The following is a 288,358-nucleotide window of genomic DNA, read 5'->3' on the forward strand; positions in this document are numbered from 1 at the left end:
TATGTATCCAATAATTATGTTTTCCCTTTGAGAAATACAGGTGTAACATAACTGCCTCTCTGACAGAGATGTTGTAAATGTTTTTTGTGTGTTTGAAATGGCAATAAATATATAAAATAAAAAAGTATTTGGGCATTAAATTCAGCTCTGATCTGATCGATACTTTAAAACACAATATACAAATAACCCTTCCTAAAATCAAGGAAGGGGCGTGGCCTCACTGCTAATGGAGTGAGACGCACACCATCTCAGCTCCGGGCTGTCGCCACTGTCTGAAGCAATTTTCAGCAAGGCAGCGGCGGCAAAAGCCTCCCGGCTGGGGAGGTACCCTTAGCGGAGCACCTGGGGCACTCATTGCCAAGCTAGAAACAAGGTGGTTGAGACAGACGACAGAAGATTGGGCTGAAGGAGGCGAGCGGCCTGGACCCTGATGGCGCTTCTGCCATCTTAGAGGTCCGGACCCTGCGCATCTGTAGTAGCCGCCTCAGGTGGCGCTTGTGAACAGTGAAGAAGCCCCACAGCCCTGTGAGGTCGGATCGGAGGTCTGCAGTGATCCCAAGCTACTGAGCAGTGGCTGCCCTGCTTGGGAGCCAACAGGGGCGTAGCTAGAGCTTGTGGCGCCCGGGGCTATCCCTCAGATTGCCGCCCTTTGGGGGGGGGGTGCAGGGGAAAAAGGACGGTGAGCACTTGAAAGAGGTCCGAGAGACACATAGTATCGCCGCTAATACTTCATCATACGCGCTGTTGGGCTCTCATATCACCATTGATCAGTGAAATCTCAGGCTGTGCAACTCCTTTAAACCCATCAGCCACTCGTGGCTTTAAGCAGAGCAGCTCCTAAAACCGACGTTGCAATGGATCACTAATGGGCACTACAATCAACTGCTTAAATTTAAAGGCAAAAGCATGGATCCATATCTCAATAATGCTTAAAGTGTGAACGAAAATATATATACCTTTCTCAATAATGGCCATAAAAAAACCCTATAGATAATCCATGTCAGCAATGCAGTTCCTGTTTACAGCACAGAACACTGTGTCAATGACGCAGATGTTTACAGGTCATCTTCATTACATCTTTCATTACATGAGAGTATTTTCTATTTTTCGATTTATGAGCTATATCGTTCCTAGACAACAAATTAACTTCTATTCAAATAAGAAGGCGTCCTGTACCTTTCTTCTGACTAATAGCATTGAGTCTACACACATTTGTTTTAAAATAAGATTGAAGTAGAACATAAATAAGTCCCACAGGACTATTGATGGAATATAATATAATTACCCTGCATCTCGTTCAATCAAGGCTTAGTTATGCTGCGCAATGCACTTTGGCTGCCAATGATGATTTAGTGTCAGTGTCGTGTTGATTCCGATACTACTGAGGCATAGCTGCCAAGGTTTCAGATTGCGAAATGTGACATTTTTAGAATTTCAGTGAAATTATGAGTGACATTTCAACAACTATGAGTGACATATCTCCGTCACCACTGACCAGAGTCACCCCACCGTCACCAGCGAGTTAAGTGCGACTTCAACTATGCTGCATGGCTGAGGGCTCCTGAAAAGTACTGTGCACTAGTAATGTACAATAAAGTTCTAATAAAATATGTATATGTCTACTGATGTGAACTCATCAGCTGAGCCTAAACCCTTTTGCCAGAGCTAAGGTGGGCCCCACTCTCCACGGCTTTTATTTATAACCCAGCACAATTTGAAGGGGGCCTAGCCTTATCGAAAGATTACTTGAATACACTGACACATAGAAAGGGTGGGGTGGGGTGGGGTGTGATCTCTGATAACCAAAGTTCAGTAAAATGTTGAGCAGTGGTCTAGGGAGTCAGGGTTTTGTTTCAGTGCAGTTTTTACTTGTACACTAGATGTGTCATTCTTTTGTACCAAAAACACACTATATTACCATAAGAATTTTCGGGGCCATTGCTCTCAAACTGTCAAAGTTGTGATAGTCCCCTGAAGAGTAAATCACAGGCCAACTCAAAATTAAGACTAATATGTTACTGCCAGCGCAATTAGCTTTTAGGAACTTGAAATTGTTTTAATGGAGCCATCCAGGCCCTTAAATGAAGTGGTCGTGTGATTTAAGACCTACACAGACAAACGGGCGCAGGTGCAGGGTATCGCCGTTCACTCAGGAGAAATACAGCTTCAATCAGTCCACAAAAGCACCTCCATTCCCACACAGCTGAGTTCTCTCTGGCGCCGTTAAACACACTGTGTCGTCCTCCTGCAGTAATTACGGTGGTGAAAGGGACACGCTCAGTGTGAACTAGTCCCGATGCTCTATGCAAAATAGATGCTGTAAACAGTATGTACCCGGCACTGGATTTGGGCAAGATAGCTTGAAAGGCAGCTGAGGTACACAAAAGTCACAGCTGCCCGCCAACACTAGCATCAGTGACTAGGGCAAAAATACACTTACCAGCAGGCTGCTGATCGCGCACTAACACTCATCTAAAAGTAAATTAGGTTAACAATAAAACGCTGAGTCTGGCCCTCTCTGTGACTACTTACAAACGTGTGCCAGCCGCCCGGCCGTGACGTCAGACTCGCTCTCTCACTCAGACTGAGTCAGCAGCAGGGACAGCTAAATTGCACAGAATTGTTCTTCATGCGCTCGCTGGGTCAGTGGATTGGGTCCCGAGGTCGCGGGGTCATTTATTACAATTACCGGCCGAGCAGCGCCAGCACTGCTAACATTTACCGGCCACCAGCCACATGCTTAACTGCAGCCAGCGACAGCGTGTCAGTAGGAGATGACGTAACGTCCTGTGGCGCGCAGCGCACTTATTGGCCACAGTGCTGCCTCGTGACCTGACGTCAGTCACAATAAATGCAGCACAGGGAAATCTGAGTGAGTTAGCAGCTACTAACTCGGCTCGGTCACTGTCAGCCCCCAAGCCTGCCAGGAGCAGCCTCATGACACAGCGCGCTGCCACTATTTTAGATTAATCGGCACCGCACTATCAGCGAGGATGCGTGACACTGCATTTTATACTTGACAGGGCTGCTGAGGTGCCGCCCGGCCACCCCCAAAATAGTGCCGCCTGGGGCGGACCGCCCCCCTCGCCCCCCCATAGCTACGCGGCTGGGCGCCAAGCAATGCAGCCTGAGTGGTAACCGTCACCTGGGTTGCCTGGCCCGAGCGGGACTGCACCAGGGGTGTCCGGAAGAGGTCGGAGTGAGGCCCCGTGGGCTGTAATTGCAGCGGGAGAGTAGGAACAGCCAGAAGGACACCAGAGGAGGCCTCAGAGTCCGGATACATTATACCAGGGGTCTCCAAACCGGTCCTGGAGGGCCGGATCCATTCCAGATTTTTTGGATATCCCCATTGAGATACATGTAGTACTTTTAAAAATCTGGCATGGATCCAGCCCTCCAGGACCGGTTTGGAGACCCCTGCATTATACTATTCAATGGTGATCGGAGGGGGAGAGGAACAAGCCGGCGGGCGGGAGTATGCTTTCGCAGAGATACCCGCCATTTTAGCTGTTGGGCCTCTGCAAGACTGCATCGGAGGCTCTCCGAGTCACCAAGGTGGGGACCCCCAAGAGGTGATTGCCATAAACAACCGTGGAAACGCCGGAGGGAGCCTTGATAGGTGAGACTGCTAGTCAGCCTGCCAGTGATCGAAGGAGGAGAAGTTGGCACCGGAGGGCAAGAGTGCGGCTACCATTTTGCTGCGTTGGAGGGTCATGGAGCTCGCCTGGGAAGTGCTGATCAGCTGCTAGCAGTGGGATCCAGATGCGCAGAGCCCATACAGGTACGGGAGCGGGGGATGCCATTGCCGCCACTGGGGGTCCCCCTCGCGACTTGGGCCATCTGAGATCCCATCCCCCTGCTGCCTTCTTGGAGTCTGGCACGTACCCCGGCGGCGGCAACCCTTGCTCTACTGCTCCCTGCTACCCGTACCGCCACACAGACCGGGTCAGTTCACTGCCAGCCACCTAAGCGCAGCTCCCCACTCAGACGCTACTCCCGGAGACTAACTGGGGACCCTTGCGCACTGGCTCTCCCTTTCTGCACCCCCCACCTGAGCCCTGGCCCTACAGTAGCAAGCCAGCACAGGGGGACAGCGACGCAGCGGAAGCCCCAGGGCGAACGACGGGACCATAAGCCACTCAGAGAGTTCAACACTACCTTTTCCCCCTGGAGAGAACCGGCGACCTGGTACAACATAGAGGGGAGCTGGGCTGCAGGTGTGGGCCTCAGCTTATATATCCTATTGAGACAGTGTGGAACTCAGCGCTGCATTCCCCTGCCACAGTCAGTTTCTGCGCACCTCCACCGCCAGAGTCATGGGCGTTGCAACTCCTATCACTTGCTAAGCTGGTCCCTGGGGCAGAGAGGCTGCAGCCCTGCATTGCCCTTCTCTTGATGCAGGAGTAGCCATCGCATTGCAGCCCACCGCTGGGGTCACCTCCTTATCAACTGGGGGAGCTCCCCGGCCCCGCGCTCATAGAGGGCTACACCACAGTTCGGATGGCCAGGCCCCTACTCTGCTTGTGGCCTACACGCCCTGGAGGCTGGTAGCTCCTGCTAGGCCCTAGAAACAGCACTCCACCTCACTGCGCCACTGGGAATAGAACTCTCCTGCTACAATCCATATATCATCCCCAGGGCCCGGTGGTTGAGAACTCAGGCACGGATGAGAGTCGACAGCGGTTGGTGGGGCGACACCTCCTCCGCGCTCTTCAGCAAAGCCACCAACACTCCCTGAACATGACCTGTTCTAAGTCCGGGAATGAGCCTTCAACAACCCCGAAAGTTTCTACGGTCATGGCCCTGTGGAACAAGCCAGGATCGACCTCTGCAACTGACGCGACGCTGGCGGCCGGAGGCCCCTCGGAGCCGGTTACACAATCTTTTATGACCCTCTTCAAGCAGGAACTTAAATCTGAAATAGGGTCTCTGCGTACCGAGGTCCAGGCATGTGTCAAAGAACTCCGGAAAGACGTAGGAGAGCTGGGTGGATGAGTAGATGACCTCGAGTAGACTCTTGATGCTGGTAAGGAAGACCAGGAACACCTATGGCAGCGGCTGGCCACCCTGGAATATTAGCACATCGAGCTGCAGATCAAGCAGGAGAACCTGGAAAATAGGGGGCGCCAAAACAACATACGCCTATGGGGGATTCCGATTGGGGCAGAAGGCACCGACATAATGACTTTTGTGGTTGAACTGCTTCACGACATTAGAGGTGATGACCACGCCACGCCACCTGCCCTGGATCGCGCACACCGAGTGTCTGGACCACCCGGAAGGCCTGGTCTCGTCCCTAATATCTTGACTCAGGTCCAGTTTTTTACCGAAAAGGAGGCCATCCTCAAGGCGGCTAGGGACAAACCTAAGATCCTACGCAGGGGCACCCCCATTCAGTTATTCCAAGATCTGGCCCCATGACACTTCGACACCGGAGGGACTTCCGACCCATCACAGATAAGCTCTGGGTGCTTAAAATCCGCTACCAATTGGGACACGCCATCATATTCCAGTGGGAGTCCAAACGTCGCGTGCTGAGACCAAACAGAGAGGCAGCCCAGCTACTTCAAATCCCTGACACTCCCCCGGCGAGTCCCACAGGCATGCCTCCAAAGGCCAGAGTCCCATTAAAGCCACAGTGGACCACAGTACGTCATGCCAGGCATACATCCTCCAGAGAGCGCAGCAGTTCAGCCCAAGAAAAACAGGACATAATCCAACACATAAGATCTCAGGAGGGAGGCCCGTTGCCCCCAGGCTTGCAAACATCTGCCAACAAATAGCTCAACCCTGTGCTTGTAGATCTTCTAGACGTGCATCTTTTACTTCATGGTGTACCCCCGATCATACCTTTGTAGCCACTCCATCATTCTTTTCATCGCCCCAGAGACTCCATTAATTGAGGCCTAGCCTATGTTAAAGAGGCAGTGACTGTAGGCTACACTTCAGAGGTACTGATTTGTTACACAACGCGATGACCGACCCCCAGTCCTATTTCAGGGAGAGTGACATCTCCGGGACAGCCTGTGCCTGCGCGCCTGGTTACTCCCTGAACTGGAATAGGCCTTGTTGGCCCTTAAGCTATTTGAACTGTTTTGTTCGTCCTTATCTCTTTCCCCTCCTTTCCTTCCCAACCCATCCACTTGGTGGGGGGCCACTTTGAAACTCTGAGGCACCCCCAGTGGTTACTGTGCCCCCCAGATCATCTGCGTGAGACAGCGCTTGCTACGATCTCTGCACCCTGCCTGAACAATATATCCCTTAATGTAAAGGGACTTAATTCCCCCAACAAGCGGCGCCAAATATGGAGGTACTTGCTCCTGCAGGACAGTGACATCGTTTTTTTGCAGGAGACCCACCTCCTCAGGGCTGATATAGCGTGCATGTCACACCCACGCTTTCCTCTTCAGTTTTGGTCCTCGGCGCCCACTAGGACAGCGGGTGTAGTTATCCTTTGCTGGGCGGGCATCCAACAGGGAGACTCTAAGGTGATTCGTGGCACTGAGGGTAGACTTTTTAAAGTGGTTATCAAGCTCGGGCAACGCACACTCACCCTTTGCAAAATCTATGCACCAAACCAGGGTCAGGACACTTTCTTGCGCGAGATCCTATGAACACGTAGCCCATGTGAACTCAGACCTAATAGTAGGGGGAGATCTCAACCTAGTGTGGGACGCAAGCCTAGATCGCAGCGGGGTCTCATTCCATGGGGTGGGTGCCATGTCAGCAGCAACAAAAAAATGCCTCACTGCTCTGGGTCTTATAGTCATTTGGCGTTATCACTGCCCCGAGACCCGTGACTACTCTTACTATTCTCAGGCGCATAGCTCCTACTCACGCATTGACTACCTCTTTGTATCACACACTCCATGGTTAAAGATACACGGTCAGCCACCATGTCTGATATCTCCATCTCTGACCACACACATGTAGAACTACTCATCCATGAACACTTTTCTCGCCCCAAGAGGCCTACTAGGTGGCGATTTCCCTTCACATTCTTAGAGACCCGGTGGGCAGGGCGGAGCTCCAGGCTGCTATCCTGTCCTACTTTGAAACTAACATCATCCCGGAGTCGCCATGTCCAGTTCTATGGGACGCGTTCAAAGCAACGATTCGCGGCACCCTTACATCTATTTACATTGCTCGGACGCGGGAGGCCCTCCTGTACGATAAAACTCACACACGAAATCAAAACGCTGTTGGCGGTGCATAAGAGGCACTTGGCTATACTCAGGGGACAGCTTAGGGAGCACAGAACTAACAAGGCTGGAAGCGCTCTTCTTGCGCTCCGACAGCGTTACTACGACGGAGGGGTTAGGGTGGGAACTGTCTTGGCACACCGTCTGAGGACACGCGCAGCCAAAGCACACATTGCTAAACTAAAGCTAGAGGATGGGTCATGGGCCACAATGGAACCCGCTAAACTTCAAGCGTTTCAACATTACTATGCATCCCTCAATGCACGAGACGAGCCTGCTCCGAGTCAAATATCAGCCGCCTTAGACGCTTGTGACTGGGATCCCCTGAATGAGTACCACTCCAAACTCTTGTAGGAACTCATCACATTAGAGGAATGAACTAGTGCGGTTAGGGAGCTCCCCCTCTCCAAAACGCCGGGCCCGGACCGACTACCAGTCTCGTTCTATTGTGCTTTCCTACCACAACTTTAATCGTACATGCTACGCATTTTCAACTCCTTCAAGGATATAAATGAGCCTTCCACGGATATGGCGATGGCAGAAATAACTCTCACCCCGAAGCCCGGGAAAGACCTCACGCTCTGCTCTTCCTTTCGCCGTATTGCCCTGCTAAATAGGGATCTCAAACTCTTCACCAAAATTCTTGCTAAATGCCTAAGCACACACTTACCCGGCCTCATAGAACCGGATCAGGTGGGCTTTATTCAACAACGCCAAGGCGCAGATAATGTACGCCGAGTTGCACACCTGGTTGGGAAGGCGAGGCACTGGAAGATACCCACCTGCTTACTCTCGCTGGATGCTGAAAAAGTGTTTGATCGGATGGACTGGGGGTTCCTCCGCGCCGTCTTGCAGAAAGTAGTACTGATCCCACGGATGATAGCGCACATTATGGCTCCTTACCTTTCGCCTCTTTCCAGGGTGCAAGTTATCGGACAACTTACACAACCTATCTCTATCCTTAGGGGTACCAGACAGGGATGCCCCTTGTCGCCCCTATTGTTTGCTCTCGTGATAGAGCCACTCGCTATCATGGTTCGTTAGTCGCCTGATATTCACGGCCTTACTCTCTGGAGCGTAAAACACAAGATAGCCCTTTTTGCAGATGAGTTTCTTCTTACTTTAACTGACCCAATCTGCTCGATGCCAGCAGTGCATTCCCTGCTCCAGTCCTACGAACAAGCCTCAGGGCATGGAATCAATCATTCTAAGTCATGGACTCTCAACCATGTGATTCTGCCTGACGAGATCGCGCCCCTGCAAGCCTGCGTCCCTTACCAGTGGGCGACCAGTTCTGTTAGATATCTTGGACTCAACCTGACATCCGATCTAGCTACCTGGTCCCAGGCTAATTGACAGGAATATAAAAACTCAGTTATAGCCGACCTACCGGCGTGGAGATCTTTGCCGCTCTCCTGGTTGGGGCGTCTTAATACATTTAAAATGTCCATTCTCCCAAAGATACTATACTTATTTCAGTATTGGCCAATGGAATGGAATGCTGTAAGACACTGGGTTTCTGTTTGGCGAAGGCATACACCCTGTCCAAGCAGAAACCACAATTCTATTCAGAGTAAGCTAGATACACTCTAAAAGATAACCTATGCTCAACCTCTGGTAGCTTGACACAGAGCAGTCAGGATTATCTAAAGAGGTAATGTGTAAAGTATTTGTGCAACACACACACAGTAACACAATGAATACACAACAAAAAGACTCCACACAGGTTTATAAAAAATGGCATATTATAAACAAAAGGAGACCAAACCGACAAAAATCCAATGTACAGAAGCTGAGATGCTGAATTTTAAAAGCATAAATGCAGTAAAAGCACTTAAAAGCAAGTAGCTCTAAATGGTTACTTTAGGTCGCACGGACCGGGGCAAAGTCAAAGTTTGGGCCAATCTTGTGAAAGCACAGGCCGGCCAAAGCACCCACGCATACCTCAATGAAGAAAGAACCTTTCCTGACCGCAAGCAACAAGATGAATGGATCTTCTCCAAGCAGTGAAGGTAATGAGTCAGTTCCGAAGAGGGTTGCTGGAGTTGAGAGACATTGAGCAGTGCACCAGATTCTGACACGCAGTGGAGGGGATGTATCGATCTCACCAAGCTGCAGCAGCAGCGATACACTGTTCTATGCATCAGTCTCTAGAGGCAAAGCACTGGTTCGAAGCGATGTGCTGAGTTTACTCCTGCAACTGGATTGATGCACTGGTTCTGTTACACACAGACAGGCGATGCATCAAAATCCATGTTGCAAGTATCTTGCCACATCCAGTGAGCCTGGCACAGGAGCAGGGGAAGAAACGCATTTCCCAGAGTCTCAAGTAAGAGGAGGCAACGCAGAAAGCAGTGGACAGCAGTACAACACAAGAGAAAAGCAGACCATATAAGTCTGTAGTGTAGTTCCTATTTTCCCAATAGGCTCTGCGCATTGGAATAACAAACAGCAGTGTAGACGTAGGACTGAGGTCTTCTAGGTCTCTACTGACTATGTTAGACTTAATTTAGGTTTGCGCAAGCTAGCTCAGAGGTCACTGGAAACTTTCTTGAATGAATAGGAAGGGATCAGCTTCCCTGGCTCAGACAAGAAGGGATTCAGCTTCCGACAACCATATAACATGACAACTTTGCTCCCTCAGAATAAGAGTAAATCTCCAGAGTCGTGTGAAAAAATAGCCAGCTATTTCACTCAGTCAGATGTGCGTTCTTAGTTTCACCAGAGTGCAGAGAATAGAGAGACGGGGGTTTTCAATAAAAGGTATTATTTATTGAGCAGTCTTCCTTCTCATGCAAGAGAAATGAATTGCCACAATTGCAATACTTAATATAAAGTAAAGTACGTACAGTAAAAGGAGTATTATGAAATAATACTGTAAAGGCATTGATATGGTTTCTTAGCCATAAGACACTTTAAAATGGATAAAATATATACATACATATATACATTGGCAAACGTGCTCAACTGGTGCTTCTAAAATACGCCTACCCCTACCTGACCTAAGCCTAATACGTAGGAAGGAGTAAGTAAGTAGCAGTTTAAGTTAAGTTGGTTTTGCCAAGAATCTGACTCAAGAATTCTCTCTAAGGGTTTAGTCAGCACTGTACCTTGGGAATAGAATGTAGGAGGTCTGGTATCTCTCTCTCAGGACTCGATATCCCAGTCACCCGCAAGGGTAGGCTGGAAACGCCGGAGCTGGATTTTCTCGGCAGGAGAAAACACAGCGTTTTTCTCAGCGCGTCAAAGAGGAGGGGCAGCGTCCGTGGGCTTTTCGCATCAGCTGGGCTCTCGGCAAGTAGATAGCTGCTCTGCTCCAAAACCACCACCGTGTGTTTGCTTAAGGCAACGTTGGTATATTTATACCTGAAAGGTGCCGAGTTTGACGTAAGGTTTGGACATAAGACGTCAATAAAGATGTCACTAAGAACTGGCCGTTCTTACAGTGCTCGCAGGAGTTCTAATACAAATCAAAACAAAGCAAGTGGGATTTCCCAGGTTGCTGGAGAATTGGTGTGTTAAAAGAACTCGTTGTTCTTTCTAGGAATCTAAAGAAGTAGCTTTTGCCGTGCCTTGGACTGCAAGGGCGATTTACTGTAATATGGATCTGATTCTTATGCCATTATATGGATATTATTGATTATAGCCGTACAAGGGCATAAAATAGTAATATTGATTCAGGTTCCTAGATAAAAACACAATAAGTCTGCAGTCCAAAGATGAGTCCTTTAAGCAGCAGAACAGTCCTTCTGACAGATTCAGTTCAAGATCCAGAAGTGTCAGATTTTGGGGCGTCAGAGACGCAGCACTAATATCCAAAGCGCCTTTGAGGTGGGGGGGACTTCATAGCAGCTCCCTGAAGCTCCCAGGTTCCCCTTATAGCCCAGTCCTAGCTGCCAGACTATTTAGGGGTAAATCAGCCATTTGTGTGGGGACAGGGCACTACCTATTCAAGTGAAGTGTAGCCCCTGCGATCCATCCTGGCAAGGCAAGGCAATCAGAATGCAGATGTATGTATATGGGTGCTCATAAACACATATCCTTCCTGTTTTGTGGCTGTCTAGAGGGAATGCACAAAGTGTAGCTGTCACTCATCCCAGAAGTGTACAGCAGACAGTCTGTCAGGAACACAGAGCAGTGAGTACAGAGAAATGCCCACATTCTAAAAGTGGCATTTCTAAAATAGTAATGTTGAATCCAACTTCACCAGTAAGTAGGATTTATCAATACCATTCGAAACATATGAAACATGAAAATGTTACTCCTCTCTGACCATGAATTCCAGCTTAAAAGTAAATTAAGGAATTCCCAATGCTAAACTATGAGAAGAGTCATCCTCACAGCACAGTAGTAAAAAACAAAATAGGCTGTTTGTCACTACCAGGACATGCAAAGCATACAACTATGTGTCCTACTTTACTTATATAGCACCCTGATCTTAGGGCTTCCCAGGGCCTACCTTAGGGGTGACTTATAAGTACAAAAATGAGAAGTTTAAAGCTTGACAAGTAGTTGTAATGCCAAATCGAAGTGGATGTAAACTGCGCACACAGGCACTGCAGTGGCAGGCCTGAGACAGGTTTGAAAGGATACGTCTGTGGGTGGCATCATTACTGCTGCAGTCCTACTAGTAGCATTTAATATATAGGTCCTGGGTATGTGGTATACCACCTTACATGGGATGTACAAGTAAGTTGAATAGGTCAATCAGTTATACACCAATTACACATAGGTTTACGGAAGAAGCACATGCACTTTAGTACTGATTAGCAGTGCTATAGTACTCAGAGGCCTAAGGCTATGTAGCGATCACCCAACATTGCACAAGAAGGAAAAAGTGCGTTTTTGTCATGATTCCCAAATGGAGAAACTACAGGTCCCAGAATGCAAAGCGGCGCCAGGAACCAGGGATGTGGGCGGACACTATATAGGCACTTCCCTATCACAGGACCGGTGCTTGTCAATCATGTTCCAGAGCCTGGTCTGTTTTCCTTCATTGTGAATGCCTGTTTCCAAGAGCCGTCAGAGTGAGTGGAGAGATCGGCGTTTTTCGTGTGTCACGTATCAGAGCAGAATCAGCGTGACCAAACATCTTGGAGAGACCCTCGCCGACCAAGAGCCAGCGAGGTCAGACTCCGTGGAGAAGAGACCTTCGCCGATCAAGAGCCAGCGAGGTCAGATTCAGAGGAGAAGAAACCCCCGCCGATTAAGAGCCAGCGCGGTCAGAGTTTCACACGAGCCTCGCTGGAGGTACAAGCCCGACGGATTCCTGTCCGCGTAACACTGCACCAGCCGTGATCGTCTCACAGCAAGTATTACGGGGAGAGCGGGATTGCTGTCATCATTTCTTTTCGTTGGTAACATTGTATCATTGTCATCCCCGTACTGCCGCCGCACCCTTTGAAAACCCTGCGTGCTGGGAGAATTCTGTTTACTCTGTGCCCTCCCGACGCAGGAAAAAAGGAAGTTGTTCTTTTGTTTAACTCTTTTGTCCACACGAAGTAGTGTGGTGGAAATAAGACGTGCTGTTTAAACGTCTATTTTGGAAATCCACTATCGGTTAGTACTTATTCGAGGTGAATGATATTGTTAAGAAGTGACGTAACTTCTTGTACTTTCGTAGCAGTTATACTTGGTGCAGATTGCCAGGAGATCTATACTGAGAGAAGAAGAATAGATCTCGGTAGGTTTACCTATCAAGGGGAAGGTGGGAAGGACAATCACCGTGTTGTTACTAAGAACTTGTTGTCTTCCTTTTGTATCCTCTCACAGTACTATCGACCCTTGTGTCTACTATGGTAGTGTGTATCTGAGACATCCGAAGCACCCTAGACGTTCCCTGCCCATTCACCTCGCGGCCTCTTTCCTGATTCCCTTAAACAGTGGTGGAGTACCCCGTGTTGAGGTATTACGGAGAGAGGCTTTGAGGACTATCTTCTTATCGTCCCTGCTGGTCTTTGGATTAAGGTTAGTGGCGCATGCGTGTTCTTGCGCTGCTTGTAATCACGACAGGCTAGCACAAAGATTCAGCTAAATGACAAGGAAAAAAAGCATACCGATTGGGGGAAGGCCACCCTAAGCCTGACAAGTCTAACAAATGCCATTTGGAAAATTGGTTACTTCACACAAAGTAACACCTGTTTTCTCCCAAACAAAATATTGGTTAATCCATAAAGTCTAGTGGACTCCTTCCTGCCTACATACCCTGAAAATTTACAAAGCCCTACATGTTGGACTTGTTAGGTAGAAACCGGGGACCTTGTCCATCTGATTTTTCACTGCAAAACTGTGAAATCTTTCCGGGACAATGTCTTCTCCTTTATCTCCAAGCTCTTTAATATATGCCCCAAGAGGGAATTCTCCCCTCTAGTCAGAGGTTTCCTTGACTCTAATATTAAATGACTGGCTGATCGCCTCCTACTTGATCTCTTGATGTCTGTAATTAAATTGGTTACCTCTAACTTTAATTTTTTTAATTTTCAATTTTTAATTTCTTGTATCGCGCTGGACTCAATCCCATGAGGGTATCTCCGCGCTTTGCCGTCCAAGAGTTGTTGTAATCTTTAAAGTACATTAGGGGGACTGAAATGCTTCCTGGAAGATGAGTGGCAACCCACTTACAAAGCTTCTGTTACAGTATGGTTAAACTGCATATCACACATCAGAGGAGCTGAAATTGTTGCTCTGCCGGGCTCATCCTGCAAATCACAACTTATCTCAACATGGAAATCCTTAGATAACATATTTGCTGTCACCAAACCCCTTTGAGTTGGAATTTCTTGCTTTTACCTTAGGATCAGACATGTCTGACTTTTTTTACCCATACCAACGTCACATATGGTTCCAACAAGATAATCTGATTTTGTGCCTTTCTTTTTCTCTGTCTTTTTTAATATCGATCTTATGTTTCATTTATACTAAACTTGTGGAAGATTCTAACATTATTTAATGTAATACTGCACTTTTCCTCCTCAAAAGATATTGTGCTCCATGTATGATTTTCCTTGTGTATTTCTTTCATGTACCAGCTGCGACAATTATAATTTATAGTTTTTTACTGTCTTTTTTTTGTATGAAAATCAATAAAGTCTATTTTGAAGAAAACATAAAAAATGTAATGCAAAAAAACACATCTACTGCAACTCCAGGCCACCCACCACAATTGCCACCACATTTAAAACTGAATAAAAGGTTCAAATACATGCAGGTGCATGCCTTCTATCAAACAACACCCTCACCCAAAAAATATTTTACCTTACTCGTTGTGATGCCACAGAAACAAAGTCCTTAGTATCCAATGGTATGTGTAGCAAGACCTGCAAACAAAGAAAGAGATCCTTTAACCTGAAATCCAAATTAAAAGTGACCAGAATATGGACAAAGCACTGTGATGAGCCTTCTGAACAGGAAGAGGAAGATGGAGTCTCTGTGAGACTTCCTTCAAGTTGAAAAAAAAAGTTAAATAAAAAAATGCTTTTTCTACTAAACACTAACTGTTCAAGTGGAATATTCACTCAAAAAGATAGTTTCAAGTTGATTTAACTACTTCACGAGCAGAAAATCTACTTGAGGCGCAGCCCCAACCACACTAGATCACCACCATTACAAAATGGCGCAGTAGATCTCCATGTCAACTGGAAATTGCGCTAGAGGCCTGCTAATCTTACTCGTTCTTGCAAACATGTATTAATAGAGCTTTGGGTTGTTCCTGTGAACATCAGCGAGGCTCAAGTGGTGGATTGACAGAATTTGACAGGAACTCCACAGTACAAGCATAACATGAAGTTACCAAATTCCGCCAATCCGGACAGCAGAATTATAATTCCACCCGGGCCTAGTCTAAATGTAGATGGGTGAAAAGAGTGGAGGTCTGTGAAAAATGGAAGAAAAGGATTTAGAAACTGAGAGGACTGAAGTCAGCATAAAATGGTCAGTGGCTAAAAAAGGGCAGTTTAATGGGCAGAGGAAGGGGTGAGGGATCTGCAGATAGATGGGCTAGATGGCCCGCAGAAGGCCTTTGGGTAATAATTGGATCTGGCTGCAGCTGTTTTAACACTGAAAGCCAAGGCCAGCAGCTTCAGCACTAAAATGAGTGGCCTGCGAAGCTTTAAGAGAAAGTTGAATGTTGATGGAACTATGTTTTCTGCAAAAGTGTTTGGAAGTTGAGCAAAGGGGCTCTAATTGAGAAGATTGCTAGAGTAGTCTGCAGACCTCTTAGCTGTCAGAGGAATCATACCACAGATCATGGTGTTTTATGGTTAAAAGGACAGTTGTAAGGGCTGTAAAGGCAGCATGGATTTTGCAGAAATGGTCTGGGGGCTGACAGGTGGAGGCTTGGGGCAAATAAAAAAAAAGCCAAAAGAGGTATTCTCAAGACAACACAGACAGCGTGAGCTAAAATAGTGATTCTGTGATCACGGAGGGCCGACAGACAGGTTCAGTGGTCTCTGAGGTCTAGCACTGGGGTGAACAGACACTTGAGAGTCAGCAAGGCTGGAGTAATAGGAAACAGTAAGGAGTGAATAATACTAGAAAAAGTGAATACTTGAGGACCGGCAGGGCAATGTGAAGGCTGACAGGGTGCAGGCAGAAGGTCTGAATGCCAAGATCAATAAAGGGTATCCAGGGATAGATGGGTGGCTAAGAGGGTCATCTAAGGATGGTCTGACAAGATAGTCAGCTGATTGGCTCAGAGTGTTGGAAGAGGTGGCATTGAAATATAACAATAGTGGAGGTGGCTTGAGCGCTGGTGGGGGCTTGAATAATGACAAAAACAAGGGCCAGCTGAAATGCCAGCTGCAATGTAACAGAGAAGGCTGTAGAAGCACTTATATCGACAGACGTATAATCAGCATTTGGAAAGAGTAAAATATGGGTTTTTAGGGAGTAAGGCCAGCAGAACTGAATTAAGTACTTGCAGAATGAGCAGGCCACTCTTAAAGGGTCTGTAGGGGTTGCACAATCAAATAGAGAGAGACTGACAGGTCAGATTAGTTGTCAAAACTGGCAAAGGGGAGGTTCTGGAGGATAGACAATGAGGACCAGCAAAGGGATTCCAAGCGGCTGAGGCACTGGCTTATAGGCTTCAAAGCAGCAATGAGTGGCAAAATACCATGTCGTGTGACTTATTAGCCTTGACCAGACCTTTTTTTCTATGTCAAAGTAGAATGCAGTCTACCGACCTTACTCACAAAGTTCTGATTTAGCATCACTCTTTGACCCCTGTGCTGACTTTCTATGTGTCTTTGAGTGCATGAATGTGCAGTGGATGTGTTGCACTTATGTAGTAGAGGCACTCCATATTCGGTGAGACCCTAAGTGCTGGGACCAGTGGGCTGCATTTTGGATGACCCCTAATTAAGGCTAGAACAAGATGGAGGGTGTATACAGTTGCCCAGACTGTGGTGATGTACTGACAACATTCCTGTGGCTGGAGTTTGCAGACCCAGACTCTGTAGTGAGGGCAGAAAGAGACAGGTCTACCCTTAGAACTTCAATGATTTCCCTCCTAGCCCGGGGCTGCTGATTTGATGTTCCTTAGCACTGTCATTTGAATGATAGTAGAGGTGAGGGATGAGTCAGTAGTTTCTATTATTAATATTGAGTATTCTTCTAAGCAGTCTTTCCCTTTTGGTCTTCCCCTGATTTTTGCTTCAAGAAGGCTGATACCAGTTGTAATGTAATGTAATGTAATACATATTTATTGAGCGCAACTGTCACCTAAAAGGGTATCCTGGCGCTGTGACCAAAACATTACCGACAGATGTTACGCACTAACCTACTCTTGGGAAGAGATAGCTTTTTAAACCCTTTTTAAAAGCCGCCAAATCCTGGCAGCTCCGCAGGGATAAGGAGTTCCAAAGTTTTGCAGCTGCAAAACTGAGCGACCGACCGCCCATCCTCACCCTTTTAATCCTGGGAACAACTACCAGGAAGGCTGAGGAAGACCTCAGCGGTCTTGCGGCTGAGTACCAGGAGAAGAGATCTTGTAACATCACTGGCCCCAGCCCATGTAAGGCCCTGAAAACAAGGCAAGAGGCCTTGAAATGAATCCGTTGCTGAACAGGCAGCCAATGAAGGTCCGAAAGCGCCAAAGTCGATGACGCTGAGCGTGGACCAGTTAGGTTCAGAGAACGCACACTCCATTGTACCCTTGTTTTGGATGCTCCTGCTTGGAGTCGGCACCACCTCTACCTGCAGCAAAAACCATCACCTAACACAAATGCGGTGTCTGAGCGACAGACAGAAAATGACATTTGAAACAGAACCACCCCAAACTGGTTCTGAAACTTTAGACAGTGGATCAACATTGCTTGTCTGGAAAATGTGCATACAAGTGGGGCTGCAAAATGATCGCTCTGTAGGTCACAATAATTAAGGTAATACAAATTCTCTGTAAATTTACTGACGTATCTCCCACGACATTTTTCATTTGCAATGAATAAAATTGCTCTCTCTCTTTTTTTGTCTGTGCCTTTCTCCCCATAGTGATACAAGTGTAAAGTCTTGTGCTTGTGCAGTATATTAATCTGCTGCTATTGGTTAGTTATTAGGTTCCTGTCACCTTTTAGCCTGACTTTAAGGGCGTGGATGCTCACTCAGAATGAGAACCATGTCAAACAGAAAAGAAAAAAATGGAGCCCTTGGAGAGGACATTCATCATTTCCAAGTTCACCAGGGACAATGTAAGGATAGCCCGAATAACTGACAGGGTAGGATTGGATAGTATTTTCCATGCCAAGTAGAGGATTGTCTTAATCTTTTCTATTTAGTTACATTTTTTTGATCATGTAAGTACAATGAAATAATGAAATGTCCACACTCCGTTACTCCCTAAAACTTAACTTCTCATGATGATTATTCTGACAACATTTCATGTTGCAATAAGCTTCCCAAATACATTCTTTGTCAGCACTGCAAGTACCATACCATTGGTGTAGAGACGGTAACATAATTTAATTGCTGGTCTATTGTAAGAATGCATCGTCTTATTTACTTGTAGAATATGTGGTACCAAGACATAACCATTACACACCAACGTGGCCATACTTGTTGAATAGCAAGTAAGTAATAATACTGTATGGTATCAGAGCTACAATATTTTTTACAAAAACATATAGAAAGTGTTTATTGAGAGTATAATCAATAACTACAAGTTTGGAACAACAACTGCATTAAAAGCTCTAAAAATGTGATGCCTTTAGGCTGTCGTTTATGAATCACATATTTGGAAATTAGATTAAGCAGGATATATCCTTGAACCACAGTCCCCAGTAATTCTTTTTAAAGGTATTGTTCTCAAATTATGATGCACCAAACATGCACTCATTTAGTCTACACAATATTTACATGCCAAACATTGCAACAAAGGCATCTGACAAGAGTGATTCACGTTTGGCTATGTACATTGATTACATTTTTTTAAGATGCATACTTTTTCTTCCTTCTGTCTTGATAATTGAATTGAATGAACATGTTCAATGAAACTAAGTTACTAATCTGCATAAGGGGTCATTTGCACCTGGCTCAATATTAAAATCTTCACCCTGGATCCTGTATGACTATGGTTTTCAGATCACACTAGTTCACTTGGGTCCAAGTTGTTTAGTTCAATTGTTTGCTCTCACAAATCACTGTTTTCAGACAGTTTAATCTGATGTTTTTAATTGCACTAAACTTGGGGCAGAAAAAGAGGTATTGATAGCATCGAGCCTTTTGGTAATCCTATATCCCATTTCTGGTGCATTCACATATCTTTTTCAGTTAAAGCAAGTACACAGTCTAGAAGAGTAAATAGCCTCTAGTCTTGCAAAGAATCTAAATCTCTTATCCTCAGACACCTCTTTAGATAAATTTAAAAGTATCAGGTACAGTGCTTAACTTGTAAAATAAACAAATATCAAGCCTGTGGAGTCTTGATTCCAACTCAAACACTCCCTGTATCTGTAGCTCTATCTTGCAGGTTCGTTTTCAATCCTTTTTTCCATTTGTCACTGATTTTCCATCATTCTCTTCCTCCTTCATTCTCCTTTGTGTATTTGTTCCTCTCTCCTGCTCTGTGCCAAGGTTTTATGAGAGAAAACAAGTGTGGTCTTGTTAGAAATGGGGTTTCTGGTTGGCTAGGGTACACACCTAAGCCAGGCAGAACTCACCACTCTAGTCAGGATAAGGGAGTTACATACCCAAGATAACACCAGCTTACCCCCTTGGTAGCTTGGCACACACCAGTGACACACTAGGCACACCCCAATTAGAGAGACTCCACACAATGGTGTGTATATATATATATATATATATATATATATATATATATATATATATATATATATATATATATATATATATATACACATATACACATATATATTACCTACTGGCGGTCGCCAGTAGGTATATACAGTTAGGATTTTTTTCCTATGGGATTTCTGAAAATTCTATGTCGAATAACTTTGGCGTTTGTGGGCAGAATTGGCTGACATTTTCAGGAAAATGGCACATTTTGTTTCTGAGCAGCCCCTGCAAATTTGAGGGGGTTTCGTCAAGGGGGGGCCGAGAAAAAAGGGGGGTCCAAAAACGCGTTTTTCCCATTCATTTTTCCATAGGGCGGTTGGACTCACTTTTAACTCGAACGGCTGAATGGATTTACACAAAACTTGGCAAAATTGTAGATATGGTTTGCCCGACGTGCCTTTGCTATGTCTCAATATATGTGCTCCAGTGGATTTTGAGAAATTAACGTTTTAAAAAACAGATATATCTGTGACAGCGCTCCGGTTAGCGCCCCGGTTCGCATACCTGATGCGTAACGGAACTTCGCGAAGCGAAGCTGATTGGCTCTCCGGTGTCTGTCAACATTCTAAACAGTCCGGAGTGGCCGCCATCTTGTTTCTCTGTAGGATCGAGAGACAAGATGTGGTGAAAAACGAAGGGGGAAATGAAGGAAAGGGGGCAAGGTAGACCCCTCCTGACTCCCTAGGATTGATGAGGGGAATATTAAAGTGCCCCGCGGGGCAAAAAATAAAAAAATAAAATGCGATTTTTCGCCGTAGAGGCGCGTCCTGGTACGCGAACCGGGCAGCTCACCGGGCAGCTCACCGGGCAGCGTAACGGGCAGCGTAACAGGAGTCTGAGGAGAAGCTGATTGGCTGTCAACATTGTAAACAGTCCGGAGCGGCCGCATCTTGTCTCTCGGTAGGTTCGAGAGACAAGATGTGGTGAAAAACGAAGGGGGAAATGAAAGAAAGGGGGCAAAGTAAACCCCTCCTGACCCCCTAGGATTGATGAGGGGGATATTAAAGTCACCCGCGGGGCAAAAAATAAAAAAATAAAATGCGATTTTTCGCGGTAGAGGCGCTTCCCGGTACGCGAACCGGGCAGCTAACCGGCAGCGTAACGGGAGTCTGCCATCTTGTGTTTTTGGAGCGTCCGGTTCGCGTACCGGGTAGCGTCCCGGTAAGCGTAACAAGGGGAAAACCAAGAGAAACAGTAAAAAAAAAATTAAGGGAATAGATTTCCAGCAAACTTGGCAAAATTGTAGGGATTTTTTGTTTGATGTGCCTTTGCAAGGCCTCAAGAAATGTGCACGTGTGGATTTTGTCTAATTAAGGTTAAAAAAAATATATATATATCTGTAAGCGTACTCCGGCGCGCTTACGTGCGGGTTTTGTTTGCGCTGCAGAGCCGATACGTCACGGTTATGCGACACGTCATGAGGGGTCTCACGTGGCTACATGATACGTCAAGTAATAAACAATATATTTTACAGCTATAGATATTAGCTTTTAAAAAACCAATGAAATTCACTGAAAAAACCATAGGTTATAGACCATATATAGTTAGGAATTTGCATTTACAAAACCTTGAAAATTCACTGAAAAAACAATAGGTTAGAGACCATATATAGTTAGTTGGACATTTTATTGACATAAAACCAATGAAATTCCATATATAGTTAGTTGCACTAACTATATATCGCGCACCCGCAATCCACTGCTGATGATGTCACATATTACATCATTCATGACATGGTCAGTGACATCACTGATGACATCACTGATGACATCTCAAATGACATCACTGATGACATCTCATTTGACATCAATGATCACACCACTGATGATATACTTCATGTGATAATACAATGCACCTTCTTACACTCTAATGTAACCTCTGTTACACCTAGTGTAAAATACAGAGTATCATTTATGAAACCATTGACACACCAATACCAGTTACTACATACGCCCTCACTGATTCCTACGTCTACACACACATTCACTCATTCAACCATACAATTACTCATGCATACAGTCACTCATTATTACAACAATATCATATGCACTCATACACCTATGCAAACACTCACACACTGCCACTCATCCATGGAGTTACTCACACACCTAGTCAGTCCTGTAAAGAATCAATCCCACTTCCATTTCCTCATCTATACAGTTAAACACAGAACACCTTACTTTTTCACACATATACTAACACATACTTACTCTCTTATACAATCACTGATACAAGTACACACTGATCTGCACAGAGTCACACACCTACCAGCCAGCCACACACACACTCAGTCTTCAATACAAATACTTGGCCAACCAATCAATAAACCAAATAGCGACTCATATAGCTACTGATCAACACATGCAGCAGCTTGCACAACAACAGACATATTGATGCACACTTTCAGACAGTTTAGTCACTAACCCATACATTCAGTAAGACACATTTATTCACTCACTCAGTCAGTCACGCACCTACTAAATCCTTCATCCAGACACTTATACATCCACTCATTCTTCAATATGTAAGACATCATTTAACTTTACAGAAACATACAGTCTCTGAATGATGTCATCAGTGATGTCATCAGTGATTTCATTTGAGATGTCATCAGTGATGTCATCAGTGATGTCACTGACCATGTCATGAATGATGGAATATGTGACATCATCAGCAGTGGATTGCGGGTGCGCGATATATAGTTAGTGCAACTAAATATATATGGAATTTCATTGGTTTTATGTCAATAAAATGTCCAGCTAACTATATATGGTCTCTAACCTATGGTTTTTTCAGTGAATATATATATATATGAAAATATATTAGGCTAGCGACCAGCCAAGATGGCCGCAGCTTAGCAGAGCTCTGTGACCCGACGAGCTTCCCCACAAAATCAGAGTAATTATCATGCCCAAATCTAGTGCCTTGGTAGCAAATTGAAGACCGGAGCACCTCCGCTACCAAAAGAGCCTGCTCGCATCGCGGAGAACCCTACCCCTGCGGAGATCCGTCGCAGTGAAAATCGCGGCCTACCATAACCGCCGGAGCCGGGGACTAAACTAGATCCGGGGCCTGGAGGAAAGTGCGGCTGCAGAGGCATCGAATATCGGTGAAGACAGCGGGGCCTACGACGGGCACCGGGTCCCCCCGGAGACAACAGCCTAGGGGGAGAGCGCACTTGAGCGCCGAAAAAGGTAGAGAGCAGGCCCGACGCAGAGAGGTGAGCGGAGCGGAAGGCCGGAGGCACCCCCGGAGTCAGGGATAGCGTTGAAGGCACGCGGAGGTCCTGGTGCGGTCCTGGTGAGACCAGCAACCCCCCAGAGTAGAACGGAGACGCACCGGCCCAAGAAATAAAGGGGACTAATTGCCAGTAGGACCCAACAACCATAATAGCGACTTGACGCCTGTTCTTTACCAGAGGGACTCGGCGGCGTGGGCCCCCGGTGGTCTCGGACAAGATACTCAGGCTAACATCTGGGGCACTGCGACTGGAGATGCACGAGGTACCAAGGGAGCCCCCACCAAAGTGGTAGAGGAGATAGGCCGGGGTCTGAAAAGGGGGTGCAAAAGATGACTGCCCAGCTCCAGTCCCAGGAAGGTGTTATTGTGGAGAGGGCGGGGCAAACACCAAGTGATATACTGCTGATCATAGACCCCAGATCGGCTACTATAAAGTGTCCTACGACAAGTAATAATGAGCGGCAGGGGGGCATGGGCTCAACAGGCTCCTAGACTGGAGAAATATGCCTACAATAAAGACGGCGGGAATCGGCGAAAGGGAACGCGCCACAGTCGTCCGCCCAAATGCCAGAAAGCCCTGGGGCCACCGGGGAAATCACCCTTAAAGATGTAATGGCGACATTGAAGACGATGCAATCCTCCATGGGCACAATATTCGCAGACATTTCCTTCATGCGAGCTGACCTCGCCAAAGTATCGGACCGTTTGGGAGAAGTGGAGAAAACAGCGACAGGACTCTCGGCAGACACGGCGGACCAGCAAATCAGAGTGCGCACGCTGGAGCAAGATAACACCATGCTGAAGACTAAGCTGGACGAACAAGAAGTTAGATCCTGACGCAATATTGTACGCCTGGCTGGCGTGCCGGAGACGGCCGGGGGTCCGGCCCTCGACGTCTTCGTTGAGGACATAATCCAGAGGGTCTATCTAATTACTTTTCGGTGTAACGGGCCCACCGTGTGCCGGGAGGTAAACCGCGCCCAGGGAATCCTCTGCGCCCCATCTTGGCGCGCATTTTTTACTTTTGTGACCGAGACGCCATTTTGCAAGCAGCGCGAGTGGCCCCACTGATCAAGATTGAGAACTCGGAAGACACCTTCTACCCTGACTACACGGCGGCGGTGGCGCAACAATGGAGGAGCTTCACGGAAGTAAAGAAAGAATTTCGAACCAGGGAAATAAAATACTCGATGATTTTTCCAGCACAGCTCAGAGTAGAATCCGAAGGGAAGACCTGGTTCTTCGAGTCCCCAGGTGAGGTGAGGGACTGGTTGGAGGGTTGGCGGCCTGCAAGAGGACCCAAAAATCGAGGCACAGCCCGCAGTGAGCCAGATGAAGGAAGACATTGCACGGTGGATGGACACTGAAGGACGGACAACATGGCAGTTTGCTGCACAAACTATGAACTAAAGTTGGACTATGAGTCTTAGCCACATAGTTAGGTACAAGGACCCCGACCAGTGGTTAGGCTTTAATGAGGGTGGCCGGGGAGAAATGTTGAACTTGGAGTCTGCCGCAGAATAAGGCAGCCGCAACCAAACAGGTAACGAAGACTGCAAGAGGTAGGAATTATCGGACCTAATAGACAATAGTGGGAATAATTCCTGATGGCGGACTTCTTAGGGTCAACGAGGTTTCACCCTCAAGAGTTATGCAGGTTACGGGGGAATGTAAGAGCTCTGCTTAGTTGGGGAGGTGGACGGTTTTAGATCCGCCGGGCAGGGAGGCAGGGTGGGGGGCTAGGGTTTTAAGCAACACAAAGTTTGTGCGGTTTTGTTTACAGGTTAAAGTTACACAGTCTCTCCTCAGATCGATGTTCATGTGGACATGGGCACCGGGTGCACAAACAGGAAAAGGGTTTGTGGATACAACCAGGCGGCAGTACAGACGGATTGCCCATACACCACAGGTGACGACCAAATACACCGTAAAGTACAATCCACCTCACGAACACTATGCTTCGGAACGAAGTAGCGGGACATGATTCCCAGGCTCCACGTATGATCACCCCCCCCCCCATGACAGTTATATCATGGAATGTTAAAGGGTTGGGTCACAAAATTAAAAGGGGTTTAGTCCCGCAATATCTCAAGCGGAAAGCCCCCACAGTGGTATTGCTTCAGGAAACGCATTTGACAGGGCTGGCATGTAAGGCGCTAAACCGATGGGGGTTCAAAATGGCTGCACATGCGGAATTCTCCTCGAGATCCAGGGGGGTAGGCATCCTGATTCACAAAAGCTCTCCACTAGTGGTCACGAAAACATGGACAGATGACAATGGGAGGTTCGCCGCACTCACTTGTCAATGGGAGGGGCGCATCTACAACATGATCTCAGTGTATATCCCCCCGACACTTCACCAGGCAGCTATACATGACCTTGGTAAACTCTTACTAGACCTACCCGAAGGCGAACTGATCATAGGGGGGATCTTAACGCAGTATGTGACACAACCATCGACCGGAGCCCGCTCAGAGAGGACAATAGATCCAGCCAGACCCTTAGGGACTTGCTTGGGGCCATGGGACTAACCGACATGTGGAGACTTAAACACCCCACGGAACAACAATTCACTTACTACTCGGGGGCGCATAATAGCCTCTTCCGCATAGACTGCATATTAACATTAGTGATAGCCCCTGAGAAAATCACAGCGATTGAACACTTAGCTAGGGGGATTTTGGACCACTCCCCGATACAGCTCACCTACACTACTCAACTCCAAAAAAGGCAGCAAATCTACCCCCTATATCCCGGCTTTCTCCAGAACCGTAAAATTGCAAAGGCCCTAGTAACAACCACAGACCTCTACTTTGCCGAAAATACAGAGACAGTAGATTCCCCCTGCACGCATTGGGAGGCATACAAGTCGTTTATCCGGGGGCAAGCCATCTCGACTATCACCCAGCACAAGCGGGAGCAAAGGCGAATCATTGAATCCCTAGAAGTGGCAGCGCTGCAGGCGGAGAGGGCTCACGCTATAGACCCCAACTAAACCACAACACAGACCCTAACACTAGCAGTGCAGGAGTTTAGGGCCTACGCCGAGGATATGGCCAAGGTAAGGTACTCAGACACAATGCACAAAGTATACGAACTAGGTGACAAAACGAGGAAAATGCTTGCTTGGCTCGAGAAGAAGGAGAGGGCGAATAGGTGGGTAGCCCAACTGATACTAGAGGACAGCACACTTATAACAGATCCCCAGCTGATTGTAGAAGAGCTAGCAACTTACTATGAGAAAGTTTACACACCACGGGTAGAAGCTACAGAAGAGGAGTGCATGCAGTTCTTGCACAATATACCGCTAACTACACTATCGACAGAAGACATGGAAACACTTGAAGCCGACTTATCGGCAGAGGAGGTAGGGAAGGCATTGGCTGCACTACATACGGGCAAGGCAATGGGGCCCAATGGTTTGCCGGTAGAATTGTATAAAAACGTAGCAAACAAGATAACCTCCCATCTGATAACCATGTACAATCACTGCCTAGTACAGGGAACACTACCCAGGGATCAAAGACTGGCTACTATTGTGACAATACATAATCCGGGTAAGCCCCCAGAGCAGCCCTCCTCTTACCAACCGATATCCCTTATAAACGCAGAAGCAAAGATATTGGCAAAAACACTGGGGTAACGTCTACATCCCCGTCTTACAACACTGGTCCACCCGGACCAATCAAGCTTCATGCCCAGTCGCAACACTTCCCCTAATCTGCGGCACCTCAACGGGGTTCTGGGCCGCACTCCGTTGCTCCAAGACGATACGGCCATCCTTTCCTTGGACACGATGATGGCATTCAACCTCGTGGAATGGCCATTCCTATTCGCAGTACTACGGAAGATGGGTTTCGGCCCCAAAATCTGTGGGCGGATTCGACTACTGTATACAGCTCCCTTGGCGCATGTAGTCGCAAATAGTCACATATCAAGGGAATTTGCACTGGGTAGAGGGACGCGGCAGGGCTGCCCGCTCTTACTGCTCCTCTTTGCCTTAATATTAGAACCGCTGGCAACCTGGATACGCACAACACCACTACTTCGGGGGATAACATGGGAGACGGGCTGGGAAGACCTCATCTCCCTTTACGCCGACGATGTGTTGATATATTTGACATCCCCAACGGAGTCCCTGACGGCCCTCCTAGAGATCCTTACACTGTACGGGGAGAAGTCATAGCACCCTGCTACAACGCCTCAGAAACATCGGAATCCAAGGAAAAGCCGGAAGAACTCAGAGAGTCCGCCTCCCACCGTTCAAGTCAGAAGCCTCTGAAGTCATCTGTGGCGTGCCACAAGGATCCTCACTCAGCCCCACCCTCTTCAACGTATACATGAGCCCCCTCGCGACCATCGCACGAAAACACAACCTCAACATCATCTCCTACGCTGACGACACTCAACTGATCCTCTCACTCACCAATGACCCTAACACCGCCAAAACCAACCTACATCAAGGAATGAAAGAAGTAGCAGAGTGGATGAAGCTCGGCCGTCTGAAACTTAACTCAGACAAAACAGAAGTCCTTATCTTAGGTACCTCCCCCTCCGCATGGGACGACTCTTGGTGGCCAGCGGCCCTTGGAAAAGCACCCATCCCGACGGACCACGCCCGGAACCTGGGCGTCATCCTGGACTCCTCACTCTCAATGTCCAGACAAGTCAACGCCGTTTCTTCATCTTGCTTTAACATTCTTCGCATGCTCAAAAAAACATTCCGCTGGATCCCCACCGAAACTAGAAAAACGGTCACCCACGCACTGGTCACAAGCCGCCTGGACTACGGAAACACCCTTTACGCCGGCACCACCGCAAAACTGCAAAAAAACTCCAACGCATCCAGAACGCATCAGCCAGACTCATACTGGACATCCCGCGTAAAGATCACATTTCTAAACACCTAAAAGACCTCCATTGGCTCCCTGTCAATAAGAGGATAACATTCCGCCTCCTCACCCACGCACACAAAGCACTTTACGAACTTGGACCCGAATGCCTCAACACACGAGTCTCCTTCTACACCCCCTCACGCCAGTTACACTCGTCCAACCAAGCCCTCGCTGCTGTTCCACGCATCAACAAAGCCACCATGGGAGGAAGATCCTTCTCCTACCTGGCGGCTAAAACCTGGAATTCTCTCCCCACTCACCTCCGCCTCACTCAAAACCACCTAGCATTCAGAAAGCAACTTAAAACCTGGATATTCAACAAGTAATTCCCCTCCCTCCTCAAGCGCTTTGAGACCCTCCGGGTATGTAGCGCGCTATACAAATTATTTGACTTGACTTGACTGACTTGAAGTCTGGCTACACTATAAATTGGTCAAAATCACTGCTCTACTTGCTGCGCGGCCCGGTGCCGACGCTTCCCCCAGATTGTCCCGAGGATTTAAATATTTGTGACCAGAGGATTTAAATATTTAGGAATGTATGTCACCCACTAAGATAAGATCTTTATGGAAGAAAACCTGATGAAACCCCTACAGATAACTGAAATCCAACGTTTCCCACTGGCGGTCCCTCCCGCTGATGCTGTTAGGAAGGGCAGCACTTTTTAAAATGTTAGCACTCCCTAGGTTCCTCTACGCACTCCAAAATACCCCTTTCCCGGTCCCACTCTCGTATTTTAAGGCCATTAATGCAGAAGTAGAAACTCTACTATGGGACAGGGAATCTGCCCACATAGCACAATCCAAATTGATACGAAGTTGGTACGACGGCGGCATAGCTCTGCCAAGCGTCAAATTGTATTATTGGGCTGCGCAGCTAGCGATTATCAATCAATGGCTTCATGCACCACACGACGACCCAGCTTATCGACTGGACAGGGATGTATTGCCGGTAGATCGTCTGATGAGAGCCCTTTACATGAATAAGAGACATCACGCACTGACAGGCCCTACGGCCCACACGGTCAAAATCTGGCACACTGCCCAGAGAGCGTTGGGATGGGAGGGGGTGCTTACGTTGGCCACTCCACTCTGGGAGATACGTCGACTGGGCACCTTGGCAAACACGAAGGGGTTCAAACAATGGGACCTAATAGGTATCACAAGTATTGGCGACCTGTGGGTAAGAGAAGAAATCATACAATTTGCAGCACTCCAGGAAAAGTACGGACTGGCACATTCAGAATTATACCGATACATCCAAATCAGGCATGCACTCCAAAGCGCTATCCCCCCCGGGCACTACATTGGCTGACGCTTCACCCCTCGGAGATAGACTTCTCACTGACCACCTTGACAAAAAAGCCATATCACAAACGTACCGCAAATTAGTAAATAATCTCCCAGATCCTACGGTGATCCTACGTAGCAAATGGGAGGTGGAACTAGGGGACATAGAACACCCAGATTGGATGGACGCGTTGGCGTCAGCCAGGGAGGCGGCAATCCCATCTCGCCTCAAATTAGTACAGCTCAGAGTCCTACATCGTATATACTATCCCCGCACCACAATACACAAACTGGGACACGCACTCGATTCACTTTGCCTACGGAGTTGCAGACAAATTGGCAGGTACTTCCATATACTGTGGGGTTGTCCAAAGATACAATCATATTGGGAACAAGTTCTGGATCAGATTTCAGAAGCAAGTGGGGTGCAGGTTCAGGCAGGCCCGAGATGCTGCATTTTAAATATATTGCAAAAAACACAGTTGATGGACAGAATGTAGAACAATGTCATACATTCACCCCAGTACAAGGATCTGGGCCTAAATCCATCGGTTTTTTTGCACTCCACACCACCCTGGGTTACACACTGGCTATATGCAAATCAGCTCTGATCCTGTGCCTCATGGGAACAGTCCAGTCCGAACTACCAAGCCATGTCTTTCCCAGACCGGAATCAAGCATCCAAGGACCGGTTTCTGGCTATCAGCCTTAATCAGCCTGGATAGCTTGACTCCAGTGGTGTGGAGAGCCTGGGACTCACGTCTGAGTATACCCAGCACACTCAGGGTGAAAATTGCAAAAAACACAGTTGATGGACAGAGTGTAGAACAATGTCATACATTCACCCCAGTACAAGGATCTGGGCCTAAATCCATCGTTTTTTTTGCACTCCAAACCACCCTGGGTTAGACTCTGGCTATATGCTAATCAGCTCGGACCCTGTGCCTCATGGGAACAGTCCAGTCCGAACTACCAAGCCATGTCTTTCCCAGACCGGAATCAAGCATCCAAGGACCGGTTTCTGGCTATCAGCCTTCATCAGCCTGGATAGCTTGACTCCAGTGGTGTGGAGAGCCTGGGACTCACGTCTGAGTATACCCAGCACACTCGGGGTGAAAATTGCAAAAAACACAGTTGATGGACAGAATGTAGAGCAATGTCATACATTCACCCCAGTACAAGGATCTGGGCCTAAATCCATCGTTTTTTGAATATATGGCAACCAACAGACCTAAACTCGGGGCTGAAAGCATGGGCTACACTGGGGATGGCTATAGCCAAACGAAATATTGCACGAAATTGGGGATCTGGGGTGATACCAACACAGTCACAATGGGAGAACGACATGGACATAGCGATGGTAGCTGAAAAAGCAGTTTACACCCATCAGGGTTGCCCTAAAAAGTGGACGCGAATATCGGGGGAGTGGAATGAATCCCGGGGAAATGTTTGTGAACCACCATGTGAATCATTGACCCCTGACAGTAGCCCGTAAAAGGGGAGGCATTGTGTGCTGAGTTTGGAACCACTAAGCATAATGAGGGGGATGGGAGAGGTGAGGGAGGGTTATTTACTAAATGACCGAAATTTGCACAATATTACTGGACCTTGTGGAGTAGACGGTGCCCGGAAATTTGTAATCTATTGCTGTACACGGAGAAGACCATAGTTGATTGTTGTATGTATGAATTTGATTATGAAATGAAAATAAAAAAAGTTTTTAAAAAGAACATATTAGACCATAAATCCCTTTGTAGCATGTAAAGGACATTGGACCACATTACATAAATCACTGCACCGATAGGCGCTTGTCACAAAGGTGCATATAAACCACATAGGACTGCAATTACATGAAGAGAGTATTCCTTATTCTGTCAATATAAGCACATTATACATCAGGATATGACATATGAATCAGTTGGGGACGCGTTGCGGGTCGTGGACCGAGGACTGCTGCCACTAAACATTGTTGCCATGAAGAAGGACTCCTAGTCCCAGAAAGATGTGCTCAGGAGGAGGGGGCAACATCCTGCGCTTTCACCCACGAGGACTCCCGTGGCTCGGGACCAGACAGTTGCTGGGCCGTGGGCTGAGGACTGCTCACACTAAACATCCTTTCTCCTAGTCACAGAAAGCTGTGCCCAGGAGGAGGGGCGAACATCCTACTCTTTAGCCCGCAAGGACTCCCAAGGCTGAAGACGTGTTGCTGGGCTGTGGGGTGAGGACTGCTGCCACTAAACATCTTTGCTGTGTAGAGGGACTCATAGTTCCAGAAAGCTGTGCCCAGGAGGAGGGGCCATCGTCCTGCTCTTTAGCCAGCGAGGACATGTGGGGGACGCGTTGCAGGCTGTGGGCTGAGGACTGCTACCACTAAACATCCTTGCCGTGGAGAGGGACTCCTAGTCCCAGAAAGATGTGCTCAGGAGGAGGGGCCAACATCCTGCGCGTTAGCCCACGAGGACTCCCGTGGCGCGGGACCCGTTGTTGGGCCATGGGCTGAGGACTGCTCCCACTAAACATCCTTGCTCCTAGTCCCAGAAAGCTGTGCCCAGAAGGAGGGGCCAACATTCTGCTCTTTAGCCCGCCAGGACTCTTGCGGCGTTGGACCGTAAGCGACAGGAAGAGGCTGGCAGGGCCACAAACCTATTGGTTTAGCTGCTGTACTACAGTACCACCTGTTTGTGCAAGACGTTGTTTTGTCCTCTCCAATTCGATTTCAAACGGTTATTGCCCATGACTAAGTCTCCCAGACCGCATTTGAAATTGCAACCTGCTTCCTTAAAAACCTTAAACCGGTGCGACTCTTGAACATTATACAGCTGGGAGAAAACTTGAAATAGACTTGCACCCTACACATCATTGCTGGCGAGGTTGCAACGTTGACATTTTATGGTTTATGTACTGAGGGGAGTGTAAGTGCCTAACCCTTGGTTAATGTGAACACTATACTAAGTGTAGTGGCAAAGGGTCTGTTTGTTATGTTTCTTAGGAAATACTGCCAATTGTTTTGGTAACCTCGAACAGCCCTATGCCATATTACAATCCGTTCGAGCAGGGGGAGGCACTAGGTATAGTATTCCCACTTTAACCTAATTCAAAGATTCACCACCATGGGTAAGTGGAAAGCCACAGAGGGACTAGCAAAAGTGAAATCATCCAAAATAAGGAAAAGCGCAGCTGAGAACTGTACTATAGAAGAAATTGATGACCTGATTGAAGAGGTAGTGTCAATGCTAAGCAATAAATGCAAAACTGTTAGTAAACACAAAACAAAAATGACAGCATTTTACTGTAAATGTGCTTGAGGTTCCCAAATAGAAAGCACCTTAAACCCTGGACAAACAGAAGCAAATACTGAGACCTTGCCCCACGTACCAGGTACCCAACAGTCTTCAGCCATGCCTTCCACCCAATGCGATTCTGATGCCCTACAGCAAATTAAGTCCCTGAGCTAATTTGCACTGTCAGAGGCAAGGAGGCTCCAGTGTCCATTGAGTGCTCAAATAGGTTATACCCATTAATCTCTGCACCGGCGTCAGATGATGGTCTTGCACATTCCCCTACCCAGTACTCTAATCCAAATGTGTCCCCACAAGGCAAACAAAAAATAAAAACGACCTCAATTCCTAGCAAGGTAATTCAGATAGGAATGCTGTAATGGAAAAATCTTGTGGACATCATAGGAAGTCCCAAGATGCTCCCCAGGTAGTCGAAATTACCAAATAAAGGACACAATACCTTAATCTCACAATCTGTACAATCAAGTTCAAGGGGATGAGAACGGTTGGGAGAGGGGGGAGACTAGCAGTATTGAAAGAGCAAGGCCTGAGAGAGGGGATGCATGTATGAGAAGGGTGATGGCTGTAAAGGACATTGGACCACATTACATAAATCACTGCACCGCTAGGCGCTTGAGAGAGGGGATGCATGTATGAGAAGGGTGATGGCTGGACAAAAGTATATTGACAACAACAAACCACAGCATAATTACAACCAGAGAGGACATTACAACTTGACAGTAGAAAACACAGGAAAACGACATTGGGAGCAGTACCCATATATAGCGCAGTTGATGCCAAACCCAACCACTAGTTCTCTAGACTGCAGGCAGACCCCCACTAACTATAGGAACAAAGATAGCCCTAGATCAGTGGAGTCGAAAATGTTAATTACCAATGTCCCTAAACTTAAACTTTCTTCTGATAGTAAGGATGAAGAGTAATCAGAAAACCAGGTAACATACTGGATAAGACAAAAGCGTAAATGCTTATCAATAACACCTTCGGATATACTGAAAGTGGAATGTTTGTCGAGTAAGCATGTAGCCCCTATGACACTATACTGCTCATCATAAAAACAAAGAGCCTTGTTGATGGTCTAATTGCACTTGGCCTAAGAATATGCCCGCCCTCTAATACACTGGGGAGATTTAAGCTGAAAAGAAACAGTAGCAATGCAGGAGAGAATCTGATAGAACCCACAAATACCTGAAAATCGCCCCATCCAAGCCCATCCCAAAATAATCTGGAGGAAGTTGATTGACTGTCAATGCAGGACATTGTACCTGCCTGATGCGACAGGCCCTTGTGTATCCCTAGAGAAAATCTAACCTTAAACAATCCCCCACAAAACTAACAGGATAACCCTTCAGTTTACAGGGAGGGGATAATGGCAGATTCTGTACCAATCAGTTACCTTCCCAGGAATGAAGAAGCACAGCTACTGGAAAAGCGTTTAATATCATGGAGCATAGCAGGGCTGAAACAAAAATTATTAGGCCATGAATGGCAGGAGTATATGCACCAATATGGCTTTTGCCTGGTAAAAGAAACCTGGGCACCGGAACCACCACATAAGTTGGCTTTTAAATCATTTAGCGTCAGCGCCGTTCCCTCAATGTGAGGCAGACCATCAGGTGGCCTAGTCTTATGGGTAAAAATTACTTTAAAGGGTGATGTAACCCAGTTGGAATTACCATCAGTAGATATTCTGGGGGTGAAAGTAAAACACAAAATAAAGCAAATATATACTTGCTAAATGTCTATAATATATCAAAACCTACTACTATGGAATGCCCAGTGATCAGACAATTTTGTAAGCTCCATAGACCCCAGGGCAACAGTAATTATAGGTGGCGATTTTAATTGTAAATTTGAACCGGTTGTGGGCTTGGAAACAATTCTAGAGGAAGCGGATAAGGTAAGTGGTGTTCCACCCTTGGAGGCTGGCACCTCTGTTTCCTGCACAACCGCAGTGGCCCAACTGATCCAATTAGGTTCAGGGCAGGGGTTGAGGGCCTGCAATGGCAGGCTGCCCTCAGCTAGACTGAGTGCCTATACATTCAAAAGAGGTCCTACTAAGAGTAGAATTGATTGCATAATGGTCAGTGCCAACTCATGGGGTAAGTTAATCGATTTAAATATGGAGGTTAGAGATGACAGTGATCACTTCCCACTGTGCTTAACAATAGTGGGATCTCTCAGTGGCGGTGCATCCTTTGGGGGCGTTGCCGCACTAACCAGGACGACTGTCACTGTCACGCAATGCCATTCAATCTATTATCAATGGGCTGTCTGTGTAAAGAGAGAGCTGGACAAGACAACAAGCACCAGCACGACAGAATCATGATCGGACCTGTCTGACCTCATCGCGGAAGGGTGGGGCGGGCCTGCAGCAGTGAGTGACAGGCAGCGTGTGAAGTGCGCTGTGACTGCTGAGCCGAAGGATGGCATGGCAGCAGGCAGCAGTGTGCGCATTTTGGACAAGTCATTTTTATGACTTGCCCACGCATGCGCACACACGCTGCAGTACCTTCCCTTTTCCTCCCCCCTAGCAGTCAGACAGGCAGGGACCCGGCTCCCCCGGGTCTCATTATGGGCAGTTTTAGCCCTGCTATTAGCCAATCCTGGCGCAGTGGTGCTGTTAATGCTGCGCCAGGATTGGCTGAGTGAGTTACTGCGCACACTTCAGGATGGCTCTGGGCGTGGGTGGTGGCTGTGCTCAGTGCTGATGCACTGTAGGCCAATCATATGTGGCCATTGGCAAGGCTTGTAGTGGTGATTGACCGATGTGGGGGCACGTCACTGTGTGCCGCCAACAACACAACAATAGTACGAGTCAGAGTCACGAGAGCGCCTTAGACCTCGTGACTGGACTCAGAGTCAGACCTCGAGTCTTTACTCGTGCCTGCTGCAGTCAGGGTATCTTGTCTTCTATCGAGAGTGAGTCGTGATGTGACGGAGTGATGATGAGAGTGTGACAACAACCAACCACCAGTAATTACTCACTCACTCTACTCTTCCTAAAAAGTAAGTTTTTTTAACACAGTCAATGACTGTGTGAGTCAGTGCGTGTGCGGTGTGCATGCGCGGACAGGTGCGTGTGTGGTTGGCATGTCATGATTAGTACTGTATAAAGTTCTGAAAATCACATAATAAAACACATTTCACAGGTCACATGAGCCTTCAGTGCAAATGCAGAGGCTTGGGGTGTGGCCCAGGCTGAGTGAGCAGCAAATGACTGGCCCGTCACCGGGCAAGTGGCTTCTCACCCCATCCCTACCATAGTGTGAGCGGCGTGTGCTGAAAGGTAGATCGGTGGCCAATATGGGCAGTGCCTCGCACATGAATTGACCTGCGTCTGCTGTGGCGTCCATTTCAGTGATGCGACTGAGCAAAGGTGGCAGGACACACACACAGGGGACCCTGCAGAAAGACCATCCATTGTGCATTTTCCTCTTATGCTCGAAGAGAAAAGCCACCTCAACAATAACCTTTTGCTGTCAGCCGGCGATCAGTCTGTGTCAGACACCAGGCCTTTAAAGGTATTGCTGTGTGTAAACAGGTCTTGGGTTGCACATTTAGGCCACAACTCCCAGTAATGTTCTCTGGACAGGGAGGTTTGCAGTCAGGGAAGGTACCCTGGTGCACTGCAGTGCTCGTGTTTCACTTTCTTTGTGCCTGCTGTGTCAGTCTACTGCTCGTGGTCGTGGCTAATAATCTGTTGTTCGTAAATCGATGGCTTGGAAAACATCAAAACAACAAGTTAGGAGTCGGGGGGGGGCCCCCTCTGTGGCCCGGGCCAGCGCAGCCTCTAACCGGCCCTCGTATTATTGTACACATGTGATGATCACTGACTGACTGATAACTGAGTGATATAATGGTCTGGTCTCTGTGATTAACACATTCTCCGCGGCAGCTTTTCCCGCTGTGTGCGGACAATTTTAAAAAGCAGCTTTACCTGACGAGCTCATCTCTTCATCCGCACACGACCACCGTGGCTGATGACGAGCTGAGCTCGTCATCAGCAGCGAAGGGGTGATGGGGATTGTAGTGCTATAAGTAAGAACGGTGATTCTGGCAATTATTCAGAGCCTGACGCTCGTTGCAGATACAACAATGAAACAAGCCCATTTCTCCTAAGCTCCTTGTAATTAGTGGCCACAATCCATTACAAGTGCACACTGTCACTGAGGGTGTTTATGAGGCCAGGCAGGGTGAACGTATGAGATGTCTTCCCTTGGTTCATAAATGTCAAACCTTGCAGGCAAGTTACTTCCTACGTGGGAGGAGTGAACAATCAGCCGCCAAGCATGAAGCAGCAGGCTCATATATTCGAGAAACGATTGTTTTGTGCTTTGTTTTGTGGTTACCGGTGTCATTATTGGTAAGAATAGGTCACAGGTTAAGAAAAACACACACATCAGTTCATGCTGATTTCTAAGTTTAACAGTGCTACTAAATTTATTTTCAAAAAGTAGCTTAATGAATCTTTCCAGGATGTGATTGTGTTAATTACTCAAAGTTACCATAAAATACCTTCACATGTGCGATTAAACTTTGCTCTGCTCTAATTATGTTAACTGACAGTCCTGAAATAGAAGAATTGCAGCATCAATCGTTTGTAAGGTTGAAACACAGAATTTGTTTCTACTGCGTTTCTCTTGCTCAAACTCATACCCGTGGTCGAATGTCTTTTTTATCCCTGCTCATAACTGGTATAGGAGCAGACCCAACAGCCTCCCCCCTCCCTTTGTGGATTTCCCAGTGCTTAGCATTTCTACTTGTATTAAATTCAGTGAATGAACATTTAGAAAGTCAATGTTTTAAAGAGCGCATAAGAGAAGCTGAAAGATTGCTCGTGAAGTAATACTTTCAGTCTGCATCTGCATGCCTTATGAACACACCATTCATTTTGATGAGTCTTTGATGTTTACTTTTGTTAATGTTATAATATTTTGCTTCAGGATTTTGACTTGTGCGGCATTCAATTACATTCTTGCCTAAAGTATAGACAAAACAATATAGTTAGTGTGGTGACTGAAATGATGGCTCAGTGAGCTGATGATTGCACATCAGGAACACGGTTTTAACAGTCATAAAGTAATAGCTGTCCTGGTATATTTCTGTAATACTTACAGTTAAATGTTTTTTGTATTCTACCTTATGATACGACCGTGGATGACAGGGTTACAGGCTTACAATCTCTTGTGCCATAATGATTACCTAACTAAACTTACTTTATTAACCTTCTTGCTTTATCAAACTTGCTTGAAAATGCACCATTTGCCCACTCTTTTTTAAAAAAAAAACAATTTTCGGGGGTGGTGCAACTCGCCCTTATGACAATCGGGCACATTTGCTACACTCGCACGACACAGGGGACTCAGCCTAAACATTTACGCTGCACCTCTTTGAAATGTCACCAGCCGCCACTGGTCACAGTTTTGCTTAGATCTGGTATATATCTCTTCTGAAGTCTTTTGTAACCCTGAGACTTCTAACAGGAGGCCAGCATACACAAGCCCTTGGAGATTCTTCATAGGCAGAAAACCACAGCAGGGTCAAAACAGTCAGTCCTTTTCCTCCACCACAGACAGAAGCAGCAACTGCTGGCCAACCCAACCCCCTCACTCAGAAAAGATAGCACTCCTCACCCCATCCTTTTGCGCTTCTGCTTGGCAGGGTCCTCTTGTTCCTTGAAGTAATCTAAAGTCCTGGGGTTTTATATGTAATATTTATATCCCAAAATGGACTTGTGCTCTTTTTGGCAAAGGTCTGCCAACCAAGTCCAAACCAGTTCTGCCCTCACTGGTGCAGCATGGCCACAGGGGGGAGGGACAGCATTGTGCAAAAGAAGACATATCCTATTCAGGTGTAAGCAACACTCCTCCCACCATTCCAAATGCAGACCAGGTCTATTTAGCCCTGCGATGAGTCACCCATGCAAGGCAGGGCACACCTCAACCCCCTCCGTGATTGTTTAGAGTGAATGCACAGCTCAGCTCCTGTAACTCACACACCAGATGCTGAATCCACAAACAACTAAGGCACACAGAATGGTGAAGTAAGAAAATGATCACCTTATAAAAATAAAAGAGACTCAATTGATGGATGGAATGCTGAACAAATCAAAACATTCACCCCCGGTCAAGAGATCTGGGTTAAATCCATCATTGTTTTGAACACCATGCCACCCCAGTTTAGACCTGGCCATATGCAAATCAGTCTTGGCCCTGTGCCTCATGGGCACAGTCCAGCCCGAACTGCCAAGCCAGCTCCTCCCTGCACCGAAAACAAGCATCCTAGGATCGGTTTCTGGGTTTCACCTCTCTTCAGCCAGGATAGCTTGATTCCAGTGGCACAGTGAGCCCAGGACCCATGTCTGGGTCTAACTGGCGCACTTAGAGCGAGAAAACAAGAGACACACAATTGATGGATGGAATGCAGAACAAATCAAAACATTCACCTCCAGTCAAGATATCTGGGTTAAATCCATCATTCTTTTGCTCACCATGCCACCCCAAATCAGACCTGGCAATATGCAAATCAGTCTTGACCCTGTGCCTCATGGGCATTTGTCATTCCGAGTGGGATGGGTATGCCCAGACGTGGGTCCCGTGTTCTCCATGCCACTGGAGTCAAGCTATCCTGGCTGATGAGGGCTGAAATCCCAAAACCGGTCCTAGGATGCTTGTTTCCAGTCCAAGGAGGACCTAGTCTGGCAGTTCAGGCTGGACTGTTCCAAAATTGGGCGCAGGGTCAAGGCTGAATTGCATATAGCTGGGTCCAAACTGGAATGGCATGGTGAGCAAAAAAACAATGGATTCAGGCCCAGATCTCTGTACTGGGGTGAATGTATGACATTGTTTAGCATTCTGTCCAATTGTTATTTTTGCATTGGTCACTCCGAATGGGATGGGTATGCCCAGATGTGGGTTCTCTGCTCTCCATGCCACTGGAGTCAAACTATCCTGGCTGATGAGGGTGGAAGCCTGAAACCGGTCCTAAATTGCTTGTTTCCAGTCCAAGGAGGACCTGGTCTGGCAGTTCAGGCTGGACTGTTCCTATTTGGCGCAGGGTCAAGACTGATTTGCATTCGGCTGGGTCCAAACTGGAATGGCATGGTGAGCAAAAAAACTGTGGATTTAGGCCCATCTCTCCCTCAGCTATCCTGGATGATGAGGGCTGATAGCCCGAAACTGGTCCTAGGATTCTTGATCCAGTCCAAGGAGGACCTGGTCTGGCAGTTTGGGCTGGACTGTTCCTTTTGGGCGCAGGGTCAAGATTGATTTGCATAAAGATGGGTCCAAACTGGATTGGCATGGTGAGCAAAAAAACGATGGATTTAGGCTCAGATCTCTGTACTGGGGTGAATGTATGACATCGTTCTGCATTCTGTACATCAATTGTTCTTTTTGCATTTGTCACCTCGAGTGGTACGGGTATGCCCAGACATGGGTCCCGTGCTCTCCATGCCACTAGAGTCAAGCTAGCCTGGCTGATGAGGGCTGAAAGCCCGAAACCAGTTCAAGGATGCTTGTTTCCAGTCCAAGAAGGACCTGGTCTGGCAGTTCGGGCTGGACTGTTCCCATTGGGCGCAGGGTCAAGACTGCTTTGCATATGGCTGGGTCCAAACTGGAATGGCATGGTGAGCTAAAAAAACGATGGATTTAGGCCCAGATCTTTGTACTGGGTTGAATGTATGACATTGTTCTGCATTCTGTCAATTGTTCTTTTTGCACTTTATATAAGTGGCATTTTCAAACACAGGATTTAAAAACCACCCTTGCACCAGAAGGTGAGTTAATAAATTCTGAGTTCAGAGAGTCCAAACTTAATTTTCCTATCTTATCCCTATGGAAAGTTACACATGTAAATATGGTACAGTGCAACCCCAATGATAAGCCTATGGGCAGATAGCCTTTCAGCAGTGAAAAATGAAATACATAGCATTTCACTATCTGGACAAGTCACATACATTAGTACATGTCCTACCTTTCACATACACTGCACCCTGTCCGTGAGGGCCTTGGGCCTACCTTACATATAGAAAAAGGGAAGGTTTGGGCCTGGCAAGTGGGTGCACTTGCCAGAACATGGCAGTTCACAACTGCGCACGCAGACACTACAGTAGTAGGTCTGAGATGCATTTACAGGGCTACTCATGTGGGTGGCACACGCAGTGCTGCAAGCCCACTAGTAACATTTGAATAACAGGCCCTGGCACACACCTTGCACTTTACTAGGGACTTACCAGTTAATCAAATTTGCCAATCATGGATAACCAATCATTGTTATAATCTATGCAGAGATCATATGCACTTTAGCACTGATCAACAGTGGTAAAGTGCCAGGAATCCAAATGTCAACAAAATCAGGATCAGAAAAATAGAAGGCAAAAAAGGGACCGCTTTCTGCACATAAACAATCATCCCCATGATGTAGGCATCCTTGCACAACGGTGCCGGAGTTGGCACATGGCAGCCAATTGCGAGCCAGCAATGAAAGTGCTGCAGCATAGTGCAACCAAAGGGCTTGCAGTGCGGGGCTGCAGCACTTTCTTTTAAATGAGGCCCCGTATTGGGCCTCCCACTGAGTCTTGGCCCTTGTTACAATAGATTAGCATTCTGCACCATGTCTGTCAAATTAACTCGGAAACATTCAGACAATCCATTGGAACCTTTAGACAGTGCTGGTTAGATACAAATTACATTTTAGCCAGTTTTAGCACTAACTTGCATAAGGAGAGGAGTGTTAATTGTGTTCTCTCCATATTTGCGATTCCACCGACTTTCTTTATATTTGCAAGGCTACCATCCAAAAAGTACACCATCTCTACTTTTTAGTCAGTAGCCAGGTAAACAGTGAAGTATCTATGCTATTTATGGGGAACAGACCAATGTGTACATACTTTCTGCTAGCAGCAAGTTAAATACTGAAGTTTATTTGCTATATGCATGGGGCAGGCCAGATTGTACATCATATCTGCTATTTTGCCATCGACTGGGAAAAGTGGGGTTTGTTGGCAATTTGCATGGCCAATGAATAAATAGTGTATAATGTGTGCACTGGCTGGGTGAATAATGAAACGTATTTGCTCCACTGCCAGCCTAACAGTGCATAATGTGTGCTAGTTAGCCACAGGAAAGGTAAATAGTAATATAAATTATTGCTGTTTCCACGGCTACTGCCCAAACTGTGCGTAAACACTGCTATTTAGCGAGAACCCCTTTAATAATGATGTTTCCTTCCTATCTGTACGGCCGCCAAGCAAATAGTAAAAAATCTCTACTATTTATATAAACAGCAAAGAAAATTCTCTATTTTTCTTTCTACCCCGCTAAATAGCCACCACCTATTTAAATAGCGAACCGCATATTTAATGATTATCAAAGACATCAAAGCCTGTTAAGATACATTAGGGCACAAGTTACCTATTAAACAACTGCGACAATGGCTCTTTGTACCCATGTTGCCTTTGAGCAGAAAAAGCACTTGCCAAGGCACATATACAACAAAGGAATTCGGTGCCAATCTCACAGCAATATCAGCCCATCAAAGTCTGTGCCCATAGAGCATTCCAAATGGTAGTCTCTCTGTATAAATTCTACTCAACCGATAAATTTCAGCTGTCATACACAACTCGGTTTAATAAAGGTGGGCGCATCTTTGTGTGCGCCCAAAACGTGTCACCTCCAGATATATTTCAGAATTTAATGTACGTGAATTTCCTCCCTGAACCAAACACATTTCTGAAAATGGATCGGTCCCCTAGCTTCAGGGCCGGCTTTAGGGCAGTGCGACTGGTGCGGCCGCACAGGGCGCTGACCTGTGGAGGGGCCGCTGACCTCAGGAGGGGGCGCTGTGTTTTATAACCTATGATTGGAGAGATGAGGGGCACGTTTTCTCAGTGGTAGTGAGAGAATCCTAGGTGGTAATCTTTGGGTGTGGGGGCGCCTTGTCGCACAGGGCGCCAGCAGCGCTAAAGCCGGCCCTGCCTTGCTTAGTGGTCCCAGCCATGGCGTCAGAGAACTCGCGCTTCTCATCTCACACAGAAAACAATGCTATACTCCCGTGACCGACTTCATTTCACATATTCGCTGTTCCCTCTGTTACCTTCGGATGTATTTCTCTGAGCTGCTGGGGTCGGCGGGCAGTGTGCAAATGGCGTGGCGCAGCTCCGTACCTGGTAACGGATGCTCTATGAGACCACGCCAAGGTTCTGTGACGTCACAATGCCAAACGTGACGGCTCAGACTTGCCCTAGATCCGGTAAATGGGATTGCTGAAGTAGTCTGTGAAAATACCAAGGGGAGTCGTAGCAGGTGGTTAGCTCACCTGCTAAATATGCTGGTAAAGCCACAAGGCACAGGATTATAGTCTGTGTTAACCAGTAGCTCACTCGGTTGTTTGTAACACAGAGGGATGTGCTGGTGCACTGTCAGGCTGGGATGTGGTTTGTCCAGAGGTGCATTCATTAGAATAATTAGAAACAGAATAATAATAGTAACTTGATTTCTAATAAAGTACAATTTAAGCTTTAGCCTTTCACCTGAATATTTTAAGTGAAATTAATGCTCTTTTTCGGGTTTTCTTAACGATACTTATACTATTCAAGGCCACATATTGCACTGTCACAACTTACTCTTTGATTACTTTGATGACAAGTACTATTCTTCATTATGTGCTGAAAATTATACCCTCTAAAGTTGTAACGAAAAACATCTGCTGCAAAGGCCATTTAAGCTCTTGCGTTTTAGCAGATCTGCAGTAAGAAATAAACATGTTACAAATGCAAAATGGACAGTTGAAAAAAATGCAGTTTTCCCACAGATCCCTGAATGCAACAAAACGAGTCCCTCTCAGGGGTGTGCAGATCCTGTGAGAATAATGTTTTCTTGAGGAGGGGTGTGCAGCGGGGAAGGCATAATCCGACCCACTATCAACAATCTGAAGTACTCTGCCATCTCTCGGAGAACTTCCAATATCCCACACTGGCTCGAAGGAATAAACTGCCTTTTGGGGCCTGTCCAGGCATCCTGATCGAATTCCCTGATCCTGGTCCTGGTCTTACTGGCCACGCCGCTCCTCATCCTCTGCTTCGGACCCCCGTTCCAGGTACTCTTTATCCAGGTCACACTGGCAATCCTCTCCATAGTCCTGGTCCTTCAGACTCTCTTGGTCCTGGTCTATAGTCGGTGTCCCCACGCAGTAAATCTTTTCATATCTTCAATGGAGTTAGTAGGCAGCGCCCAGCAAAGATTATAGCGGGGTAAGTGTTGTAAATAGAAGCCTGTAGCCTGGTATCATTTAGGTTGCTTTATTAAAGGTTAGTCAAGACTTCAAGATGTTAAGATAAGATATAGGGAAGACCCACCAGGAGTGACCAACTTGCCACTCAGCCTGCCTGATTCCAACTGCAAGTTGTCACCAGGCTAAGCCCCAAACACTCCATGATGTCACCAAAGGTTCTAGTGGTGACATCATGTGAATGACAGTGAAATCCCACAGGCAGAAAAGAGACAGGTTAAATACAACACATCTCCTTTCTTTAGGGAAATCAAAAAGAGACAATTATGAAAGGTAAAATTAGCTACGATGCACTCCACCACATAAAAGTACAACATACCAAACAGTTACTAACATATCCCAAACGCAACTCGTCCCAAACACAACTAGTCCCAAGTCCCATCCCCTTTCCTTGGGAAAACACAAAATACAAACTGATTTTTGTGCCAAAATTGATGGAGTCCACTTTGCTCCGTAACGGGGTACAAACCTCCCCCGTGAACTGCACCTTGGAGTAGCCATTGCTCCGTCCCCAATTTCCTAATGGGGTACTCACCACCCTTAAAGTAAACACCTAACTAGGACACATAGTCCCAAAGACCAGGACACATATAGTCCCAAACACCTCACTTCATGAATCATTTGAGTATACAGATTCTATCTCTAAAACAATGCGAGTAACTTAAGGGCACACGCCACCCATTAATACCCAACTTTACGCCACCCCAAAGACACCAAATTACGTCACTCATCACACGCTTGCCACTCATCACACCAAAAACAGAAAAAAATGCGTCACTCGCCACTCACTCGTCACTCACCACCCCTAAAGTATACTACACGGGGGCAACCACCTGCCACATGAAACTCTTCGCCCTCACACTAATCACCACTAACTAATCCCTCACCACTCACTCAACCACGCAAACCACGAGACAAACATCAAAATGACCAGCATAACAATGTTAAAGAAAGTCTCGTGCTCCGGTGAGCGATCTCTCACCCGAGATGTCCTCAGGATTCGCTGTTTTCATCATGCCAGTAGCGGTATTATCCCAGTTGAAGGTGTGTTTAGTCCAAAAGTCAGACGAGAACGAACAAATCCCAAAGTTCGCGACGTCTCCCAAAAAACTTTCATGTAATAAAGTATTGGTGACATGGTGAAAGTAAACTGAAAATAAAGCAAGCTCAAACATTCCCATGACTCCTTCTCTGGTCACATTAAACTTATGCCATAAGCCAAACTTTCTGCAAAACGACTCAAAAGTGACCTTTTCAGAACCAGTTTTAAAAAGGTGTAACAAACACCAACGATCTCTAATTCAGCTTCAATAACTATTTTCCGACAGTTCTCTCTTCACCAACCTTACAATCGTGTGGCAAAAGTCTCGCAAGTCCCCCAAGGATCGTTTCCATGGTGAGGATACAGACGAAGGCTCGGTGTATTGCTCCTAAACAAAGCAATGACAGCATTAAAATGGTGGCACGCATACCGCGTAGCGCTGGGTGGCTCTGGGCACGTCGCTGCCTTAAACGTGCAAGTGCGGCATAATAAGACTCCATCATGTCATAATGAGCTATGCAGCAAAAGGTAAGCTTCACGCGTTTGTATGTGATTTTTAAAATGGCAATGACAGTTAAAGTATCCGTGGCGCATTTCCAGTCGCGCATCTCCCATCGCGCAGTTATATTAAATTTGTTTAAAAACATTCCCAAAGTACGTGCTGACACCTTTTTTCCGCATGACTCCGCTCTGCCTTCAAACACATGCGCTACGTGTTGTTCATTCTAATGTTTTCAGGCTCACGATGTGACAGCTGAAACTGACGCTCATCTTTGCTCATACACCCATGGTGTTTTTCCGCTCAGCCGCACGATGACAACAAGTGATTGTAGCTCAGAACAGCGCTCCCAAGCGCTACAAATCGTGTCACTGCCGCTCGATCACAATCAGAGATTACAGCCCTGAACAGCACACTTGGAGAATTAAGATAACAACTGCCTTCCAATGGCCATATGCACGTAATATTAATGTCTGCTTTTTCACACACTAGTGAACTTCGCCAACTCTGCCACAATATCAAGCTCATGCAGATCAACACCCTGGGTTTGCAGGCCGTCCTGATTACATAGGGCACTGGTGGGACTTACCAGGGTGGGTGTCTTGTCTTCTTTTAAATTTCATTCTTTCTCTAATTTTCTTAAATTTCTTCTAACACACAGGCTCTTGTACTTAATAAGTTCCTTAATACTTGCTTTTCCTTTGCACTGTAGGTTCTTTATTTCTTATCCCCATCGTCTGCACGCTGTAAATCCGCTCCAAATTGTTCCAAAGTTGCCAAAAATGTTGTAAATTGAAGCCTGGAGCCTGGAATCATTTAGGTTGCTTTATTAAAGGTTAGTCAAGTCTTCAAGATGTTAAGATAAGATATAGGGAAGACCCACCAGGAGTGACCAACTTGCCACTCAGCCTGCCTGGTACCAACTGCTGTTTGTCACCAGGCTAAGCCCCAAACACTCCATGATGTCACCAAAGGTTCTAATGGTGACATCATGTGAATGACAGTGAAATCCCACAGGCAGAAAAGAGACAGGTTAAATACAACAGTAAGTTTAAACAGAGAGTTTGAATTTGAATCAAATGACAGATTCAAAATTCGGAACACCCTGCCTTTTAGCATTGGGACTACGACGACAAGAGACATGAGATGCAGAAGCACGTCTTTCCCTCACATCAATGGAAGCAGGAAGTTATTGATATGTAGTCAACAGGCTCTGAAGAGTTGTTGCAAATGTACATGAGGTCTTTCTTCTCCAAGGCACTTCTTACAAATTTGTTTTCATGAATTTCACACAAGCACTCAGAGTAGGAGAACCACTTCCTCACATATCTCACTTGACAGTGCTCCCTGACTCCAGTCCAGAATTTATTACTGGAGCAGAGCCTTTCATCAAGCTCCACCTTTTATCTGATTCTACACCAATCAAACCAAAGATGAAGTGAAGGACAGACATAAAATGAGTTTCATGTGGGATTTCTTGCATCAATGGCTGCTCAGTAGGAATGCTGTATAGAAACAAATCGAAAAAACAGCTTTTGAGATCTGCTTAACGTACCTCTGAGGACAGGAAGTTGCAGGAGAGTAGGATCTGCTTACTATGGTTACCCCCACTTTTTTGCTGTGTTTCACTGACTTTTCGACTTTAATGTGGTTGGGGCCCTCCTAACCAGGACCCCAGCCTAGCTGTTCCCTCTCTAAACTGATTGTATGTACATTAGGTACACTCCAGATTGGTTACTGGGTTACCCTTGTGAGTCCCTAGTATATGGTACCTTAGGTACCAAGGGCATAGGTACCACAGAGGCCTACCAGGCACTGAAGCATGTATTATGCAACCCCTGGGAAGCCTTCCAAAATGGCACCACAGGTCTGCTCCTGCAGCCTGGGTAAGGTGGTGTAAGCACCCCTTACTAAGATATAGTATACCTATATCTACCTTTTAAAACAGCCACATATAAACCTATCAGTCACTCCTATGGCAGGCCTTGACAATCCTGAAGGCAGAGTGCTTGGTTTTGTGTGAGAGGGTGCCCTAGTCCTAGCATGAGCACTTAAGTGCATTATAGACTCACGGTAAATGCTAACTTTGGCATGGCTGCATCAAAACATGTCGTGTTTGGTGTCAAACACTTTGGAATCCGACCCCCCCCGCAAGTCCTGGCGGCAGGGGTAGCATTCCAGAAGACATGTACACCTTTACTTACAAGGTAATAGTTTAAAAGAGCCCCAGCATCACAAAATGGATGATGCTGCCACAGACACAAGTCTGACCTCCTGCTGCTGGACGAAACTCCGACAGGGAAGGCCTAGTTAATAGGTTTCCTGTCCAGGGAGGTGTAACCACCTCCCCAGACAGGCTTTAGTGTATTGGGGCAGGGTTGGTGCATTCAGTGAATGCTTTTCAGACAGTGCCTGGGGCACACAAGGTGTCCCAGTGCATTTCCCAGTTCAAACCGGTTGCTGGGGCACTCAGCCCCAGCTCTGGTGCAAAACTTGACAAAGGGGAAGGGATGTAACCACCCCCTCCCCAGGTCCTCCCATCGGTGGGACCTTAGAGTTAGTCCATCCTCTAAACTTAGTATAAGTATAGGAACCCAGTCCCTAGGACTTTAGATTATCCTGGACGAAACTCTGCAACATATATCTTGGAACTTCTACATTCTATTCTGACTAGAAGACGGAAGAATCTCCCTTGGGGTCAAGGAGTGACTCCCCTGTTCAAACAGGCACCAAAGAAACATCTTGCCGGTCTGCATTTTCGAGGCTCCAAGAAACATAAGAATTATCTTCGTGGGGACCCACCAGACGATGGACCAGAGATCTGCCGCCAAAGGTTGTTCGTTGGATGCGGGGGACATCGGCGAGGCTGGCGGAGCGGAGCTGGCGGGTGGGGGTGTAGAAGCGGAGTCTGCTGTTTAGGTAGGCTGGTCCGGCGTTGTTGAGTGCTTTGTGTGTGTGGGTGAGGAGCTTGAAGGTGATCCTCTTGTCGACAGGGAGCCAGTGTAGGTCTCTCAGGTGGGGGGTGATGTGGCTGTTGCGGGGGACGTTGACGATCAGTCGGGCGGAAGCGTTTTGGATGCGTTGTAGATTTCGTAGGTGTTTGGCTGGGATTCCTGCATAGAGTGCGTTGCCGTAGTCCAGTCTGCTGCTGACGAGGGCCTGTTTCACCGTTCTTCTTGTTTCAGTCAGGATCCTCTTATAGATCCTGCGGAGCAGGAGGAGGGTGTTGTAGCAGGAGGAGGAGATGGCATTGACCTGTTTAGACATGGAGAGGCAGGAGTCGAGGATGAATCCTAGGTTGCGTGCATGTTCGGTGGTTGTCGGTGCTGTTCAGTGTGGTCGGCCACCAGGAGTCGTCCCAGGCTGGGGGGGTGGGTCCGAGGATGAGTACCTCCGTCTTGTCAGAGTTCAGCTTCAGACGGCTGCTCCTCATCCAGTCGGTGACTCCCTTCATTCCCTCATGAAGGTTGGTTTTGGTAGTGTGCGGGTTCTTGGTGAGGAAGAGGATGAGCCGAGTGTCGTCGGCGTAGGATATGATGTTGAGGTCATGTTGGCGGGCCACTTGTGTGAGGGAGGCCATGTAGACGTTGAACAGCGTCGGGCTGAGGGATGAGCCCTTGGATTCTGGCTTCTAGGAGGCGTGTCTTTAGAGTGGGATGGTAGACCGTGTCGAAAGCGGCTGACAGGTCCAGGAGGATGAGGGCTGATTTTTCGCCGTTGTCCAGTTGGCGCCTGATGTCGTCTATGGCGGCGATGAGGGCTGTCTGGGTGCTGTGGTTTCGTCTGAACCCGGACTCGGACAGGTCCAGGATGTTGTTGTCTTCCAGGTGGGGGGCCAGTTGCATGTTGACTATTTTCTCGATGACCTTCGCCGGGAACGGGAGCAGGGAGATGGGCCGGAAGTTCTTGAGGTCCGTCTTGGGCTTCTTAAGAAGGGGGCGTTGATTTTGGCATGTTTCCAGCTTTCCAGGAATGTTGCTGTTTCGAAGGAGATGTTGATGACCTTTCGTAGTTGGGGTGCAATGGCAGCGTCTACTTAGTTGATACGTGGTGTGGGCACGGGTCTGACGGAGAGACTGAGTGGATGGAGTTCATGACCTTGCGTGTCTCGTCGTCGTCGACATTGTACCAGGTCAGGCGGTTGGCACTGGTGGTGTTCACAGGGGAGGTGGAGTCTGGCGTAGCCGGGTCCCCGAGGAGGATGTAGTCCGCGGGGGCAAGTGCTTGGGTGCTGTTGAGGTCGGCGATGGAGTCGCTGAATTGAGCTCTGGGTCCGGGGGGTCTGTAGATGAGTGTTCCTCTGAGGGTGGTGTTGGGGTCGGTGTGGTTCCGGAAGTGCAGGTTTTCGGCGGTGTTGAGGGTGTCGTCTGCATGGGTGGCGACCTTGATGGTGGACTTGTGAACGACGGCTATTCCTCCACCTCCGCCTGACCCAAGACCACCTCTCCTTCAGGAAGCAACTCAACACCTGGCTGTTCGAGCAGTAGAGGACCACCCCCCCAAGCGCCTTGAGACCCTTGAGAGCCTTGGGGTGAGTAGCGCGCTATACAAATGCTTTGATTGATTGATTGATTGAAGGCCACGTCTGGGGCGGAGGTGTCGAGCAGATCCCAGAGCTCGACGGCGTGTTTGCGTGCGGAGCGGGTGTTGAGGAGTATGCAGCGGAGGTTGTTGGGTCCAGTCCTTGGAAGTTTGATGGTTCTGTTGCAGGTGAAGCTGCAGGTGCGGCAGGAGAAAGGTCAGTGAGTCCGTTTCGGGGCAGCTTGGAAGCAGGTGTGGTTTTGGCCGGTGTTGAGTGCGTGGATGGTGCTGGCGTCGAAGCGGAGTCTGGTGTTGTGGCGTCCGCGGGGCCAGGGGTTCTGGCGCTGGGTGCGGTCCAACGGGCACACCAGCGGCGCGCCCGTTGCGCACAGCCACTGCACGGCCGCTGCGTGGCCTCTATCAGAGGGGGATAGGGAGGGAGGAGAAGCTGGTCACTAGTATATGGTATACCATGTACCCAGGGCATAGGTACCCCATAGGTCTCTCAGGGGCTGCAGCATGTATTATGCCACTCCCGAGAGAACATTCAAACTGACACCACAGGTCTACTACTGCAGCATGTGTAAGGCGGTGTATGCACCCCTTACTTAGATATAGGTTCCCTATATCTATTCTAATCACTGCACATATAAACCTATCAGTCACCCCTATGGCAGGCTTGACAATAGGTTTCCTGTCACAGGGAGGTGTGACCACTTCCCAGACAGGATTTAGTGTATTGGGGCTGGGTGGGTGCACTCTGAGAGTGTTTGAAAGTCTGCACTGGGGGTATATTTGGTGTCCCTGTGCATAGTCCAGCTAAAATCGGTTGCAGGATCTATTTTCTCCTGCTCTGATGCAAAACTGGACAAAGGACATGGGTGTAACCACCCCTCTGTCCTGTCCATCACCTAGGAGGGTCCCCAGAGTTTCTCCAACCCCTTCCTTGGGTATAAAGTGGGAAACCTGACTACAGGACTTTAGATTTTATCTGGACTAAACTCTACAAGCAGAAACCAAGTACTTTGACGATCTACACTATGCGGGATGACTGAAGAATCTCCCTTGGAGCAAAAGAGTTACTCCCCTGCAAGGCAGGCACCTTTAACACATCTGACCTGTTTGCATCTCCAGAGCTCTTGAGGACTCCAAAGATTTCTACAACACAGGAGGTGGTTTGCTGAGCGTCTCTGAAATTAATCTGACCTTTCAGCAACTCTGAGACCAGTAGCTCTTGTGGGGACCGTGCAACCTGAACCCCTGTGCACGATGTACTTTTGCAGCAGCAAACGCTTTTTGGCAATCCCTGAGGCTGTGCTTTGGGCAATGTGGAGTTGTGGGTTGGGCGGACCGGAATAACAGGCGGGGAGGCCGAATGTAGTGAGCTATGGTCAAAGGATTTATTGTAAGTAGAGTACAAAAGTCTTTCACAACATAGGTGTATGAAGGAATCCTGGTGGGAAGTGCAGGGCTGGGTTGGTTCGTATGAAGGTTAGGCGCCGTGGGGTGTAGTCCTCTGCTGGGCTGATGTCGTCTTGGTAAGTGCCGGACACTGGTACTCCTCGGAGGTATACAAGGGAGAGACAATACAGGGGTTAGTCCAGTTCAGCAAGGACTATCGAGTACTTCCACCTGCACCGGGGAGTGAAGGAATCGGAAAAGCGAGCGTGGGGAAGGGCCGGTTGGGTAGGAGGGGACAAGATGAGTAAGAAAAAGGAATGGGAAGAGGGTGTTGGTTGTGTCAGGGATCAGTGCGCCGGAGTAAATACAGTGCCAGTGATACTTCTCTATTTCTATAGCTAGTGCGGGGTGCTCGTGAGGGGTCTCTATACAATAATTACAGTTATTTACACAAGGGAACACGGAGAAAGGATAGAGGGTACTCACATGCCCCGCCGCAACTCTCGTCCGAGTTGCGACCGCTCTCCAGCCACCTCCTGAGGCCGCCACCAGTCCTCCGACCAAACGTCCTCTTCCTCGTTCTCCTCTCCGCTCTCCTTCTCCTCTCCGCTCTCCTTCTCCTCTCCGCTCTCCTTCAGTGGTTCCACGCCTACTGCTGTCTCCTGCCACGAGTCCGCTGGGGTGAACGCCTCTCCTTCTTTCCAGACGGCTTTTCTCTGTTCCGGGCTGGTTTCAGTGGAAGTGTTTCCGGGTCCGGAAGGGGTTGGTTCCGGGTCATCTACTGGCGCTTCACTTCCGGTGTCATGTATGACCGCTTCCGGTTCTTCGGTCTTGGTGGTTGTGGTCGGTTCCTGTGGGCGAAGAGAGAGAGAGGAAGTCCGTGGTGTAAGGGACGCTGTACGCCCCGTTGTTGAGGGGAGGGACCCCTGTCTGGAACGCCGCCCCGGCGAGGTAGGGACGACTGCTTCTCCACAGGCAACTTGTAGTCCTGACCACAATCAGTAATTGCATTGAAGATTTCCAGCCTACACTCCACAAGTTTTCCTTGGGCTGGAGTTTCGTGATTCAGCTCGAGGTCCCTTTGCGATCCCTGGTCCGTTGACCCGTGGATCCCTGTGAAGGTAACTTTGATTTCTAGTGGGCTTTCCTGGTTGCTCCAGATGTGCCCTGACTCCCCTTAGCTTGGAGAGTCTCCAGTATCTTGCTGGTCCACACCAGGTCTGCTTTCCTCTGCCGCATAGGGTGCATTTGCCAAGGCTTGTTTGTGTTCAATCCTGACACTGTCCCCTCAGCACTCAACGTACTTTGTGGGACAGCTCTCCTCCAGACTTTGGGTGTCGTCAACATCTCCTGGTCCCCGTTGCTGCTGAGTCAAGCCCCCTGTCATCTCACCTGAAGAACCCGACATTGGTGGGCATTGGTCTACCGAGCCCCTGGACACCCTGAAGTGACCCAAACTCTGTCCCCTCTCGGTACTCACAAGGGTGCTGTACTTAGAACCTTCTATGTTCCAAAGGGTTTACTTGAAGTCCTCTCCAAAGTGTCCTTTAACTCTAAAATTCCAAACCGCGACTTTCCCATAAAGTTGTGTGGAACTCACGTCTGTGTTCACACACTGCACCGTCCTCCGTGGGTCCCCTGTGTCACTACTTTGGGTGGTTACTTGGGGTCCCAGCAATTCTACGTGCTCTAGGCACTGTGTCTATTTAAGTTGTGGTTGTTATACTATTTTTTTATTATATGGTTCGGTCTCCCCCTGGAGCCCCCTGTGTATTGTGCTACTTACTGTCATTCTATTGATTAATAATTGTGTGCCTTGTGCTCTAATCTCTTTTAGGTTTAAAGTATGTTATTCAGCACAACATACTAGGACAAACACAAAAAACCAAAAGCGACACATTAGGGCGGACAAGGCCCCGTCTCCAGCGACGAATTAGCAGGTGTAGTTCGCATGGGCTAGTCCATCACAGTAATACATGGTGTGCGCTTTCGCAGCATGAAATGGCATGTTTATTGCAAACCCCCCAAAAACCCCAACATCCCAACTCCCCATTCGCGACCCCTCCCTCCCCCCCTTCACCCCCCGTCCAGTGCACAGCCCCTATCTAAAGTGTACATCAAAGTTACATCCTACAGGGAGAATGAGCCCCTCAACAATTCACTGGGCAGGCGCTACCGGGCTCGTAAGCCGCAAGAGGTGGAGGTACTTGGGACAGGTAAGCTCCCTAAATTCCGTGAGCAATAAGGAATGAAATGGTTGCCAAAGCTCATGAAATTGCTCTATATCACCCGCCACTGTGAGCGATAATTTCTCCATGCCCAATACATGCCATAGCCTATGGAGCCAACCTGTGATGGAGGGTGTCGTGGCAGTGTGTCAGTGTATCAGCATGTTTTGGACTGCCGATCCTAGTGCTATAGCTATCTGCCAGCCTCTACGGGATCTGAGGGGGTACATCAGTCCATTCGGGAGCCCCAGCAGGGTGTAAGCGGGAAAGCGTGGTAATTCAATGCCAAAATGAGAGTCAATTTCATCCAGCACTTCCTTCCAGTAAGGTTCCAGTAATGGGCAATCCCATAGAATGTGTGTGAGCGTACCCCGCTGTCCGCACCCTCGCCAACATGTATCCTCCTTGCTATGATCAAACGCATGAACCCGCTCTGGTGTGTAGTACCAATAGGTGGAGATCTTGGTCAATGTGTCAGTGAGACCCATGTGGTACGCCGAGTGCCTCGCTCTATAGGATATGTGCTCCCAGTCCTTAGGGCTCGATGTCCTCCCCAACTCCCGTTCCCAGCGTTCTCTCCCGGGTGATAAAGGTGCGTCGAGGGCGGTTGCAGTAGCTTATAAAGATCCGTGATCAATTTTGAGTCTGACGTCCGTGACACTAACCACTTTTCGTATGGAAGGAAAAGCCTGTCGGCCGTCTCTCTCACCTGCGGCTGAAGGGCCAAATGGCGAGCTTGCATATAGCGGTGCCTCTCAGTCTCCGGGAGTAGGAACTCCTAGCGAAACTGTGGGAAGGGGACAACCCCCTCAGGGCCATCCAAGTGACACAGGGCTCTACACCCCGCTTGTCTCCAGTGTGTGAACGCTCCCCTCTCCATTCCCGGGGTAAAGTCTGGATTGTCCACCAACGGGGTGAGCGGCGACGGGAATGTGGTGAGGCCATACTTAATGCTAGTGGCGTCCCACAACCGCAGGGGCACTCTTGTAATAAAGGAGGCATATAAGTTCTTAGGCCGGTGAGGTCGGCGCAGAAATGGGATTTCTTGCAAGGGTCTCCCTGCCACCGCCTGATCCTGGAAGAGCCAGTGTTTATCGGACTCCCACCTACTCCACTCCACAAGATAATGCAACTGCGCTGCTTGGAAGTACTTACGGAAGTCAGGTATTCCCAAACCTCCCGCCTCAGGGGCCAGTAGCGAGAGGGCTCTGCGCATTCTGGGCTTCTTCCCCTGCCAGACAAAGCGCGAGACGTCCGCCTGTAGTTGCGGGATCCACCCGACCGGCGGTTGGAGCGGTAGGGCCCGAAACAAGTAAAGCACCTGAGGTAGGACCGTCATTTTGATGTTGGCTATCCTGCCCAACCAGGAGAAGGTGCCACGGTTCCACCGGCTTAATTCCTCCCTAATCTTGGCACCCAGGGCCAGGTAGTTGGCCGACACCATAGCCGGCAGAGTGGGAGCAATCTGGATCCCCAGATAGGGTACCGCCTCTGCCGACCAAAGCATGGGGAACCGGTGTTGCAAATAAGTCCTAGTAGCCGGCTCAAGGGGGATATCTAAAGCCACCGACTTTCCCATGTTCATCTTGAACCCCGCGACTGCACCGAAGGAGTCCAACTCCTCAATGCAGGCCGGCAGGGCCATCCGAGGCTCGTCAATCGATAAGATGGCATCGTCGGCATAAAGGCTTATAGCGTGTGTGAAACCTCCCATCCTTACCCCTGTCACAGCCTGATTGTCGCGCACTCGCTGGGCGAACGGCTCCATGTAAAGAGCGAAGAGCAGGGGCGATAGCGGGCATCCCTGCCTCGTACCTCGTTAGATGTCAAAGGCCTCAGAGGTATACCCATTAACGCGAACTACTGCAGTCGGCCGCTTGTAGCAGTTAAAGATCATGGAGCGGAACTTATCTCCTATGCCTGCCTTCACCAGAACTCATTCCAGATAAGGCCAGTGCACTCGGTCAAACGCCTTCTCAGCGTCCACCGCCAGCATCATTCGTTCTCCCGGAATCCCGGAGGCCTTCTCCAGCAGGTGGACGATCCGTTTCGTATTGTCAACCGTCTGCCTCCCCGGGACAAAACCAGCTTGGTCAGGATCTACGAGACCGGGCAAATGAGGGGCCAATCGTGCGGCTAGGAATCCTGTGTACAACTTCAAATCAATATTCAGAAGAGATATCGGCCGGTAAGAACCACAATGCCTCGGGTCCTTCCCAGGCTTAGGGATGACTGTGACAGACGCCCGCAGAAGATTAGGTGGAATGGCTCCCGGTTCCGCAAATGAGTTGAAGAGGCGAGTAAGGACAGGGGCCAGTGTTGTGCAAAACGTTTTGTAATAGAGCGCTGTGTAGCCATCCGGACCTGGCGCTTTGCCATGTTTAAGCCTGGCAATGGCAGAGATCACCTCTTCTATCCTGATGTCTCGATCTAAGTGTTCTGCCTGCAGGGGATCCAGGGAGGGCAGGGTGACAGAATCCAAGTAGGCTGCCATGGCCGTTGCATCGGGTGGCTCACAAGTGTAAAGATCCGCGTAAAACCTGCGGAAGACGGCTGCAATGTGAGCATCCTCCGTCTCCACAGCCCCTGCAGGGTCATAGATCTCCTTCACTAGTTGGCTCTGGCGCGTTACCCGGAGCCTGTTAGCCAGCAATTTGCCACAACGGTCCCCCCCTGTGTAAAAGGTATGGCGCAGCCGGAGTGCAGCGTACTCCGCCCTGTCCAGGTCCAGGGCCGCCAGGACCTTTCTCGCTTCCTTGAACTGCCGCCTGGGGGCTCCCGTCCTGTGATGTATCTGCTCAAGCTCGTGGACCCTATCCGTGAGTTCATCCCTCTTGGCCTGTCGTTCCTTATTGTCGGCAGAGGAGATCGCCAGAAATTCTCCTCAGAGGACCGCTTTCAGGGCCGCCCACTGCGTGGCCCGGCTAGTGTCGGAGTTGTCATTGTGGGTCAGATATTCCCGGATCGCGTCTTCAATACGGACCACCACCTCCTTCCTGTGCAGCAAAGTGTCACGGAGGCGCCATGTCCTGGGAGGGAGAACCGCTGGAGGCAAACACAACGTGGCCTCGACCGGGGCATGATCCGATAGAGATAGCACCCCTATTTCCGACCCCGAGGCCAGCTCCCGCACCGGAGACGTGACCAAAAGGTGGTCCAGCCTAGCATACGTCTTATTTGCGTGGGAATAATACGAGTAGTCCCGGTCCGCGGGATGCAGGCGTCGCCAGAGATCAAGGAGGTCCACCTCTGCTAACTGAGCCTTACAGTCGGCGGAGAATTCCCCGACCTGCGGGGAGAGCTGCGCCGACCTGTCCATTGTGGAATCAAAGACCATGTTAAAATCTCCCCCGAGAATAATATGTCTATCCTGCGAGGCAGTAATGACCTCGACCGCTGACTGCAGGAAACAATCCTGCTGTTCATTAGGGCTATACAGGGACCCGATCGTAAAAGTAAGACCCCCAATCTTGAACCGGTATGCCAACAATCTGCCTTTCTGTTCTGCAAATTTGTGGAGGATTTCCCCCTTGAAGTGTCTGGCCACCAGTATCGCCACCCCGGCCGTCTTAGTGGTGCAAGAGGAGAAGAACTGTGACGGGAATTTATGAGAGCGCAGCCTATGTGTGTCGTGTGGCAGTAGATGCCTTTCCTGGAGTAGACATATGTCCGCTCGGGTATTCTCCAGGAGAGAAAGCACTGCCTGTCGCTTGACAGGATTGTTCAAACCCCGGACATTCAGGGTCACGACCTTACAAGTGTCAGGGGGCATACGAAAGGATGTAATGGAAGGCATGAGGACCCCGCTCTCGTAGGGCGGAATCTGCAGGGGTCCTGTACCCTACCAGAGGCAGCAGAGTAAAGAATAAAGTGTAGGTGTGTGTGCAGCTTCCCCGTCTGGGTAAACTAAGATGCATGCATAGTGCCAGGATGCCTAGTAACCGCACCGTGCACTGGACGACCCTCCCCCAACCTCCCCAACTCCCAGGTCCCACTCCCATCCCAATCCTACCAAACTCCCGTCCCACCAGCCCTTCCGCCCTCCGCCCCAACTCCCCAACTGTCTCCAGCCCCGGCCCGCAACTGGAGCTGCCCCAACTTCCCCAATCCCACCCCTATGGTTCCCCAAGTGACCCCAAGAATCCATTGTCCCAGTCCGGTCCTCGGCGGACAAGCCTGTGGAAAGTCATAAAAGTGGACGTCCGGCCACTACGCACCCACCCGCCTCCCCCCCTCCCCCGGACCCTCAAACCTGCATTACAGTTGGAGCGATGTCGATCTCCCCCCGGAGTTCTTTCAAGCTGTTAACGCAACTTCACTGGCTGCAGTGTCTCTGGCCACTCCTCGCACTGCACCGTCCATGTCTGCTCGGATAGTAGGCGAGTCCGGTCGTGCCGAGGAAGTCGAAGACCGTCGATCAGGGATTGGCTGCCAGCCGTCTCTAGTGATGCGTCGACGGCGCGGGGTGTGTGCTCCGTCGTCCGTCGCAGTGATTCCCAGCACTCCGCAAGTATCCTGAAGGGAACGTAGCTGATGCAAAGTCCCGTTCCAACGGAAAATGAGGCGGAAGGGGTGGCCCCATGAGTACTGAGTGCCATGCTCCCGTAGGAAGTCAGTTGCTATTTTTAAGGCCTTGCGTTTCTGCAATGTAGTCGCCGATAGATCCTGATAAAGAGCCACCCGATGACCCCTAAACTCCAGAGATGGCCGCTTCTGTGCTTCGCGGAGGATCCTTTCCTTCAGAGGATAGTCTGGTAGGAAGGCTAGGATATCGGGAGGAGGCGCTGACGACCGGCGTTGTAGGCCTACTCTATGTGCCCTGTCTATCCGGATGGGGAAGTCAGCCGATTCTTCCAATATCTCCCTGAACAGTTCCCTCAGGTATCCAGCCACGTCTTCCCCCTCCTCCCTGGAAGGAACTCCCCGGACCCGGATGTTGTTTCTCTGGGACTGGTTCTCAAGGTCCTTGGTATGGGCCTGAAGGTCAAGATGCTGGTCCCGCAGCCGTATCACCTCTTGTTGCAACTGTGTGATCTCCTCGTCCCTGGCGTGGCCAGCCTCCTCTACCGTGTTCACCCTCTCACCGAGGTCATCAACCTCCCTCCGCATCTCTCGAACTTCTCCAGCCACCTCCTGCTTTAGAGTCTGAAAATCCTCCCGCAGAGAGCTGAAAAGGGGCTCCAGGAAGGATCTGGTGACCGGGGGCTCCCCTCCGCTCGTCCCTTGGGAGCTGCTCGATTGGCCGGGAGATTGTTGCCCCCGATCCTGCCTCGCATTGCTCCTGCTCAACATGTCCGGCAGAGTACGCTCTCCCCTTTTGTTCCCTTTGTTGTTGGCCATTCTGCACGTGGGAGCGCACCCTTGGGTGGTCCGTGGCGCCGCTGGACAGTCGCTGTCACTCGCCTCACGTCTAAGGCACCAACAGACCGGTCAGCACCACTCTTCGGGACACCCAGCCACGTGTTCAGCGGTCTGCTCCCCACCAAGTTCCGGCCGTGTACGTCTCTCAGGCCCTCAAGGCTAGGGGACACCAATCCAAGGCGGGCACAAGAAGGGATCCCCGTCCGCCTCCCCTGCTGGTGTAGAAGTCGTAGGGCCCTCAGGCACACTGAGCACAAAAACTGTCAGCCTCAACGCGGGCCTCCTTCCGCAACGATGCTCTCCCCTCGATCCGGTGCGGTCCCCAGGAGGCCCCTCGGTGTCCCAAGCCGAGCGCGATCAGCACGCTCCTACCTCTGATGGTGAACGCGAAAAGGGGGGCAATCCATGCAACGCCACGCCGTCAGGTCACCGTGTTACTTCACTCCAGGTAGACGTGGGTGGGCAATCACCTGGCTGGCCGTCCGATGCTGCACCACTCCCAGGCCGCGCCAGAAACCAAGCGGTGAAGAGGTTTAACAGATCTTCCTCACCTCGTCCGTGGAGGTCCGCCCTGTCAGGAGTTACCAACAGAGCAACCCCGGAGCCTGAAGCGAAGGCCGCAGCCGCGGCGCTGCGTGGTTTCACTCAGCCAGCAGTGCCACAGACTCCTACTGCCCCCTCAAGGCCTCCTCACCGCCTCCGGAATCATCCGATGCACAAGGGGTACAGATTGGTTCCTTCTGCACTCCCCCAGCCAAGGCAACAGGCTGGTGGGTACCCCGGGACAGCACCAGGGCCCGGTGCACAGGCCGCAGTAGCGGCCTCACGTGGTATCTCTCACCGGGCCCCGCTCCTCAGCCGCACCGCTCCCAGGCACCTGCCATCCACTGTTGTTGCGTCTTCCGCAATGCCGGCCCAGCGTCGCCGTCCCCACCGAGCAGGCCACTCAGTCCTAAGGGGTGCCGGGGCAGCACCGAGGCCCGGCGCACAGGCCGCCGCTGCATCCTCTCTTAGCGTCTCTCACCAGGCCCGGCACCACAGCTCCTCCGCACCCAGATGCCGGCCAACCACAGTCGCCGGGGTCCACTGCAAAGCCGGACAGGCACACCCGAGACCCCCGGGTGAGTCACACAGTCTCAAGGCGCCACATGGAGAACGCCACCGTCGGGAGACAGGCCCGCCTCGATCACCACTCCACACACGGGGCCGCCGCTGCTCTCGGTCGCACCCCCGGGGCCTTTCCACAGCAGCTACAGAGTCCGCTGACGCCTTAGGCGATGTCGCTAGGGGCCCCCCACCTCCCGCTGCCGAGTTTCAGCAACGTGGGGGGAGATCAGCAGTATCTAGCGGTCCAAAGGCCCAGGCTCGGGGGAGCTCGAGGCGAGTGCGACTGTTCACTTTGCCATCTTGGCCACGCCCCCTCTAATCTCTTTTAGAGGTTAGTAGAGAGTGTTTAGCAATAAATACATATATTTTATATTTCTCTTGTGTGGTTCTCCTTTCATTTGATTATTCAGGAGGTTATAGACTGGTAAAACAAGCTGCTTTACATTCTTACAAGACTTAGCCTGAAGGCTGCTCTCCATAGCTACCACTAGGATAGCTTTCATAAAAGTTATCTTTGACCTAATCATCAATAAGGGTTGTTTGAACTGGTACAGGGTGCCCACTTTATTTAGTGGACAGCATATACCAGGCCAACCTCTCACAGGAAGCAGCTGGAAGCAGCCATAGGATGTGTCTCATGTGTCCGTAGGTCTTGCTCATTGGAAAAAAACTTTCTTCTGCTTCATACCTTGCAGAGGCAATGTGGTGAGACCCTTGGTCCTATCAAAGCCCAGTTGATCCTTCTCCAATAGATATGAGTAGAAGGAGGTGAAGAGTTGGGTTGTGGCTTGCACTGCACGGATATGCTCCCCACCTTCAGAGGTTGACAGTTCAGGTGACAGACATATGAGGCATATAGTGATCAGGTCTACATCACTATCCAAGTAGTCGATTGCTACTGCTGCCATGCTCTCACTGTGGGAGAACTTACTGAAATACGGTCTCTGCTCATCTTCTGAAAATCCTAATATGGGTGCCTGTCTGTCAATGTTACTTAAACCAATGAGTATTCCCGGCCTGGCAGTAAGGAGTAAGGAAGCCTCAGGTTAATCCCTTTTTATGAGCAGCTTATCCAAAAGGGCTATAGAGGGAAGTTTTGTATCAATAGACACATCTTGGCTTGATTGTTCATCAGACATGTCCACTTCATCAATCCCATCCAAAATGATATGGACTTTTTGGGGTTCTGCTAGCAAAGCCGGTTTCAGTGTTTGCTTTAACTCTTTGAAGTTATTGAATAATACACCAGTCAGACTGACTTCATCCTGAGAAGCAGTAAAAACGGAGCATCTCATTCAGAAGACCAAGCTGAACAGCTCATTGTAAATCTGTCCAGAAGCCCACTTGAGCATCAATTTCTGAGCAGTGAACATCTTCCAGATTCTAGCCATCCAACAGAATGTGTTATTGGTAGGTTGCCACAATGGTCCTCTTGAAATAAACCTTGATGTTAAGTGGCCTTCCTTGGTGTTCGAGTTAATTTAGGCTTTCCTGGTGTCTGCTTCGTTTATTCTTTAGATTGGATTCTAACTTTGCCTCATTCTCTTGCCACTGCTCGACTATGACAACGTCTGCATAGATCTCATCAAGGCCCTGTTGGCCGTGTCCAGCACAAGACACTTAGGCCTCCACTATAGAGTGATTCCTTTTTACAGCTGCCTTGTATGCTGCTTTACCTACAGAGAGTAAAATGTTTTAAAAATTTTTTTGGATTGCTTTACTTTTCCGAGTGAAACATAAGCATTCACATTTTAAATTCTTGATTGGGAATTCCAAGAAACACCAGTGGATATCTGCAATAACAGCATAGCATATAGATGAGAATAAAATAGTAGGAGATGTGAATAATGTCTCTTAACGCACAGGCTCGCTGTGATGACTTGGCTGACTATTTTTCGGAAAAAATACAATCCATATACTCTACCTTTCCCACAGGTTCTGCTCTCTCCCTATCAGTCCCCACTTCCACCCATACCCCTATTTCCGAGACACTTGCCTCTCCCTCCTCCCTCCTCCCATCTCTTCCCCCTGATCACACCAGATATCCTCAATTCCTTGGTCTCACAGGCAAAATCTGGCTCTCCCATCGACCCAGCCCCGCCGCGGACCTTGAAAATGGTGAGTGACAGCATTCTTCCTACTATACTCAACCTTGTTAACTCCTCCCTCATCTCCAGTACAGTCCAGCTCCTCTGGAAACGGGCCATGGTCAGGGCACTATTGAAAAAACCAAACCTGGACCAGGCGGACCCGAAAAACTATCGCCCAATTTCCCTGCTCCCCTGGGTGAGCAAACTGCTTGAAAAACATGTTAACTCCGTTTTAATGGAGTACATCGAATCAAGCCACTTACTCTATAACTCACAGACTGGCTTTCGCCCCAAACACAGGACCGAAACAGCGCTATTGGCAGTGACGGAGGAGGCACGGAAGATCCTGGACCCGGGAGGTTCAGCAGCCAAAATCCTCCTGGACATTAGTGCCGCCTTCTACACTGTCAACCATAGCACGTTACTTCTTCGGCTAGCGAACATTGGGGTGTCAGGGAAAGGCCAGATCCTGGCTAGAATCTTTCCTTTCCGACCGCTCCTTCCAAGTGTTCGAGGGTGGCATTACGTCACGGAGCAAACCTCTGATTTGCGGCGTCCCCCAGGGATCGTCTTTGAGCCCAACACTATTTAATGTGTACAGGGAGCCACTGGCTGAGGTGGTTCGTCCGTACGGAGTAAAAATCATTACGTATGCGGACGACACCCAGCTAGTGGTATCCCTCAGTCATTTGGAGTCCAACCCCAGCAATCTTACCACCTGTCTGTAGGAGGCTTCTATATGGATGACCATGTCTCATCGTAAGTTAAATAGTGATAAAACCGAGCTAATGCTCCTAGGAAATCCCTCACCCTCCGCAATTAAGTTACTCTGGCCTTCCTCACTTGGCTTGCCCCCTGCCTCGAAGGATAAAATCAAAAGCTTGGGCATTTGGCTTGACAAGGCTCTCAATCTTAATGACCAAGCTGCCAAGTTGTCAGCAACCTGCTTCGGCCTGATCAGGCTTCTACGTAAGATCCTCCCCGTACTGCCTTTGGAAGCCAGGAAGATAAAGATTCAGGGACTTATTCTATCTAGACTGGATTTTGGCAATGCCCTTTATTTGAGCGCCCCCCTGTCCACCCTCAACATGCTACAGACTGTCCAGAATTGTGCAGCCCGTACATTGCTCCAAATCAAACGTCGCACTTCAGCCAAGGCCGGCATTAGAGGCCTTCATTGGCTACCAGTTAGGCGGAGAATCAAATTTAAGTCCTTATGTATTACCCATCAAGCTTTTTGGAGGACAGGCCCCCCTATTAATCATTCCCTTGTCACCCCTTCTCTTCCCACAAGACAGCTCAGATCATCTACCTCCTTCCTAGCCATGGTTCCCAAGATCAAGAGGGCCAGATGTGGAGGCCGAACCTTCTCGTATAAGGCATCAAGGCTCTGGAACTCCCTCCCCCTCCGTCTTCAGGCAGAATCCAACTTGCTAACTTTCCGTAAGCACTTAAAGACCTTGCTCTTCTTACACCTGGACTAATCTATCAGTCCCCTCTCCTGCTCATGATTTCTGTTAGCGCTAGGACGCCTGAGGGTAACTATCGCACTCTACAAATCTTCTTTCTTTTCTATTCTATTCTAATAAGATTTTCACATTAGGCTAGGATTCCAGTCATATTTGTATTCTAACTGTGGGTGAGGGCAGGTCAGGACAGAGGGGAAAGCCACAATTGGGGTGCCCTCACCAATAACTACACAAAATATAAAAGTCCACTGAGATATGTTCGTTGGTGATGTGTGTGGTATGGTACATTGCCAAAGACTGGAGTCAGCTAAAACGAGAGACTCCTTAAACAGTACAGTGTGAGGGGTAGTGCCTCATACAAGAGGGTTTTATAATTTCACTGAGTGATATATTCCTCAGTGAAACATGGGACAGAGTGTCCCATCAAAGGATGGCTATAACAAGTCCACTGAAGAACGCATTCATTAGTGCCGGGTGGTGAGCAATGTCTGGATATGTGGATGCATTTGTAAGGAATCATACCCTGTAGGGGAAAGACGAATATTGGCTTGAGCAATGATTGACTCTCCAAAGGTGCTCAGCTCCAGCTTCACAAGCTGTTAAATGAGGGGGATTTTGCAGTTTATCCCTCTCTACTGTTTGAATATAAGACTGCTGGAAAGTCTCTGTCACTCACCAGTAGTGAGTCAAGACTGATTTGCAAATAGGTGGGTTGGAACTGAAGTGGCAAAGTAAGCTAAACAATGGTGATGGATTCAACCCAGATCTGTGACTGAGGGTGAATGTTTGAGAAGTCTAAGTGCTCCGACCATCATCTCCTTGTGTTTGCTTTTTTTTCCCCAAGTTGGCAGGGTATGCCCAGATGTGGGTCCCTTGCTCACTTTCAATCAATCAATCAATCAATCAGGGGATTGTAAGAGCACTACTCACCCGCGTGTGCGTCAAAGTGCTGGAATGGGGGGGTGAAGTTGAGCAGCTCTATTCAGCTGAAAAGCCAGGTTTTGAGTGTCTTTCTGAAGATGCTCAGGGAGGGGGCGTGTAGGAGAGCAGGGTCTGCTTCCTATGGTCACCTCCACTTTCTTGCTGTGATTTTCTGGTTTTTAGGTCGAGCGACCTATCTCAATGCACATGCGCATTGAGAGCGGGAGCTCGATATATAGGCACTTAACCAGAGCTTACCGAGATCAGGCGATTCCCAGGCGATTTCTTCCAGTGCATGTGAAAGCGCGTGCACAATGCCACCAGCCGCTTGCCTCGCATTACCACATCAAAGGCGGCCGCGTCTCAGGCCCCTGCTGCTTCACACCCTCATGCCGCTCTCCCCACTCCGCCCCCTCCCCTGCCCGCCGTGTCGCATTTCTCCTAGTACTTTCACTTTGACGGCCGCAGGCCGTCTCTCGTGTTTCTCCTCCCCCCTCCCAGTGTTTTTTTTTTTAAACTTGTTTATATGTTTTTCACATTTTGCATAGGTTGGATCGCATCAGTGAGACGTTATAGCGCTTTGTATACAGAGTGTAAAATATGCATGGCATTTGTAGCATTCCTTATACGTTCATATTTAAATGTACATCCCCTTAAGTCGGCTGCCAAAGCACGTTTTCGGATGGCTCGTGTTACACCGTGGTGGAGTGCGTGGTAGTGTTGTATATGCTGTGTGTGAAGCCCTTTGGTGTCGTGCCGAGCGACCAGAGAGCTGCTCTTGTCTATTGGCGCAGTGTTCAGTAGTGCGATAATCAGGGCAATACCACTGCATTTATCTGATGCCACATATTCCATCATTTGCTGCATCTCTTTATATATAGCACAGGACATGACACAAGTTGAAAGGATGAAATATATTTTATGAAAAGTTCACCCATCACTCTTTTTCAGAACCATAGCAAATCGACAAGCAGTTGTTTTGAGCGAAAGCGAATCTGTTACGATTGTTTTTACGAAGGGGTATTTATGCTGGTGGCTACTTGTGAAAGGCTGATAATATGGTCTTCTCACTTCTCACGTTTGGCCTACCTGCGAATACATCCTAGCGATTGTTAAAAACATGGGCGTTTGTAATTGCAGTCGCCTTTAGTCTGACCGGCCAGCATTGCTTTGGGATACCTACTTGTCTTCCGGCTCCTGAAAGAACTGTTTTTTTTAATCAAACTGACCAAAAGCAAATCGACGCGTTCTGCAGAGGTCCTGCAGCTTTAAATCTTCACCAAAGCGTGCCAGTTCTCCTGGCCTGACAAGTGATTACGACTGTGGCTATGATGGATCAGGGCGCCCAAGGTATACATTTACTTAATTCCCCCTGACGCTGCTAGTTTTCATATCTATTGTTATATTAGTCTGGCAAATCGGTACTTTTGCAAAAATGGAAAGTACTGCTGCAAAATGTAAAATCTGTGAGTAATTGCGATTGGTCTTTTAAAAAATTACGAGGAAACCAAAACATTTAATTAAAAAAAACGTTAATGCTCGGTCATCCCGCCTTTGGTATTCAGAACAGTCCTCCTTAGCATATCACCTGCATGTGAGGCAGGCTTGGCGCCATTGCAGCTTTACAGGGGGCGGCACCTCTTTGCCCCTGTGAGTGTGAAACTGGCTTCTCATAAAGACTGGTGGAGGCTACAATGTGTTGGTATGCAAGTGACAAACAAATTGTCAAAATACCGCATTTACACCCAAACAATTGGCTGGCTCTTATTTCAAAAGGCCCTTTTCTTAACACGGTATGAGGTAAAAAATGTCTCCGCTTGCTGTACTGACAACGGCGGTTAAACTGAGCATCGAATAATGAGGTGCCCTTTGCAGCCATTCTACTATTGAGCACCCATTTTGCCCTTGTTTGTCGTCATTTCGCCATAAACGGTCTTCTAATACTGTCCGTGTCATGCTTTAGTTCTTGACGTAAAACAATTTTTATTCAGATAAAATGCGCAGTTCGCTTGTCAGGGAGCCCAGAATGGCAGGCGCGCATCTGTTCCGCAGACACCACAGGAGCCGTGGGCTGTGCTCGCTTTAAGCAGTGTGCACGAGCGTGCGGCAGAACTTGCCTTCAGAGCCTTCTCGTTTGGCTTGTAAATATATTGCTTCAGCTTCTGTCCCTGCACTACATTTGGCGACCGCTGGGATTGGAAGCGCTTTTTGGAAGGAATTTAATTGTAATAAAACATTTTGCTTACTGCAGCTCTAATGTGGGCGATTTAAGTTTCAATATAACTCCTTTAGTTTGTGGAATTAATACTCATCACACTTTTCCCTATCACACGCAACGCTTAAACTACTTTACTGAGAGTACTATCTAATTCCTAAAAGTACTTATTGAGTAAAGTTACAGGCAACGAGTTACCATAACCATGTAATTGACCAAATGTTCCGCATCATCACATCTAAGCATTTTCCTTATAGAGTGGGATGGCGATTGCCATTGGTAAATAGAAGGCACTCAGTAAAGTTTGTGGCTATTCTCACTTATTTGCCATGATTTGGCTGATGTAAGTGTTCAAATTGGATTGTGAAAAAACAGGTGGAGATAAAAAACATTTCACGGCCTTATTCACGTTTGCTTCACAGTCTCTACGACAGACAATCCACGGAAGAAAGTGTGGGGCAATTGAACCAATCGCCATAATCTACACATTTCATAGGCTCCCACGAGTATCCCCGTTTCTCTCAGTAAATATGAAACAGGCTGCCTTTCAAACTGTACGTGCACAGGCCTATGTTTACCTTCTTTGTATTTTTTTATGAAAGCTTCGTGAAACACAAATGCACATTTTCAAGCTATACAAACACTGTTCAAACATTGTCAATGCCTCGAAGTTAAAGGCCCATGTTGATAAACTGAGTCAGATTCTGAAAGAAGAGATTATGACAGGACTTTGAATAACTATTGTCTTAAAGACAGCAGCCTTTCCATGCAGACTTCTAATCACAGGTGTTGAAGATAGAGCACGAGGTAAGAACACAGTACAGTATGGATTTTGCATAAGTAATATAAAGTACTACATACTACGTCAAAACTATTTCTAATCTAATAGAACCTGCGGTACAAAGGTGGAAATTCCGTGCATCTCCGATCAGCCATTGATGTAATCGTCACAGTTCAAATATGAACCAATTGACAATGGCAATGCAGCTGATCGCAATTGTATCCATACTGCATTGTATGTTCATCGGTAAAATGCACCACACCCGTTTATAAAATAAAAAGTTGACAGTGTTTTGTAGAACTGGTTTCAGTGCATCAGAAAGAAAAAACAATGACATCAAAAGCATCATTCACAAACATCAGTGCAACATTCATACACATAGAGCAATATGGGGACTCCCACAGATGATGATAAACACCCGCAGGCACGCATTCACACGGAAGCAGTCGCAAACACACAAACACTTCTACAACAGATGTCCCTTCAACCATTTTCTAACAAAGACTGACAGAGACACACAGACCTTCCCAGAATAAATGCATGTGAAAACGGACAGACACTCACCAGGATACACCACACAGATGCACACTGTAGGGGTGTAACAATGTCCTACCACTCACACCTCCAGGGTTACCAGGTCACGTGCATGTTACCCACCTGTGTGCCACTGCTGTTATGTCAATAATGCCCAGCTCTGCTGATACAAGGCTTCTAGACAATATACACAACCACCCCATCCACCACCACCACCGCATCCACCACCACCACCGCATCCACCATCACCACATCCACCACCACCGCATCCACCACCACATCCACCATCACATCCACCATCACCACACTCACTGTAGGAGGGGGGAGTCTCTAGTTGGCGCAGTGCAACACTAGCGACAAGCAGGGACTCTCCTCTTCCTCGTCAGGGCTGAGGGTTACCTTCCAGACAACCTCTGCTTACCCTCTAGGTAGTGTGGCTTAAGCAGTCGTAGGCTAATCTTTGGGGCATATAGGTTAAACACTTGCAATAGTACACCTTTACAACCAAGCCACCACACAACGAGACCAGACTGTATTCTGTAAAAATATATATCTTTATATAGATTTTAAGCAGGCTTCGGAATACAGTCAACGTACTTTACGATAACTGTTGCAAGTTACTCAGTTCAGGTTACCACAGTTCTTTCTAGCAGTTTAAGCGTTCTTTTAGGGCCCTCAGGCCGATGTCAACAAAAGTTCTAGTGGAGCCGGCGGCTTCCAGGGGATCTGTCCCACGTCGCGTTGCCTTCCCGGGGTCGCTGTTCGTTGCGGCTCTCAGCCGAGCAGTTCACGGGTCATCCGGGGCAGCGGTGTTCTGTGGTGGCAGGGTCCTCTTCTTGTCGTCCGCTCCGACCCTGGAGGCGGCGGCTGTGCGGTGGCGGCAAGTGGCAGTACGGTCCCCAAGTGCAGGACGTACCCAGCCAAGTGCCGGTGCAGCTGTGCGCTCACAGCTGGGCTGTCGGGCAGGTTACCGACCTTGCGGATTCTCACAGGGCAACTGTCCGTCTTTGCAGGTGAGTGGCTGCTCGTTGCGCAGTCAACTCGAGAGCTCGGACCGGACGGGTCCTCCTTTGCTTTGCTCTCGGGCTCCCGGTGCAGTTGCGGTCACGGTGTTCGGGCCAGCGGCGGCTGGTCCTCACTTTGCTTTCGCTGTTGCTTTGGGCCCCGGTCACGGTGGTCAGGTGGATGTCGTTGCCTTGGAGGAGATTCCTCCGTCGGTACTGCGGCGATGGTCAGCACCCGCAGTCGCTTTCTTTCAGGGGGTAGCGTCCACTGGTCCTGGGACGCTGGTCAGGGGGCAAGTTCAGTTGCAAGCCCTTGGAGATCTCTTTAGCAGAGTTTGGCACAAAGTAAAGCAAAACTCTTCTCGTAGTCTTTTCTTCTTCCTCTCCTTCGGCAGCAAGGCACCAGACACAGGCAAGAGTCAGCACCCTTCCTTGTCTCTCACGGTCCTTCTCGTAGGGCAGAGTCCTTCTGTGGCCCAAACAGGATCTAATTTTCAAGGAGCAGGGCTCCTTCTTTTATAGGCCAATTCTTTTGTTCTCGCAGGCCAGGGGGGCCTTTGCATAGCCACTCTCAGTCCTTGAGTACCCCGGTGGGTGTACTCCGGCTTCTGCTTTCAGTGTGAGGGGCAGGCGCATCAGACGCCCCACAGGAGGTGGAGCCAGCATTGTGCGGACAGGGGCGGCCAGAGTACCTTGTTGATGGGGGCTTCGCCCTCCCTGGGCCAGGTGCCGGCCGAGTCATCCGCCGCTCCCCAGGAGGGTGGAGCCAGCATTGTGGTGGCCGAGCACAGCTACAGTTCGAGTCAAGAGGCACTCCTACCTCCCACTAAGGTGTAATCTGCGCATTCACCACCTGTCATCCTCCCAGCCCTGTCACTCACACGTCCCAGACAGTCAGATACACATACCAGCAGAGGCGGGCTGAAATGGTTAAGCAAGCAAATGCTAACTTTCTAAAAGTAGCATTTGCAAACTCAGGATACTAAAATAAACTTGACTACAAGAAATATTTTATCATCCTGAGTTCAGGCATACTAAACACGACTCGCTACCATGCTCCTTGAGCCTGCTGGGATTATAGGGTGTAATAATTCCAGCAGCTCAGTCTGGCCTAATGGAGCAGGTAGCCTTCAATAGTGAAATACGGTTTTGGTTGTAAGTCACTACTAGGACATGCCACACACATCAGGGCTTGTCCTACCTTACACCTACAACGCACCCTGCCCGCAGGCCTACCATAGGGGTGACTAATATGTAGTCAAGGGAAGGTTCGGGGGCTGGCAAGTGGGTGCACTTGCCCAGCTAGCGTGGCAGTACGAGACCGCACGCGGGTTCTGCGGTCGCAGTTCCCAGACACATCTTTACGGCTGCTTCGGTGGGTGGCGCAACCAGCGCTGCAGGCCCACCAGCAGTATTGGCATCTACAAGCCCCGGCACTCTTTAGTGCGCACTACTAGGGACTGACAGTAAATCCAATGCACCAATCATGGATACCAATCGCATGTACAATTTACAGTAGGGAGCACTTGCACTGCGGCAAGGGACAGCCGTGGCGCAGTGCCCTGAGTATCGGAAAACCAGCAAAACATCGGAGGCACATCAGCAAAAAGTGGAAGGGAGACTCACGCCAAGGTGCCAGGTCTAACATGTGTCCCCTCCAGCTGAAATGTGGGGGGAACTACCCTTCCCCAGGGAGTTCCACATCACTAAGGCGGAAAAATCTGGACAGACCGTCAGCGTTGGCGTGATCGGTGCCAGGGCGGTGTTCCACCGTAAAGTCCATACTCTGTAGAGAAATGGACCACCTCAACAGTTTCGGGTTCTCACCCCTCATTTGCATCAACCATCTGAGGGGCCTGTGGTCCGTCTGAACTCGGAAGTGAGACCCAAACAAGTAGGTTCTTAGCTTCTTCAGCGCCCAGACCACAGCAAAGGCTTCACGCTCTATTGCACTCCACCTACTTTCCCGTGGAAGTAACCTCCTACTTATGAAGGCTACGGGTTGGTCAAAGCCCTCCTCAGTCATCTGTGAAAGAACCGCCCCTACACCATGCTCTGAAGCGTCTGTTTGCACTATGAACTCCTTGGAGAAATCAGGGGCCAGGAGCACGGGCGCCGTGCACATGGCAGTCTTCAGGGTGTCAAAAGCCTTCTGACAGGTGTCAGTCCAAATCACATTCCTGGGCTGCTTCTTCGAAGTCAGCTCTGTCAAGGGGGTCACGATCATGCCATAACCCTTGACAAACCTCCTGTAATACCCAGTGAGCCCCAGGAAGGCTCTCACTGCAGTCTGGGTCTTGGGGGGTTCCCAAGCCAGGATGGTCTCAATTTTGGGCTGCAAGGGTGCTACCTTGCCACTCCCAACTTGGTGTCCCAAGTACACCACTGAACCCTGCCCAATCTGGCACTTGCTTGCCTTGATTGTGAGGCCTGCTCTGCGCAGGGCCATCAACACTTCCCAGAGGTGTCGCAGGTGTTCTGGCCAGGTGCCACTGAACACCGCGATGTCATCCAGGTAGGCGGCACTGAACTCGTCCAGTCCAGCCAACACCTGGTTGACCAATCTCTGAAAGGTGGCAGGGGTATTCTTCATTCCAAATGGCATAACCCGGAACTGGAAATGCCCATCTGGTGTAGAGAATGCCGACCTCTCCTTTGCCCCATCGGTCAAGGCGATCTGCCAGTACCCAGACGTTAAATCAAACGTGCTGAGGAACCGGGCAGCCCCTAGCCGATCAATGAGCTCGTCAGCTCTGGGGATGGGGTGCGCGTCAGTCTTCGTGACTGAATTGAGTCCTCTGTAGTCCACACAGAACCGGAGTTCAGGTGTGGCTCCCGGCGCAGCAGCCTTCGGAACCAAGACCACGGGGCTGGACCAAGGACTGCTGGAAGACTCAACCACCCCGAGGGCAAGCATCTTGGAGACCTCCTCCTTGATGCAGGCCCGGACCCTGTCAGTCACCCTGTAAGCCTTATGCTTCACAGGTAAGCTGTCTCCAGTGTCCACATCATGGACGCACCAATCTGTGACACTCGGAACCAGGGAGAACAGATCTGGAAACTGCCCCAGCAACTGGCGGCAGTCCTCCTGTTGTTCGGCGGTCAGGGTGGGTGAGAGGTTAACTCCATCCACTGACCCATCTTTCTCACAGGCCACCAAGAGGTCAGGAAGAGGCTCCGACTCCTCCTCCGTTCCGTCATCAGTTGCCAACAACATGCCCACTTCGGACCTTCGCAAGTGGGGCTTGAGGCGGTTGACATGTAGGACCCGCAAAGGGTTCCTGGGCGTCTTCATGTCCACCAAGTATGTCACGGGGCTCTTGCGCTCCACCACCTCAAATGGGCCTGTCCACTTATCTTGAAGGGCACAGGGCTCCACTGGGGCCAGGACATACACCTCTTGTCCAGGCTGAAGCTCGACCAGAGTGGCATTCTGATCGTACCACCGCTTCATTTCCTCCTGGCTTGCTTCCAGATTTGCCTCGGCAAGTTGTCTGAAGCGTCTGGTCTGGTTTCTGAAGGCCAGCATGTAGCTATATACATTCTGGGGAGGTTTCCTGGGAGATTGCTCCCAGCCTTCCTTTACCAAACTCAGCGGTCCTCTCACGGGGTGACCGTACAGTAGTTCAAAGGGGCTGAACCCTAGGGACTTCTGTGGCACCTCGCGATATGCAAAGAGTAGGCATGGTAAGAGGACGTCCCACTTACGCCTCATCGGACCTTCTAGGCCCATGATCATGCCTTTCAGGGTTCGGTTGAATCTCTCAACCAACCCGTTACCTTGGGGATGGTAAGGCGTGGTGAACTTATACGTTACGCCACACTCTTGCCAAAGGGACTTCATATACTTGGATATGAAATTGGTCCCCCTGTCGCTCACCACCTCTAGAGGGAATCCCACTCGTGAGAAAATTCCCATCAGTGCACGTCCCACCACGGGGGCCGTCACTGTCCTCAGAGGGATGGCTTCAGGGTACCGGGTGGCATGATCCACCAAGACCAGGATAAACCTGTTGCCCATGGCTGTCTTGGGGTCCAGAGGCCCAGCGATGTCAATACCCACTCGCTGGAATGGCGTACCGACCACAGGGAAGGGTTGGAGGGGAGCCTTGTTCTTCCCTCCCGTCTTCCCACTTGCCTGGCAAGTCGGACAGGTTCTGCAATGAGCATCTGAGCTCTTATGCATTTGGGGCCAGTAAAAGTGGGTGACAAGCCTGTCATAGGTCTTGTCCATCCCCAAATGTCCTGCTAAAGGTACATCATGAGCCAGACCCAGTAGGAAGGCTCTGAACTTCTGGGGTACCACCAGCACACGGGCTGACCCAGGTTCAGCAGCCTTAGGCTCCGAATACAGGAGGTCGTTCTCCCAGTACACATAATGTGTTTTGGCCTGAACACCATTGGCCTGGTCTGCAGCCTGCTGCCGCATACCCACGAGAGAAGGGCATTCTTTCTGCTCCTTGCAGAATTCCTCCCTGGAGGGTCCTCCTACTTGCTGCCAATGGGTCAGCTCAGGCAGGTCCCCCAGTTCGGCGATCTGTTCCCCTGTAGGCTCCAGGGCATCCCCCTCAAGGTCTGCTTCCTCCTGGACCGTGGGAACTTCAGGGGCCGGTTTCCTGCGCCCCCTGCGCCTTCTCCCTAAGGCCGGTTCCTGGGCCTCTCCTTCAGGCCCCAGGAACTCTCGATCACCCCTACTGGCTGCCATCGACCGGGTGGTCACGCACGCCCAGTCAGGCAGACCCACCATCCGCAGGTGAGTCGTCTTCTCCACCTTTTCCCAAGGGGAGTGCTCCAAGTCGTTCCCTAGCAAACAGTCAACAGGCATGGTTTTTCTCACACAGACCTGCAGAGTACCAGAGACCCCCCCCCACTCGAAGGGAACTTGAGCCATCGGACACTGACTCTCAGAATTATCAGCGTTGATAACCCTACAGTAGGCATGGGGTACAACCTGCTCTTGAGACACCAGGTGCTGCCTCACTGCAGTCACACTGGCTCCTGTATCTCTAAGAGCCTCAGCTTCCTTACCATTGATGATCACCACCTGCCCATATTTCTTAGTGTTAGAGGGCAGGTAGTTCGTAGGGATCATCTCACTGTCTCCTAACGAGACCAGGGTCATGTGAACGGGATCTCCACCCCCCGGGACCATCATTTCTTCTCCCAGGTGAACGCTAGTCACTTGACGGGGCGGAGCACCAGTGGGTGCGGGTTTTCCAAACAGGTAACACTTGGGATCACTGGATATGTGCCCAGGCTCGCCACATTTGAAACAATTGAAGGGCCCCTTTGGAACAGGTTTACCTGTCGGGGCTCCATTCTGCTTCAGGGGTGGGGGAGGCTGAGAACCCTGCTGTGGGCTCCCCTGGGAACTACTTTGGGGGCCTTTTTGGAACCCTTTCTGTTTTCCCCCCTTGTCCCCCCCACTCTTCTGCTGGGGACCCTGCCCACTCTTGGCGGAGTCTCCCACGGGACCCTTGTGGACCCTGGTGCTGAGCCAGCGGTCCGCCTCCTCAGCAAGCTTCCTCGGGTTGGACAGCTTGCTATCGATCAGGTGTTGGCGTAACTCAGGAAAACAGTGATCAGACAAGTGCTCCCATGCAATCAAATCAAAGAGACTTTGAAAATCATTAACTTTGCTACCCTTCACCCAACCATCCAGTGCTCTGCAAAAGTAAGTCACACACTCCACATACGTATTCCCAGGCCGCTTAGTACATCCCCTAAACTTCTGTCTATACATTTCAGGGGTAAGCCCGTACCTGTTCATTAAAGCTTCTTTCATGTGGGAATAGGATCTCTGATTTTCAATGGGCAAATCTAGTAAGGTATCTCTCCCTTCGCTAAGGAACCTTCCCCACAACCCCGCTCCCCAATCCTTGTCAGGGACCCGGTGGGAGGACATGGCTACCTCGTATGCCCTAAACCACTGTCCTATGTCATCCCCCTTAAAGAACTCTTTAACTACGTCCTTCGGGATGTGCACTCTTGACTCTACCTGCACTGGCGATGTGCTGCTGTGAGAAGTTGGCCTGGTATATAATGCTCACTAATTCTTAGTGATCACTTTGTACCATGCCAAGCAACCCTTATGATGATGGTTGTAATTCAACCTTGTAGACCAGTTATCCTAGTGGTAACGTGGACAAAGCAGTCTTAGGCTAACTTCTGAAAGGCATGTGAAGCCAGCTGTTATACCATACACAACCCCCTTGAATACCAAATGAAAGGGACACCACACAGATATATATTGAAAATATATATTGATTTATTAACTATTAAAATCCCCTGGACTCTTTATGAGCACAGAAGCACAAGCGTTAAATCACAAGACAGTTTAAAATACACAAAAGTTGCACAATATGGATGAGCCCTAGGGGCCACCTAAACCATATACTAAGAAAGTGGTATAAGAGATACCAAGAGGAAAGTGAAGAGGCCTAGGGCCTTGGGAATCGCTGGAGCTATTCGAGACTGGCAATGACTAAGTCGGGAAAGGCCCACGGGACTTGGGTGCAGTGTTCAAAGTGCACGCACTTTTCAATACAAAGTCTATGGTGCGTAAAAAGCACAAAGTTAGAAAGTTAGGAACCTTCCGAGTGACCTACGGAGTTAAAACTTAAGACACAGGCCCTTGAGATGTGTACCAATGCAGGAGCACTGGCGGAGCTGCGTTACCTCACCCACAGGAAGCGGGTGCACAGGGTCGAAGTAGTGTCGGGTTTCGTCACGCTGGTCGATGGTGCTTGGAGCTGAAGATGCTGCAGGCGGCTCGATGTGAAGAGTTCCGGTGGATCCAAGGGTGGATCTGAAGATGTGAAGACCTGAAAGCAGAGGGGACAGTGTTCAAAGTCACTAGCCAGTGACTACCGTGGAACCAGATTGGAACCAGGCGATGTCGGGTGCAAACAGGCGTTGTTGGGTAGCTTCTTTCTGCAGCCACGTGGATACCCGGGGTCGAGGACGTCCAGGTGTCGGTCACGAGCTGTCCCACGTAGGCTTCTCGCTGTTGGCGGTGTCGGCGACCTGATCGGAGCAAACAGGCCTTGGCAAATGCAAGCCACGCAGAAGTTGAAAGATGCTGTTCACTCGGACCAGCAAGGTTAGAGCGGGGGCTCCTTTTCACAGGAGCTTGGGTAGGTCTGGAGCAACCAGACCTGCTGTGTAAATCTTCGGGTTCGTCGCCAAGATGGCCGCTGACCACGTGGCTAGTGGCCGGGATGGCGCGTCGAGTGGCACAATGCAAAAGGGCCCCACGCAGATCGTGGAGATGCTGGAGGGCTGATCTTCGGTGCAAGGGCTGCTCGGTGGTGGGGGTTCTCAGTCCCCAAAGCACAACGTCGAGGATGCCTCAGAAGCTGCGCAGTCAGCTTTTCGAGTGTCTTCCAAGAGGTCCGGTCCCACGTCACTCGGTGCCTCCACGGGTCCCTTCTTTGCAGGGACTGTGGATCGGGCTCTGAGAGGTCTGGGAGTCTGGTTCTTGTCAGGCTCTGGGCTCGGTCTCCGGCGGGAGGCGGCGGCAAAGCAGATGTCGAGTTGCTGGTTGGTACCTGTGTTCACAGGGTGGCCACTCCTAGGCCACAAGGGAGATTCTCTTCAGTCTTCTGTGCAGCAGAATGTCGAAGTCCAGTCTTCTTCTTGTTTAAAGTTGATTTCAGGATGATCTGCTGTGCAATGGCACTGCTCCCGCTCTTATTCCCAATCTGAGGGGTGGATCACCTACTAGGTCCCTCCTCTGGGAGGAACCAGGAAGGGGGGCGGTTACACCCCCTTTCCTTTGTCCAGCTCCTCGCCAGGACTGGGGCTGGAAAGCCCCAGAACCGGTTTGGACTGGCCTATGCACGGGGACACCTTGTGTGCCCCGGGCATGTCTGATTCTATTCAGCCCTGTCCTACCCAATACACAAAATCCTGTCTGGGGTGGTGCTCGCACCTCCCAAGGCAGGAAACCCTTTGTCCAGGCCACCATCTGCCGAGTTTCGGTCAGCAGCAGGAGGCCAGACTCGTGTCTGTGGTGGCAGCATCCATTTTGTGATGCTGAGGCTCTGTTTAACTTTAACCGGGGTTAAGGCTACACACATGTCGTGTCCCTCTAGAAGGGTGGAATGCTATCCCCGTCGCCAGAATTGGCGAGGGGATAGTATTCCAATTCGTATGACACCTTACTCGACATGTTCTGATAAAGCCAAACCAAAGATAGCAAATAACCGCGAGGATTATAATGCACTTAAGAGTATATGGTATGGCAATATCCCGGAACAGCTTAGGGAGTGGTTCCCGACAGCTGCAGACAGGCTCCGCTCATGCTAGAGCACCATCTCACATATTTCCAAGCACTCTGCCTCCAGGATTGATGAGGCCTTCCATAGGAGTGGCTGATAGGAACATATGTGTCCAGTTTAGGGTTAGGCACAGACATACTGTACCTAAGTAAGACGTGGTTACACCGACTTACCCCAGCTGAGTGATCAGCCAGTTGTGTCAAATATGGAGGCCAGGCCAGGGGTGGCACAATACATGCTGCAGCCCCTGGTAGGCCTTGGATACACCTATGCCCTGGGCACCTAGGGTGCACTAGTACAGGGGCTCATAAGGTGAACCAGTTCCAATTCGTAATGCACCTAAAGTGCATTGGCAGTAATTTAGAGAGAGAACAGCAGGCTGTGGGTCTGATTAGCAGGCCCACAGCCACATTAAGTCAGAAACCAGTGAAGCAAAAAGCAAAAATTTGGGGTGACCATAGGATAGCAGACCCTACTCTCCTACATAACCCCCCCCCCCAAACGCAGGGACATTAGACTAACCTTGACCAGTTGTGTCTTCATGTTCTAAGTGGAAGTACCTGGAGAGACCATCTGCGTTGCCATGGTCAGTCCCTGGGCGGTGCTCCACTGTAAAGTCCATCCCCTGTAGGGAAATGGACCACCTGAGTAGTTTGGGGTTTTCACCCTTCATCTGATTAAGCCATAGGAGGGGCTTATGGTCGGTCTGAATCTTGAAGTGAGTACCAAATAAGTATGGCCTCAACTTCTTCAGGGCCCACACCACAGCAAAGGCCTCCCTCTCTATAGCTGACCAACGTTTCTCTCTGGGGGTCAGCCTTCTGCTAATGAAAGCAATGGGCTGGTCCTGGCCATCTACATTAAGCTGTGAAAGCACTGCTCCCACTCCCAACTCAGAAGCATCTGTTTGGACAATGAACTCTCTTGAGTAGTCAGGACTCTTCAGGATAGGTGCAGAGCACATGGCCTTCTTCAGGTCATCAAATGCCTTTTGACAGATTTCTGTCCACTGAACCTTTTTGGGCATCTTCTTAGATGTCAGATCATTAAGAGGAGTCACAATGGACCCATAGTTCTTAACAAACTTCCTGTAGTACCCAGTCAGGCCCAAGAAAGCTCTGACCTGAGTCTGGGTAGTTGGAGGGGACCAGTCCTTGATGGTCTGGATCTTACTCTCCAGTGGTTGAACTTGGCCTCCACCTACAAGGTGGCCCAGGTATACAACCTTACTCTGCCCTATCTGGCACTTTGTTGCCTTGATAGTGAGGCCTGCCTTTTGCAGAGCCTCAAGCACTTCCTTCAGGTGGACCAGGTGATCCTCCAGGTGGAGCTAAAGACAGCAATATCGTCCAGATAAGCTGCACAAAAGTCATCCAACCCAGTGAGGACTTGATTCACCAACCTTTGGAAGGTGGCAGGTGCATTTTTCAAACCAAAGGGCATCACCACAAACTGATAATGCCCACTAGGGGTAGAAAATGCTGTTTTGGCTTTAGACTCCTCAGCTAACCTGATTTGCCAGTAGCCAGCTGTCAAGTCAAATGTGCTCAAATATTTGGCAGAAGCCAACTTGTCAATGAGCTCATCTGCCCTTGGAATAGGGTGTGCATCTGTCCTGGTGACAGCATTGAGTCCTCTGTAATCCACACAGAACCTCATCTCTCTCTTGCCATCTTTGGTGTGAGGTTTGGGGACCAGAACCACTGGGCTAGCCCAGGGGCTCTCTGAAGGCTCAATGACACCTAATTCCAGCATCTTTTGCACCTCAGTCTTTATACAGTCCCTGACGTGGTCAGGTTGCCTGTAAATTTTGCTCTTTACAGGAAGACTGTCACCAGTGTCCACCACATGTGTACACCAGTTAGTCTGACTGGGTGTCAATGAGAACATATGCCTGTATGCCTGTAGAACTTGTCTGCAGTCATGTTGCTGATGTTCAGTGAGGCTGCCACCTAAGGCCACACCATCAACTGAGCCATCCTCAGGGTTCTGAGTGAGCAGGTCTGGGAGAGGGTCACTCTCTTCCTCCTGTCCCTCATCTGTAGCCATGAGCAAGCCCATGTCTGCCCTGCTGACATATGCCTTCAATCTGTTCACATGGAGCACCCTGTGGGGGCTCCTGGGAGTTCCTAGGTCCACCAAGTAGGTAACCTCTCCCTTCTTCTCCAGAATTGTATGGGGTCCAGACCATTTGTCTTGGAGTGCTGCTGGGGCCACTGGCTCCAACACCCATACCTTCTGTCCAGGCTGAAATTCAACAAGGACAGCCTTTTGGTCATGCCAAGCTTTTTGTAATTCTTGGCTAGCCTCAAGGTTTTTGGATGCCGTTTCCATGTACTCTGCCATCCTGGAGCGGAGACCAAGTACATAATCCACTATGTCCTGTTTAGGCTTTTTGAGAGGTAACTCCCATCCTTCCTTCACTAGACACAGGGGTCCTCTTACAGGGTGCCCAAACAACAATTCAAAGGGGCTGAAGCCAACCCCCTTTTGTGGGACCTCTCTGTAAGCGAACAAAAGGCAGGGCAGAAGGATGTCCCATCTTCGCCTGAGCTTTTCAGGTAATCCTTTAATCATGCCCTTTAGGGTCTTGTTAAATCTCTCAACAAGCCCATTGCATTGTGGGTGATAGGGAGTGGTGAACTTGTAGTTGACACCACATTCCTTCCGCATAGCTGTCAAATATCCAGACATGAAGTTGGCACCTCTATCTGATATTACCTCCTTAGGAAACCCCACTCTGGAGAAAACTCCAAGTAAGGCCCTGGCCACAACAGGAGCTGTTGTGGTCCTAAGTGGAATTGCCTCTGGGTACCTGGTGGCATGATCCACTACCACCAGTATGAATCTGTGCCCAGATGCTGTAGGGGGATCCATTGGACCAACAATATCAATCCCCACTCTTTCAAAGGGAACCCCAACCACAGGTAGTGGTATCAGGGGGGCCTTTGTTGTTCCACCTGCTTTACCACTGGCTTGGCAGGTTTCACAAGAGCGACAAAACTCCTTGGTGTCTTCAGACATGTGAGGCCAGTGAAAGTGAGGGACAAGCCTGTCCCAAGTCTTGTTCTGGCCTAGGTGTCCTGCTAAAGGAATATCATGGGCCAAGGTGAGTAGGAAGCCCCTAAATTGCAGAGGTATAACCAACCTCCTGGTAGCACCAGGCTTGGGGTCTCTAGCCTCTGAATAAAGGAGTCCATCGTCCCAATATACTTTATGGGCACCTTGAGCATTCCCAGCAGCCTCAGCAGCAGCCTGCTGTCTGAGGGGTTCAAGAGAAGGACAGGTTAACTGAGCCTGCCCCAAGTCTGCCCTAGAAGGTCCCCCTGTCCCCAGAATCTCAACCTGATCAGGTTCAAGCTCTTCAGGGACAGTTCCTTCAGGGGTCTCAAGATCAGTTTCCTGTGAAGCCTGATCCTCACTTGTAGGCAGTTGGGAAGGCGCAGCCTTAACCCTCCTGTTCTTCTTCTTGGAAGGTACTTGGTCCATTGTTCCAGGATCCAAGACCTGAGGTTCAGAGAGGCACTTTTTGGCCTGTGACCTGGTCACAGCAAGGACATGTGATGATATCCCTAACATCTCTGCATGAGTCCTGTACTCAACTTCTGACCATAGAGAGTTCTCCAGGTCATTGCCCAACAAACATTCTACTGGGAGATCAGCACTAACCACAACTTTCTTTAGGCCAGTTACCCCTCCCCAGGAAAAGTTAACAAGTGCCACACTATGTGTAGTAGTGACATTGCTGGCATTGGTCACCAGGTAATCATCGCCTGGCATGTATTGTCCAGGGTCCACAAAGTTAGGTGTCACCATAGTGACACTGGCACATGTGTCCCTGTAAGCTTGAGCCACTTTATTGTTGACCAAAGGTGTCTGTCTGTATTTGCCCAGGTTACTGGGACTTATGTCAGGGGTCAAATCTATGTCCCCTTCACAAACCAGAACAGCCTGTGTAAGGGTTCTGACTAGGTCAGAATCTCCTTCAGTTCCCAAAGTGATACCCACTAATCCCTTGGCTTGAGGACCAGCACTGCTAACTGTACTAGTGGGTGCAGGTGCCTTAGGGGCTGCAGTGCTGGGGGCTCCACCCTTTTTACACTCACTTGTCCAGTGAGAGGTGTTCTTACAAGTTTTACACCAGGGTTTCTTCTGACCTTCTTTCTTCTTCTTCTTGGAAGTTTGGGACCCACCCTCTGTCTCAGTTTGGGGCCCTGTTGAAGACTTCTGGTCTTTAGCTTTCTGCTCCCCACCCTTCTGGTCTGTTTTCTTCTGGTCACCACCCTGGTTCTGGTTCTGGTTCTTTTGCTTAAATCTGGTTCTTACCCATTTATCCGCCCTCTTTCCCAATTCTTGGGGAGAGGTCAAATCTGAGTCAACCAAATGTTGATGCAACTGCTGGTTCTGACAATTATTTAAAATTTGTTCTCTCATCAGCAAATTATACAATCCTTCATAGTCTGTAACCTTGCTTCCCAGCAACCATCCCTCCAGAGCCTTAGTGGCACACTCAACAAATTCAGACCAGTCCTGAGTCTGTGTCTTCTGGGTATCTCTGAACATTAACCTGTACTGTTCAGTGGTTAAGCCTAACCCATCAATCAGAGCACTCTTCAGGACCAGGTAGTTTCTAGAATCCCCATCACTAACTGTGAGGAGTCTGTCTCGGCCTCTACCTTCAAAGGAGAGCCACAAGATTGCTGCCCACTGCTCCTGAGGGATCTGCTGTACTCTGCAGGCTCTCTCCATTGCAGTAATCCATTTATGGATATCATCCCCAGCTTTGTAGGGGGGCACAATCTTACTCAGGTTTCTATTATCAAAAGACCTGTCTTTATCCTTGTGGATATTGCTGCCACCAGTGGGTTCTATTACCCCACTCTCTCTAGGCTGTCTTGCTCTAGCAAGTTTCTCCTTGGCCAGGGCAACCTCTAACTCTTGCCTCTGGATCCTAAGCTCAGCCTCTCTCATCTTGGCCTCATGTTCCCTTCTCTGAGGGCTAGTCATCTCCTTCCTGGAGTGACCATGAGAGCCTCTAGAGACATGGGAAGTATTGGATTCACCCGAGTGATTCCTCCTCCTCCTATGCCCCTGTTTAAGTCCACCTGGGGGTCTGAATGGGTTGTTACCTGATTCATTCCCAAGTAAGCTTAAGTTAGCCTGGTTCAGTCTACTGACCAGCACCTGACTATCTCTGTCATCATCTGACTCACTGCTTTCCACCTCCTCCTCCTCTTCCTCTTCCTCTACATCTACCTGAGGAGCTCCAGTGGTGGAGGCTTCCTCATCTACCAGGATGATAGGGGCAGGGGTGTCTACAGTGTCATCCTCTGAAGGATGGCCTCCTTCAGCATCCCCTGTGGGGTTTGCCTTAGAGGGCTTTAGAGTCTCAGACTGGTCTAAGAGCTCTCTTAGGTGGTCTGTAGTAGGGGAAGGCCCTGTCTTCAGACCCCTTAAGACACAAAGCTGTCTTAATTCCTTAAAGGAAAAAATAGCAAATTTGGATGGTGCCCTTGGAGGGTCACTCTCAACAGGAGTAAGTCCACTGGACCCCTCTGCTCCAGACATTGCTCTAGTGTGGGTGGATGTGTTGCAATCTACCTACACTGGTGTTTACCTACTAAACCTATCTAGTAGTTGTAGCTAGGGTGTGCTACTCCCTTTGCTCTACAACAACTAAGTTCAGTAGAACTTAAGTATACTAGTCTTGTTTTATATGTACCTAGCAGGTACCTGTATGATCTTTCAAATGATAATCTCAAAGATTGTAATGGTAAAACAACAGCAAGCTCAGATCCCAATCCGCTGCTCACCAATGTGAGAAGTTGGCCTGGTATATAATGCTCACTAATTCTTAGTGATCACTTTGTACCATGCCAAGCAACCCTTATGATGATGGTTGTAATTCAACCTTGCAGACCAGTTATCCTAGTGGTAACGTGGACAAAGCAGTCTTAGGCTAAACTCTGAAAGGCATGTGAAGCCAGCTGTTATACCATACACAACCCCCTTGAATACCAAATGAAAGGGACACCACACAGATATATATTGAAAATATATATTGATTTATTAACTATTAAAATCCCCTGGACTCTTTATGAGCACAGAAGCACAAGCGTTAAATCACAAGACAGTTTAAAATACACAAAAGTTGCACAATATGGATGAGCCCTAGGGGCCACCTAAACCATATACTAAGAAAGTGGTATAAGAGATACCAAGAGGAAAGTGAAGAGGCCTAGGGCCTTGGGAATCGCTGGAGCTATTCGAGACTGGCAATGACTAAGTCGGGAAAGGCCCACGGGACTCGGGTGCAGTGTTCAAAATGCACGCACTTTTCAATACAAAGTCTATGGTGCGTAAAAAGCACAAAGTTAGAAAGTTAGGAACCTTCCGAGTGACCTACGGAGTTAAAACTTAAGACACAGGCCCTTGAGATGTGTACCAATGCAGGAGCACTGGCGGAGCTGCGTTACCTCACCCACAGGAAGCGGGTGCACAGGGTCGAAGTAGTGTCGGGTTTCGTCACGCTGGTCGATGGTGCTTGGAGCTGAAGATGCTGCAGGCGGCTCGATGTGAAGAGTTCCGGTGGATCCAAGGGTGGATCTGAAGATGTGAAGACCTGAAAGCAGAGGGGACAGTGTTCAAAGTCACTAGCCAGTGACTACCGTGGAACCAGATTGGAATCAGGCGATGTCGGGTGCAAACAGGCGTTGTCGGGTAGCTTCTTTCTGCAGCCACGTGGATACCCGGGGTCGAGGACATCCAGGAGTCGGTCACGAGCTGTCCCACGTAGGCTTCTCGCTGTTGGCGGTGTCGGCGACCTGATCGGAGCAAACAGGCCTTGGCAAATGCAAGCCACGCAGAAGTTGAAAGATGCTGTTCACTCGGACCAGCAAGGTCAGAGCGGGGGCTCCTTTTCACAGGAGCTTGGGTAGGTATGGAGCAACCAGACCTGCTGTGTAAATCTTCGGGTTCGTCGCCAAGATGGCCGCTGACCACGTGGCTAGTGGCCGGGATGGCGCGTCGAGTGGCACAATGCAAAAGGGCCCCACGCAGATCGTAGAGATGCTGGAGGGCTGATCTTCGGTGCAAGGGCTGCTCGGTAGTGGGGGTTCTTAGTCCCCAAAGCACAACGTCGAGGATGCCTCAGAAGCTGCGCAGTCAGCTTTTCGAGTGTCTTCCAAGAGGTCCGGTCCCACGTCACTCGGTGCCTCCACGGGTCCCTTCTTTGCAGGGACTGTGGATCGGGCTCTGAGAGGTCTGGGAGTCTGGTTCTTGTCGGGCTCTGGGCTCGGTCTCCGGCGGGAGGCGGCGGCAAAGCAGACGTCGAGTTGCTGGTTGGTACCTGTGTTCACAGGGTGGCCTCTCCTAGGCCACAAGGGAGATTCTCTTCAGTCTTCTGTGCAGCAGAATGTCGAAGTCCAGTCTTCTTCTTGTTTAAAGTTGATTTCAGGATGATCTGCTGTGCAATGGCACTGCTCCCGCTCTTATTCCCAATCTGAGGGGTGGATCACCTACTAGGTCCCTCCTCTGGGAGGAACCAGGAAGGGGGGCGGTTACACCCCCTTTCCTTTGTCCAGCTCCTCGCCAGGACTGGGGCTGGAAAGCCCCAGAACCGGTTTGGAGTGGCCTATGCACGGGGACACCTTGTGTGCCCCGGGCATGTCTGATTCTATTCAGCCCTGTCCTACCCAATACACAAAATCCTGTCTGGGGTGGTGCTCGCACCTCCCAAGGCAGGAAACCCTTTGTCCAGGCCACCATCTGCTGAGTTACGGTCAGCAGCAGGAGGCCAGACTCGTGTCTGTGGTGGCAGCATCCATTTTGTGATGCTGAGGCTCTGTTTAACTTTAACCGGGGTTAAGGCTACACACATGTTGTGTCCCTCTAGAAGGGTGGAATGCTATCCCCGTCGCCAGAATTGGCGAGGGGATAGTATTCCAATTCGTATGACACCTTACTCGACATGTTTTGATAAAGCCAAACCAAAGATAGCAAATAACCGCGAGGATTATAATGCACTTAAGAGTATATGGTATGGCAATATCCCGGAACAGCTTAGGGAGTGGTTCCCGACAGCTGCAGACAGGCTCCGCTCATGCTAGAGCACCATCTCACATATTTCCAAGCACTCTGCCTCCAGGATTGATGAGGCCTTCCATAGGAGTGGCTGATAGGAACATATGTGTCCAGTTTAGGGTTAGGCACAGACATACTGTACCTAAGTAAGAGGTGGTTACACCGACTTACCCCAGCTGAGTGATCAGCCAGTTGTGTCAAATATGGAGGCCAGGCCAGGGGTGGCACAATACATGCTGCAGCCCCTGGTAGGCCTTGGATACACCTATGCCCTGGGCACGTAGGGTGCACTAGTACAGGGGCTCATAGGGTGAACCAGTTCCAATTCGTAATGCACCTAAAGTGCATTGGCAGTAATTTAGAGAGAGAACAGCAGGCTGTGGGTCTGATTAGCAGGCCCACAGCCACATTAAGTCAGAAACCAGTGAAGCAAAAAGCAAAAATTTGGGGTGACCATAGGATAGCAGACCCTACTCTCCTACATCTGCCACCAGAGGGAGGACGATCCAAGTCTCTCTCCTTGAGACTTATCTCCCTCATTTTTACTTCATAATCCATTTGGTGCTTTCGCTCTTCCAGCGCCATTCTTTTCGTTTCAAGCTCCAGTTGGATTTTCAATTCTGCCAGCTTTCTTTCGTGATTCCTCGTTTCCTTCCTGTCCGCCAGCTCCTCTGGCGACAGGCCTTTACCAAAGCTGTGCACGCTGTCTTGCCTTTCAAGGTCAATCAGATCCCCAAGTGCATTCTGCTCCTCCGTTGCATTCTGCTCGGCGAGGGCGTCTTGATCCACCGGGGTCTTTCTGGACTCTACCCAGGCTTTCAGGGCCTTGGAGAGCTGGGTCTTGTTTTTGCAGCCAACAAGCGGAACCCTGAGTTTCTTGCAAAAGAACTTCAGTTCATCCTTGGAATATTTATCCAGTTTTGCGGGGTCCCACTCCACCTCCAACACCTCGGAGGTCGTGGACTCCGCTCCATCCAGGCTCTTCGTGCCTGGCATGGTTTTCGCACTCGGAATCTTCTTTCGGCAAAATTCAAAAAGCAAAGTCTGTGGCTAAGTAACCGGACCGTAATCCTTGTGTAGTGGTCAGAAGCTCAGGTATAGATATCGCAAGTGTAAATTCGAAAATCCCACCGCTGCCACCAATGTAGGAAGGGGGAGTCTCTAGTAGGCGCAGTGCAACACTAGCGACAAGCAGGGACTCTCCTCTTCCTCGTCAGGGCTGAGGGTTACCTTCCAGACAACCTCTGCTTACCCTCTAGGTAGTGTGGCTTAAGCAGTCATAGGCTAATCTTTGGGGCATATAGGTTAAACACTTGCAATAGTACACCTTTACAACCAACCCACCACACGAGACCAGACTGTATTCTGTAAAAATATATATCTTTATATAGATTTTAAGCAGGCTTGGGAATACAGTCAACGTACTTTACGATAACGGTTGCAAGTTACTCAGTTCAGGTTACCACAGTTCTTTCTAGCAGTTTAAGCGTTCTTTTAGGGCCCTCAGGCCGATGTCAACAAAAGTTCTAGTGGAGCCGGCGGCTTCCAGGGGATCTGTCCCACGTCGCGTTGCCTTCCCGGGGTCGCTGTTCGTTGCGGCTCTCAGCCGAGCAGTTCACGGGTCATCCGGGGCAGCGGTGTTCTGTGGCGGCAGGGTCCTCTTCTCGTCGTCCGCTCCGACCCTGGAGGCGGCGGCTGTGCGGTGGCGGCAAGTGGCAGTACGGTCCCCAAGTGCAGGACGTACCCAGCCAAGTGCCGGTGCAGCTGTGCGCTCACAGCTGGGCTGTCGGGCAGGTTACCGACCTTGCGGATTCTCACAGGGCAACTGTCCGTCTTTGCAGGTGAGTGGCTGCTCGTTGCGCAGTCAACTCGAGAGCTCGGACCGGACGGGTCCTCCTTTGCTTTGCTCTCGGGCTCCCGGTGCAGTTGCGGTCACGGTGTTCGGGCCAGCGGCGGCTGGTCCTCACTTTGCTTTCGCTGTTGCTTTGGGCCCCGGTCACGGTGGTCAGGTGGAGGAGATTCCTCCGTCGGTACTGCGGCGATGGTCAGCACCCGCAGTCGCTTTCTTTCAGGGGGTAGCGTCCACTGGTCCTGGGACGCTGGTCAGGGGGCAAGTTCAGTTGCAAGCCCTTGGAGATCTCTTTAGCAGAGTTTGGCACAAAGTAAAGCAAAAGTCTTCTCGTAGTCTTTTCTTCTTCCTCTCCTTCGGCAGCAAGGCACCAGACACAGGCAAGAGTCAGCACCCTTCCTTGTCTCTCACGGTCCTTCTCGTAGGGCAGAGTCCTTCTGTGGCCCAAACAGGATCTAATTTTCAAGGAGCAGGGCTCCTTCTTTTATAGGCCAATTCTTTTGTTCTCGCAGGCCAGGGGGGCCTTTGCATAGCCACTCTCAGTCCTTGAGTACCCCGGTGGGTGTACTCCGGCTTCTGCTTTCAGTGTGAGGGGCAGGCGCATCAGACGCCCCACAGGAGGTGGAGCCAGCATTGTGCGGACAGGGGCGGCCAGAGTACCTTGTTGATGGGGGCTTCGCCCTCCCTGGGCCAGGTGCCGGCCGAGTCATCCGCCGCTCCCCAGGAGGGTGGAGCCAGCATTGTGGTGGCCGAGCACAGCTACAGTTCGAGTCAAGAGGCACTCCTACCTCCCACTAAGGTGTAATCTGCGCATTCACCACCTGTCATCCTCCCAGCCCTGTCACTCACACGTCCCAGGCAGTCAGATACACATACCAGCAGAGGCGGGCTGAAATGGTTAAGCAAGCAAATGCTAACTTTCTAAAAGTAGCATTTACAAACCCAGGATACTAAAATAAACTTAACTACAAGAAATATTTTATCATCCTGAGTTCAGGCATACTAAACACGACTCGCTACCATGCTCCTTGAGCCTGCTGGGATTATAGGGTGTAATAATTCCAGCAGCTCAGTCTGGCCTAATGGAGCAGGTAGCCTTCAATAGTGAAATACGGTTTTGGTTGTAAGTCACTACTAGGACATGCCACACACATCAGGGCTTGTCCTACCTTACACCTACAACGCACCCTGCCCGCAGGCCTTCCATAGGGGTGACTAATATGTAGTCAAGGGAAGGTTCGGGGGCTGGCAAGTGGGTGCACTTGCCCAGCTAGCGTGGCAGTACGAGACCGCACGCGGGTTCTGCGGTCGCAGTTCCCAGACACATCTTTACGGCTGCTTCGGTGGGTGGCGCAACCAGCGCTGCAGGCCCACCAGCAGTATTGGCATCTACAAGCCCCGGCACTCTTTAGTGCGCACTACTAGGGACTGACAGTAAATCCAATGCACCAATCATGGATACCAATCGCATGTACAATTTACAGTAGGGAGCACTTGCACTGCGGCACGGGACAGCCGTGGCGCAGTGCCCTGAGTATCGGAAAACCAGCAAAACATCGGAGGCACATCAGCAAAAAGTGGAAGGGAGACTCACGCCAAGGTGCCAGGTCTAACACTCACCATCACCTCCACATCCACCATGACATCCACCACCACATCCACCACATCCACCACCACCGAATCCACCACCACCGCATCCACCACCACCACCACACCCACCACCACTACATCCACCACCACTACATCCACCACCACATCCACTACAACCACCACCCCATCCACCACTACCATCACCACCACAGCATCCACCACCGCATCCACCACATCCACCGCATCCACCGCCACATCCACCGCATCCACCACAACATCCACCATCCCCACCACATCCACCATCACATCCACCACCACCACCACATCCACCATCACCTCCACATCCACCATGACATCCACCGCCACATCCACCACCACATCCACCACCATCACATCCACCACCGCCACATCCACCACCACCACCACATCCACCACCACTTCCACCACCACTGCATCCACCACCACCACATCCACCACCACTTCCACCACCACCGCATCCACCACCATCACATCCACCACCACCACCACTACATCCACCACCACCCCATCCACCACCACCACCACCACCGCATCCACCACCACCACCGCATCCACCATGACATCCACCACCACATCCACCACCACCACATCCACCACCACCGCATCCACCACCACCACATCCACCACCACCACATCCACCACCACCACCACACCCACCACCACTACATCCACCACCACATCCACTACAACCACCACCCCATCCACCACTACCACCACCACAGCATCCACCACCGCATCCACCACATCCACCGCATCCACCACCACATCCACCGCATCCACCACAACATCCACCATCACCACCACATCCACCATCACATCCACCATCACATCCACCACCACCACCACATCCACCGTCACCTCCACATCCACCATGACATCCACCGCCACATCCACCACCACATCCACCACCATCACATCCACCACCGCCACATCCACCACCACATCCACCACCACTTCCACCACCACCGCATCCACCACCACCACATCCACCACCACCACATCCACCACCACTTCCACCACCACCGCATCCACCACCACCACATCCACCACCACCACATCCACCACCACCACCACTACATCCACCACCACCCCATCCACCACCACCACCACCGCAACCACCACCACCACCGCAACCACCACCACCGCATCCACCACCACCACCGCATCCACCACCACCACGGCATCCACCATCACCACATCCACCGCATCCACCACCACCGCATCCACCACAACATCCACCATCACCACCACATCCACCACCACATCCACCTTCACCTCCACATCCACCATGACATCCACCGCCACATCCACCACCACCACATCCAACACCACCACATCCACCACCACCACCGCATCCACCACCACCACCACTACATCCACCACCCCATCCACCACCACCACCACCCCATCCACCACCACCACCACCACATCCACCACCACATCACCACCACATCCACCACCTCCACCACCACCACCACCACCACATCCACCCCCACATCCACCACCATCACCACCACATCCACCATCACCACCACATTCACCACCACATCCACCTCCACCATATCCCCCAGATCCACCACCACCACATCTACATGTGTGTGGCTCTGTGTGTGTAGGTGCAAATGCAATGTTCTTGGATTTTCGTCACAATAAAATACACTGAACATAATCTTCACAAAAGTTATTTACAAACGTTTAAGCTATTGCCATTATAAATTACAATAACTTTTATTAAAGTATTAATTATTTACAAAATTAAAAGCCATTGTTATTTGTAATATCAATACATCTAAGTCACGTAAATACAACACACATTGCATTACAATTGCTATAGGTGTCACATTTGCAAAAGTTAAAACTATTGACATTGTAACTGACAAAGCTATTAATTTTGCTACTTTCAAAACCAACACATAAATAAAAAAAGTGTCATTTACAATACCAATAGCTCAAACTTTCCTAATGCGAGACCTATTGCATTTCCAATGCTTGTTTTACTTTAGTGTGACTGTGGTCCTGCTAATCGGGCCCACAGCCCAGCTGTTCTCTCTCTAAATTGATACCATGTACTTTAGGTACATACCAAATTGGTTACTGGATCACCCTTGGCAGCCCCTTTATAGTGTACCATAGGTACCCAGGGCATAGGTGCACCCAAGGCCTACCAGGGGCAGCAGCATGTATTATGCCACCCTTGGTTGGGCCTCCAAACTGACACCACAGGTCTGTTCCCTCAGCCTGGGTAAGGGGGTGTAATCACCCCTTACTGGGATATAGTATATCTATGCCCACCAATATATATATAGGCACATAGTAACCTATAAGTCACTCCTATGACAGGCATTAACAATCCTGGAAGCAGAGTGCTTGGTTTTATGTGGGAGGGTGCCCTACATGAGCTGAGCCCCTCTGCAGTTTTCAGAACCATCTCCTTATAGCTGTTCTATGATATAGCCATTCCATATACTCTTAAGTACATTATAATCCTCGCGGTTAATGCTAACTTTGGTTTGGCTTTATCAAAACATGTTGTGTAAGGGGTCAAACACTTTGGAATACTACCCCCCCCCCCACCAGTTCTGGTGGTGGGGGTAGCATTCAACCCTTCTAGAGGGAGAAGACATGTTAGTACTGGTACACCCAGTTAAAGTTAAACAGAGCCTCAGCTTCACAAAATGGATGCTGCTGCCACAGACACAAGTCTGCCGTCCTGCTGCTGGACGAAACTCCGGCAATGGAGGCTTGGACAATAGGTTTTCTGTCAGGGGAGGTGCCAGCACCACCCCAGACAGGCCTTAGTGTATTGGGGCAGGGAGGGCTGCATTGAGAAATGCAATTCCAGACACTGCCTGGGGCACACAAGGTGATCCATGCATAGCCCGGTTCAAACCAGTTGGTGGGGCACTCCAACCCGACTCTGGCGCGAAACTGGACAAAGGGAAAGGGGTGTACCCACCCCCTTCCCAGGTCCACCAATAGGAGGGACCTACCAGGTAAGCATGGGCGAATGTTGCGAATCTCGCGTTCGCGAATTTTGCGGATTTGCGAACTCGCAATCCGCAAAATCCGCGAATTCCCGCGGATTTTAAAAATTTTTTATGTTCGCACGGGTTTCTGCAAGTTCGCGAGGGTTTTGTACAATTTCGCAAATTGCGAAATTGTACAAAACGCGTGCGAACTTGCAGAAACCCGTGCGAACACAATGTGCCCAGTATGTGCCTCTTGTGTGAATAAAAGGTCAGAGAAAGATCAGTTCAGCAGATGAAGAGAAAGAAGCTCCTGGTCACAGGAACAGCACGGGTATTGCGCTCGTGAAAGTCAAGGATGCAAAGCCTATCCAGCCTCACAGCTGATTTTCCACGGTAGATTTGGGAAGAAGGCACACCTGTCCAGCCTCGACGACGCTCACGATTGTTTTTGGGCTAATGAATGAGTCACTGAATTTGAGCATCAACTAGTTTGAGCGACCATGTGTGTGTTACTATGCAATCGCCCGAAGGGCGCAGGGGTCCCTTGAGTGAGCTGTCCATCATAGTGGGTGAATGGCGGGAAGACGGTGCAAACCGCGAGTGTGTGGGCGGGGCCAAACGGGCAGGGCTACAATGGGAGTTCACACATGCTTCTAGTGTGTATAAAAGGTCAGAGAAAGATCAGTTCAGCAGATGAAGAGAAATAAGCTCCTGGTCACAGAAACAGCACGGGTATTGCGCTCGTGAAAGTCACGGATGCAAAAGCCTCTATCCAGCATCACAGCTGATTTTCCACGGTAGATTTGTGAAGAAGGCACACCTGCCTCGACGACGCTCATGATTGTTTTTGGGCTGATGAATGAGTCACAGGAAGGGCATGGTAAATATTTTAGGATGGCGCCGGCAAGCTGCCAGCGCCATCCTAAAATACCTACTAAATTAGCTTCAACAGGAAGGTCTAATAGATAAAATCGAGCACCTGCTTTATTTTATCTATTAGAGCTTCCTGTTGAAGCTAACTTAGTAACTATTTTAGGATGGCGCTGGCAGCTTGCCGGCGCCATCGTAACATAGTTACAACAGGCCAGGCTTCAACTTTTGCCCCCGGAAAAATCTGCCGCTCGCGGATTTGCGAATTCTCGGTAAATTTGCGGGAGTTCGCTGATCGCGAATTTACCGAAAATTCGCAAAATCCGCGAGCGGAACGGATTTTCCGCTCATACTTACTACCAGGTAATCCCACACCTGAACTTGGTATAAGTATAGGAGCTGGGTCCCCAGGACGTTAGATTATCCTGGAACAAAACTTTTATACAGAACTGTTGGACCTTTGACATTCTATTCTGACTAGAAGACGGAAGACATCTCCCTTGTGGTCAAGGAGTGATCACCCTGTGCAAACAGGCACCATCAGTGACTTGCCAGTCTGCATTGTTGAGGCTCACGCAGATCCCGAAGATTCTGGCTCAGGTCACAAATTCTTAGACATTCCGGATGCTGCTCGACGAAACCAGCAAAGCTGAGGCCTGTGGCGGACAGGAGAGACGTGGGACTGGAACTCCTGGACATCCTGCATTTTGATAGCTGCATCGAATCCTGAGGTATCTCGAAGTTGTGCATTGGGGTACAGAAGCCCCAGACCCGAGCACCATTTGCACCGAAGCTCAGCTCTCCACACTCCACGAGTGACGCGTGGGGCCTGCTCCTGCATTTCATCTTTACGCGTCTTTCCGGTTCCTAGTCCGTTGGCTAGTGAGCCCCTGCAAGACTTTCTTTTGAACTAAACTTCCTTTCCTGGTTGCTCCCTGCTTGCTCCAGCTTCCCCGCAAAGGAGAGGTGCCCCAGACCTTGCTGGTCTGCAACGAAGCCAATCTTCACTTCCTGCATGGGTTGCGTTTGGCAAGGATGGTTTGGTTCCATCCGGATACTGACACCACAGTCAACTAGATCCTTCGTGGGACAGCTCGCATCCAGCTCCTGGTTGTCGTCAACACCTCCTGGTCCTCGTGGCTGCAGAGACAAACTTTGCATCTTCACCTGAAATCACCCAACATCGCCTGGTTCCTTCCTGGTCACTGGTTAGTGACCCAGAATCTGTCCTTCTGCTTTCAGGATTTTCACATCGCCGATCTACCCTTGGATCCACCCGGACACTTTTCCTCTGGTTGCCTGCAGGACTTCTTTTGCAGCTCTCCATTGAAAACAACGACGAAACCTGACACCAAAAGGCACCTATGCACCCGGCTTCCCTGGGTGAGGTAACACGAGTACTCCTGTGCTCCCGTGGGTCTTGACTCTCAAAGTGTCCTAGTCTAAAGGGGTTTCCTGGTAGTCCATCCGCAAGTGTCCTTAAACTGTAACTTTGTGACTTTTACATTTCCTATAGAAAGTCAGTGGTAACCCGCGGCTGAGTTTAGACACTGTACACGTCTTCCGTGGGCCTCCTACTTCCTAACCTTGGGTTGTTTAGTGTAGCCCCAGCGATTCCCTAAGCCCTAGGCCCACTTTCTATTTCTGTCGTGGTTCTTATGCCACTATTTTAGTATATGGTTTTAGACGTCCCTAGGGCTAAACTGTAATTGTACAACAAGGAGAACAGGTGAGTGAGGGAAATTTGCGCTGGGAGGAAATACTAGTGGTATAATACAATATCTGGTAAGCTCAAAGGATTAGATTCCGGTCACCCTGCCAGAATAAAACAATGTGACTTGAGACAGGCCACAAATGTAAAGTTATCCACTAAACAATAAATCCTGAGCTAAAAAGTTCATCAATATCAAAAGACAGATGTTGAGTCCAAGATTTCAAATTATCTTCATCATTCTTCATTTATTGTCATTTTCAATAGAATCCAATCTTCACCAATAAAGAGGTAAACAACCGCTGCCAACACGTGTTTCGTCTGGGTCGTAAAGACCAAAGACTTCGTCAGGGCTGTAAATGTTACAATAAATATAATCATAATTCCATTCCACTTAAATTATATCACAACAACATCATGTAAATCATAATCCTAAATGAGACAAAGTGGCGTCAGACTTGCAGTTAAAGCAAAACTAGATATAATGACTTAGAATGGGAAAGGAGGTGTCTTGGCAATATTGACCCTCAAATGTTCACACATATATTATAACAATTTACACAAAGACTGCAACAGTATTTGCTGTTTAGTCTGACGCCACTTTGTCTCATTTAGGATTATGATTTACATGATGTTGTTGTGATATAATTTAAGTGGAATGGAATTATGATTACATTTATTGTAACATTTACAGCCCTGACGAAGTCTTTGGTCTTTACGACCCAGACGAAACACGTGTTGGCAGCGGTTGTTTACCTCTTTATTGGTGAAGATTGGATTCTATTGAAAATGACAATAAATGAAGAATGATGAAGATAATTTGAAATCTTGGACTCAACATCTGTCTTTTGATATTGATGAACTTTTTAGCTCAGGATTTATTGTTTAGTGGATAACTAAACTGTAATTGTGCAACTTATTGTATGCTAATTAAGTATCTGTACTTGTGCCTCTGACCTCATAAAGAGTTCAGAGGGGTTGTGTTTTAGTTAAAGACATATATATTTTATATATACCTTGTGTGGTGTCCTTTCATTTGGTATGCAAGGGGTTATCCATGGTAAAACAATCAGCTTAATACGCTCTCTGAAGTCTTACCTAAGACTGCTGGTCCATGCTACCACTAGGATAGCTTGTCTATAAGGTTGACTTTACAACCACCATCAATAAGGGTCGATTTAGACTGGTGCAAGGTGCCCACTAGAACTAGTGGACATCATATGCCAGGCTAACTTATCACATTGGTGTGCAGCGGATGGGATAAGAGCTTGCAATTGTTTTACCAAGTAATCTCAAACATCATTTGAAAGATCACATTAAGGTACCTGTAGGTACATATAAATCAAGTTCTTATAATACATAAGTTTTACTGAACTTAGTTGTTGTAGGTGTTAAGGGCCCTAGCACACCCTGACTACAACTCCTAGAGAGGTTCTAGTTGGAAACAAGTGGTGTAGGTAGGTGCACACACCACACCTCACTAGAAAATGTCCTTGGAAGCAGGGTCTAGTGTACCTCTGCAGGATGATGACCCTAGGGCACCTTCTAAGTATGATACATTTTCTTTTCAAGAATTGAGATGTCTATGTTCAGTCAGGAAACTGAGACAAGGACAGAGTCCAACTTTAACCACCTAGTGGATATCTTAGTGGCTTATGATGCAGAAAGAGCACCAAATCCAGATAACCATGGTAGTGCAGAGGGGGGCCATCCCTCAACAGAAGAACCCACTGATGAGAATCAAGGGGGCTCTGATGATGATGTGGATGCTAACCAGGTAGAAGTCAGGGAGCAGAACCAGGTTAACTTAGGACTGCATGGGACTGGAGAATGAAGAATCCAATCCAGACCCCTAAGTAGGACTAATGGTGGGCACAGGAGACACAGATCCCTTTCTAGTGGATCTGAACATTCTGACTCATCAGTAGGGTCAAATGCCTCAGCTCTAAGGAGAATGACTTCACCTCAGAGAAGGGAGCATAAGGCTAGGATGAGGGAATCCAAGCTTAGGATCAAGGGGCAAGAAACTGTCCTTGCCAAAGAGACCCTGGCTCTTGAAAGAGAGAGGAAATTGTGCGGGTTAGAACCCACTGGTGGCAGCAACATACCTAGAGATAGGGAAAGGTCACATGACCATAGAAACCTGAACAAAACTGTCCTCCCTTATTAGATAGGGGATGATATCCATAAGTTGATTACTGCTTTGGAGAGGGCCTACAAAGTACAGCAGGTACCCCGAGTCAGTGGTCAGCAATTTTGTGGCTCTCCTTTTCAGATAAAGGCAGAGATAAGCTCCTTACAGTTAATGAACAGGATGCTGACAACTACTATGTCCTGAAGAGTGCATTGATAGATGGGTTTGGCTTAACCACTGAGCAGTACATGTTGCTGTTCAGAGACACCCAGAAAGCACAGACTCATGACTGTACTGACTGTAGATTGTGCTACTAAGGTTCTGGAGGGCTGGTTACTGGGCAGTAAAGTAAGAGACTATACAGTATTGTATAACGTTATTATGAGAAAACAGATTCTTAATAATTGTCAGAACCAGTTATTGCATCAGCACCTGATTGGCTCTGATTTGACCTCTCCCCAAGAATTGGGTAAGAAGGCAGACAAATGGGTCAGAACCAGGGTGAAGCAGAAGGTCCAGCACCAAGGTGGTGATCAGAAGAAGCAAGACCAAAAGGGTGGGGAGAAAGCAAAAGACCAGAAGTCTTCTCAAGGTCCCCAAAAAGTTTCTAATGGTGGGGGTTCCCAGCAATCAAAGAAAAAAGAAGGTCCTAGAAAACCATGGTGCAAAACTTGTAAAGTGAATACACATTGGACCAATGAGTGCACCAAGAAGGAGGCAGCTCCAGCCACCATTGCCCCTAAGGCAACTGTTCCCCCTAGTACAACTAATAGTGGTGGTTCTCAACAGAAGGGTGTAGTAGGGTTAACCCTGGGAACTGAGATGGATTCTGGCATAGTCAGGATACCAACTCAAGCTGTTCTTGTCTGTGATGTGTACATGGCTATGTCCTCCACTATGAGTCCCAGTAACTTGGGCAAGTACAGACAGACTCCTTTAATTCATGATAAGATGGCTCAGGCCTACACGAACACATGTGCTAGTGTCACAATGGTGACACTCAGCCTTGTGGAGCCTGGACAGATCATACTAGGTGAAAATTACCTAGTGACCAATGCTAGCAATGTCACTACCACACACAGTATGGCAGTTGTTAATTTCTCCTGGGGAGGGGTAACTGGCCTAAAGAAAGTTGGTGTTAGCTCAGACCTCCCTATGGAATGTTTGCTTGGAAATGACCGGGAGACTTCAGCTTGGGCTGAAGTGGAGTATAGGACACATGCAGAAATGTTAGGTATCTCAGCACATGTGCTTGCTGTGACTAGGTCACAGGTCAGAAATTGCAACACTGAACAGGCTCTGGATCCTGGAACAATGGACCAGTTGCCTACCAAGAGGAGAAGCAGTAGGGTTAAGGCTTTGCTCCCCCCACCTCAGGATGTGGATCAGCCTTCTGAGGAAGCTGATTGTGAGACTGAAGAAGGAGCTGTCCTAGAAGAGCTTGAGCCTGATCAGGTTGAGTTTCTTGGAACAGGGGGACCTTCCAGGTCAGATCTGAGGCAGGCGCAGTTAGACTGCCCTTCTCTTGAACCCCTCAGACAACAAGCTGTTGCTGAGGCTGCAGGGAATGCTACTGGTACCCAAAGTGTATTGGGATGAAGGGCTCCTATATTCAGAGGCTAGAGACCCCAAGCCTGGTGCTTCCAGGAGGTTGGTCATACCTTTGGCATTCAAGGGCTTCCTTCTTACCTTAGCCCATGATATTTCCCTTGCAGGACCTCTTGGCCAGAACAAGACTTGGGACAGGCTTGTCCCACACTTTCTCTGGCCCCATATTTCAGAGGATACAAAGGAGTTTTGTCGCTCCTGTGTCACCTGCCAAGCCAGTGGCAAATCAGGTGGCACTACAAAGGCCGCCCTTATACCACTACCTGTGGTGGGGGTTCCCTTTGAAAGAGTTGGGATTGACATTGTTGGACCAATGGATCCCCAAACAGCATCTGGGCACAGATTTACTTTGGTGGTAGTGGATCATGCCACCAGATACCCAGATGCTATTCCCCTTAGGACCACAACAGCACCTGTTGTGACAAGAGCCCTTTTGGGAGTTTTCTCAAGATTGGGTTTTCCTAAGGAGGTAGTATCAGACAGAGGTGAAAACCTTATGTCTAGTTACCTGACTGCAATGTGGAAGGAGTTTGGAGTGAACTACAAGTTCACCACACTCCATCATCCACAGTGCAATGGCCTAGTTGAGAGATTCAACAAGACCTTAAAGGGGATGATTAAGGGTCTCCCTGAAAAGCTCAGGCGGAGATGGGATATCCTACTGCCCTGCCTTTTGTTTGCTTATAGAGAGGTCCCACAGAAGGGGGTTGGATACAGCCCTTTTGAACGTTTGTTTGGACATCCTGTAAGAGGACCCCTTTGTCTGGTAAAGGAGGGATGGGAGTTACCTCTCAAACTTCCCAAACAAGACATTGTGTACTAGGTACTTGCTCTCCGCTCCAGGATGGCGGAGTACATAAAAAAGGCATCCAAAAACCTTGAGGCTAGCCAGGAATTAAAAAAAGCCTGGCATGACCAAAAGGCTGTACTGACTGTATATCAGCCAGGACAGAAAGTGTGGGTGTTGGAGCCAGTGGCCCCAGCAGCTCTTCAAGACAAATGGTCTGGACCCCACACTTTTATTGAACAGAAGGGAGAAGAAATCTATTTGGTTGATCTTGGAACTCCCAGGAGCCCCCACAGGGTGCTTCATGTCAACAGATTGAAACCATATGTTGACTGGGCGGACATGGGCTTGCTCATGGCAACTGATGAAGTACAGGAGGAAGAGAGTGACCCTCTCCCAGACCTGCTCTCTCAGAACCCTGATGATGGTTTAGTTGATGGTGTAGTCTTGGCAGACAACCTCAATGACCAATAGCAGAGTGACTGCAGACAAGTTCTACAGTCTTACAGACATATGTTTTCTTTGACTCCAAGTTAGACTACCTGGGGCACTCATGAAGTGGACACTGGGGACAGTCTGCCTGTTAAAAGTAAGATTTACAGGCAACCTGACCATGCCAGGGACTGTATCAGGACAGAGGTCCAAACGATGTTGGAGTTGGGAGTCATTGAACCCTCAGAGAGCCCTTGGGCTAGTCCTGTAGTCCTTGTGCCTAAACCTCACTCCCAAGATAGTAAGAGAGAGATGAGGTTTTGTGTGGATTACATGGGTCTCAATGCTGTCACTAGGACAGATGCCCACCCAATACCTAGGGCAGATGAGCTCATAGACAGATTTGCTTCTGCCAAGTTCTTGAGCACATTTGACCTAACAGCTGGCTACTGGCAGATTAGGCTTGCTGATTCTGCAAAGCCAAAGACAGCATTTTTGACCCCTGGTGGACATCATCAATTTGTGGTTATGCCCTTTGGTCTGAAAAATGCACCTGCCACTTTCCAAAGGTTGGTGAACCAAGTCCTTACAGGCCTGGATGACTTCTGTGCAGCTTATCTTGATGATATTGCTGTCTTTAGCTCCACCTGGGAGGATCACCTGATCCACCCGAAGAAATTTTGGAGGCCCTGCAAAAGGCAGGCCTAACTATCAAAGCTACTAAGTGCCAGATAGGGCAGAGTAAGGTTGTGTACTTGGGCCACCTTGTAGGTGGAGGCCAGGTTCAACCATTGGAGAGCAAGATCCAGACTATCAAGGACTGGGCTGCTCCCACCACCCAGACTCAGGTCAGAACTTTCTTGGGCCTGACTGGGTATTACAGACAGTTTGTCAAGGGGTATGGCTCCATAGTGACACCCCTCAATGGCTTGACTTCAAAGAAAATGCCAAAGAAAGTTCAGTGGACAGTAAGCTGTCAAAAGGCATTTGATGACCTAAAGCAGGCCATGTGTAATGCACCTATTCTGCAAAGTCCAGACTACTCCAAAATGTTCATTGTTCAAACAGATGCTTCAGAGTTGAGAGTGGGGGCTGTGCTTTCACAATTGAATAAAGATGGTGAAGACCAGCCAGTAGCTTTCATAAGCAGAAGGTTAACCCCTAGAGAGAAACGCTGATAAACTATTGAGAGGGAGGCATTTGCTGTGGTTTGGGCACTGAAGAAGCCGAAGCCATACTTGTTTGGTACACACTTCAAGATTCAGACAGACCATAAGCCCCTCTTGTGGCTAAATCAGATGAAGGGTGAAAATCCCAAACTACTAAGGTGGTCCATTTCCCTACAGGGGATGGACTTTACAGTGGAACATAAACCTGGAAGTGACCATGCCAATGCAGATGGACTCTCCAGAAATTTCCACTTAGAACATGAGGACTCAACTGGTCAAGGTTATCTTAATGTCCATGCGTTGGGGGGGGGGGGGGGGTTGTGTAGGAGAGTAGAGTCTGCTTCCTATGGTCACCCCCACTTTTCTGCTGTGATTTTCTGGTTTTTCTACTTTAGTGTGGCTGTGGTCCTGCTAATCAGACCCACAGCCCAGCTGTTCTCTCTCTAAGTTGATACCATGTACTTTAGGTACATACCAAATTGGTTACTTGGTTACCCTTGTCAGCCCCTGTATAGTGTACCATAGGTACCCAGGGCATAGGTTCACCCAAGGCCTACTAGGGGCTGCAGCATGTACTATGCCACACATGGTTGGGCATCCAAACTGACACCACAGGTCTGTTCACTCAGCCTGGATAAGGTGGTGTAATCACCCCTTACTGGGATATAGTATACCTATACCCACCTATATATATATACATATATAGACACATAGTAACCTATAGGTCACTCCTATGGCAGGCCTTAACAATCCTGGAGGCAGAGTGCTTGGTTTTATGTGAGACTGTGCCCTAGCATGAGCTCAGCCCCTCTGCAGCTTTCGGAACCATCTCATTATAGCTGTTCTATGACATAGCCATACCATATACTCTTAAGTGCAGTATAATCCTCGCGGTTAATGCTAACTTTAGTTTGGCTTTATCAAAACATGTTGTGTAAGGTGTCAAACACTTTGGAATACTACCCCCCCCAACCAGTTCTGGTGTTGGGGGTAGCATTCCACCCTTCTAGAGGGAGAAGACATGTTAGTACTGGTACACCCGGTTGAAGTTAAACAGAGCCTCAGCATCACAAAATGGATGCTGCTGTCACAGACACGAGTCTGCCCTCCTGCTGCTGGACGAAACTCCAGTAAGGGAGGCTTAGACAATAGGCTTCCTGTCAGGGGAGGTGCCAGCCCCACCCCAGACAGGCTTTAGTGTATTGGGGCAGGGAGGGCTGCATTGAGAAATGCAATTCCAGACACTGCCTGGGGCACACAAGGTGCTCCATGCACAGCCCGGTTCAAACCAGTTGCTGGGGCACTCCAGCCCAGCTCTGGCACGAAACTGGACAAAGGGAAAGGGGTGTAACCACCCCCTTCCCAGGTCCACCCATAGGAGGGACCTACCAGGTAATCCCACCCCTTAAGGGTATAAGTATAGGAGCTGGGTCCCCAGGACTTTAGATTATCCTGGAACGAAACTTTGATACAGAACTCTTGGACCTTCGACATTCTATTCTGACTAGAAGACAGAAGACATCTCCCTGGTGGTCAATGAGTGACCACCCTATGCAAACAGGCACTATTAGTGACTTGCTTGTCTGCATTGTCGAGGCTCCCGCCGGATCACGAAGACTCTGCAACTCAGGATATGGATTCCCAGACAACCCGGACGCTGCTCGACGACTCCAGCAAAGTTGAGGCCTGTGGCGGACACAAGGGATGTGGGAACGGAACTCCTGGACATCCTGCCTTTTGCTAGCTGCATCAACTCCTGAGGTATCTCGAAGTTGTGCATTGGGGTATGAGAAGCCACAGACCCAAGCACCATTTGCACCAAAGCTCAGCCCAACACACTCCACGAGTGGCGCGTGGGGCCTGCGCCTGCATTTCAGATCGACACTAGAACTAGTGGACATCATATGCCAGGCTAACTTCTCACAGGGCGCATCTGATGTCGAGCGGGAACTCGTTCCAGGTCTTGGTCGCGATACAGGAGGAAGCTCTTCCTCCTGTTCTGGCTCTATGGATGCGCGGGATTTCGGCGAGGGCGAGGTTGGTGGTTCGGAAGTTTCTTTTGGGTACGTGGAAGGAGATTCTCTCATTGAGGTATTGGGGTCCGGTATTGTGGGGGCATTTGTAGGATTGGGTCAGTATCTTGAAAGTGACTCTTTTCTTGATGGGGAGCCAGTGGAGGTGCCGTAAGTGTTGGGTGATATGTTTGTGTCATGGGATGCCGAGGACGAGTCTGGCTGCGATGTTCTGTATTGTCTGGAGCTTGCTGAGAAGAGACTTGTTGATCTAGGCATAGAGGGCGTTTCTGTAGTCCAGTCTGCTGGTTATGAGTGCGTGGGTGACTGTCGTCCTTGGTTTGGGGGAGATCCATTTGAAAGTCTTGCGGTGGGTGTTGAAACAGCTGGAGGTGACGGTGTTGACCTGTTGGTTCATGGAGAGAGAGGAGTCGAGTATGATGCTGAGGTTCCGAGTGTGGTCTGTGGGGGTCGGGGGCTGCCAAGCGAGGTGTGCCACCAGGTGTTGTTCCAAGCTGAGGGGGAGATTAGGAGGATGAGGGCTTCTGTCTTCTCCGAGTTGAGCTTGAGGCACCTGTTTCTCATCCAGGATGCCACTAGATTCAAGCTAGCCTGGCTGATGAAGGGTGTTACCCAGAAACTGGTGCCAGGATGCTTGTTTCCGATTCAAGGAACATGTGGCTTGGCAGTTCGGGCTGGACTGTTCCCATGAGACACAGGGTCAAGACTGATTTGCATATAGCTGGGTCTGAACTGACGTGGCGAAGAGAGCTAAGAATGATGATGGATTCAACCCAGATCTGTGACTGGAGATGAGTGTCTGAAAAATTTCTGCGCTCCATACATCATCTTCTTGTGTTAACTCACCAGTAGAAATCTTGACTCTTTGCATATTCCCTTCTTACTCATCCTATCACTTACTATCCCATAGACAGCACGGTCTAAGAGTGCTGCACATCCGATAACTTTAAAGTGCACTGTGCAGGTTTTATGTAAAATCTGAACTCCAGCACCAAGGTCTGACTTCTACCACCTCTAAAGTCTACAGGCAATAATGCAGAAAGAAGGGGTAAGAAATGGCCATATAACAGCTCTTACTATGTCAGCTAATGCAACCCTAACCCAGAGAGTACCAATGTCTCTAATAGACTAAATCTGAATGCCGCAAAGTGGGTTATTTGCCAAGGAACAATGCAAAGCAAACGCTGAACCTATCATATGCTGATGTGAAGCAAGAAAATCTAGTGGCCCTGAACAGAGACATCAAAAGTTACTTATAGGTGATCGGACTAAAGAAAAAGCTCCATGTCAGAAAAGAGAGGAGGTCAGGCATGCCGCCAAAGGACGTCAGTTCTCTTCTTTCAAACCCAGGTTCCAAAAGAAAGATAGAATGATTGCCTCTTGAGAACTACGTAAATTGGATGACACCAGTAACCAAAATAAAGACGGAAAATGAGATCTTCAGGTCTATCTTACAATAAAGCTCCAAGATCTGCTAGTACCCAGGCAAAGGTAATCCCACCCAAAAATGTGGTGTTCATTTCATAACAGTGATCTCCAGGTGCTCACAGGATCGAAAGTGGAGAGATGCTTGAGAAACAGTAGGTTCCAAGCATGAACAACAGGGTCGGTGCTGGCCTACAGATAGCAAAACACCTCAAGAGCCTCAAAATCAAAGACTTACTCCACTCAGACCTCCACATGAGCACTGTTGGTCCTTATTTATTCCTATTGGAAGTGAAGTGTCACCATTCAGGGCTCCACGGAACTCTCCTCCTGAAATAATTGCAGTACATCTGGAATGTCGTACACCACTGGTAACAGGGAATTATCATTGCACCATTTCTGGAACTCAGCTCGATGGAGAGTCTCTTGAAATGTTAGATGACCAATGCAAAGTCCTCGGGATTACTTCAGATGCAACCCCAACAGTTCAAAATCCATACCTATATCTCTAAGTTCCTCCAATCCTAACTACTTAATTGACTCACAGGGCGCGTCACCAGGGAATCATCCACACAAGGCTGTTGCCAACTTGCTCAGGTGAGTGACCTAGCCCTGCATGGCCAATAATGGTGCTACAACAATCACCTATGAGATTTGTTCTATTTAATGGTTTTATACAGAACACTGGCATACATGGTATTAGGGTGCTTTACAAAAAACAAAAAAAATCCAATAAATTGCTAAGTAAACAGTAAGAAGAAATATAGATTTTATAAATTGCATGTCAGGTACTTAAGAAAATCAATACTTATTTCAGAAAGAGATAAATGTATGATTTACCTTTCTGAATGAGAGATGGGTGGACTGAGCTTGTCGGTCCACTGGAAGATACTAATACCATTGAAATGGTTGTCTTTTGACTCAGGAGGTTATAAATATCAGCACTTCTAGTTCGAGAGTACCTCCTCCTTAGACCACTTTGTCACCTTTTTTATGTAGCCCAGGTAGCTTTATTTGATTTTTCTCAATGTTCGATTTCTGTTGGGTTTACTTTTCTTCTTATCTGAAGTGCTTAATCTGTGCCAGTTGGTGCAGTTGTTGCACATAGTCCCCCATTTTAGAGACCTAGATTTATGTTTCATTGTCGTGTTCTGACCAAGTGCAATATAGTAAAAGGAATACATTGAAAAACTATAGCGTCCTCCCCAGCCAGGTAGCATGTAAATGAACTGCACCAGACACGGAGCTCTGTATTACACGTCTTTATTTCTCAGAGTGTAGCCAAGAACTGACACGTACTGCATTATGAATTTCATTAACCACACCCAATCACTTACGACACTAGACTACGGAGTCCGTTAGGGACCCACAGGGGTCATGCACTCTATAATACACAAACCACTACAGAAAGGGGCATGAAGAAAAATAAAGGAAAATAGAGACAAAGGAAAAGAATGGCAAGAAAAAAATCCAAGAGTGAGATAAAAAAACAAAAAACAGGAAGTTGAAGAATGAGCCATGAAGTGCAATTAGGAATAGGATGCCTTGGCATACACAACCCCACCCTATGGCATGGCATGTGGTGAACTCTAAAGAAAAACTTCGGACCTCAGCGCTTACTTTGTTACATATTAAGCACCGCTATAGCTGTTATATTTTGATGGTCTGTTTTAGCAGTTTTGTGCAAAGTAGCTTAAAGGCAGAGGCATGATATGTTAACAACACAACAGTTAATCAGCAATAGTTTAAATGAACTGAGCTCGGATGTCATGGGAGCCGATGCCGGTGCCATAGTTGACCTATCCTGTGGCGTTTTGACCCTTCCTAGCAAGGCCTGCAGTAGAGGCTTGATCCTAGGAAAAATCGGGCATTCTTCCTTAGCATTGAGTAAATGTAGAATTGGGTTTTCTAGGTCAGTGGTCCGAGGACCCCTGGGGGGTCAGCCAGGCCTACTCAAGGAGTTCGTAACTGTATTACAAATGGAATGATATTAAAATTGATCAATTAAAATGTATAAGGTACATACAACTATAGAAGCAAAATTGAAGATGGGAAAATGTTTTTTATATGCGATGGAGCATTGGTTTGGAGTTTACTTGTTTTGGGATTTTTGGGTATTATTTTCAGCTTTCAATCCTAGAAAATTGCCAATAACTACAGACTGGGGGCTTCTGCATTCCATTAACAATTCAGTGAGGGTCCAAAGAAGTCAAAAGGTTAAGAACCACTGCTCAAAGTTACTGTGATGTAGGGAAGGCAAGCAGGATGCATGCCGGGCTGGGTACCACACTGGAAATTACGCAAACCTACTGAGGGGACCGGGTTCGTCGCAATCCATGAAAGAACAAGCATTGAAAATGCAATAGGTGTAACCTTTAATTAAGTTAAAGCCATTTGCTTTGCTAATGGTATTGTATAGCAAAGCAAATGGCTTTAACTTAAGGAAAGGCGAGACCTATTGCATTTTCAATGCTTGTCTGCTTTCTTCTTAATAACCCGATGTTCACTGTACCCTTTCGTCCTGGGAGTGGTTGTGCTGATACACCATGTTTGGATTCTGCTGAACTCTCCGTGCAGACTGATGCTCACCCGATGCCGGGAGCACCGCGCCTGTACCCTGACCTCTAGGGTATGCAGCCGTGCACCCAGCTGCACCCGTGCACTCTTTGCCTGCGCGCCCCTCTGCCTAGGGTGACCAACTGGCATTGGTGCAAATTCAGGACGGTGAGTGTTAAAATTCAGGACAAAGGGTCAAAATTCAGGACACAAATTCAGGACAGGAGGTCAAAATTCAGGACAAAACTTCAGGACAATAGGTACGTTTTACAGACACATCAGAGGTCGCGTTATAGTATATAAGTAAGCCCAGCCATTTCCAAACATATTCAACCGTTTGCAAACCTATCCATCATGTATCCTTCCATCTATCATTTCACTCATCCATCCCTTCATCCATCCCCTCATCCATCCTTTCACTCATCTCCATTATCCATCCATCCATCCATCCATCCACCATTTCACCCTATCCATCCGTACACTTATCCGTCCACTCTTTATCCCATCCATCCATTCACTCATCCATTCAGCCATTTACCTTTTCACCAATACAGCCATCCTTTCACTTACTAATCCTTCCACCCATCCACTATTTTAGTCATCCATCCACCCTCCCTTTCTCTCTCCATCGACCCTTTCACTTAGCCATCCTTCCATCCATCAATCCACCCACCCACCCACCCATCCATCCATCTACTCATCCACTCATGAATCCATCCATTGATCCTATCACTCATCCATCTATCATTTCACTCCTTCACACATCTATTCGTCCTTTTGTCCATCTACCCTCCCTTTCACTCATTCATCCATCCTTACATCCACCCTTTCACTCATACGTCCATTCATTCACCCTTGCACTTATCAATCCATCAATCCATCCATCCATCATTTCACTCATCCACCTACCCACCCATCATCCACCCAACCATCCACCCACCCACCTTCCACCCACCCACCATCCACCCACCCACTCATCCATCCTTTCACCCACCCACCATCCAATCCACTGATCCATCCTTTCACCCACCCACTATCCACCCACCCACTCATCCATCCATCCTTTCACCCACCCACTCATCCATCCATCCATCCTTTCACCCACCCACTCATCATCCATCCATCCTTTCACCCACCGACTCTCCATCCATCCATCCTTTCACCCACCCATCATCCATCCATCCATCCATCCGTCCTTCCTCTCATCATCCATCCTTTTCCCTCATCATCCATCCATCCTTTTCCCTCATCATCCATCCATCCTTTTCCCTCATCATCCATCCATCCATCCTTCTACCCACCCACTCATCATCCATCCATCCTTCCCCTCATCATCCATCCATCCTTCCCCTCATCATCCATCCATCCTTTTACCCACCCCCTCATCATCCATCCGTTCCCTAATCATCCATCCTTTCACGCACCCCCTCATCATCCATCCATCCACCCTTTCCCTCATCATCCATCCATCTACCCTTCCCCTCATCATCCATCCTTTCACCCACCCCCTCATCATCCATCCATCCATCCCCTCATCATCCATCTATCCATCCTTCCCCTCATCATTCATCCTTCCCCTCATCATCCATCTATCTATCCTTTCACCCCCCCCATCCATCCATCCTTCCCCTCTATCCATCCCCTCATCCATCCATCCCCTCATCCATCCATCCATCCCCTCACCCATCCCCTCATCCATCCATCCATCCCCTCACCCATCCATCCTTCCCCTCATCCATCCATCCCCTCATCCATCCCCTCATCCATCCATCCATCCTTCCCCTCATCCATCCATCCTTCCCCTCATCCATCAATCCTTCCCCTCATCCATCCTTCCTTTCATCCATCATCCATCCTTCCCCTCACCCATCCATCCATCCCATCCATTTGGATGTATGACGTTACAATGCATACTTTTACTCCGCATACCATTACAACGCGGTATTCACAACGCATACCACTACAACGCATAGCGCTTTGGGGTGCTGGATAGTGGTAAGTATAATTTACTATTCTAACTCCAGTCCCCGTGGACCCTAGGGAAGGTGTTGGATAGTAAATTAAACTTACCTCTTATCCTAGAGCGCCCCCCAGCGCTATGCGTTGTAATGGTATGCGTTGTAATGCCTGCGTTGTAGTGGTAGTGCGTTGTAAAAAATGCGTTGTAACAGGTGAATACCCATCCATTTACCCTTCCCCTCATCCATCCATCCATCCATCCATCTCCTGATCCATCCATCCTTCCCATCCATCCATCCATCCACTCCATCCATCCATCCATCCATCCATCCATCCATCCATCCATCCATCCATCCATCCTTCCCCTCATCCATCCATCCTTCCATCCATCCATCCATCCTTCCTTCTCCTCATCCATCATCCTTCCCCTCATCCATCATCCAGCTACCCTTCCACCCATACATCCAGCTATTTACATTTTCTCTCCATCCTTCCCCTCACTCATCAATCCATCCATCCTCTCTCATTAGCCATTTATTCAATCTTTCATTCATCCATTCACCCTTTCACTAATTCATCCAGCCATTCACCCACCCCTTCACTTACTTACTCGCCAACCTTTCCATATTAATTTTGAGCTGAGCCCTTTTGAGAAGAGGCCCATCAAGAACTTCACCCTCGCTGCAGGGGCCGTTCCAGGACTGGGACGGAAGCCACCCAGGGAGGAGACAGGATCCACCACAGGGGGGGGACAAGAGCCACCACAGGTGGGGGTGGACTGGAGCCACAACATGGGGGGACAGGAGCCATCCCAGGCGTGGGGTGGACTGGAGCCACCACATGGGGGGACAGGTGCCATCACTGAGGGGAGGGCAGGAGCCATCACAGGAGAGGGAACACAGGGGTGGGCATGCAGTATTCTAGTACCATCTTGGACTCCTCTCCTGCACAAGACATCGAGAAGACAGGCTCTCTGTCCAAAATGCCATCCCCCACTGTGATGTACAGTACTTACAGGAGATACTCTAAGAGAACTGATTGAACTGATTGTCCTCCATACTTTGTTAATCAGTGTGGGTGCGATTGTGCCATTTCTTTATTTTCTTACATTATAGACTGCATGTTTGAAGAACCGAGGTTTGCTTACAATTTAGTGACAGTAATTAAGCTCTGTGAAGAGAACCACGTGCTGCCTCGGTGTAATCAGGGGTGTAATCTGGCCGAGTCTCGGATGTTTGGGGCCCTGGGTAGAAATGGAATGTGTGAGCCCCCCTCTAAATAGCAGAGACATGACACATTCAGGGCTGTTTGCATGTGAATAGATGTCGCTGCTCCTGAACCGGCAGCCCCTCCCTCTCAGTCACCTTCGAAGCACCTCTTAACAGGTCATCAGGGGCTGGAGGTGTGAGGGTTGCCATCCCGCTGTGCCTCTCCAATTGGGGGGCATCTGAGGAGCTTTGGTGCAGCATCGGAGTGAAGAAAAGAGGTGGGTGGAAGCTGTGCCGGCTTTAGGGTGGAGCAACCGGTGTCCTGTTAAAATGACGGACAAATGGCGTCCGTTAAAGATTCCTTCACGGACAACGGACAGACGGCTGAAATTACGGACTGTCCGTGAAATTTACGGACGGTTGGTCACCCTACCTCTGCCCTCCACACCTGGCAGCGCCCCAACCGCTCCATGACCGTCAGCGCCTTTGGAACTTCCTGAGCAGAGTACCGGCTGCACTGGGTGAGTTTCTTCGTACACTCTGTTCAGCACGTGCTCCCAAATGAGAGGATGCTGCTCTTACTGCGCTGATAATATGAATTCGAAGCTTGCAGGAACTATTAGAAAGTGTGCCACGGCTTCGATGTTAATTATAGTATTAAATAGTTGCATTATGTTTTTTAACTGGGCTGTCGTCCTCTGAATTGCAATTAACCCTATACTGTATACCTGTATAACTTACCCAGTCCGTTTTTACTTTAGTCCTGTGTATCCTAATATAAAATCAGAGCAACAAGTCCCAGAATGCTAGAAAAAATCTGAACTGACTTTGCAGGGTCCGAACCACACACATTCATGCACCAATAAACAGCTAATATTTAGTTCAATTCACACACACGCACACACACACACATTCATGCACCAATAAACAGCTATTATTTGGCTCAATTGACACAGGCACACGATGGGTTGGGTCACTGCACCTGTTGCACTATTGATAGTGACTCGCCGCCCCTGGTCCAAGCAGACACAGATATATATGTATGTTAAAAAAGTGCCTCGTTTGTACCGTGACTGTCCAACCTCCACGTGCAGCCTTGTGGCAAATGAAACGCTGTGCCCAACTTCACTTCGAACAATACCGAACGTACTGCCAAGTCTGCCGTGGTTCCCGTCCCTGCTGCCTGGCGAGAGCTGATGACGCCTTCTGTTTCCCCACAATCTGTTCCTTCCATTTTCCCCTACATGCAGGTTGGTGTTCGCTATTTAAGTCATGTGGTTATTCCTTATTTGCGTCATGTGTAAATAACCAGCAGCAGACATGACAATAACATACCATGGGATGGATGTAGCCTTTCATTGTTGCAAGGCTCCGGCTTGGGTTTCAGGGAGGCAGACTTTGTTACCAACCTTTATAGCTGGAAGGGCTGGTTGGTTGGTTAATGCATCTGCTGCCGAGGAATCCGCGATGTGAACGTCACAAGCAAACATCCTTCTGCTGTGGAGCGAATTAGTACTGTTTGACTTGATACCAGTCACAGAAGCATACGTATGTGGTGGCAAAAATTGCGTAATGCCCGGTTACTCACCGGTAATAACCATTACTCGGAGTCCTTGTCTCCCCGTCCCATTCCTTACAAGTGAGCATCTAGTCTGCTCTACAGAAACCCCTACCTAGCTGACCTGTTTGCACTTCCCCCTAGGATGACGTCACCATCACGTGACTATAAAGGGGGAAGTGCATCAAGAAACATCCTGAGAATACCAAAGAAACCAGAACGAAAAACACACAATCACCCAAAGAAAACCCAAAACAGGGAGGGAGGGAAGGGCTCAGGAATGGGATGGGGAGACCAGGACTCGGGGTAATGGATATTACTGGTGAGTAATTGGGCATTACCTCCTCGTCCTGTCTCCCCATCCCATTCCTTACAAGTGAGCCCATACCCAAGCACACGTTGATTGTAAGAAAAAAACAGACCAAACAGTTTGAGAAAAAACAGGTCCATTTTTAATCAACAGAAAACAGTACAGATCACAAATCATGTACCGCAGAAAGGACACTAGCCCCAAAAGCAGCAGAGGCCACCATCCCCAACTGAAGACGATAATGCAAAACAAAAGTATGGGGAGAAGCCCACGTGGCAGCATTGCAAATGTCCCTCAATAAGGCCCCTTTGAACATGGCCCAGGAGGAAGACACGCTCCAAGTCGACCGACCCTGAACAGAAGAAGGCAGAGGACAGTGGGCAGAATCGTAAGCAGAAACCACAGCTCCCCTGACCCAACGAGACAAGGTGGACAAAGAAGGCCGAAGTCCCAGCCCCGAGAGGCCATAGGTGACAAATTGGGAATCAACTTTACGAAAACCAGCCGTACGCTCCAAGTAGATGCGGAGAGCCCTCAGCACATCCAACGAATGGAGGAGCACCTCCTCAGGAGAGGCAGGAGCACGAAAAAACACCGGGAGGACAATATCCTCCTGACAGTGAAAAGAAGACACCACCTTAGGAAAAAAGAACTGACTCGAACGGAGAATGACCTTATCATCGCAAAAGCGCAAGAAAGGGGGGGAAGCCATCAGCGCCCCAATTTCCCCAACCCTCCGCCCAGAAGTAATGGCCACCAGGAAAATAACCTTAGCGGAAAGGAATTTCAGGGCCACGGAGTCCAAAGGCTCGGAAGGAGGACCCGTCAAAGCCCGGAGAACCAAGGGAAGATCCCAAGGAGGCACGGGAGAACGAGACACAGGACGCTGAAGCAAGAAACTCTGCAGAAGGCGAGCCACCAACGGGGAGACAGAGGAAACAGAGGAACCCCGAAAAGCAAGAATGGCAGGCCATTGGGCCCGCAGGGAAGAAACCGCAAGCCCCAAGACGAAACCATCCTGCAAGAAGTCCAACACCCTCACGGCCTCACAGGAGGCAGAAGAGAGACCCCTCACAAGACACCAGGAGAAGAAATTCTTCCAGTGACGGTCATACGACTTCAAGGTGGAAGGACGCCGAAAAAAGCTGGAGACATCGGGCAACCTCAACCGAGCAGCCCAGACCAAGCAAACGCAACCTCTCAAATGCCAAACCCCAAGCCGGAGGCGACGCAGGGAGGCAACCCCGAGAAGAGGAGCCCGCAGTGGGGAGGGAGACAGGGGAAACCTCCAATGAGGGCAAACAGAAAAGGTCAGCATAAGGGGGTACCAAGAATGCCGAGACCATTCCGGAACCACCAGGAGAACCTCCGCCTAATCCAATCAAATCTTCCGGAGGACCCTCGGAATTAAGGCAAACGGAGGGAAGGCAAACAGCAGACCCCTCGTCCAAGGAATCGAGAAAGCATCGGTAGCCCACGCCAACGGAGAGGGAACTAAGCTGCAAAACGGAGGAAGAAGGGTGGACTCCTCCGAGGTGAAAAGATCCAGCCAAGGAAGGCGGAACCGGAGGACAATCAGATCGAACAGATCCGGGGACAGACAGAGGGACACCGAGGAGGGGAACACCCTGCTTAAAGAATCCGCAGGCCCATTCTCCTTCCCCGGAAGATAGACCGCCATCAGAGACAAGAGACTCGATTCAGCCCAAAGGCTGATCCTCCGGGATAGGAGAAACAGAGCACAACACATGCCCCCTTGGTGATTCACATAAGAGCGAACCACCTGATTGTCTGTCTGCACAGAGACCGCCCGACCCCGAAGGAGAGGAGCGAACCAAAGAAGAGCCAACCAAACCACCCTCAACTCCTTCCAGTTCGAGGACTGGAGGGATTCGAAACTGGACCACCGATCCTGAGCCTTGAAGGCACACAGAACGGCACCCCACCCCAAAGCACTGGCATCCGTGGACAACACTACCACAGACTGAGGAGGAAGGAGATTGAACCCCCGGGAAAGAGAGAGAGGGGACAACCACCACTGGAGATCCGCCCGAATCCCCGGAGTGACAGGGATCAGAGTCTCGTAGTCCAAGGAGGCAGGATCCCAGTGCGACAGGACATGATGCAACAGGGGGTATAGATGCAGCCTGGACCAAGGAAGGAGATGCAGAGTGGACGCCATCTCCCCCTGACTCCGTAACCAGAGACTGGCAGACACCTGGGACTGGGACAGAAGCCAGGAAAGGTGACGAAACAAAGTCAACTGGCGCTCCTGCGAGAGGAAAACCATGTCCATGTCCATGCGGAAGAGAGCCCCCAGGAATTTTAGGGACTTGGAGGGCACCAGGAAGGACTTCCTGTGGTTGATAAGGAACCCAGCAGAAGACACCTGGTCCACATCCAACAGAGCCTGTGAAAAAGAAGGAGAGACAATCAACCAGTCATCCAGATATGGAAACACCAGCAGCCCCCTGGAATGAAGGATACCCACCAGAGGGGCCAAGAGCTTGGTGAACACTCTGTGCGCCCATGAAAGGCCGAATGGGAGCACCCGGAACTGATAGTGTAGGGCCCCCACAGCAAATCGGAGAAAACGGTGGTCTTCCGGATGGACAGGAACGTGCAAATACGCATCCATCAGATCCAGGGACGCCAGGAAGCCACCCGGCAGGACCAGAGGCAGGATGGACTGGAGAGTCACCATCTTGAACGGACAATGGACAACGAAGCCATTGACCCACTTCAGATCCAAAACAGGACAAAGATCCGAAGTGTCTTTCTTTGAGACCAGAAAGAGGATTGAATAGCAACCCCTGCCCCTTTCCAGAGGAGGAACCTCCACAATAGCCTTCTTCTCCAACAGGAGCCGCACACCTGCCAACAAAGCATCTCTCCACAGAGGAAGACGGGCAGGGGAGTCCGAACAAAACCCGGAGGAGGAGGAGAGGAAAACTCGAGCCGGCAACCTTCCGAAACAACCACTGGTCGCGGAAGGACTGGAGGCGACCACCAACTGACAAAGGCAGACCGTCATTGAGATGAGGAGGAAGTGGGGGTGGCAACACTGGTAGCGGCCCCGGGGCTTGGCACTTCCAGGGGCCCCCCGGCCACGACCCCTGCCACGAAAGGGCTGAGAAGCGCCATGAGCAGGAGGCCAAAAAGCGCGACGGTAACCAAACCCACGCCCCCGAGAAGGAGGGCGGACCGGAACCACCGGCTTGCGGTTCTCTGCAGACTGCTTGACCATACCCTCCAGCTGAGGACCGAACACCTTGGAACCTCCAAAGGGCAACTTAAGGAGAACCGACTTCTGGGAAGAGTCCGCCTTCCAGGAACGCATCCAAATATGACGACGGGCAGCAATGGAAGCACCAGAAGCAGCTGCCACCGCCCCCAAATTGTCGAAGGAAAGATCCGACAGGTAACGCACCTGCAACTCCATCAAAGACAAAAGATGCGTGGCATCCTTGCCATCGTTCAGCAGAACCGACAGGGACTGGAAATCCTTAAGGAGCGACTGAACCATATAGTTAGAATATGCAGTCGCCCAGACAGAAAAATTAGAAGCAGCATAGGAACGCTTCACCGCCCCTTCAACACGCTTATCCACAGCGTCCGCAGGAAGAGCGTCCTCAGAAATGACCAAACCCTGAGAGGAAAGGCCAGCCATCAAATTGTCAACTTTCATAGCCTGAGGGAACTCAGCAGCAAAACCCTCAAGATGGTAACGCCTGGACAGGAAACGAGGAAAAGTAGACTTGTCCACCTCCTTCCATTTGTGAGACAGCACATTGCACACCGCCCCGTGCAAAGGAAAAGAGTCAGGAGCAGGTTGGACATACTGCGTAATGGACTCATCCTCCAAAACAGCATCCGCAGGAGGAGAGAAGCCAAAATTGGACAGCACATGGGCGAACAGTTCAGCGAGCTCAGCACCCTGAACAAAGCGACCACGGACACCCTCATCTTCATCAAGACCACCGTCATCCTCAGGAGCAGCCTGTGGATCCAAAGAAACACGAGGCACCTTGGGAGGAGGCCCAGCCGCGTCCCTAGCCAGGAAAGCAGCAGCCACAGCCTCATTTATAATCAGGCGCAGGGCATCCAGAGGGGCCGCAGAAGAAGAAGCCTCAGAAGCCATGAGACAACAAAAGACAGTGAGCACAGCACCCAAGTCCAAAAACCACCAAAACGGGCACAAACAAGGACAAAAAAACAGCCATGAAGGACCCCATATATAGGCCCGAGGACCCGAGCACCCGGGGGCGGAGGGAACTGTGGGCCGGCATAAAAAGCCCAGCCAGCTGCCAAAATTGCCCCCAAAAGCACAAGAACACAAGTGCGCCGCATCACATACTCCACAAAGCCCCTGCCCGCTAATACAGGGTGAAGCGGGACCGGAGATCACCCAGGAACGGCCGCTGGAGCAGGCCAACACACCCAGTGAGTGAAATGAGTGGAGACGGCCGCTAACGTGAACCGCGTAGAAATCCAAATGCCACAATACAGAGGCAGCACGGGGGAAATGACAGCGTAAACAAAGGCGGCTGCTAAAGCAGGCAGCTGTAGAAACAGCAAAACAGAACAACAGGGTAACTTACCCATATCCAGGCAACCCCGAACAGCACACCCAGGCAAACCGGAACGTAGATTGCAGGAAAAAAAAAAGAACAGGATGTTTCTTGATGAACTTCCCCCTTTATAGTCACGTGATGGTGACGTCATCCTAGGGGGGAAGTGCAAACAGCTCAGCTAGGTAGGGGTTTCTGTAGAGCAGACTAGCTGCTCATTTGTAAGGAATGGGACGGGGAGACAGGACGAGGAGGTAATGGAGTATGACTCAGGGTACATAACAGCATTGGATAAGCCATGGGTTTATAGTGATGTTTCTGAGGGATTAGGAGAAGTAATTGAACGGAACACCACTTCAAACATTGTCATTTAAGATATTACATTTGGGGGAAATGCCGAGCTTTTAGCTTTTGACTGCTAGTAATATTCACAAATTGTGTTGCATTTCGACCTTTAAATGTCTCACTTTGGAATGTTGGCGTTTGTTGCTATTAAATACAAACCTGAAACCTAGATTCCTACATCCCCTATAATAAAATAGAACAAGCATTGAAAATGGATGTGATCCACTTGAACTACTTTGACGTGCTGTTACCAAATTAACAACAATTGACAATGCACCATCAATAGCTACACACCTGTTTAAATCGGAGGCGGCCAGAAAACTGACTTGGCATGGAGAACTAACCGGTAAGAGGGAAGCAACTGCTGGTGTGGAGCTACATCCTTCATGGAGACCTCGACTCTACACATCTTTGGACGCCTGCAATGTGTAGGCAGACTGCATTAAGGAGACCTCTCGCTGCACACCCTGTGACAACTCACACATTAGGGAGACCCTAATATTCAGGGAGACCTGCTCGAGGACAGCTGGCAGTTTAGAACAGTCCTGTGAAGGGGAACCCCAGCGCTTTTAAGGAGAGCTCCGCCTCTCAGGTAGCCCTGACATGCCGGCCCGCCGGCTCGAGCCGAGACTTGGCAGAAGCGGGCCACAGTCATACCCGGCTCTAATAATAGGCCCATTCCACGGATCTCAGCTGACAGGCAGACAGCCAAGGCACTGGGCCTGATGTCCAGCGCCTTTCCTTGTACAGAAGCATCCGCTCCTGAAACCTGATGCAGTGCCCATGGCTTGTGAGCTCGGCTAGCCGCAGTCAGACAGGAGGGCCTGGGGCCGACGGGGGCCCGCGGTTGCACTTCCCAGAGGGATCTGATGCTAGCCAAACTTGTCAGTCAAAAGTGACGTGTACAGTTTGGAGATAAATAACAATTAAAAAAACATTTACAGTAAAGTTATTTTAACATTTCCCTTTAGCATTTAAAAAATTTTAAATAGTGAATTGTATTTAAAATTCTTACAAAAAGCTGCCTTAAGCTGGGCGCCTTAGCTTCATTGACCACAGTCTCCCTCCTGTAAAGGGCCCGCCCATGCCAGGCTTTGTGGCCCTGCCTTCCTAGCTCTCAGATCCGAGCCTCACCCCCAAGCCTTACAGGCTCTGGAGATTAGACGCCTGCGCCTCTTGCTCCGGTTCCGCTGGACCAGGGCTTTCTGTCTCTAGCAGCTGAGCAGTGTGTCTCCAACTCTGCTCATTTGCCCCCTCCCACTGAAGCGCCAAGGTTCCCTTTCCTGGGGACAGAGTTGTCTTGCTCTGGAGCTCGAGCAGTGCCTTTCCAGATCTCCCTGTTCCCTGCCCTCCCCGGTGGATGGGCAGGCCTCGAGACTTCATGTTTCCTTTTGAGCTTGCTCATTAAAGATCATGAATTTTCAATGCGGTGTTTATTCTGGGGAGGACGTGCTCCACTTTCCTGGCAGAGGATTGCGCGGCGCATCCGCCGGCAAAGCAGCCGTGCAGTTTGGAAGCGCATAAACAACAGCACGGTCAAAAACACATACTGACGTGTGCAGTTAGGGAGAGTGCAAATGCGAGACTGGATTCTACGGCGCGAAGGGTCGTCTGGACTCGGAGAGCCGTTTCATCATCAGTCGAAGATTGAAAGGGGTAACGTTTCCCCATTATGGGTTGGCGCAGACAGATGCTTAATGGTGCCACAATCAGATTAAGAAGAAATGCTTAATATTGATTGTAGTACACATTAACTGTTTACTGAGCCCTGGAGTCATTAAAGCTCATCAGAACAAACAGCAGCCACGCTCACAGGACCAAGGGAAGACAGACCGGTCTCACTGTAAAAATATGGGTGGCTCATTGTAACATGCCAGGTCCGCTTTCACTTCCTTCCGTCGCAAAAGGTTTGTTATCTTTATTAGGCCATGTGTTTTCAACACATGGGCCCATAAAGATAAGAATCCTTTTGCGACGGGAGGAAGTCAGGTGAGCCAGTCCAAGTGGGACGGCTCAAAAAGAGAAAAGAATACGTCAGAAAGAGTTCTTTCCCAATGGCTGGCCACCGTTTAGCATAAGCGGTGACGCCAGCCAATGGGAAAGAGGGGTGGGGCCTTAAGCCCGATACTGAAGTTGACCTCTAAACATAAAATCTCACCAGCGAGACTGTGCATGCGTAGCCTACGCAGGCTCTACCTAAAAACAATTATTCAATAGTGCAAGTGACAGAAGACACCCTGCAAAGAATGTGACGTATATAAACCAAGATTTACAACAAACGCATTGAAACATAGGTAGGAGTCAGGACAAATATTGCACAATGCAGCTTCATTCTGGGGTAAGCCGTTGTAGAGGAGTTGTTTCCTCAGAGACAGTTCTTGTTTACTAAATCATCCAAGAAAGTGCACTCCTTGTACTAGAGACAGGCCTTGTCACACTTTTATGTTGTAAGGTGCTCAGTTGCCTCACTTATTGCTTTATCTATGGACCGCGCATTTGGTTGAAGATGGAAACCGGAGTATGTTGCCTGGCAGGAATGCAGCATAAATAATAGAGCTGGCCGAAGAATAAGGGGAGTGGCAACCTCACAGGTGCTACACGTATGTAAAAGAGAAGATCCATTTCTTTGTGTTCCTGTTCAGAGAAGACCTGGTCTGGCAGTTCGAGCCGGAGCAGGAATGAGGCGGATTTGCATATGACTGATTCCTGTTTTAGGTGGCATGGTGGGCAAAACAAAATATGGATTAGATTGTAGTCCATCGAGATTACCAATGGTTGATTTGTAAAAGAAAAAGTGTTGCTGCTTAAAGTTGTTATCAGAAGTCGATTGTTGGCACTTTGAAATGTCACCAGTGCCTGGATACCAAGGCTGGGAAGTCTTATGTGCCCCACGTGCCTCTTTCATCCTCCCACAGACACTCCCTGTCCCTGTATCTCAACTTCTTTCTTTCTTTCTTTCTTTCTTTCTTTCTTTCTTTCTTTCTTTCTTTCTTTCTTTCTTTCTTTCTTTCTTTCCGCTCTTTGTGTTTTTTTCTCTCTTGCTCTGGGTCAAAGTCTGATGAGGAAAAATAAGCGCTGGTCCCCAAAAATGAGAGGTTGTGGGCCCATCTACAACCACTGGCTTAAATTAAGCATATGCAAAACAACAGTTTTGCAGAACAAGGTCATACATTCACCCCAGTACAGAGATCTGGGCCTAAATCCATCTTTTTTTGCACTCCACACCACCCCAGTTCAGACATGGCCATATGCAAATCAGCCTTGACCCTGTGCCTCATGGGAACAGTCCAGCCCGAACTGCCAAGCCATGTCTTTCCTGGACCGGAATCAAGTGTCCTAGGACCGGTTTCTGGCTATCAGCCGTCTTCAGCCAGGATAGCTTGACTCCAGTGGTGTGCAGAGCATGGGACTCACGTCTGAGCATACCCATCCCACTCGGGGTGACAAATGCAAAACAACAGTTGATAGACAGAATGCAGAACAATGTCATACATTCACCCCAGTACAGAGATCTGGGCCTAAATCCATTGTTTTTTTGCACTCCACACCACCCCAGTTCAGACATGGCCATATGCAAAACAGCCTTGACTCTGTGCCTCATGGGAAACGATGGATTTAGGCCCAGATCTCTGTACTGGGGTGAATATATGACATTGTTCTGCATTCTGTCCATCAATTGTTGTTTTTGCATTTGTCACCCCAAGTGGGATGGGTATGCTCAGACGTGAGTCCCATGCTCTCCACACCACCACTGGAGTCAATCTATCCTGGCTTATGACGGCTGATAGCCAGAAACCGGTCCTAGTACGCTTGATTCTGGTCCAGGAAAGACATGGCTTGGCAGTTCGGGCAGGACTGTTCCCATGAGGCACAGGGTAAAGGCTGATTTGCATATGGCCATGTCTGAACTGGGGTGGTGTGGAGTGCAAAAAAACGATGGATTTGGGCCCAGATCTCTGTACTGGGGTGAATGTATGACATTGTTCGGCATTCTGTCCATCAATTGTTGTTTTTGCGTTTTTAAATTAAGCATAGTCAGTGGCTAAAATTAATTCATGAAACCTGCCAATCATGTTTTTGTCCTCTGAGCCCTGTGCTCACTGTGACATAAGACTCACACTGCATCCAGTAATGGGCCCCAAATAGGGGGAACCAATATGGGGATGTGTGTGTTCCTGTTCAGAGGAGTCATGGTCATAGCAGTTGGGGCTGGACTGCTCCTATTGGAGAAGGGCCAAAGCTGATTTGCATATAGATAGCTCTTGAACAAGGTGGATAGTTGCCAAAAAAAACAGATGAACTAGATTGGAGCCTACAGAGATTACCAGTGGCTGAGACTAATTAACAGAATCTACCCATCACCAATATACCCATTATTTTGTTGTTGCCCTTAGTGGCCTAATATACAGAAATGTTCTCTTAGTCAACGAGTGGTAACACAATTTCACACTCTTAAGTATCCAGAGGATATCAGATTTGTTTTGAACACAGCATAAATGCTTGGAAGGTAAAGATAAAACAGAGCAAAAGAAGGGATGTATGTTTTGAATCAAATCTTTACTTTGTAAAAGTGACAAGGGATGTGAAAACACAAATTAATTCAAGCAGAAAAAGTCATGAACGAAGAAAGACAATATTTTTTCTATGGTTCATAACATTGAGTATCAGCTCCAGCTAATTCAAACAAACAACCCAAATTAAACAATAAATAGTGGTTGTAAGTTGGCGTCTAACGACAGCATTAAAGGAGATGATAGCAGGATGTCGACGTTTCGGTCTTTGTTGTATCCATCGATAAGACCATCATCAGGACGATGTTTTATTTCAATGCTGTAAACAACTCCCTTGGGGTGTTTCAAGGGGAACCGTGTTGGATGAAAAACGGTCAATGGAGAAGTCTCACAAAGGAAGGATGTGAGCCAACGTTATTCGGATTTCAAACGTGCTGGCTAATTAGTCCAGACGGAGCGGTGTTCTGTTCTATTTGGGGAAAATTCGAGTGGCACGGAAAATATCATCAAAGGTTCGTCTCGATGATATTTTCCGTGCCGCTCGAATTTTCCCCAAATAGAACAGAACACCGCTCCGTCTGGACTAATTAGCCAGCACGTTTGAAATCCGAATAACGTTGGCTCACATCCTTCCTTTGTGAGACTTCTCCATTGACCATTTTTCATCCAACACGGTTCCCCTTGAAACACCCCAAGGGAGTTGTTTACAGCATTGAAATAAAACATCGTCCTGATGATGGTCTTATCGATGGATACAACAAAGACCGAAACGTCGACATCCTGCTATCATCTCCTTTAATGCTGTCGTTAGACGCCAACTTACAACCACTATTTATTGTTTAATTTGGGTTGTTTGTTTGAATTAGCTGGAGCTGATACTCAATGTTATGAACCATAGAAAAAATATTGTCTTTCTTCGTTCATGACTTTTTCTGCTTGAATTAATTTGTGTTTTCACATCCCTTGTCACTTTTACAAAGTAAAGATTTGATTCAAAACATACATCCCTTCTTTTGCTCTGTTTTATCTTTACCTTCCATGCATTTATGCTGTGTTCAAAACAAATCTGATATCCTCTGGATACTTAAGAGTGTGAAATTGTGTTACCACTCGTTGACTAAGAGAACATTTCTGTAATAAGTCCCTTGTAGCACCCTATGTTTTGAACCATAAACTGCCCAAGCCTACAAGGGTTTATTGGGTTTCCCCTGAGAAAAATCTAATATACAGAAAGGTAGCTGCATTAACACCAAACACCACTAAGGTGTGGCGTCTTCCTGCTATAAACCCTTTCTGGGTTTACTGCCACATCTGTAACATTCAATCACCTTTCTTCGTGTTCTTAGACATGCAGTCTACAAAGGTTTATCAGACTGTTGTTAACACCATGCTACAGCGTCAGGTCTGTCAGCTGGGTGAAAGTGTCTTCGTAACTGTATCTATCTTCTTCTTGTATTTTGAATTATACAGATGTTTAATTGTCTAACGTCAGCCTTATGAATACAAAGTCCCAGTGAGGGGGACTGCTTCACCCTATGAGCCTGGATGCACAGGTCTTCTCAAACCTCTGCCACTTGCTCTTGTGTTTGGCACTATTGATTGATTGATTTTTTAGAGCATTTAATTGGCATTTAGCAGGCAGAATAATGGTTCAGATGATTTAGCACAGTAATAAAATACCCAGCGTACGGTGAGAGAATACAACTGGGCACATGGTCATGATAATTTAGGCTAATAGAGTCATCAACTTTTGCAATGCAGAGCATCACAAGACATATCATATGGTAATTGGGAAATGTTTCCTCCATTACCCTAAATCTTGCTATGTTCATGTGGACATCCCCTGGAGGGGCATAAAGTTCTTTACTCAGTAACCCTGTTTCTGTGCAGGTCTTGCAGGATTGGAGTAGACGCTGCGGTATTAGCACAGAAGAATATATGATGGTACAACGCAAACTATTACAACGCATGCTTTTACATGGCAGTTTTTACAACGCAACTACCAGTACATCGCATGATTTTACAACGCATACCATTACAACGCTTTTTTTAAACTACCATTACAGCGCATAATATTACATCTCATAACATTACAACTCATAATACTTTTGGTGCAACAGTAGCGTAAGTGTTGTATAACATAGGGGTAACATTTACTATTCCCCTCCAGTGAGTGCAACAGTAGGGAGAGTGCTGGATAACATAGGGGTTAAAATTACTATTCCCAGCTACCCCAAAACCTATACTCACCCTAAAACTTAAAAATCTCCTTTTTTAACTCAGTACTTACACTCTGGCTCCCTGAGAGTGGTTCTCTTGCCGGTTGTATATGGGGACTGGCCTCTCCAGCCACCACTGAGCCATTCCCTCGTCCAGATCCATGAGAGAGAGCTACCACCTCGGTCTCAGATAATCCTGTTCCTGTAGTTGCATTCTGCTTTCCACTAGGGGTGCACAGCATTTCCAGGACTGAGCCCCTCAGTATACGGCACCCTGATGCGATCCCGCCTCTTTTTCTGTAGCCAGCTCCTTCCAGGTGCGAGCGTTGTTATTAGCTGTGTCAGCTTACCGCCTTGTCTCCCCTTGGTACCAGCTGGATCCACAGTTGGGGGTACACCAGATTTCCCCTTTGCTGAGTTGGCGGCTTTAGGAACCATCTGTGCGGTCACCTTCTCCCGGCAGCGCCGGCAGCCGATAGACGCAAGGATCTGCCCCATCAACAGTATCAATACCGCACAGCACTCCTGCGGCAGCGCGTCCCCTGGACAGTTATCAGTTTCGGTCAAATATCAGCAATAGTGCCGGAGGTCCCAGCGTCGGAGAGCACTGGGCTGGTATGTGCCATATATTTCTTTTAATAGTCTTCCCATCCTGTCAGGTACATTTTAACGGTGCTAGTTTGGCAAGCCCGCTACAACGACCTCAGGCGGCCGCCATCTTGCTTCCGCTCTGTCGAGATGTATTCGGACTCACTAATTCAGAGGAATTGGGGGATAGTATGCCATCTTTAAGCCAAGATGTGGATAATGAGGGAGAACAGATGATAAGTGGAGGGTAGCCAGGAGGGTATACAACAGGCAATAGGCCCCCAACAACAGAGAAAGTTCCAGCAAGTGGACGTTACAGAACAGCTCCACTCAACTTCAGGAGCAAGATATACCACATATAAATACTGAGGCTGAGATAGATCCCAATGACTGCTTTTTCTCTCTATCTGATGGTCCTGAATGTTGGGTCAATGGCTCAGGATCCTCAATTGTGTCTAGTGAAAATGATAGCAACCCAGACAAGGCATGAGATTCTCTCTTTATGACGGCCCGTCAGATTGGAGGCAAGAAAATTGGGCACCATCTACAAAGGGCAGCTAGTTTGAAATGGGACTATTCATTAACTGACTCAATAAACACCGCCAAAAACAATACCGCAGGGCATCCCTGGCTCGCATGCCCAGACATTAGAAACTGTCCTGCAAACAATCATGCAGCACCCTGGAAGAGACACGGGCAGATGCCCGCAAATCCCAGAGTGCGGCAAGGAAAGTACAGGGCGCAGTAAGAAAACTGACAAAGACCTGTAGCACCATAGGGGAACGCCTTACGGAGCTTGAAACTAGAGTCAGTAATGTTGAGACACAGGTAACTGAAAAACATACACAGTCTAATGAACAAGAGAAACGGATTACTGCTATCCAATGGAAATTGGAGGACAGCAAAAATCGCCAGCGGCCTAATAATCTGAGGGTCCTGGGAGTCCTCGAATGGGAAGGAGGGATTGGACATCCGGACCTATGTGTTGGATCTCTTTCGGCAAGCATTTCCGGAACTTTTGGATTGGAACTGGCAACAAGAGGTTCAATGAGTACATTGGACACCCTTTGCTCTGAGAAATCCAGTCAGGGAAGGGGCCTCCCCAACCTTAGGAATCACCTGAGGTAACGACGGAGAGAGCGTGGCCTCCTTCATCATGAGCTTGGTCCAGGCGAGTTGAGGTATTATCCCCTGCAACTATGGGTGAATGAGACACCATTTGGCATGGAGGAATAGAAAACACATATCCTTTATGTTTTACTTTAAATCACAGTTTGTATGGTTACTATTATCTTCTCGTGCAATACGCACTAGCAGTAGCACAAATCTTTATAAGAACAGAGGCCCTGAAGAAAGCCTTGGGAGGGTTTTCCCCCTGTTTTGGCAGAAACATGTCGGCCCCATAAGCAGTTATTTGTTTACACTGTTTTTTGCGCTGTTCTGTGTTTTTAATCAGAAAAAGGCTTACAGCTATTAAAGTTGTTTCGCTGTTTGTTCTTTATTCTATTTTTAACCTTTTTTCATACACTTACTTTGCTTTATTTTGGCACTGCACTTATCCCATTGGGTGATCACATGTATGGTCTACAGGCAATCGTGGGTCTTGATCCCAGTCCTATTCGGTGGGTCTAGAGGCAGTCTCAGTGATCAAGAGACACACTAGCCCAACCATTGGATGACCAGATGATAATATTTGATCACCTACAAGACTTTGATGGGAACCCATCTCTGGACTTTGGGTTTCACCTACCTTCGCTAGTGGTCTGATGCACTGAGTTACCTACTTGACATATGACTGTAGGGTTTCCATTGCACACTTTGGTGTTTTTCAGCCTTACCAGTTTAGAGTACTTATTTGACTCTTATTTTAGACCCCCAGGCTTTTTTGTGTTTTGCGTTAGGGAAGGGGCAAAGCCAAGACCCATCTTGGTCTTTTTCGGATACTTTCTCCTGAGGCATGCGGTGTTAAAAAGAGCTAGGCAGGAGGCTAGGAGAAGTGTGGATGATGTCACTTTTTTCGTCAGACCAGACTTCTGTCACGTCACCATCGAGAGAAGGTGGCGACTGCGCCAGCTAATAAATCGCCTCAAAATCCCAAGATACAAGAAAAAAAACATGGGTGGCGCATCCTTCTCTGTTCAAGCAACCAAATGATGGAACTCTTTACCCCCCAACATAAGGTCCACCGACAAACACCTTATCTTCAGAAAACTACTCAAGAATTGGCTCTTCCCCACATAAGCACCAGACGCAAACAGAAATTTACAGCATATCCCTCTGTACATAAGCATTTCTTTTCACTATAGATATGTATCTATCTTTCTGTATTGCTTTCTATAAACATGTAAAATAATTATGTTGTTAAGAGGAAAAAAAAAATATTAACAATAAATAAATAAATAAATAAAAATCATCTTTGGTCTACATTTACATACTCCCATTGTGCATCTATGTACCTTCCATGTACTTGGATCTGTGTGTCTGTTACTTTTCTCCTGAAAAACCATATCCAACGCACTACCCTATTTCTCATCCTGCGCCTCTATCAATATCTTTAATCTACATATACTTACCTCCTTTATTAATCTATATACTTTCAATGTACTTATGGATCTATATAGTTATCACTTTCTTCTAATTTAGCATTTCCAATGCACTGACCTATTTCTCAGCCTATACTTCTCTCAATATATCTTCTAGCCCAACCTTCTGACTAATCTCAAACCTCTTTCTACTACTCTTTCCAATACACTACCCTATCTCTCGTCCTATACATCAATATATTCTCTACATCCACTCTCTCATTTATCCCAAACCCCATACCACTGCTCAGACCCCCCAAAAAACCCTTTCTAGACTCTCTCCTACTCTACCCCCTCCTTGCATCATCTGACACCTCTTTTACTATACCGATCCCCTAAAACAAACCTTTCTAAACTCTTCCCCTTGACTCCTCCCCTCCCAAACACCTTTGTACTCATCCAAAAGCCTCCTCCTACTGCTAAGACCTAAAAAACAATAAATAAATAAGTAAATAATCCTTCACTCTTTTATCCCTCAACTATCCTTTTCAATCAAAATTAACGGACTAACATATTCACTTCTCAAATTCCATGTTCAAATATACTAATTCACCACTAATCCTTTATGGGTTCCAGAGTAGCGTGCTACTTGCCAATAAAGCGTCTCAACACCCCATCAGTGTTACAAGCGCTATATAAATGCAAACTTGTTTCCTTTTCTACACCTCCCCAACCCTTCACAATCCAAATAACAGACTAACATATGCACCACTAAAATTACTTTCCTGTTTCACCATACTAATTCAACACTAATCCTTATGGGTTCCAGAGTAGCGTGCTACTTGCGCTGCAAAACCCCATCACGGGTAGCAAACGCTTTGTAAATACAAACCTCTTTCCCTCTTCTATCTGTCCACTACCCTTCTCTTCCCAAATAACTGAATAACATATCCACTACTCAAATTACTTCAAATTTTACTATACTAATGTTCAACACTAATCCTTTATGGGTTCCAGAGTGGTGTCCTACTCACCAGAAAAGTGCTTCAACATCCACCAGGGGTAGCAAGTGCTATATGAATGTAAACCTTTCTTCCCCTTTTATCCCTCTGCTATCCTTCTCACTCCAAATAACTGACTAATATCCACCACTGAAATTACTTTCATATTTCACCATATTAATTCACCACTAATCCTTTATGGGCTTCCTGAATAGCGTGCTTCAACACCCCATCAGGGGTTACAAGCGATATATAAATACAAACCTTTTTTCCTCCTCTATCCTTCTGCTATCATTCAAAATCCAAATAACTGACTAACCTATCCACCAATTAAAATGTACTTGCATGTTTCACTATACTAATTCAACACTAATCTTCTACGGGTCACGGAGTAGCGTGCTACTCGCCGAAAAAGCGATTTGACGCCTCGTCAGGGGTAGTAAGCGCTATATAAATGCAATTACAATACAATACAATACAATACATACCATGTGATAAGAGGGGGCTAATCATAATAAAGGGGTACTCCCTAATGGTCTGTTCTACTCGAACTTCTAATGTCAGAGTGGTGGCCATCCTAGCCAAGAATCAAATAGGACTAGCCAAGCGGACATTGGGTGACGCTGGAGGGGGATGGGCCGTTGTGGAATTAGAGTTGGGGAATAACAATAGCAACAGTGTATGGTTCAAACGAGTCTAAGATACTAGAAGATCTTGAAATGAAGTTGACAAACCTGGCCTGCCCCTCTGATTATGTGTCGGGATTTTAATATTCATTTAGGCGTAGGCGATACCATGTCCAGTAGGTATCAAGGACGGAAGCTTAAAGTATATAGAGCATTGCCATCACTGATTAAAAGTCACGGGTTAATGGATGTATGGAAGTCTAAGTTTCCTTTTGATCCGGGATATACTTATTTTTCAAACCCTTACAGGAAATATGTACGGTTGGATTACTTCTTTTATCTGGAAGCAGATTCTCAGTGGAGCTGGGATAGAAATACTACCAAAATTAATGTCTGATCATAACCCCCTGACTTTGGTAGTAAGAACACAGCAAATATAAAAGTGGCAAAGTCAATGGACTTTCAATCGGAAATTGTTGGTAGATCAGGAATTTATTCGCTATTATTAAAGATGTGTAATAGAATTCTTCAATATGAATAGATATAGTGCACTGTGTAATATCATTTTGGGATGCGTTCAAGGCGGGATTAAGGAGAAAGATGGTAAGCTTTGTCTCTAATAAAAAACAGCAAAAAGAGATGAAGAGTAAGCAACTGTGTGCTAAGCTCCGGGATTTAGAGAGAGAGCATTTGGGTAAGATAGTGCACGGGATGGATGTGGCCACAAATCAGTTAGATATTACTGTGACTAAAGTGGAGATAGGGTCATACTACTCTCAAAAGGCGGCAGCAGGATGCCAGACCTATCGGGTGCCGAGGTATGAGTAAGGGGAAACAGATGGGAGACTACTCGCTCTAAAGACAAGACAGAAATTGATGAGGAGTCAGATATCCACAATAACAAGTGGGGGGGATCTCATATTGTTGTATAGCCTTTTAGGACCCTAGTGTAATTTTCCAGATTCATGCCCACATATAGGTATAAATCGCCTTGTCCTTATATAGGCATAGAAATCATAACCATATTTAGACTTGGCCCATGCAGTCCAAATACGGCATGGCTACTTCCACTAGTTCTGAAAATCCACAACGATTTCGTACAAAAACTCGCCTTCAGCAGTCAGGGACTTCCCCTTGCTTGAATATTGGTTTGTCCAAGAACTCATGGAGTTTTCAAAGAACTGCGAGTCTTTGATGATGTTATTATGTCCAACCTTACGTCAAACTCGGCACCTTCAAGGTATAAACATACCCACACTTGCCATAGCAAACACACAGTGGTTTGGAGCAGTTCGACTATCTACTTGCCCGACGCAGCTCACTACAGCAAGTGCCGAAGTAAGCCGACCCTCCAGCTGATGCACTGAGAGGGATGCTGTCTTTTCTCTTGCCGAGAAATCCAGCTCCAGTGTTTCCAAGCTCCCCTTGCGGGGTGTTGGAAAATCGAGTCCTGAGACAGAGATACCGGACCTCCTTCATTCTAAAACCAAGGTACAGAGCTGATTAGACCCTAAGAGAAATCTTGGATAGATTCTTGGCAAAGAATACTAAGCCTATGCTAAACCTCACTTACTTCTTCCCTCGTACTAGACCTAGGTTAGGTACATCGGGGTAGGCTTATTTTAGAAGCACCAGTTGAGTATTTTTTAGTCATTGTTATTCATGTATGTATTTTATGGCTTAGAAACCATACCATGCTTTTACAGTATTTTTTTATAATACTCTTCGTGCTGTACGCATTATACTTTACAGTCAGTATTACGATTGCAACAGTTAATTTGTTCTGCATGAGAAAGAAGACTGTTCAATAAATACCTTTTTTTTTTAAACGCCTGTCTCTCTATTTCTCTGCACCTCTGCTGAAACGAAGCATGTACGATTGACTGAGTGAAATACTTATCTATTGTTTCCGCGACTCTAGAGATATATTTCTTAGTCTTGGGAAACAAAGTTGTCATGTTTATGCGGTTGTCAGAAACTAATCCCTTCTTGTTTATTCGAGAAAGTTTCTAGTGACCTCTGAGTTAGCCACTCCCAAATAAGTCTAATATATTCGATAGAGACCTAGTAGTCAGTTCTATGTAAATTCTATAGGATATATGATTCCAATACATAGAGCCTATTGAGAATATAGGAAGGACACTACATGGCGCCCAACGTTTGTTAAGGCACTAATTTAACGCTAGATACTAAAGTAACTCAGTCATGCTTTACACAGAGACCCCTTTTTTCCCATAAAAAAACTCCAATAGACGCCTGTAGTGGGTGAAAGGATAAAATATCCTCCGAAATTAAGTAGGACGAAATACTCCTATGTATTAGTGTTTTGGTTTGTTCACATTGAAGGATACAGTGTTCCAAAAATATTGTGCACCTTATCTTTGTTTCCTTGAAACTTGCTCTGCAAACTTACAGTCAACAAAATGCCTGATGAGTACAATCACTGTGCCGGTAGAACTGCAGGCAATAATGCCATACCGGGAGTTGACACTACAGGTTTTAACGAAACAGACCCGGATGCTATAATCATCCCAGCAAATGTAAGAAAAACTATCACTATAAAGCTTATAACACATGGCGTATCATCGATAGGTGGTAGGGTAATATTTGTCATAGAGGCACATGAATATCGGCAGACCGAGGTTTTCTATTCATGGATTCGGTTTCCTACTGCAAATCCAGTACCACATGAGTTCCACTTCTACAAAATAGAGGAACCTCAAGTGGAAAGGTCCCTTTCGAGGATATTGAAATTCCATTAACATACCAAGAGCATCAACTCTGGTTTAAAGGCGCTCTACAACATCAAAATCACATTACCAGGCTTGGTCCACTAGGTAGATCAGGAGCAACATGGCAGGCACTAGCGAGCTATACACCACATCCTGACATTGAAAGAATGACAGATGTAGAACTATTAGCTCAGCAAAAACAATTAATCAAAATTCATAGACAAGTGGTTCAATATGTCATGCGGACCTTAACAGTCCAACCTGCTATAAGGATTCCACAGCACACCCCTCACCAGGGGAACACAAATAAAATTACACCACAGACTATACAATCAGTCATTGGTAAATTACCTGCAAAAAGGGAACAAATTCCATTCTGGTTAGCTCAAAAAATCACTCAAATAGAGGCAGTATTTCCCAATAGTACACCTCATGAGAACCACAGGATTCTAACAATCTGTTTACCAATGTGGATCGCTCCACCACACCTGAAGGACTGTGACACTTGGGGTACACTCTTTGCTGCAATCTATTCAAAAACCCATGGTGTTGCGTCTATGGCGGTAATACCAGACGTCCTGAAACAGATTCAAAATGAATACGGACCAGAACCTGCCCTGAATCTTGGTATGAAATTACTAAAAGATTTCAAACAGGTCTCGGCTATATTATTAGCTAACATTAAAGGTGAAGCAGCATCCGTGGCGATTCGCCAAATACTAAAAGAACTTGACATTACTGAGCAACCATATGAACTTGCCAAAATAACTGAAAAATCCTATGAAGAACTAGGTAGAGATAGATTGGGTGGGAAACCAGTCAAGCCTCAACTAACATAAAATCCTGAAGAGGCCTTTATTAAAAACACTCTCACTACTCCTAAAAAGAAGTGGGAAAATAGTAAACAGACTCTTCCTAAAGAGCGCTCTCAGTCCAGAGGTAGGTCTCCTCAAAAGGAGCCCTCTGAAAAGACGTATAACCTCAGGAATAGGGATAATCTGAGAAAACCTGATAGATATCAAAATACTAATACACGTTCCTCTCGTACCTTTCAGACTTCCTCACAGAAATCGGAAAGAAGAGAACGATCAGAACACAAGGAAGAACGCGTGAAGTCCAAAGACTATCAGCACGTTCAGAAAAATAAGAAAACTCAATTTACCAAAAAGAAGGTAGCAGGTCTAAAATCAGACATGCCGAGGATCTTGAGGACACAACTCAAGAACGGGGAGTGGGCTCAGACAATAATCGACAGCGCAGCAGAAGTCACCATTGCTCGCAAGATCCCGAAGGATCATCTGTAGACCATGGACTTGAATGAATACATTCAACTTGAAACTGCAGACACCAGGGTTAGTGTACCCCATAAGTTATATGAAGTAACTCTCCGGATGGAAGGGGACATAACTAGGAAAATAAGAGCACTCTTTTGGGAGAAGCTCTCTAAGGGTTATGACATTCTTCTAGCTGAAAAAGACTGGCCACCTGAATTTGTCAGGGAGTGCCCACATGGCGAAGAGATAATTATGCCAGCCTTCTCAAATCATATTCCAATTCATAAAAAATACACATATGCCAGAAAATGGGATGTAGCCCAGGCTCCAGCATTATATAAAAATCATGTGGGATCGGATGAGGATTCTCCTCACCATAAAATCCAGTTAAAAAAATTAACTAACTATGCAAAGGCAGTATCCTGTTAAGCAGGAAGGTAAAAAAACAGGTCAGGGAGATCTTAGATCAACTTGAATACTAAGGGGTGTTTTAAACATGCGCCTCGTCCATGAACAATCCTTTGTTTCCGGTCTCCAAACCAGACAACACATATCGTCTAGTTTTGGACTACAATCACTTAAACTCTTGTTGAAAAACATTTGCAGTACAAAATGCACACAGTGCAGCACTGATGAATAACATTGTGCGCGAAAAATATAAAACTACATTAGATATTTCTAACTGTTTCTTCTGTCAAAACATCGCACCTGAAAGCAGGTATTTGACTGCTTTCTCAATTATGGGGACGCAGCGTCACTTTTGTCGTCTTCTCCAGAGATTCAAGAATAGTCCGGGGTTATTTTCAGCCAGAATAACAGAGTTACTATAAAAATATGATGATGAGGCATTATCCCATATTGATGACATCTATCTTACAGATGATGATTTGGACAGGCACTTGAACAGGGTGAACACCATTATTCTCGGGTTCGCCTCTGAAGGGTACAAATTCAATTTTAAGAAATCACGAATTGTCCACCTCAACGTCCTATTTCTGGGATATGAACTATCAAGGGAAGGCAAAAGCCTGGCAGCCAACTTTTTGGAAAAATGTGCACTGCTCCAACCTCCAAAAACACTGGAAAACTTACAGTCAATTCTAGGTTTCCTAAATTTCGGAAGAACTTACATTCTAAATTACGCAGAGAGGGTGAACCCTCTCTACGAATTATTCAAACCTGATTTCAAATTAACTAATTGGACACAAAAACAAACAGAAATTTTGCGTTCAGTGCAAACAGACATGTTAGCAGCAACACATTTACAGACACGCGTAAACGAACGCAACCTTGTAATCCGAGTCATCCCAGGAAGATGCGGATTCATGTACTTGACCTTTAATGAAGGTGAAAAAGTACCAATAGCTTACAAATCACACTTGTACACACAAGCTGAAATAAAATTCACTTCTACAGAAAAAATTCTGACAGTGGTTCAAACTGCAGTAGCAAAAGAGAGAGCCCTCACACAGGGAAAACGCATAATGGTTGGTACACCTGTACCTGCCTTAGAGGCAGTAACAAAGCGAGCATTCCAAATGCAAAGGCTTTACATCCAAGATGGATACAATGGGTTAATTCTTTTGCTGCAACAGATGTTGAATACGTTTTTGACCCTAATCTGAAAACACAAGAATTTCTACAATATGAACAAGAATGTTCTCTGCCCATTGAGATTCAGCCTCTAGAACAGTACGACTGTATAATTTATACAGACGGATCAGCACAACCTGCAATTGGGGGTAAACAGGATTATAGTGCCGCGTGTGCGATTATTAAATGTCTCTGGCGCGATGGAAAATTTGGACCCATGGTCACAAAAACTCAATCTCTAGGAGATTGTACAGCTCAGCGAGCTGCACTACAGGCATTCAAGATGGCGCTGGAAAATACGGATCATGAATTCCTCACACTGATAGTGTGCGATTCGTATTACTGTGTTCAATCTTCCAACGAATATTTACAGAACTGGGTTCAAACTGGTTTCAAAGACACAAAAGGTGGCACAATCAAGCATAAGTTGCTTGGGGAACAAGTAGTTCAATTACAGAAAGAACTACAAAAGACTCATGCGATCCATACACTGAGTCATCAGCGTGATGGCGTTCACGTTGCAGGGAATTCATTGGCTGATGAAGCCGCAAAGGCAGCTGTGCAAACGGCTTCCGTAGCTGCAATCACTCGTTCACAAACGAAAATAGACGGCGAAACAATGCTAGCTGTGAACGCCACAAGCAAAGACAGCGGTGCAAAGTCACCTCAAAACTATCCACTCAAATACAGATACATAATTGATGCAAACTCCTTTCCTTTTGCTCGAATTCCTGGAGTGGGGGAGAGAGTAATTCCAAACAGGAGACGGAGAGGTACTGTGATACAAGATGCACATATGGGAGAGGGTCTGGTACATCAAGGGATCTCGAAGTCTATACTAGAATTAAAAGAGAAGTACTGGTGGCCTGGGATGAATGTCGCATTAACTCATTTGCATTAAATTGTTAAGACTGCAATAGAGATCGCAGTAGAGAATACCCCCAGATACCCGACTACAGTATAGCCTGCCCAGTTCAGACACCTTTGTTAGACAGAATTAGACTGTCTACGTGCAGGCATCCGGTTGGAAAAATGCAGTCCCACAACGATTAGGACAATATTCATTTGGATGTGGCCTCAGCGCTCGGCTGACGCCTGAACACATACGCAATTGGCACGCTACATTCCGACCAGGGTCCTGCGTTTAGCTCAAAGGCTCACAAAGAGGTCATGGCCAGCTTGGGCGTTGCATTGCGGTACTCAAGTCCATTCCATCCTGAGGGAAATGTGGTAGTGGAAAGAAAAAAACGGGACATAAAGCAATCTGTAACAGCTAGGGTATTAGGCTCGGGTGACGGGTGGGTCGAACATCTAATAAGTGTCCAACGTAGTCTTAATAACCTGCCAAGATCTTCTCTGGGGGGAATCACTCCATATGAAATACGATTTGGTACTAGAATGATTGTCGAAGACCTCGATCGTCATACTTCAGTGGTAGAACAAAAACCGTTTGATATCAAAGACCGTTTGGCTGTTTTTCAGGACTTAAATGAAACAAGAAAAAGTCTGAGCAACACACTAAAGGAGCCAACAACCACTGAAGAGAAACTACCTGTCCCAGCAAGGCTTGTCTGGATTCCAAAAATTGGGGATCTAGTCAGAGAAAAGATCGCGGACAAGAAGGAATTTGGGTCTTCTTACATAAAACCAGTACTTGTGCTAGCAATCCACGGATCAAGAACAGTGTTACTGCCGCCCCTTACTGGAATAAAGGAAAACAGGTCCGTATCCATTGACCTAGTAAAACCACATCATGTGGCTGATTATAAGTAGTAGGCCCAGTGGACTCTAAAGATGTAGCAGTCAACCGAATCTTGCTACTATCCAAGAGGTTCAAACTTAAAGACTCATCACCTTTGAAGAATCTGCAGTGCAATAGACGGACTATGCAATAAAGCAATAGAACTTGTGCCTCTTGAAACTCTAATATCAGTTCGTCAAGAAACACCTGTCTACAATGAAATAGCATCTGACTATACTAATATGACAAAAGATCCAGTAACTCCAGTTATTCCAAATAATCCTGATGCAATACCAACAATTGACAGAACTGCCTCTGGCTTTTTCATCAACTTTGATACATTTTCTGAGGATCCCAGTGAGCCTGAAACAAAGCCAGCAAATAAAACTTTCAAAGAAAAAATAACAGAACTCTTTCATCAACTTGAAAAAACGTACCTGGTTTCACCATGGGTTGAATTTTGGATGGTGTTAGGTACACTTTTTCTCCTACTTTGGCTCATTCTTGTATTAACTTTGGGAAAGCTGATAGATGTAAAATATCGTAAAGTGGTCACAGTAAGTAAGAATATCAACTTGCTCCTAACGCCACACAAATCTCATTGTGAGCAGAGAGACCGGTCATCAGTGAACATCTCAGCAGTTCCTATACCTGGTGGTATAGCATGGAACAGAACTGATTATGGATATGGATATGGAGAGTTGTTGAAAATTCGACACCAATTTAAGGTTTCCTTGAGTGACCTTGTTTCACCCAGCACATTTTCTTATGATTGGGACTACAAAACTGTTAACAATATGGTGTCAGACATAGAAAGGTCAGCAAAATTTACAAAACATGAATTCTTAGATGGTTCATCAGATTATGAACAAATGTATTGTTTTAATCACTATGGTCATCATTATTTGCACAAATCTGCAACACCTAGAAATGTTTCTACTTCTAATCAATGGGAACATTGTCCAACGCCACCAAAGGGTAGCTCAAAAACATTCTATGATAAGTTTGCATACTTCTCAGGTTTTAATGTCACAAATCCAGAAACGTTTTACTTTACAAATGTTAATAAGACAGGAATGAAAAGTATGTTGACTAATACTAAGCAAATTTATTCTGCGGCCTTTTATGCTCAGCTGTCTATATTAGGTTTTGACTTTTGGAAAGACAACATTGAGACAAAAACTGTCTGGGGCACAAAAGACTGGCAGGTGCAGGGGTTGGAAGCTTTATTTAGAGCCTGCATCATCCCGGAGCAAATAATGTTTTTAAATGGCACTGTTCAACAGACATCTTGTCTTGGCATAGCCAAGATAAAGGATTTAAACGACCCGTCCATACCAAGGCCCTCACCTGATAGTAATGACACTATAGATGAGGCGGTTGACGTAAAAATCATTTCACAACAGAACAGATCTAGTCCTAATTGGAAAAAATGGTTAATCTGGCCCATAGACACGAATAATTGTCAAGATAGATTCCTGAATAAAACACAAGGGTTTAAAGTACATAGGCCAGATCCAAGGTATACCCAGAGACAACATCCAGGGATAGTTACAACATAAGTGGCATCAGAAATCCACACTACCAGAAATAAAACAACACTTAACTTTACTTAAAGATTGCGTTGATTTGAGAGATTTCCTCCTAGGACCTCGTAAACCACGTCATAAACGTTTCATGTACGCAGGTATATACGCTGCTTATAATGAAGCATGGAAAGTCACGCAAATGCAGAAAGAATACGAGAAACTGATCGTATTAATTTAGAGAAAACTCTCCCTGTAGTGGACAATGGGTTAACGTCTCTGTCCTCCAGAATTTATTCTTTGGACAGTATTGTATCATCTGCTATAGATATATTAGAACAGGACTTACTCATGTTACAACATGGACAGTCTCAATTACGTTCTATAATACTGCTAGGCTGGATGTTACAAAATCTGCATTCAGGCTACGTGCCTTGGCGTCTAATCAACACCACATCATTGTTTTCTGGATTTAACCTTACAGATAAACAAATATCTTTGGCACAGAGGGGATCAGACTGTACGGTGCTGAGCATAGAAAAACTGTACGGATTACCATTAACTGTTTCTGAGAAACCAGTCGTGGAATGGATAATACATGGCACCATCACGATACCAGTGACTACTTTCCAGTTTCAGTATTGCTTAAAACACATGCCAGCAGGCCTGTATGAAAGGTTGAGTAAAAAGTACATAAAGTCGACCTGGGTATTACCATACACACACAAATGTTGGAGTGGGGGAAAGGAGGTGTTTCTTAGTGGTGATAAATGCAAATACGCACTGAGTGGTACACTCTGATGTCAAGGTATTACTTTACACAGAGCCTGTGATGGTTCTTCGTTTAACCTATCTTGCCACCTGCAGGGTTCCCTGGCCGCAGTGATAGATCTAGTTTTTAGGCAGTTTTCTAATGGAAACTACATAATGTTGAATGATCACAGCTGTTGTAGAATGATGCCAGAAATAGCCTATCGCATTAGTGTGTCAGCCAGGGTCACTTGTTGTATGCAAGTACTGTTTCCTAAAAGCAAGACAGATGGGGAGTCGCCGCTATAGCCTTCACTGAACATCTCTTCCATACGAATTGATACTTTAAGCAGAATGAAAGCCATTCTTTTACAAAAAAACGTGCCACTGATTGATGTATGATCTGCAAGTTGCAAGGACTTCTGCAGAGATACATGCCCTTTTATCCGCAAACTGTCCTATACATTTCATAGACATGTTAAGCCATATCTTAAACAAGTCTGATACCAGTGATATTGTACATGCATTTAAGGCAGTTTTTTTGGGACTGTTAGCACCCTTTGAAGCAGTCCTAGGCATTTTTCTGAATGTTGTGCACTCTGTGTTCGGCGGCCGGCCTCTCATTTTGGGAATCGTAGCAGGAATTGTATTTTTGTTTCTTCTGCTCCGATATGGCAAGTCCAGTCACCAGCGATACCCAGATTACCATGGAGAACACTCTTCTGGCAATGCAGTATCGTTAACGCATAACATAGATTATTGGCTGGGCTCGTTTGAGAGATCTGACTACAACATGGTTTCTTTCGTTCAGACCAATCTGGCAAGATTACATCTTACCTGTTCTACGAAGCCTGCTTTGTGGAGAGGAATTCGCATTGGATGTTTGTCTAACACTTCCATCTGCTCTGCCAACTGATGTTGACGCTTTGCTTGGTTCGGTAATGGCTCATGCATCGTGTTGTCCCAAATGGCTACCAATCCTGATGACAGCATTCATTGAGGTCTCACCGGCAATTCCAGCTGAGGGCGAGATACGTGGACTAAGAGGCACACAGGTACCATCTACTGCGAACATTGCTAGCGCGGATGACGCTGACGCTTCTAATATGTGTACAATTGATCTACTTAATGAAGTAGTGCAACTTTCACCTACTATGGTAGATGATTTCTTTGCCAGCGTAGAAGATTTAATGTTTTCTCCTGACAGCGGGAATAACTTTTGAAAGTAGCACACAGCGTTCTATCAGCTATGAATTCGACCTTCGCTTTTCTAAACAAAACTTCTGACTTTGGAACTGTAATTTTTCTACGATTTAAATTGATTTTTTCAAAATTGAACATTTTGTCCTTTTTGGCGCAAGTAATCTGCTTAAAATAGAACTATTCTTAGAGAACAAGAATTCTTTTAATACTTCCTAGAGACAATATTTGGTCTTGTCCTCAAACAGACAACGGTATATAATATGCTACGGAATGGTCTCAGCCTTTTTCTTCTGTATTTAAGAGCCATTTCATTATTGTAATTTCATGATTCATTCAGACAGCCCCTTCCAGTGTAATATTATATGCTTTGCATGATACCATTGCTTTTAAAATGCGTACAGCACATTTGCTCATTTTTTATGTGCAACCATTTGAAATGCATTTCTTTGTATTTTGGGTGGGATTGTAACCACATGCTTTTGATATGTTTTAAATACTTAGAATTTAGTAATGTCGAACATAATAAAGTGGAAGTGGGTGGTGTATAGCATTTTAGGACCCTAGTGTAATTTTCCCGAGGTATGAATCACCTTGTCCTTATATAGGCATAGAAATCATAACCATATTTAGACTTGGCCCATGCAGTCCAAAATACAGCATGGCTACTTCCACTAGTTCCGAAAATCCACAACGATTTCTTGGAAAAACTCACCTTCAGCAGTCAGGGACTTCCCCTTGCTGGAATATTGATTTATCCAAGAACTCATGGAGTTTTCAAAGAACTGCGAGTCTTTGATGACGTTATTATGTCCAACCTTACGTCAAACTCGGCAACTTCACGGTGTAAATATGCCTGAACATTTTCCAAAACAAACACACGGTGGTTTGGAGAAGTTTGACTATCTACTTGCCTGACGCAGCTCGCTACAGCAAGTGCCGAAGGAAGCTGACCCTCCAGCTACCGCACTGAGAGAGACACTGTCTTTTCTCTTTCAGAGAAATCCAGCTCCAGTGTTTCCAAGCTCCCCTTGAGGATGTTGGTAAATCGAGTCCCCAGACAGAGATTCCAGACCTCCTTCATTCTAAAACCAAGGAACAGAGCTGATTAGACCCTAAGAGAAATCTTGGATAGATTCTTGGCAAAGAATACTAAGCCTATGCTAAACCTCACTTTCTTCTTCCCTCGTACTAGGACTAGGTTAGGTACATTGGGGTAGGCGTATTTTAGAAGCACCAGTTGAGTATTTTTTAGTCATTGTTATTTATGTATGTATTTTATGGCTTAGAAACCATGTCAAAACAGAGATTCCCTTTGGACAGATTGATCACAACAAATTATAACACAACATACAGACACAATACAGGCGAACTTAGAGCAATACACTAGTAAACCAATTTCCAAAACAACAAATGAATTCCAAATGTACAGTTTTATTAAATATAAAAGAAGTTAAAATCAAATATAAAAAGATATCAATCAAGGTAAAATAAACAATATATCAAGAACACAAATGTACTAAAATTCATCACAAGTTTACTATATACTATATTGTCTGTTTTCCCTTGATTGATATCTTTTTATATTTGATTTTAACTTCTTTTATATTTAATAAAACTGTACATTTGGAATTCATTTGTTGTTTTGGAAATTGGTTTACTAGTGTATTGCTCTAAGTTCGCCTGTATTGTGTCTGTATGTTGTGTTATAATTTGTTGTGATCAATCTGTCCAAAGGGAATCTCTGTTTTGACATTGTCAATAGTTGGTACCCCATCCCTTTGGAAAAGGGTCCCTCTCTCTTTTATTAGAGATGGCTTAGAAACCATACCATGCTTTTACAGTATTATTTTATTATAATCTTCTTGCTGTACGCATTACACTTTACAGTCAGTATTACGATTGTAGCAGTTCATTTCTTCTGCATGAGAAAGAAGACTGTTCAATTAATACCTTTTTATTGAAAACGCCCGTCTATTTCTCTGCACCTCTGCTGAAACGAAGCATGCACGATTGACTGAGTGAAATACTTATCTATTGTTTCCGCCACTCTAGAGACATATTTCCTATTCTTGGGAAACAAAGTTGTCATGTTTATGCGGTTGTCTGAACCAAATCCCTTCTTGCCTATTCGGAAAAGTTTCTAGTGACCTCTGAGCTAGCTGGTACTCACAATTAAGTCTAATATATTCAATAGAGACCTAGTAGAACTCAGTCCTATGTCAATTCTATAGGATATATTATTCCAATGCACAGAGCCTTTTGGGAATATAGGAATTACACTATAATATACAGACCCGGTGAATATAGTTGATGTATTTCATAAGTTCTATCAAGATCTCTATAATGAGGAGATACAGGGCCCTCAGGGAAGTTTATCTGTGAGGATAAGTGAGGAGTGTAGCAGGCTGGGGGGATGCGAGAGATTGGTTGGAGTTTGAATCTGCATTGGAAGAGGTACAAACAGAGATAAAGCAGTTAGCTTCGGGTAAGCAACAGGCCCTGGTAAGTTTCCATAAGAATTTTATAAAATCTTTCAAGAAGAGCTAGCGTCCCTGCAATGAGATCTGTTTTTGGGGGTACAATATTCTGGAAATCCGACAGATTTTTGGAAGGGTACTAACATTGTGATTTTCCCAAAGAAAGAGAAACCACCGGACAAGTCTACTTCATATATGCCTATCTCTCTAATCAACGCGGATGCAAAAATGTACAAAACAATTCTGGCAAATCGTCTTCTGGGGTCATAGCCAGTCTCGTATCGTCTTGGCAACATGGCTTCGTACCCGATAGAGATACAACAAATCATGTAAGATGAGCCGTGGCCCTGTTTGATATTGTTATGGAAACTAATGGGAATCTGGCTATGATCCTCCTGGATGCAGAAAAGACATTTGACCGGGTGGCATGGGAGTACTTATGGGGAGTCTTGGCAGATAAGGGATTTGGCCCACGGGTCATCACTGCAATCAAAGCAATGTGTAGAGCACCATATGCGATGATCCAGCTGATGGGTAAAGAATCAGATATTATAAGAGTGGCACAGGGAACAAGGCAGGGATGTCCCTGCTCTCCAATCCTGTTTGCCCTATACATTGATCAGTTCATTCAACAGATTATTGAAAATCAGGCCATTATACCGGTGGTAGCTCAGGGGCTCAACACTAAAGTTCTACCCTAGGTAGACAACATCGCGATATTAACATCTAATCCAGAGGGAGCAATGAAGGAAATAGAAGCCATGGCTATTACATTCGGAAAGGAGTTGGGGTATTTATTGAATAAATCTAAGACTGAAATAATATGTAATGAAAATATCGTCTTCCAGGATAGTCGGCGAGTACCTACGGCTACCTATCTAGAGGTTTGGGTTATCCCGGATATAGATCGGATTGCACAAATCAACTTTGACCCCATGATTAATAAAACAGTCACAGATCTCAGGAGGATGAACTCATTGCACCTGACCATCGTAGGAAGAATTAAGGTTCTTAAAATGACAATTCTCCCCAAGATAGTGTATCTGTTTAGGACACTTCCGGTAGAAATTGAAGAGTCTATAATTAAAACTTTAGATTCCACATTCAGTAAATTCATCTGGCAATATAGTAAGGTTAGGAGATCCCTAAAGTTTCTTACATTGCCGCAAATACAGGGCGGCTGGGTTTATCCTAATCTTACCTTTTATTACTGGGCAGCATTACTACAAATATGGTTGGAAGAGATAGAGTGGCAGGGGTTGACGGTCTCCTAAAAATATATGAACTGGCACTCGGGAAAGGGCAAGAGCACTGCTGCTCCGCCAGCTGGAACCTAGTTATTATAAAAAGGTACAATTCAAGATCAGTAGGAATGCATGGAAAGTTTGGGGCAAAATTCAAAAACATATGAACATAGAGAAATGTACAAGTATACACCTATCTGGAAATCATCTTTATGTCGCCCAGGGTTTTACGATGCCATTGGGAAACAATGGAAGCAACTTGGGCTAAGGACAGTGAGGGATATTCAACCAAAAGACCAACTATGTCTCTTCCCTGAGTTGCAAAGACAGTATGGAATCCCGGATAGGCATTATTTTAAATATCTACTATTAAAGGGGCTCTTCGGTAAATGGAGGCAGGCAATCTCAAGTGCCAAAATCTTATTGTTCAAGACCATGGGGAGGCCCATATGTAAAATTAAATATTTATATGGTATGATGATGGAGGAAATTTCAGATGATATTGAGAAAACGGAAACAAAATGGGCCAGCAGATTAGGGAATGAGGATTTGGATATTGATATGTCACTCCTGCTGAAAAAGAAAATGCTTCTATCAGCCAACCTAAAGGCGCAACATTATAAAATGATTTATAACTTATATTTCACCCTTTCGAGATTATTTAATTGGGGGAAAAGGGAGGACAACAAATGCCCTAGGTGTGGTATTGGACCAGCAGAAGAGATACATATGTTCTACGGCTGTTCAAAACTACATTTTTTAAAAATAGAACTGGTAAAGTTCTGGGAAAAGATCTTGGGCAAAACTGTGGCCCTAACCCCCTCGTTTATGATGGTTGGGTATGATACCCGTGTAGGATTGGATCAAGCCCAGTCTGGTACTACATTTATTTCAGTTACTATAATCAGGCTACTTATTGCAACTAGATGGAAGGATCCAGTGCCCCCAAGATTTCACGAATACCTGGCCCGTTTTATGGCTATATATAAACTTGAACAAGCTCTATATAGCAAGGGGCTTCAGGCCAAAAAGTGGGGTATGAAATTATGGGCTCCAATAACAAATTGGTTATTTAGGGTAGGGTAGTGTATATAGATTAACTGTGTATCAAGGTTTGGATTAATTATTTCTTGAAACTGTCATTTGTCATTGAACCTATATCTGTAACAAGTATTAATTCAGACAATGCTAAAATAACTGATGTTGTATAATGAACAAATAAGTTATGGATGTGAATATATGTATAATAAGTCTCTGAACTAATTAAAAAAAAAATTAAAAATCTCCATTACTAACTATATAATGCGTTATAATGGCATGCGTTATAATGACGTGCGCTGTAATGGTATGCGTTGTAATGGAACTTGTGTCGTAAAAGTTGCATTATAAAGGCATTGCATTGCAATGCCTGTGTTGCAATGGACATTTCCCGCACATAATCGTGTAAGGATGTTGGTGGCTTTCCTAGAGAGGCACCACCATTGATCCAATTGTAGCGAGTCTCCCTCTTTTCCAAAATGCTACTTGTAAAACTGCAACACGAGTGTTAGAAGTTGGCCTGATATATGATGTTTCCAATTCTGGAACCACCTTGTATCAGTCCAAACAATCCCTTATGGTGTCTGGTTGTAAGTCAACCTTATTAGACGAGCTATCCTAGTGGTAACATGGACTAAGCAGCCTTAAAGGCTAAACTCAAGAGGTCGTGTTAAGCGAGCTGTTTTACCAATCACAATCCTGTAATACCAAATGAAAGGACACCACACAAGTATATGTTATAAAAATATATGTATTTATTACTAGAATAATCCCCAGTACTCTTTATGAGCAAAGGGGCACAAGCGTTAAAACAAAAGCACAGTTAAACACATAGAAGTTGCACAATTATGGATGAGGGCGGGTGGCCACTCAAACCATATATTAAGAAAGTGGTATAAGAGATACCAATCGAACAGTAGTTAGGCCTAGGGCCTAGGGAATCGCTGGGAGCAGTCGGGACTAGCAATGCTGAAGTCGGGGTAAAGCCCGCGGGATTCGGGTGCAGCGCTTAAAGCACACGCATGCACCAATGCAAAGTCAATGGTGCGTAAAAGTTATAAAGTTACTGTTTAAGGAGACTTCCGCTTAACCTAGAAGGACGAAATTTAAGACACATACACTAGAGGTGTGTACCAGTGTGGGAACACCGGCGTTGTTGAGTTACCTCACCCACAGGAAGCGGGTACATAGGGTCGAAGTTGTGTCGAGTTTCGTCACGCAGGTTGTTGGTGCTTGAAGCTGAAGATGCTGCAGGCGATGTGAAGGAGAAGTGTCCGGTGTGATCCAAGGGTGGATCAGAGTCGTAAAGTACCTGAAAGCAGAGGGGACAGAGTCTGGGTCACTCAGCAGTGACCAGGGTGGAACCAGGACGGAACCAGGCAAACTCGGGCGCAATCAGGTGGTTGTTGAGGAGCTTCTCTCCGCTGCCACGTGGGCTCTAGGGCATCTGCGACGTCCAGGAGCGGGTCACAAGCTGTCCCACAAAGGCTCTCGCCGTCGGTGTAGTCGGCTTCAAGATTGGAGCAAATAACACTTGGCAAGAGCAATCCACGCAGGACTGGAAGATTGCTTTTCACTCGGACCAGGAGGGTCAGAGTGGGTTTTCCTTTTCAGAGGAGCGGTTGAAAGTCTGGAGCAACCAGAATCACAAGTCGGATTTCAAGTTTCGTCGGCACAGGGGCCACAAGCCAGTGGGCAAGTGACCGGGCCAACGCGTTGAGCCAAAAGAAGCAGAAGGGCCACACGCAGCACTCGGTGAGTGTAGAGGGGTGAGCCTCGGTGCAAAAGTAGCTCAGGGCTGGGGCTTCTCAAACCCCGATGTACAGCTTCGAGGGTCACTCGTGGGCTGCACGGTCAGCGTCTCATGTTCTTTTCAAGATGGCGGGCCCCACACTTCCGGTCGCCTCCACGGGTCTCAGCTCTGCAGGGACTGTGGATCGGGCTGGTAGAAGGCAGGCAAGCTTGATCTTGTCGATCTCTGTCGCTTGAGTTCCCCAAAGCAGACGTCGAGGTGCTGGATGGTGCCTGTTTGCACAGGGTGGTCACTCCTTGACCACAAGGGAGATTCTTCAGTCTTCTACGTCGAGTAGGATGTCGAAGGGTCCAGAGTTTTGTTTCAAATGTGTCATCAGGATAATCTGAGTGCGTTGGCACTGCTCCCATTCTTATACCAATCTAGGGGGCTGGATTACCTGCTTGGTCCCCTCCTATGGGTGGGACCCAGGAAGGGGGTGGATACACCCCTTTCCCTTTGTCCAGGCCGCGCTGGGACTGGGGCTGGTGTGCCCCTGAACCGGTTTGGCCGGATTATGCAAGGGGAAGCCTTGTGCTCCCCAGGCAGTGTCTGGTTTCTTTCAAACCTCCCTGCTACAATCCACCATCTCCTGTCTGGGGTGGTGTGACACCTCCCTGTGACAGGAAATCCTTTGTCCAGGCCTCCTTGGCTGAGTTTCGGTCAGCTGCAGGAGGTCAGGCTTGTGTCTGTGGCAGAAGCACCCATTTTGTGGATCTGAGGCTCTTTTTAAAATCAACCGCGTTTTAGCAAAGTAACATGTCGTCTGCCTCTAGAGGGGTGGAATGCTACCCCCGTCACCAGGACTGGTGAGGGGGTAGTATTCCAAATCGTATGACACCTTACACAACATGTTTTGATAAAGCCAAACCAAAGTTAACATATAACCGCGAGGATTATAATGCACTTAACAGTATATGGTATGGCATTATCCCGGAATAGCTTAGGGAATTGGTCCCGACAGCTGCAGACAGGCTCAGCTCATGCTAGAGCACCATCTCACATAATACCAAGCACTCTGCCTCCAGGATTGTTAAGGCCTGCCATAGGAGTGACTGATAGGTATATATGTGTCCAGATAGGTTTAGATATAGGCATACTATATCTAAGCAAGGGGTGATTACACCACCTTGCCCCAGCTGAGTGATCAGCCAGCTGTGTCAATTTTAGATAGCCAGCCAGGGGTGGCAAAAGTTATGCTGCAGCCCCTGGTAGGCCTTGGATGCACCTATGCCCTGGGCACCTATAATGCTCTGTACAGGGACTGATACGGTGACCCAAGCCAATCTAGTTATGCACCTAGGGTACATGGAATCCATTTTACAGAGAGAGCAGATACCCTGGGGCCCTGATTAGCAGGGAACCAGGCCAACTAAGTCGAAAACCAGCTAAACACAAGGCAAAAAATCTGGGGTAACCATAGTCAGGTAGCCACCTTCCTACAATGAGTAAATGGTAGCCCAGGAGTCACGGTTCAGTAACTGAAGCACGTGTGTGATAATAGCTAACCTATTAATTAGAGAGAGATGAGGTCATTTTGTGCGGGGATTAAATCACCCCAGATATTGGTAGAGCGTGGGATCTTAAATTATTGCTGGTATAATAATACGGTGTTATAGGCAGGGGAAAACCCAATAAACCCTTGTAGGCTTGGGCACTATATGGTTAAGGTCATTTAGAGAATAGTCAGTATGATTAATGAGTTGTACAAATGTTACACACTCAATTGTATCCACAGGATAACAGTCTTAATACACAATCAAAATAAATTAATGGAAGGAAAAGAGAGAACACACAGAGAAATAACTATATTTGGCAAATTTATATTTACTGACGCAAAATTGGGGAGAAGAATACAGACAAGTAAATTAGAGCAAAAGTCATGAACAGAGGGAAACAATATTTTCTCCACAGTTCACAACTAAAAACATCAACTCCTAATGGATAAAGCAAACAACCTAAATTCATTAATAAGAAATGGTTGTAAGTTAGTGCCAAAGCAACATTTCAGGAGATGATGAAGTGTCGACGTTTCGGTCTAGAGGGCAGTCGTCATATAGACCATCATCAGGACGATATTTTTCAATGCTGAAAGAACTCCCTGGAATTTCTGAGAAAATGCCGAGTGGAATGATAGAAAACGGCAGTGGACGTGGGGCACAATGTCAGCCACGAGTAAAATCTTATATGTGGGTGGATTAGGCCACATCCTTTGGACAGATCTCGGGTAGCTGTCGATTTGAAAATGAAATCCAGTCGTTTTGGAACGAGAGCTCAAATGGCGTTCTACGTATCCTACAGCAATATTGTAGCCATTTTGTCCAGCCAGTGTTTGAAATAGCACACACTTTATGTAGGATGGGTGGATGGATGATATAGTGTGACATTTTGAAAACAACCTACTTTTGATGGATAGTCTGTTGACAATTGTGCTTAAGGTAATTCACTCAACATGACATTTTAGAACACTCTAGTATCTTTCTGGCACATGTGCGCTGAACTAATTGAGTTAGTAAAAAAATAGTGTAGAATGTGCCTTTTGAAGCAGGTCATCAATATTGCTTTGAGAACATCTAAACAGACACTCATAGAATTAACGGATTAGAAAATGTTGGATACTGTCAAAGCAAGTCCCTGTGTACTAGGTGCTGTGCGTCCCCAGAATGTCCATATTGTTGAGTACATAGAAGCATTTGCATCCCAGACTCTAAGCCAGGCAGAGAAGCACTACTTCAGAAAGAAGCTTTGACATGATCAAATTTCCTAATCTATTTTGCCCAGTACTAATTTAAGGAAAAGCACTGATCACCCCAGAATCTTTGGGAAAATGGAAAAAAAGGTTTAAGTGCATGTAGCACTTCCAGTATTGGACCTACGTGGATGTCAATGCATGGTAGAACACATTCCTGGTAAAAACAAAAGCATTGGAAATGTGTACCTATCGCAAATGCCTGTTCAAGTTAGTGACCATGAAATAATGAGCAAGGACCAGGAGGTGCTGTTGTCATGGTACCAGGATATTAAAAACAAAATATAATTTAAAAGAAATTTCATGTGCTCAACTTTGTTTACAAAAATATTGCACATTATAGATAATGGAAAATCTAGGCCAAACTGGATGATAGTTATATATTTAGTTATATATTTAGGACACAATATTTCTGACAGACGATATTTTGCTGCAGATATTGGGACATAACTTGTGTGTTGAAGATCATTAGCAGTAGCCATGGGTGCCTATTTTTGTGGAAAAATGCTTGCTTAGATTTGAGCACTCAAATTGTCCAAAGGAAGATTGATACTGTATGTGAAGATGTCTGGAAATGAGTATGTTTTAGGGGATTTTGCTGAGAGGCAAAAAATTTGAACTATCTAGTGTTTCACCAAGAAAACTGTTACATGTTGTACGTGACACTAGGGGGCCTATTAGGATGGTGGGCGGATCGCCCCGGCAGTAGCCACCACCGGCCCAGCGGGGGCGACCTGCCCGCCATCCACGCATGAATGACCCCCCACCATATTATGATGGCTGGGAGATCCGCGGTGGACGGGAAGACCGTCTGCCACTTTTCTGCCCGTCGACGAGTCGACTGGGCGGAAAAGGGGTCTAACATGATGGCGGTGTCTGCAAGACACAGCCATCCATATTAGCATGCAGGCGGGTCTGTAGCGGGCCCCCTGGAAGTTGGGGAGTGGGGGGTGCACATGGGGGGGTACCCCTGGTACACCTGCATTGGCATGGACAAAGTGGCAGGCCCTGCACAGTATTTATTTATTTGAAAGTTTTATATAGCGCAAACAAGACCCTAAAGGGTATCAGAGCACTTTAAAATAAATGTGCATAGGCAAATCAAAACAGTACAAATAAGCAGGACCATAAGAATAAAATCAAAAAAAGCTTAATATAAGAGCAAACAATAAGGATATATCAGAGCACTTTACAGTAAATGTGTATTGGCATATCAAAACAATAAAAATAAGCAGGACCGTAAGAATAAAATCTAAAAGCTTGATAAATGAACAAAGGGCAGAACAAACATTAAAGATAAACAGGACCATAGAGATTGGCAGCAAAGACAATCACAGATAGAGGGGCAAGTCAGATAAGGTGCAAGACCGGACCGGTCGGTATTGAAGGATGATGGTAGGACATTGATGATGAAAATGTCACAATAAGTGGAGCAAAACTGTACATATAAAAAGTCAAGCATTAGATTGGTAGGTAAGATAGATGGAATAGGGGTTCTCCATTGTCAAGTGAGGCAATGTTTACATAAATTTAGTCATAAGGATGCCTTTTACTTCCAGTTTGAAGGAAGAGGTGGAGGGATTCCGTCTTATTTCTGGTGGCAGGGCATTCCATATCCTGGCTGCCATTCCTGAAAAGGATCGATTATACTTTTTTTCTTATTGAATTTTTGTGGTTTTAGAAGGTGTTTTCCCGCACTTCTTGTTGATCTTGATCCTCCAGATATTGTGAGTTGTTGTGTGAGATAGCTGGGTGAACTATGATGTAGGGCCTTGCTCGTCATGCAAGCTATTTTCAGGTGGATTCTGGCTTCAAATGGCAGCCAGTTTAAAGATTTTAGATCCGGGGAGATGTGGGCCCTTTTTTTTGAGCCAGTGATGAGTCTCGCTGCTGCGTTGGTGGAGGCTCTAAGAGGGGCTGTGGCAGATTTGGGGAGACCGCTTAACGAGATACTGCCATAGTCCAGCTGCGATAGAACTAAAGCCTGAACCGCTAACTTGAAGTCGTTTGGAGGTAGGAAGGGCTTAAGCTTCCTTAGTGTATTGATCTGAAAGTTTGCTCCCTTCGTTGCATTACTGATATGCTTCTGCATATTGAGGTTACAGTCCAAGGTTATACCCAGTGATTTCGCCGAGTCCACAATGGTTGGTTGAACATGGAGTGCTGTAAGGTGTTTTATCAGATTGTGCATAGTGGGGACTTTGGTGGGAGGAGAATTGAGGAGGAATTCAGTTTGTTTTTAGTTTAAATTAATTTTATTGGTTTCAACAGCAAACGCAGACATTACAAAGCAGTATGGAAGCCACAGGAATGAGTGACAAGCAAGCTGGTCAGTCCTTTTCAAATAACTAGACATATAGCTCCCAGAGTTCATAGGCCCTCGGTGTAGTCTTTGCGTGTTGTCTCTCCCATAGCTAGTGGCGAGGAACGAAGATCTGCCATAAAGCCGGACTAATAAAAACAACAATAAGAAGGAGAACCAGACCCACCCCCCTCCTCCTAACCTTCCCCTCCCCAACCATTGCGTCGGATTATATGAATGTAGAGCATAGCAATCTCAACTTCCTCACCATGCTCCCTTTTCGGACTCCGGAGGAACATTTTCTGCAGCTGTCAGGCGCAATAAACGGAGATAACTAGGACATGTGATCTCATTGAACTCTTGGGAAAGAAGCGCTAGCAGTGGCTGCCAAACTGTGCGGAATGTTGCGGTGGTTTGTGTGAGTGTGGCCTGAATACGCTCCATTCCCAACAGACCCGGACTGGGCTTTGCGGGCACCGGGCAATCCCCCGGTGGGCCGCATGGGTGGGGGCCGGTTTTGGGCCTCTGGGGGCCGTTTGTTACAGGGGTGTTTTTGCAGCATAAACGGCCCTGTAACAGGAACGGGCGAACACCGGCCCTGGCAAAGAGTGAGGTCGCACCCCCAACCCCCGGGGTGGGGGGCTGCCGAGCACTTTGCCAGGGCCGCTTTTGATTCCCAGTCTGGCACTGATTCCCAATGTGAACTAAAGTCTGTGGAGCCAGCCCGTGTGGGTGGGTCTAGTGGTCATCCCCCAGAGGGATAAGATGTGTTGGGAAGCAGCTTGTATCGCAAGACCCATTTGGTATCCTCTCACAGATTTCAGAGGGAAGGTTAGTGCATTCGGGAGACCAAGGATGGCGTAGGCAGGGAATCTTGGGATCTCAGTGTCTAATGCACTATCTATATCGTTGAGTACTGCAGTCCAACACTCCCTAACTTCTGTGCATTCCCAGAGTAGGTGTGTCAGGGTACCTCTTTCCCCACAGCCCCTCCAGCAGGACGCGCTTCGGGTTGGATTGCCTCTGTTGAGCCTCACAGGGGTGAGGTACCAATACGTAGCCAGTTTCACCGCCATCTCCCTGCCCGCCGCATTCTGTGCCGTGTGGTTGGCCCTCTAGTAAATCGAGTGCCATTCCCGAAGCAACAGTGTCCTTCCTAATTCCTCCTTCCAGCGTCTGTGCCCCGCGGTGTGATGTGTCTCGGTGGAGGGGTGAGCAGCTTATATAAGTCTGTGATAAGGCCTCTATCCGATTCCTTCGTGACCAGCCATCTTTCAAACTCAGTCATATGCCTGCCAACAAACAGGGCTTGTTCAGGTTGTGTGAGCCAATGCCTGAATTGAAAGTATTGATAAAGCTGTGGCGAGACCATGTCATACCCCCGGCCCAACTCCAAGAAGGGAATAAAGCATTTCAAATCGAAGAGGTGGCCTGCCGATCTACAGCTGGAGCTACGCCATCTTAGAATGCTCGGGATCATTGCCAGGTAGAAACTCAGGGTTGTCCAAGAGAGGGGTGAGCAGGGCGAGGAAAGTAGTAAGAGCACGCTTGACAGCAACCGTGTCCCATACTCTCAAAATGGTGCGGGCGATGGGAGAGTGCTGGAGGCAACGTGGCCTGCGAGTGTGGCGGAGGAACCGTATTTTCCACAGGGATGTTTGAGCCATGGCCCTGTCTTGGAAAAGCCACCCCTTCTCTGATTCTGGTCTGTACCACTCCACTAAGTATCGCAGTTGTGCTGCTTGAAAGTATTGTTGGAGATTGGGAATCCTCAGGCCTCCTTCGTCCATCTCCTGGTATGCTAATTGCTTGTGTAAGTGTGGTCTCTTCCCTCCCCATATAAAGTGCTGGAGAGACGTTTGTAGATTCGCAATGGTCCCGGCCAGTGGGGACACTGGATCATTTGAAAGATGTAAAGAATCTTAGGGAGGGCCGACATTTTCACCGCTGCAATCCTCCCTAGCAAGGAGAGCGATTGTTTGGCCCAGCGTGCCAGGTCTTTTTGAATCTGCGACGTGAGAGTAGTATAGTTGAGTGTAATCGTCCTGTCGGTGGACGGAGTAAGGGTGATACCCAGATATGGAAGCTGTGACTGTCAATAAACCCCCCCGTACACCGGCATGTCATGGGTGGGGCGTGTGTTCTTACCCAGCGGCACAATCAATGACTTCCCTCTGGAAGTCATTTGGGAAGAAAGGATTCTACCTCTTCCAGGAATGCTGGCACTGAGCTTTCCGGGTGGTCGAGAGCCGCCAGAATGTCTTCATCATTGACTCCGGAGTCAATCAACTTCTAGCAAAAAGGAGCAAATTGATTTTTTGATTGACTAGAACGTTGATTCATTCGTATAGTCAAATATATTTTTTTTCATTGAATTTGTTTCTATCTCCTTTTGAACGTGACTTTATCCTTTAAACATCTGATGAAAGACAATGCAAAGATTGAATATTTGCTGCATAATAATGGTGCAATATGTATTTATGTGTATAGAATGAATTGCTGCTTTTATGTTTAATGTTATGAATTAAGTAGAAGTGTAATGTTTAAATGTGATGTTTTCTCATACAATTGAATCTCTATGATCAAATGAAAAAGTAAAGAAAAAGTAAAGGGTATAAATAAACTATACAGAACAAATCTAGAAATAAGACTGATTTGTTGCTCTAATCAAAGAGCTGTAATAAACAAATTGTAGGGCCAGCACTTTGTTTTTCAAAAAGTACTATATGGTCCAGCTGACCCCACGTCCCAGGACCTACCGCCCCACTTTTACAAAGGTCTTCAGGAGCTGGTAGTGGAGAACCTGCAATCAGACCTGAGTGCACCAGGTGAGTGAATTGTATTGTAAGTCCTTTGTTTACTTTGGAATGAGCACTTTGGAGAAGTGGCTCAGAAGAACAGTTAACTGAGTATGGAATGTAGTGGTTAGTGAACCACAGGGAATCTGGGGGTCTGACGTGGCAGAGGTGTGACCGCACGGGCAGATGCCCCACAGACTTGTTCGGTGATTATTTGGGACAACATCGGACGCGTTAGTGTAGCACGGTGGGTGCTCACTTGGTCAAATCCTCTTCAGAAAGACCCCTAGGAGCAACTGGGTAAGCGCGGGGTCTGAGGTCTGAGGTTGCGCCCATAACGCCCATAACGCCCGGCCCAACCAGCACATGACTACGGGATAGTCTGTAAGAGGTTTCGTGGTGCGCCTGTCTGATGATCCCAGGGCAGTCTTTGGACTGTCTCTTTTGTGAATTCTTTTAAGTGGTCTGGAATCCAGGGTGATCGATTGCTCGAACAGGAGTCGACGGGCTCTGTTCGAGTATAAGACATGTCAGTAGGTATTTTGAATTCATGACCGAATTGTTTCTATCGATCGAAATGTATGCACTTTATGTATGTTAAATAAATTAGATCATATGATTTAGGAGAAAATAGGTATGAAACAAACAGAAAAAAAGAAAAATAATGTTTCCCTTCTTTTTGTGATACATTGTGTGTAACTTCAATGTGTATGGTTGGTGCAAGGTTAATGATATGTGGAGAGTGAATGAAATATGGCCATGGTTGAAAGTTGGTTGATATGATTTAATGAAGAATATGTGACAGCACTCATTATGCTTTGTGTTGCTAAATTGAGCTGTTTTGGATATTGTTGCCGCCTTAATGATATGCATTTGGTTGAGAATTGACCTGCCCTGTCTGAGGGCAGCCCGAGTCAGGATATGTATGTAAAGAATGGTATACACCCTTGATGTACACAAGGACTAATGAAAAGTAAAACATGGAACAGATCAGCTCAAAATGAAATAATGAGTGCATTTGGAAATTACAGTTGGCTCCCATTTGGAGTAATTTTTAATGGCTCAGTGAGCCAATGTGCCCAGTGCAGAGGTTTGTGTTTAATATCAGGGATGACGGTTCTAACTCTAGCTGGACCTACTGAAACGTTCATCCATTTAAGGTTGATGAAATGTGTACCATTGCATAGGGTAGTAACAAACATTTGTTCTAAAAGCTGGTATGTGTGTTATTAGGTTCTGTGAATTATTCACAGTAAATTTTTTTTAATAACCTGAGAATAGAAATAATTTTTAGCCACTAAAAAGGTAAAATTAATTTTTAAAATAGGGTGAATTATTTCAGGTTAGGAGGAATTAGGAAGGCTTTTTGTCTGACAGCTTCAGAGTGAACAGAAGGTGGGGGCTAGGAGCGCTTGCAGTGGCTGGCTCACAGTCCAGAAAAGTTCCACGCTGAGGTGTTATTTTTAGTTTCTTTGTAAGCAATGGAAGGAGGCTGACTTCTGTGGCCTCATAAATTAGGGCCTTTTCTCTGAGAAGTGCATTTCTGAATGGCCTTGCTAAACTGGGCCTCAAAAAGGGGGGTGTCTGGTTTCTCCATAAGAACATCAATAAATTACAGAACTTTATTCCAAAGGAAAATTATGAAAAAGGGTTTCTCTGAAAGTCCCAACATCATGCTAAATGCTCTGCAGAAATGATACATTTGTATCTCTGCTCTTGAAAAATATTGTCCACGCAGTTGCTTTTTATTTAACAGAAAATGAAATGTTGCATTAGTCTTAGACTGAAAATGAGATGAAGCTCTTTCTTAGAATATTGTAGGCTACATGCCTAGGTAAAAACGATTAGCAAATTCAGATGTATTTTTCACAAGAAAAATTGTGGCGCAAGGAGGCAAAGTCAAAATTAAGGTGGCTTAACATGCTTACAGTTAAGTATATTTTTCGATTTTGTGGTTGGTTAATGTGTATTATGTATTGTCTTCTGATTAAAAGTTACAGTTGATATTTTTGTGTGTTATGTGAAATGCTTCTCTTTTGTGTGGTGTGTATTTTTGCTTCAGCCCACAGATAATTCATGGATTGATCTGGGTGGTTTTAAGGCTGACAAGACACGTGAGTTTGGTTGACAAACAAAATAAAATGTCATGGTTGTGAGAGGAAATAGGTGAAATGTGTGCCCTGAGTGGTTATAGGTAGGAAATAAGGGTAAAAGAGGGGTGCTGTCAGCAGTATGTTGAAACAAGATGTGTTTTTGCATAACTCCTTCGAAAAGAAATGTTCATGTGTTTTTCATGTCTGTGCGTTTTGTCCTTTTATGAATTGTTCCTGCTGGTCCTGTGTGTCAGAAGTGACACAGTAAGTTGTATTGACAGCTAATCACCACTAAGGTGACCTGCTGTCAAAATGAGGGTGAGGAAAGTAAAAAAAAACAACAAAAAAACAGAATTTTGATTTTAAGCCTGACAAATTAAGCAGGCCAGAATATTGGGTTTTGGGCTGCAGGTTCACTGTGCATAAAGTGCATGACATAGTATTGTGCGTCATTGCTCGTTTGTATGCGCTATTGTTATTTGTTTATGCTTTCAGTGCTTGCTATACAGCAAGTATACCTGATGGCTTGGCATATGTGTTTTATTATTTTATGTATGATTTTATCTTTGTGTCGTATTGACAATTCTATTTTTTTTATATTAATACAAGCTCCCCTGTGTTGTGAGGGGATGGCCATGACGATGCCCATCGCTGCGCAACAGTTGGTTGGACTTGTTACAAAATTTCACAGATATGATACTTCATGCTGTGAGCATGACAGACAACACTTCACCAGTGCTTGTCTATCTGGCTATAATGATAGTAAAGAAAAAAAAAGAGATATACCGGATTAAAAGTGTGTCACCTGCAGTTAGCCATGTTACTGCTCCTTCCCCTATGGGACGGGCAGCCCTTGATTAAAAAAGTTGCCTGATTGGATCCTAGGGAGGAAATTATAAATTTGTGGCTCTTGCTAAAGGTGACCTGAACTTTTCAGATATTGCACTAGCTAATCCGGTTCTGCTTCCTAGGTAGTGTATGGTATGCCTTTGCTCCTTAAAGGAACCAGATTTCCTTTTCTGTATTCCTTAATAGGGATAAAATGCCTCAAAAACTAAATTACGTGTTCTATAATAAAATAAACAATTATAAAGAATTTTCCTTAGATATACTGTATTAGATATTAATAGGCAAACACATTATCTGAATAACTTGGATTTCGCTGTACTGCACACACATTTTAAAACTAGGACTGTCTTAGTTTTAGATTAGACTGCCACCGCTAAGCAAACAGATGTCGTTTTTGTAGGCCACGAATAGACAGGAATGTTTCCCTCAGCCAGGACTTTGACAAATGAAAACACAGGAGAAACTCTGCATTTTAGAATGCTCTAAAGGGATTACAGAAATCAGGTTCGTTATTTTAGATATGAGAAAAACGTTTGAGGTGGGGATTTCCCTACTTAAAAGTTTTTATAAGCTGTTGCTAAATAATAATTGTCCTTTTTTTTTTTTAAACGGTGGCGCAAAAATTTGTCATGTTTCAAGCTAGGTTTCTGTGCTTAGGCTTATGAATGGATGCATCTAAATATGATATGCTTTTATAGGTGAAATTGTCGAAAAACAATTGGTTTTATTAAAAGACAAATGATTGATTATGACAATTATTAAAATTAATAAGTGCCTTTAAATTCTTTTTTTAATATTTATGAAGCTTAATACTTATACTATGACCTCCTAATATTAAAATTTTGTTTAAGTTGTGGTGTCGCATAATGAGGACATTTGCATATGGAATTTCACTTGGCACAAGCGTAAAAAACACATTTTTCTAAGGATTTACATGAGATATATCTAATGTTCATTCTCTGCAGTTAGTAGAAAACATTCTGAGGATGTTTAATATGTAAAAAAAACATATAGGATATTCATTTTTAAGTATCCCAAATAGTCGACATTGGGCAAAAATTAATTAATTTACAACCACAATTTGTGCATTCAGAGCAGTTTTAAGATGCCTTGGGTTTCAGTATAATGCATACATTTAGGTATAATACAAATAACTGACTCCTATATTATGAAACAAGTATATTGCACACTGCTTATAATTGTATATGTGAACTTTGATTAACAGATATGTTTTGCCATATTTATACAGCACTAATGCTTATAGGCTGAGGCAATGAAATTTGTACATTTGCTGGAGGGATTTCTGGACCTCTCACAAGTGCTATGTACCTAGGGATTGATAGTGTTGCCAGAAAGGAAACCTGTTTCAGATTTACTCCTGTCAAATTGGGAGGAGGGAGGCTAACTCCCCGCTAGCTCCCTTACAAATTAAGGCTAGGTAATATGTATGTTGCTCTCTCCCTTTCTCATGTTTTATTTTGATCTTTAAGGGGAATTAGTTGTGGTTAGTTTTGTTCTATAAATATTAGGTGATAAAACCATTATTGTAGTCTTGCAAGTGCATTGCTAGTTTATTTATTAGCTAGTCTGTGTAAATAAACTCACAGTCCTTATTAGAAGCTAATGTTGCATAGTTTGGATTAGGGAAAGTAGAACGTAGGAAGATGCCCATGTGACCCTTAGCAAAAATGTTTTGAAGAACATGCTGTTTTATAGATAAGAGCCCTGTGCAATTAGCAGTTTTAGATCTTTCCTGCTGCTCCTATAGCATGAGAGCATGGTCCTAGGCGTCTAATCAAGGTATTTTTTTTATTAAGAAGAATCATTTTAGAAGTGTCCGCTGTTTGGTATAAGTAATGTAAAAATTTATGAGCGAAAGTGTAGAACATTTCCTCCTGTAAGAGTTTTTCAGCAGATAAATGGCAGAGAATAATGTTCCCACGTTGAAATCAGTGAAAATAATAAAGAGCACCCAATTGAAAAGACTAGAAGTACTGCCTTTTGCCTTTGTATCCCATGAGATTGACAGTGCATTCTAGATTACAGTAGTCCCATGGTGACTGGCCACTCCCTCGGAGATTGCAGGCCACCTGCTTGCAGTCACATTGTTGAATAACAATGAATTGTTTTTGCATTAATCTTAAGTATACTAACAACTGTGTCACATTTCCTACATCACTAGGTTCTGTGGGATCTTCCAGAGTAAAAGGAAGAATCATAGTATCCTGCAGAACGGTGATAAAGATGAGCTCTAATTCCCAGCAGTGACAGCTACAGAATAGGGGCGGACGTCTTGGACCTACAGTCTCAGCACCCAGAAAGTAGCAAAGCTGGACAGAGATCGCCAGCGCTTCATCAATGGCATCTCCAAAGCATTTTGCTTGTTCCATCAGACGGCGTTGGACATCAGAGAAGAAGGAGGAACTGTTTCTCTGTTACAGGACAAGTGTTTCAGTGCAAAAGAGCGAAAGAAGAAGGATCCCTGTTGTTGATGGCAGGGCTGGTTTGAGGCTTCAGTTTTCTACCTGTCATGTGCTGGTAACTTCTGACAGCGCGCAGACCCTTGAGCCCCTTGGCCTAAGTTTAAGTCACCCCTTTCCTTTCCTTTGTTCCAACAGAAGGGCAGTGCACCGGAGGATCTGAGATTGGCAAACGGCACTATATTTGTGATACCCATGTTGAAAGGAAAATTAGAATGAAAGAGCAGCCCGAGTGTCCTCTGACACTGAATAACAAGTGTTGGAGCCTGAGAGTGTTGCTGAACGCAAAAGCCTGTTGCTCTTTCCTGATTAACAGTACCTGGGTCTGCACGATATGATCTGCAACCGTGACCACAGAAGAGTATGGTATTTGTAGTGCCTGCCGCAGAGGAGAGACATTGGTGCACTGCCTAGAGACATTGAGACTTTCAAGTGAGCTGTGAGTGTTTGCCAGGAGGGCACTCCAACAGATACTAAGAAGAACTATTTCTAGGGAAAGGTCTGAATCGAGAGGCCCAACGCGGAGGAAGAAGATTTGATGGACGATAGAAGCCTGCCAAAGAGGCTTAGAATGGACTTTGGACATAGTTGCTTGCACAAACGATTTCAGTACAATTTAAGTAGATGCTAGATAAGTTCACATTTGATTAAATTGCTATGGAAGAGGAAGTGGCTCCGCCCAGTATCCAAAAATGGTCCAAAAGAATTGAATGTATGTGATTGTCCTTAATAATGTTTTAGAGTAGTGTTCTGTTTGGTAGAGCAGCATTAAGCCGTACTCAGACAAATAGTATCACCATTTCATCTGAGAGCATTACTAATCTTTATGAGCCATTTGATACCACACAAACTGACACAGATGTAGTAATGGTAGTCTCTACTAGCTGTAGGGTCCATGGATTGCTTCTCATTTTGATTAGCAAAGGATGATCTGGTCTTGTCCCTATTTTTGCTATATGTATCTAGGTTGAGAGGCCTAATTATGGTAGTATATATATATATATATGTATATATATATATATGTATATATATATATATATATATATATATATATATATATATATATATATATATATATATATATTTACTACCCTCCAAGTTAAGTAATTATGTAATAAAGATGTCCTGAAAGTACAGTGCATCTGCATTAGAGTTAGGTTCTGAGAGATGACCGAGAAAAAGGTATCATTCATGTAAGTGCTTGCCTGAATGTAATGAAGGAAACATGAAGGTGTCCTGGCAAGATAAGAAAATGAAGTGTAGGGTTTCCAATGGTTCAACATCGCTGAGAACTTTAGTTCTTTCCATTGAGCAGAATGTTTCCCATGAGTAAGTCAGAGTTTTTGTGTAATAACGTGTGTATTCAGTTGAATCAATCAGATATATATAAGAAAATGACACTATTAGAATATGTATCAGAATATCTGTATATAATCAAATATAACATATCATTTCATGTATGTCATCCAATAGTATAAGTTGACTTAGGTCTTAGGCCTCAATTTGTATTTTTCTCATGTAAAAATCCTTGGCTTTCAGTGAACTGATTAATCAAATGAATAATGGTTTTGTGCAATGTAGTGGTGATCTCACCTTCTGCAGGCAATGGAATGTCAACTAGTTAGTTTTAATAGAACTGATAGAGAGAATGTTCAAAGACTGCATTATTTAGCTTCAGAAATACATGTTGAAATGGCACCTGGTCCCTGACTGGGAGGTTTTGGTAACCTCTTTTCAACTTGGGCTTAAAAGATCTTTATGATCCTAGCTGAAGAAAATTAGGGTGGTATTCACTTGTTGCCTGTGCCTGCATTGCGGGCCAGCATGTTGCTCTTATTGCACTGCCAAGCTGACAGTTTCGCACCAGGCGAAAATAGAGAAACAGTTAGTACAAAAGGAAGTTGCAGATCTAATGCAAATAGATGAAGATGTGTTTTTGGAGTAAAACCTGTTCTTTCTTTGTATGTATATTGGCTACATCACGCCAAAAGGGCGGTCTGAAGAAATATAAAATCAATATCATATAATATTGGCCTAATGTATCCAATATATTAGCATACCATTTTAGATTAACCCCTCCATTGTGAGTATACTCGAATCATGTATACATTAAGCTTCGGGCCTTTTCTGAAGAATCACCATGTTGGTTTCATTTCCCCGTACCTCTTGCTCTTGCTAGGAAAACATGTGACCTGCTACTGTGTAGAGAGCGAGCCCGAAAGGTCGGCCTGGGCTATGAATGGACCATTGATTCTAACTTGGGAAACTCAAGGTCACATCTGCCTTTCGTGTGGGATGAGCACATTCTTGCAGGCGCCGGGGTCCCTCGAGTGAGTTGTCCATCATAGTGGGTAAAGGGCGGGAAAACGGTGCACACCGCTAGTGTGTGAGAGGGGGCAAACGGGGGGGGGGCTTCTTTGCGAGTTCACATGCCTCTTGTGTGTATAAAAGGTCAGGCACTGATCAGAGCAGCAGATGGGGAGAAAGAAGCTCCTGGTCACAGGAACTGCACGGGGATTGCGCCCGTGAAAGTCAAGGATGCAAAAGCCTCCATCAAGCATCATAGCTAGTTTTCTACTGTAGATATGGGGGGAAAGCACACCTGCCCAGCCTCGGCAAAGCGCACAATTTTTTGGGGCTGATGAAGGAGTTACTGAATTTGACCTTCAACTCGGGCAGCTGCTTTATCTATATCTGTAAGTGCTTCCTGTTCACGTTAGATTTTTGTGACAGGGGCCTCGTTGTCTACCTGTAACTATTCTCTGACCCTGCTTCGAGGTTCAGAGCAGGGTCAGAGAATAGTTGCAAGTAGGCAATGAGGCGCCGCTCAGGAAGTACTTACAGGGTTACAGCAGGTGCCCGAGTTGAAGTTAATTTCTTTGTAACCATTTTGTAAATGGTTACAAAGAAATTAGCTTCAACTTGGGCACCTGCTGTAACCCTGTAAGTGCTTCCTGAACAAAATTCTGCCGCGATTTCGTGAGATTTGTGGATCGCGAAATTGCGGAAAATCCGCGAATTCCGCAAGCGGAACGAATTTTTTGCCCATACTTAATACAGAGACCCAACCGTTATCTGCTGGTTATCTGCTGACAACCCACCATAATACTATGGGGTAAAAGTCTACCCTTAATCTCTCCTACTTTGTCCTTGACCTGCCCGCGGAAGTGTTTGGCCACCAGAATAGCAACCCCTGCCTTTTACTCCGGCGTTGAGGAAAAGAATTGTTGGGGGAATGCTCGGGACCGTAACTTTTGCCAGTCTTTAGACAGTAAATGTGTTTCCTGAAGCAAACAAATCTCGGCCCCCGAATTTTCTAGATATGATAACACTGCCCTCCGCTTAATGGGGTTGTTCAGGCCTTTCACATTTAGTGTTAACATTTTTAAAGTAGTTTCGGCCATCCTAGAATCAGTGGGTGTTGTTTGCTAAGTAAACCTAGTGACATTCCGTCCAGCCGTATATTCGAGCCCTGTCCCTTCCGACACACTGGTTCCCACCCTTTGCCCCCCACCCACAAACTCCTGTGTCAACGCCCAACACCCCCCTGCCCTGACCCCCACCGCCTCCAGTGGAACTACACTTCCCCAACCGACCATCAGCCCCCCTTCCCAAGGCCCCCTCCCCCAATTCCTTCCCCCCAACACCCCAACCCCCTCCGCCCCCTGCCCTAACCCCAACAGTGAACTCCCAGAGTCGATTCATAGTCCCAGGCCGGTTAACACCCAGTTCTGGCCTGTGGTGACGTTATGTGAAGGAGCGTGTGGCTATTGCGACCCATTCGACCCCCCCTGCCCGCCCCCCCATCGGACGGGCATGATCAGAATGCAAAGAAAGCCCCCATCTCTGCAAGGTCAATTCAATGCCACTGTGTCCTTAGACACTACCTGGATAGCCGAGGCTTGTTCCTGTGCCACAATGGCCGGGTCCGGTTTTAAGTTGACCTTGGGCGAACGTCTGCGGCCCACTCACTGCCACCCATCTCACGAGGGCCGTGGTTATTTCTCTTGTGAAGATCGCGGAGAAGCTTCCTATGACTGGGAGATCAATGCCCAGAAGGGCACACGTGTCGTGAAGGGATCTGAGTTGGTGCAGGGTCCCCTTCCATTTAAAAATCAATCTAAAGGGGTGGTCCCACGAGTAGGGAACGCCCTTGTCACGCAAGAACGTTGTAGCCACCTTAAAGGTCTTCCTCTTGTGCAAGGTGATGGCCGAGAGGTCCTGATACAATGCCACCTGGTATCCCTGATATTGTAGAGGTTGTTTCTGACGCGCCTCTCGAAGGATCCTCTCTTTCAAAGGAAAGTCAGGCAGGAAGGCCAGGATGTCAGGTGGGGGGGCAGGTGCACGGCGCGCCAGGCCTACCCTGTGCGCCCTGTCTATTGCAAAGTCGTCGGTTTCCCCCTGAATCTTCCGGAACATTCCCTGCAAGAAGCTTGTGACACTGTCCCCTTCTGCTTTGGATGGAACACCTCGGACCCTAATGTTGTTCCTCCTAGAGCAATTCTCAAGGTTCTCTGCGTGCGCCTGAAGGTCAACTTGCTGTTCTCAGAGGTTTTGACTTCTTGCTGAAGCTGTTCCACTTCTTCGCTTCTGTACTGTTCCGCCTCCTCCACCACCGCCACTCGTTCACCCAATCCATCTACATCTCGACGCAGCTCGCAGTGCTCTCCGGCCATTTCCTGTTTTAGCGCCTGGAAGTCCCCGCGCAGGGAGTTAAATAAAGTTTCAAGAAACTATTTAGTGATGGGCATCTCCTCGTCCCCCGGCCCCGTAGTCTCCTTCGCCCTGTATTGGCCTTGTTTGGCCGTCGGCTCCCTCCTCGGCGTCTTCCCAACCGTCTGCTCTTATGGGGGGAGTGGGTGACCTAACAGAGTGTCTCAGCGGTGCTTAGGCAGTCACGCAGCCCCCTCACCTCCTCTGTACTCAGTCCTCCTGTGCTCCCCGCACCCTTATGTGGGCTTCCGCAAAAACTGGGCGCTTCAAAGTTTTACCCCGGACCCTCTCCACCCTGCCAGGTGGGGCACTAGCAGCCGGAATGGGGGGGTCCAGGCAAGCTCTTCCCCGCTTTTGCGCCAGCTAGGCCGTGTAACTACAGAGGCCACGCAGTCCTGGTCATAGGTGTTGCTTGACGGGCCTTCCACTGGTGTCAGTCATCTTTCTCAAAGGCCCCATGTGGGTCATAATGGGCTCCTGGTCGTTCCAACCGCCCCTTCCACTCCTCACCTTACAGTCATCAGAGCCCGCTCACTGGTCAGGGGCAGGGAATCGGCGGGCTCGCAGCTCAAGCCCTGCCGACTTGGGCTCAGGTGCGCGCCACTGCCATGTCCTTCTTTGCAGCGCTAAGCCCCTCGCTCCAACTCCGCCTCAGCCTCAACAGTCCCAGCAGACGGGCCCCCTGTTTCACCCCACTGCAGTCCGAGATGGGCGGATCTCCGCGCAGGTCCCATGCGTCTCTTGGTGCCGGCCCGGCAAGGCCGATGGTTGTCATACCGCTGTAGGCCTCAAAGCCCGGGCCTCAATTTTCACACCTCCCGCTCCTGGGCGCTCTCACCGCTGCCGCCGGCCCAGCCTTGGATCTCGGCGTCAGCAAAGTGCGGCCGCTCTGCCTCACCTCCCGGCTCCCGGAATCGACCTCTGACAGTTGTTCTCCAGGCGGGGTGCCCCTCTGACGGCCCGCAGGTGGCAGGGAAGCGCCACAATTCTCGCTGCTCACTCGGCCGCCATGTTGCGACCGCGTCTCTCTGGTCTCCGTTCCTCCAAAGAATGGTGCCTCTTCTCTGTTCTCACCTCGGGGACCGCCACCCGTTGCACCAGAGCCCCCTGCCTCGATGCACACCAGATAGGGGCTTAGGTGCCAAGAAAAGGGCCGCAAGGGGGGGCGCGGAGCGGGGAGCCTCTCGATCTAGCTTCCACTCAGGTCGCCATCTTGGCCACGCCCCCAGGAATTCAGTTTTCAAGGCATTCAGTTTGAGGTGATTTACTGCCAGCCAGGTTTAAGTGGCCTTTAGAGTATTGTTGAGCAAAGTAATGTCGTCCAAGGTGTTGATCTTGAGGTGGAGTTGGGTATCATCTGCATAAATGTGGAATTGCACGTTGTATGTTTGTAAAAGATCGGTGAGTGGTTTGATGAAGAGGTTGAAGAGTGTAGGGGATAATTAGGAACCTTGTTGGACTCCTAGCGTAACAGGAACTGGATTGGACAATGTTTTGTTGATCTTGAATTTTTGAGTCCGTTTTTGCAGAAAGGAGGTGAACCATTTGAGTACTGGTCCTGAAAGACCCATTCTGTGTTTCAACAGATCTATCAAGTGTTCGTGTTTGACCGTGTCGAACGCAGAGGCGAGATCTAATAGGATAAGGAGACATGCTTCATTACGATCAAGTAGTTGAAGTGCATCATCAATGATGTGTGTCATGGCTGATTCCGTGCTGTGATTTGCACGGAAGCCAGATTGGTGTTTGTTTAGGAGGTTGAAGTGGTCGATATGTTTTGTCAGTTGGGATTGAACACATTTTTCCAGAAGTTTGGCCAGGGTGGGAATATTGGAGATAGGGCAGTAGTTGTTGAGATCCCTGGGATCAGCTGTGGGTTTCTTAAGGATGGGAGACACTTGCCCTATCTTTAGGGAGTCCGGGATGCAGCCTTGTTGAAGAGAACTGTTGATGATCTTGGTCCATATGGGTAGTAGCATAGGTATAGGATCTTTAACCGCATTAGCAGGGAGAGGGTCAGTGAGGTGATTGGAGGGCTTCAGGGCACTGAGAAATTTGCCTATAGCTTCTTCGGAATAGGAGTAAAAGTATGCCCATGTTGCCTCGTTTTTCACGGTAAACTTGGATGGGAATTGTTGAGAAGCGTTTGGGGGGGTGGGTTTGGTGAGGGGGCCAGAGTGAGAGATTAGGTCCTTGAGGAGATCTTTCTTGATGTTCTCCGTCTTTAGGTTAAAGTGGTTAGAAAAGTCATCAGAAGATGGTTGTGGGTGAGTTAGATCAAGAGGCCGTTGAGGTTGGTCCTTAGATTGCGTTTTGATTAATTCAAAAAGTTTTTTGGGTCGATTTCTTGCCTGGTCAAGTTGTTGGCTAAAGAAGTCTGCTTTAGTGCCCTTGACCTTACGAAAATAAGCATTTCTCATTCTTTTAGAGTCAGGAGGTGCTTGGCGGATGGTACTGACCTCTAGTTGCATTCGGCAGATCTGAGAGAACGTCTGTCCTCGTTAAGGAGATCGATGAACCAAGGTTTAGAGTCTTTCGTGGAGACTCTCTTTAGTTGCACGGGAGCAAATATGTTAATTATTGTGGTCATGGAATTTAGGTAGTGGTTGGTGAGGTCAATTACGTTAGAAGTTCCAGCAGGGGTTAGAAGTAGATTTTTGCTAGAGGCGGGTAAGGTGTTTGCATTGAGCTTTTTCCAGTCCCTTTTCCAAACCTTAGGTTTTGCAGTTTGGGCAGAGGTCAGCTTGATTCATTGCTAAAGAAGGTGATGATGTGATGGTCAGACCAGTCACAAGGGAGGATCAATTCCAGATGGGTGGTATGAGTCTTAGAGATTATTACGTCCAGGATTGCACCTTTGTTGTGTGTAGGGCTGTTGCACAATTGGTTGAAGTCTAAGGCGTTGAGGACGTTTTTGAGGCTGTTGACCACTGTGTCGCTAGGGTCATTCCAGTGGAGGTTAAAGTCACCAAGGAAAAGTTGTGTATTTCGTCGACCAGTGAGTGATGTGATCAGGTCCATGAGGTGTTCTGTGAATAGGAGGTTGTCGCCAGGTGGGTGATAGATGATGTGGAGCGAGCAGACAGGTTTACCATTACTGTTGATGTTGAGGCTGATGTATTCACAGGAGGGGAGTAATGAGGGTATGGCTCTGTTTATGGTGATGTTGCTCTTGTGTATGCATGCAATACCACCTCCAATCTTGCCCCCCAACCTGTCTAGTCTGATGTCATAGTTAGGGGGAACCAGGATGTCTATGAGGGGCAAGGAAGAATCTGTAAGCCATGTTTCAGTGAGAATGATGAGGTCAAGGTTAGTTGAGGTAATGAAGTGGGCTACGTCAGTTGCGTGTTTCGATGCCGATCTACAATTCAGGAGTGAGCATTTAAGACGGGGGTGGTGGGGGATGAGGTGTGTTCCTGGATGAGTGGGACTTTACAGAGATTATTGATGTTGATTCCTCTGTTGTGATTTGAGAGCCTGTGAGGGTTTGCAAGGATAGAGGGGATGAGCATGTGTGTGAGAGGATCGGAGGTAGTAGCAGGCAGTTCGTAGGAGAGCAGGAGAGAGAGAAGATCGGTCTCAGAGAGATGGTTGTTAGTACGCGATGGGCAGGAGGGTAGGTTGCGGGAGGGTACGGATAACCACCTGGGAGCAATGTGATTGGTGCAGTGGGGGTGTGTGGGGGACTTGTTAGGAATTTTGGATCTTGGGAGCCATGGAGGAATCGATAGCATGATTTTAAAAGCGTGGAGGTGTTCTTTGATTAGATGAAGTGTGGAAATGATCTCATCCAGTCTAGTGTCTGCTGGGGTTATGTTGGGCGGGGAAGAAGCGCTGGGTGTGTGTGTCAGTTGGTTGGGTGAAAGTGCTAGTACCGGCATGCGTGTGTCAACTTTGCAGATGTGTGCGTGTGTGGTAGGGATATTGATGTGGATGGTTGGATAGAGGGTTTGCCATGTCGGTGGGCAGAAGTGGGAAGTGTGGAGGGTGGCATATGTTGTTCAGAGGGTGAACTGGTGTCTGGGAAGTCAGGGGATGGACCGTGGCGTGTATGGCACAGAGCTGTGGTGGACTGGTTGGCTTATGTCAAGTACATGAAAGGTGTGATATTGCGAGTGGGGGAAGGAGGGGGAACTATGATGGTTCCCGTAGTGGGTTCCTTTGCTAATGGGGGTAAGTGATTAGGATAAGTCGAGTTGGAGGAGGATAGGTTAAGTTGTATGGAGTCGATGTTAGATATGGTGTGAGGTGTGACTGGGTTGTTAGGAGAGATGATGCGGGGGATAGAGGGGGAGTAGGGGTGGGGAGCTATGGTCAGGCCTAGAGAGGTATCCGTAGAAGTGTGAGGTGCAAGAGTGGTCTCGGCCATGATGGGTAGGGGGAGAGTGAGCTGTTTCATTGTGGTGATGTTAGTAGTGTAGGTGGGGGTGGACACCCGGGTAACTGGGGTCATTGAAGCAGGTGAATAAGAGTAATCAGAAGGGGGGATAGATGGAGAGTAAGGGTGGGGAGCTATGGTCCGGCCTAGATTGGTATCTGTAGAAGTGTGATGTGCAAGAGTTGTCTCGGACTCTGCATTGATGGGTAGGGGGAGCGTGAGCTGTATCGGTTGGGGGTAGACGTCCGGGTAAATGGGTGCGCGGAAGCAGATGGGTCTTAAGAATCAGAAGCCTGTGATGGGCGGGAGGGAGGAAGAGGAGGGAGGGATAGGGCTGTATCCTTATTACTAGTGTGGGTGAGAGTGAAGATGGGAAGTGGAGCAATTTGCGGTTTATCCACTTGTTCTTTAATGATAGGAAAGATGTTGTCTAGGAGGTTTAAACTACGGTCAGTGGCTTGTATGAGGATGGTACCATTGTTATAGATAGTGATTGTTGCTGTAGCTTGAAAGAGTTGGGAAGGGGCAATATAAATAGCTAAACCGTGTGCCGATTTTCTAGTGGAGGAGATAGGAAAAGTGGCTGAGAGTACTTTCCTCCATTGTGCTCTCCTTTTAGTGTGAAAGATGATGTCTATGGTTGAGTGTCCGTTGTGTGGTGAGAAGTAGGGTTTCAGGGTGCGATTTGATGAAGTTGTGTTTGAACAGGTTGGCCGATTTTTTTGAGAGGCCAGAGAGGTAGATGATGTTGTGTGTGCGAGTGCCTGTGAGTTCCATGGTATGAGTGGGCGGGAAGGTGAAGATGAAGAAGAATCACCCAAGAGACTCAGGGACTCCGTGCAATCCCAGCAATGTGGCGGGCGGTGCTGTGAGCACCGTCCGCTACAATGCTGGGAATAGGGGATGCCACCACCACGGTGGTGGTGGCATCCTAATTGCAGGTGCAGGACCACTGCACCCCTTGCGGACGTTCCCGCATTCCGTTACGGTGGGCGGATATCGTAATAGACCCCTAAAGTGGGCATGATACTGATCAAAAAATGCATCCCCAGGAATGAACATTAAGAAGCGCATCTTGTCAAAATATGCATCATATGCACGTGGCAAATAAATAACACAAAGCCCATGGTTAAGAGAGTGTTGAGTGACTGTCAGTGAAGCTTGGCAAAGATTGCTGTAAATGCTATGAAGTCATTGCATCTTCTTCCTGGCTATTGGAAGTATGCTATAATAATGCTAGATTATCACCTGAAGTAGAGATCAGCTAGCCTTTGTACCTTGCATTGAATGTTTGACTAAGATTTTTGAATGAAAGGGTTTCCACCCACCCTGATTACTAACAGAGGATAACGTTAATGTAGAAAACCTAGACAGACTATGAGAAAAGTTATTGAAAGATTGTGTCCTATGATCAATAGCTTATCAACACCATTCAGTGAAGCAATGAAGTCAATGTTGTGGTCACACCAGACCTTATCAAATTTGTGCACAAAATTAAACCATTTAATTTAATGCGTGTTCTAAAAGGAGGATGTCCAATCTATCATCAGGTCACTTATTGTAATGGAAATACGGACATGATAGGCGTGTAAAAAATAGGGCATGTAAATAGAAGGGTGCAGTCTATATGACATGGAAGTATTATTACAAACATCGACAAAATGCACAAAGGAATCCAGTATTCTTGAAGATGTTCTACCTGGACGTACCTCATTATGACAAATTCCTAAAATGACTAAACTAAGCCAGGGTAAGAAAGCCAGGTTGATGAAAATTCATTATGAGTAATTGTCAAAATAACAAAAAAACATTTTCCAGGAAAATCAAATGACTTACATTGAAAAAAATGTATATACCTGACCCTGGCTGGACTAAGTATATATTTATAAATAATGTTACAACTCCTAATATGTAAAGAACCTTAAGAAAAATTTAAACAAAAGGAAAAAACAAAAAAGAAAATTGGGAAAAAATGGGCCATGGTAGTCTATCATCTGTGTTTACCAAAGTCCAGAATGGAAAGCTCAAAGGAAATCAACATCAAAAGAAGAAAAATGAAGGTGAGGAGGAAAAAAAGGAGTGAGAATGGAGAAGGACAATATTTTTATGCCAGAGGACAAAAACTACATTGTTGGTAAAGGAAGGAGGGCATTTTTTTTGTTTTGGTTGGGGGGGTGGGGGATGGAGGACTTAGGAACAAGAGGTTTGTGGGAAAGGGGACTCTAAAGCAAAAAAAAATGAAGAGGTGAAGGAATTGGATGGGTGTTAATGGGGTACTCTCAAATAAACAGAATAAAGAGGATGAGTGAGAAAAGAAAAGAGGGAGTGAAGTTAACAGGGCATGTGCCCTTTTAATAAGAAAGCATAATTGGGCTTAAATAAAACCAGGAAGAAATAATTTTTTGCTAAAAGACATTTTTTCAGGTTGATTTTGCCAACCTGGTCGAATAACATCAAAGTGAAAAATGTGTCCAAAAAAATTCTTCGGAACCAGTATTTTTCATTAAATCCACATACACTTGTTCAGTATATTAGAAAAACATTATCCATAAACAAAGGCATGCCTAAGGTCTCCCACCAATATGTTGAGACCTGGACATGGAGCATAGATGCCCACATTGGAAGATAACAAGACATGAATTGCTTAGTTACAATAGAAACTTTGGCAGATGAAAACGACAGTGAAGGAATTGAGGAAAGCTATACCTTTGATAACCGGACGAAACCGGAGCAACCCAGGAAGTATGTTTAATATTTAAGCACCTCCCTTTCCTTAGGTTGGGGCTTGTCATTCTCCTTCCAGTATCCTGTATCCTGTTGGGCTCATTTCGAGGATGGAGGTTTGTCGGCACTTAAGCTCTGCATTGGAGGATTTCCAACAGCATTCTGTTTTCAGCCATTCTAGCAGTGTCCTGAAATCCGGTTGTGTGCAGCGCCACTTACAGGTATTCTTCATGGGTGTCAAGAGAGCCAGTTCTCTCCACCCGTGTAGTATGGCCAGGCCTTTCCGTGCACGTATTGCCATGTTAGCACAAGCTTATTAGAAGTTAAACGCCATTTTGCCGCTTTGCAGCTTTTTGCACACACTACAAGTAACTGTTGTAAGTTAGGCTGCTTGATTTTTCCACGCATGACAACGGCTTGTTTTAACATCCCTAGACTTACATCACAACCTCTGTTTGTACACTGTGTGGAGAAGCCTTCAAGTCCCCCATAACAATGTATGCTGTTATTTAGGTTGATTGGCCCCCACTCTAGACATAACACGAACACAGCTGCAGCTAATTGAAATACTAGCACCTTCAATATTGCACTGTATGCATGTTTTTGGCACTTGGAGAAAATCCTTTTTCAGAGAGAGAAAGCTTTGCTGATCCTGATGCGATTCACTTCTGCTGATCTTGGAGGTATGGGTTCCCAATTCAAGCCTAAGAGACCTTCTATTATTATTATAAAACCTAGTTCCTAGTAGGGGAGGGTGGTTCACAAGGCACTATAGGACCTGTTTCCACTATCATTATAATATGATTTCTCCCTTTATGTTTTATGGCATTGTAACAATGCTGATTGTGTTATTTTTACTCATATGCCTACTTATGTTAGCAAAAATACTGCATCTTAGAGCAAGTCGGTAAAATAAACATTTTAAACTTTTCTGTGTCTCTAATTACTCAAGTTGTGGACTGGTATGACAATAAAACGAAACAGTGTTCTTGATTCATACCATTCCTGAGAGTATCATAAGTCGCATGTTCTGGGTTGTCTAATCATTGGTAACTTTGCTATAGGACGGAGAGCTAATGAGACACTGATGCTAGTCAGTTAGGGGTTCGAGGTACTGAGGCGAGTTTTTTGGTACACCACAATTCACTGAGGTCCTGGGTCTCTGTGCACAGTTCTGTGTACGAGCAGAATCCCCGCCACATGGTGCACCTACCAATGTGGTCTTATATTTGAGACTCGCAAGTAGTCCTTATAACAGTCCACGACACCCTCACTCCTTTTTCCGGTTGACAGTTGTGACGGATTAACCTACCTATATGGATTAAGTATAGGTTTATTCAAGCTGGATATTTTAAAAAAGGTTTGTACTTTGAATTACTACCCATTTGTGCTACAATTCATTTGCATTGTCTTTTCTCTACTGTGTCCTGATGGGTGATATTGATATTGCCCTGCATAGTATGGTGCCCGTCCGCAATCATTTGCAGGCATTTTGGGTACCCGTGGAAGGCATGGCGGTGCTTTTTGTGGTGAGTGCTGAAGCAGCATACCCATTTGAGCTTTTCTACTCATGGGTTACCTTTCCTGCAGTAAATGCGGCAGTGGTCCATTTCATGTTTATACTCACACAACCGTGACTAATGTGTGTACACATATAGGACACAGGAAATTCCTCTCACAGCTTGGAAGAATCAAGTTTGGGTTAATGGCTTTCTTCCCCACTCGGTAACGGCAGTTTGATTGGGTCCCTTGTGCATTCCTGTGACCACTTGGCCAGTTTTGGCCGGGTATACACCGCATCCGCGTTATCTGACCGTCACTATAGCTGAGTTACGTGTACTCTATGCCTCCATAGTCTGAGTACATCGCCTTTAGTGCAATACATTTACCGCAACATCCAGGTGGGACCACCTGGTAATGTGGCGCAACCAGTTGGACCAGTCGGGATTAAAATTAGTCCAGTCATGGTGAATTCGGTTATGGGCAAGCGCCCCCAAGATAAGGACGATATGCCCCTTTGGCTTGCCGAGAAATTTGACCAACTGAAGGCAGTATTTCCTAACACAACTCCTGTTGAGGAACACAGGATTCTGACCATTAGTTTGCAGAAAGACTTAGTGCCATAGGTAACAGATTGTGAGACCTGGGGTAAAGTATTTGCGACAGTCTATGTGAAGTGCTTTGGCCGACCGTCTATGTCTGTCCTGCCCTCCGTGATCAAACGTGTTCAGGATCAACACGGTCCGGAGGCGACAGTTGAATTGGGAATGAGACTCGTCAGAGTGTTTGACGTAGTTTCTGATTTCGTCCTTGCTAATGTTAAGGGGGATGCAGTGAACTTCCAGGTGTCAAATGCTTTAGGCGATGTCCCTGATGCCGATAAGCCCCGGCAGTTACCAAAAATCATTGCGGAAGCTTATAAGACCATTGGCCGCAATAGTTTGGGTGTTAAGCCTTTTGCTAAGACAGCAGCACAATCGCAAACTCAGACGGCAAAGTCTAATGAAGACAACCATCCTGTTTTTCCTAAACAAAATTGGAAAACTAAAAAACAGGGGAAGCAGCAACAAAAACAGGGGTCACGTCCTGCATCACCAATACCTGTGTCCACTGAGCGCACATATGATTTGCGCGATCGCACTAGTATTAGGTCACCTGATCGTTTTCAAGTTCCTGATCAATGTACTCGTTCTTTGCAGGAAACATAGGTCACACAAACCGGTGGAGGAGAACGAGGCATAGGCCGGGGTGCCCCTCAAGGCCATGAGCAGCCCTGCCGGTCGGATGGTAAAGGCAAGCAGGACGACTTTCAACGTCAACTCCACCAGTTTCAGAAAAAGAAAGTTGCCACTTTAACTGCGTGGTATGCAACGGATAGTGAGAACACAGTTTCGGAACCTGACATGGGCGCGGACGCTGCTAGACAGCACGGCGGAAATTACAGTAGTGCGGGAAGCAGTGCTTCCGTATCTGAAGGCGACAGCAACGACACGTTCATCACTGTAGAAACAGCTGATACTAGAGTGGCTTCCCCTGATAGACTATATGAGATAGTCCTTTTAATTGAAGGTGACATACAGGGTAATATAAAAGGGATTTTTTGGGAAAATCTGACCTCTACTTATGACATTTTGTTAGCAGAGGCAGACTGGCCCCGACCTTTTGTTCTGGCCGCTCAGAGAGGGGAGGAGGTAATCCTCCCTAGTTTTGCACACACTGTGCTGAAAGAGCAGGTGCTGAATTTTGCGGAAGAGTGGGCTAAGGGACTTGCACCAACATTGTACCATACTCAATGTGGATGGGACAAACTTTTGCCCAGACATGAGATCCAATTGCGGTCTATGCCACAGCCTCAACCCCAATATCCCATGCGACGTGAAGCGAAATCTCCCATTGCAGAAATCCTTGAACTATTGGAATATCAAGGTGTAATTGGGACGTGTGTCACCGATGAATTATCCTCTTTTTACTGTGACCAAGTCTGATGGATCGTACTGCCGAGTTTTGGATTACCGGCACTTGAACTCTCATTGTCGACCTGCGCGGTACAGAATACTCACAGTTCAGCCCTTGTGGATAGTCTCGTGCGTAAACGGTTTAAGACCACACTTTACATATCCAATGGCTTTTTTAGCCATAACCTGTCCTCTATCAGTAGTCAATGGACACCTTTCACTTCTGGCGGCAGACAAAAACCGTAAAAAAAATTAACCATGGGCTATAAAAACAGCCCAGGCTTCTTTGCCGCGTGGTTTGTCTCTCTTTTAGAGGGACTCGACCCTGATGCGTGCTCGTATGTTGATGACACTAATTTCACAGATGACGAATTATGGCCGCATCTGTGTCGCATTGACCGCATCATTTGTATGGTTGCGGACTTCAGTTACAAATGTAACTTTGCAAAATCACACATTGCAGAGTACACAGTGTTGTTTCTGGGCTATGAGCTCAACAATGAAGGTTGAGGTTCAGCACCACACTTTTTGGAGAAATGCACACAGTTGCGCGCTCCTACAACTCCGAAGAAGCTACAATCTTTACTGGGTTTTCTGAATTTCGGGCGTACTTGCATTCCTGAATATCTCCAGCGTATCAAGCTGCTTTATGCCTTGATACAACCAACTGTTACCAAATCTTGCTGGCTGCCTGAACATTCAGCGATACTGCAATCTTTGCAGTCTGATCTACTTGCATCTAAATTCTTACTGACTCGTGACAACCACACCAACCTGGTAATAAGAATTGTGCCGGGAGCAGTGGGTTTAACGTACCTGACGTTAAATGAAGGTGACACAGTGCCCATTGCTTACAAGTCACTCTTGTACACTTAGGCTGAAATGCGATTTTCCTCTGTGGAAAAAGTTTTGAATGCAGTGCAGATGGCGATTCTGAAGGAAGAAGCGATGTCGCAGGGGAAACGCATGTTGGTTGTTACACCGTGTCCTGCATTGGAGGCAGAGACGAAAGCCAGTGTTCCTAATTCAAAAGCTTTGCATCCTCGTTGGATACAATGGGCCACATCCATGATGTCTCCGGATGTCACGTTTATTTTTGACTCCTCTTTGCAAACTCAGGAGTACTTACAGTATGAATTTCGGTCACCCGACTCCTGTGACCTTGCGCGCTGGAGTATTTCCATTGTATCATTTACACTTATGGATTGGCGCAACCGGCGACAAGATCAAAGCATGCTTATTCAGCGGCCTGTGCAATAGTGGTGGGTACTATGGTGAATGGAGAGTTCAAGTCCGATGTCGTGCATACACAGACATGCCTTATGTAGGAGCCCAGCTGGGTGACATTGCATTCCCCCTGAATACTTGATGTAGCATTATAAAACTGAACCGGACCCATACTAGTGTTCCCCGTCTTCAAGACAATGGCTTGGATACCCAGGCTTGGGGATGGAAGAATCCGAATCCGGCAGTGCACTGCCAGAGATATATATATATATCCAGACCGCCCTTGGCTCTACCACAGACTGACGGGGAGGCTGGAATGAAACAAAGCCTTGAAACCCTCCAGAAATAGGTTACAGTTCACCAACCAAGTCTCATGGAGACAGATTACAGAAAATTGCTTGACGAACTGCTGCCATGTGGGATCTTGAAATGTATCTGCTAGGCCTGCGATGTTCCAGGACAAAATATTGTTGTCAGATATACGGGGGACCACCTCACTCTGAACAGCTGGGGGGTGAACCTTCTGCTGTGGCTTTGTCAACTACAGGCTCTGAAGAGATGTGCAGTCTGCCGCACTCCTCCAACTTTGATAATGTGGAGGATCTGTTAAATAACGCTGGGAGGGGGCGGAGTAGAACCCAGTAGACTGATTTATGCTGCATCCTACTTGTGGGTACCGTTTTTCATTTGCCATGAAAGGCCTTTGTAACCTCCTATCTCGAGGAGTATCCACAACGGTAGTCCCTAGATTCCACCTTTGTTTATTAGCTCCGTAGTAAAAACCTAGTGGTAGTGCCTGTATTAAGGCGCCGTGATTTGATGGGCCGATGTGCGAGTCCCTGGACAGGATTCTTTCCGCCAGGGATGGACTGTTAAAATTCACAATAACACAATCTCCACCAATGAGTTTCCGTTAACTGCCTATCCAGCCAACTCGGCGCACCATGATGATGTTACGTTCTGCTCTTAAACCCACGCTAGTATTATTTGATAGCCAATGAAGTACCTTGTTTTTAAACTGGCTAAAGTTCTTATTTAAACCTGGGGTGAGCGGTGGCACATTCCCCAGTATCACTACATAGGGCGTGGATTCTGGTGGGAGATGAATGACTGGTAGACGCTGTGGGGATTCCACTAGCTGTCCCTGTGAGCCCAATATCCGACCACCAGGAGGTTGAGGATCCAGCATTTGCTGATGAACAGGCAGAACACCCCTATAGATACCGGACTATCCCATTTACCATCTACCTCCCCCCGAACTGCATGAGTCATTAGACACTGGGCGCCTAGCTGACCTCTATGGGTAAAAATTGGATGTGTAGATGGACCTGGAAAAATTCCAGTGCTGTACCCTGGATTATTACTGAGCACACCTGGGTTCACGGGTTCATCAGGCCAGTTATGCCCTGCTAGATATTTCTCAATTGCGTATAGTCTCTCCACTATACTCTAAATACTCTTATCATTTAAGTCCTGATAAAATTCCCTATGTGAGAATTAACGACGTTGGTGACGGATTGATTCCCAAAGTGGACCGCAGGCATACCTTGATAACAGCCGCTCACAAGGGCATGTCCTCTGCACATGCCGGCGTTTCAGCTACTGTATCTCTATTACAACAGCCTTACTAGTGGTGCGGATTGTACAAACAGAAGCGTGATTATGTCCTTACTTGTAACATTTGTCAGCAGATCAAACCTTCAACTGCTGCGTGCCCGCCCCAGACACAGTTGTACATATCTAATAAACCACTTGTGTGTGTTTATTAAGATCACTGTGGTCCTTTCTCCTCAGATACTGCATATAAGTACATCTTAGTTGCAGTGGATTTGTGCACATGCTTTATTTGGCTCTGGCCGAAACGGAGTGCTGATGCCTAATCTGTCATCAGGGATTTGCGTGTCTTTGTGGTAATTTTTGCATGTGGCACCCTTCATTCAGTCCAGGGTCCAGCGTTCGCCTCTAAGGCGTACAAGGATGCCATGAGTTCATTGGGGGTCCGAGTCAAATTTTCATCTCCATACAGACCTGAGGGTAATAGCATTGTGGAGCGAATGAACCGTGATTTGAAGCAATCCTTGACTGCTAGGGTTTTAGGTACTGGCAGAAACTGGCTGGCCCATCCCTAAAAGGTCTCTGGGTGGGCGGACCTCATACGAAATACTCTTTGGCATCAAAATGTTTGTTCCGGGCCTCGAGGGTCTAGACATGGCGGCGTCTGCCACACCCTTTGACATAAATAATCATTCTGCTGTATTACAGAACCTACAAAAAATTTGTGACAGTCTTGCAAAGGAACACTTGCCCTCCACAACTGATGCAGCGCTTCCGATTCCGGTAGTTGGCTGGCTACCCAGAGTCGGTGACCTGGTCCGTGAGAAGGTGCAGAACAAGAAGGATTTCGGCTCCTCATATCGTACACCAGTACCTGTGCCTGGAGTGCGGGGCACAAAAACAATCATTTTACCTCCATTTCCTGGTCGCGAGGATAACACTGGTCGCGAGGATAACAGGTACATCTCCATTGACAATGTCAAATTACAGCGAGTGGCCGATTCTTCTTAGTATGACACCAGCGGTCTCTTGTCCAGCGATGCTGAGAAATTCTGTTTTGGCTCCGGCGACTACCAACAGGCCTGACATTGCCATTGAGATGCATACAGTTACTAATCCTTTATTGAATCCACCGACTGGTGATCCCAATGATGATACTGAGTATACTTACCCCACAGATGTGTCGTTGCCTGGTGTGCAAACAAGTGCAGTTAACCAGTCACGCTTTTAGTTTGGCACTGACTCTGCAACATCGAGGTCCCCATCGAAAGTTTCTATTATTGCTGTTTGGTTTAAGAGACATTTTTTGATACCTCCATGGACTTGCATTAGGCTGGTGCTATTTTGTTGTTTTCTCATTCATGTCAATTGGATTTGTAGTTGTATTTTTTTTGTCTAGTAAATGGACATTATGTTAAAGAACGATCTACAATTAGGTTAACTGATGGAACTTTGGCACCCCACTTCTCGTCCCACATCATGAAGAAGGACCAGACTTTTGTCAACATCACATCTTGGCCTGTATTAGATGGAGTTGTGTGGGATGCTGTAAAATTTTAAATCCACGGCCCTACAGAGGTTATAAATGTCCCCAATGTACTCTGTGTTTCTATGGGGGATGTTGTAAAACAAAACATACACTCTGATGATTAGGATGTCCAAGATGTAGAAGCTCTATTTTCGGATTTGAAATATTATGCTGCTTTTGATGCTGAAGATTTGTACTTAGACTCAGCCAATTATGCAGACTTATTCTGCTACCAACATTATGGCGAACATTTTCTGCAAAAACAATCACATTTAGAAATGTGGTTAATTACGCACAATAGGAACATTGTCCAGCTCCCGTTGAAGGCAGCTCGAAAACTCTTTTGAATAAGTTTACTTATTTTACTGATTTTAATCAATCCAATCCGGACACATTTTATTTTAAGATGACTACTAAGTCCTCTTCCAAAGTTAGACACACCCACACTAAATTACTGTATTACAAGTCCTTTATCGATCAATTAGCAATAGTGGGCTATGAGCTGTGGAAAGATACTATTGATCTTAAATTTGTTTGGGGTCCTAAAAGCTGACAAGTGCAAGGCTCTGAGGCTTTGCATCATGCATGTCTCATCCCGAACCATATGTTGTTTTTGAATTCAAATATTTCACAAACTACTTGCTTTGGATTGGCAACGTATAAAAAACGTAATGCTCCTTCTATTCCTGATTTGTGAGAATACCCTACATGGTACGATCACACCAATAGGTCCATTGATGAATTTCAGTCCCTGATACTAAATTCCTCTTTAAATATTTCCAGCTTGAATCCCCAAATTTGATTATTATTGCAAAAAAGTTCAGATTCATGCCAACATCATTTTCTGGGTCTGGCCCCTGGCTATACACAGGTTAGGGTTATTACCAATTCAGTAAGCAAGTTATGTCAGAACTGGCTTAAGCATTCCACTTTAGCGTCAGTTAAACTGCATTTGCCCAAATTGACTGATGATGTTAATTTGAATGACTTTCTTAAAGGCCCTGTAGGAGGGAGGTCAAAAAGCTATTTTAAGATACATCAACAAATCTTTGATTAGGAGTTTTAAAAAAAAGTAGAGGTTTAAACAAATATATACCACATAAGGCTCCTATTGATTGTACGGTTGATCTTTTTTTTTATAGGAATGCTTCTAATATAATTTTTTAAGCATCCTTCGTTATAAAAGAGGGTCTACGTTTGATTTAAGTGTGTACATTGTGTATATATATTTGTGTATATTTGTTAAGTGTATTGAATTTATATATGTTTGTTGTATATATGTGTAAGTGAAGTATATATGTATATACTGTGGTTGATTCTGAAATAAGAAGAAGAATATTTACTGAAAGAAAAACACATTAAGAGAACAAAAAACACACTTAATAAATAAAACAAATACAATATAGATCTTGTATTGTGTGATACGTGTGGCCACAGAATGATTTTTTAAGAATATAGATAGATTTCATAGCTCATTGATTTGAGAGAACAGAGAGATAATCTATAGATCTCTTTGGTATATTTTTGTTTTGCTTATCTTTTCCTTGGCATCACTTTTTTTTAAGATAATTGTATATTTTTCCCAGATGCCATAGGGTTATATTGGGTTGCCCCCTGGTGTAATATGGACTGTTCCCATGAGGCACAGGTTCAGACCGATTTGCATGTGGCCATGTCTGAACTGGGGTGGCAGAGTGGGCTAAAGAACGGTGATGGATTAAACCCAGATCTGTTGACTGGGTGTGAGTGTTTGATTGGTTCAGATGCTCCGTCCATCACCACCCCCTTTTGTACCACTTTGTTCGCCAAAAGTTGGCAGGGTATGCTCAGACGTGAGTTTATTGCTCACTTTGCCACTGGATTCAAGCAAGCCTGGCTGAAGACGGCTGTAATGCTAGAAACCTGTCCTAGGAAGCTGGTTTCCGGTCCAGGGAAGGCATGGCTTGGCAGTTCGGGCTGGGCTGTTCCCATGAGGCACAGAGTCAAACTAATTTGCATATGGCCATGTCTTAACTGGGGTGGCAGAGTGGGCTAAAGAACGGTGATGGATTAAACCCAGATCTGTTGACTGGGTTTGAGTGTTTGATTGGTTCAGATGCTCCGTCCATCACCACCCCCTTTTGTACCACTTTGTTCGCCAAAAGTTGGCAGGGTATGCTCAGACGTGAGTCCCTTGCTCACTTTGCCACTGGATTCAAGCAAGCCTGGCTGAAGGCGGCTGTAATGCCAGAAACCGGTCCTAGGAAGCTTGTTTCCGGTCCAGGGAAGGCATGGCTTGACAGTTCAGGCTGGACTGTTCCCATGAGGCACAGGGTCAGACTGATTTGCATATGAACTGGGGTGGCAGAGTGGGCTAAAGAACGGTGATGGATTAAACCCAGATCTGTTGACTGGGTTGGGAGTGTTTGATTGGTTCAGATGCTCCGTCCATCACCACCCCCTTTTGTACCGCTTTGTTCAGGAAACATGGCCAACACAATCACCCAGTGGGGGCTCGCAGAGGGAGTGCTGCAGCCGTGAGGTGGGGCAGGGCCATGTGGCAATGCAGCGAGCGCAAGGTAAATAGTTTTATTTATTTATTTACTTAATTTACTCCTTGTCGTTGTATGTCCGACTTCACTACCCCACCCTGCCACTCCCCCTCCCCGTCCTGCCTCACCATCCACAGCACTCCCTCTGCGAGCCGCCACTGCAATCACCATATATTGACAGCTTTGTTATAATATCTACCCCAGCTATACCATGACTACATGGACAAGTCAAGGGAGGCCTAGTAATTTCTATCTCAACAATAGCACCAGTTTTATTGAAAAAAGGCATACTGTGAATCCTCTTACTTCCAACTGGCACTTTTAGAAGTGGGCAATATTCAAGCCGTCATCCTAATAAAGTACTATAATAATATCTTTAACGCAACCTGATATAAGGTTGTGGAGGAGCTAGCAAACGTACTGGCTGACTATGCTAAGGGTGAGGACCCTGAATGCAATTACATCTGGGTGGGGGTCTTTAACACCCGTATGTGTAGCCTTTCAGGGATGAGCGTATGTCGCTTTACTGATACTGCAGGGAATAATCAACACCATATCCCCCATGACAGCTATGGGGAACGAATAAACAAGCTCCTGTGTAAATATAACTTAGAAATCTTAGTATTTAAAGTGAAAAGGGTGATACTCCAAACCCCACTTTTCAGGGCAGAGGAAGCCTGTTGTGTATTTATTGCCTCATAATGTCAATGAATAGTTTGTGCCTGTTTACGTCACTTCAAATCAAATTTACACATTCTAGTTACCACGCTTTCCTAACATTGACCTTAAGTATCAAAATAAGGGGAACTGAGGATAAATTGTTGGCACCTAACATTGCTGTAGCTGGCAAAAATGGCCTCAGCATGAAAAGTACTGAGATTAATTAAAAATGTCTTCTAGAAACTGTGGTTAAAGACAACAGAGAAATTGTCTTTGTCTGCACTGATATTGATTCGTCTCCCAATATGGTTGTGGCTGCATATGGCAAAATCACAACAGCTATAGCCTCTAACCTAAGAAGGCCTAGTATGGCTAATGAGAAGCAGAACAAAGGACTGTTTGATCACAAATTCACCCGGGCTAATCAAGAATTTAAAAAAGCCTTACACACCACCCCCAGAGAAAGATTAGAAGTTAAGCGGCTTAGACTTATATATATCCAAGCCCTACAACGAAGGAAGGATGTTGTACAAGAGCAGGCTTGAGCAAAAGTGAATCAGGCTGTGGATACAAGGGATTCCACGCTATTCTGGAAAGGTGGTAAATTCACCCCTATTGAAAGATGATCAAGACCCAAGGGTTGAAAAAGTTATCGCCCCTAGCGATTGGCTAACACATTTTCATGTAATATTTAACACCCCAAGAAATAACACAGGAGAGTCAGCCTCTAGAGAATCTAACCCTCTACTGTTGATTAGTCTAGATGAGGTTATATTGGCAATAAACACAATGAAGTGTGGTAAGGTCACAGGACCCGATGAGGTCCCTGCAGATGCATATAAATAAATTATAACTTTATGGGCACACATACTAACACAGGTCTGCAAAGCAGCCGCACAAGGTTGCATCTCAAATACATGGATGGATAGTATAATTGTCCATATCTTCAAAAAAGGCCACGGGGCACGTGAGATGCTATCACCCTATATCCCTTCTGGACTCCTCCGTGAAGATAATGGGGAGAATAGTACTCAAGAGACTAGAGGCATGGGCCGAGGAAAATAACATTGAGACAGACTCCAAATATGGCTTTGGGGGCGCTATAGGGACGGTGGAACAATGTATTAACCTTAATCTACTCATTAGCAAGTACAAGTTAGTCAAGGAAGAACATATCCACCTCTGTTTTCCTGACTTAAGTTGTGCCTTTGACTGTGTAAACTATGCCAAATAATGGGAAACAATGACCGAAATGGGCTCTACCGTTAATATAATATCACACTTGTCACAACTATGCTCAACCCTGACTGCAAGAGTAAGATATGGGAGGGAAGGCAAGTGCACCCAAAGTTTTAGGGTCTCCAGGGGTATCAGACAAGGTTGTGTCCTTGCTCTCTTCCACTTTTCACTGTTCCTTTTTGGGATAGATAAAACCCTCCAAAAGCTGAACACTGATGCCCCAAAACTAGGCCCTGTTCAATTCCCTTGCTCCTGTATGCGGATGATGCAGTTTTAATATCTAAGACCGCTACGGCCTACAACAACTGATTGATGCCTTTGTCACATACATGGAGCAAAGGGACTTAAAACTAAATTTGACCAAGAAGTTTGTGATGGTCTGTGGACGGGGGGAGGGCCAAGAAAAAGAGTCACTTTGAGAGAGATATGAAGTAGGCTAAAGTTCAAAGATTCTCCTATCTAGGTATATTGTTTTCTTACACCAGCAATTGGGTCCCGCATTTAGAGCAGACAAGACTAAAATTAATTAGAACTGTGGAGGCTAAATTCAGATTTTCCCACAAGATAGGTAATAGATCTACACGCAATATACTCAAATTATGCAGTAGTAAGTGTGTCCCAGTAGCTAAACATGATGCTATAGTAAGGAGTAATGGCAACACACTCCCATAACAAACTTGTGAAAATGATTTTTTCTGCTGCTTGTTGGCAGCACCGAGGTCCACCTCTGTGTACATTTTAAGTAAAGAAGTGAGTGCACAATATGTTGCTGATATAATACAAGTGAGAACACTCTTTTCCTGGCGCAAGAAGGGAACAAAGTTTACCGGGGAATTAACTGAGGATGGTCCAGCCCTAAAATATTAAAATAAAATCCCTTGGTTAGCTTATATAGAGAAGTTACTCAAAGATGTTGATGAAGACCTGTAAATTTCAAATCCCACGAGCATACTGCAATATGGCAAGAAAGAAGCTGAAATAATTTATTTGGAGAAACAGTGGCAAGTCTAAGACAGCAGGGAAAAAAATAATATTGTTTAGATATGCGTCCAGCAGAACCTTTTCAGGGCTTCCCGAATATCTAGTCACAGTAACTAACAGGCAAGATAGATTTTGTTTGGCCAGACTACGGCTGGGCATACTACACCATCTTATGATATTTCCAAAATTAGAAAAACTGAAGTAAACAGCTCCCAGTTGTCCATGCGACGGAAAAAGAACCCAGTACACTATGCACTTTTTGCTCTTCTGCAGGTTTCATCAAGATATTAGATGGACATTTTTACGACCAATCCTTGTAACAAAGAAACTTTTTCTTTATAAGGACGCAATAAATTTTATATGTACTCCAGAAGGAAACAGCTCGTCGACCTGTCACAGGCCATATTACCCAGACTGTAAGAAGAATGAAATCCCTTGTACATTTGGATAAATTGGTTTATGAAGAAGATTGAATGATGGGTTCTAAAAGATAAGCCTATTTTATTGTGAAATAATAGGAGTTGTTTTATCAATCGATTTTTGTAATTCTTGTATCGAATGAGTTTTTTAATTAATATGAATGGAATTATGTTTAACATTGTATTATGACTTTTTTTAATATACTTTTATGGATCTCTAAAAAAGATTCTGAATAAAAGTGTTTGACTGACTGACTTTGTGACTACTACTTTTAAAATGAGTAACTCTGTAATATCGTATCTTTTGCTCTTTAAATTCCATATTTCACCTACTCAGTTTTTATTTATGGATTATAACTCATTCTTTATTTGTGATGTGATGTGTGTATACTTGTAAAGCGCACTATCACCTTACAGGCATCCTGGCGCTGTATACCGCTGTGGAACCCTTCCTGGCTTTCCCTGTGAGATGTCCCCTACTGGGCACCACCAAGGTGAAGCCAGGCATCCCAGCGCTTTCGGGCCATTGTGGAGATTAAGCAAGCTATTGCCCAGAGTTGCAAAGTTGGACCCATGATTAGAGTAGGCACCGAGGCGAGAATTATCGAGTCCGTGGACATTGAGCCCAAGACCCTGCCGCATCTGGAATTGAACCCTGGTCCCCGGTCAGACCTCTGCATCAGGGTCTGCCGCTTCTAACCAGTGAGCCACACTTGTCCACATTATTTTATTCTATTATATATATTTAATCATTCAGTTATTTGTTATTTTTTTGTAAATAGGGACTATGTTCTGTGCTCAGTCCCATGGTTTGAAGAAGGTGATTAAAAATGTATGTGATTAGGTTTATAAAAAATTATAATTAATCACTGGCTAAGATCACGAATCACTAACATCAACCAACTTAACTGAAAAATGAGAATCATCACTGCAAACCGAGAATACCTGACCAGCAAGTTACATGCAAATGAATGCCTATTAGGTGCTTTATATTATTCACATTAAGCTGTATTGTCACCCAACCCCTCAAAACAGCTTTTAAACCATTTTACTATTCAGCCCTGGGATTGGAACTTCACAACTTGGATTTATATTACAATACACTTTCATGGTTCTGGTTCCCATCCCACTGAAAGCTTTTCTAAGCCATAGGTTCATTCACCCTCAAACAGGGGTACTGGGTAAGTGGGGCACGTCTTTGATCTTCTTGCGTAGATCCTACAACACTCAGAGTGATAGGGTGAAATATTTTTTTATGCATGTCACTTTGACAATAACAACTAAACAAAGGTAAAGAGAATAGAAATTTGAGAGATGTACCTCTTGAAATAAGTGAGTATGGTGAACAATTGTATAACGGGGACCCCTCACCCCAAGTCCTTATGGATGCTGTCTCCTGCCCTGACTTTTCACCCACTAACCATTGATTTCAGGTGTTACTCCAATCAGTTCAATGGAAGCTGAAAAGACTACAAAACCCAGAAAGTGTTACATAGCCACAAAATAGTCCAGAACTGGAGGTATTGTCCATAATTGTCAGGGATCAACAACCAGGCGCCCAAGAGTCCACAGGAGTGAAGAGAAATCCCCTTAACCTCTAAAAAACAACCACAGGATTGATGAGTAACATGCACTCCTATGGGCTGTTCTCTAAAAGTATGGGGGAAAATTCCAAGGAGTGTCCACCACTCTCCCCATACGTGGGGTGGAATTCCAGGAGGGTAACAGGTCTGTCTGGTCTCAAGATGCTGCAAGGAAACAATAGGAGGATACCAATACACTGTGATATACAAGTTTACCCAGAATTACATTGACATGTGATTAGCATTGCATTACACTTACCCCAGGTAGGTCCCGAAATGTCCTTGAAGAGAGATGTGGGTAATATACTGGACTCGAGAAGATAGGAGTCCTGAGGGACTGGGAAGGGCTAATCGATATCGCACTCACACGACATACAATCATACAGACCAAAAAGAAAGTGCCAAGGAACAGCTAAAGGGTTTTAACGTAGGGATTTGAGGAGCAATGAGCGGCTCTTCTGGGGCACCGAAGAGCGGAGCATCTACTCTCTCAAGAGAGGCGAAGCCCGGCCTGGGACCAAGCGCCAGGCGGAGCAACACTCTCTCAAGCAGGGATAAGGAAATGATATGGGAAAGTCGGCTCTATGATCCGTTCACAAGTGGTGTGTTCAGGCTCGGCACACCAAATGCGGGGAAATACAAACTTTGGCTTTCAAGCCAAACGTGCACCAAGCGGTGCGGAAATGTTTAGTACATCAAAGGCAGAGAAAACAAACTTCGGCTTCCAAGCCGAGACTTGCACCGAGCGGTGCGGTAAGAAATAAGGACCCGGCTTTCTGTGGCAGCCGGGGGCGTGCAATGAGGTAGGCGGGGGAAGTCCGCGCTGAGAAAAGTATCTCTGCAATCTCCCCGAAAGCAATCTTCGGAGAGTGGAGGATTCGGGCTGGAACAAGAAAGCGAGCGCCACACTAGGAGTGATGGCGTTAGCAACAAACAGGAACTGGAAAGGGGGCGTGGTCACGGCAGTAAGCCAAGCGTCGGCTTCAAGGTAGAGCGTCCCTTTACGTGATTCAGGGACTGTCTCTAAAGAGCATACTCTGTGTACTCTATGGGGGAGTGTGGGAAAAGAGACATGGGGTTTACTACTAATCACATGTCAATGTCGAACCCTCGTTGCTATCCTCAAACCCCTAACAGTACCCCTCCCCAAAGGCCTATTCAGAGGTCGAGGTTTAGTGGGATGTAGAGTGTGAAATTCTCATATTAATCTAGCAGCGTGGATATGTTCCGCTGGTTCCCAGGATCTATCCTCAGGTGGATAGCCTACCCAATCCACCAGATATTGTAGTTTACCCCTGACTCTACGGAAGTTCAAGATTTTCTGGACTTCATATTCTTCTTCTCCCTGAATGGTTAGTGGAGGGGGAGGCGTGTCTGGGTTTACAGGGGGTATGTATTTTTAAAGCAGTGAGCAAGGAAAAACGGGGTGTATCTTGGTTTGTGGAGGTAACTGTAGTTTCAAGGTGACTGGGGTAATAACTTTTGCTATAGGAAAGGGTCCTATGAATCGGGGATGGAATTTTCTTGACCCTTCCATTCTAAGGTTCTTAGTGGAAAACCAGACTCTCTCTCCTACGGTATAAGTGGGTTCTTTTCTCCTATGTTTGTCTGCCTGTTGTTTCATGGCTTCTTTGGCTTTATGCAATTCACCTTTTGCTGCTTCCCACACCTCTTTGATTTGCTTATGTTGTTCTTCTAGTGCTGGGACTTTGGCTGGTGTATGATCCAAGACTAAGGGCAGCATTCTAGGGTGTTGAGCGTAATTAAAATAAAAAGGAGACACGCCTGTAGCCGAATGTTGTGAATTATTATAAGCGATCTACGCTAAGGGAAGAGCTTGAAATCAAGTGGAAGAGAGAGTGGTAAGCAAACAGCGGAGATACTGTTCAAGGGTTTGGTTGGTTCTCTCGGTCTGTCCGTCTGTTTGTGGGTGGTAGGCTTTTGTTAACCTATGATCGATGGCTAAAGTTGAACATACCCCTCGCCAAAATTTGGATACAAATTGGGGACCTCTGTCTGAGATGATCACAGAAGGCAAACCATGGAGACGTACAACTTGCTCTAGGAACACCTGCGTTAATTCCTTAGCTGAAGGAATCTTTTTCAGGGGGATGAAGTGTGCCATCTTGGATAACATATCAACCACTACATATATGGTGTTATAACCTTGACATCTGGGTAACTCAGTAATAAAGTCCATGCTAATCGTATGCCAGGGTGAAGAAGGAACTGCTATGGTTTTTAATAATCCTGTGGGTGCACAATGAGAAGCCTTTTGTCTAGCGCAAGTAGAACAGGCCTTAACAAATGACTGGATATCTTGAGACATGTTCTCCCACCAAAACCATCTGTTACATAGATTCTGGGTCTTCACTCTTCCTGGGTGACCGGCTAGCACGCGGTCATGACACCTTCTATTATTTGTTTATGTAATGCATGAGTGGGTATAAACAACTTTGTTTCATGGTAATACAACTCATCCACAATAGTGTTGACTTTGTCTTTTTCCCATTGTACCGGATGAATGGTGCCATATTGGGCTTTTAGCTCTTCGAGGAGGGATCTATTTGTGTCTCCTACACCAATGATTTTATGTACCGGTATGATAGGGAGAGAGCAGTCCCCAGTCTTTTCTATTGTGTGGCCCAAACGGGATAGTGCATCTGCTTTGCCTTGCTGGGGTCCTGGACGATAAGTGATGACAAAATCGTACTCGCTGAAGAAAGACACCCATCTCATTTGTCCAGGAGTAAGGGCTCTAGCTGTTCTGAAAAACTGGAGGTTTTTATGATCCGAGTAGAAGGTAACAATATGGGGGAGCCCAATAAATGATGTCTCCTTTCTTGGAAGGCTAATTTAATAGCCAATAGTTCCCGTTCTCCAATGGTATATTTTTGCTCAGCAGGTAGCAAGGTTTTGGAGTAGAAAGCAATGGGGTGTAATTGTCCAGTATTTATGTCTCTTTGCAACAACACTCCCCCTACTGCATACTGAGAAGCATCCGCTTCCACAAAAAATGGTTGGGTGTTTTCTGCGTGTTTAATAACAGGCGCAGTGGCAAACTTAGTTTTTAGATTCTGGAATGCTTGTTCCGTGTCATCGGACCAATGATAGGGGATTCCCTTCCGTAACAACCTTGTTATGGGTGCCACCGAGTCCGAAAAATGATCAATAAAACGCCGGTAGAAATTGGCGAAGCCCAAGAAGGATTGGACTTCCTTAACAGAAGAAGGACTCGGCCATTTTAGTAAGGCTTGATTGTTTTGGGGATCCATGACTATACCTTCCGGGTTGATGATAAACCCCAAAAAGTCTATTTCTTTCGTATGGAAGGTGCTTTTGTCCAATTTAGCATACAATTGGTCTTCCTGTAATTTTCTCAGAATCTTTTTTACATGGCCAACATGGTCCTGTTCGTTCTGGGAGAAAATGAGTATGTCATCAATGTATACTATGACAAAGATGTCCAGGTATTCTCTAAGTATATCATTGATGAAATATTGAAAAGCCGCAGGGGCATTACAGAGGCCAAAAGGCATTACACAGTCCTCAAAAAGACCAAATTTTGTTCTGAAGGCTGTCTTAAATTCATCCCCCTGTTTCACTTCAATAAGATGGTAAGCTCCCCTAAGGTCTATTTTAGTGAAGATTTTAGCTCCTCTTAGCTGGTCGAGAAGAACAGGGATGAGTGGAAGAGGATATTTATTTTTTATAGTGACTTTGTTTAGTGCTCTGTAGTCCAGGCATGCTCTCAGACCCCCTTCTCTTTGGTCTATAAAAAAAGAGAGGCGATGAGGCTGGAGACGTAGAATGACGGATAAACCCCTTGTTTAACATGTCATCAAGACATTCTCTTAGGTACTTAGTGGAGTGGTGTGGCTCACTGGTTAGAGGCGGCAGACCCGGAAGCCGAGGACGGCCCGGGACCAGGGTTCAATTCCTGGCGCGGCAGGGTCGTGAACCAGGGTCAGCGGACTCGATAATTCTCGCCTCGGTGCCTACTCTAACCAGGGATCACACTCGGCATCTCTGGGCATTAGCTTGCCTCATCTCCACAACGGCCCCCCACAAACGCCGGGGATGCCTGGTTTCACCTTGGAGATACCCAGGAGGGAACATCTCACAGGGAAAGCCAGGACGGGTTCCCCAGCGGTCTATAGCGTCCGGGTAGCAGTGCGCTTTACAAGACACACACATTTACATTACTTGGTCTCAGAAGGCGTAAGTGCATTGATCCTACTGCTAGGTAAATCTGCTCCAGGAATTAAATCGATGCGGCAGTCGTAACTGCGATGAGGGGGTAATTTGGTAGCTTCGATTTCATTGAACACTGCTTGAAACTCAATATATTCCTTTGGAATACTATCGGTCACAGCTATGTTGTGTATGGCACATTGTAAAGGGGGAATCTCTTCTCTTACCTCTTGGTAACAATGCAGAAAACAATATTGAGATTGCAGGACAACTTCTCTAGTGGACCAATTTATCCAAGGATTGTGTACTTGTAACCAGGGGATACCCAGGATAGCGCCAAAATTGGGAGCATCAATTAGATCAAACACTATTTGCTCTGAATTCCCATTACTCAGTACCATTACTAAAGGTGGTGTTTGATGGACAATTAAACCAAAGGATAATTCAGTACCATCTACCGCTCTTATGGGTTCAGGGTGCTCTTTCGGGATAAACGGGAACCCTAACCTTTGTGCCAGTTTTATGTCAAAAAAATTACCTGTGGCTCCTGAATCAAGAAGTACGGACATGTCACCTCTACACTGTGCAGTATAAATAAAGGTGACATTGCGCGAGAAATGTTTTACTACTAGTTGTTTCTTGGGAGAGATCTGATTTTCCTTACCACTTGAAGAAGCGATCTCCTCATTCTTCAAGTGCGTTCGTTTTCCTGTTTCGGGGAGACATTGGTAATTCTTTTTATAGAGGTTTTGGGTCTAACAGGACATTCTTTGGCATAATGTCCTCATTTGCCACAATACAAACAGAGGTTGTTTTTACGTCTCTTTTCTTTTTCTTCTGCAGTTAATGGTCCTCTCACACTACCTATCTGCATAGGTTCTACGGTGTCTTTAACTTCCTTTTTCTCAGAACGGATCATGACATATTTGGATGCTAATCCTCTTCCTTTTTCACCACGTCTTTCATGCAACCGATGGTCCAGCTTGACTGTCAGTTCTATGAAAGAGGGACAATCCTCAGGAGGATTTACGATCTGGGACAATAAGTCTTTCAATTTATCCCCTAATCCTCGATAAAATAAGGAAGTTCTTTTATCTTCTGGCCAGTGGGTTTCTGCGACTAGTCTGTTAAAACTGGTTATATAGGACAAGAGGTCTTTGTTCCCCTGTTTGAGATTCAAGAGTTCGTTGTCACTAGCCTGCATGTAGGTGTGTTTGGCAAACAGACTTTTCATCTTGTCGTGGAATAATTGATAATCATTCAAGAGAGGATCATTAGATTCTATCAATGGAACCGCCCATTCGGCCGCATTGCCTGCCAGATAAGAGATAACAAAGGCAACTTTGGCAAAGTCATTGGGAAAGGATGCAGGTTCACACAAAAACTGGAGCGGGCATTGGTTCAAAAATACGTTGAATTTAGAACTGTCACCCGAAAACCTTTCAGGCATAGCTAAAGGAACAGGACTCGGAGTAAGAACGGTTACCTGTACCGGGGATAGGTCTCCTTATACTCTAGCTTCAGCTCCAGTGGGAGATGAGGGTAATGTGAATCTCGCGGGTTGGATGTAGGTTTTTCTAGTTTTAGGGATAGTGCCTGTATCTCGGTAATCAGGGTTTTTATGCTGCAAAGCTTCGGTCTGTAATCTCTGATTCTCCTGACGCAGTCTCCCTACTTCCGCCTGGAGTTCTACTACAGCTGCCGCTAAATCTTCCATGGTAGGGGTGTGTATCCTGGTGTCCATGTCTATCTCAGTACCGTCAGGATTCATCTTCACTCGGGTGAACAAAAACATGTGGGCTTGGCTTTCTGTCAGGGATCAAGAACCAGGCGCCCAAGAGTCCACAGGAGTGAAGAGAAATCCCCTTAACCTCTAAAAAACAACCACAGGATTGATGAGTAACAGGCACTCCTATGAGCTGTTCTCTAAAAGTATGGGGGGAAATTCCAAGGAGTGTCCACCACTCTCCCTATACGTGGGGTGGAATTGCAGGAGGGTAACAGGTCTGTCTGGTCTCAAGATGCTGCAAGGAAACAATAGGAGGATACCAATACACTGTGCTATACAAGTTTACCCAGAATTACATTGACATGTGATTAGCATTGCATTACACTTACCCCAGGTAGGTCCCGAAATGTCCTTGAAGAGAGATGTGGGTAATATACTGGACTCGAGAACATAGGAGTCCTGAGGGACTGGGAAGGGCTAATCAATATCGCACTCACACGACATACAATCATACAGACCAAAAAGAAAGTGCCAAGGAACAGCTAAAGGGTTTTAACGTAGGGATTTGAGGAGCAATGGCCGGCTCTTCTGGGGCACCGAAGAGCGGAGCATCTACTCTCTCAAGAGAGGTGAAGCCCGGCCTGGGACCAAGCGCCAGGCGGAGCAACACTCTCTCAAGCAGGGATAAGGACATGATATGGGAAAGTCGACTCTACGAGCCGTTCACAAGTGGTGCGTTCAGGCTCAGCACACCAAATGTGGGGAAAAACAAACTTTGGCTTTCAAGCCAAACGTGCACCAAGCGGTGCGGAAATGTTTAGTACACCAAAGGCAAAGAAAACAAACTTTGGCTTCCAAGCCGAGACTTGCACCGAGCGGTGCGGTAAGAAATAAGGACCCGGCTTTCTGTGGCAGCCGGGGGCGTGCAATGAGGTAGGCGGGGAAGTCCGCGCTGAGAAAAGTATCTCTGCAATCTAACTGAAAGCAATCTTCGGAAAGTGGAGGATTCGGGCTGGAACAAGAAAGCGAGCGCCACGCTAGGAGTGATGGCGTTAGCAATAAACAGTAAGTTGCTTAAAGAAGAAGGTAGATCTGCCCCGTATTTGATCAGGTATAGGCTCAGTAAGAGTCCAGAATCTTCAAAAGTCACCCATTTTAGCGATCACCAATTACTCAAGACCGTATACAATTTAAGCAGAAGCACTTTTATAGAAAATATATCATTTTTATTCTTGATTGATTCATATATTTTTATACATACCATAATTGTACAAACTCATTTTTTTGAAAAATTATAAGATAAAAACATCTATAAATATACACCACCCGTCATCCTTCCAACATTCAAACTTCAACAAATTCATACATCGCAACCAATCATACTCATACAAGGCTCATTCAAACATTATGCTCAGATGGACTTTGAGGTAAATTGCTCTGAGAACATCCTGAATATTCCTCTCAGCCATAGGCCGGGGATAGATCGTACAATGTTCAGGGGAGATGGTTTCAACGCCGACGCGCGTTTCGGTGCCAGGCCCCCAAGATAGGCCGCACCTTCGTCAGGGCAAGAAAGGGGAAGGAGGGGTTGTATTCTGTAGTGAAATATATCTGATATCCAAGCGCTCTGTAGAAAAAACACATCTTTTAGTATAGTGTTTGACCCTCGTTTCAGACAACATTTTATATTAATATGTTCAGTGCTGGTCGCATAATAGCTAATCATAGTCAGGTTTCACAAGTATTAGATACACTTATTGGTTATCTTCATCTTTTTCCTTTTTACACAGTTTTCAAAATACATAGGAGAAATAGTTCTGTAATTCTTTAATTCATACGCAGGGGGCATTGGTGAGCTAGGAAAATGGGTGACATACAGGATAAAGCTAAAAACACTTAATAGTAAACATTCAGGAAATATTCCAAATCCATGCAGTGGACCCTCACACACACGCCAATTCATCTGGTGCATTACTCTTATGCAGTAAGCTTAGCTCATATACGCATTCATTCATCAACTTTTGTGTGTGTGGATATCCACCCTTACATAATCCATCACAGAAAACCTGGTTTTTCAGACACTGATCCTTTTAGTGTATCTCTGGACCCCATAGCAAGTCGTTTTTGTTTATACATAGTAGGCATAGCCTGGCATTCCAGAATACATCTGCGGGTAGCAAGCTATAGAAGTGTATTTCTAGACTCCTTATTATCTACCATTTATTAATATACCGTTGTGCCATTACCTTGGATTCAGAAACACCTCAGCGTATAGTCCGCTGTGGAGAAATGATGACCAATCTACTTCGATAAATGGCACGTTTTTGGCACCTTCCTGGGGTCCTATGCAAAAGATGAACGTCATAACCCTGTGTCACATTAGCCACATATTAGACCGCTTTTTTCCTAAATTTAAACAACTGCCTTCTTACCTCAATAGATATTTAAGGTGGGAGGGTACCTTAAATATCTATTGAGGTAAGAAGGCAGTTGTTTAAATTTAAGAAAAAAGCGGTCTAATATGTGGCTAATGTGACACAGGGTTATGACGTTCATCTTTTGCATAGGACCCCAGGAAGGTGCCAAAAACGTGCCATTTATCGAAGTAGATTGGTCATAATTTCTCCACAGCGGACTATACGCTGAGGTGTTTCTGAATCCAAGGTAATGGCACAACGGTATATTAATAAATGGTAGATAATAAGGAGTCTAGAAATACATTTCTATAGCTTGCTACCCGCAGATGTATTCTGGAATGCCAGGCTATGCCTACTATGTATAAACAAAAACGACTTGCTATGGGGTCCAGAGATACACTAAAAGGATCAGTGTCTGAAAAACCAGGTTTTCTGTGATGGATTATGTAAGGGTGGATATCCACACACACAAAAGTTGATGAATGAATGCGTATATGAGCTAAGCTTACTGCATAAGAGTAATGCACCAGATGAATTGGCGTGTGTGTGAGGGTCCACTGCATGGATTTGGAATATTTCCTGAATGTTTACTATTAAGTGTTTTTAGCTTTATCCTGTATGTCACCCATTTTCCTAGCTCACCAATGCCCCCTGCGTATGAATTAAAGCATTACAGAACTATTTCTCCTATGTATTTTGAAAACTGTGTAAAAAGGAAAAAGATGAAGATAACCAATAAGTGTATCTAATACTTGTGAAACCGGACTATGATTAGCTATTATGCGACCAGCACTGAACATATTAATATAAAATGTTGTCTGAAACGGGGGTCAAACACTATACTAAAAGATGTGTTTTTTCTACAGAGCGCTTGGATATCAGATATATTTCACTACAGAATACAACCCCTCCTTCCCCTTTCTTGCCCTGACGAAGGTGCGGCCTATCTTGGGGGCCTGGCACCGAAACGCGCGTCGGCGTTGAAACCATCTCCCCTGAACATTGTACGATCTATCCCCGGCCTATGGCTGAGAGGAATATTCAGGATGTTCTCAGAGCAATTTACCTCAAAGTCCATCTGAGCATAATGTTTGAATGAGCCTTGTATGAGTATGATTGGTTGCGATGTATGAATTTGTTGAAGTTTGAATGTTGGAAGGATGACGGGTGGTGTATATTTATAGATGTTTTTATCTTATAATTTTTCAAAAAAATGAGTTTGTACAATTATGTTATGTATAAAAATATATGAATCAATCAAGAATAAAAATGATATATTTTCTATAAAAGTGCTTCTGCTTAAATTGTATACGGTCTTGAGTAATTGGTGAGCGCTAAAATGGGTGACTTTTGAAGATTCTTGTCTCTTACCGAGCCTATACCTGATCAAATACGGGGCAGATCTACCTTCTTCTTTAAGCAACTTACTGTCCTTTCCCCCGCAGATCTGCCTCACATCCTACCCCCGGGGGGCCCCTCACTTTGTGATTTAGTAGTTAGCAATAAACAGGAACTGGAAAGGGGGCGTGGTCACGGCAGTAAGCCAAGCGTCAGCTTCAAGGTAGAGCGTCCCTTTACGTGATTCAGGGACCGTCTCTAAAGAGCATACTCTGTGTACTCTATGGGGGAGTGTGGGAAAAGAGACATGGGGTTTGCTACTAACCACATGTCAATGTCGAACCCTCGTTGCTACCCTCAAACCCCTAACAATAATGATCTGGATGGAGGTGACCCCCCGAGATGACGTACGTTAAAAGGACTGTACAGTGTGCGAAGAAGAATTCTGAATGTGTGATGGTTCTGCTCTATGACGGTTGAGGAAGTACATGGCATGCAGTGTGTGTGCACTGTTTGCAGGGCTGGAAAGGCTATTCTTCCACTTATTTTTTCCTATTGGGTTGCAGGCTAGGGAGCTGCTTTGAGATCTGGTTGGCCTGTGATCCAGCGGAAAGGGTAAAATAAATGTTATAATCATCCACATAATCTCCAATATATTATGTTCAGTAACTTTTCTGTAACCAAGAGTTTGGCCCATAGAAACTCTATAACCACTTTAATCATAAGGTCCTCCGATAAAACTTTGGAAGAGCTAATAGGGATTTCTTTGATCTAAATAATAAAATATGAATAGTCAATGCACAAACACAGTAGAATTTCAATTATTTAGTTATTTAAATGAATACAGGTAAATCACAATAGGGAAATACAGATCATGGCAAATACATAATAAAGCAATAATAAGCGTGAGAGGAGAGGGAGGGAGACAAAAAGAAGATATACATTGCAATTTCAGCATGCAATTCAAGATTTCATATGAACCTAAGATCAATGAGCTAATGCACAGCGTGCAATAGTCAGAAAATAGCCAACCCTTCAGCTGAAAAGGTATAGCTTGTGCAACATCACCAGCTGATGAAGTGCAAGGTAATCAGGATAGTTTAGTCTCAAGGGAGAATCAAAGCTTCGGACCAACAGCATATCACACCCAGGATGTACAAAGATAATAGCCAGCCGGCGTAGCATAGAGAATGCAGGAGCAAAGGCTCTCTTCTCATCTAACAGCTACTGCCCAGTTCTTTTCCCACAAAAGTTATTATACCACCAAAATGTTCACAATTCCAACCCCCAAATGTTTCATTTTCACAGTTTTACACAATTCTATTGGTTAGGATTCCAGGATAGTTCATCCAGAACTTTAACAATATAGTCCTTTGTTCATTTGCAAGACTTCATTGACACCTCAGAAGTAGGAAACACATTTGAGATTTCTTCATATCCCTGTGATCGCTTCCACATCAATTTGCAACATAGTGGGCTCAATTATTCATTGAAAGAAATACTCTAACCATAGGAAGGACATTCTAGTGATATGATGTGCACAACTAAAACTAATAAATCAGCTTTGTAGAAATTATGAAGGACAAAAGACATTCTTCTGAAGCATAAGATAGAAAGGAAAATAACCCTAGCAGGTTTTGAGGCCTTCACAGAAAAAACACAAATCTTCGTTTTCTACAGAATAAAATCCACTCTCATTAATAAAGTATAAAAAAATAGAAAAAGCATAAAGAACGATATAAGGAAAATGTCATTTCAATTAAACTCATAAACATCATCTGATGTTGAGTATTCAAAGAAGAGAATAACATAAGCAATCACTTTTCTACTTTTAACTCTTTATGATCAGAGAAAACATAGGAAAGAACATTTTTACCAAACATATAATAAACTCCAAGATAGACTGGATCAGTACCACCTCTCAATCCACAACCCCCCTTAATTAGGAAGGTATATTCACATTCACTAGAACCAATGAAATAATGGTTATGTTCAGTCTTTTGTCTTAGTAAGGAAACCTTCCCTTTTGATGCCAATCTAGAGTCATTGAGGCATATGTCTAACTTTATTATAATCACCCTCCCTAAGAGCCCATGGAGGTATATTAGTCTTTTGTTCTGCCACTTTTCTCTTAAACCCTTGTCACCAATCTTTACAGTATTTATAAATTCTAATTTTACACTGCGTATCTATTGGCTTTGTAGTATTAAATAAATCTCCCATGTACTTTACATCCTTTGCACTAGTCACTATATTAATAGGAACTTCTGGAAAATCCAAATCATACTTAGAACAAAAATATTGAAACTGCTCTTTGCAATAGAATAAACTTGTCAGTACACTACACAAAATTCCATATGTTGAAGAAAGGTGGTGATGAGTCACCCCTTCTGACACAGACATGGATAATTGTATGCACATATAATCTCTCGGATCCATAGTATCAATGTAATCATATAGAAGTTTTGTAAAAACATTCAACAAAAAGTCGTTAATAGAATTATCTTGGTGTAAATCCTTCCCTGTTATTTTTTAAATATTAGTCTTTGAATCTTCTTTCGGAACTTTTGTTACATCTGTTATTGTATTAACATATTCATTAGTAGGTTTGACTTCGACAGGAAACATAAAATAAGGCACTATTAAAACTAGTATTAACCAGACAAACAATATTATAAGAACACATATGAAGCAATCACCAAGACACCTTTGTCTAATTAAACCTTAATTTTGATTACCAGTCTCGATTCTATCGATTTTACGCAAAAATTCTAAAATGATGCAGTAATAATTAATTAGCAATTGATTAGTACGGTTTGTGTCCCCCACACACTTTCCGAGCTTCAGGTTACAGCTTATTTTCAAACCTCCTCTCTTTTATACTTCCTGCACCCCTTTTCTTAAGCACAGTTCATTTAGGGTGGCTCAGATGATGAGTTGTCTTTTGAACAAAGCATGATGAAATAATTTTCCCAGTCATTCGTTGTAGCAGCCAAATATGTCCACTCGGGTGCCTTATACTTTTTACTTGAGATTCGTGCTCTTTTTGTTCTGCGTTACTGTGTTATCTTCTCCATTAATATTGCTTTGTTCATATTGGCTAGAGACTTCAATTGCAATTGCTGGAATCTTTTCATTTAAGGTATATTTCAACTTTTGAACTCCTCTAAGTAATTTATCATCTTTTCCTGCTCGTTATCCTAAAGCACTGTCTACTCGTCTTGATTCAAGACTCTGCTTAGCTGATTTCTTTTTTCTTTTTTTCTGTCTCTTTCAGGGGCAACTCTCTATCAGCTTCGACAGTGACAGTGTTGAGAGACCCAGTAGCTTGTGCCCACTCTACTTTATTTTCAGTCTGCTCAGGTTCTCTTTGTTTACCTTTAACTTACTCTGTACTTTCAAGTGGACATGGGACTCGAAGAGTATGACTTGCTTGAATCCAGTTAGGTAAGCCACCACATTTAACTGCTGTTGTTGTCACAAGAATTACTTAATATGGCCCACGCCAACGAGGTTCCAAACAAGACTTCCTCACAAGCTCCTCAATGAGCACCCAGTCTCCGAGATCCAAATCATGCGCTTGTTCTTGTTGAACAGTAGTCGCGACTTCTCCATCCTGATGAGATACAGAACGCACCATGTCAGCCAATCCTTTACAATAATCGAGAACCAAATCATCAGTTATGTTGACAGGTTGATTTCGTGGGACTGTTGGCTCTCTTATCCCTTCCCATATACATTTAAGTGGGATTAGTCTAGTTCTTCTGTCTGGGATACCTCTCAAACTCATTAACACCAATGGCAATGCATCAGGTCATTTCAGTGTTGTGGACGCACAAACCTTTGCTAGTTGTGCTTTTATTGTGCCGTTGATCTGCTCAACCGTGCCAGATGCCTCAGGTTGATAAGCACAATGCAGTTTTTGCTTAATTTGCAAGGCAGAACAAATCATTCGAATCACTTCATTATTAAAATGAGTTCTTTTATAAGATTCTTGGTATAATTTCTCTAAGAAGCAGTTTAGCAACAGTTAAGCTGTCATTCCTCAACCCAGTGTGAAAACAGACAAACAATCACTAACATACTTTAACTCATGGCAAGGTGGCATGTCTATAAAATCTATTTGCATACACGTAAATGGACCTGCTGCTTTTCCAATTTGACCCAGACTAACAACCGTCTTCCTCCCTGCATTTTGTTGTTGGCATGTTATGCAACTGTGACATAGGCTCTCTGCACTGACTCTAAATTTAGGATTAAACCATGTCTGTTTGAAAAGTCTAATCATGGCATCTCTGCCTAAATGTGTTGGACCATGAAAAACTCTTGCCATTTGTTATATAACAGATTATCTATCAATATTGGTCTTCAATCTGTGTAAATCCACACTTCGTTATCTGCTCTTCTGGTACATCCTGCTTTGATCCACCCTTCTCTTTCTGTGCTTCTAGCTACATCTTGTAATTCTCTAATTTCTCCCCATGTTTCAACAGATGAGAACATTAATTTACATTCTGCCTGATCAGATCATTCTTTCAAATGCTCCCTATTGATTGTATATGAGTTTTGAGCACAAAAATGGGCAATATTGTTGGCATATCTGTTGCCAACTGTGACATAGTCACAATCAGATTTATGTGCTGGACATTTCACCACCCCAATTTGGGCTGGCAATTGTAGTGCCATCAATAGATCTTTTACACACTCTCTATTTGGTATGGGTGAACCCGAATAGGTCAAACATCTACGTTGGGACCACAACTGGCCAAAATCATGCACAACCCCAAAACCATATTAACTATCCGTAAATATGGTTACTCGCATTTGCTTCGCAAGACAACAAGCTTTTCTCAGCACAATCACTTCTGCCACTTGTGCTGAACTTACTCCTTTCAACCATGACGCTTCAATGACACTTGTCACTGTACAAATCGCATATGCAGCTCGCAAAGTACCATCAAGATCTCTCAAATATGATCTATCCACAAACAAAACAAAATTTGATTCAGGTAAAAAAGTATCTTGTATGTCAGGTCTTGGTTTCATACACAACTCAGTCACATTCAAACAATCATGATCTGTTTTGTCCACTACCACTTCACAACTTGGAATTGGCAACAAAGTGGTTGGATTCAAACTTGTGCATCTTGTCACTGCAACAATTTCCGCTCCCAAAATCACCTGCTCATATTTTGTTAACTGACTGCCTGTAAGATGCTGTGTGCGAGATTGTGTTAGCAAATTCTCAAGTGAATGTGGCACATACACTTTCAACAGATGTCCCATTACAATCTTTTCACTCTGCTCCAAACTCATACAAGTAGCAGCAACTGCTTTCAGACAACCATGTAAGGCAGCAGCTACAGGAGCCAACATGGCCGAAAAATATGCCACTGGATGGCGTGCTGTTCCATGCATCTGCGATTGAACTAAAAGTGCACAACCATTGCGTTCGCTACAAAACAATGCAAAATCCTTATTGAAGTCTGGCATCCCCAATGCAGGTCCCAATCACAAACTGACTCGCAGTTCAAGAAATGCTTTTATGCATTCATCATCAAGATGTACGGGATCTGACACTCTTTGTGTGTCAATCTTCGCATTAGCTTGGCTATCAGTAAAACAACTTGCAATCCACTGCCTGCAATATCCAACCATTCCCAGGAACATTTGTACTTCTTTTTGGGTACTCAGCGGATTAATTTGCAAAATGGCATTGATTCGATCTTGAGATACTTTCCCGATTCCTTATGGGAAAGTATGTAAAGCACACCGTCACTTTAACCTGTATTATGTAATTCAAGACGTAAGGTGGCTAGATTTGGGCCTATCAACATGGTTTTAAACTGTATATATCAGATTGTTTTTTGAATTATGTGAAGAGAAGTTCTCTTGTTTTAAGATGTAATTGTGTTTTTTTTTGGGTTAATTATGATCCTGTGATTGCAGTGATTTTAAGTAATCAAGCAATAAAGATGATATATATATATATATATATATTACCTACTGGCGGTCGCCAGTAGGTATATATAGTTAGGATTTTTTCCCTATGGGATTTCTGAAAATTCTATGCCTAATAACTTTGGCGTTTGTGGACGGAATTGGCTGAAATTTTCAGGAAAATGGCACATTTTGTTTCTGAGCAGCCCTTGAAAATTTGGGGGGGTTTTGTGGAGGGGGGGCCGAGAAAAAAGGGGGGTCCCAAAACGCGTTTTTTCCATGTTAATTTCCATAGGGCGGTTGGACTCACTTTTAGCCCGAACGGCTGAATGGATTTGCACGAAACTTGGCAAAATTGTAGGGACTGTTAGCCCGATGTGCCTTTGCTAGGTCTCAATATATGTGCTTCAGTGGATTTTGAGAAATTAACGTTTAAATCAAGATATATATCTGTAACAGCGCTCCGGGCAGCGATCCGGTTAGCGAACCTTTCGCGTATCGGAACTTTGCGATGCGAAGCTGATTGGCCCTCCGGTGTCTGTCAACATTCTAAATAGTCCGGAGCGGCCGCCATCTTGTCTCTCGGTAGGATCGAGAGACAAGAGGAGGCCAAAACAAAGGGGGAAATTACCATAAGGGGGCATAGTAGATCCTCGTTGACCCCCTAGGTTTTATGTGGAGGTTTTAAAAGGGCCTAGGAGGGTCCAAAAAAAAAAATTATTTTTTTTGCGTGGTAAGCACCAAGTTCGCGAACCGGAAAGCGTTCTGGGCAGCGAACTTTAAGGATAAAAGAATGATAGACTTTTCTAATACTGTATGTTAATTATTTGTTGTTTTTGTTCGTTTTTTTATTTATTTATTTATTTTGATTTAAAAAAAATTATTTATTATTTTCATAGTTCATTAAAACTTCCAGCATTATATCATCTGGTATCTCGTCAAACATGGATGTTTCTGTCTCTTGTAAGGTTTGAATAAATTGTTCGTCAAAAGATTGATCCATAAAATCTTCATCCACATTTTCTTCAGTTACAATGTCTTCGGATGTAATCTCGAAGGAAACATTAGTTTTTTCTTGCTCCCCTTCCATTTTTTTGCTGTAAATTGCATAAAAAAAATAATTAAATTAGAAGAGTTAGGGCACTGTTGGGTTTAAGTTCAGACAGGTAGTTCTGTTTTTTTAACAGTGAACTTAAAGTAAGTAAATTCATAATTATAGCAGAGAAGTGTAAGTCAATCAATAAATATAACAGAGGAGTCTATCTGTATCTATAACTATAGCAGGGGGACAGTAAATAATTATCAAAAAACGTTTTTACAAATTAATTTAAAGTGCCACTTACAAATTATCAATTTAATTTACAGGGAGGTGAAAAGGCTCTTGAAATGTAGTTCAGGAAGTAGTAGTCAAAATGGCTGTGTTTCCTTCTCTTCCTTTATATATATTCAGGTACATAACCAATCAAATGTCAGGAAAAAAAAAATGAAAATGAAAGTAACATTTTCATTGGTTGTCAATTCCAACACTTCAGATGTGTTTTGTGAAGTAATTTACCTCACGGTACTTAGAGAGGTCTACAGGCTTAATGGCTAAATGGAATTTCAATCAAATTTGTGAAAATGAAAGGGATTGTTATGTAGTATGAGCTAATCTATATTTGGTGAGAGTGTCTCTAGTCGTTTTTCTGTAAATTACTTTCCCACCTTTTTTTAGGACCGCTTTCCGGAAAGCGGCCCGGTTAGCGAACCTTAAGCGTCACGGGAGTCCACCATTTTGTGTTTCGGTCGCATTAAGATACAAGATGGAGGGCAAATAATGTTTAGAATGGGTAGAAGGGGTCATGGTAGACTTATCTTGACCCCCTAGGTTTTCTGAGGGTGGCTGAGGAGGCTTATATGTGCGGAAAAAAAACATTTTTTTTAAAAATCCGCGAGGTTAGCTTTCGGTTAGCGAACCGGGTTGTCGTAATTGGCCCGCTTGGATTAGCGACTAGCTGAACCTACACGTTGTCCTCCTTAACTTGGCTATATACGATAAACGCCATTTTTGAATGTTGCAGCGGCCATCTTAGACCATGAGCGGCCTCGTGGCCGACGTGCCCTTTAGTCCTTTGTCCGTTCCACTGACCACTCTCATCTGCCCAGCAACAGGCTATTTTTAGTACTGGTCAAGCCACACATGCGCAGTTCTTACTGACCCGTAAACCCTCAGGAATGTGCCGCTAACTGACCAACGGGTTTGAAACCCACCAATGAGCTGGCAGTGTTCCAAAACATGACCATATATGTCTCTAAAACTGTGTCTTAACTTATGCCGCCTATCTTTTATTGCCCCAAAATTGTATATAAACGGGGTCACACCGGTGTTCGGTGTGATACCTCTTGCATTACCGAAGGGTGCTGTTTGAGTGTACCACCACCCCATGGGGTCTTAATAAACTTGTTCTTTGCATTTTACAGTTTCCGTGCCAACAGTTCTTGTGTGTAAGTGGGTAATCTCTGGAGCGTGTAGGCCTTGGGAACCCCGAAATACTTCAATTAGCGACCACGAAGGGACTCATCGGCGACTTGGATGCCCGAAGGAGAGGTCGTGACGAAGGCTTGGAAATCCGCCATGGGCGCGCGCTGCCACGAGTGACCCGAGTCTTGGCTGCCACGGTGTTTTTTCCTTTCCTTCCGATCTGACCTTCCAGGTGGCGCCGGTCTCCGACTGAGTTTTCGAAGTGTCCGCATCACTGAGAGAGTGCCGTTTGGCTGATTTGGCTTACAAGACCTTGGCAGTTGGAACCTGGACAGTTGAGTATTTGGTAAGCTTTGTGTTCGGTAAGGTAGTCTTCGGACGCTTACTGAAGTCCTACGAATTGTGTTCGGTAAGGTAGTCTTCGGACGCTTACTGAAGTCCTACGAATTGTGTTCGGTAAGGTAGTCTTCGGACGCTTACTGAAAATCTGTGCTTTGTGATCGGTGAGGACGCTTGCCGAATTCTATGAACTTTGATTTGAGTTAGCTAACATTTTGAATTTGTGATCTTTGAACTTATATGTGTAGTGCACTTCACATAGGCAGGCATGTAGAGATGTTTCTCTAACTTTGTTTTTTCCTTTGAGCGGCACAATCGTGAGAAGAACTGTAAGTGCCATTTGGTCCGGTGTCACGCTTTCGTGATACTCTTTGAACATGCCTGTTTTTAGCACACTCCGGGGAATGTGTTGTTTAGGAGATGGTACCTCAATTAGGTTAGCGGAATCACAGCCGGCTCCCCCAGAGGGAACACCAAATAGGGAGATGTATATTAAGTTTGGCCTCCCCCCTATTATGTACGGTAAATTATGGCATAAGTACACTAAGGCCGATCCCGAATTGCAATGGCCCCTACACGGGTCGTACGATTTGAGTAAAATCCAATTTGTAGAGCAATGTATGTTTCAACGCAGGTCTAGACAAAACATGTTTGATTGTGTGCGAATGTGGGAGAAAGCGGCGCGTGAACGAATGAAGCGTGAGGTTGCCTTGGCGGACAAAGAGCAGCGCAAGGCTGCTCGGGATAAGGCTTTACAGCTGGAGGAGAAGGAGGCTCAGGAGAAGAAAGAAAGGGAGGAACGGGAGCGTAAATTGCTAACGACTGGTCAATTTCCTATTCGCCGACCACTTTATCCTGTCCTTAATAATGAAATTGATGATTTTTCTTTGTTAGATCGGTCACCGCCTCCGTACGTTACGCCGACGGCTCCAGCTGTGGATTCTGATGATGACGGACGGGATAAGTTGGGCAAGAAGGGTGTATCGGCCCTCAGGTTTACCGCGGAGAGGTCCGCTCATTTACGTAGTTGGGCTCGCAAAGTGAATAAGCATAATGTTACTCAGGATCAATTGATATCAGAGAAAACGGGGTGGTCGGATCTTGAATTAATGTATTTTTTGTCCAGCCTAGCGGATGAAGTTGTAAGCGCATATCGTGAGTTTTCTGATACGTTAGAGCCTAAAGTTTTGTCGGTGTATCGTGAGAATTTAGCTAAAGGTGATTTTGATCTTACAGATGTTGATGACCTGTTCAAGCATTTGATCGCGCTGCGGGATGAGACAACCCATTTGCGACAGGAACGGAAACGGAGGCAAAAGGAGTCTGTGCCGGGAAATGATGAGGCGGTTAAGGAGTGTTCTCTTCGTGGTTCAGATAAGAGCTCTGCGTTGCATGTTATGCCTATGCGTGAAGCGGCGCCTTTGTATGTTCCACCAAAAGGGGAAGGTACGGATGATGATAAGTTGTCGAAGGATGCGAAAGGGTATTTTGTGTACAATTGGGTATATACGCCATGGAATAGGGCAGATGTTATGGCACTGAAAAACTCTTTACCTGATCTCCGAAAGAACCCAGCGGCATTCTATGAGGGGGTAGAGGGGGCTATATCGTCTTGTGTGATGACTCTTGTAGATATAGATTTGTTTTTTGGGCTAATTTTACCACCTGATATGTGGAGGCAAATTCGTAAAACTAATGATGAAACGATTTTGGGGGGGACCTGGAAAGAGATAAATGCTGCAGATTTAGATAGAGAACCAGCATGTAAGCCTTGTCAGCTAATTCTAGATCTTCCGGCAGCTATTTTGCATAAATTGAAAACGCTCGTTCCTGCCAAAAAGATAGATTGGACCATGTTAACGTCGTGCAAGCAGAAACTAGATGAAACAGTCTCAGATTTCTTTACACGCTTCGAAGAGGCATTTCATGATTACAGTGGTCAATCTTTAACTGACGATACGGGTCGGCATTTGTTTGTAGATAAGTATGTGGCTAATCTCCTACCAGAGATTGCTAAGCGATTGAAATTGAGTGAAAGTTCCTGGGCCACGGCGACCCCTGCGTCCTTGTTAACTATGGCTCAGTATTATGAGCGGCAGGAGGTGGAGGCTAAAGAAAGTGTAGAGAAAAAGACGAAAGAATTGAAAACGAAGGTGATGTTGGCGCAGGTTCGGGGAACACAGGGTAGAGGGAATGAGAGAGGTAGACGAGGTGGAGGTAACGCATCGTATGGTCGTACGGACATTGCGGAGGATCAGTGTGCTTATTGTAAGGAGTTTGGGCATTGGGCCGACGATTGTCCGGTACTTCGTGAACAGCGTAGCCAGCGTGGGCGAGGTAGTGGAAGGTCAAGAGGAGGTTATACTGGAATGAGAGGTGGAGGAGGTGATCGTAGACAGGTTGAGGAGAGGGGCCGTGGCCAGGACGAACGAAATACGTTTGATAGACGGAATCAATATCAGATTTTGGAAGGAGAGAATGTGGAACATCAGGATTATGTGCATGCATAGGATTGCGTAGGATGGGGTAAGGAATCAGTTGAAGTGCCAGTAGATCAGCAAGGTCCATATGTAACAGCGAGTATTTTGGGTTCTACTGACCAGTTTCTAGTCGACACAGGAGCTACTCGTAGCGCTCTGTCGAAAAACTTGGTTCCGAGGGCTCCCCTGTCTGGCGAAATGATTACGTGTGTAGGGTTTGATGGCACACCCTCCCCCAGCCCATTGTCCAAGCCCCTTGCATTATGCATTGACAAGTACTTTAGTTTTGGCCAATTTTTGTTATCGCCCCATACCCCAGATAATATTTTGGGCATTGACTTGCTTAAATATTTTCGAGCAACAATACGCTGCGCTCCAGAGGGAGTGCGGGTTATTCTGAATGATAACTACCCTGACCCTGATGATTGCCCTGAACATGACAGATTTTGTGTCATTTTAGATGTTCCCGCTTTGGCCTCTCTGCCGCACACGTTGTGGGCGACATCAGATACGGATGTGGGAGAGATGCGTATTCCACCAATACACATTACCGTTAAGGAGGGGGCCCCCCTACCACGAGTGCCACAGTATAAGATCTCGAAGGAAGGCGAAATTGCACTAACACACATTGTCCAGGATTTGATTTCTGCAGGGGTGGTGGAGGAGGTCCCTTATAATGTCTGTAACAGCCCTATCCTACCAATTCTTAAGAGAGACTCAGATGGCAAGATCTATCGATTTATTATTGATTTGCGTGAAATAAATAAAATTGTCATTCCCCAATACCCAGTGGTGTCCGATATTACGACCTTGCTTACATTGGTTCCTCCGACGGCCACCATTTTCACTGTTATCGACCTAAAGAATGCGTTCTTTTCTATCCCTGTCCATCCAGATAGTAGATATCTGTTTGGTTTTACGCTCAATAATAAATCATATAGATTTTGTCGAGTTCCCCAAGGATATACTGAGAGCCCTAGCATCTACAGCCAGGCTTTGAAACGACAACTAGATTCCTTTGAATTGCAGTCTGGCGTTGCGCTCATCCAGTACGTGGATGACCTTCTGCTTGCCGCCGACTCCTATGCACAATGTGAACAGAGTACGCTTGCGTTGCTTTCCTTTTTGGCACAAAACAATCACAAGGTCTCCAAGAAAAAGCTTCAATACTGTAGACCCCAGGTGACCTACCTCGGTCATCTGTTGTCTAAGGAGGGGAGGGCATTAACATCTGATCGAATTCAAGCAATTTTAGACACACCAGTCCCCCGCACGCAGAGAGATGTGCGTGCTTTTATAGGGTTGACATCTTTTTGTAGACAATGGATTATGGGTTTCTCTCATATCATAAAACCTCTGCTAGCATTATTGTCCAAAACCACACTGTGATCCTGTCCCGCGTCCAACCCCGCCGGGACTACACACCCCTCCTGACTCACCGGTATCCAGGGGCCCCCACAACAATCCCCGCTACCGAAAGCCCGTAACACACCACCATGACGGGGCGGCAACAGTGACTCGAAGTATCCCGCCCCTCTCTTCCATGCAGGAACCAATCCCCGGACGCCGCCAACAGGAAGCAATTGAATGCGACCCCGGAAGTCCCACCCCTACAACAGTGAAAAGCAACCCCAGCGCCCAGGACCCGGTCGGAGTATCGTGGCAGGATTCTCAGGCAGACGGAGAGGACGACGGAGCAGAGAGAGCGGAAGAAGACGTATGGTCAGAAGACTGGTGGAGTCCTTGAGGAGGTGGCTGAAGAGCGGCCGTAGTCCATCGGAGGGCTACGGCGGACCGCGTGAGTACCTAGTACCCCTTTCTGAACACCCTAGGTGCTCAGTGTATATAGTGTAAAGTCTCTCCTATTTAGACACGGAGCACGCTAGGGATACTCTCACTGTATATTTTAGTAAAGCACGTTCACTGCATTGGCCGCTCCCCTCACTCACCCTTCGGACACCTTCTCTATTCCCTTCCTCCTCCTTCGCCCTCCTTCCTCCCCTTTTCCGCACTTATCTTCGTTTCTTGGTCCCACACGTATCCGGTGGTGGTGTCGGAAGGACTGCTGTTCCACAGTACTGGTCTAACGGTCCCTTCTTTCTCTTATTGCCCTCCGAGGTACCTCCCCGACATCTGATCCAACGCGAAGGCCAACAAGACGGGATCCGGGACAAGGAAAGAAGGACCGGACAAAGACCCTCCTCGCGGAAGTACAAGACCCGACGTCCCGGGAGTCACACCACCTGTTGTTCTGGGACTTACTTGTATTCTTTAATAAACCACCATAGCTCACTATATACGGCCTCCTTGCCTGCTATTTCAGCCTGCGACATCCGCCCCTTCACAGTTGGTGTCAGAAGTGGGATACGCTGAAAGCATGGAGGCCGTCATGAAACGCATGGCCGACTCCCAGGAACAACTCGGGAAGTTAATGGAACAATTCCTAAAGACCGCAGAGGACGACCGGGGCCAGCTCCATGACGTGCTCAAGGGTCAAGGAACTGTACAGGAACAGGCCCTGGGCAAACTAGCCGACGCTATCGGACAACCAAGACCAACAGCCTCCCTGCCTTCCGTAGTGCTACAGAAGTACGTCCCGGGGGAAGACCCGGACTACTTCTTTACGAACTTTGAGAGACTCGCGCAGGCAGCAAACTGGCCCACAGATCGATGGGGCCAATACCTCGGTCCCCTTCTGACGGGGGATTTACAGGCCGCCTACCAGCAGGCCAATATCCAGGGCAACAATCCCTACGCCGACATTAAACGCTGTATCCTGGAACGTCTTGGTGTTGATGACGACACGTACAGGATAAGGTTACGACAGGCCAAAGAAGGACCCCAAGAAAATCCCCGGGCTCTGTCCTTCCGGATTAAGGACCTCACTAACCGGTGGCTGAGACCAGAGACCTCCACCAAAGAAGACATCCTAGAAAAAATCTACTTAGAACAGTTCTTGAACTCCCTACACCCACCAACCCAGAGGTGGGTGCGCAAACACACCAGGCTCAACCTCGAGACGGCGGTTGAAATAGCCTGTGCATATGGACGGGCCCAAGACATGCAGCGTCACAAGGAAGAGCCCGTCCACCGACCACATCCCCTGCCATCCATCCGTCCTCCCCGTCCCCTGTTACCCCGAAGACAAGAACCAACACCTCTAATGCCCTCTCCGATCCCGTACAGGCCTCCCAATCCAGGCCCTCAGTGCTACAACTGCGGCAACTTTGGACACATTGCACGGGTGTGCCCCCAGAAGGAGGTACCGATGGAGATAGGCTTTGCTAGGAACTACATATGTCATGTACCAGGGGACACACCCCCTGCCTTCCATTGCCCCGTGTCTATTGAAGGCCAGGAGGTCCTCGCCCTTGCCGACACTGGCTGCCGGCAGAGTGTCCTCCGCCCTCAAGATCTGACTCTATCCCTTGGGAAACCTACCGGAATGGTGGCTATACAGTGCGTCCACGGGGACACAAAACAGTACCCCACCGCTCAGGTACGGGTGCAGCACCCCGGAGACCCTGGTACTGACCTCACAGTCGGTCTTGTGCCGGCCTTGCCCGAACAAGCCATCCTGGGAAGCGATTATCCTGGCCTACCCCAGCTCCTTCAGGATACCACCGACTCCCTTGTCCAGTGGTGGAAAGAGGCACCATATTCCCAAGGTTTGCCTACGACCCTTAAGGAGATCAAACCACGGAAAACAAAGACCCAGAAAAGGAAGGAGAAGAACAACCCAGCCTATGCCTACCCTGTGACCGTCGCAGAACACCCATGGCAAACCGACCAAGAGTTCAGGGCGGCCCAACAGGAGGACCCCCTTCTTCAAGAGGCGTGGGGAAGGGCCCTGGACCAAGAAGACCCGACACAAGTAGGTCCCTACTTCTTCAAACAAAAGGGGTTGTTATATCGGAAGGGAGGGCCTCTTCTGAAGCCACAGTTATTGATCCCGGGCCCCTTCCAGGACAAGGTCCTTTTCCTAGCACATAGCCACCTGTTGGGAGGGCACTTCGGGGATGAAAAGACTAGTCAAGCGATACTGGACAAATTCTATTGGCCTGGGGTACATCAGCGGGTAAAAACCTATTGCCGCGAATGCGCCATATGTCAGAAAACCAGTCGATATCGACCACCCAGGGTTCCTCTCAGGCCACTCCCACTCATTGACGTCCCATTCAGCAGGATAGCGATGGACATAATAGGACCCCTCCTTCCCTCCCGCAGTGGATGTCGCTATGCACTGGTCATAGTGGACTATGCCACCCGTTTCCCTGAGGCTTTCCCGTTACGGCAACCCACAGCACAACATATAGCCAAAGCCCTGATCACGATGTTTACCCGGGTGGGGTTTCCCCGGGAGATTTTAACTGATCAGGGCACACCTTTTGTGTCCTCTCTTCTCAGACAGGTCTGTGCGCAACTGGGCATCAAACAGATCAGGACATCAGCATACCACCCGCAAACTGACGGTCTGGTGGAGCGTTACAACGCTACCTTGAAGCAGACGTTAAAAAAACTGATAGGGTTGGAAGCCCGACGCTGGGAAGAGATGTTGCCACTCGCCCTTTTTGCGATACGCTGCAAAACACAAAGTAGTACGGGATACTCGCCCTATGAACTGTTATATGGTCGGCCTCCTCGCACTCTCCTGGACATGGCACAAGAAGCCTGGGAGGCAGAGCCCGACCGCACTCGACCCTTGCCCGAGTATGTAGAGAACCTAAAAACTCATTTGGCCGAGATACGCGAAATAGTCCAACAGAACCTGGAGAAAGCACAAGATGCACAAAAAAGACAATACGATAAAGGAAGCCGAACCCGTGTATTCGCCATAGGCGATTTGGTCCTTCTAATGATGCCCTCCTCGGACCAGAAGCTCCTAGGACAATGGCAGGGTCCCTACGTCGTTCGGCGTCAGGTGACCCCTGTCACGTATGAGGTGGAGCTGGATCCCACAAGGGGCACAACCCAAATATACCACGTCAACCTTCTAAAAAAATGGGAAGGACCCCGTCCTGTCCTTACCGGGTCAGGCCTTCCCTCTGTTTGTCCCTTTGATTCCTGCCTAGATCCCTCCCTATCCCCTGAACAGACAAGGGCCCTCCGTGTCGCTCTGGCACCCGTCATCAAGGTCTTCTCTTCCTGTCCAGGAAGGACCTCGGTCACCGCTCATTGCATTGAGACAGAACCCGGAAAGGTGGTACGATTGAGACCCTATCGAGTCCCAGAGTCCCGCAGAGCAGTTATCCGAAAGGAGATCGAGGACATGCTCACGATGGGGATCATCGAACCATCGGTCAGCGACTGGAACTCCCCGATCGTCCTTGTTCCCAAACCCGACGGGTCGGTCAGGTTTTGTATCGACTTTCGGGAGGTCAACAAGGTGTCTACATTTGACACCTATCCCCTGCCGAGAGTCGATGAAATGGTGGAAAAAATAGGGAAGGCCAAATATATTTCCACCCTCGATCTCTGCAAGGGGTACTGGCAGATACCCCTCAGAGACCAGGACAAAAAGAAAACCGCCTTCTCTACACCTGAGGGGCTGTTCCAGTTTCTTGTTATGCCTTTTGGGCTTCACGGGGCCCCTGCCACCTTCCAGCGAGCCATGAACCAGGTCCTGCGGCCGCATTCCCAATACGCAGGAGCCTATTTGGACGATATCGTAATTTACAGTAACAGCTGGGAGCAACATCTAAGACACGTTTTTGAGGTGGTGTCCTCCCTGGGTTCCTTTGGGTTCGCCATTAACCCCGCAAAAACCACCCTGGCCGCCCAAACCGTCCAATACCTCGGTTTCCTTCTCGGCGAGGGGCTTATCCGACCCCAGAAGGCCAAAACCGAGGCGATCCAGACCCTGCCTTTCCCACGAACAAAGAAAGACCTACGGGCGTTCCTAGGTCTCCTGGGGTATTACCGGAGGTTTGTTCCTAATTTTTCCCAGAGGGCGGCCCCCCTCACTGATCTCCTGAAGAAAACCACGCACACAGACCTCGCCCTTAAGGAACCCACTCCTGAGTTATGGCAGGCATTCACTGACTTGAAGAGAGCACTAACCTCCAGCCCGGTCCTGGTTAGCCCTGACTATACCTTGCCATTTATATTACAGACTGATGCATCTGAACAAGGATTAGGCGCTGTCCTCTCCCAAGAAGACGAAACAGGGAACGAAAGGCCCATCCTCTTTCTCAGCCGCAAACTATTCCCCAGGGAAAAGAATTATGCTGTCGTTGAGAAAGAGGCATTAGCGATCAAATGGGCCATCGAAAGCCTTAGGTACTACCTGGAGGGACGGGAATTCACGATTTACACCGATCACGCCCCCCTGGAGTGGATGGCTCGGAACAAAGGGCATAATGACAGAGTCCTCCGCTGGTTCCTGTCCCTCCAACCCTACCACTTCAACACTCGCCACCGGAAAGGCACAGAGCAAGGCAACGCTGACTTTCTATCCCGCTACCCTTCCTCTCCGACCCGTACTAGTAGGACAGCTAGGGGAAGGGTATGTGATCCTGTCCCGCGTCCAACCCCGCCGGGACTACACACCCCTCCTGACTCACCGGTATCCAGGGGCCCCCACAACAATCCCCGCTACCGAAAGCCCGTAACACACCACCATGACGGGGCGGCAACAGTGACTCGAAGTATCCCGCCCCTCTCTTCCATGCAGGAACCAATCCCCGGACGCCGCCAACAGGAAGCAATTGAATGCGACCCCGGAAGTCCCACCCCTACAACAGTGAAAAGCAACCCCAGCGCCCAGGACCCGGTCGGAGTATCGTGGCAGGATTCTCAGGCAGACGGAGAGGACGACGGAGCAGAGAGAGCGGAAGAAGACGTATGGTCAGAAGACTGGTGGAGTCCTTGAGGAGGTGGCTGAAGAGCAGCCGTAGTCCATCGGAGGGCTACGGCGGACCGCGTGAGTACCTAGTACCCCTTTCTGAACACCCTAGGTGCTCAGTGTATATAGTGTAAAGTCTCTCCTATTTAGACACGGAGCACGCTAGGGATACTCTCACTGTATATTTTAGTAAAGCACGTTCACTGCATTGGCCGCTCCCCTCACTCACCCTTCGGACACCCTCTCTATTCCCTTCCTCCTCCTTCGCCCTCCTTCCTCCCCTTTTCCGCACTTATCTTCGTTTCTTGGTCCCACACGTATCCGGTGGTGGTGTCGGAAGGACTGCTGTTCCACAGTACTGGTCTAACGGTCCCTTCTTTCTCTTATTGCCCTCCGAGGTACCTCCCCGACATCTGATCCAACGCGAAGGCCAACAAGACGGGATCCGGGACAAGGAAAGAAGGACCGGACAAAGACCCTCCTCGCGGAAGTACAAGACCCGACGTCCCGGGAGTCACACCACCTGTTGTTCTGGGACTTACTTGTATTCTTTAATAAACCACCATAGCTCACTATATACGGCCTCCTTGCCTGCTATTTCAGCCTGCGACATCCGCCCCTTCACACACACCGATGCCTCTTGAGTGGACAGACGAATGTCAGAAAGCCTTTGAACAGTTGAGACAGGCCTTTGTTCTGCACCCGTGTTAGGAACACCAGACTACACGAAACTTTTCACATTGTACGTGCATGAGAATGATGGGTGCGCGTTGTCAGTGTTAGTGCAGTTACACGGGGATAAGCAGAGACCATGTGCATACTTCTCTGCCATTTTGGATCCTGTAGCACGAGGGTTGCCTGGGTGTTTTCGAGCGGTAGCGGCAACAGCAGTAGCCATACGACAGAGTGAGGGCATAGTGTTATCACACAAACTGTTGGTGTTAGTTCCTCACGCAGTAGATGCCCTGTTAAACCAAACAAAGACCCAATACCTCACGAGTGCACGACTTACAGGATATGAGCTGACACTTTTAGCGCCACACATAACATTGAAAAGATGCGCTACTTTGAACCCCGCGACTTTATTGCCCTATCCGGCCGAGGAGGGTCAGGAAGAAAAACATCATGATTGTGTTTTCCTGACTGAGGAACAGACAAAGGGTCGTGTTGACTTACAGGATGTGCCACTTCTAGATGTGGATGGGGAACTGTGGGTTGATGGATCGTGTTTGAGGCTGCCAGATGGTACGACTTCCGCAGCATATGCGATCACGACTCTTAAGACGGTGGTTGAAACAGCTAGAATACCACAAAAATCGGCTCAGGCAGCAGAGCTGATAGCTTTAACAAGAGCCTGCGAATTGAGTGCTGGCCTATGTGTGAACATATACACAGACAGCCGGTATGCCTTTGGAGTGGCCCATGACTTCGGACTTCTCTGGAGGGAACGTGGGTTTCTGACATCACACGGAGAGCACATTATGCACGGAGAGTTAGTGCGTGATCTCCTAAACGCGTTGCTCTGCCCCAAGAAAGTAGCGATAGTGAAGTGCAGTGCCCATAAAAAGATCACGGATAAAGTGGGTCAAGGAAATGCCTTCGCAGACAGCATAGCAAGGCAGACGGCTATGTCCCGAACTAGCTCCCCTATGTACGTGGTACAATCACAGGCCGAGAGATGGAGTGATGCTAGAGCAGAGATACGGGATATTCAAAAAACAGCTACAGAATCTGAGCTTGCGGCTTGGGCAGCAGAGGGGGTGCTAGATGATGAAGGTTGTTGGAGAAGCAAAGACATGGAGAAGTGGAAATTGCCTGCGGCTTATTTACAGGCGATGGTCCAGATGACTCATGGACTGGCCCATGTCGGAGCTCTTGCAATCACCCGGCTTTTAACACGAGTTTGGGAACATTCTGAGATTGCGAATACTGCAAAGAGAGTAGTGCAGACCTGCCTGGTATGCTTGCAACACAATCCTGGGAAGGGGACCCATACTCCGAAAGGAGGGTTCGTTCCACCTTCAGCACCGTTTGAAGTGCTTCAAATGGATTACATCCAACTCGAGCGTTGCAACAACCTGAAGTACGTCCTAGTGGTGGTGTGTGCTTTTAGCAAATGGGTTGAGGCCTACCCCACGAAAGACAATACAGCTTTGACAACAGCTAAGGTGTTGCTTAAGGAGTTCTTTCCTCGCTTTGGAGTTTGCAAATTTCTGTGGAGCGATAATGGGCCCCATTTTGTTGGAAAGATTGTGGAATATGTACTGAAGGGGTTAGGGATTCAGCAAAAGTTCCACGCTGTATTCCACCCTCAGTCAGCAGGTTTGGTCGAGCGGTACAATGCCACCTTGAAGCTTAAGCTGGCCAAAATCGTGGCGTCTACATCGTTGAAGTGGCCAGATGCACTGCCGCTAGCACTGCTCTCTCTTAGATCAGTACCCCACTCACGAACTGGCCTTACGCCCTATGAGGTGGTGTTTGGCCGCCCCATGAATATCTGGGGGGTGCCCAAGCCGCGATTAATACATGATGTGCCTTGTGTTATGATGAATGATTATTTGGCACGATTAACAAATGATTTGCTCTCTATTCACCAACAGGTTCGAGAAGCGCTCCCTGACAACTCTGCTGGAGAGGGCCACGATCTTCGTCCTGGGGATCATGTGATGATCCGTTCGTTTGAAAGAGCAAGCAGTCTGGAGCCCAGGTGGAAGGGCCCCGAGCAGGTCCTTCTGGCGACCCGCACCGCCGTACGAGTGACCAACAGGAAGCGGTGGGTGCATTCGACACATTGTCGCCGAATCTCTCCGGATCTGGTGACTCCTGTTGTGCTGACTGATTATAAGGAGATCTTGGAGAAAGAAAAGAGCCCAGCTGTGACGTCGGCCGAAGTGGAGGGAGCCTTCCCGGACCAATCTGCTACCGGAAGAGAGCGCTACAATCTACGTCCGCGATAAGAAGTTTTTTTTGTCCTCTTTTTATGACTGGTTGGTAACCGCTCCAGGTTTGTGAAACGGAAACCGGGAATTCCAAGGGGGGGGGATCAGTTCTGCCAGAGTAGCGACACCCGTCTTGGCCCGGAGAAGAAAACAACGGCTACCTCGGAGTTCAGCACCGCATTTTTCTTTTTTAGGTATACACGTACGTGTATCTGAGACTATTTGTGAAAACTTGTGAACAATTTGTGTCATTTGAAACTTTGCACAGACTTTCTTGAACTATGGCATCAACGGCATCTCGTGACAAGAAACTGTTGGGTGCCTTTCTTTTTCTTCTAACCATTGTGGTGATAGCTGTTATAGCCTGGGTAGTCGAACTTGTGGTGCCTGTACGTGAACATTTGCTGCCGACTACCCCGGCACCGTCTGAACATTTCCATTTTACATTGCCCTTCCATGAAGAACGCCATCGCCAAACGTATTTAAATAACAGCTTCATTCAGATTCTTCACCACACGCATAACATGACCAATACCTCTAACTGCTGGGTGTGTGGAATGTTGCCTGGGCACCAGAAGAGAGGGGGCACCCCACTTATTCCACTCCCGTTTTCGCACAATGGGTCTTGCAATGCTTGGTACACTCTCCTCTTTACTTTGAGATGGCCAACAAAAGGGGGGGTGCTTTTTCGCCTAAATAAAGAATGTCCCCATGACAAGGATGGGTTTCCACGGGCAGAGGGTACACGTTTTGAATGGGAAGAATACAGGCCTGATAATGTGTCTGCCCCACGAATATATAGCAATCAGCGAAACGTGAATGTATCCAGTGCTCATGTTATAAATGTCATTTCCACCAAAGCCGATTTATGCATCAGAAACAAGGGCACGATTGCAGTGGGGAAAAGTGAATGTAATATTACTCTCACGTTTGATAGCCCGAATGGCATTTCATTTGTTGCATCTCGAAACACCTACTTCATCTGTGGAACGAAGGGGTACCATCAGCTTCCGGTGGGGTGGTTGGGCACATGCTATGTATCGTTTGTGCTACCTCCTGTATTCATTGCCCCTCCGATGTATCATAACGACTATACTCTGTACCACGATTTTGTTTTGAACAGAGTTAAGCGAACTGTTGCTTTAGAGGACATTGATCAAACGGACACTGCATTACAACAGTATGTGGATTTCAATCTGGGACTATTCTCCTTTGTGGGGGCTGCATTGAACAGCCGGAAAATCAGACGGCTGACTCGCGTTGTCGAGGCTGTTGCGAATGACACTGCTATTGCCCTGGGGAATATTACCGAAGAACTGCAGATTTCCAGAATTGTCACCCTTCAAAACAGGATGGTGCTGGATGTTGTTTTGGCTGATCGTGGGGGGGCATGTAGAATCATCGGAAGCAGCTGTTGTGTTTACGTGCCTGATAATTCTCCATCTGTGTATGATGCGATTTCCAAGCTGCATAAGATAGCTGCCGAAATACACCCGGACAATGGAACTTGGACACTTTCTGGATGGTTCTGGTCCATGATTGCAACTTGGGGCTGGAAACTGTTGACAATTCTCTGCATACTTGTGGGAGCAATGTTCTTTATATGCTTGTGTATCCAATGTGGCCCTACCTTATGTTCAATGTGTATATCAGCTTGCTTACCATCGAGGCGAGCTCTTGCCCATGACAAAATAATGCTACACAAAGAGGTGACACAAATTATGTTAATAGACATCGAGGACGAACATCCAGAGTATGTTCATTATGAGGTAGATTCAGCTAAACGCTAAAAGGGTCGTCTGTCGTAATTGGCCCGCTTGGATTAGCGACTAGCTGAACCTACACGTTGTCCTCCTTAACTTGGCTATATACGATAAACGCCATTTTTGAATGTTGCAGCGGCCATCTTAGACCATGAGCGGCCTCGTGGCCGACGTGCCCTTTAGTCCTTTGTCCGTTCCACTGACCACTCTCATCTGCCCAGCAACAGGCTATTTTTAGTACTGGTCAAGCCACACATGCGCAGTTCTTACTGACCCGTAAACCCTCAGGAATGTGCCGCTAACTGACCAACGGGTTTGAAACCCACCAATGAGCTGGCAGTGTTCCAAAACATGACCATATATGTCTCTAAAACTGTGTCTTAACTTATGCCGCCTATCTTTTATTGCCCCAAAATTGTATATAAACGGGGTCACACCGGTGTTCGGTGTGATACCTCTTGCATTACCGAAGGGTGCTGTTTGAGTGTACCACCACCCCATGGGGTCTTAATAAACTTGTTCTTTGCATTTTACAGTTTCCGTGCCAACAGTTCTTGTGTGTAAGTGGGTAATCTCTGGAGCGTGTAGGCCTTGGGAACCCCGAAATACTTCAGGGTAGCGCTCCGGGGAGCGTATTTTGTGGAAAATTAGTGAAAAAAGTTAGAGAAAAATAATAATTGTGAGTGATCAGATGTAGGGTAGCTCTGAGAAGAGCTTTTGGGTTTATGGTACATTTAGGTACTTATAAGTAGGTACCAATGCACAGTCTTAAATTCAGAATGAAAATTCTGTTGCCCTCATCTGAGAAGTGAACTCCATCTCCTCTGTAGATATCTTGCATGTAGTAACGCAAGTTATTGTTGTACAGAGAGCCCATTCCATGGTCTCTCATGTAAGCTGAAACAGATTTGTTTACATGCTTCCTCGCTTTCTCAATTTGTGGACAAAACAGGTTGGACCACCTCCATTTCTGTCTTTGGCATATATTGGAATATACCAAGGCAGTTTGAGGGAAAAGTGCCATTAATTGCTCAAAGGTGTCCTTTAAAAGCATTTCCAGACCTACCCCTGTCAAAGTGCCCAAATCATTACCTCCACAGTGCACTATTAACAGGTCAGGTTTTGGCAAATGCATAAAGGTTTTCACCAATGGTATCAATTGGTGACATTTTAATCCTCTTTGGCCCAACCACTTAATTTCCACATCTTGTAAATTGAGGTTAGGTAAATTTCTGTTCTCAGCATACCTTTGAGCCCAGTGGATGTAACTATGTCCAACAATCCAGACCTTAAACATGGTGGGAGAAGGTTGTTCTGCAGTCAGATGAAGTGTGGTAATGAAAGGGCAGTTGAAACAGTAGGAGTTTCTAAAGAAAAAAAACTGTGGATTTCAAATGTTTGTTCTCTCTTTTACAGATTGAAAGTATGAAAAAATATTTTAAAAAGGTAACAAGAATTATAAGGTAAATGTTTTCTACTCTTTTTACCCGCAATGCACTGCTGATGATGGCACTGACCATGTCATGAATGATGTAATAAGAGGACATGACTTACTTCATTGGTAGGCCTTCACATGCATTATCTGCTATGTATTCTTCAACAAGTGTAAAATTGATCTGTAACCCTGAGTAGGTCTCACCTTAAACAAACCTCAGGACAGATCACACCTTATCGTCATCCTGAATTAATAAATAGATCTATTAAACAGTATCTCTGGTTTACTCCCTATAGCTGTCTTTCTTTTAACATTACTCTCTGTTTACTTCCCTTATACTAACTCTTCTTTTTTTAAAAAAAATATTTTTTGGTTCGCTTCAAGTTCGCGAACCGGGCAGCGAACGGGAAAGCGAACCAAAAGAAATAGAGCTTGCCAGAGTGATAAACATTCTAGCAATTTTATTTGAAAGGGGAGGTAGTTCTGAAAAGAACTTTTTTGTTTTTGTTTTTGTTGTTTTTTTTTCTGAACATTTTTTGATTTTTTTGTATTTTTAGAACAGTTTTATGTTTTTTTTGTGTTTTTTATGGAGGGGAAACAACAAAAAAACAGGCATTGAAAAGGGCTCAACAGGAGCAAAAAAAAAATTACTGCTTGGGTGGGTTAGGGCACTTATGGTTTTCGAACACCATATTGATCAAGTTCACGCTCATGTTCCCATACGAGAGCATAGCACCACAATATATACAGGTAAACTTCATATGTTTAAAGTTTGGCTGAATGTTTGGCACAGTCTCCTGTGCCTCTCTTCCTGTCAAAGATATTGTTGACGTAGATCTGGCCACAGGAGTTGTCGGGGGATTATCTTGTAGGTCCCTTAACTCTGCCCGGCTGTAGTTTAAGGGATGCCACCTGGCCATATGGCGATGCATAGTATAGTTGCCCATACTATATTTTTTCTCTGTGCCTCTAGACAATCTGTATTTACAGATGAGGCAGGTGGCATATTTAGCATTGACCTTCTTGTCCCCTGGAGGGATGGAAAAAAACTGCCATATGAAACTTGTTTTCCTTTTAGAAACACGGGGCAACTCCTGTATAAATTCTGGTTCATCTCTATCCTCTTCTTCTTCTTCCTCCTCTTCCTCCTCTCTGTTGGAGATGAATTGACTTGGTGGTCCTCTCTTCTTATGAGGAGGTGGAGGTGGTGGTGGGGGTGCACCAGCTGCAGCAAGTATAGAAGCCATTGCTCAACTCCAGGAAAATGGTCTTTCTCTCACCAAGATGAAAGTCAGAGTGAGGAAAGAAGGAGGGGTTTACATGATTTGGGAAAAGCAAAAGTTCAGAACCAATGAAAAGTGTTATTTTTAGGTCACATGACCTAGTCATACATCATTTGGAAACCAAAAGTGAAATGAACCAATGAAAAGTTTGATAAACAAGTCACATGACCTGTTCCGCTTACGTTACGCGGTGCGCGCCGCGTCCCGGATCGTTTCCGGTTCGCGGTCCGGAGCACTTCCGGGAGCGCTAACGCGGCGCGTCATTAGACGCATTACGCGACAACGTGATACGTCGCGCTTCCGCGACGCGTCACAGTTGCGCTAACGTAACGTTTACCGGTTCGCGGACTAGGTCGCGGCATCAAGATGAGCTAACGGAAAGCTTCCCGGTTCGCGAACTGGAAGCGAAGAAAAAAATATTAAAAAAAAAATTATTAATAAACATCTAAAATATATTTTAAGATTTAAAGAAGAATACATTTTACAGTTACAGATGTTAGCTTTTAAAAAACCAATGAAATTCACAGAAAAAACCATAGGTTATAGACCATATATAGTTAGGAATTTGCATTTACAAAACCTTGAAAATTCACTGAAAAAACCATAGGTTATAGACCATATATAGTTAGGGATTTGCATTTACAAAACCTTATTTTACTCGCATAAAACCATTGAAATTCCATATATAGTTAGTTGCGCTAACTATATATCGCGCACCCGCAATCCACTGCTGATGATGTCACATATTACATCATTCATGACATGGTCAGTGACATCACTGATGACATCACTGATGACAACATCCAGTGACTGTATGTTTCTGTAAAGTGTAAATATGTCTTACATATTGAAGAATGAGTGGATGTATAAGTGTCTGGATGAAGGATTTAGTAGGTGCATGACTGACTGTATGAGTGAGTGATTAAATGTGTCTCACTGAGTGCATGGGTTAGTGACTAAACTGTCTTAATTTGTGCATTATTATGTCTGTTGTTCTGTAAACTGCTGCATGTGTTGATAAGTAGCTATATGAGTAACTATATGGGATATTCATTGGTTGCCCAAGTATTTGTATGGGAGACTGAGTGTGTGTGTGGGTGGCTGGGAGGTGTATGACTCTGTGCATAGATGTGTGAGCAGTTGATTCACTAGATGTATGGGTTCAAAAGTGCATGTGGAAACAGCTGTATGGGCGGTTGACTGTGTGCATGAGTGTATTGGTGAGTGAATGGATATCTCAGTGCTACATGTCAAAGTAAGTACATATGTAAAACACAGTACATGTGAGAGTTGACATATATTAATAACTGTGCATAAGAGCCAGTGAATGTGTGAGTGGCTGTATGGATCATTGTGAACTTGTATCAGGGATTGTATAAGAGAGTAAATATGTGTTAGTATATGTTTGAATAAGTAAAGTTTGTATAACTGTATAGTTGAGGAAATGGAGGTGTGATTGATTCTTTGCATGACTGACTAGGTGTGTGAGTAACTCCATGGATGAGTGACAGTCTGTGAGTGTCTGTTTACACTGATTGTATCTAAGGCTATATTAGAGTCTGAAGAGGTACATCGTATTATCACATGAATGATATCATCAGTGATGTGATCAGTAATATCAAATGAGATGTCATCAGTGATGTCATTTGAGATGTCATCAGTGATGTCATTTGAGATGTCATCAGTGATGTCATCAGTGACGTCATTTGAGATGTCATCAGTGATGTCATCAGTGATGTCACTGACCATGTCATGAATGATGTAATATGTGACATCATCAGCAGTGGATTGCGGGTGCGCGATATATAGTTAGCGCAACTAACTATATATGGAATTTCAATGGTTTTATGCGAGTAAAATAAGGTTTTGTAAATGCAAATCCCTAACTATATATGGTCTATAACCTATGGTTTTTTCAGTGAATATATATATACTTTCCTGATTCCTTTCTCAATTTTGTGACCCAAGTAAAGAACTTCTTTTTGATAAAATTGTAATTTTGCTGGTGACACTTTATGCCCAGTAACTATAAAGTTAAAAGAGATTTTCCTTTTGGATAAACCATGTCTTCAACAGTTAATACTCATACTGCCACCATACTTATAATCCTCACATCCCGCATTCATTAATGATTAAAGCACTTATAAATCGATTACAACTTCTTATCAAAACATTAATATATTTTAATGAGTTTTTAAAAAAATGCACAAATGTGTATTACACATAAAGATTTGATCACATCAAAAAAACATCAATTCATATACATAATGAACACAACAATTAAAAAACACGATTAAAAAGGAGAATATAAAAAAGACAGGTCACTGTGTCGTCTTGGTGTTAATTTGAGTATCTAAATAGACAGCAAAAGGCATGGGTCTAAACTCCCTGTCTCTAACTTGTTGCTGCCTTTTCCAAATTTAACTTAACATATGCTCTGGGCGTTGATGCGTTTTGGTGGTATATTCGCAATAGGGCCACCTTCTTCAGGACAGTAAAAACTTGTTCTCCTCTTAGTTAAAAAACCGGGTCCTTTATTCACTGGTGCCACTGTGATCAAATCTTTATGTGTAATATACATCTGTGCATTCTTTTAAAAACATATATTAATGTTTTGATAAGAAGTTGTAATCAATTTATAAGTGCTTTAATCATTAATGAATGCGGGATGAGTGGATTATAAGTATGGTGGCAGTATGAGTATTAACTGTTGAATATATGGTTTATCCACAGGGAAAATCTCTTTTAACTCTATAGTTACTGGGTGCTCCATCCCCTTGGATCTTAGAGCCCCCTGTCCTCTCCTAAGCCCACCTTCTTCCAAATGGTTCAGTAGAGCAATTGTATGAGCAACACATGCTTCTTCCTTTCTTGATGCACACAACAAATGATCTATGTTCTGCACTAAAACTCCAAACATTTCTTCAATATTTGATTGAAGATTGAGAGGCTCTCTGAATACCCTTGAGGAAATCAGCACCATGCCAAGACATGGTTTCTGAACCGGAAAGTAAATAAATATTGGCTCTCCAAATGCAAAGGTATTAAGAAAAAAAACTTGACAGAGATCCATTACTGAAAACTATTCTGCTTCACAAGGAATTTGATAAAGAATCACAGATGGATTTGGCATTATTGGACAACAAGGAATGACACATTTATTTATTGTTCTCAAATCCTGAACTATTCTATATTTTTCATTAGGTTTACGAATTACCATGATAGGTGAATTGCATGGACTACCTAGAATCTCTTTTAGGAAACCTTGTTCAATTAACATTTCAATCACGTGTTACTCCTGCAACTGTTTCAGGACTCATTTTGTAAGCTGGTGTTTTTGGTAATTATGCATCTTGTTTAACTGTAATCTTAATTGGAGCCACTCCTTTCATCAAACCAATGTATTTTCCTGAAAAATCCCATGCATCAGACAACACTGTATCTCTCAATTCAACAGGCAAATCATTTGCTGAAATAAAGGACATAATTCATTCACTTCTGTTCCCTGTCTTGCCATTTTGAAAACGACATCTTCGTCATTTGTATGAAATGCTATTCCGTTTGGTGTACAATAGATAAAGCAATTCATCTTACACAGCAAGTCCCTTCCTAATAGATTAAGTGGACGGGTATTTTATAAAAGGGTTGATGGGAAAAGTATCTTGCACAATACGTCTTAATCTACTCTTTTTTTCATCTTTTTGCCCTGTGTATTTATTTTTCTTTTAAACTGTTCTGGATTAAGGAGGCCCAAGAGCAGATAACCTCTTCTTTTATACTGCTGCCTATTAACTGTTACATGTTTTCTTCTTGTTTTTAACAGTCGCTGTACATTCTGAACTTTGTAACTTCTTTTAAAGATATATGTTTATATCTAAATAAAGATTTTTTGATTGATTGATTGATTGGACTTGTTTCACACACCACAAATTTGTGTAAATCCTAAAATCCTCCAATTTGAACTTTCATTGCATTTTTTAGTGGCTGGAGTCTTAATCAATTTGCTCGAAACTCCTACAACTTGGATAGTTTCTCCCAAGAGGGGTAGGTTGGTAATTTCCACAGTTCTCACAGTGGAAGGGGTAGCACCAGTATTTACGTGGAATGTAATTGTATTTCCATCAACCTCGCCATCCACATAGTGAGCACACTGATCTACCTCTGAGGATGCGCCAAGCATGCACTCCTCCTCCCGCCTCAGGCACTGTCATTGAGATGTATCTGAATCATGTTCATCCAAGTGCATCAAATATTGCTAAGATACCTGCACATCTGAATTTAATTGATCATTTGTATGGAAACCCACATTTGCATTGTATTTCTGTACTTGCCCATTAACATTATGTTTCTGCATAGGAGCTTGAGGTATCTGTTGACATTATCCTCTGCCAACCGACATCTGCCGATTCTGATTCTGCTGATTCATCTGCATCTGATTCATTCCATTTACTCCTCTATCACCTGTGTTTATTTGTATGCTTTTACACTTGAGCTTCCAATGCCCTAACTTGCCACACGCGTGACAAGGAAACTTGTTTTTCATTGCCTCCATATTACCTCAACCTCTTCCTCGAGGAATCAGTATCATTTGCGTCACAGTATTTCTATTTGACACTACACCTCTCATTCCAGCAGTAGTCTGACCATTTCCTTGGTAAACTTCTGTAAGATACATACTTAAAAATACTCCTTTCTTTGCCGCTTTCGTCTGAGCTAACATAAGTTTCTTCTCTAGCTTCTTATGTCGCAATGCATTATCATGACCAAAATACTTTGCACAACAAAGAATCTCGTCAATTGACTTACTTTGCCAACAAATTAAATGCTGTTGAATCATAGCACTTATCTCTGGTCTCAATCCATACACAAATCTGTACACAAAATGTCCCATATCTTACTCAGTAATATTCTCAATGCCACTGTACTGTTTGAACACTTATAAAAGCCTTTTGGATTATGCTTGCATTAATTTCTTCAATTCCTGAGTAGTCAAGCCTATTCTCACTTATTTTTTTGGGGGGGGTGAAATCTTCCCTTTCAAATATGTAATGATCTGATTTAGCTATTTATAACCTCTTCAGATGGTGCTCCTGTTTTTGGATCTCTTGGATATTCTTCTTTTGGCCAATCTACAGCAATTTTACACTCTACCCACAAATCAGCCGGAACTACAATATCAAACAAGCCATCTAAGTCCTTCCATAAAACCTTTGAAACTTTGATAAATCTATTTCTTTGTACCATTCCACAGCTTTTTCTCTCAACCTTGGAAAGTCATTTGGAAATGATAATATATCCTGCCTCAACCACTGGACATGAATAAACCCACCTCCTGGTATTTCTCTCATAGGATATACTGTCCCTTCAGCTGTTTCTGCTCCTTTTTCCCTCACAGGACACAGTGGTAAAGCCACCGAAGTCACTATTGTATCCTCCTTCTTTTTGGCACATCTTCCTTTCCATCGATCCAACTCCAACGCTAGTATGTTAATTAACTCTTTAATCTGCAAACACTTTTTTGAAACATTAAAAATCTTCAAATCTTTGTCACTGAAGTCTAATCTGTATGTCTTTTTGTAAAGCTTTAGATTTCTCTTTGTAAGCTCCATATGTTTGTGCAATTTCAGCAAACCTCTCATGTAAGCTTCTTGCTGTCCATGTAATATATTTACACATAAAAAGCAATTCTTCATCCCTATATTTACCTAATCTCTCTGGACTAATCGCACCTAAAATAACTTCTTCCAAATCTGCTTTTAATTTGCTCACATCTATGTTTGAGCCATCATTCTGAAAGCTACAACCAGGTGCTATTTCTTTTATCCACTAGTCCAATTCTTCTGGTGAAGGACCTCGTGATTTTTTAGTACTTTCACCCATTTCCTCTCTTGACCCTCCTGATGTAGATATCACTCTTTCCTCTCTTGACCCTCCTGATGTAGATATCACTCTTTTCTCTATCTGAAACATGCTTCTTGAATCCACGTATACACCTCTCTTTGGGGTTTCAACTAATTTTTCTGAAACACAAATGAATGGTTCTGATTCTTCTCCTGTAACTACACTGACATTTGCTCCACTATTTTCAATAAATCTTTGGTTAACCTCATTAATTTTCCTGAAAACTGTATGAACGTCACTCATATTTCTATCTGGTATTGTTAAAGTATGGACTTGAGACGCTCCTTGTCCATCATTGTATAATGGAACTATGAGATCAATAGTCACTGTAACTGACAAAATCTGGATTAATTTGTGTTATTAATCTCGGCAACACCACTCTAACTGGATTTTGATTCTGATTTATGGGCGTTTTCTCTCGAGGCACTTATACTTGAATTAATGAAGCACTTGGTAAAGAATTTTTCTCCACTATGTTCTGTTCCTCATGATAAGGCGGAGGGCTATTCATCAATAATTTATTTAACAATTAATCATCTATGTTATCTGGTCCTTCAACAAATTCAGTATTCCTAATCTTTTGTTCCACAACATTCTTCCTTTTCTTTCCACATGTGTGTCCTTCATTAGTATCAGCTACCATAACTGGAAACATCCTTGCTCCTTCACCTAGATGTCTTCTCCACATTTTCTTTTGAGGATCCCATTTTGCTTCTGAATATCTACTCATATTATTCTTGTATCTAGTCTGATACCTTTCTCTTTTGTATGCCTCATGTTCCCATTATTCAAGTGCATCATACTGCATAGGTTTAGGATAAGGTTTCAAATTATTCATTTCCTCCTTAAAGTCTCTAAAATTCTAGGATTAAAAGTCCTATTCTCTGGAAATGCTAAATTATCATCTCTTTCAGTATACTTTATCCAATTTTCTAACCATGTATACATGTGATAGCCCCTTTCTAATGACATCAATGAAGCAGGGGTTCCTTCAGGAGTCACAGTAATTCCTTTTCTAATCGGTACCGGCTCATCTTTGCTAAACACGTTTTTTAACAGTTTTAATAACTTAATGATTCTCTACGCTAATTTAACTTAAAAACTCCAATAATTATTTTCTAGGTTATGATTCTCTGCTACCAATCAGAATTATTCATGCCGTCCAATCACAGCTCGGCTCACAGCAACCAACCTATACCAGCGCTGCACATTTGTGACGATTTTCAGCAACCGACCAATACCAGTGCAGCACCTTGTGACGTTAATTTAACTCCTGCGACTGACCATCCCATTAAAAAAAAAATCGGCATCAGCATCTTTACAAAGTCTTTAACAAACAAAATTATAAAACAACTTGTGTGCTCCACTTGAAAGGAAAAACGATAGAACCATACACTCTAAGAATTCTTTTACTTCCCGTAAAATCTCGACCAGGGCCATTTTACCCTCACTCAAGTGAAAACTCTCAGGACGTCTCCAGATGCGCTTTCTGAAGTTACCTAAATAATCCTCACTATTCACACTTTAAGATTCCCTGTACAAGTACCAACAATACGACCACTGCTCAGCACTGCATCAGCATCAGAAAACACACTTAGTATATGGCACACTAAGACTGCACTTAGGCTTTATCCTTGGATCTTAGGCGAATGACAGACCTGTTACTTCCATTAACGTCAATGACGGACCACAACATGTAACATAAAAGGTACATTTTTATAGTCAGTTAAATGTCTCTTAATTCAGCCTCTTCATTGCCTAGTGTATTTAGTTGAAACAAACCATCTGATAACGCTACCAGAAAACTGATCCAATGGTAGCGGCAAAATAAATGTTATATTCATCAACATAATCTCCAATATTTTGTGTTCAGTAACTTTTCTATAACCAAGAGTTGGGGCCCATAGAAACTCTATGACTACTTCAATCATGAGGTCCCCCCGATAGATGTTTGGAAGAGCTAATAGTGGACTCAGATAATTAGAGACGGATGCTATTTCCTTCATGAGGACCTATAATAAAGGAAATAGCTAACAACAATAAGCAAGTACATATAATGTCAAAACAACTCATCAATAAAGAAAAACTCTGTATACTTATCAAGATTTCTTTTATCTAAATAATCAAATATGAATAACCAATACATAAAACACATTAGAATGTCAATTATTTTGTTATTTCAATGAATACCGGTAAATCACAATAAGGAAATACAGAGCATGGCAAATACATCATAAATCAATAACAAGCGGGAGAGGAGAAATAGAGAGACAAAGAGAAGATATACATTGACTTTCAGTATGCAATTCGAGATTTCATACGAACCGAAGATCAATGAGCTAATGCGCAGCGTGCAATTGTCAGAAAATAGTCAACCCTTCAGCCAAAAAGGTATAGCTTGTGGAACATCACCAGCTGATGAAGTTCAAGGTAGTCAGGATAGTTCAGTTTAAGGGAGAATCAAAGATTCGGACCGACAGCATGTCACACCCAAGATTTGCAATGATAATAGCCAGCCAGAGTAGCATAGAGAATGAAGCAGCAAAGGCCCTCTTCTTATCATTAAACAGCTACTGCCCAGTTCTTTTTCAACTAAAGTAATAATGCCCTCAAAATTTTCACAATTCCAACCCTCAAATGTTTCATTTTTACAGTTTTACACACTTCTATTGGTTGGGATTCATGAGGTATTCATTCTCCAGTCTAGTCCATTGGGAAGTTTAACACGATAGTCCTTTGTTCATTTGCAAGATGTCAGACACCTAGGAAGTAGGAAAAACATTTGAGATTTCTTCTCATCCATGCACTCGCTTCCACATCAGCTTGCAACATAGTTGACTCAATTATTCATAGAAAGAAATACTCTAACTGTAGGAAGGAAATTCTAGTGATATAATGTGCACAACTAAAACTAATGAATCAGCATTTTAGAAATACTGAAGGACCAAATACTTTCTTCTGAAGCCTACTTTAGAAAGGAAAATAACACTAGCAGGTTTTGAGGCCTTCACAGAAAAAAACAAAAAGAATAAAACACACTCTCATTGGCCTATTGGGAGTTTTGAAATGTGGACACTGCTATGTAATTGTATATGCCAAACCCCCCACTATGTGCATTGTACTCTGTTTAATGGTTAATAAAAAAAAGACTTTAAAAAACCACGCTCATTAATAATGCATAAAAAGATAGAAAAAGAATATAAAACGATATAAGGAAAAACGAAATTTCAATTAAACTCAAACATCGTCTGATGTTGCTTATTCATAGAAGAAAATAATATAAGCAATCACTTTTCTACTTTTAACTCTTAATGATCAGAGAAAACATAGGAAAGAAAAATGTTCTTCAAGCATTCTCATCATATTTTCTACATTCTACTTGCAAATTATTTTTTACATTATTTAGTTTCTCTCTCCTGTCGTATACATTTCTCAAAACACTAGCTTTCAACCATTCTGCAAGTTTTTCATTGCAGTTTCGATTACTAAATGTGTTGTATATCTCTCTTGCACATTCTCCACCTGGCACTTTTAGGATTTCCCACTTTAATAATTCTTCACACTGTTAGTCATGTTTATTAAAACACATCTTATAAGCAGATTTGATCACGCAAGATTATTTTCAAATAATCATGCTCCATCACCCGCAATGACAGAAATAAAGGCACTCGTATCCCCTTTCCATGTACAGGCCCTTGCAGTGTGGGGCTGTTTATAAAGTTTTTGCGAGGGCTGATTTTGTTTTTTAAGACCGGCCCGAGCCAGACAAAAGGCACATCTGGCAGAACATTTCCAGAAACTGGTCGGGTTTGTGTTGGACAAGAAGCAAGGATGCCTGAGCTTTGTCACATTCTTAGAAAAGCATATTCCAGGAACAAATGAATAAGTAAAAGGCGAGATTTAACAACACAAAACATTTAGTACCAACATGCTTTGAGCCTGCAGCTTCATTCTCTTTGAAAGCTTGAAAACGTGCCAGGAATTATAATGCGTTTGCAATTATTGGTTTCAGTTTTTAAAAGCGGACATTAAACAAAAATTAAATCAATGCCCTGTGTGCTCTAAGACTTCTAGTGTGACAATCACGTGTGCCTAGATGTTCAGACAGAAATTGGGCAGACAAATGTCAATGTAAACATATTTGTACTTCCGGGACCACACTGCAATACACCCAAACCATGGTTAAACCAAACCCACAGCTGCACCTCAGATCTCTTATTATACATTTTATGTCCAATTCATGAAAACAATCAACCCTTCTGCAAGAAAAAAATAATAATGCATGAATACAATCTTAGAAGATTTTTCAGCATTATACATTTATAATAAAAAATAGTGCTCTTCTACAAACTGGTCAACGTTAAAACAAAAAGGTTTGATCTCCATTTAAACATTCATGCGACAACAAGCACTGGGGGTGGCTATTTTGCGTGTATAAACAATTTCGGTCCTAGATGGTCGAATGTAACTTTCTATAATTTCAAGATAGCAGCCCTGTTGCATCTGCACAGGAGTAGAACATGCACTCTCATGGAATACTCAGCCACACGTGTTTAAAAATACAAAAAACAAAAAAACGTATTTCCTTTAGGTCAGCAGTTGAAGGGAACACACAAACAGTCAAAAATAAGAGAGAAACCTAAATGCTACAGAGATGGCATAAACACATGCATATGGAGCAAAGTAATTGAATAAGGAGTATTCGCTGGATGCTGGGGATCATGGTTCGATCCCTGGCTCCGGCGGCAGGGGTCTGCCCAGCACCGTGCAACTCTGGGCCATAGCTCGCTTAATCTTCCCAACGGCCCCCAGGGCCTAGATACCCCTTCGGAGGTGATTTGTGCTCTATACAAGTACTGGATTTTACATTGGCTTAGGAGAAGTAGCGGTCGCTCGTATTGGCCGGGGAAATACAAACAAAAAAAAATAAAATATTATACATAAATAAAATTGCTCTTACCTGTTCCGATGACTGCCACCTTGCTCACAATCCTCGCCTCTGGACATCCAGGAACTGCTGCACACTGTGCAGGCTCCCAGGTGCTAATCCCAGCTCTGCTCTCATGCTGGGAATACTATTGATTGGTTTTTTGGTCTTAGCGCCCTCGTTTGGTTCTCAGACAGTGCCTGGGAGCTTATGTTGGTTCTCCACCAGGCTGTACAGTACAGCTCGGGTAGGAAAAAGCCTAAGTAAGCATGACAGTTTGGCCGGCCCCAGGAGACCAGCTAAACCATCATGCACACTTAGCAGTGCCCACCACTCCCTTCTCCTCCCTGCTGCAGCATCAATGTGGATGGCCCCACCCCTCCCTTGGCTCGCAGCCTGCAGGGGGAAAAGATAAAATGCAAATAAAAAAATATTATTGTCATTTTATTTTTGTTAGTAGCCTCTGCTGGCTTTCAGCAGGGTGGCGACGCTCCTCAGCCAAAAGGGACCAGTCGCCCTTGCTCAGGAGTCGCGGGGTGGGGCTGCAGGGCCAAGCTAGTGAACTCCTATGTATGCCTGGAGGCAAAGTCACAAGTGTTCTCTTCACTGTGACCGACTGCACAGTGAGTGTTAGTGTCTGGGACACATTTTGGGAGTTATATTCTGCTTCTGTTTACGGGTGAGATATGTGTTAAATCCTAGCTTTTTTCTGTACTTTTGTCCTATTCTTGAATCTGCATGTGTAAATTGCGGATTCAGTTACAAGCTGCGGTGGGTTGGATTGGATTGGGACTGCCAGGGGTGAGACTCAAATACAGTTTAAAGTATCCTCCGTGGTGTTGGGTTTAATAAAATGCTTATTAAAATATATTCAATATAAAAGGTCACTATGATGTGTACGGTTGCCAAAGAAATTGTCATCAGACAATTAAACACGGGTAGGGATCTGATCACACAGGGTTAGACTTGGCTCAAAAATATACTTTGAATTTATGAAGGCCGATAAGGGAGCAATTGTGCTAAAAAATAAAACAAGGGTACAGCTTAATGCCCTGTAAGACGAGGCAAAGAAATGGCTAAAATTGATTGGCCTGGTGGTCTCGATAAGGCATCTTATGCAAAATTTCTGCTGATAGAAAGAACAATTATGGCATTACCCAGGAATGCCAATTCAATTAGCATCCCTACCATTTAATATAGTTAAAAATAAAGAATAAATACGGATTTCTTGTTTCAGGGAAGGGATGCATGTCAGGGCACTCGGATGTTCTACTTTCTAATATCTGATTAATCATGGCTATTGGCATTAGTGTTTTAACTTTTTCCAGGAAACAGAAGAGAGTTTTGTTGCTGTCAACCTTGGGTCATGTTGTGCATTCACCTATAAGTGAACGCTTTTCTGGTAAATGCTTTTAGAACTCGGATACTGCTTAATGACTAACAGTCTAAGATTAGAAAAGAGCACTTGGTAGGGATGTATGACGTTACAACGCATACTTTTACCACGCATGCCTTTACAACGCGGTATTTACAACGAATACCTTTACAACACATAGTGCTTTGGGGTGCTGGATAGTGAATAGTTTAATTTACTATTCCAACTCCAGTCCCCGTGGACACTAGGGAAGGTGTTGGATAGTAAATTAAACTTATTCCCTATCCTAGAGCGCCCCCCAGCGCAATGCGTTGTAATGGTTTTCGTTGTAAATACCGTGTTGTAAAGGCACTGCGTTGTAAAAGTTGCGTCGTAAAGGATGTTTCCCCTTGGTGGTAGTAGTAGTATGTAGTATGATTATAGTGCAGTTGCATGTAGTCCATTGATGGTGAGCAGTTGTGCAGCTGTCATGCTATTGTTCACATGACTGCACTACTGTGTGCCACAGAGATGGCAAGGGACTTGTGTCCCATACCGACAGTGCGGTGTTGGATTGACCATCCTGTGATGGATGTCAAATAGAAGCTGTGAAGTGCTGTGCATCGTATAATTAGTTGTTGTGCTGCATTCTAAGCTGGATTCATATAGTACTGCACTGTACTGTGCAGGTGCAGTGTTGTACTGCTTACCAGGTAGTGGCAGGACTGTACTTCATGTGGTATAGAATAGATACAGTTTTGCAATGTATGTCCTGTAGGAAGCACAGTTCTATAATGCTTCTACATGGTACTGTATGTCGTATAAATGCAAGCCCTATAGATGTAGTGTGTATGGTACACCTGTAGTGCTTTGCTGTTCGTCGTACAGCTATAGCTGGTCTGTGGCCATGAAAACAGTGATGTATGCAGTTGAGATGCAGTGCCCCCTAGCAGTTACTCATATTACATAACAGAGCCTGAAAGTGAAACACCATCTAGAAAGATGTCGCTTATATCACTGGGATCCCTTTACGGTAGAGCAATAAATAAAGAAATCTGTGAGGTACACACTCCATTGTTATCTCAAAATCCGTTATGAAGTTCTGTGGTTATACTGAATAGGCAGCTACCTTCGTCATTATCATATGAAATCTCATTATTGACGTCATAACTACAATTTCTCAATTGCTTTGTTAACCTTCTTGCTTTCTCAAATTTGCTTGAAAATGCACCATTTGCCTGCTCCTTTTTCATACTTTCCTGGGGGAGAACCCCCCGAACCACCTTTATGAGGGTCGGGCTCACTTGACACAAGCATCCATCACGTACTTCTGTGCTTACCACTTTCAAATGTCACCAGCCGCCACAGATTAATGCAGCGCTTGGTGCAAACACCTTTTCCCACCATATTCTGGAAACAAGATTCTGGAGGTGGTAATATGGGACAAGAACATTTATGCATAATTGTGTGGTATTTTGTTGTAGTGATGATGTGCTCTGTTTGTTATGCTGCTGTGTTTTGTGCTGCATTATTGCACCATCATTTTGTTGTTTTGTTCTGCAGTTGTGTCACGCTCCGTTTTGACTGTTTTGTAGTGATGTGCCCTATTATTTTTTTTAATGTGCTGGTATGGTGCTTTTTGTACGTTATAGTACTATGTTATGTTATTTACTCTGAATAGGTCAACAATTGCTGCTATATTGCCAGCCCAATGCAGCACGTCGTGAAAGTTCATGTAAAAAGCAACCACTTGCCACTATCTAAGATGGTTAAATAGTGTTGCTGTACCTCTCCAACCACGTAAGACAGCAGAGACAGTCTAAATTTAATGGGCTCAGTGCTTGCTTTATGTGATACAGCCTCTGGTCTCCTGGATTTCATAATGTCCATCGGATTGTCTAACAAATCTCTTTGAATAAGCTGATCGGATGACTCCATGTCACCAGGACACAATTTTTCTATTTCTCAGTTTTGAAATAACATAACAGTGCATTCTGGGAGTTGCAGTTTTGTTTCATTTTACTTTAGTCCACTGGACCAATACAATGATATGTAAAAGCAAAGTCAAAGCATGGAAAAAGTGGTGCCAAGGTGACATGGAGCAATCGGGTAACCCTGTCCATGGACGTACATGAACATGGCGCCCCCTGAAAGCGATAGTACTTCAAGGGAGAACTAGGCCTATACTCAGTAAGAGGACCTGCAGGGGGAGGTGGTGAGCCGTGTAAAAACACTTTTTCTGAAGGCTGCTGGCACCCTCGACTGCTTTTTGTTTAGTTGTCTTTTCATTGCGCTGCTTAATCTTGCCCCCCTCCTCCTAATGCTCCCAACATTTTAAATACAAAGGCAATTAAAGAAGATGAGTGGGAAGGGGTGTCAACTTCTACCGGTGCTTTCTCTGAGCAAATGCCAGCTCTGCGCAGGGAAAACACTGTTTTGGTGTCAGACTTAGTCAGCAAGCCCTCCTTGAACTCATGTTGGCGAGGATATGACTTTGCAGAAGATCCCCAAAGCAGCAATGTTGCACGCAGGTTGGTGCGAATCTCAAACACTTACTGGTTCAAAACTCAGAAGAACCCGGCGCACTATGTTCCTCTTATCCAGCAGCAGTTGAGTGATGCTTAACTTTTCTATGTCCGGAAATCACACGGACTCTCCCGGAAGGCGCAATCTCTCGCCACGCCTCTACCTGCAGCTGAAAGCTGTTCCCATCAGCTACGAATTTCACCTGCAGCGACGCGCCTCAGCGCTGCCGCTGAAACGAGACGGGGCGGCCAACACATGACCCTTACCCGAGCTGAACCAAGATCATATTTGACAAATAAATCGTGCAACAAACATATGAAAGTAGGTTACAGGTTCTTCAAAATTCAAAACGGTGTTTTTTTCTCAATGGAAGCATTTCACCTTTGAACATTGGAATATATCACTGTTTTGATAGGCGTTTATTAAACGTGGAAGATGTTGCACTGAATTTAGAGACATTCATGTCCCCCCCTGTGACGATAATGCCATTAGTGAGCTAAGAGGCAAACAGGGTTGTTTCAAGAGTCTGCAAAGGCCTGGATGTGATACTAAATAAGACTGTATGCATTTGTAAAAACACGTTTCTGTCTTTGTTTACTTCGATTATTAGTCAGGGGACATAAAGGCACCAGCGCAACACATTTACAAGTGCTTTCTATTTATATTTGCATTCTGAAGTATGTACAGAAAAAAGTTAAAAATAGCGGTTTTACGCGATTTACTATTTTTTTTTTTCTAGCTGGGACATTAAAATACTGATGGTGCCAGTGGAAGACTAGTCAGGTGGCATCCCTAGCGGAAAATCCGATGTCGTGTGCACTCTATATGTGACCTAAATATCTATTATACTTGGAGCAATATTATAGTCTATTAAAGCAAACACAAGAGAGTTTTTTTATACAATGCACGTCCCTAACTCAAACATTTGGAAGTCTCTCATATGCAATAATTTGGTGCAATAAAATATTTGCCGCACAATTTGACCAAGTGGGGATTGATTCTAGGGGGCAGATTTACAATAAACAAAGGCAGCGGAGAGCAGCAAGTCCTATAAGCAGCTGCATTCGTTTTGAAGCACAGGGATGTGACATATTTCTAACAATATGTGGCATCTCTCTGCTTCCCCCTGTGCTGGTGCACAAACTACTGTCATGCGCCGCCTCACAGGCACCCTTGCACCAAGGTGCAAGGATGCCTGCGTCACAGGGATGATTGTTTATGTGCAGGAAGGGTTCCCTTCTTGCACATAAACAATCTGAAAATGTGTTTTACAACTTCTATGTGTGCTGCATTAGTACACATAGAACTTGTAAAACGTCATTGATTTAAAGGATATATTATGTACAGGAAGGGACAACTTCCTGTACATAAACATGATTTCCTCTTTCTATGATGGGCTGCAGAATGCAGTAAGCATAGAAAGAGGAAAACAACTAGGAGAAATGAATACATTTCTCCTCGTTGCGCCTCCCTACACCTCCCCTGGGGAGGCGCAGCATTCAGACGCATTTCCAGGTTTACGACTTCTTGTAAATCCTGAAATGTGTCAGGGGCCATTGGTGTTGCGTGGGAACACCCACAGCAACACCAATGGAACGCCCCTTTCACACAAAGTGCTGTGTGTAAAGGGGCCGTATTTACAAGGACAGAAAGAACCACGCAGGGTGGCTTTTCCTGTCCGTATAAACATGGGGAGGAAAAAAGCACTGCCAGTGCGTCACAAAAAGTGACACACTGCCAGCGCAAGGGGCTTGTAAATCTGCCCCCAGGTATTCTTCCCCTGCTTCCAACACATTCTTCCTGCAGTTGAAAACTCCCCCTCAGTGCTTAGTTTATATAAAAAAAAAGAAATGTAAGGGCCCTTGTCAGGAGGTCACTTCAGCTTGCAGCACCCAATCAATCAATCAATCAATCAATCATGGCATTTGCAAAGCGCGCTACTCACCCGGGAGAGTCTCAAGGCGCTGGGGGAGAGGGGTATGTTACTGCTCGAACAGCCAGGTCTTGAGCTGCTTCCTGAAGGAGAGATGGTCTTGGGTTCGCCGAAGGTGGGTGAGGAGGGAGTTCCAAGTCTTGGCTGCCAGGTAGGAGAGGGATCTTCCTCCGGCGGTGGCTCTGCAGATGCGTGGTACGGTGGCGAGGGCGTGGCTGGCTAATCGTAGCTGAAGGGTGGGCGTATAGAAGGTCATGCGGTCGTTGAGGTACTTGGGGCCCAGGCCAGGGAGAGCCTTGTGTGCGTGGGTGAGGAGTCTGAACGTGATTCTCTTGCTGACGGAGAGCCAGTGCAGGTCTCTCAGGTGACCGGTGATGTGGCTGTGTCGGGGCATGTCCAGGATGAGTCGTGCGGAGGCGTTCTGGATGCGTTGGCGTCTTTTTTGAAGTTTGGCTGTCGTTCCGGCATAGAGGGTGTTCCATTAGTCCAATCGGCTGGTGACGAGTGCCTGGGTAACGGTCTTCCTGGTTTCAGTGGGGATCCATCTGAAGATCTTGCGGAGCATGCGCAGGGTGTTGAAGCACGAAGATGAGACGGCGTTGACTTGTCTGGTCATCGACAGGGAGGAGTCCAGGATGAAGCCCAGGTTGTGTGCGTGGTCCGTTGGCTTGGGAGCGGTGCCCAGGGCCGGGGGCCACCAGGAGTCGTCCCAGGCGGAGGGTGATGATCCCAGGATGAGGACTTCCGTCTTGTCTGAGTTCAGTTTAAGGCGGCTGTTCCTCATCCAGTCGGCGACGTCTTTCATCCCTTCGTGTAGGTTGGCTCTGGCGGTGGTGGGGTCGTTGGTGAGGGAGAGGGTCAGCTGGGTGTCGTCGGCGTAGGATATGATGTTGAGGTTGTGTTGGCGTGCGATGGCTGCGAGGGGGCTCATGTAGACGTTGAAGAGGGTTGGGCTGAGTGAAGATCCTTGTGGTACGCCGTAGGTGACTTCGGTGGCCTCTGATCTGAACGGGGGGAGGCGGACTCTCTGGGTTCTTCCGGTGAGGAACGAGATGATCCACTCAAGTGCTTTCTCTCGGATTCCGATGTTGCTGAGGCGCTTCACTAGGGTGCGGTGGCAGACAGTGTCGAACGCCGCAGAGAGGTCCAGGAAGATGAGGGCCGCTGTTTCCCCGTTGTCGATCAGGGTTCTGATGTCGTCGGTGGCTGCGATTAGGGCGGTCTCGGTGCTGTGGTTGGCCCGAAACCCGGACTGCGAGGGGTCGAGGGATCCGTTCGTCTCGAGGAAGGCGGCAAGCTGTCTGTTGACGGTCTTCTCGATGACTTTGGCCGGAAAAGGAAGGAGCGAGAAGGGACGGTAGTTCTTGAGGTCGGTGGGGTCCGCCGTTTAGTTTCTTCAGGAGGGCGGTAAGCTCTGCGTGCTTCCAGATCTCCGGGAAGGTGGCGGTGTGGAAGGAGGAGTTGATGATGTCCCGGAGATGGGGTGCGATGATGGCGTCGGCTTTGTTGAAGACGTGGTGTGGGCAGGGGTCGGTTGGTGATCCAGAGTGGATGGATGTTCATCGTGCGGGTGGTGTCTTCGGTGCTGATCGGGGTCCAGTTTCAGAGGGTGGTGGTGGCGGGCGTTGGTTCGATGGTAGGGTGCGTGGTCTGTGCGTCGAAGCTGTTGTGCATGTCGGCGATCTTGCGGTGGAAGAACGAGGCGAGTGAGTTGCAGAGGCCTTGCGAGGGAGTGATGTTGTTGTTTCCGGCGCTGGGGTTGGAGAACTCTTTGACGATGCTGAAGAGTTCCTTGCTGTCGTGGGCGTTGTTGTCCAGTCGCTCTTTGAGTGCCAACTTCTTGGTGGCGTGGATCAGCTGATGGTGTTTGCAGGTGGCGTGCTTGAGGGCGGGCCTGTTGTCTGTGGTCTGGTCGAGCCGCCAGGCTTTCTCGAGGGTGCGGCAGTTCTTCTTGGATTCCTTGAGTTCGTCGGTGAACCAGGGGGTTTTCTTGCTGCCGGTTCTGCTGGGAGGGTTCTTTAGTGGTGCGCGGTCATCGGCACAGGCGGTTAGCCACTTGGTGAGGTTGCTGGCTGCTTCGTTGGGGTCCGTTGTGCTGGTGGGAGTGTTCTGGCTGAGGGAGGCGGTGAGCTGCTCGGCGGTGATCTTGCTCCAGCTCCGGCGGGGAACCTGTTGCGAGTGGTGGTGGGTCGTAGTTCTTCTGAAGCTGAAGTTGGCGCAGCTGTGGTTGGTCCAGTGGAGTCCGGTGGCGTGGCTGAAGGAGATGTGCTTGCTGGATGAGAAGACTGGGTCAAGCGTGTGGCCGGCGTAGTGGGTGGGGGTGTTCACCAGTTGCTTGAGTCCGAGGTTGGCGAAGTTGTCCAGCAGGGCGGTGGTGTTTCTGTCGTTGTTATTCTCCAGGTGGAAGTTGAGGTCCCCTAGGAGGATGTAGTCGGCGGAGGGAAGGGCGTGCGGGCTGATGAAGTCTGCAATGTCTTCGCTGAATTGTGTGCGTGGTCCCGGGGGTCTGTAGATAAGGGTGCCTCGGAGGGTGGTCTTGGGGTCGTTGTGTATCTGGAAGTGCAGGTGTTCGGCGGCGGTGGAGGTTTCGTCGGAGTTAGACGAGATGCGGATGGTGTTCTTGTGTACGATGGCGATGCCTCCTCCCGTCTGGTTGACGCGGTCCTTCCGGGTGAAGGTTTCGTCGGAGTTAGACGAGATGCGGATGGTGTTCTTGTGTACGATGGCGATGCCTCCTCCCGTCTGGTTGACGCGGTCCTTCCGGGTGATCTTGTATCTGTCCGGGATGGCTATGGCGATGTCGAGCGCTGAGGAGGCGTTCATCCAGGTTTTGGTGAGGAAGGCGACGTCCGGTGCTGTCGCGTATGCCGTAGGTGACTTCGGTGGCCTCTGATCTGAACGGGGGGAGGCGGACTCTCTGGGTTCTTCCGGCGAGGAACGAGATGATCCACTCAAGTGCTTTCTCTCGGATTCCGATGTTGCTGAGGCGTTTCACTAGGGTGCGGTGATAGACAGTGTCGAACGCCGCAGAGAGGTCCAGGAAGATGAGGGCCGCTGTTTCCCCGTTGTTGATCAGGGTTCTGATGTCGTCGGTGGCTGCGATTAGGGCGGTCTCGGTGCTGTGGTTGTCCCGAAACCCGGACTGCGAGGGGTCGAGGGATCCGTTCGTCTCGAGGAAGGCGGCAAGCTGTCTGTTGACGGTCTTCTCGATGACTTTGGCCGGAAAAGGAAGGAGCGAGAAGGGACGGTAGTTCTTGAGGTCGGTGGGGTCCGCCGTTTAGTTTCTTCAGGAGGGCGGTAAGCTCTGCATGCTTCCAGCTCTCCGGGAAGGTGGTGGTTTGCAAGGAGGAGTTGATGATGTCCCGGAGATGGGGTGCGATGATGGCGTCGGCTTTGTTGAAGACGTGGTGTGGGCAGGGGTCGGTTGGTGATCCAGAGTGGATGGATGTTTATCGTGCGGGTGGTGTCTTCGGTGCTGATCGGGGTCCAGTTTCAGAGGGTGGTGGTGGCGGGCGTTGGTTCGATGGTAGGGTGCGTGGTCTGTGCGTCGAAGCTGTTGTGCATGTCGGCGATCTTGCGGTGGAAGAACGAGGCGAGTGAGTTGCAGAGGTCTTGCGAGGGAGTGATGTCGTTGTTTCCGGCGCTGGGGTTGGAGAACTCTTTGACGATGCTGAAGAGTTCCTTGCTGTCGTGGGCGTTGTTGTCCAGTCACTCTTTGAGTGCCAACTTCTTGGTGGCGTGGATCAGCTGATGGTGTTTGCAGGTGGCGTGCTTGAGGGCGGGCCTGTTGTCTGTGGTCTGGTGGAGCCGCCAGGCTTTCTCGAGGGTGCAGCAGTTCTTCTTGGATTCCTTGAGTTCGTCGGTGAACCAGGGGTTTTTCTTGCTGCCGGTTCTGCTGGGAGGGTTCTTTAGTGGTGCGAGGTCATCGGCGCAGGCGGTCAGCCACTTGATGAGGTTGCTGGCTGCTTCGTTGGGGTCCGTTGTGCTGGTGGGAGTGTTCTGGCTGAGGGAAGAGGTGAACTGCTCGGCGGCGATCTTGCTCCAGCTCCGGCGGGGAACCTGTTGCGGGTGGTGGTAGGTCGTAGTTCTTCTGAAGCTGAAGTTGGCGCAGCTGTGGTCGGTCCAGTGGAGTCCGGTGGCGTGGCTGAAGGAGATGTGCTTGCTGGATGAGAAGACTGGGTCAAGCGTGTGGCCGGCGTAGTGGGTGGGGGTGTTCACCAGTTGCTTGAGTCCGAGGTTGGCGAGGTTGTCCAGCAGGGCGGTGGTGTTTCTGTCGTTGTTATTCTCCAGGTGGAAGTTGAGGTCCCCTAGGAGGATGTAGTCGGCGGAGGGAAGGGCGTGCGGGCTGATGAAGTCTGCGATGTCTTCGCTGAATTGTGTGCGTGGTCCCGGGGGTCTGTAGATAAGGGTGCCTCGGAGGGTGGTCTTGGGGTCGTTGTGTATCTGGAAGTGCAGGTGTTCGGCGGCGGTGAAGGTTTCGTCGGAGTTAGACGAGATGCGGATGGTGTTCTTGTGTACGATGGCGATGCCTCCTCCCGTCTGGTTGACGCGGTCCTTCCGGGTGATCTTGTATCTGTCCGGGATGGCTATGGCGATGTCGAGCGCTGAGGAGGCGTTCATCCAGGTTTCGGTGAGGAAGGCGACGTCTGGTGCTGTCGCGTCGAGCAGGTCCCAGAGTTTCACAGCGGGTGCTGAGCAGGATGAACTTCAGGTGGTTGCTGCTGGTGCTCAGCGGGGGTGGTGCAGGTCCGGAGGCAGGTGAATCAGAAGGCTTGGCAGGCGAAGGGTCCGTGGGTGCGTCTCGGGGTGGCTCGGTAGCAGGCAGGGTTCCGGCCGGCATTGAGTGCGTTAAGGGTGGCGGCATTGTAGGTCCGTTGGGTAGTCTTGCATCGGTGGGGGCAAGGGGTCCTGGCGCTGGACGTGGTCCAGGCGCTGACGGGCGCAGACAGGCTTGCCTTTAGCGCCTTCGGCGCACAATCGGCGCGCCCGCTGCGCGTGCAAGGGGGCATCATAAGTAAGGAGCCGGGAGGGAGGGTCAGCTGGATGGCGGGAGCGGGGCGGCGAATGGGCAGGAGGGGGGCAGGGCCGCAGGGAGGCAGCAGCGGGAAAGTGGTAAGGCGGGCGGCTCAGCGGCGGCTGGGTCGTCCGGCGGCAGGATGCAGGCAAAAATGAGGCCAAGAGCAGCGGTGCGTGGGGGCGACCTCGCCCGGAGTACAGGCTCAGAGGTCGCATTGCCCCTGTCTGCACTGGCAATAACAACTTCTAACTTTGACACTTCTACAAGGGTGACAATTTGGACTTTTCCACCCAAAGCTATAAGAATGGCATGGGCAGCTGGTATTAGTAATTTTTTATGTTCAAATAATTATCAAACAACGGTTGTGCTCATTTCAAAATTAGACAGGGAGCGCCACCATGTGGTGCAATGCCATGAGTACGTGAGCTGATAAGTGCTGGTGGAGTGTGCCAGAAACCACAGGCTAAAATTAAGCACTGCTCCCCCTGCAGCTGGCACTTATAAATTGCAGCTGACACAGGTCCACTGTCCACATCTCCTTTTCCTCCGACATCCTGCAACTTAGAACCTCCTTTAGTAGACAGACCATCTCTGAATATAGGATTTCTCTCACTGCAGGAAACCTCAATATCACTGAAATCTTCCAGTGCACCTGTCCCTTCTGTAGTCAGTACCTCATTCTTGTAGCAGAAAACGCCCAATGCTGCTGACACTACTCCCCACTGCACCTAACGCATCTGACTCCTCCGCTCTGCAACTGGGAACAATTGCTACTGCTGACACACCCTCACTGCAGCTGAAATCCCCCCAACTGCAGTTGGCACCTCCTTCCTGCAACCAATGATTTGCCACTGCACACATATACTTACCCCACCCAGCAGGTGGCACCTCAACACTACAGCTGGTTGCCTAACTCTATGCTCCCTTTCTACATGTCAACCCTGTCTCACAGCTGAGAACTTCTCTGAGCCCGTGAGGTCTACATGCAACTCTCAAATCCAACAGGCAGATCGCGCCTCATTTCTTTTCCTGGCATTCCAAGCTCTAAAAAGACCCTGATTCCAAGTGTTTTCTGAGGTTTAGGTGCTATTTATTGCACCCGATAAAATCCAACACTGTAGGGTTCAGAATTTACTGGGTACAATTAATAGCACCTATTCCAAGCTTTTGGTGCTCGACCACCAAAATCTGCATGTTACTATCAATACCATATTGTTTTTACATTCTAAATCCTGGAAAGTTCGATTTTCTAAAATTTAATGAAGGGTGAGGTATTTACTGCACTTGCTAATTACTAGGTATGGTAAACACCATCCAAATATGAATTCCAATCCCTTTGCAAACAGGGGCCCGTGCTGTTGTTGGCAAACTCTGACCAAGTAAAAATAACGGCCCTGGCCACTTCCATTCCTTCAGACTTGTACACAACATGCAACCAAGGTGGTTGTATATCATTGCCTCCATATTAATTTGGGGAGGCTGCTCAAAGCTACCTTTTGGGGTGTAGTTGAAGTTTTAGTTTCTTACTTCGATGTGTATATAACACTGTTTTCGTCTAGTTAATGTCACTGTGCTTCTCAGCATGAAATCAAAAATGATTCACAGACAAGTTACAGAGTATATGTTTTTCATAAATAGTGGTTTCCAGCCACAAATTCCCACATCATGATGTAGCACTGTTGCAAAGAGTTGGCACTTATAAACAAGTCATGTGAAAATGGCGGTGCAATATAAAAGGCGTTGCATGTCAGTGCAGTGTTTATTTTGTGCTGGTCGTTGGAAGTGGTGTGCATCAGGACTTCTTTTTGAGGACCTGGGATTATTTATAATCGTCAGACTTTGACCCATGGAAAGAGGAAGACATTCTATAAAGGGAAAGGGTAGGAGAAAAAGAAAGATGGAAAACAGGGAATAAGGGAGAAGGCAGGAAGGAAACAGACATACCAGGGTAAGACAAAAAAGACAGCACGTGTAGTGTTGTGGAAGAAAGAGCCATGAGGTGAAATCAAAACCAGGAAGCTTTGACATTTGCCCACCCCAGCAAACAGCAACTCTAAAGAAATACATTGAATCCATGAGCTTAATATTGACATCTTTATTTTTTAGAAATTAAGCACTGAGTATGTACATCATGAGTGTGGGTTGTTGTACATCAAGCGTATACCAGCCTCTGATGATGTCTCTTGTGCATAAGTCTGAAGAAAGTGGTTAATTATATGATGTGGTTGGGCAACCTCCCCATGTAATAAAGTCAAATACAGTATCAAGTCCAGTCAGGTTCATGAGTGAACACCTTTAGGAAGACCCTCAAGACCTGGCTCTTTGACTAAACAGATTTGCCGACCCCCGCCCCCTCAGCACCTTGAGACCCTCACGGGTGAGTAGCATGCTTACCATTCCTAGATTGATTGATTGATTGATGTGTAAACCCTCAGCTCAGTCCTGGGTAGCTGTGATTCACAACAGTCAGGCATAATCAAAGGAATAAGTGTAAAGAATTAAGAAGTATCAACATAGTTGAATAAGAAGAAAGCACTACTCAATAAAAATCCAACACCAAGTTCTAAAAGCAGTTTGTAATTTTTTCTTTAATTAGGTACCTCAAAGAAAAGTTCTACTGGAGGCTTCAATGCGTGACAGGTTTTCACTTAGCGCAATAAATCATTGGTGTCTACTGCAACTCGTGGTTAGGTTTAGCCACAATATATAACTCAAAAATAGTTATAAAGGCACTCATGTTGCAACCAGCTTCCTTAGGGAGCCAGTCACAGGGACCAATAAGGCCTAGTGAATCTTTACCTCACGAGGGGACTCAGGCCCTGTGTCGGGGTTTACGGGTGAACACCATAGGAATCAATGTAGTGGTCCTGATGCAAGGGATGCATTATGCTAAAAATACTCAAGGATGCTGGAACCTGAGCCTGTGTCTGGGTTCAACCTCTGGCCACACCTCAGTCCATGAACAGAGTGGGTTGACTTTGACCTAAGGGTTCGATGTCTCTCCAAGTCTGGGTGAAGGTTAGCCAAAAATCAGTTGCAACTGGTTTCTATTTACAGTGAAACCAGCAGTTCCATTTAACTTGATTAACTTGAAGTAACTTCCATACTGGGCGAACAAGCTGCACTCAGATGGCTCTCCCAGGTCCAGTTGAATCGGCTGCAACTTATGAGGGTTGCAACTCAGTCTCTCAGGCTGCACTTCAGCAGCCAGCGTCAATCTGGTATTCTTGGCTAACAACTCACCAACACCAGTTTCTTCAGTATTTTTGGCCCTGTGACTGCAACACAGAGCTAGCCAACTGACTCTTGGAGTCACCTTCTCTCTCTGGGGCTCAGCAATGACGTTTCCTCGAGCAGCGCACCAAAGGCACAGATTTCTCTTTGCTAGCCCAAGGAGGAGCAGGTGCAGTCCAGTCTTCGGTGTAGCCTCACTTTGCTGTTTCTAGGGAGCAGCAGGGCAATTCTTCTTCGGTCCTCTCTCAAGTTTAGAAGGGATCTAAGATCAGGTTGCCAGGGGTGCCACTTTTATGTCTATTTTATGCCCTCAGAGAATGTGGGGACTACTAGCCAATGGACTAATAGGTCCCCTCCTTATGACCTCCTGAGAAGTGAGGCATCTAGTTAGCCCAGAATGCATCATTATACCTACTCCTAAAACGGTAGAACCCTTCTCTGGGTAGGTGGAGGTCTCTAGCGTATTCCAGAGGTGTGACTACCTGAGGGCTACAGGTCCATGGAAAACCGGATTGACAATGGCTTCCCCCACTCTGTCCAAAATGTTAGCCTGTCTGCTAGAACAAAAGAGTAGCCCCCCTCGTATGTGACTACCACATTTACCCTTCAAAGGAGGCTTCACATTTGAAGGCCCCCTTTTGTGGACACATTCTATTTAGACTTCCTGCCAGGTGAAGGACATATCTCTCTCAACTGCAGGCCCTTTGTGTTCCTTTCAGAATGACGTTCATACCTCTCCCCAGGAGGGCAGAAGGCGGCTTCAAGGAAAACAACTTGTGTGCAACGCTAAACAGTCACTGGAAACTTTGGACAGCAAAGTGGTGACTTTCTAAAGTTGCCATTAATGCAAAAGTTAAATACATTTTGACTTGAGCATCACGTTATGTTTAATGCAATGTTTATTTTGATATCTTAAAGTATCATATTTAATAGTTCCATTCAGAAATTAGCCCTGCTGAATTGTCAGCTTGTAACTCTGTACTTGCCAATGGGGCTACCAACCTCTCCACAGTAAAAAACAACAATGTATAGTTTTTACTGCCAGGACATGTAAAGTCACTAAAACACACATCTATCTTTTTAATATGCACCCCGTCTAGGGCGTAGTAGGCCTGCCTTAAGGGTGACATATATCTTTTTAAAAAGGCAGGTTTGAGCTTTGCCATAAGTTTAAATGGCAGAGTTGAGATACCAGTTTACAAACTGCTTTACCAGACTGCAATGGCAGTCTGGGTGTCATATTTTACATTGTCACACTTGCTGTGGCACATCCAGTGATGCAGTCAGTTAGGGACACTTTAACTTACAGGCCCTGGTTACCCTTGGCATAACTTATACAATGGGAGGTAAACCAGTGAAACATACACTTTTAAGGGTTATAGCACATACACTACAAAGTCACTACACCAGTACATAATGGACAAAAAGTGGAAGCAAAAAGTGAGGATGAACCTACAAAACGCCCTTTCATCACATCACCCCAATTGAATACATCCAGAAGAACAGGCTAGATTCTATGGTAGTTCTCCTTGACTATTCAACAGGAAGGGTGGGGAAACTGGCGTGCCTTGTAGGGCCTATTCAGCCTCACATCCCTCTGCCAGATCAATCCCTATGGGGAGTTGATCTACCTGAAACAAGACATCCCCCAATCTAAATTGTGCCTTGCATAGGACTGTGTCTCTATTCATCCTTTCTCTCCCTTTTACTTGGGACTGTGTGTCACTAGTATCACTAGCCCCAACCTTAGTTAGGTCAACACCTAACTTACACACTGAAGCCACCCAACACTTGACAATCCCCACCAGGTCCAACAAGGTCAGTGGGTCCATCTTGTCTCCCAGGACAGGGCCTAATCCCCATGACAGGGCCAGTGCTGCTCTAAAGAAAGCAGCCAGCAAAGGCCACTCACAGTTGTCAGAGTCCAGAACCACATCCCTAGTAAGCATGGGCGGATTTTGCGGATCCACGATCCGCGGATTTGCGAATCGTGGATCCGCAAAATCCGTGTATTTTGCGGATTTGCGGATCCGCGGATTTGGTGCGGGGCTTCCATGCGAGTGCACATGCTTCTTGTGTGTATAAAAGGTCAGAGAAAGATCAGTTCAGCAGATGAAGAGAAATAAGCTCCTGGTCTCAGAAACAGCACGGGTATTGCGCTCGTGAAAGTCACGGATGCAAAAGCCTCTATCCAGCATCACAGCTGATTTTCCACAGTAGAGTTGGGAAGAAGGCACACCTGTCCAGCCTCGACGACGCTCACGATTGTTTTTGGGCTAATGAATAAGTCACTGAATTTGAGCATCAACTAGTTCGAGCGACCATGTGTGTGTTACTATGCAATCGCCCCGAAGGGCGCAGGGGTCCCTTGAGTGAGCTGTCCATCATAGTGGGTGAATGGCGGGAAGACGGTGCAAACCGCGAGTGTGTGGGCGGGGCCAAATGGGCAGGGCTACCATGCGAGTTCACACATGCTTCTTGTGTGTATAAAAGGTCGGAGAAAGATCAGTTCAGCAGATGAAGAGAAATAAGCTCCTGGTCACAGAAACAGCACGGGTATTGCGCTCGTGAAAGTCACGGATGCAAAAGCCTCTATCCAGCATCACAGCTGATTTTCCACGGTAGATTTGTGAAGAAGGCACACCTGCCTCGGCGACGCTCACAATTGTTTTTGGGCTGATGAATGAGTCACAGGAAGGGCATGTTGTAAATATTTTAGGATGGTGCCGGCAAGCTGCCAGCGCCATCCTAAAATACTTACTAAATTAGCTTCAACAGGAAGCTCTAATAGATAAAATCGAGCACCTGCTTTATTTTATCTATTAGAGCTTCCTGTTGAAGCTAACTTAGTAACTATTTTAGGATGGCGCTGGCAGCTTGCCGGCGCCATCGTAAAATAGTTACAACAGGCCAGGCTTCAACTTTTGCCCCCGGAATAATCCGCCGCTCGCGGATTTGCAAATTCTCTGTAAATTCGCGGGAGTTCGCGGATCGCGAATTTACCGAAAATTCGCAAAATCCGCAAGCGGAACGGATTTTCCGCTCATACTTAATCCCTAGCTCTCCACTGACAGGGGGATATACTGTCTTGGGATCAGCTGTGAGGCAAGCAAGCACTCACTCAGCAGCTCCTCAGGTTCTGCTAACCTATTTGGCTCTTGTGAGTAGGGGAGACCACCCCAAGTGGCAGACACCCTCCTTCCACCATTTCTTCTGTCAGCTCTGGGGCAGTGCCCTGGAGCTAAACAGCTGCCTGAGAGCTCAGGGCGTCAGGGGCAAACATATAGTTTACCTTAAGGAAAGTGGTGGCCTCACCAGTACCATTCTTGGAGTCCTCTCCTACTTGAGTAGGGTGCCCCTCTATGAGTGTCCTCCCCTCCAACTCCTGCCTCATCTCTGGAGCCTCTGCTTCCTCCACTTATGGACAGTGCCCCCAGAACTGTTAGGCTTTGGAGTGCCCATGGAACTGCCACACTCGGTTCTGTGCAGAGGCCAGAATGGACTAGCACCCTATTCAGTGTAAGTGTACCTTCCCCTTTCTAGGGATACCAAAGCTTCAGAGCAGGCAGTTACCTGCCCCTGGGCTGTCCTCACCCTTACAACTTCACCTGACAAATACTGCTCAGGGAAAACCAGCTTGTCCGCCACTATGATGTGCTGGCATCGATGTCTCTTGGAGCCCCATTAACGGTGACCTGGCGGAAGTGTCTACTACCAGCCTCGGGTATCACCAGATTTCCATCTGGCCCAACCTCCCAACTGCTAGATAGTTTTGAGTTTGCCAGATGTGTTCTCTGTAAGGCAATTAGTAAGGGTGTGCTCTTTAACCACCAAATTATAGAGCCCTTTAGAAGTGCCTGCTTGTTACCCTTTTTTTTAGCTATTCATTGACTTTACTGAAACATCTACTAAGTCATTCCATGTCTGCATTGCCCCTTTGTGTGTGTTTCTGAATTTCTATTGCTGCTCCTCTGGGATGAGCCCATATAACTCTGTAAGTGCTGCCTTCATGCTGGTGTAATACTCCGCCATCTCATCCTCTAGGGTAGAAAGCCTATCTCTCCCCACCACTGGGATCAGTTCCCACAACAAGGACTTCTAGTTTTGGTCACTCACCTTCCTCAACCTTAGAGCTCTCTCACAGGATGCCAGCCACTTATCTATGTCACCCCTTGACATACTTATGCAACAGATACACCAGTCTATTTGTTACAGTCGCCAATACCTTTGGGCCTAATGCCCCATCTGACCTTCCTCTCTTCAATGGCCAGTCTCTTGTCCTCCAGTTCCATGGCTGCCAACTCTGCCTGGATAAAAGGTCTGCTGCTGGCTGTCGACCCCCTTCACAGACAGCTATAGAGTGCAAAGTTGCCTGGGTATAAGGAGTTTGGTGGTCGCTGTCCCCTTGCTCATCTTCACTTTCCAGAGTAATCTTCATCTCAGGAAGGGCTTGAGCTCTGCTAGCCTCCTCCCAAGCCACAAGAGCTTTCTTGGATCCTCCTTTTTGGCTAAAGAGCACATATAAACGTTCTGTCCTTGCACAAGGTCCTCAACTCATTGATCTTGAGTGCAGACAGAGTAGCCAAATCAATCTCAATAGATTATGAACCTCTCAAAAACTTTCAGTAACTTAGTAAAAACATTTAAAAACTTTTGGAGCTCTTTAAAACAATACTTAAAACACTTCAAATACTGCTCCAATGCAAACACTTTGATTATCAAGCAAAATAACTTTCTGGCTTGTGTCACTTTTGGCAGATTTTTAAGTTATCGAACCTGTTAACTGAATGGGACTGCAAAACACACGTTCTGGATCCCACCGCTAGGCACCAATGTGAGCAAAATGGTCTATTATATGGTGTGGTTGTTGGGTCTCATTGTGTAATAAAGTTAAAATTCCGTACCAGCACCAGTCAGGGTTGTTTGTAAAACCTTATCTCAGCCCTGGGCAGCTGTGGCTGAGATCAGTCAGGCTTTATCAAAGGAACACGTGTAAGTATTAAAAAGTACCAAAATGTTTGAATAGAAGAAAATGATACACAAAAACAATTGGACACCAATTTATAAAAATAAGTTGTACTTTTTTCTTTAAATAGATGCCTCAATGATAAACATCCGTCGGGGGGTTACAGTGATATGAATTTTAAAAGAAAGAATAAATTACAGTTTTTCACTTTGTGCAAGAAATCATAGTAATCTAGCATAACTTGCAGTTTATTTGTTTGTTTGCATCATGTTACTTGAAAACAGTTATAAGGGCACTCTTGTGGCAACCAACTCCAAGAGGGAGCGAGTCAGAAGGACCAACAAGGTCCAACATAACAATTCTCTTGCAAGGAAAGCAGCCTCCGTTCAGTTCTATGGTCGAGCCGCCATAATGGAGTGTCCTGGTGCTGGGAATACAGCTGAAGATGCTCAAGGATGCTGAGCCAGTGTTGGGAGTTTTCCTGTGACCGCCCTCAGTTGACGAACATGGTGGGGCAACCCTGGCCCATCTCTGTACCGCATCCATGTTGTGAGTGCCGAAATTAGTTGTTCATATATATTCAGGGGCGGGATAGGTGAAATCAAAATTCAGTTTAAGCTTTGTCAGGATGGAGCGGTGACAGGCGGATGAAGGCTTCATGGAGATGTTGGTTGCTGTCTGCACTCACAGTAGTTAAAAGGTCATTTGCATGTTTGGCTAAGCAGTACCTGACCCAAACTGCTGGGCACTGGGAGCAAGTGATTTGGAGGAGCAGCTGGGTTGGTGGAGGAGTTGGCAGGAAGTGGTGGATCAGCCCTGCAGATGGTTGTTGAACCTCACTTGTCTCAGGCACCTGACTTGGCTCTGCAGCCTGAAGTGGGCCATGTGTGGGAAGGCTTATTTGAACGGTGTGATCATGGGGTGACACCTTGCACCCTCCTTCCAAGGCAGAAGGAGACATACCTGTTGCAACTTTGCAATATTCTGTAGTAATTTCTCTATGTAGCCAATGACATGGGTCTCTCTAGCGCTAAAACTTGTAAAGTCTTCAAGGTTATTGGAGATGTTGCACGTGGTCCCATTTCCTGATTGTTCCCCAGAAGACTTCTGGTCAAAGAACTGATTCTCCAGTGGACAACATTTGCTGATACCAACCACTGTTCCCCTCATGTGCGGCCATTTCGTACAGGCAGCTGGGTGTCCCACCACAGAGAGATAATGTCTGGAAGGTCAGGGACGCAGGAGTTTGCTCAGTGGGCAAAAGACAGCCTCATGTAAGGATTCCTCTGAGTGATAAGATGGTGAGGAAAATGGAGTTGCACCTGGATGAAAGAGTGAAACAACGGAGGAATCTAAAGTACCTGCAGGCTGAGGTGAGGTTAGAGATGAGAACTCGAGAGGACCAGCTTCAGATCTTTAGCTGTGCCTGGGGCTTTCAATCAAGAGGCGACTCCTAGGGCGATCATGCTGGCCTGCAAGAGGTGAGAACTCAAAAGGACCATCTTCAGATCTTTTGCTGTGCCTGGGAAATTTGCAATCAAGAGGTGACTCCTAGGTGCGATCATGCTGGCCTGCAACAGGTGAGAACTCAAAAGGACCATCCTCGGATCTTTAGCTGTGCCTAGGGACTTGCAATCAAGAGGCGACTCCTAGGCGCGATCATGCTGGCCTGCAAGAGGTGAGAACTCAAGAGAACCATCTTCAGATTTTTAGCTGTGCCTGGAGACTTGCAATCAAGAAGCGGGATCATGCTGTCCTGCAGTGGGGTAGGAGTAATGTAACAGCCTGCATGGGGCCAACAATCTGCTTTTCCTCTGCAGTAGGGATGACAGCCTGCAGGAGGGTTGTTTTTTTTTCTCCTGGCTTTACATACAGACCTCCGCTTGTAGAAGGCATAGCATCATCACGTTGTAACTTAAATGTAAGCAACGGATAACACTTCAACAAAGACCTCTGGGAAATTACATTGGTAAATAGAATTATTAGTTGCTTGCTATTTAACCAAACACATGAGCCCGAAGAGTGTATTACCTGAGACTTCCGTGGTTGAATGCTTTGTCGACTAACCCCCTAACGTCAGTTGCTGACATTTGTCCCTAAGATGGAAGGTGAAATGTGTCCCTTGATGAAGTTGCTGCAGGAGGGAGGGAGGACATTCTTTTAGAATTTGAACAGTGTGATTGATGATTTCTGTGATAACTGTGACTAATTGTGTCCAGGAAGATAAACACTCAAGAGCAATATAGTGTATGTGTTTCACATGTAAATACTAATACATGAACAGACATTTGTTATAAATGGGAAAAGGGGGAATGAGCTGCAAATGGCTACAGATGTAAGTATATGTATTATGGCCACAGACGAACCGGACAGATGGGCGGTAGGTGGCCAAGTTCCTGCTTGCAGAAAGTCCACAGATGTGGTCTCATAGGTGGAGCTTAGAGTTGTCACCAGGACTGATTGCATCACTGCAGCTGTTGAGACATATACAGAGTACTGAGATATAGCAACACAAATAGGAGGAGAACTTTGGAGGATTTGGGAGCATGTTAGTCTCATGTAGGAAATGAACATCAATAGAATCCTTTCCTGGGTGACCGCTACTGGGAAAATATGGTCAGTTTTAGATGGGCATTGACATGACGTGAGAGAGTGTTAAATACTGCAACAACGAATATTTCACTGTATGATTGGCTGCTATGGGGACATGCGTGACATGAGTAGGTGACAGGACACATATTACACATACTTACAAATGAAGTTGCACAATTGAAGGTTTCATGTTATGACACAAGCTCACAGATATCAGACTTATAAATACACCGATTAGACTTACTTATGAGTTATCATGAAGTCCTTATTGTTCTATAGAGTTACACTTTACTATTCTCACACTTATATAGAGGTAGATATGCTTAAACAAATTGCAATTAACATGTAGATATTCTTGCAAGGCGCTGCCATCAGTTACTGTGTGTGGCCAATATACATGTTTGTGCAGCCAGTGTAGTAGCAGAGCAGGTGGTAGCAGATGAAGAGGGGGCTGACAGCACAGGACTGGGACAGCAAAAGGTGCACATAATACGCATGAGCATATTTGAGGCCTCTTCACATACAGTAGAAGAATTTGATTAGTACATTGTCCCAGCATAAATATACAAGATACCTTAATGGAAGTTTGAGCTACAACAGTCAAAGGGATACATTTCTCAGGAGTGCGTTTGTGGCATTGATATCTGAGTTGCATGCCTGACTGGATGGCAGGGCTGCGTTGAGATGTGGTGCCTGTTTGTCACCCTGGCACAAGATGGGCTACTGCATCTCCAACTGTTGCTAATAATGTACTAGACATGGAACTTTAGAAAGGAAAAATAAGAGGTGGCAAGACTAGTATAATCAGTTTGCTCTTTAAAGGAGGGAAGCTGTGTGTGAGCGACATGTGGGATTTGTACCTATCTATGAGGGGTGAAATGTGCTGTTTGACGGCAGAATGACATGAGTGGGGAGTCGGAATCTAATTGATAGGAAGTGGTATTTTCTTCCCTCCTGGCCTGATATTGGCATTCCCTGAAACAGGCAGATGAGAGTGTGTGGTGTAAAGGATACATTTGTCAAGTGGATAAAATGGAGGGGGGTCTGAATACATCTCCAGAAAGAGCCTTTGCCACTGTATGCTGGAAAATTCTCCACCTGCTTCGTCTCATCCTGCCGCCTTTTCTTTAAAACTCCAGTGTACCGCCACCACCAATGTAGTTACAGAATTTGTGATCTCCTACTACATGGTCTCCATCTCTGCTACATTGGAAGCATGTGGGAGCAGACTATTAATCCCCTGTGGTGAGCCATTACAAATTTAGCTTCAAGTTGTGTCTCCTCAGTAAAGTTTCTCTTCCTCCTGAGTGTGGTGGGTTGCATCCTGGATGCTAAGGATAGTCTCTAGTGTCCAAAAAGTCATACAAAGCAAGGGGAGCAGTGCAGTGCCCGACATGTGCACTGTATTTTTGTGCTTGTTGTATTCGGCCCTTTAGGCAGGTTCACCCTGAGACTTTTTGCTTTTTCCTAGCCTGTTTCTGGAACCTGGTGGTAGTGATTTTAGGCCTCTGCACACTTTTTCACTGTGGTACAGTGTAAAGTGCTTGAGCTCTCTGTGTATGTGTGGTGAGTGACCTGCCCTCCCATAGGAATGAATGGGGAATATGTATGCCCATGGTAGTTCCTGATGTGTGGGGAGTGCAGGGTTGAGTTTGATATGTACGAACTCGTGAGATTGAATGCTGCGAAATGATATATGCGGCATGATTGAGTCTAGTCTAGAAGTACCACTTTTAGAGGTTGGCATATTTGTGTAATTTGTTGCTGGCGTGTGATTGGCTGGTGAGCCTGGCCCAGAGTGCCTGGGCCTGCTGGTGGATTGACTGTCTGGTTTGAGGGTGACAGGAGCTGCAGATCCCCCAGGAGGTGGTCTGAGTCAGCCCGTGGATGAAAGGCAGCATCTGCTGCCAGGGAAGTGGGAGGAGATAGCCCCTGATAGTGAAGGGCTGTGCCTGCCTGACTACAAAGCTGGCTCCACCTCCCGCTGGGCGACTGTCACCTCTGTCCCTGATACTGGAAGAATGAAGGAAGCCAGGAAACCCCCAGAGCCCCAGCAACACCCAGAACTGGTTTAGACCGGGCTCAGGGACCACTTGCACAAAGACTTCAAAGGACTTCAAAGACTTTTTTCTGTATAAGAAGGGGCTGTGTCCCCTTCCAATTTGTTCTTGTTTCTGACTTGAATCTACCAGGGGCGGGCACTGCCCAGCCCCTGGATGCCTGGAGGACTTCTGGGGGACCCCTCTGCCTTGCCTGGGCTGATGGGGGGGGACTTTGTTTTGCCTGGGATCCTTTGGACCTTCTTCCTATCCCCCCAGGACTTTGCTGGAACCTTATCTGTCCTTAGTGCCTGGGAGCGCTTTAATTTTGCTTGAACCTTCTGTTTTTGCCTGCTAGCGCTTTGGAGCGCTTGAGTTGTATGTATAGCGCCTGGAAGCGCTGTATTTCCCCCTGAGCGCCTGGGAGCGCTCTATCTGTTTTCGAGCGCTAGGAGCGCTGTGTATTGTCCTTTGGTGCTTTATTTTCAGAAGCCGGTGCCCACCCGGCATTGCCAGCGAGACCGAGGACTTCCCTTTGCACTGGGAGCGCTTCGAAGATTTCACCGCCGCGGGCCCGGGACACCTTGTGACGTTCACCCCGGGCCGCGCTAGGATTGGCTGACCGGCCCGGGATTTCCTGATGACGTTCCCGGGGCCGCGCCGTGATTGGCTGCCGGCCCGAGGAGAGAAAGCAGACCAGCAAGGCGGCCCTTTTGCGGGGCTCCCGGGAGCCGGGGAGAGCCCCGAGGCTGTGTTGAGAATCAGCCTGCTGTGTTCTACCCCGGGGCTCCCGAGTGCAACGGAGAGCCCCGGACTGCCTGCAGAAATGAAGGGAGAGCCGCGGCAAAGAGGACGTCCTGGCCGCCAGGAGATGCAGCGCGAGCGAGAAGCTTTTGACCCAGAACGATTACCGGTGAGTGGGGCTCGGGTGTTTGGCCGGAGTCCGGCCCTGAGACGCTGGTGTATTTAGGGCGGCCCCGGTTGGCAGTGGGTCGCCCCAACGTTGTTGAGAGACCCAAGAGGCTCAAAGAGCACCTTTGTCTGTGGGAGTCCCCGGGAGGAGGACTCCAGCTTACGGCGCCGCATCTGTTTCCAGAGCCACAGAAGGCTCAAGGCGCCCTTTGTGTTGAGAGGCTCCCTGCCCTATTATTGTGTTTAGAGCCACGGAGGCTCTAGGGGGGCATATCTGATGTACGAGCCCAGCGAGGCTCGAGGGCCATTTTGTTTGAGGGGCTAGTGTGCTCCACCAGGGGCATGGTGGATTTTAGAGCCTAGAGGGCTACTATGCTGTGGGCAGTTGATCCTAGAGCCTAGAGGGCTCCCACAGCTTGGCGCAGTTATGTTACAGGGCCAGTGAAGGTCCTGGCGCAGTTTCGTTGATGTCTCAGCTGCCCAGCAATTAGTGGGCAGCTGCACCGTTTAGGCGCAAGAGAGACAGAGTCCCTGTGTGGGACAGAGGTGGCACAGTGGTGCCAGGCCTGCTACAGCTGCGCAGCACTTAGTGCCAGCTGCAACGTTTAGGCCCTTGTGATTGTTTCCAGGTGCCCAGCAAGTAGTGGGCACCTGCACCGTTTAGGTTTTGCGCCAGTGGCGCACCCCTGACTGGCGCTGCATGGCAGCGCGCCCTGACATTCTGGACACAGGGCTCTTTTAGTCCCTTTATGAGATGGGGGCTGGTATGTGATTTCTGCGCAATGTGATTTCTATGTTTTTAATAGTAATTGCCTACTGTGTGTTTTTGCGCTATTGTGTTGTTCTGGCACCTCTGAATGTTTTTAGGCATCATGTGTCTTTCTTTCCCTGCGCTGCACCTCTGGATGTTTTAGGCATCATGTGTCTTCTTGCGCTGCACCCCTGAATGTATTTTATTGCATCATGTGCTTTGTTCTTACACCTCTGAATGTTTTTAGGCATCATGTGTTTCCCTTTACTACACCGCTGAATGTGATTTCATGCATCATGTGTAATGTGTTGTTCTTAGACCCCTAAACGCTGTGTGATACTTAGGTGGTTGTCCTTACTACTCCTCTGAATGTATATTTATGCATCATGGGTAATGTGTTCTTTCTTATACCCCTAAATGCTGTGTGATACTTAGGTGGTTGTTCTTTTTAGTACAGGTGGTCCTAGTGAGGTCCTGGTATCTGTTCCCAGTAGTTACTGGATGTGATTTATAACTGTTACTTTGTGCGACAGTGATTTTATATTCTTTTATTCTAATTTCTGACAGTATTTCATTTCTACCAAGTGCTGATTATGACAGTGGCCCATGTGGCCCTGTCTTGTGAATAATCCCTTGTAAATATTGCCCGTGCCAGTTAGCACAATGTACTTGTGTGATTCTATCTGATATGTTTTGACAATACAAAAGTTATTTTATAAATAACCTTGTGTGGAGTTCCTTTTGTGGTGTGCCTAGTATGTTGTTGCTGTTGTGCGCTGGCGCAAATGCTTTACACATTGCCTCCGAGTTTAGCCTTACTGCTCGTGCCAAGCTACCAGGGGGTGAGCAGGGGTTATCTTGACGTGTGACTCCCTTGCCCTGACTAGAATGGTGGTTTCTGCCTGGCTTTGGCGTCAGCCTTAGCCTACCAGAAAAAGCCAGTTCTAACAGTGCTTCTGAGGTTAATGCTTGCCCTCGGGTAGGTCACTTCCCCTCCGCTGCAGCTCCGCCTTCCTGACAACTTTTGCCGCCTGCTCCTCCTTCCAGATCGGCGCTCTCCTGCCCTGCAAGAGCGCTGCCTGGACTGCCTGTGCCTTTGTTGTGTGCCCCGTGTGCCTGCCCGCCCCCTTCTCTTTTTTGTACCCCCGAGTGAGTGAGTGTTCTTTCCTGGTTCTTCGGTCAGGCTCCTCAGCCCCGTCTTTCCCGCCACTGCCTCCCGTGAGGCCCTGCCCCCCCTACACCCATTGGCTTCTTCCCTCCCACCTCCCAGCTGACCCCTCCTCCCCTCCTACCCTCTTATGGAGACCACTGCGCGGCGGAGACAGTGACCCTTGACCCTCGGGTAGGTCACTTCCCCTCCGCTGCAGCTCCGCCTTCCTGACAACTTTTGCCGCCTGCTCCTCCCTCCAGATCGGCGCTCTCCTGCCCTGCACGAGCGCCGCCTGGACTGCCTGTGCCTTGGTTGTGTGCCCCGTGTGACTGCTCGCCCCCTTCTCTTTTTTGTACCCCCGAGTGAGTGAGTGTTCTTTCCTGGTTCTTCTGTCGGGCTCCTCCGCCCCGTCTTTCCCGCTGCTGCCTCCCGTGTGGCCCCGCCCCCCCTACACCCATTGGCTTCTTCCCTCCCGCCTCCCAGCTGACCTCTCCTCCCATCTTTCCCTCTTATGGAGACCGTTGTGTGGCCGCACCGCTGGCACGCCAAAGGCAAGCCCGTCTGCACCCTTCCGTGCCTTGACCGCGCCCAGCGTCAGGACCCCTGGCCCTCGACGATGCCAGCCCACACAACAGACCTACACTGCCGCCACCCTCCACACAAAACTCCGATCGGAACCCCACCTGCTACCAAGCCACCCCGAAACGCACCCACGGACCTTTCACCTGCCTAGCCTGCAAACTCACCAGCCCCCGAACCTGCGCCGCACCTGCCAGTCCAGACACCAGCAACAATCACCTCAAATGCATCCTGCTCAACACCCGCTCCATCCACAGACACGCTGTCGAGCTCTGGGACCTCCTTGACACAACATCTCCAGACGTCGCCTTCCTCACAGAAACATGGATGAATGCCTCCTCAGCCCCCGACATCGCCACAGCCATCCCGGATGGATACAAGATCACCCGAAGGGAACCCATCAACCAAACAGGAGGAGGCATCGCCATTGTTCACAGAGACACCACCCGGATCACGACCAACTCCGACGACACCCTCACCGCCGCAGAGCACCTCCACTTCCAGATACACACTGACCCCAAAACCACCCTCAGAGGCACTCTCATCTACAGATCCCCGGGACCGCGTACTCAATTCAGCGAAGCCATTGCAGACTTCGTCAGTCCGCACGCCCTAACCTCCCCAGACTACATCCTCCTAGGAGACCTCAACTTCCACCTGGAGAATAACAATGACCGCTACACCACCGCCCTGCTGGACAACCTCGCTGACCTCGGACTCAAGCAACTGGTGAACACCCCCACCCACTACGCCGGCCACACTCTTGACCCCATCTTCTCCTCCAGCAAGCACATCTCCTTCAGCCACTCAACCGGACTACACTGGACAGACCACAGATGCATCCACTTCAACTACAGTAGAACTACGACCCACCAACACCCTCAACAAGCACCCCGCAGGAGCTGGAGCAAGATCACCACCAACCAGCTCACCACCTCCCACAGCCAGAACCCTCCCAACCAACACAACGGACTCCAACGAAGCAGCCCGCAACCTCACACAGTGGATCACCAACTGCGCAGATGACCTCGCACCACTAAAGAACACCTCCAGCAGACCCAGCAGCAAGAAAACCTTGTGGTTCTCCGACAACCTGAAAAGCTCCAAGAAAACCTGTCGCACCCTCGAGAAAGCCTGGCACCACGACCAGACAACACAAAGCATGACAGTCCTCAAAAACGCCACCCGAAAACACCACCAGCTGATCCGCACCACCAAGAGGACAGCATTCAAAGAACGACTGGACAACAGCACCCACCACAGAAAGGAACTCTTCAGAATCGTCAAAGAGCTCGCCGACCCCAGCGCCTGCAGCAATGACATCACATCCTCGCAAGACCTCTGTGACTCACTCACCTCGTTCTTTCACCGCAAGATCACCGACATACACAACAGCTTCGAAGCCCAAACCACGCACCCAACCACCGAACCAGCACCCCCCACCACCACCCTCTGCATCTGGACCCCGGTCAACACTGAAGACACCACCCACACAATGAACACCATCCACTCCGGTTCCCCCACGGACCCCTGCACACATCACATCTTCAACAAAGCCGACTCCATCATCGCACCCCAACTCCGGGACATCATCAACAGCTCCTTCGCATCCGCCACCTTCCTGGAGAGCTGGAAACATGCCGAGCTCAGCGCCCTCCTGAAGAAACCCAACGCGAACCCCACCGACCTCAAGAACCTCCGCCCCATCTCGCTCCTCCCTTTTCCTGCCAAAGTCATAGAGAAGACCATCAACAAACAACTCTCCACCTTCCTGGAGACCAACGGATCACTCAACCCCTCGCAGTCCGGCTTCCGAGCAAACCACAGCACCGAGACCGCCCTCATCGCAGCTACCGACGACATCCGATCCCTGCTCAACAACGGGGAAACAGTTGCCCTCATCCTCCTGGACCTCTCAGCAGCCTTCGACACCGTTTGCCACCGCACCCTGATACATCACCTCAGCAACACCGGAATCCAAGGAACGGCCCTGGAGTGGATCATCTCGTTTCTCGCCGGAAGAACCCAGCGAGTCCGCCTCCCCCCCTACTGTTCTGCGGCCCCCGAAGTTATCTGTGGTGTCCCAAAAGGATCCTCGCTCAGCCTAACCCTCTTCAACATCTACATGAGTCCCCTCACAGCCATCGCATGCCAACACAACCTCAACATCATCTCCTATGCCGACGACACCCAGCTGATCCTCTCCCTCACCAACGACCCCGCCACAGCCAGAGCCAGCCTCCAGGAAGGAATGAAAGACGTCGCGGAATGGATGAAGCTCAGCCGTCTGAAACTGAACTCAGACAAGACGGAAGTCCTCATCCTGGGACCATCCCACTCTGCCTGGGACGACTCCTGGTGGCCCCCAGCCCTGGGCACCGCCCCCAATCCAACGGAGCATGCACGCAACCTGGGCTTCATCCTGGACTCCTCACTCACGATGACCAAGCAAGTCAACGCTGTCTCGTCATCCTGTTTCAACACTCTGCGCATGCTCCAAAAGATCTTCCGGTGGATCCCCGTAGAAACCAGGAAGACGGTCACCCAGGCCCTTGTCACCAGCCGACTGGACTACGGAAACACCCTCTACGTGGGAACCACAGCCAAACTCCAGAAAAGACTCCAGCGCATACAGAACGCCTCTGCACGACTCATCCTGGACATTCCCTGCCACAGCCACATCTCCGCCCATCTGAAAGACCTGCACTGGCTCCCTGTCAGCAAGAGGATCACGTTCAGACTCCTCACCCACGCTCACAAAGCTCTCCACGACATGGGCCCCAAATACCTCAACAGCCGCCTCACATTCTACACACCCACTCGCTAACTCCGCTAATCCAGGCTCGCCCTCGCCACCGTCCCACGCATCCGCAAAGCCACCGCTGGAGGAAGATCCTTCTCCTACCTGGCGGCCAGGACATGGAACTCCCTCCCCACCCACCTGCGGCTGACCCAGGACCACCTCTCCTTCAGGAAACAGCTCAAGACCTGGCTGTTCGAGCAGTAGCCGCTCCCCCCTCCTCCCAGCGCCTTGAGATCCTTGCGGGTGAGAAGTGCACTTTACAAATTTGCTGATTGATTGATTGATCATGTGTGTGTAATGTTGCCAGGGTCGGCTGGTGTTACTGGGCAAAAGGGGCATTGCCCTGCCATTCTGAGGGGAGAGACAAGAAAAGAATTTAAAAAGTCAAGCAACTGAAAAGAAATCATGAATTGCTGGCTTCTCTAATACTTTCAATGCTGCAGCTGTAATAAACTGCAGACATCCTGCTGCGCATGTGCCTGCCTGGGCGAGGTCATCTTTCGACCTGCAGGCACAAGCTACAGTAGTTTCTAGGGAAGGAGAGTGGTCCACAGGAAATGCCAAGTCCATATCAGTTTTCACGTATTGTTATTAAAGAAAACACACTCAAAAAAACTCTGGACCTCTTGAGTTTTATAACAATAAAGTCTTGAAGGGGGTAATGAGTGTGTTTAACAAAATTTCTTGATATCCCTAGGCTGAATCCTTGCTCATGTAATCAGAGTCAAAAGTCCATATTATGTAGAAAAATTGCTTTTTATTAATTTGGATAAAAACATGAACAGCCGACACGTGTTTCGCCCCCTATGGCGATTTGCGCCGGAGCTTTTTCAAGGCTGTAAGAGATCAAAAATACATCTGTGAGCGCAAATGATTGAAGGAAGTTAGCCTTTGACCCCAGTGCCAGTGAGATGGAAATTAGAAGGAAAGAGTGAAGCAGTGCGAGCTAGATAGAGACTAGCGTGATTTTATAGTATAAGTTTCTGATTAAGAGTTATTTGGAACAGATGTGCCCGGTGATAATTATAACAAAAAGAAGGGAAGTGGATGCATGAAAATCTTGAACCTATCCCCTCTGTGATTTATATGGCATTAGTGGTTTGTAAAGTTTTATATATGAAGCTTTAGTCCGGTTATTTACGGAGAGTGCAATTCAAGATGTTCAGATTAGAACAACATGAACAAAATGATATAGTTTCAAGTGATCAGAGTAGCCTGCCAAGAGGGTGTAAAACGAAAGAAATAATTCAACAATATCTTCTGCATACCTATTTACAGTATAATGTGTTCATTACAGATCTTCATAATATGGGCTATTTTTTCCACCAAAGTCCGGTTTGTTTCAAAATTTCAATCTGTCAATTACAACATGTACATTTTTAGAAAGTTTTTCTACCTTATATGCATAAAGTTCCATTTCAGTAAGTTTCTTTATCTAAACAAAGGTTCACATTCTAGGGTATACAAATAATGCCACAGCCATTTCATTTTCTTTACTCCACAGAAATCGTGGAACAAGCCATATACCATATTTACAAGGGTTTTTTTAAACATTTGTGGAGCAGGTATAGCTAAAAACCCGGTGCGCAGCAGTGTGGGCAGTTAGTTAATGGGAATTGACCTAGTAGAGCGAGTCATTTATATACTTCCATTTAAAAGGCTGTAGCACTCCAATCAGAGAAGTGGCAGCATTGCTAGTTAAGCATGGCAGGTTTCGAGGTGATAATGATTTATTAGAGGCTTGCTTGTGAAAAGCATTCCGTAATCTTATTTAGGCTATTACACTAGCAAGTGTTGATTGCCGACGTGAAGTCTTAGTGCGGCGGGAAAGAGCGTCCAGTATTTAGTCAAAATGCAGTATTGAGTTAAAAATACGGTGGCGTGGCCATAGCGAAATTATAGCATAGAGGGGGTGTCCATTACGGTTGGAGACCACTTACTTGGAAGGGTGTAATCCCCAAGTCACGTCGTTGTCCGTCCGCTCGGTGTTTGTCGCTTTCGCGTTCTCCATGAAACTGACATGCTGCCACTTTTAACCCGGAGAGAGAGAGGTTGACCCGGAAGCATGGGTCCCTTTATTTTACTCTTGTATGGTGTTAGTTAGCTAATTTACTTATGCTTGAGAGCGGGGACTGCAGGAAGTATATTTTAAAATAGGTTCACTATTGTCTGGTAATTACTCATATTTTTGTATATGTTCGAGTATTAGTAAGACCTATCTTCAGATAACCCGGAGGTTGCAGGCGCGGTGGCGTATGTTTAGTCATAGTCGAGGATGGACTTATTTGTATTTTTATGCTCCGCCATTTTGGAGTGGTATAGGTTTGATGACTATTATATTTAGTGATAGTAATGGGCATAATTGATGTTCATAGAGCGACGTGTTTGAACAACAGTTACCAGACTGGAGGTTTAGTCAAAGTTATTATTGATATTGTAAACGGTGGAAGTGTGCAAAATTTTGGTCGGGGAGGTCAACGAAAATAGTAAACAGAGAGGAGGGGTAACCACAGTCCGTAAGGTGTGGAATGGACAACAGAATCAGTATATCGGAGTCGTGGACACTCTATCCAAATGAATTGAAGAGGCTAATTGGGGAGAAATCACCACAAAAAATTATGACATCCTGAACAAATTTCTGGACGAGTATGAAGAAGATATCATACAGAGGAAAAATCGCAAATTTAGACGCGACCTAAATGACTACCAACAGGGAAGAGTTTATACATTTGCTCAAAAGTATGATAACATCAACACCACAACAACTAGTAGTAACACGAATACTCCGATTCAGACTCCAAGCTCATCTGAGGCCGGATCAGTGGAAGACCTAACAACAACAAACAACCTTCGCCCACAGGTAAATTTACGGGAGGAAGTGCAACGACATCGCTTGGGGAATGTACAGGAGAACCGACAACGACCACCAAACCTAGGGACACCAAAACCAAATACAACAGGTGTACAAACCAGAGCAAGAATGAAGGAACAACACTTGACAAAAACCTAACTAACAATCTGGTTTTGAATTTATCTACAGAGGTCCTATCAGAGACACACAATCAAATTCTCAATAAAGGCCTATCGTTCTGCCCAACGGCACATTGGGACCTGGTCAAAACAAAAGTTGACCTCTTTAAATTTACAAGGAAACGTAAGCTCCAATCTTTTTTCAATGAAAACCCGAAACGACAAAACATCACCTACACTAGCCAACAAACAAGTGACATGTCAGCACAGGATCTGGAAAACAGTAACTTGTTATTACATCTTGCGACAGACACTGACCCAGACCACTTAGAGCTACTGACGACAACGGCAGATGACCTGGGCATTGATATCTTTCACTCAAAACCTAGCATACTAAAGAAAAAAACAAAGTTTACTCCCTCACTACCAGCAGGAAACTCTATTGACATGTTTACAAAAAGAGTATCTAAGGATTTAGACAAGGAATTCCTGAAATATAAAGCCAAACAAAAATACACCCCCAACAATACCTCTGCAAAGGAAAGAGCTGCACTAAAGGAACTGAAATGCAATGAAAATTTAACGATCAAAGAAGCAGACAAAGGGGGTAACGTTGTTCTCTTAAATACCAATGACTACTTATTGGAAGCCCAAAGACAACTGGAGGATAGAACATGCTACCAACTGCTGGACCATAGTCCTACCCAACATATTCAAGATAAACTAACCATTCTACTGGACCTCTGGTATGAAAAAGGTCTACTGAGCACAGAAGAAAAAAATCTACTCTTTATCAAAAACCCAATCACACCAACACTATATCTGTTGCCTAAGGTACATAAGCCGGGAAGAATACCTAAAGGACGACCAATAATAGCAGGCATAGACTCTATCTGTTCAAATGTGGGAGCATTTATAGACGCGGAATTACAACCTCTAATGAAAGCGCTACCGTCTTTCCTTAAAGACACCAGAGATGTTTTACAAAAGCTTGAAAATATAACATGGCAAGATGATTATCTGCTCACTACAATTGATATCTGCAGTTTGTACACCTCTATTAAACATTCTGATGGCCTAGCTGCAGCAAGGAAATATCTACAGACCAGATCAGTCCATCTAACTGCACGAAATAAAAGGGTCTTGGATTTACTAGAATTTTGCCTCCTTAATAATTACTTCCTCTTCAATGGCAAGTACTATGCCCAAATGCAAGGGACTGCGATGGGGGCCAAATTTGCCCCGCCCTACGCCTGCCTTCTGATGAGAGCAGTCGAAGAACACTGGCTCTGGCAAGAAAGATCTGACAATGTCATCGATAATATAATTATGTGGGGTCGCTACATAGATGATATTCTCCTAATCTGGCAGGGCAGCGAACAGAAACTGAGAACCTTCATCAAGTCTCTAGTACCTAATAGATGGGGCATTGAAATAACACACAACATCTCAAGAACAGAAATAGACTTTTTGGACCTAACTATCTATGTCTCGGAACAACAACTACAGACAAAAATACACAGGAAACCAACATCTGTCAATTCAATTCTCCATGCCTCCAGCAGTCATCCATCACACACAATTGCAAACATTCCAGGAGGAGAATATAGACGGGCCCGTCTGAATTGCAGTTCAACCAAAGAATATCAAAGCTACTCTGAGGAAGTAACACAACGACTTAAACAACGAGGCTATAACAAACAATCACTATCCAAAGTACAAGAGAAATTCTTAAAAACTGACAGACAATCCCTACTTCACAATAACTTCACCAAAGAGAAAAAATCTATCATCCGCTTCAATACTGAATATCATAGTGGACAACACACAATCCGAAAAATCCTTAACAGACACTGGCATCTACTGAGAGACAATCCCACTCTATCAGACTCTCTAACTGACAAGCCACAACTAGGATTCTCTAGAAGCAGGAACCTACGCGACATACTCTGTCCCTCTTTTTTTTAAGTAAAAAAAAAAGCCTAGGGTCTTTCCACCACAAACCACAGGCTTCTACACATGTACAAATTGCTCAATCTGCAAACTCAGCAATTCCAAGACAAAAGAAGTCAACATAAATGGACATAGATACAAAATCAATGACTTTATCAACTGTGAAAGCACCAATATAATATACCTGATTACTTGCCCGTGTGGCAAAAACTACATTGAGATCTCAAGGAGACCCCTCAAAATTCGCATTCAGGAACACTATCGGAATATCCACAAATCAGACACGAGACAATCATTAGTGGAACACTACCTGCAACATCATGAACATAACCTAACATTCTCCTTTGTAGGTATCAAAAGAATAAAGACACCAAAGCGTGGCGGTGATGTAGACCGCCTCCTACGAAGAGAAGAGAGCTCACTGATTATAAAAATGGAAAGTGGAAAAAGGTTTAAATCAAGAATATGAATGGCACCATTGGCTGGAATAAACTGCGCCTGCAAACCAGAGCCTTGCATAAGGAAGCTGTGGCCTGTCTACTCTTATGGTCAGGTACCTTTTACATACAATAGAACAAACTTAAAAGCACTAGACTGGCCAAACTGCGGACATTATCTTCCCTTCTCTGTAAACCATATTTTCTTGAATCCATACATATATTGATCAAAGCTACAAACGAAAGAGCAGATATGTGATGTCCATATGATATAACTGTTATATACTGATTTTGATGCTTATTCACATTTAGTCTGTGTGGGTTTATCCCTGACCTCTGTTAAATACTGTCGTAGACTACTCCGAAAAATAACTTTGAACCCCTCCACCGTTAATATTTAACAAACTTCTTCTTATAATACCCTCGCTGTAATTATTGTAACAACATGCTGTTCTCATGAACACTCGCCCTGCTCGTTGCTTCTACTGATAAAACAACTTATAATAAGCTCACCACCTTAAAATGGTGACTCCGATATACTGATTCTGTTGTCCATTCCACACCTTACGGAGTGTGGTTACCCCTCCTCTCTGTTTACTATTTTCGTTGACCTCCCCGACCAAAATTTTGCACACTTCCACCATTTACAATATCAATAATAACTTTGACTAAACATCCAGTCTGGTAACTGTTGTTCAAACACGTCGCTCTATGAACATCAATTATGCCCATTACTATCACTAAATATAATAGTCATCGAACCTATACCACTCCAAAATGGCGGAGCATAAAAATACAAATAAGTCCATCCTCGACTATGACTAAACATACGTCACCGCGCCTGCAACCTCCTGGTTATCTGAAGATAGGTCTTACTAATACTCGAACATATACAAAAATATGAGTAATTAACAGACAATAGTGAACCTATTTTAAAATATACTTCCTGCAGTCCCCGCTCTCAAGCATAAGTAAATTAGCTAACTAACACCATACGAGAGTAAAATCAAGGGACCCATGCTTCCGGGTCAACCTCTCTCTCTCCGGGTTAAAAGTGGCAGCATGTCAGTTTCATGGAGAACGCGAAAGCGGCAAACACCAGAGCGGACGGACAACGATGTGACTTGGGGATTACACCCTTCCAAGTAAGTGGTCTCCAACCGTAATGGACACCCCCTCTATGCTATAATTTCGCTATGGCCACGCCACCGTATTTTTAACTCAATACTGCATTTTGACTAAATACCGGACGCTCTTTCCCGCCGCACTAAGACTTCACGTCGGCAATCAACACTTGCTAGTGTAATAGCCTAAATAAGATTACGGAATGCTTTTCACAAGCAAGCCTCTAATAAATCATTATCACCTCGAAACCTGCCATGCTTAACTAGCAATGCTGCCACTTCTCTGATTGGAGTGCTACAGCCTTTTAAATGGAAGTATATAAACGACTCGCTCTACTAGGTCGATTCCCATTAACTAACTGCCCACACTGCTGCGCACCGGGTTTTTAGCTATACCTGCTCCACAAATGTTTAAAAAAACCCTTGTAAATATGGTATATGGCTTGTTCCACGATTTCTGTGGAGTAAAGAAAATGAAATGGCTGTGGCATTATTTGTATACCCTAGAATGTGAACCTTTATTTAGATAAAGAAACTTACTGAAATGGAACTTTATGCATATAAGGTAGAAAAACTTTCTAAAAATGTACATGTTGTAATTGACAGATTGAAATTTTGAAACAAACTGGACTTTGGTGAAAAAATAGCCCATATTATGAAGATCTGTAATGAACACATTATACTGTAAATAGGTATGCAGAAGATATTGTTGAATTATTTCTTTCGTTTTACACCCTCTTGGCAGGCTACTCTGATCACTTTAAACTATATCATTTTGTTCATGTTGTTCTAATCTGAACATCTTGAATTGCACTCTCCGTAAATAACCTGACTAAAGCTTCATATATAAAACTTTACAAACCACTAATGCTATATAAATCACAGGGGGATAGGTTCAAGATTTTCATGCATCCACTTCCCTTCTTTTTCTTATAATTATCACTGGGCACATCTGTTCCAAATAACTCCTAATCAGAACTTATACTATAAAATCACGCTAGTCTCTATCTAGCTCGCACTGCTTCACTCTTTCCTTCTAATTTCCATCTCACTGGCACTGGGGTCAAAGGCTAACTTCCTTCAATCATTTGCGCTCACAGATGTTTTTTTGATCTCTTACAGCCTTGAAAAAGCCCCGGCGCAAATCGCCATAGGGGGCGAAACACGTGTCGGCTGTTCATGTTTTTATCCAAATTAATAAAAAGCAATTTTTCTGCATAATATGGACTATTGACTCTGATTACATGAGCAAGGATTCAGCCTAAGGATATCAAGAAATTTGTTAAACACACTCATTACCCCCTTCAAGACAAGCTACAGTAGTGACATAATGGAATGGGGTGTGCAGACTTGGAATGCAGAAGATAAATCTGCTTTTCGGGTGCTTTACAAAATGCCCCTCGGAGGAGTTTGCAGAACTCCATTTGTTTCAATGGCAGAGGGCAGGGCAGGCTTAGAGGCAGAAAAAGTAGTGGGTGGCAACAATTACCAGTTATCACGAGAGGGGGCGGGCTGTAGGAGGGGTGCAGCTGTCTGCACTCTTCCTTCCTTTCCTTATGTGTGGTGTGATTTCACTTTTGAAAGCGTTATTCAGCCGAAGCTGAGCCATGTTTCAGTGGGATTGTTACAGCGTAGGTCCAAAAGAATACAGGTTGGCAGGTGCCTATTTTCCCTTTAAGCTAAACTGTAATTAATATACATACCTTTCGATGGATTTTTTTTATTTACGTGCAGTTAAGCAGCCATCTTGGATGTTAACGCAGGAGACTTTGTAGTTAGCAAACTCGACCCAAAGATATTGGCGCGTATTACATGAGCACTTGGGCTACATTAGTCAAGGTCAGATTTTTTTAAGGCACCAGCAGTGTAAGTGTTTTATTTGCTCAGAATCACAGGATATACTCAAGCCGGACGCCGAGATTTGAAGAGCACTTAGTGTTTTTTTTTCCTAGAACCCCGGTTCGGCTCAAGGGTCACTCATAATCAGAGCCTTAGTATACACAGCATAGGTATAAACCACTAACAGCCAGATTCATCAAGCTGAAAACGGCTCGGAAAGGGCCAAATTCTGAGAATCTGGCCCTTTGCGAGCGCTATTTTTGCATTTGGGATTCATCATCCCAAATGCAAAAATCGCATTTTTAGAAATCGCATATTTGCGAATAATTGCATTTAAGGAATGTCAATTAGAGATTCCTTAAATGCAATTCAAGAAGCATTTAAAAATTGCGAAATCTCAATTTTTGGCCGCTATTTACCGCAAGGTCAAACCTCGTGGTAAATAGCGAAAACTTAGAAAAATGCATTTAAATGCATTTTTCTCAGTTGCATGTTACACACACACATGTCCTTTGGAAATTTGTGTGCGCTTACATTTCAAGGGTGCTACATGGTGTCCTTTGGACACCCCTGGCACCCTTGAAATCGCATCCTTATTTGCGATTAGCAATTTGCTAATCGCAAATAAGGAATGTGTAGGAATCGCAATTTTTTTTAGTGATTCCTACATGAATCCCGTTTTGCAAGTCCTTAATACCGATTCCTTAATAATCGCTATTAAGGACTCGCAAAACGGCACTATGATGAATGCAGCTGTAAGAAACCAGGGGGCATATTACCAACAACTAGCGATAATTATCGCTATGTTGGCTTAGCGGCAATATTTTTATCGCCGTGCTGCGGCAATTTTTATCGCTTAGGAACCTTGCTATTATCAAGGTTTATCTCCTAAGCGATAAAAATCGGCCGAAATGCATGAATATAGCTGAAAAGTCAGCGATATTCATGCATTACCAAGCTAATGCTCTTAGCCATGTTATCCACCTACCATTGGATAACATGGCTAAGAACTGCTCAGGGCAGGTGTTAGCTTTTGGAGATATTCGCGCTTAGCGCGAATATCTCCAAAAGTTGGTAATAGGAGATAGCGATGTTAGCGACTGTTTCCAGTCGCTAACATCTTGGCACGCCCACTTTGCATGTAATTAGTGATAAATTTCACTGACATGTAAAGCGGGCCCAAGATGGTCGCTATCTCCTACTAGCTGTCGCTAACTGGTGTTAGCGACAGCTAGGTAATAGGGAGATAATTTTATCTCCACTTTCTTGGATTTTAAAGCCAAAAAAGCGGAGATAAACCCCCTTGATAATATGCCCCCAGCTTCTAGTAGTGGCTGGCTGAAGAAAAAAGCTTGCTGCACTTCGAGTAACTGACAAATATAACAAAGAAAAGAACTTTCATGTTGAGGCGTCTTTTAAAATTAGCAGGAAAACAACAGCCTCGGCTGCTGCAGCATTGAAAATTAAAATTGCTAGTGAGCACACAGGAGTATTTTGATTTGTATTCTCTGAATTCTCCATACTCTCAGGAGGATTTTGGCCGTGTGACTTTTCTAAGTGCTTCACTGTCCCCGGGCTGGATAATTTACCTTCAAACCCAAGCACTAAATGTGTTGCTAAATAAGAATACATAAAAGCAGAGATGTTTTAATGCATGGGCAAAGTGGACTCCGGCCCAGGGCCTGAGCCTTTCAGGAGGCCCCCTGACAGAGTCAGCTCAGTTCTCCAGAGTTTTACCCTAATGACCTAGAATATTTCTTAAATAGTTTGTTTTAAATTAAATACTGTTTTTCTTTAATTTTTTTTTATGTACCTGATGTGTGTGAGTCTAGTATAGCCATTTTGCAGAGAAATGTTGTGTTTATGTTTTATGCAATATACATAAAAAAAGTTTATTTTAGATCACAGCAAGGCCTAACATATAAGAAATGGGAGGTCGTCAGAGCGAATTTTCGCAGTAATATTGGTGTGCTGCTGCTGTATTACAATATTGAAACACACATAACTATCCCTGAATATTAGATATAAACACATTTAGGGCCTTATTTATGAAAATTGATGCATCGCTGTGTGAAAACTGGGATGCGTCACTTCTTAGTGCGCCATCCTTGCGACATGATGGATGAGTCATATATACTGTATGACGCATCATGTCGCAAGGAGTTACAGATGCGTTAGTATTTTTGACAACTGTGTAGGCACAAAAGTGATGCATTCCTGGGGTATGTCTGAAAATAGACTCAACTCCATCAATGTGTCCTTTCACATGGGGCAAGCCCCATGTGAAAGGGCCTGCATCAGTCTTATGCCTGCTGTGATGCAGGGGTAAGATATTGACGCAATGGCGTTCTAGAAGTGGCGCACTGAGTTCTCATAGATTTCAATGCGCCACTTCTACGAGACATTTTGCGGGGCAACATCCCCCCCCTGCATACATTATGCCTGATGCAGGTATAATGTGGTGCAGGGGTTTACAAAGTGACGCATCTGCCTAGATGCTTCACTTTGTAAATAGGGCGCAACATGGAATAAATTTTATGCTGCCGGTGCGTCACAAAAAGTGACGAACAGGCAACATAAAAGTGAATAAGGCCCTTTGAATTTTGACTAGTGTTTCTTTGCACTGTCAGTGATCTAATGAAATGAAATAGTGTATTTGATAAAGCTCGCAGCTACTCGGACTAGAAAACGTGAGTAAAAGACCCATCCGTTATAAAAAGCCAGTTATTTAAGTTCTTCCTGAAAAAGAGTAGGTCTGTGGTTAGTCTCAGAGACTCAGGGCGGCTATTCCTCAATTTTGCACCTAGAAAGCCTAGGTATCTGCCTCCAGTGCGGGCACGACATATCTTAGCCAGGTTGGCATTGGAAGATCTTAGGGGTCTAGATGTTGTTTAGTGATTAATGCGCTTATTTAGGTAGCCAGCTCCTAAGCCATGGAAAGCTTTAAAGAAGATGGTCATCGCTTTGAAGTTGATCCGTTCTTTTATGCGGAGCCAGTGTAGAGACTAAAGAATAGGGGTCCTACTAGTTCACGATTTAGGTCTCAGGATGGCTCTGGCCACCGTGTTTTGTACCACTTGTAGACACTGGTTAAGGGATTTGGGAAGATCGTGGTACAAGCTGTTGACATAGTCCAGCTTTGATGTCACCAGAGCCTGCACCGCGAACTTTCTGCTCTCAAGCGGTAACAGTGGCAGGAATTTGTTTAGCATCCAGAGAATGCTAAAGCAAGTGCCAGTTAGATTTTGGATTTGAAAGCACATGAGAGTGTCTTGTCTATGACATTTCCCAAGATTTTGAAATTTCTGGATTACCAAAGAAAACAACTTTAGTTTTGTCAGGATTGCACTTCAGCTGATTGATCTTAAGCCAGTAAAAAATCTTTGTGACGTAAGACCTAATCATTGCCATGTCAAAGTTGGTTCTTTTTTCATCCCTTAAAAATCAGCTGAGTGTCATCAGCATAGGAAACAAATTTGGTGCCCTTTCCTCTACCAGTAATGCAAGCGGGGATAGATATACATTTAAAAGGTTAGGACTAAGAATGTAGCCCTGAGGGACACCTACATTCATGGCTGGAACCGGGGATGAGAAAGGGGGAAGCCAGATGTCCTGAGATCTATTTGCCATGAAGGTCCCTCCCCAAGCCGATGTTAGCAAGTCTCTCAAGGAGCCACTCATATGGGACCCTATCGAAGGCCGCCGACTGATGGAACAGTATCAGAACAGCCTTACCTCCCTGGTCCAGCATACCCTTGAGAAATTCAGTCACTTCCAGTAGAGCGGACTCCGTACTGTAGTTACCCCTAAAACTGGATTGGGACTCAAGAAGGAGCTTCCCATCTACAATGTGTTTTTGGAGGACCTTGTTTACATGCTTCTCTAAACTTTGGAGAGGGCCGGAAGAAGGGAGATTGGCCTGTAGTTGGCAGGGTCCGTTGGTTTGGCGTTAGCCTTTTTATCAGTGGAAGAATCTTAGCATTCATAATTTCGATATGTTGCCTGAGGAGAGGGGAGAATTAAAGAGCTGGTCTACCATGGGGTTTATGGTGGAAGCTGATAGGTTCTGGATATTTGCTGGACATGGGTCGGTAGGAGAGCCAGACTTAATGCTTTGGAGAAGGGTCAGTGACTCTTCAATCTGAAACTCAGGGAAAGGTAGTAAAGATGGAGGATCCAAGAGGTGAAATTTGCTATTAGAGCTGAGGTAGAAGGTCAGTTCTTCCTCTGAGATGTTAGTGAAGGCTTGATGGATCACTGAGATCCTTTTGTGGAAGAATTAAGCTATTTGCTTACACCATTGTTCCGCGCATGGCCCTTCCTTTGATCCGGATTTCAGGGAGGTAAAAGATTTAACTATGCTAAAGATTTCCTTACTCTTATTTTAGGCATTTTCTATCTGGGTTTGAAAGACAATTTTCTAGGCTGCCGTCACGAGAATGTAATGAGCTTTTAAGGTGTCTTCATACACCTTCCTGTCCTCAGCTAGATAGGATTTATGCCATTTCCGTTCCATTTTTCTACAATTTCTTTTGCTAGATCTGAGGGAATCGTTAAACCAAGGAGCTGGTGGGGCCGACCTCTATGAGTAGTGGGAAACAACCGGTTCAGAGCCATGAATCTATTGAGAGGGCGTCTGGCAGCCAGACAGTTCCGGTGAGGAACGACCAAGGGCATCTGCTAACATCAGGATGTATATTTTATGGAACTTCCTGTAATTAGAGACTGTGAGGGAGACCCCGGGACCTCCCCACGGCGGGAGTAAAGACCCACAGAACACAACATAGATTCCCTACCATTACGGAGATGAAGACACAGCTAACAAATGGCTCTCCCCTCCTCCCGCAGAATACCGGAAGTGATCCGGAGGTAGTCCGTCGCTTGGAAGGTGGGACGGACATCTACACCGACCAATTAGGAGCCAGAGCAGAAGGTCAGGAGTGGCAGAAAAAGGAAGGAAATGCGACATCAGGCGCATCAGCTGTGGAGAAACTGGAAGAAGATTGCCGAGGGACCCAGGAGCTGCTGAGGAGTAACGCCGACGCCGGAGAAGAGGAAACCGAAGACGAGGGCCCAGAGACGTGGACCGAAGACTGGTGGAGTCTGGAGGACATACGAGCCGCCACAACTCAGGAGAGTTGTGGCTCCTAGCGGTACATGGCGAGAGAGGGGGCTTAGGGAAGGGGAGGGGAGGTGTAAGGGGCGGTGGGGAGTGATCCGGGAAACAGGTGTTTTAGCACGAATGTGATCATCTTGTGTATATACCTGTGCACTGCCGTGCTAAACTCCCACAAGCCTTGCCTCCCAAATACCCTCACCTCCTCCCTTGAAGTCCCGTCACTTGTAAATACACATCACTATCCTCCACAACTCTTTCTACCCCCTTCCACGTGGTTTGGTGACAGTGTCCTATATTCTTAGGACTCGATTCTGACTGCTACTTTCTTTTGTTTTGAGGCGACTCTCGGACCCGGACAGACCATCTGAAACCCATAATAGGTTGCAAGACCACCTTGAAGAGGAGCTGCCATTCATCTCTATCCACACCTTAAGGAGACCTCCAAAGTCTTTCTTCAGTGCCCCAACCTCCTTCTTTACAAACTCACCTTTTGTTTTACCCGGACTGTTTTTGTCCTCCAACTGTAGCTTGACCTTAATAAAAACCCTCACTATTGACCATATAAGGCCTCCTTGCTTCTGTCTCCGACTGTCCCTCCGACAGAGACCCTCTGCCCTGCGTTAGCCCGAGGGGCTGCGGCAGAGTTGAGTATGACACATTTTAATAGGAGGTGGTCAGACTAGGTAATGGGAAGAGGTAGGATTACTGATATGTCAAAGTTGTGAAAGATTTGGTCTGGGGTATGGCCCTTCTCATGGGTGGCTGAAGAAATAGATGGAAACATGTTGCAGGCCTGCAGCATCTCCAACAAGGAAATTGTTTGAGGGTCTTTTCCATTGTCCATATGTATAATGAAATCTCCCAGAATAAGGCAGTTGTTTTATTTTAAGGCCAGGAAGGTGGTGGCTGTATTAAGCGTAGTAAGAACATTTCCAATTGCACTGGGAGGTCTGTAAATCAGAAAAACAGCAATGCTATGATGGGAGATAAGGTACAGCGGAAGCCTAAGGACTCTTCGCCCTCGATGTTTTACATCGGGATGGCAGACCAGTGTAGATTTTGATTGCAAATTATGGGGACACCGCCCCCTTCCCACTAGGTCGGTCCTGCCTAAGGATTTTATAACCCTTAGAGATGGCCAAGGTAATAGTAAGGTTGGAGGCTTCAATGAGAAATAAAAGATCAGTCTGTTCGTCTAAAAATAGGCCATTATGTGTGGTTTATCCTTTTGCATAGAGCGACAATTTAAAAGGGTGGCCTTTAAATCCTCTGGTTTCCTTTAGTTTTTATACTTATTGTTGCGTGGGAGGATCTTGGGTGTGAGTTTTCTGGGCTGGAAGAGAGACCAGTTGCACTTATTGCATCAAAAGTCTACCTCTAAGCTCGGATCAGCCGCTGTACACTTGACATAATGGTAACCGCCAAAGGCTACACAGTTTTTCCCTATTGTAATATAGTGGGAGAAACTCACTGGAGTAGAACTGGGCAGCATGGCTGGCGCCGGACGCCACCTGGTGCAAACGGATTTGCCTTCAGCGTGCCAGCGGCGCGCCCGCTGCATATGTCCGCTGCGGCCCCTCTAAGTATGTGCTAACAGGCCTGAAGCGTGTTTGTGGCGATCCAGGCCTGTGCTCAGGACTCTGCATAATGCCGTGCACCGCAGCATTGTATTGAAATCGGCCTCCGTCACACCTCATGATTCACCGTGAGTTAAAAATAAAATGTATTGATAAATCAGCTCTTTTTATTTACAACAATCCCCTCCCTGCCAGTCTGCTTAAATGGTTTTGGTTTGTCAGACTTGTATGAAAGTTACTCCGGAATCTCAACCTGTGAGTCAGGGTACAGAAATCATGTCATAAACTCAAAGGTAAGTATGTGGCCTAACCGGACAAGGGATTTGAGCTCTTTCTAGTTGCTTGCCTTGTGTACCTGCTTCACAGTGAAAGTGTTAAGCTATTGAAAACTCCATGCATTGACTTAGGTCAATTAAACAAATAGCTCCTTTCCCATAAAAAGGGCCCATTTTGTGAATGATGTAGGCTGGTTCTGATGGCTCAGTAAACATATTTGTTGTAGTGCCCCAAGTCCCCAACACTAGGACAAGGGTTTGTGGCTGCCTGTAGTGAGTAGCAATATTTTACAGTACAAAGTGCTGAATTACAACATCCTGTGATTCTCGGCAAATCATTTAATCTCCTCGTGCCTTATATTAAAAGGAAAAAAAATATTCTGGCCTTTTGGTAAAGTAACTGGTAATCATGTAAAGCGCTCTACTGCCCGTGGGGCGAGTTTGCACAATATAACACTGTATAGAAATATAGGCAGCTGTACTGTTTGTAATCTTAGCCAGCATCACTCAAGGCTCCGTTTACATGAATAGAAAGAAAACACATCTCCAATATGTTTCCCTTGAACACGGGAGAATGGGGCTACGCCAATGATCATATATTGTCGCCTTGAAAAAATCTGCCACTGTCCGCAGCCGATACTTCGAAGTACCCCAGACACAAGAAACAAGAGAATTCCAATAGTATAGGTGTTTCAAGGTCAAAATCTGGGACTGAAAACTGTGTACAAATATCACTATGAAGCAGAGTTTAATTTTTCAGGCATTACACATTATACAATTATATGCGAAACTCAAGAGACCATGGGTAGTTGTGGCAGAAAAGGTCGGATTCCATGTTTGCCAGCCTTCAAGTCCCAATGCGGTTGCCGATGCAGGGGCATTGAATTAATTCATCTGTAGTTTGTAGTGTCGCGGGCAGTTGGGGTGTACCACTGCCGCACACGCCCCCTCCCACTGTTACTAAGTGTTATACCCCTGGAGCGTAAAGGGGCGTTGGTTTGCTCCAAGCGTATACGTGCGTACGCAAGTTATGGAATAAAAAGCCCGGGGCTCCGGGCGTGGTCAGGTTAGTTTGCCGCCACGAACCACATCACACGTGTCCTGTGTCTTGTCTATCTAGGCCCTAAACTAGGACACTACATAGTTAACAGGCATGAAAATTCAAGACGTGCTGAGATGCACTGACAGAGGGGCAGTGATAAAGTGGCAGACCTGGAAATGGTGAGCTAAACTGCAAACGAGATATGTGCTGCAGATGGATCGTATAGTTGTGTTGGAGGAGGAAACTGGGTTGTGTTGAAGGAAGGAACTAGTGAAGGAAGGAACTAGTGATTTGTTAATTGAGGGAAATAGGATTTTATTACAGTCAGAGGATGGGCTCAAATGTAATACTTTACTGAAGAGGGACAGAAGACCAGGCATAGTAAAATATACCAATGTACTTGCTGAATTGCACAGTGCCATCAATCCCAATCCTGGCTTCCCTGCTTGACCAAATCGTGTGATCCTAAGCATATACATTATTTCACTGACCTCTCATTACCACATACAAGTGCAGTTTCAAAGACTTGAGTTAAGGATGTGCAGTGTGCCCAAAAGCTGTTTTGTGTTTGATTTAATAGCCTATAAAGCTGCTCCTCCTACAACACAAATCTAAGACATGTATACTGTATACATGACAGCTGACTTGCCTATTATGTAACTAATGGCATTGTCATAAGGGGAGGGGCAGGACAGTTTCTCAGGTTTAAAATAATCTGATGTGCTAAAGTGAAATGCTACTACGTGTGGATAAAATACATTTCAGTGAATTTTGAAGTCAATTTATCTTACTTCTATGAATGTTGGCCATATTTAATGCGCTAAGATATGGGATGATATTTAATGTTTTTTAATATTTTGAGATCACACGTTTATAACTGCTTTCTAAACGTCCTTGCTTTCTCGCAAAGTTCTTTGTTAAAATAAAATTTAAAAATGTGGCATTTCCTACTCTTTTGTTTTTCCAGTTGGACTCCCCACTTCCGCCTAAACACACTTATGATAGCAAGGCTCCCTTGCTTTGCTCGCTTGCTATGTCAAAGCCACCATGGCCAACTTTTACGCGCCACCACTGAAGGTTACTCATATGTATGTTGTTATCCTATTCTCTTTGATTCCTAGTTTGCCATACCATAGGAGGAGATCTCCTCCTTTACTACAGAGAATTCTTCTTAAAGGCGTATGCCTTAAATCTATTTGCAAAGTTTCTTGTAGTAATATTACAGGTGTAAATTCAGTTGTCTATGTCCTCATCCCTTGATGCAAGGGAGTGTAGACATGTACTCCTACTACTGGGAGAAAATCTATGCCCGGATTTGGTGAGTTGCATTGAGCTGGAGATTTCAACCCAGGCCTAGGCTGAAAATTGCATGTGCGGGGATCTCCACTGTAGATTCCCTAACACGTTTAGGGCCCATCAGTTTTCCTCCGTTTTCCCACAAGGAATGGAAAAAAAACTTTGCTTTTTGCATTTTTGTAGTTCAAGCAAAAGTGTTTTTCTTTAAAAAAAAATCTGAATTCCTTTATCTATTAAAGTTGAACAGTTCTATTGTTGTAAACCCTAGGAAATGTAGATTTAGGGGCAAATGTATGACCCGTTTGTGTCGCGTTTGGGCCACACAACGTGGTACAAGCGCGACGCAAACCTGAAGTAAGAATTATGAAGCCATGCAAGGCCACTCTGCGTGGCCCTGAGTTGCTCCATACATCTTGAGTAAGCAACGCAGAGCCAATCACTGCATTGCCTTACTCTGCCCAGGGAATGTGCTCCATTAGCATTGTGTGGGTGTCCCCACACAACTTCTGTGGATTTTGATGCATTCCTCGATTTACCCGAATTTGTAAACCTGAAAGGGCCAAAAAGATACGTCTTCCCATGGGAGGAGCAACCAGGAGAAATATTTGTATTTTTCCTTGTTACTTCCTCTTTATTTGTGTGCTGCATTCTGAAGCACAGATAAAAGGAGGAATGTGCCTCTCAGGTTTGTTTTTGTTTGCATTAATGCGTTTGCATTAATGCACAAAAACAATCATGCATGCAACCGAGGCGCCCTTTCACCAGGCGACTGTGTTGGCTCTTGGCTGCCAAAAGGGCGCCAGCGCAGGGGAAAAGGCAGCAATGTGCCATATTGTCTACGCCACATTCCTGCCCTTTCCCTGTCATGCAGTGCAGCAAGGTAAGTTACTGATCTGCATTGCATGACAATTTCGTAATTCTACCTCTTAGTTTTCTATTATTGAATTGTTGTTTTTGAATACATGTCCAATACCCACTAGATGGCGCTTTTGGCTCATACTGGAAATTGAATGGAAAAATGTGTGCCTAGAATGAAGTTGCTGTCTCGTGTATTTTTGTTCTGAACTTTTTAATTAACAAAGAATGGATGCCTGTTAGAATATAATGAAAGTCGAAATGTAAATTCTAGCTAGTGAACACAGAGAAAGAAGATTGCAGATTAATTGGATTATTAGAGTGAATTGATTTTTAAAACTGGCTAAGAAACACTTAGTTTCGCTTTTGCTATTTGGTCGCCCCATAACTCCTGCAGAAGGCACATTCCAGGAGCAAAACACGTATGTTGATAGGGGACATATAAGATGCTCTATAATTTAAATGAACACCGAAATGAGTGACAAGGATTTTGTACTATTTATATAAATTAACACGTTTTGTGAAATGAAGAATTACTTTTAAATTAACTTTTAGAACAAATATAGCAAGCTTTAACTACTCCTGTTCTTTGAAGGTTTGTGGAACCAATAATCAAAATATAATCATTTGACTTGTACCAAATGATATGCATAAAAAGGATAGATTTTTTCTTAAGTGCTATTTAAACAAACAATGTGATGGGGTTTAGCATAATTACATTTTTTATGGGTTTTTACAATTCATTTTCTTTCTCCCACAGTACCTGATTACAAAGTGCAAGGGCTTTATGTATGCTAGGATTACAAAAAAACAGTCATTGGCCTCTTCCAAAGTCATCAAAGAACCCGACGCTTCATCACTTATCAGACTTGAGTAGGGTTCCATTATTATTTGAGATATAAAAGATAACAAATATCATTGATCTTAATACACCCATAATTGGAAAATAAAATATGTAGCAATGTTATATGCACTAGGACCATCGTGGTTCTGGGCCAACTCTGAAGAGGAAGCATGTTACATGTGGGGAGGTGTTAGGGTGTGGTTAGTCGAAAAGTATGATGTAATGTGCAGTGCATTGGCTCGTGTTGAGGAATACAGTAATGATTAACCACAGTTCCTGTGTGGGGAAATATATCTGCATGCTCCTGGACTGGGGAAAATGCTACATCTGGTGACTAGGATGGGAGATGTGCCCCGAAGAAAGCAAGGCTGCTCTCCCTGCGAAAGTTTACAATGCTACAGTAATCTGCGTGTGTGTGTCACGTATGCCTAAAATCCCTGTGAAGCAATCTGCGTATTGTACATATGTCAAAGCCCTGCTCCAGTCTGTACATGGCCCAAGAGGAAAGTGAAGGCTTTACAGAAAAGCACATTCAAAATGCCCACCAAAACCGCAGGTAAATCGGTCAATGGAAACACTGTATGCCTCGAATGCAGAATAATTACTCAAACAAAGCAGAAAAATAATGATACCCACAACCAGGTATGAGAAATAGAAAAGTTACTCACTACCAAAGATGAGTGAAACTGTCTATGATCTCAGATCGGGCATAATGACCCAAGTTCAAGCACAAGGGTTGTGCTTGCAGAAGTTACAGGTGCCACAGAATACGTTGAGGGCTGTCTGAATAGCACATGCTTTCAATGGAGCAGAAGAAAGCGTGAAATACAGTCCAGAACTCACCACTGCCTTTTGACACTTCCAAGAAGTAGAATTTTGTTGCCAGGTGGCCTGCGTGGAACAAAACAGTTATTAAATGCATAGATACACTGTTGGAAGAAGATGGCTAGAAGATCATTAAAATTTAACAAAACGTAGCTGGTGATGAAGTGAAGGAAGTGCTAAAGAAAATCTCACAGACTGACATAAAATCGTACCAAAATGTAAAAGAAGCATTGGAAGCCAAGTTCAACCCGAAGCCAAATGTTGACCTATGTGGGGTGCCACTCACTTGTCCCTGCAGAAATTCATTGCTAGTTGCGCTGGGGACGGAGCCAAGGTCCGTTTGAAGCTGGGAGCTGCTCGTTGCTCGTTTTCCCTGACTGCCGCCTCCCCAAGGACTCGCTGGTGTGAGCGAGCTCTGCAATCGGCAGAGCCAGCCCAGCGCTCCCAGCTGGAGTCCTAGGGTCAGAGGCTTGGGCTGAAGGCAAAAACTACGAACTGCAAGCCGGGGGACTGCGAGGACCAGCAATCTCTAGGTTGCTCAGCTGGTTCCTCTTCCCCCGGCGGACACGCCCACGGACACGCCCACCCTCGAGCCAACTCTTAACCTTTCGTGACACCCGCTTCGCGGGTGCCACTCACTTGTCCCTGCAGAAATTCATTGCTAGTTGCGCTGGGGACGGAGCCAAGGTCCGTTTGAAGCTGGGAGCTGCTCGTTGCTCGTTTTCCCTGACTGCCGCCTCCCCAAGGACTCGCTGGTGTGAGCGAGCTCTGCAATCGGCAGAGCCAGCCCAGCGCTCCCAGCTGGAGTCCTAGGGTCAGAGGCTTGGGCTGAAGGCAAAAACTACGAACTGCAAGCCGGGGGACTGCGAGGACCAGCAATCTCTAGGTTGCTCAGCTGGTTCCTCTTCCCCCGGCGGACACGCCCACGGACACGCCCACCCTCGAGCCAACTCTTAACCTTTCGTGACACCCGCTTCGCGGGTGCCACTCACTTGTCCCTGCAGAAATTCATTGCTAGTTGCGCTGGGGACGGAGCCAAGGTCCGTTTGAAGCTGGGAGCTGCTCGTTGCTCGTTTTCCCTGACTGCCGCCTCCCCAAGGACTCGCTGGTGTGAGCGAGCTCTGCAATCGGCAGAGCCAGCCCAGCGCTCCCAGCTGGAGTCCTAGGGTCAGAGGCTTGGGCTGAAGGCAAAAACTACGAACTGCAAGCCGGGGGACTGCGAGGACCAGCAATCTCTAGGTTGCTCAGCTGGTTCCTCTTCCCCCGGCGGACACGCCCACGGACACGCCCACCCTCGAGCCAACTCTTAACCTTTCGTGACACCCGCTTCGCGGGTGCCACTCACTTGTCCCTGCAGAAATTCATTGCTAGTTGCGCTGGGGACGGAGCCAAGGTCCGTTTGAAGCTGGGAGCTGCTCGTTGCTCGTTTTCCCTGACTGCCGCCTCCCCAAGGACTCGCTGGTGTGAGCGAGCTCTGCAATCGGCAGAGCCAGCCCAGCGCTCCCAGCTGGAGTCCTAGGGTCAGAGGCTTGGGCTGAAGGCAAAAACTACGAACTGCAAGCCGGGGGACTGCGAGGACCAGCAATCTCTAGGTTGCTCAGCTGGTTCCTCTTCCCCCGGCGGACACGCCCACGGACACGCCCACCGCCGGCAAGCACACAAGCACATAAACACCACCATTTCACCCGCGACGCGGGACGCGCGCGGGCGAAGACCGGGCTAAGAGCGGGCCGTTTTGTGGCCGTTCGGGGGCCGAAGGAGGCCGGGCTGGGCAACCCCTTTTCGCCCTAGGTATTAGATCTACTCATCGGTCCTCGCCTACTTCATCGGAGCCAGTAAGCCCTGCTTTGTATCTTTTTATTTGGGGATTACCAGTCTTTGCCCTAATTGGGGTCACTTATCATGCCTCCCGCTAAATCTGTAAAACCTTCGAAAAACTCTGTACAAACTCTCACAGCCATTGATCGCATGCTGCAGAGGACCATAGGAGCTGTGACAACAGTCATAAAACAGACTGAAAAACGTTTATCCCTACCTGCTGGAACATTACCCCCTCTGTCCAGTACTATTTTACCTGATATCACTAACATCTCCCAGGATTCGTACCTTTTGCCTTCCTTTGATTCTCTTCCCTGTGCTCCTCATATCCTATTGGATCCACTCACTCAAGACCAACAAAAGGAGGCTAGTCCTCTGGATTTTCCCTCTCTTCACTCTACGGCCCTATCCTTTCCTCTGATCGATGATATCCTGGAATCTGTAGATGCTGTTAATAAAATTATTTCCCCGAAAAATCCCTCAGCTACTAAAGCAATATTGGGGGATATCAGTATCCCCCTCCAGTTACGTAATCAAACCACTTCACCTCCCCCCATTATAGACTTAGTAGGGAGTGAGACTCAATCTCAGGAGCGCGGCCCCCAAAATCTATCATTGCAAAAGCAGAAAAACAATTCCCCTACTACAGCTTTAAATACCAAGAACCCTCCCAACTCCAGAAAGAGGAAAAGGGACATAGAAACACATCAAGGTAGAAGGGCCAAAGCTAGTAAGAAAATGGTCCCTACAAGTAAACCCAATAAGAATGTAGTAGAAAAGCCCAACACCAATAAAATAAACATCATTAATGATCCATCAATACAAACCGCCCCAATTAAAGAGCTGGTAGAGAAGTTCGAACACTTGGTCACTTCCTTAATTTTACCCCTAGTTCATCGCTTAAAAATTATCACAGAAAAATTGGGTGAATTAGAAGTCACCACACAAACTAATGTGGAACTGACCAGACAACTTGTGAATCAGAGAGACAAGACCACAGGAGTTAGGAAACCCAATACGACTTCAGCCCCCACCGAGAAATCTGCTAGACCTGTAGACAAACCAGGGACAAATCAACAAAACTCCAACTCCTTAATTCAAAAACCCAGGTCGACCCAATCGCAATCAGGTCAGCCTCAAACCAACAACAGTAATTTAATTAAATCATCCGAAGGTTCGAATAATATAGGGGAAAAAACCAAAAGAGCAGACCCCGCAACAAAAAATCTTAATAAAAATCCTACAGACGCTCCAGTCCCTAGAAATAACCCCAATGCGGCAGAATTTACAAACACTGGGTCACCTCAAACATACAAAGGAACTAGACCAAAACGAGAGATACAAATTACTCTTCCACCGGAATCGGCCCCATTTGTGGCCATCCTGACCGGGGTCCCTGAGCTTCTACCGAATCAGTTCGAGGACTATGGGAGCCTCAAAAACAAAATAATATACTGGCTTAAAAAAAATCGTCCTTTGCCACCAAATATAAACGGGGATATTCTCCTTGTCAGAAGGGCCAAATGGCTGGGTCTTAGACCAAAAGACATCAGTGGGGATGTCATAATCATCAATTTTAGAGACTACAGAGTGATGAAATATCTAAGAGAGTGGTATCAGGAGAGAGATAACCTGGGCATCCAACTTCAGGAATTAACATACTTTTACCCTAGGTCTCTGGTAGCCATTAGGCCTCAGCAGGAATCTACTCAGTGGAATTATCAGAGGCACCAGAGACCTCAACATGAGGATTACTATTATCCACTATCCCTATCAAATAGATATCAGGCACTGATGGGAGCAGATCTCTTAGACTGATGCACCCAGGGATCTTCCTCCCCCATATCTAGTCCGCAATTACAATCACTCATTGTAGATCCCCAAACATCAAGTCAATCATCATTACTATTGGTGGCAAACTTAATCCCTGAACCGGGCACCCAGGATAGGGGTATAGACCCACCCCAAACCTCTCAAAATATCCCGTCCCATTTGGAATGCACAGAAACCCATATGTCTGTAGTCTCATGGAATGTGGCAGGTTTAGCAGGAAAGATTGATGACATACAATGGCAGGCGATCACAACAGTTCATCCTGTGATCGCGATTCAAGAAACATGGGCTACCGAGGCATTCCATATTCTGGGCTATAAAACTTTCTTTACCCCAGCTATAGCCAGCAGGAGAGGTAGGCCAAAGGGAGGTCTAACTATATATACATCTATAACCTCGGGCCCAGTGATTCAAAAAACACTTCTGGACGATAACTATTTTCAAATACTTCTTTCCACATGGGGTTCTCAGAAAAATCTATTAATCATAAATTTTTATAATAATATCCCACCTCTGGAAGCGGAAAACGTGCTTAAGAAACTGGATTCCACTCTTAATGGTATTGAAGAGTCATCAAAAGAGGATATGACAATTATATGGGTGGGGGACTTTAACTGCTCCTTATGTCCCTTGAGCACAAAGGGGGTGTGCGGTTGGGAGGGCGACGAAGAGGCGATGATTTATCATCACTTCTGTCATACAAAATTTGGAGATCAGATGAATAGGATCATGGGGCACTACTCCTTGGCTTTTACAAATGAGCTCTGTACTCCATCTAAACCGTTCACACCTACCTTTAATGGAAGAGGAGCCAACTCAATAATCGATTTTGCCCTATTTTCAGCACGGTATTCAGCTCAGGTAATTGATTGGCGTACTCTCGATTCACCTATGAGCGACCATTTTCCTATCCTTTCTATTTATAATTTCAAACTTAGCAACCAACTTCACCCTCTTGGCAGCTGTTATGACGTTACCCCGATTTTAGGTCAAAAAAATGGGTTTACAATCAAATGGGAAAAGGTAATCCCAGAAACCTTTAATAAAAACCTGATAAGCTCCTCCCTGGAAGATTTTAATATCTGTCTATCTCTAGATGAGGACCCACTAACTGTCCTTAGATCCTTTGGTAACATCTCAGGTAAAATTAAGGATATCCTTGTAAGAACCCAATCCAACAAACAAAAAGGTCCTTTCGGGTGGTTTGATAAGAAATGCAGAAGTGCCCTTACCGCATTAAAAAATACCCTGCACTGTAGCTCATCTACGAGAGTAGAGATCAGAACTGCGAGACGGAACTATCGCCTTGCCTTAAGCTTTAGGAAAAAAGAACTGAAATTAAAAGCGTGGGCTAACCTGCATGAAGCATGTAACAAAAGGGACAACGTTGCCTTTTGGAAGGCCGTGAGCGCTCCATTCTACCAGGAGCGAGCGGGCCCCTCAATAGACAACGCAATCTCTGCACAGGAATGGGTCCAACACTTCCAGAAACTTTATAGCTGTTCAGTCCCTACTGGTGAGGACCACACGACTACAAGATCTACAAATGTAATAGAGGGTTTTAGCTATCCAATAGATATTTCCTTTACCCTAGAAGAAGTTCAAAGAGCTTTAAAAGAAAGTCCAGCGGCAAAAGCGCCAGGACCAGACAAGGTCCCATTAGATGTTTTTAAAAATCTCCCTGACCTTTGGGCCCCAATTTTAACAAACGTCCTTAATTCCTCTAATAAAGTCGGATTCATCAAAACCTGGCAGGAGGCTATCCTGGTCTCTATACACAAAAAAGGGGATAGAAATGATCCTGCCTGCTATAGGCCCATCTCGCTCTTAGATGGCCTAATGAAAACAGCAGGCAGAATCATCCTTACCAGGATGCAGGAGTGGCTCGAAGAAAAAGATATCCTATCTACAATGCAGTACGGCTTTACTAGAGGAAAGGGAACAATTGAACAAGGTTTAAATCTTGCCCTTATTATGTCAAAATATGTTCATGCCAAAAAGGTTAATTTGTACATAACATATGTAGATCTCAGTTCTGCTTTCGATTGTGTGAGGCATGACACCCTGTGGCAGATCTTAGAAGATATCGGTCTAGATAGCAGGATCATAATCTTTATCAAAGAACTCTACTCGGGGGCTGGTGCACGGGTGAGGTTCGGCAAGGGAGGCGAATGTTCGGATTTCTTCCCTATCCGTAGAGGAGTAAGGCAGGGGTGCATTCTTGCACCCCTGCTTTTTAATCTGTACATAAATGATGTGGGAACCTTGCTATCAGAAAAGTATAATCACTATCCAGTGATCAAAGGAAAACCCATACCCATACTCCTTTACGCCGACGATGCGGCTATCTTGTCACAGACTAAGAGAGGCCTGCAAAACGCAGTAAATACATTCTCTGAGTACATGAATAAGAGGGGTTTATCTATAAATGTGTCCAAGACTTTCACCATGTCCTGTGGCCCACGGAAACTCAGAGCTCCATGTAATATAAATTTGGACAATAAGTGTGTTGAATTAGCAGGCATTTTCTGTTATCTTGGGGTTCATATGGACAGACAAGGTAATTGGAAACCAGCAGTGAAAGCAAGAGCGTTGGCATTCACTAAAGCAACGGGAGCTCTCCTCAACTTTGCGAAGAAGATTGGATCAAGGCCACCAAGGGAACTTTTACAAATTTATAAATCTAAATGTCTTTCCATTGGCACCTATGGGGCTGGGTTATGGGGGATACAGTCTGTGGAAATCATCCAACGAATAGAGAACAAATTCTTAAGGTATGTCTTGGCAGTGCCGCCCAGCACATCAATATATGTCCTGCATGCAGAATTGGCCATACAACATATCTCTGATACCATTAAGATGGCACCAATCTTATTGTGGCATAACATCTGGACCAACCCTGCCACAAATCTCAACAGAGCGGTAGCAGAGGACTGCCTGCAGTGCTGCGGGGTAAAAAACATCATGTGGCTTAATTATGTTAAGAGTCTGTGCTTTGAGATCGGTTGTCCAGAATATTTCTCTAACCCAGCCACCATGGACTCTATCTCCAGATCCGCGCTAAAGAAAATACTGACTGAACATTGTGAATCAAACAGATGGAAAACCCAAAGGGTCAAGATGTCAGTCAGAAATCACGATGAAGTGACACTACATAGAATCATCCAGTTGTACCTTACTGTTGACCAACCCTTTTTTTATCGTAGAATATTAACATCTTTCCGATTTGAAACATTTTTCAGACTTATTACTCTTCCAAGGTGTAACGACTGGTCCAAAGCTAAACTAATTTGCCCCTGTGATAAGCTGTCAGTCCAATCCAATATTCACTGCACTTTATATTGCACTTTATACGCACTTCCAAGGCGACAAATATTACGGCCCCTTTTGTTAAAGTGGGGCATAAGAAAATCGAGAGAAGCCTATAATAA

General features: G+C 46.3%; 1 pseudogene; it reads right to left on the reverse strand.

The window, feature by feature from the left end:
- Window positions 1–60,235: 60,235 nt before the first annotated feature.
- LOC147662585 (NACHT, LRR and PYD domains-containing protein 12-like) lies at window positions 60,236–190,075 on the reverse strand (annotated as a pseudogene).
- Window positions 190,076–288,358: the final 98,283 nt, after the last annotated feature.

This window comes from Lissotriton vulgaris, unplaced genomic scaffold (genome assembly GCF_964263255.1).
Source record: "Lissotriton vulgaris unplaced genomic scaffold, aLisVul1.2 SCAFFOLD_1158, whole genome shotgun sequence".
In the NCBI taxonomy this organism is placed as follows: domain Eukaryota; kingdom Metazoa; phylum Chordata; class Amphibia; order Caudata; family Salamandridae; genus Lissotriton; species Lissotriton vulgaris.